Below are 288,358 nucleotides of genomic sequence, written 5' to 3'. Positions count from 1 at the left end.
AGAGAGGTGGAGACCCCAGCTTAGCAATTACAGAGCCAAGTTGGGATCTGTTTTGTTTTGTTTTTTTAATTTTTTATTGATTTATAATCATTTTACAATGTTGTATCAAATTCCAGTGTAGAGCACAATTTTTCAGTTATACATGAACATGTATATATTCATTGTCAACTTTTTTTCTCTGTGAGCTACCACAAGATCTTGTGTATATTTCCCTGTGGGATCTGGTTTAAATGAGGACCCTTCCTTTGATTAAAGACCCTTTTTATGATTTACTCCAGACATACAGAAAATTACAGAAAGCTGTATTTCTCATTAGTTGTCTTTATCAAAAAAAGAGTAAAATGAGAGATAAGTGATATAATTTCTGTTCATACGGTCATGGAACCCAAGAAATCTTTGTCCTTCAAAACAGATCCTTTCTGCAGTCTGGGGAGGGGGTTGTCTCCGGGGAGGGCCCAGGGGAGGTGTCACCAGCAGGTGGCCAACCAAAAACCCTATTCAAGACCCTAGTCCCAGGGAACCTCTTGCAATAACTAAGTAGAATTCCAAACCGCAAGAGAGGTAGACCGACCTCCCACACAAGAGTTCCCTGATTTCAGGGGATCTGTTCTGGGCTGGCTCCAATGGGCACAGAAGCGAAGTTAACCTCTGCCCTTTCTTGCAGTGCTCTATGGCCCCAGGTCTTGTGTCCTTGGGCCAGGAAATGTGGCCTCGCACTTTATTTATTCCCGGTGCCACCCACGCACTGGAGCTGTGTCCCTAACATCTGCAACTGTTTGCGAAATACAAGTTCCCAGGCCCGGAGTCGGCGCTGTTTTGTGTCCTGCACACGTGTAAAGACCTTTGAGTCGGCAGCTCAGTTTTATAAGGTTGCGACTTCCGGCCCTTGCTTTATTACATCTGTTCTTTGGGGCCTGGTGTTATAAATTGGATATGTGACGATGTGTAATCACTAACTGAAAAGCCAATACATTTCCACTGTACCGGCAGCAAGACAAATAAAAGGGAAAATGAAAGGCCTGTGCTCTTTCGACAACGGGAAAAGCACCCAACACACATATTAAAGGGAAAAAAAAGTCAGATTGCAAATTGAAAATGTTGTCATCTTCGGGGGCCGGTTTTCTGGGGGGTTATCTGGCCTTGTTTTGTCTCCTGGGAGTGGGGTTCCTGGCGGCTGGGAGGAGGGGATGTTTTATTCCTCTTGGGAGCCACATTATTATTAGACTTCGTAAACCTCAGGCTATTGCTCTGGGCGCTTATGAGATAGAATTCTGGGCAGTGTTTGATTGAGATCAACTGGTCCGTGGTCGGAGGTTACGGGACGGAGAAAGGCGGCTGGAGAGAGAGGGAAACAGAAAGAGAGAAGCCTATGTGTTTGTTTAGATCTGTATAATCGTAGGGCGATTTCCTCCCAGTAGTTCAGTAAACAGCACCGGTTGGTATTAATGTATGTAGGACAGTGAGATGCATACAGTCAGGGCTTAATAAGTGATGAGTCTATGTTCTGATTCAGTGCTCTCACACAGTAGGGGCTGGGTAGGATGAGGGTGTGTGTATAGACGTTTGTTCAAGAGCTTTTGGGAAAGAAGTCCTCCCGTCCATTCATATTCAGGAAATACGAATATTCATTCATATTCCTCTCCATGACCCTGCAGACATATAGTCTGCAGGCCAGGAGTTTTATTTGGCTTTGATTTTTTTCTTCTCCAAAGTCTGCAGGAAAATGTAATAGAAATGGGGCTTGGGGGATAGTTTTTTTTTTGAAACTGATTAAAGCAAAAGATAATAGAAATAATATATATTGTCAGTCTATAAAGGGTTTTAGCCAGGAAAAATAAAAGAGGGAAAAATCTTTAGGCTTGCTAACTAATTATGAGCATGAAGTTAAGATGAATGTGAATAAAGATAAAGGTGTCCCCTTTGTAAAGAGGATTCAACCAGGAGCATTTAGAAATTTGGCTTTTAGTAGTTCTTCCAACACACTGAATAATAATAATAATAATAATAATAATAATAATAATAATAATAATAATAATAATAATAATAATAATAATAATAATATTAATACCAATTGTAATAACCTGGCTGCATTCCATTCATAGATCGCCTATACACACGGCTGAACACAAGTGAGGACCCAGTGCAAATGAACAGGGTCCGGGGGCTGGAGTGGCCCCGGGGCCATCTTGCATATCAATACAGATCTGCCCTCTCTGGAGGCTTCCAACTTATTTTCTAGTGCCAAACCAGCTCTCAGCTGATTAATTTTCAAAACTCTTTCGTAATTTATCTCATCTGGTGTTTCAAGAACTCTGGAGGGAGACAGGAAAGGCATTTCTTTTTTTTTTTTAAATTGACATATAGTTGGTTTACAATGTTGTGTTCATTTCTGGTGGACAGCATAGTGATTCATATATACATTGCTTTTCATATTCTTTTTCATTATAGGCTATTACAAGGAATTGAATATAGTTCCCTGTGCTGTACAGTAGGGCCTTGTTGTTTATCTGTTTTATATACAGTAGTTTCTATCTGCAAATCCTGAACTCTCAATATATCCCTCCACCTTCCTCCTTTCCCCACTGGAAACTCTAAGTTCATTTTCTATGTCTGTGAGTCTGGGAAAGGCATTTCTATCTCTCCAGAATTACAGATAGGGAAACAAAGACTCCAACGGGGTGGCTGACTCTCCCACAGTGGTGGAGCCAGGACCTGAGCAAAGCCTTCCTGAGTCTGCTTGCATCATCTCCAGGCCATCGGCGAGGGGCTGCCCAGGGGTGAGCCCACCTAAGCGGCATTCCCAGCGTATCCCCGGTCACCTGTAGGTACCAAATAGTGCCAGCTACTTTCAGTTCTGGAGTCTCTGCGCTTTGAGCACATTGACACCTAAGGAGCCCCAGATGTGACAGCATGGGGGCTTCCAATGGGCTGGCGAGCAAGCCTGGCTCCTGTTAGGCTGACCTGTTTTAGTAACAAAACAAAGCAAACCTTCGCTGTCTGCCGGCATTGAGTTCTTGTACTGGGTAAACACAGAACACTTCCTTCGGGATGCTAACTCATAATTGGGGATTATTTTCTGAGATGAAGATGCTGGTGTCTTAAGTTATTCAACACAGACCTTCACTTCATTTCATTAAAATGACACCATTTAGATATTAATAGACGATTTTTATTTTTACTGTCTATCTCTGCTGCTCACTCCCCAGTCTGAATGTAAGATCTGTGAAGCCAGGGGTTTTTTCGTTCTGTTTCTCCTACTTAAGATCTCAAGTGCTTGGAATAGTGCCTGACATTTGTAAGTGCTCAATGATTGTTTTTTTGTTTGGATGACTGAATGGCAAAATAAAGAGAAAACAGCTGAGGCTGACAACCTTAAATAATACATTCATGTCCAATGAAGGGGGAAGGATGCTACTGTTTGAGGTCCAATCTGTGGTTCAAACAGAGAAAAGAACCAAGAGGACGAAGCTGCCACGTGGTCCAGGGAACCACAGGCACACAGAACCCAAATGTACCCCCTTTAGAAGGTGTATTGCTCAGATTCTGCCTTTTTCATATCAACTCTTTAGCAGTGATTAAGCAGTAAATAGGCAAGAAATATGTTCTGTTTGATTTTTTTCCAAGGTTGAATTTTGGAGTGAATTATTGGATGGACAGGTCCATAAAAATAATAAATCAATAGTTTAAGAGTGAAATTCACCGTTACAAGGCAAAAGGCCAAATGATGACATAATAAAGATGATGGATGAAATCAGGAGTCGGCAAACTCTGGCCCTCGGGCCAAATCCTGCCAGGCACCTGTTTTCGTAAATAAAGTTTTATTGGAACACAGCCAGGTCTACCCATTAACCATGGTCTACGGCTGATTTCACGCTACAATGACAGAGTTCGTAGTTTGTGACAGAGCCCATACGGTCTGCAAAGCCTGAAATATTTACAATCTAGCCTTTCAAAGAAAATGATGTCCTCTGGATTAAATGATGGTCCATCATGTTAAAGTCCAAAGAATCAAGTTGACCACAGAGTTGAAGGTTAAAACAATGATATCTTTCTGCTGGTGTGGCCAGTGCCAGACCTAGCTTCTACAAGACATCATTATCCATCATTATAAGTTAATACAGTTAATTTGAATTTTATTGGTTTGCTAGTTTTAATTGTATTTATTCCATAAATTTGTTTTTGTTTTATATTTGCATAAGAGCTAGAAGCACTGGGTTTATACTCGGTTTATCTGTTAACTTTAGCGTAAAATAACTTAAGTCAGCCCCATGGGGAATGGTGAGATACTTTTTCCTTTCAAATATGGTGTCATCCTCTGTTGCTTCAGTCTGAAAATCGCTGGTTTAAACGCATCTGGTAGGAGCTTGTATCTAGGTTTTGCTCAGTCACACTATCGTCACTGATAATTGTCCTAAACTTGTTTGGGCAGGGGAGTGACGTTACTTAAATTTCTCTCCTTTCTGGGGAACCCTCCTACACTGCTGGTGGGAATGCAGTTTGGTGCAGCCACTACGGAAAACAGTGTGGAGATTCCTCAAAAGACTAGGAGTAGACTTACCATATGACCCAGGAATCCCACTCCTGGGCTTATATCCAGAAGGAACCCTACTTCAGGATGACACCTGCACCCCAATGTTCATAGCAGCACTATTTACAATAGCCAAAACATGGAAACAGCCTAAATGTCCATCAACAGGTGACTGGATAAAGAAGATGTGGTATATTTATACAATGGAATACTACTCAGCCATAAAAACTGACAACATAATGCCATTTGCAGCAACATGGATGCTCCTGGAGAATGTCATTCTAAGTGAAGTAAGCCAGAAAGAGAAAGAAAAATACCATATGAGATCGCTCATATGTGGAATCTAAAAAACAAAACCAAAACCAACCAAACAAACAAACAAACAAAAACAAAGCGTAAATACAGGACAGAAATAGACTCACAGACAGAGAATACAGACTTGTGGTTACCAGGGGGGTGGAGGGTGGGAAGGGATAGACTGGGATTTCAAAATTGTAGAATAGATAAACAAGATTACACTGTATAGCACAGGGAAATATACACAAAATGTTATGATAACTCACAGAGAAAAAAATGTGACAATGAGTGTGTATATGTCCATGAATGACTGAAACGTGCTGAACACTGGAATTTGACACAACATTGTAAAATGATTATAAATCAATAAAAAATGTTAAAAAAAATTTCTCTCCTTTCTAGTTTGACTCATTAAGTGTTTACAACTTGGAGAATTCAAGAGAGAAGAAACTTATTGGGAGGTAATTACTGGAGTCCTTTTTTGTCCTTTTATGATTTTCATTTGATTGGATTCTGATCACTGCCTCCATACTTCTCACCGTAGAGACCATAGGGCACGTTGTCGTGGATACTGATTTAAAAGAATGTCTTCTGCCCAGAGCCAGACTGCTGGAGTCCAGCAGACCTGAGTCTAGGGGGTTTGATGTGGGGGGTGTTGAAGGCTTTCCTGTTATTTGCTCTCTGGAGTGTATCTGACTGTAAATTCCCAGAGCTTCCATTTGACAAGCATTTACTGTCTGATATAAATGTGTCACTTATAGAATCTCTGTAAGTCATAGGATCATAATATTGTCGAGTCAGAGAAAAGATTGGAATTCAAAGAAGTCCAGGCTTGTGCCCAAGATCACAAAGCTGGTAAGAGGTAGAACCAAGATTGTACCAGGTGCATCAGGGAAACAAAAAGACAAAAATCCCAAAACCAAACCAAACCAGACCAGAAAAAAAACCTTGACAAAAACAAAACAGCTGAATTAATCTTAGCGCTGAAGTTAGAGATGTAAAAACATACAACCATCTGGGGCTAAAGATTTCATTTATGACATGAACTCTGGAACATTATCTATTTTTATTTCCAGAAAGGCTCTTTGATTTTATCCTGGGCTGATGTTTATAGCTTCTTTTATAGAACTTGTTCTATCTAGTCTCTGTTCTTAAAGTCTTACAGCAGCCTTTGATGGTGAACAGTATAATTCTGACTTCCAGTTGGTAGAATGCAAATATTCCTGTAAAGGTACATTATGCCGCATGCCTTCCTGGCCCCCCATTTGAAATCAAGCCCACCCTCCATGCCGCCTAAGCTCAGCCTGGTCCTCGAATCGGCACTAGAGTGAGCTTTTGAAACACAAATCTTTTTTCTTTTAGTTGAAGTATAGTTGGTTTACAATGTTGTGTTAATTTCTGGTGTACAGCATGGTGATTCGGTTATATATAAATATATATATTCCTTTTAATTATAGGCTATTACAAGATTTTGAATATAGTTCCCTATGCTGTACAGTAGGACCTTATTGCTTATCTGTTTTACATATAGTGGTGTGTATCTGCAAATCCTGAGCTCCCAGAGTATCCCTCCACACCTGCCCTTTCTCCCCTTGTAACCATAAGTTTGTTTTCTACGTCTATTAGTTTGTTTTCTGTTTTGTAAATAGGTTCATTTGTGTCATTTTTTTAGATTCCACATCTTAGTGATATCATATGGTATTTTTCTTTCTCTTCCTGGCTTATTTCACTTAGAATGACAATCTGCAAGTCCATCCATGTTGCTGCAAATGGCATTATTTTATTCTTTTTTTTTTTTTATAGCTGAGTAGTATTGCATTGCATAAATATACCACAACTTCTTTTTCCATTCATCTGTCAATGGACATTTAGGTTGCTTCCATGACTTAGCTATTGTAAATAGTGCTGCTATGAATATTGGGGTGCATGTATCTTTTCAAATTAGCATTCCCTGTGGATCTATGCCCAGGAGTGGGGTTGCTGGATCATATGGTAAGCCTGTTTTTAGTTTTTAAGGACTCTCCATACTGTTTTCCATAATGGCTGCACCAGCAGTGTGGGAGGGTTCCCTTTTCTCCACAGCCTCTCCAGCATTTGTACTTTGTGGACTTTTAAATGATGGCCATTCTGACTGATGTGGGGTGATACCTCATCGTGGTTTTGATTTGCATTTCTCTGCTAATTAACGATACTGAACATTTTTCCATGTGCCTACTGGCCATTTGTATGTCTTCACTGGAGAAATGTTTGTTTAGGTCTTCTGCCCATTTTTGGATTGGCTTTTTTTTCTTTAAAAATTTTCTTTTAAAAATGCATGTCCTTTTATTTATTTATCTGGTGGGGGGAGATAATTAGGTTTATTTATTTATTTATTTATTCTTAGAGGAGGTACTGGGGATTGAACCTCATGCATGCTAAGCATGCGCTCTACCACTTGAGCTATACCTGGCCCCTGGGCTTTTTTTTTCTTTTGTTACTGAGTTGTATGAACTATGAAACACACATCTGATCATGTCCCTATCTCCCCTGCTTAATCCTTGCGACGGCTTTCCATAGCTTCCTTGACTTGCTGGTTATGCCCTCCTTTTCCGTTCCAGCCACACCGGCTGCCTCCAGGCTCCGGGCCCCACTATGCAGCCATCCTTCTGCCTGGTTGGCACCATCCCATCCTTGGCCTTTCCGTTCAGGGGTCACCTCCTCAGGGAAGTGACCTCCTCTGCCTTCCTGACCCAGACAGTTCCCCCTCAAGGTGGAACAGCACCACGCATGTCCCTGAAGCACTGAATCACTGCTACAATCCATTCAATTTCATTCATTCTTGTCAAGTGAGCTCTGTGAGGCAGAAACAGAGTCTTATTCTCAACTCGGTCCCCAGACCGGTGCCTGGCATCTACAGATGCTCAGGAAGTACTTTTCGACCCTTGAATGAATGAATGAATGAATGAATGAAATTCTGGCCCAGGGTTGGGGGAAGCATCTTAGCAGCGCATTTGCCAAGGGGATGTGTTGGAAGAGAATGCAATTTGTAGTCACTAAGACCTTTATTCAAATCTCTGGGTAAGCTGGCCTCTTTGGGCCTCAATTAATCCATCTGGTAAAGGGGAGTGAGTCATGACACCCATCGCACAGGGAATTGGGAAGATTAAAAGATTAAGCAGGTATCCTGTGAACATACCGCTCTTTTCTCCCTTCACTCAGACTCAGACACAAACGCAGCCAGTGAGGCTGGTCCTTATTTCAGAGAGGAGCTTGGTTGAGTGCAGGCTTCTGCTGTCCCTGGGGCTTTGGAAGCTGCTGGTGACCCATGTAAGCAGGACCCAGGGACAGGGCAGCTTTGCACGTCGGGGCTCAGATGAGCGGGACCTGGGAGGACAGGGGTTAAGGAAGAGCCACTTAAGATGGGCCCTGGCAGGGGTGGACCCGTACATCATGATAAGTGTCATAGTAAAATCAATTCTCTGTGTACTTTGGGGAATTACAACTATCATTTTGGTGTGATTTATTTGGTGTATAACACGAACCCAGCCGTTTCTTTCATCATTCTGAAAGTTCATCTCAAATTGCTTTGAGTTTCTGGTTTTTGGGAGTGACAAGTCCAACTGTTATCATCTTTCCTATGAAATACGGATCGAGGGGTACGCGGCTGCCTGCCTTGTTTCCTCCCCGTTACCTGCCTTAGGTGGCAGGGGAAGTTTTACGGTTCTGATTTCTCTTCTCTCACTGCTCTCCCCATGCAGGAATCTGTCTTGGGACCAATACAGGGTTAAACCCCAGGGGCCTTCCTCCCTGCCAGCCCTGGGGAACTTCTCTCTTCTGCAAGGAAGGGAGATGCTCTCTGAAGAGGCTGGGGCTCTCCATCCACTCCTGCACCCTTCCCTGCGGGCTCTGTCCCTCCCAGCCACAATCCTGAACCTGGTTTGACCCCAGGCATAGCAGTTAAAAACCACCCTGGACTCCAAATGGATGGGTTTGAGTGTCTATTCTCACCCCTTAAGTGGCTGTGTGACTTTGGGCAGTTCCCTCAATTTCTCTGAGTTTTCTCTTCCACAGACTGGAGATTATAACAAGGTGAGGACTGCGTGAACTAATTGTCTTAGCACGAATCTAGCACCAAGCTTGGAGAATAAGCACTACCTGTCACCGTATCACCATTCCTGGTTTCTGCTTTGAGCTAAGCTCTGTGCCTGGGGTCTCAGTTTTCCCCAGCTGGAAGATGGCCTCTTAAGGTGAGTTGCAGGGCTGGGGGAAGATGGGAACTAGAAGATGTGGGGTAATAAACCTGCCCTGGTGGGACACCAAGGGTGGTATTTACACTCCGGGCTTTGCTGTGTTGCAGTTTCTCTGTTGTCTGTTTTGCTGATGGAAGCACTTGGTGTCTGGGCCCCTTGCGGGGGTGGGGGTGGGGGGATCCTGGGACACCGGGAGCAAGTGAGGTCAGAACACTGCCAGTCTTCCCATCTGGCTGTGGCATCTGCCGAGAGGCCTGTGGTTTATTCCTGACATCTTTTACAATAATAACACCACCCACCATGTATCACGTGCACAGACCCCTTAAAAATCAGCGTCAGGATTTTTTTTTTCCCTGGGACACCTGTTCCATTTTCTTGAAATGGAGCAGTTGTCTTTGTATAAATTCCTCTCAACTTTTACGTCAACGCCTGGCCCATCCAGGGCGTGCTGTCATCGGGAACACTTTGTCACACTTTCCCTCTGAGTCCTTGCATTTTCTGCTCTTTCTCTCCACGGGAAATGTGCTGTTCCCTCGCATCCAAATCTTCATATCCTTCAAGATTCAAACGCCACCCACTCCGAGAAGCCCTCCCTCATTCTCCCCATGGGCTACGGACTCTCTTTTCTTTTTGCTCCCACGACTCTTTCTTTACCTGCATGTCTGTTTTGGCATCTTTCACTTTTTCCCTTTGCCCAGGGAATCGCTAAACACACACCTTATCCACCCAACTCTATTTTAGTTCCTTTTTGAGGGATTGCTGTGTCTTTTAACTCCAACATCTAGCTCATTGTCTGGCACAAAGCAGACCTTTCTTTCTTGCTTACCTTCTTGCCCGTGGGTAATGGTTCCTACTTTTGGGGGAAAACTTTGCTTTGAATTTCTCCTGTTCTTCCAAAGGGATGCGTGATCTCCAATTCCCGAGGCGGAGCTGGGTGGGCTCCTTGGGGGTGGGAGCGGAGGATGCTGCAGGGAGGACGCAAAGGGCTGGAAATTGAACAGGGAGGGCCCGAGGGCGGAAGGTTTCCTGAGTGAAGCGGCTCGAGGAAACAAGTCCTGGGAGCCGAACGAAGAAGATGGTGGACTCGGCCTCACGGCGTGATTCGGCCCTTAGTTCTCTCAGGCGAGGGAAGGAGCTGCGGTTTTGGCATCCACGAGCCCCTACCCGCCTATCTCCCGCAAGCACAGGGGGAGCGCACGCTCCCAACAGAAGTAAGCAGGGCCTGCTTAAGACACACGTGCCTTCCTCTGTCTCCTCCTCTGCTCCTGCGTGACGGGCAGAAGAGCCCAGAGTTACCTCAAGTCCGCGGATGGCTGAGGAGCGCGTTCGTGCCGGTAATGGAGCCCCTGCTTGGACTGCAAGGTGGCCAGCGCCCCCACCTCCACCTTCCCCTCGGGCTGCTGAAACAGGCACCCTTGACCTCTGAAAGGTACGTCTTTAAGGCAGATGTTACCCTTAGTGCCACTCACTTGGGGCTGTCATGAGCACTCACGCCTATGACAGGTGTTTGTCAGCAAACCCTGGCAGGAAGGTCCGCTGCTGGGTCCCCAACCTAGAGGGGACACTTGCGGGTTGGCAGGTGGCCATGCTCCAGTTGGTTGCAGTGGCCTCAGAGGAGGCCTGGGGGTGGGGTGGGGTGGGTGGGATGCGCTCAGTTTGGCTTCCGGGAGTTGGGAGTGTCATTGCTGGGAGAAGGGTTTCATGCCTGACTCCTCTCTTGGGCTGCGAGAGACTCTTCCTCTCCCTCCTCCTCCATCTGGGCCCTCCCAGAGGGTCATAGCGATGACCTGGGCCTCGTGGCTGTGGGACAGGATGCTCTGGCTGCCGGTGTCGGCCAAGGAACTCCGACCTGGCTCCTGCCGGGCAGTTCTGCTCTTTGGAGATGGACCTTGGGCAGGCAGGGCTGTCCCCAGGGGCAGGGAGCCTGTGATTTCAGCCCCAGTGGGGACCAGGCCTTGCAGGTGCCACCCTGGCTATGTGGCCTTGACCAGACAAGCCAGAGTAAAGCCCAGATGGCCCTGAGTGTCTTTGAATCAACACACAGCAGAGGACAGCGTTTGTCTAGCTTCTTTCTGTACCTGGCAGGAGGGGTTCTGGGAAAGGTGTGAGGCTCAATCCACTGACACTGAGTATTGGAGACAAAAGAGGTCCTGGAGTTCACGTAAAATTCGCGATTTTTCAAATTTTTACTACCGGCTCTGTCAGAAGCAATTATCCTGAGTCATTACTGTCACAGCAGCTGTGACTTGAATTCTGTGTCCCTCCTTCGCCCTTCACTCTGGGGATTGATAATAACAATAATAGTAGTAGGAACCTCCACCACCGATGCGTTTATCGCAGGCTCGTCATGTGCCGGGATGTGCATACGTGATGCCGTTCCTGTAACAGTGCTGTGAAGTCGGTCTTGTCACCCTCACTTTATTGATGAGGAAGTGAAGGCTCCGGGAGGATGCGCCACTTGCTCATGGTGGAGCCAGGGTTCAGACCCAGGTCCAAATAACTCCTGAGGTACTTAGCCACTCCCCTTCACAGATAGAGGTCTTCCTTGGCTCATGATGCAGTTACATCCCCATAAACCCATCGTGAGTTGAAAATATCCTAAGTTGAAAATGCACTGAATACATTTGACCTACCAAGCTTCATGTGTGAGTCTGACATACCTTCAAAGTGCCCAGAACCCTTCCGTTAGCCTGCAGTTGGGCAAAAACATCTGACGCCAAGCTTATTTTATCATCAAGTGTCAAATCGCTCCTTTAATTGACTGACTACTGTCCTGAAAGTGGAAAACAGCCTGGCTGTCTGGGTGCAGAATGGCAGTGATCACATTTGTGTTTTCCCCTTGAGATGGCGGGGCTGGCGGGGAGCTGTGGCGGGGTGCCCTGCCCAGCATCACGAGAGCATCGTACCCAGGATCGCTAGCCTGCGAAAAGCTCAAAATTCAAATTTTGAAGTACGATTTCTACTTGAACGCGTATTGCCTTCACACCCTCGTGAAGTTGAAAAATCCTAAATTGAACCGTCGTTAAGTTGAGGACCATCTGTGCTGTTGAGAGTGTAGTTTGTCACCCGCTCTGTGCTCTGGGTCAGGAGAGATCAGAGAACGGAGGCCAGAGGGGTGAGCGCTTATCACTGGCTGGTGGCTGAGCTGGCGCTCATCTGTATCAGCCCACGGATGATTTGATTGTGCCCAGCCCTGTGCTGGACCCTTTGGGGGGGTTCCAAAAAGAATATGTCCAAAACTCCAGAAGCTACCCTATGCTAGAAAAAGCAAACTGTATTCCTAGGTCCCACTGATTGGGCTTTTGCTCTGTGGCAGACACGTCTTTTACATTTAGCTCTTGTAACTCTGCTGTCTGTCTTGTCATTATCCCCCTTCAATAGTAAGGAGAATGAGGCCCAGAGACGTTAAGCAACTTATCCAGGGCCACAAAGCTAGGAAGGGGGAGATAGTGAGGTGGGAAGCCTCATAAAAAAGACTGGCAAGACCCCCAGGCAGGGCCACTACTCTCCTGCCAGCACCATCCGTTTCCCTGGCCCAGCAGCTCTATCCCACTTTTTTGCCTCTGAAAGGGCTTGCTTCTAGGAAAGTAGAACTTACCCCTGAAATTCTATTGGTTCCCTGAACTAACTGCTGATTGGTCCATTTGTAGCACTTCATTTGCATGGAGCTCATTCCTGATTGGTTATTTCTCTCGCTGCTGATTGGTCCATTTCCCTCACTCCTGATTGGTCATTTCTCTCTCTCCTGATTGGTCCATTTCTACAAAGCTTGTTCCTAATTAGTTAACTTTTGTCACACATTATTTGCATATGATGTTGCAAGATGTAAACTGGTAGCCTATAAAAGTGTGTGTAAACCTACAGACGGGGTTTAGAGCTTGGAGTGTTAACTCTTCTGGGTCTGCTGGCGTAATAAACCTGAGTTCTCCAAATCTCTGAGTGCTGCTTGGTCTCTCTCCTGGATCCAGGTTGCTGTCACAATTGAGCTGTAACACTGAGCTGTAACACACTTTTCTGCAATAGAAGCTAAGACCCACGGCTGTCTGGCTGCAGAGCCTTTGTGTCACACTTCAAACACAGAAAACAACTGCACAATCTTGAGAGCCAAGCTGTGAGCACCTATGGTGGAACAAGAGAGAAAGGAGAAAGGGTGTGTGTGTGTGTGTGTGTGTGTGTGTGTGTGTGTCGGCGGTGGGGTGGGAGTGTTATGGGAGGGGAGCTCTTCAAAGGAGGTGGAATTTGAACTGGGCTTTGATTTTGATTAGAGAGTCTGGGGACGGTGGCCAGGGTGGAAAGAACATCCCATTGTGAAGGGTCAAGTGAGTGGCTGTGTGTGCCTGCTTGATGGTGAAGGGAGCCTTCTCTGACTGTCAGCTCCTACATCCTATTTGACTCCCACCTGACTGTTGATTCCAAGCCTTTTTGGCAGCTAAGAAACTTTGCCGATTAGGAGATAAAAGCGTGTTTGTGTCCTAAGAGCTTGTGTGGCAGAGGGAACAGGCGTATAGTTAGAACTGGGGTTAACTCGAATGCTGTCATTTACTGACTGACTGTCTTTGGGAGACACCAAAGGATCACAGGCTTTATGTAATACTCTTCTCATAGGTTTTGACATTGAACAAAGGTCAAGAGGAAGAGGGCAATGCTTAACCCCAAAGCACAGGACCTTAAAGAGGGCAGGAGATCTGCTAGTGCCTCCCAGCTGCCCCCACCTGTTTGTTTGGCTTGTGTTAAGGCAGATTCTGGAAAAGCCTCTCCATTCCCTGTCTTTGGACGTGGGCTTGGAGGCTCTTCTCCGAGCCCACACTCCCTGCTTTGTCCCTGGGCACCATCTGCTGGCCCTGGACACGCCTAGCTTGGCCGAGCTGCCTGGGGGAGCTGTCAGCATGGGTGGGGTGTGCGTGCTGGAATGCTGGCCTGGGGGCTTGAGGGAGGAAAGGTGCCGGGAGCAGGCAAGGATGTGCCAAGCGGCTTTGCATTACCTGCCAGCATGGAAACCGCGCGTAAATCATGGTGCACAGCTGCGGGCGGCCAGAGCGGGGGTGAGAGGGGATGCTGGGCTGTCATGTGGGAGGGAGCAGGCTCAGGTCACAGGCCAGGAGGTGGATGGGCCAGGCAGGCTACTTTTAGTTCAGAGTCAAAACCAAACCAAACCAAACCAAAAAACTGAGTTAAAACAGTCTAACACTGGGATAGGCGACTGAAAGGTAGTGAACTCCCCATCCTTAGAGGTATTCCAGAGCCTGCTGCTCATCCTTGGTGCTGCGGTTGTAAGGGCTCTTGTGTTGGGAGGGAGATGGCGCCTTCCAACCTTGAGATTCCCCAGGCCTGGGACTGGTTTCCTGGTCTGTGATTTTTAAAACTGGAGGGGACAGGCATTTACTGTCATTTAATTCCATGGATGTTGTACTAACCATGTGCCAGGCTCTGTTCTAATTGCTTACAAATATGAACTAGTGTCATGAATGAGTACTATGCAGTAGTTCCTCCTATTTCCATTTTTTTGAGGGGGGATGTAATTAGGTTTCTTTATGTATTTTTAAATGATTTTTGAATTTTATTTGATTTTTTAATGGAGGGACTGGGGATTGAACCCAGGACCTTGTGCTTGCTGAGCATGGGCTCTATGACTGAGTTGTCCCCTCTCCCTATTTCCATTTTATAGATGGAAAACCTGAGACATAGATAAAGAGCTCACCCAAGAGTTTCCAGCTGCACAGTCTGATTCCAGAGTCTGTTCTCTTGCCTGCTCTGCTGCTGTGGTCCTCTCTGGGATGTTCCAGGAGGCCTGGTTGCAGTATCTTGGTCCACGAATGGCTGGGGGGCAAAGTCTGACAGCAGGTCCTTCGAGGAGTCCCTTTCCCCAGGCATTTCTTATAACCTGAAGGATGTGGAGACAGACAGGGTGGTCATCCAGGTGACAGAGAGGGGACAGACCCTCCCTCAAAGCAGGAGGCTCATAATGACAGAGGATCTGGATGCTTGAAAGCCAGGGTAGGCAGGTGACTGAGGGATGTCTGTTCTTCATCATGGATCTCAGGGACCTGGGGACTAGGGAGGGGGCTCTGCCAATCCCAGGAGATTTTACCGAGAAGAGAACTCAGGCCTGGGGACAAGATAAAGACTGTGGCATCAGAACTGGCAAGCGATGTGGGAAGCTTTCAGAAAGAGGGCTTGGTGTGGCGTCCCAGGGCTGGGCTGGAGCAGCTGCCCCAGAAAGGAGGGCTGGCTTCAGAACTCAGAGACTGGGGTTTAATCCCCAGACCTGCCACTTTTGCTCCTTGTGTGACCAGGACAGCATGGTCAAGCTCTCTGACGCTTGGTTTCCTTATCTTGAAAGGCGGGTAATGAGAACTATATTGCATGAAGTCAGGGGTGGGGGTGGGGAATCAAATCAGATACTATTTGCTCACGTAGAAATTTTTTTGCAAATAAGAAGGGCTCACTAAATGTCTGTGTGTCTTGGGTGGGGATTGACCTTAGAGGTGGCCATGGGGCTGAGCCGGATGGAGAGTGTGCAGGGGAGGGCTGGAGAAGGGAAGAGGCAGGAGGGCTGTGGAGGGCGGGGCTGGGGAGGCCAAGCCATTGGACATACCCCTGCCCACTCTGGTGCCAGCAACCCCCGATGTTGGGGTCATTGAGTTAATCCGTGGGTTTGCGGGACCCTGTGGGTACCATCCCCAGGATAAGAAACCTGGAGGCAGTGGAAGGGGTGACCACTAAGGAATGACCTGGGATTTCAAGTGAATGAATTGAAAACCATCCCCAGGGCCATGGAGCGGGCTGGCTGCCCACGGCACTGAGGGGCACGAGCTTGCCTTCAGCGTCCCCTCCTGTGGGCACCCTCCGTCTCCTCACCTGTGAAATGAGTGGACTTGGATGGGAAGATATCGAAGGCCAGTTATATACCTTCTTTGGTCTTAGGGACCAAACATTTTATTTTTCCTTTCATCTGGAAGTTTAGAAGAATCTCTTCCAAGTTAGAGGTCTTCGTTCAGGGCAGCCAGACTAAAAAGAAAGATTTGCAAACTGAGAATGATAGCAAGAGCCATCACTTTAGGTCTATCGCATTCTAGAACGGATGATGGGGCCCCATGTATTAGGTTTAATGTTTATAAGATTCCCATCTTTCAGATAAGGCTGCTGAGGGCCAGAGGAGTTAAGTGACTGGCTGGAGGTCACACAGCTGGTTGGGGGTAAAGCCAGGCTCCTCACCAGGGTTTTCCAGTCCCAGCTCTGATTCAAAGTAACTGCCTGTGTCTCCTTGGGCCTCAGTATCCCCATCTGTAAAATGGGTGGATGGTTCCCCCTGGCAATAAAAGGTTATGAACTTAGGATTTCTCTGTTGCTGGGGCTGCAGGGCTTCCTCTTGGTGCTGGTTGATCACTTTCTGTCTTGGTCTCCAGAGCATTTGGAAATCGGCCTGTTTCCTCCCTTGTTGTGAATACTGACTGCTGATAACAAAGGCTTGAAAGTCGGCCCCGGAGGGTAGTCCTGAGATAGCTCTGGATGCTCCTTCTACTGTGTAGGGTGTGGGGAGTATTTCAGAATCACATTTCTGATGGTAAGGAGCCGCAGAGGTCATCCTGTGTCCAGAGGGGCCTTGCTTGGTGGGTGTGGAATCCAAGCCCTTGCCTTCAGGAGGATGGACCAGATGACCGGGGCAGATTCCCAACCTCCTTCTCCTTTAAAGCCTCATTGAAGAAGGCATGTCCGCGGTCGTCCCTGGGTAACGCATTCCCGTGTTTCACAACCCTCCTTGCCAGGAAGCTGTTCTTAATGTTTAACCTTAATCCCTCGTGCTGTAATTCAAGGCCCTTTCCTCTTGTTGAGTGCAAATGGAGAACAGCTGCTCCGGCTCAGGGTCTGACATCAGCTATTTCTCAAGCTGACCCTGTGAGACGGGCCAGGGTCATTAGACCCAATTTGGTGCTGGATGCACATGTATCTATTCCTGCCTGCACGGCTGCAGACGCGCTCGCCGGCCCAACCAACGGCTGCCAGTTTCCGGGGGTGTCTCTTAAGATGTGTGTCTCCTGGTGTCCGTGTTACCTGGCAAACCCCAGAGGGCAGAGACCCCGCCTGTCTGGCCCGCTTTGTGAAGGCCCTTCTGTGGCGTCCCCAGGGCTGAGCCCGCTGACCCCAGGGGAGCAGTTTTATGCAAGTGGCCAGGATTTAAACCTTGAGGCAACCAGTCCAAGAGGAGGGTCGGGATGAAACAGTTGGGCTCCTCCCTCTCCTCGGAGGTAGCTCTGCTTCTGGGATGTCTTTCCAGGCGGCAAAGCTGGATATGTTCCACGGTGTTCTTTGTGATCCCTTGGCCTCCCGAGGGGCCAAGTGGAGGGTGAGGGGAAGAGCCGGGGGGTTCTGTGGCCACTTGGAGGTTGTCCTGCTGTCTGTCCTTTCCGAAAGGAGGCGGGGATGAAATCTAACCCGGCAATTGACCTCCCAACATTGCTGAAAGCAACAGTATCAACAAGAATGGGAACCCGTGGGCCTGCGGGGGCGAAATGTGCCTTTCTCTGCTTGGGTCTTACCCGGCTCTCTGTCTCTGGTCTGTCTGTGTTTAGAGAACCGTGGGGAGTGTGTTTGGAAGAACAGGTGAGTCCGTGTAAGGAAATTCAGATGCCTGGGCCAGCGGGCGGCCCCTCCCCAGGGTAACTTTTGATGGGAGCTTCACATCTCTCGGAACAGTGCCTCTTGTGGCTGGAGGTCCCCGCTCCTGTGCCCTCTCCCCAGACAGCAAAGGCTAACCCCAGCCGGAAGCTCTGCCTGATGAGAGGCCTCTAAGGCCAGACCTGCCCCAGGCACCCCCTCCTGGGATCTGTCTTTCTCTGGGAGGCTGAATTCCCCTCCATAAACCTCCTTCTCCGGGGCTTAGAGTTGAGCTGTTCCTCATGTTTATCAGAGGCCTGGATCAGAGCTGTCCAGGTCGTAAATCTCTGTGGCTGTCAGGCCCCAGGGCAGCTGAAGAGGGTTGACAGCCCTCTGGGCCTCAAAGGAAAAAATGTGCTCTACTCCACCCACTGCCGTCTCTGCCAAGAAGCTGTCCTCTCTGGAGCCACTGCCGGGCCTCTCCATTCCTGGGAGCTGCTTCTGGAGATGTGCTTGTTTGTGGAGGGGGAGAGAAGGCAGAGCCTGGGAACAGGAGGCGAGGGTGAGGGGTCCAGGAATGGCCTGTGTGTGTGTGTGTGTGTGTGTGTGGTTGTCAAATGCTTTGTGGATACCTTCACAGGTGGGTGGATGTGGGTGAGGGAGACAGAACCCTTGAACTCAAACCCCTCATTTTCCAGAAGAGATGGAGGCCCAGGAGGAGGAAGAGTTTGCTCCACACATAGCTCAGGCTCATCAGGAAGCCAGACCGTGGTACCGATCTTCTGGCTCCTGGTCCAGAGCAGAGCATCAGGACCTCAGGAAGTGTCGGGAGGGCTTTGCAACATCAAGAAAGGGCTCCTTGGCTTTAGTAAGTCCCTCCTGACCCCTGTCTGGCATTCATGGAGGCCGTGCCTCTGGATTTTGTGGACACCTCGGGGGCTGTATGACTGACACCCGTGAGAAATTCGATGCTGGAGGAGAAAATGCAATGAAGGCGGAAGATCTCAGAATCCACTGGACGGGGAGGGCGCCCCCTCCCTGGACAGACAGACTCGTCTTGCGGGGAGTGGGCTTCAGGAACATCTTGTGTGGATGTGCAGAAGCCCTCAATGGCCCTGTCTTTGCCTCACGGTGCTGGCGGGTTTAGGGGTGAGACTTGAGCTCTCTAGGAAGGGCCAGGGGACTGTTCTGGCAAAACCCACCATTCTCTTTCCTAAGACTCAGAAGAGGTGGTAGAAACAGCTTAACCCCTTCACTTAGTCACCAGGAAAACAAGAGGGACAGGAAGGACCTAATGCAGGAACGCCATCGTCACGGAGACTCCGGGGTCTGGCGCAGGTTCCCACGCCCTCCAGCCTGAGCCGGTTCACAAAACAGAGGCACATAGGCATTGCTGTCGATAAACCGTGTATGTGCTTATATAAAACACATAAACATAGATGGCCACGATTTTGGAAAAGTGCTCCACAGATAAAAGTAGCTTTAAATCCTCTATAAAATGTTAAAGGCAAGCCCTTAACTCCTAGCAGGTCGGCAGGCTCTCAGAGGCTGAGGTGATGCTGCTCAAATGTTGACCATTGAGCATCTCCGTGTGTAAAGAGGATGCAGAGAAGCGAAGGGGATGGAGACGGGGCATCAGGGGTCACAGAAACTTGGGGTCCAGGCCAGGCTGGGCCCTCGCCAAATGTTGACCTTGGGCAAATGACCTTGGTTTCCTGATGTACTTACCTCGTAGGACATGGTACAGATGAAACCATATCAGTTTTGGGAGCCGTGCTGGGGACATAGTCTGTGCTCAGTAAATGTCCCCTTTTAGAGAGCCCCTGGGATCTTGGTCCAGGTCACATTGAAAAGGATCTCACTCTGGGAGGAAGAACCAAGCAGGACCCCGCTGCTCCTTTGGACAGGATGCAGACATTCGGGGTCTGTTGAAGGCTAGCTGCAAATCAGCGACATGGGATGTGACGGGGCTGGGGTCAATTAATGCAGACTTACCCCAGTTTCAGATGTTGTGGGTGGATCTGGTGGCTTTCCAGGCTTTTGTTCCTTCTGGGGGACTCAACCCTGTGGTGAGCTTTAGGGTTCTGTTATGGGCTGAATTTGTCTCCCCAAATTTGTGTATTGGAGTCCTAAGCCCCACTCCCTCAGAATGTGACTGTATTTGGAGATGGAGGTCTTTAAAGAGGTCATGAAGTTAAAGTAAGGTCATTAGAGCCGGCCCTCACAAGAGGGGGCATTTTGGACACAGGTGGGCACAGTGGGAGGACTCTGTGAAGACACAGGAGGAAGGCGGCCATCCACAAGCCAAGGAAAGAGGCCTCAGAGATGATCCTGCTCGTCCTAGGATCCTAGACGTCTCGCCTGCGGAAATGTGAGGAAGTACATTTGAGCTGTTGAAGCCGCACTGCCTGTGGTATGTGGTTACGGCCGCCAGAGCTGACTGCCTTGGTTCTAGCCTCCTGAGGCCTGAACGCAGCCACGACTGCCCCTTCCCGGCGCCCACGTTCCTGGTCTGGCAGAGGGGCTGGGGCCGGGGACCAGCACTGCTTCTCAGACTTTGTGTGTGTGGGTTTTTTTTTTTTTTTAATGGAAGCATCATTGATTTCCAATAGTATATTAGTTTCAGGTGTACAACATGGTGATTCGATATTTTTATAGATTAAACTCCATTTAGAGTTATTACAAAATATTGACTAGATCCCTGTCCCATACATTACATCCTTGTAGCTTATTTATTTCATACATGCTAATTTGTACTTCTTAATCCCCTACTCCTATCTTGCCCTTCCCCTACCCCCTCCCCACAGGTAACCACTAGTTTTCTCTCTGCATCTGTGAGTCCATTTCTGTTCTGCTATGTTCATACATTTGTTTTATTTTTTAAGATTCCCCATATAAGGGATAAAATACAGTATTTATTTTTCTCTCTCTGACTTATTTCACTAAGCATAACACCCTCCAGGTCCATCCACATTGTTGCAAATGGCAGAATTTCACTCTTTTTCATGGCTGAGTAATATTTCATTGTATATAGATACCACATCTTCTTCATCCATTTGTCTGTTAATGGACACTTAGGTTGCTTCCATATCTTGCCTATTGTAAATAATGCTGCTCTGAACACTGGGGTGCATGTATATTTTTGAATTTGTGTTTTCATTTTCTTTGGATACATACCCAGGAGTGGAAAAGCTGGATCATATATGGTAGCTCTATTTTTAGCTTTTTGTAGAACCTCCATACTGTTTTCCACAGTGACTGCTACTGTCAAAAAGATTATAAGTAACAAACGTTGATGAAGATGTGGAGCAAAGGGAACCCTAATACACTGTTGGTGGGAATATAAATTGGTGCAGCCACTACAGACTTCTGTGTGTTTGAAAATCTCCTCTGGGGCACCTGTTAATGAGGGGGACTCCATGACCCCCCCCCCCATGGGAGTCTTATCTAGTCCTGCTTGGGGAGGTGCCCTGGGGAGGTGCCCTGGTGTCTGTGATGATGGGGTCCATCTGTTGGAGATACTGTCTCACCCTCGGGCCCACCCAGGCCTGCCTTCCTAGGGGTTAGTGCTGAGGGGACGCTGGCAGGTGTCACTCCTCAGTCACCCAGGAGGCTGGAAGCCCCTGGATCTGCCGGGACACACGCCCTCTCCCTGCACTCCCTCCCCATTGCCTCCTGGTTCTGCTGTCAGCCGGAGGCCTGGCCACTGTGGCTGAGTGAGTGGAGACAGCCTGGCCCGCAGGCCCTGCTGGGTGGGGAGCTCCGGGGGGCAGCTGCCGGGTGGGGCGTGGGGAAGTTATGAACTCCTCGGCGTCTCGGTCCTGTCAGCTTCCAGCGTGACAGATACACAAAGGTACCTTTTATAGGTGGGAAATTACAGGTGCCGCCACTTCAAAGGCCTTGGCCACCAGAGCTCTTCTTTGATAGATGACAGTATTATTAATGGTGATTTATTGTTGGGGCCATTTTGACAACAGAAATAACCAGTTTCCCCACCTTATTGCCCCCTCCCCCACACCTGGCTGGATTTTTCTTTTCTTTTTTTTGGCTGTGGGGGTGAATTCCCTGTGCCGGAGGCCGGGGCTTCTGCGTAACACGCACGGTGAGGTATCTGGCCTATTAACTTGTCATCATGTGTCATAAAGTTTAGTGAAATACTGGCAGATTGTAATCCTAAACAGGGCAATTACCCTATTATTAAAGCGGCTTTCTTTCTTTCTCTTTCTTTATTTTTCTTTCTTTCTTTCTGTCTCTCTCCCCCACCTCCTTTCCTGGTTGGGTTTGTTCTTACCTCTGTCCTACTTGCTTGATTAGTCAGGAGCAGCAGTCTCCTGCTTTGCAATTATCCCAGAGTGAACTTGGCCCTGGCTGGGCGGAGCTCATGGGAAAGCAGACTACAGGCTCCCACCACCTTGCTGACGGGGGTGTGCACACGGGGAGCCATCCCAGCCCCGCAGCTGCAGGGAGGCAGCAGCTAAAAGCAGGAGCTGGTGGGATGGTTTCTGGCTCCTGCTAAGGGGGAGTCTTTGGCAGCCATGGCCTCAGATTACTTAGGTTTCTCTCCCGGGTTCATCTCCCTCTGCCTTTTCCGAGCTCGCTTTTGGATCTTGAGGTCACCGTGGGGTGGTGGTGGAGGGGACGGAAGGAGAGAAATCACTCGCATCTGAGCTCGAGTCCTGGTGGCCACTTCCTTGCTGCGATGCCTCAGCCAGAGACTCAGTTTCTAAATCTGAAAAATGGGGACAACTGTCTTGTCCTGTCTACTTTACACGAATTTAGAGAGGATCAAAGTAGATACTGGATAGGAAAAGGGATGGTTAAAGCAAATCACTCTGCAGACTGGAGGGATTTTGGTAATTTCACATGCGCCATCCCAGAGTTTTCTTTTATGTCTCATTGAGCCTTAGCTCCTGCTAGTCCGAAGGATTGTAGGCATATTGGGCTCAGTCTTCTGTTTCTCTTTATGTCCTTGAAGGTTGTGATGACCTTGGTTTCTGAACTGATTTGGGAGGCATTGTTTGACTCATGGTCTGAACAATGGGGGTTTTCAGGCACGTTCATGCCAAGCAGTTGCTCTGTTAAGAACAGTGCTAGGGTAAGAACATAGAGATGAATAGGCAGGGAGCCAGGCTGAAATAATTGAATGACAGTTTGCCAAATCTTGAAAGGACCTAGAGAATGGCTAGTTTAATTACCCCATTTTATAGGTTTGTGAATAGAGGCTCAAAGAGGTAGAACAACATTCCTAAAGTCAGCAGAGCTGGGACCAGAATTCGTGTTCCTGACCCCCAGTCCAGTACTTTCCCTACTGGGACAAGCCCCTTAAGAGCCTTGATTCTGGTTGCTCCTTCTCTTCCGCTGTCAGGAGATTTCACCCCTTTCTTCAGGTATCCTCATCAGTTAGCTCTCAGGAAGGGATCTGCTGGCAGTCATTTACACCCTAGTATGAATTTAAGCCAATATTTAGCTCCAGCAGATGTGTTTTATTTTGTAGCCTCATCCCTGGCTATGGTTATACAGGGCTGGGCTTTGTTCCCTGTCAGTAGAGTTTCTAGCACTGGTGAGAAGAGAGGCAGTGCATTTTTGAGGCAGGGACTTGTGATTCTCACCCCTTGAAATCATCCTAGTTGCCTACTCTGCAGGGCAGGCAGGGCTGGGCACTGCTTCCTGAATTACACTGCTCTGGCCAAGATCTGTGTGTCCAGAGTTCAGAGTGTGTTTGTCAGGACCTGTCAGGGAGTAAGGCTGGGTAGATGGATGGAGTCAGACAGGTTTAAAAATGGAAAGAAGCCAGACAGAGTGAAGCTAGTCCCTAAACACGCTGCCCCTTCTGTTTGTTTCTGCCTTTTTTTTTTTTTTCTCTGTAGTTGGAGACCCCTAGAAATAAACTGGTGCTAAGAACTGTAAGTCAAGTGCCTGGTGCGGGGCGAGTTTCTGAGCCCGTACTGCATGCTGGGCACTGGCCTGTGTGCAGGGTGGTGAGGAAAAGAGACACCATCCAATCTCTCAGAGCTCAATTCAAGAGGCAGGGCCACAGGCGAGGGAAGGAGGGACTCCTTGTAGGAGATGGGCTGGCCTTCCTGCCTTTTGCCCGTGAAGTGAACAGCGAGGCTCTTTCCATAAGTCACCTTGAAACTTCGGTAGAATGCAATGAAATCTAACGCTGAGAAAACGACTGCTGTGACTTCTGGGGGTTGGAAATGCAGAGGGGTGGAGAGGGTTTAGAGGTGGAGAGAGAGAAAGAGGGAAGGCGGGACCCAGAAGAGCACCAGAATCCCTCTCCTTCTAGGCGTGTAGATTACAGCCGCATGCAAATGTCCTTCTGGCTTTAGAGAGGGAGCCTGGAGCCCGGGGCAAGGGCAGAGAGGGCCACGTGGGGCCTCAGCCTGGAGGACAGAGGTGACGCCCGAAGTCACGAGAAGAGATGCTTTCTCCACATCTGGACGAGAACAGCCTGAGCCAGGATGGCATGTGGTGGTGCACCCTGCACTCAGCTCCTTGTTCTGTGATCATTTGAGGGTTTGCTGAGGTTGACCAGATGCCCCTTTGGTCCTGCGCATGAAGAAGAGTGGAACATACAAAGATGGGCTAAGGCAGGACCCCCCTCCCCCCAGTCCACGTTGGGACCCTGTGGCTTTGCCATCTGTGTGTGGCCCTGTTGTGGTCAGACTGGCTCTGTCTCCCCTGGGGCTTAGCCGGGTCAAGACCTCCCTTTGCCCTCAGAATTGAGAGGGAGAGGACCTGGGGTGCCCCATCTTTATCAGCAATTTCAGGCGGACCGACCTAGTATGTATCTTTAGCTCATTGTGTGCTCTCGGACAATTCACTTCATCTCATTGTGACTCACCTGAAAAATAAGAGTCTAACACTGGTTCTGCTGACCTCGACCTGCTGTTGGGAAATAACAGCTAATGAGAGAATGGACAGCAGGTGTTTGGTAAATTTGATGGCGATCTGAACAGGCTGGTTCCCGCGGTGATGACTCCTCCTTTGTTCCCTGAAATACTTGGAAGTCTATCCCTTTCTCTGGGGAAGCTCTAGGGGCAGATGCTCCTGTTCCTGGGCTGCCTGGAAGGACTAGATGCCTGGTTTACGGGGCAAGGTGGGCCCTTTCTTCCAAGGATCCAGGTGGTGAGGGAGAATGTCCTCTTTTGGCAGGAAGGGCACAGCATCTCCCTTCCATCTGAGGAGGGCGCCTGGTCCCAGTTCTGTGCGGGAGCGCCTTGTCTGGCCCCCGGGCCCAGCCCCGGGTCGCAAGGCCTTGGAGAGGTTAGACCTGAAAGGCAGCCCGCTGGCCCTGCGAGCTCGGGTGCCGATAGGCATCCGGCAGGTATCTCAGCGAGAGCCCGGAGACGCAGGAGGTAGGCGGGTAGAAGCTCCTTTCCTCTTGAGGTTGATAGCTGTTGTGCAACGGCACCTCTGTAATTGCTTAATAGAACCTCTTGCCCCATCATGATAGATTTATGGCTGAAGCACCTTATCTGAACCAACGGTATTTCATGGGCTTGGATATGGGTGTGTGGGATGGGGAAGGAGAAACAGCAGCCCTGAGAACATTTCCCGGGTGCTCAGTAAATTCCTGCCCTTGCTCCCTTCCCTGAAGTATCATCCGGAAGCTCTTTCTAGATCTGCTAGGACCTAGAGATCTGTGTATCTTCTCTAGGACTTAGCACCACGTAGACACCTCATGAAATAGCTGCCTGTGATGATGATAATGATGATGAAGACAGTGTGGCCTGGAAGGGGACTGTTTTTGACAAGTTTAATTTAATTCAATTCAGCAAATACTGAACTTGTTCCTGCCCAGGGCTGGGAAAGCTATTATTATTATTATTATTATTATTATTATTATTTTGGGTGGGTGGGGGGAGGGAGGGAAAGGCATTGGAAATATAAAGAAAGATGACACAGCCTGTTTTCTGTAGAAACTTGACCTCTGGAGGGGCGGGGCCAGGCTGTGCACAGATTGGGCGGGTGGGAGTCGGATGCAGGCAGGGGAGTTCGGGGCCGTAACCACAGATGGTCCTGAGTGTGTCTTCAGGAGGCAGACACACCCGGCTGGATCCTTGCTCGGCTCCTTACTATCCGTAGGATCCTGGGTTAGTTTCTTGTCTTTTGGGGTCCTCGATGTCCTCACCTCTAAAATGGAGACAGTGATATTCCCCATCTTCCACGGTTGGTGTGAAGGTTTTATGAATGATTTGGTGTGTGGGGTGACTTAGCACCATAGCTCAGCAGATGGTGTCACCAACATGGTAGTGAAGATGGAGAACTGGGATCCACTGACAGAGCTGGACTGCAGAAGACCAAGAGCCAAGTGACTGTCACCAACCCAGGGCTCTGGGCATGCTGGTTATACCATTCTTTTGCAATTAAAAAAATTTAGAACTATTTTATTTTAATAGATAATATACAAGCAAGTGATTTAAAAGTTACAAAGAAATATGCATAGAAAAGGAAAGTGCTACCTTTCTTGTCCCCTAAGTACTCTGGTCCTTATTCCCAGAGGCAGCCGCTGTCACCAGTTTCTGGGGTATCAGCATGTAAAGATGATGATGATGAAAATAGCTAATACTCATTTAGACTTACCATGGGTCCAGCAGTGTTTTAAGTACTTACATTAATTCATTTAATTCATAGCCATATGGATTAATTCATATTTATATTTATACATTCATAATCATACACACAATATATGAATTAATTCTTGCAGTAATGGCTTATGAGGTAGGTACCATTGTTATCACTACTTCTCGGAACATATAACATCTAATTAAACATTTTTACTATTTTTTTCCTCTTGAGACATTTATTTATAACTTTCCAATCCCAATACATAAGAAAACTTCCCTGAAACAACAGTGATAACTAGGGAAGCGTATGGGCCGTGGTCATTCGCGAGATGTCGTAAAGGAAGAGGGCTGGGAGGACGGCGAGTAATGTAGGTTGTGCTGTCCAGCGTCTGTGGAAAACTTCCCAAGAGTCTTGCAGCTCTTACGCCATCTCCCCCACCACATGGCAGGGCAAGGAAGGATCGTATTTCAGGAACTGGAAGACATTTATTGTGGCTGAAGCTAGGATGTGAGCAGGAGGGCCACCAGGGCTCTGTGAGCACATGGGGTAGGTCAGGAGTTATCTGTTGAATGGGTTAAAGAGATGTGGCCAGAGAGGTAGGTGGTAATTGTCCAAGGCCTTGAAGGCCATGTTAAGGATTTTCGACTTAATCTAAAGGACAGTATGGGGAAGCCAGTCTGTCATCCTGCAGGATTTCCTCTGTCTGGGCTTGGTGATCCCAGTGTAGCTATGGACACTTGGGTTTTCTGGCTTGGCGTTTGGCCAGGTGTGTATGATGCGAGGACCTTGGACAAGACCAGGATATCCAGGTGAAGCGTGTCGGCTTAGCCAGGTAAGCATGTTGAAGTGATGGCTCATGGAATCTGGGCTGGAGAGAGAGCAAAATGAAGATGTGGGAATAAAGGAGAAAGTAGCGTGTTTGTGTTTATGGGCTGACAATCTTGGTGGGGTCAAAGATCCAGAGGCTTTGGGAAGGATAGTGGTAAGAATGATGGGTTGTGAGTTTATGATTTGGGAACGGTGTCTAAGGAGAGCAGCTAAGGAGGGGTAAACGTAAGGGTCGTGGCAATGGGGTCAAGGAAGTGAGGGGCCGGGTTGGGAAATGGGGCATCCGAGCAGGAATGGAAGCCACCCTGGATGATGGCAGCCCTTGGTGGGGGAGAGAGACTGGGGCCTAAGACTTCACCAGGATGGAGGGAAGGTGTGGTGTAGACGGCTGTAAGGTGGTGGTTGACCAGGACAAGGAGGGGATGGTGATACAGGCATTAGTCCTGGTGGGAGGGACAGCCATGCATGAGATCCAGTTCCCCTGCTCAAGGGGACACCACCCAGCCAGGGGTAGCCCTTCTGTCCCATCTGAGGTCACCAGCATGGGCATTCCAGGCACCAGGCGGACAAGTGGTTTGTAGGTTAAGTAGCACTGCCACATCGTCATGGCAATAACAGCTGCCGCTCAGGAGGGCTTCTGCGGTCCGTGGGGCAGTCTTGCAGCACGTGGAGGTGAAGGGCAGTGGTCGGGAGCCACTCCGAGCCGGGTTGAAATTCCTTCCACAGCACTTACTGGCTGTGCAACCTCCGGCAAGTCTCTTCACCTCTCAGGCAAGATTGCCTCATCTGTAAAATGGGCAGAGGAGGGGGAGGGCATCATCAGAGTTGTGGAGAGGATTACATGAGCTTATCTACGAAAATCACCAGACGCAGACATGGGCGGATAGATGTGAATTGTTGTTATTATATAACCAGGGAGCTTGAAGTTCAGAGAGGTGACGTGATCTGCCCAAGGTCACACATCTAAGAAGTGGCAGCTGTGATTCAGACCCAATCTCAGGTTGACACAAAGACCCTCGCCATGAAACTACGTCGCCTTCCACAGAGTCCTGGCTGAGACTGAAGCTTAAGCAGGCCATTGACTTGTCCTAGGTCACCTGCTAGTAGCTGGTGGCGTTGGAGTCTGGGTCGAAGTGACATTTACTCCATGGCTTTTTCTGTCACATCTTAGCTGGCTTCTAAGGGCAGGATACGGACACTTTGAAGACAGGGAGCGGGGTTGCATTTACTCAGACCTTTGGGCTGTTACTGGTTTTCATTTCCAAACCCAAGATCACAGGGGCGTGGGAGCTGAGAGCAGTCCCCCGCAGCGAGGTGAGAAGGGCACGTGTCTCGATTTCCTCATCGGCAAAATGGAAATTATAATTGCCTTGAGTATCTCAGAAGATTGTAACGAGGCTCAAATTAGGTGAGGTAAGGAAACATACTTTGAAGATGAAAACAACTTGTCATCAAGTTCTCAGAGATGTGCTTTACCTGGAGCGAGGTTCTGGACTTGGTGCCAGGAGTCGATCTCTTTCTTCACCCTGTCCGGCGCCAAGACCAGCAGCAGCAGCTGAGCGCCTTCTCCTTGTGGTCCTGCTGGACATCGCCGCCCCCAGACCTTCATCCGCAGCTTCGAGGCTCAGCCTGGTCTGGGGACAGAAGGTCTGGCTCACGGCTCATGGGGCGTGTCTTTCCTCCCCAGGGTCCTTGGCACTGGGAAGTTACCTGCTGAAGTGTGAGGGTGCCCCGAATCTCATCTCAGAGAATAATTGGCTCGTGAATGCCAAGACCAGATGGGATGATCCCTGCCCAGCCCAGGCAGGCTGAGTGAAGGTTGCTGGAGCAGAGCCTTCACCTGGAGGGGGTGGGAAAGGAAAGTGCCCGCTGGGGCCTTGGGGTCAGTAACACGTTTACTTCCCTGTTGTATCTGTGGGTTCCCTGCTGCCTTAAGAGCCATCTGTCCGGCCAAAGTTCTCTGAAAGTAGACAGGCACCTCTACCATTGTCAGTGCACATGAATGTTTCTCTTTTCCACTTAGATTTGCCTTTTCTGGTGTAAACTGTTGAGGCTTTCTCTGCTGCCCTCTCTTCCTTCCCTCTCTTCTTTAACCCAGGAAGAGGACCTGGGAACTGAGAACAGCTGTGGGAAGAGGAGGGGGCAGATGGAGGAAGGAAGCTGAATTGATTTGAGTACCTACTATGTGTCAGTTCCAGATAGCATTTGATCAGCTCCAGTGAAATCATGAAAAAGAATCACTGTCTTAGCATCTGAGAATGTTCGAGCTGGAAGGGAAGATAGAAACCATGGACTCTATTGATCCTCTTACTGATAAGGAAGGGACTTGCCCAAAGTTCCAGAACTTTCTAATTGTTTTCCTTTCTAGAAAAGCAATTGTCCTATTATAACCCTCCTTTACAGGCAAAAATATGATGCGTACTTCTGCCTCACTCACCGACGGCATGACCGTCTCCATGGACCCTGGACCATCAGAGGCCCTGGTCTAGCCTCCTCTTTCCGCACCGGCCTGTGGGGGACCCGCCGTCTTCAGCGCCCTTCCTCCCAGTTCCCTTGTGTGTGTCCCCTTTGTCCTATCCCAGGACTCGTCACTCCCAGTTTTCTCCACTGTTGCCTCTTGGCAGTTCATCCCCCTCAGGACTCGAGGGGTTACTAACATCAGTGGGTCATCAGTCCCTGCTGGAGTGCCCACAGGAGAGGTTCGGGGAACCCTTCCAGGTGAGAGGGACTTCCCCTGGTGTTATGGGAGGAATGACGTCCCCCCAGGTGCGTATGTTGAAGTCCTAATCCCAGGCACTTCAGAATGTGACTCTGTTTAGAGACGGGGTCTTTAAAGAGGTCATTAAAATGAAGCCATGAGGGCGGGTCCCCATCCAGTGTGGCTGGTGTCTTTATAAGAAGAGGAAATTTGGACACAGGAACAGAGGGAAGACCACATGAAGACACAGGGAGAAGATAATCATCTCTAAGCTCAGGAGAGGCTTTGGAAGAAACCAGTCCTTCCCATACCTTGTCTTGGACTCTAGCCTCCAGAACTGTGTGACAGCAGATGCCCGTTGTATAAGCCACCCCCCCACCCCATCTATGGCATGCTGTGTGGCAGCGCTAGCTAGGAAATTCACCTGGCCTCTTCTGCAGCCACCCGGCTGGGAGCGGTTCCAGCCAGGAAGTTCTGAGACCAGGTTGGGGTAGGAAGACCCCAGGCAAGGAGAAGAAGGTTTTGGGGAGTGGGAGGGCTTTTCAAACCCCCGGCACGATAGCCTGGGCCGGTGAATGTGCTAGTGGAACCTGCTGTGAGTGAGGCAAACTTAGTGCCAGGAAATGTGGGGTTGATGGATAGTCACCTAGTCCTTCCCGTTGTGGGATCTTGTGCCAATTCCCTCACTTCTGTGGGCCTCAGTTTCCTCATCTGTGGCATGGGGAGAATAACACATGCCTGACTTACCTCCCAGTCTGGGGTATGGGCTAAATGAGAAGCCGTGTAAGTGCTCTGCCCGTGTTAGGGCTGGTGACGAAGGTGATGGTTGTTTCTCTCACCTGGGATGCTGGTGCCCATCCCTGGTCTCAGTCTATCTTTGAGGAAGAATGGAGGCTCTCCTGGAAACGTGGGGGCGGCTGTCACATGGGGCACCCAGGTCTCATGCGGCGAGCCTGAGTAGAGGCCAGACTCCTCCTGTGAGTCCATTTCTCCTCGTTAAGGAGAGAGCTCCAAGCCAACATCACTCTCGTGGACAGTAAAGTTTTTGTGCATCTGTGTCCACTTCCCCCCGACTCAATTTTTCTAAATGACCAATGAAATAGTGTGTTTTGTGTATTTAGAAAATACAGACAAAACAAAAGAATTACAAAATGTATTCTTTCTACTATGGTCAACACCGAATGTAGATGTCCTCTCAGTTTCTTTTCTTTCTGGATAGTGTGTGAAGATGAAATCCTGTTGCACGTGATGTGTTGTAACCTATTTTTAAGATCGACAGTGTATCACAAACATCTTTCCATACTGACCCAAATTCGTCTCCATCACCCTGTTTTAGTTAGGACTCTGTTCCAATGGGCAGTTGCAGAGACCTCTGAAATGGTGAGATTCACCAGGAAGTGATGTATTCCCAGTGGCCAGTGTTTGTTCTCAGGTGTGTAGTCACCTGTGTCTCCCTGGAGGCAGGTGAGATTTGGAGGACACTGAACTTGGGATCAGATAGGCCAGGAGTCCAGCTGCAGCTCAGTCATTTCCAAGCTGTAAATGGGGAAGGAAAGGGCCCTGGGTGACCCACTTACCAGTTTCGGCCTCCACAAAGGATTAATGGCAGAGTGTAAGTAAAAGAGCTTTGTTAACTGGCCGCAGTTATTAATACAAACTCACGGGTGAACAAAAGCTATTTTGTTGCTTTTGCAAGAGAAAATCCAATGTCTTGCAGATCATAAAACACCATGAATGAATGAGTCTGGCCTGTAGGAAGGAGGAGAGAGAGCTTGAGAAAGGAAAATCATATTTTGGTTTTGAGAAATGCTTTGGACTTTGAGAATAGACATCTTGGTAAATGAAGAGGTAAGGAGGCTCAATTTGGAAGGAGAGAAGAAAAAAATAAATTTTTAGGAAGCCAGAAACAAGGGTTCTTAATAAGCAGTAATAGTGATGGTGATGATGGTGATGATGTTGATGATGATGGAGATGGTGATGATGGAGATGGCGATGATGATGGTGATATGATGGAGCTGATGGTGATGATGATGGAGATCTGATGATGGATATGGTGATTGTGCTGATGATGGAGATGGTGCTGATGTTGCTGATGGTAATAATGGTGATAATGATGGAATTGGTGATGATAGAGATACAGATGGTGGGTGATGATGATGATGGTGATGAAGATGGTGATGATGATGGTGAAGGAGGTGTTGATGATGGTGCTGATGGTGACAATGATGGAGTTGGTGATGGTGATGATGGAGATGGTGATAATGATGATGATGGTGATGATGATGATGGCTGACACAGAGCATGTACTATGTGTCAGACACTGTGCTAAGCATTTTACAAATAGGAACCCAGAGAATCCTCCAAACATCCCTATGTAAACACAATTTATGATTCCCATTTTACAGATGAGGATACAGAGGCACAGAAAGATTAATTCACTTGCACCAGCTCACGCAGCTGGTGAGCGAGGGGGCCAGGATCTGAGCCCAAGGCCACACTTTGCCATAGACTCAACACACCTGGGACCAGACACCAGCTGGGCAGGGTTGCAGAGCCAGCATGCTCTAGACGGATGGACTTTGAAGGCACAAATGCTGTATCTGGTTGCCATTGTCTATTTTGGAGACAGCTTGCAGTGAGCAAGTAGTTTCACTTACAGTCACGGAGACCAGCTGGAAAGCATTTTGTTTTGTGACAACTTGGGAAGTGGAGGGCTGAGGAAGTAAGGAGGAGGTGCCTGTTTTCATCATTTCTCCAGAGCCCCAGGGAGGCGACTGTGGGAGGAAGTGTCCGCTAGGCTGCTGAGCCATGACATTCTTTTTTTTTCTGTCCCCTCCTTCCCCATGACATTCTTGACTGTCAGCTTCCACCAGGAGGAACTGAGGTTGGAGAGAACTTCCTTTGTGGTTTAAGATGGACTCTGAGGCCGAAAGCTGGGGCCCTCCTGTGGGTGTGCCCTTGGTTGGTGTCTCTTGGTTCCCCCGGACTCAGTTTCTCCCTTCCCTTTCCTTGCATCTGTCCTCTCCTGCCCACCCGCTCTCCCTCCCTTGCATGGCTTGATTGGGGCAGCTGTGGGTGGAAGGGATGGAGAGCGTGACCTCTCTGTGGGGGGCCTGGAGGACCCCCTGGGAGTTGCCCTGAGGCCCTGGAGGAATCTGGAGGAAGTTCTGTGTTCCTTCCATTGCAGCATCAATGTAGGCAGGAAAACGCAGCAGCCATCGTCAGGGGGCTGGCTGTCCGGTCCTGCTGTTGCCAGAACCTCATCCGGAGAGGCTGAAGAGTAAAGGACCCATCCTGCTGATGGTGCTCAGGCTAGGCCACTCTGAGTGTGAGCGCCTGTCAGAGTCACCTGTGCATGTTTGGCAAAAATGGGTCCTGAGACCCTCCCAGACCTCTGAGAACCCTTGGAACAGATGCTGGTCTTCTGTGATGGGGCGACAGCCTGTGGGTGGCTGGGCCTGAGGGTCTGCAGGGACAGCACCTGCGGGACAGAAGGTTCTGGGAGCTGGAGGGAGGCCTCAGCAGAGCGGCTGAGTGGCTGTGAGGAGCGGTCTTGCTGATTCTAACAACCACTTGCTACGTGCTGTCCTGGGTACCAGGGACCGAGGTCCCCACCGCACACTCCAGCCCTGCACTCTGAGGGCTCACAGGAGCTGGCAGATAAATGATCAGTCATCATCCCGAGTGCTAAGTGGGAGCTGGGGTCCAGGAGGGCGCTGGGTGCACACGGAGGAGGAAGTCAGATGGGCTCTGCGTGAAAGTATCTTCATGGACAGGGAACTGCTGTGCAGAGAGCCCTGCCCTGCCCTGCCCACTGCTGACACTTTTTCAGGAAACGATGCTTTCCCTGGATGTTTGATAACCTACTTTTAAAACCAACAGTGTATTATGAACATCTTTTCACGTTGATCCAGATTCATCTCCATCACCACTATTTAGTTAAGACTCTGTTCCGATGGGCGGTTCTGGGGACCCCTAAATATGTGAGATGGGGAAGGGCTTACTGGGAAATTATTTCTCCTCCCCGCGTGCACACACACACACACACACACACACACTGCATACACACACTCACTCACATATTTCTAAAACATACGTACTTTATGGCTCAGTGCATTTTGCTTAAAAAAGAAAACTCAGTTTGGACAATTTCAAACATACGCAAGATTAGAGAGAAGAGCATAGTGAATCCCCACATACGCATCTCCCAGCATCTGCAGTTATCAGCATTTTGCCAATTTTGTTTCATCCATTTCCCCAGTGTGTTATAAAACCAGTCACAATTCCCTGCATTCCATCAGTGATGCTTCCGAATGCATCATCTCATGCCATCGCTACAGCAATCCCACTGAGTTAAGCAGAATGGTTATTATTATCTTCATTTTATAGAGAGAAAACCAAGGCTCAGATAGGTTAAGGAACTTTTCCAAGGTCACACAGCTAGACAGCCCAGGAGTGCTGATGACTAATCAGGTTCCATCTCACCAAATCATTCCAACTGCATTTTAGGATGCAGGCAGGGCAAGCGGGGGCATAGCTCAGTTGTGGCGGAGGGAGTCCCTGAGACTCTCAGCCTGCAGGATTGCCCAGTCTAAGGTCTTCCTTTTAAACTCTTTGCTCATCCCACCCTGCTGCCCTGCTGGTTGGAGGGCCTGGGTCACGGAAGGGCAAATTAAGCTCTCCCAGGTTTTTCACTGGTGGCTTCCTTGGATCGTGGCTGCAGGATGTTTATAAAACTCTGAATCAATTTGAGGTGCAGAGATTTTCAATCAGGGAGGCAGATTACATTGATAGGGTCAGAAGGCCTGTCGCCAGTGAGGATCACAGCATCTGACATATTAATTTGAGCTGTCAGAATCAATGTGTGGAACGGAGGCGTCGAGGCACAGGCCCTGTTTTCGGAAAAAAGAATGGGAAAAGGAAACAAAATGAGGGAAAATACTATCCCTGTGACGGATTCACATTTCACAGGTTCCTGTGCACCCAGTCCCGCCGGCGTGGGGCCAGTGTGCCCCCCGTTCCTGGGGAGGCAAACGTGGGTGGGAGGACTGGAGCCTTCTCTGTGGGGATGCTGGCCGCATTACAGTGATCAGGAGACCCGTCGCCCTATAAGTCAACTCTTCCCGGGTTTGCACAAACTCCCACCGTCTCTTTCCTTGACCCCCACCGCCTCTCCTGGTGGTGGTGTGACCAAAGGCTCTGAGCAGGAAGGACGTCTGTTACTGAGAACTCTTTGATACCTAGCGTGGGAGCCGCCTGCAGCTGGAGTGCCTCTGCCGAGGCTCCCACTCAGCCCGGCTCATGCCTAGCACCCTTCCTCCTCCTTCCTGCCCCCCATTCTCCTTGCTGTCCCTCTCCATCCTCACTGTCCCCACCCCCAGTCCCTTTGGGCAGTCCTGCCATCCCCTCAAGACCCTGTCCGATCCGCATGTCTCAGATGCAGGAACGGAGGCCCAGGAAGGGAGAATGACTTGTCCACAGAACAGAACTCATTAGAGTCAAATCTGGGACCGGAACCCTGACTTCCACTGCTCATTCTAATGTCTTTCCTTATTCTTCCCACAAAGATTGACTAAAATGTGCTGAGACCTGTCTGTACACAGTCAGCTTTATAGAGTATACAGTGTGGTGGGGGTGGGCGTGGGGTAAACCAGCCATGACATTGCAGTCCGAGGCCCTTTAATGCAGGAGGGTGGAGCAGAGGAGGCCATAAGTGGACCTAGGGAGGGACAGCACACTTGTGCGTGTGTGCATGCGTGTGTGTGCATGTGTGTGCGTGCGTGTGTCGGTCAGGGACGGTTTTTCAAAGGCTCTCACTTTCCATCTGAGGTCAGACTGATGGCTGGGAATTAAGTACAGATTGGGGGTCAGGGTAGGAGGGAGAGTCAGGGTAAGCTGGGACCTTTGCGTCATTCTGAAGACATTCAGCATGAAAGGAAAGACTCTATCTGGGGAGTGAGCAGGAATGTGGAAAATGAGGCTTGAAGAGGCTCTAGATTCTGTAGGGCCTTCTGAAACCCCCTGTGGTGTTCGGGCTTTACTTTGGGGTTAACAGGAGCCATCGGTGAGCTGCTGTGAGTAATTCTGGGGTCCGAATTGTGCTAAGGGAGCCCTGCTCTTGTCCAGTGCCCCTGGGGCTCTTGGGTCAGCTGCATAACAGCTCTCTTACTGAGCACTGGCTGCGTGGCTGGCTCTGGGCTGAAGTGGGTATTTAACACCAAGGAACTCATTTAATCTCCATAACAACCCAATAAAGTATTTACCGTAATTATTCACATTTTTACAGATGCTAATAGCTGACACTTACTTAGATTAACTATGTGCCAGGTGCATTCTAAGGACTTTACGTATATCAGCTAACTTATTCCTCGTGGAACCCCTGTCTGGTAGGGACTGTGATTACTCCCACATTATAAACTAGGAGACAGGGGCACGAGAAAGGTAGATAACTTGCCTGAGGTTGCACTAGCCACTCAGAGTCAGCCCCTGCTCATCTCCATTTCTCTGGGCCCCTAATAGACGAAAACTAAAAGAAGGATGTAAAATTTAGAGAAAAATAAAGCACTTACCCCTAATTGTTAAATTCCTTTCCTTCCTCCAAACAAACAACTCTTCCAAGCCCAACATGGGAACCTTCTGGTCCAGGAAAGAGGGAAGGGGTGGCGGGCAGGGACATCACACGAGAAGGGCAGATCACACATCATGGGAAGGGGAATAGGCAGAATTCCAAAATGACCCTGTGGCCTTCACCCCCTTGTGTTACCCTCATGACTGTGTTATAGCATGCGTACAGAGAGATTTTGCAGATGTAATTAAGGTTACTAATCAGATGGCCTTAAATTTGGGAGATTATCTGGGTGGGCCTATCCAAACATGTCAGCCTTTTAAGAGCAGAGGATTTTCTCCAGCTGATGATAGAAAAGGGCCTCAAAGGGGCTGAAGTGTCAGAGGTACCTGATGCCAGGGACATCCTTGTGGGTGATTCGAACAATTTTAACATTCCTTCTGTGCTTGTTAGTTGGAACCCTTCTGGAAAGGATTCCTTCCTTCGTCAGCTGTGTGGTTGGCTTGACAAAGAGATGATACAGGAAAGGCAGTGCAAATGTTTGATTCTTTCCACCCAATTTGTCAATTTTCAAAGAAGTTTTTAAAACGCCATTACACCAATCCAAGGGCTAAAGTCCAGAGGACAGAGCGGTCTCAGAGTGCCAGAGCCAAGATTTGCACCCAGGCTTTCCCATGGTCCAGCTTGAGGGCTTAACCCCTACACCTCAATCCCTCCCAGAAAGAAGGGACATGGCCCTGAGAAATTAAGTCAATATGAAAGCACATCTCTATGAATTTACTGGGATATTTATAGATGCATAGAAAAAGATGGAGGGAACCACGCATCCCAATTTTTACAGTGGTTATCCCTGAAAAATTTAAAAACAAAAAGCATACAGAATGCTTGGGTTCCTCTGTTCCTGGTCCTTTCTTAAAGGCTGCTGGGAACCTGTAGAAGGTATTTGTGCCAATAGCAGGGCACTCTTCTTATTTATAGACATCCCTGCCATCTTTGTCCTTGTTTCCCAAGTGTCCTGTGGGGGAGCTTGGAAGTGTCTTTCTCTAAGGAGAGAGGGGCCGTATCACCTTCCCTTGCTTCAAGGTTTCCTATACACTTTCTGTGGCTCCAGCATGTGTGGTTTGGTGGGGAAGAGTCAGATCTGAAGTCTAATCATCTAAGTTCATGCTTTTGCTTAGCCTCTTCCAAGCTGTGTGACCTTGGACAGGTTAAGCTCTTTGTGCTTCCGTGTACTCATCTCGAAGTGGGGAGGGTCATAGTACTGAGCTCATAGGTTTTAGAGGGTTACATGAGTTAATGTAAATAAGATGCTGGCCTTAAAAAGTACCCAATGCACGTAGGTTATTCTTCTGCAGGAGAGTCTGGAAGAATCACTGGCTCTGGATAGTTCTGCGTTATGAGAATGTAGGGAGGACGGCTTCCCCACGTGCTGCCAGGGTTGCAGCCAAGTCCAGGATCTGTCTCTCTGACACACATTTTCCCCCATCCAATTTACCTTGGCACAAAAGGATAACTCATTAGTATGTCCACATCCTGGTCCTCGACATAAATCTTCCTTACTTGCGCATGAGGTGACAGCTCCCCAGGCCTCCTGGACTCCCTTCTCTGTTTCCCATGAATGTCATCTACACAAAGAGAGACTTGGTGTGTTTGCTTTTCCCTGAAGCCATCCTTCTTTGGAGAAGATTGGGTAGGGGCAAGGGATGGGTCCCCCGAAGAGGAGGGAGGTGGGAGAAAGACCATCCCCAGGCATCAGTGTGACCTTGGGATCCAGGGTTAGGACCTTAACAGCAGCTGGGCCTAGAAGTACACAGGCCAGCTACCTCCCTTGTCCTGCTCCAGCCCTGCCCTCCCAGGCAGCCAGGGGAAGGCAGGTCCAGAAGGAAACTGGTCCTGCCCTGGGGAACGGGTGGATGGTTGTTCGTGAAGCTAGTTCTTTTCCTTGATTTTCTCCTCATGTATCTCATTTTCTTCCTCTTCACCAGACAAGTGCATGCTGCCTGATTTCCAGCCACTCCCAGCTCTGATAATTCATTCCATGGGCTTGCATAAACAACCCTCTCTCTGGGGTCCTGCTGAGGTCCGAAGTCTCATGTGGGCTCCCCAGGAGTGAGAACAGTCATTCTGTTTCTTTCAAAAATGACTGGACGTTGGGTCAGAAGCCACCTGGAAAGGGGAAAAAAGAGAAAAATACTTCTTAGTGAGATATTCTTCATCTTGGACTTGACGCCCAGTGTATTAGGAATGTAAGTGAAATTTCCTTGTTCACTCATTTCATTTGCTTATTTATTCATTCATTGGAGAAATATGCATTGATTCTTTTAAGCGGTGCTCTTCAGACTTCTGTCTTTATCAGCAGAACCCTTAATTAACAAAATACTCGTGAGACCCAATATGCAAGAGTCTGAGCTGAAGTTCAGAGAGATTCTGGGGCTTGCCCATGGCATCCACGCTCGTTAGTGGAGGATGCTGGATGGTACCCAGATACGCTCCCTTCTAACCCTTAGGTCAGATATACCCTTGTTATTTGGACCATTTACAGAGAAACACAGACAGTCCTAAACTTACAAAGGAGTTCTGTTCCAAAACTTCATTGGGAAGTCAGTTGTCTGGACTCAGAATACATTTCCCTATAGAAACAGAGGTACAGTTGGTGGCCAGGTTCCCAGACCCACCCACCAAAGCCCATTTAATTCACAGTGCGTCAGAATTATAGAACTAACATCTCTCTGTTAGCTTTGTGCTCCTAACAACACCTCGGAACTTGTGTACCTGCCGCCGATTGGACAGTCAGACCTCAAGCATGGGGAACTCAGCTGTCTGTTCATCCCATGCACGTGGAACACAACAAGGGACTAGGCAGTGAGCAAAAACGGCCTTTGTATATTTAGAATAGAAGCAGCCAGTTTCCTCTGGTTCCAGTAGAGTGTAAACTCCCCAAGGGAAGGGATTTTTGTTTATTTTGTTTCTTACTGTAAACCCAGCTCCTAGTGGCCCATTCTAAGTGCTTGATAAATTATTGCTGAATGAATGCATTAACATTTCATGGACTTCTCAAGGAAGAGCCTCCACCCCCGCCATACTCTCACTTGAAATCTAGGTAGTATGATTAAACACATAATTCCGGCAAGCCTGGTTATTTGTTTCCAAGCCCACTTTAATTAGAAACAGCAAAACTGAGGCTGATGTAGACACAGCACACTGACAGCCGTGACAGTGACCAACATCCAGGGAGGAGACAAGAACCATAAAAAGCTGACACAGGGACTCCAAAAACACAACAGCCTGGGATCATTTAGGTCAGGGACCCTGGGAGTCATTATTGTAAAATAAACATTAATTAATGCCATATAATTTATCACTCCTGTTTAAGGATGTAGGAAAGGATGTATGGAAATTGTAGAAAGCGTAATAAAAAGTTGTGTTTCTTCAAGAAACAGAACTCCTCTGTTATCTGGACAAGCATTCTCGGATGCTTCCAATTCTGAGTACCTGAGTGTTCTAGTCTGTAATATTAAAAAACACACCGAATGCCATGCTTCAGTTACTGTAGGGCCGATTTTGGGCTTTTGCTGAGCCCTCAGCCTTTTCTCCCTGCAAATGTAACTGGATAACAAATCAGAAATTTTGCTTTCGAAGCAAATAAGAGACTAAAAGGGGCATCGTAGCTGCTGCGGACAGCAGTACATTGCAGGTGGTCCAGGGTGGAGAAGGTGGGGCGGGGGGTGGCAGTCATCTCTGCAGAGTGGACATCCTTGGGCGAGTTTTGCTTGAAGACAGTGTGGGCTTCAAATGAACACAGACCTGCCCTCAGCGTAGGCTCTTCCACTCCCTACCTGTGTTACCCTGGGCGAGTCATCAACTGCTCTGAACCTTGGGTTTTTTCCACCTTCACAAGGACTAATGCCTTCTTTATAGAGTTGTGAGGTTTAACGGAAATACCATATTTAAAAGGCCTAGAATGATGTTGTTACAGGAAACATACTCAGCAAATGTAATTCCTTCTCTTACTGTTTCCAGGAGATGCCCTCCTGTCCCTCTTGTTGGTGAGTTTGAGCGAAGGGTGGTGTGTGTGTGTGTGTGTGTGTGTGTGTGTGTGTGTGTCGGCGAGTGGCTTGCTCACCCAACAATTCTTCTGTCTAGCAGTTCTGCTCGTGTCCTGCCCTTCTCTGCATCTGGGTAGGCAGTTGGGCCAAGGAGCATAGTCTAAGAACACTTTGCAAGGTTTTGGTAAATATTCAGGCAACTCTGGTTTAGGTGAGAATTTGCTTTGAGAACCAGTGATACAGCATCATTTCCATGAACAGATCTGCTCGCCGTGGAAACATGAAAGCAAAACAGCCCCCTCTGTTCCCCCATCTCCTTTCCTGTGACCATCGCATCCACGTGGGCAATGGCCTGCATGCGTCGGGATCGTCTGAACAGACCTCTCCTTGCTCAGGCATCATACACTGCTGCTTGAGGGTACAGACCAAAAGTTTTATAGGGATTTTTCTTACTGTCCTAATTTTGTGAGTGTGGACTGCCCAGATCCCCGCTGGGGACAAAGGCACTAATCTCCCCTGCTGCTGGGAGCGTTGCTACTGCTGGACTTGGCTTCATCCCTATCTGGGCACTGCCTGCAAGTGAAGGGAGCTCCCTCACCCAAGGCTGAGCCCCCTCTCCAGGGGCAGCCCACGCCCAAGGACTGGGCACATGCTGTATAAAGATCTGGTCCCCTTGCCTCCAAGGTGGGACATCTCTCTGTGGGTTGCAGCTTCATGGCCACCAAATTTCACCTTCTGCCCAATCCTGCTCCCTTCACACCCTCTCAAGGACACGTCCCAGTAAATCACCTGCAGGCACGTCTCCATCTCAAAGTCTGTTTCTGGGGGAGTTGGACCTGCCACGGTTGGTCTAGGAAGAGGTGCCAGGAAGCACATGTTAAAATGGGTTCTGGGAGCTGGATCGTCTGCCAGCGGACTGGCTGCGGGGCCCCCGTCCCTGGTGATGGGTGATGTTTTAATGGAAGCTGGCACGCGGTGCCACTGTTAGGCCTTTCGCTTGTGGTGGGGTGAGGTGGGACACTGATGGAGGGAGATGCTCTGGCAGGTCTGGTGTCTCAGGTATTTGAGGGGCTTCGGGGCAGTAGTAAATATAAGGACTAAGGAAACAAAGCTGTTCTTGGGAGCTCTTAAATGCATTGGAGAAAGACAATGGAGGCTGGGGACAGTTAATCACCAACTTAACACCAAGGGCTTCCTTCCAGAAGAGGAGTATCTTATTGCCTGAAGCTAGAGGGGAAAAAAGTGACTACGAGGCCTAGGACTTTATGATAAAGGCAGCCAAGCTCCAGAGAAGGCTGGATTGTCACCTCCAGCCTGTCCGACAGGGTCCTGAGACTTGGGATGGGGACATCTGGGTTAGTACATTAAAAAATATTGACTCTTCAGCTTCCCCTGACCCCTCTGGGCAGGCAGAGGCAGCCTGTTCCTTCCTGTTAAAGGCCAACCCTCCCCTCCTCCACCCCTGGCTGGAAGACAGTGCCGAGGCCTCTGCGTTTGCGGACCCCACGAGTCCCCTCAGGGTGCGGCCATTCCTCCTTCCCGGCCACCAGCCTGATAACCAGGGAGAAGTCGTGACAGAATCTGGTCAGAAGAGGGCTGGGCCGGCTAAGGGAAGAAAGGGCTTCTATCCAAAGGAGATGTGGACTTAGCCGGCAGGTGCTTCCCAAGGCTGGGAGATGCTGTGGGGAGATGCTTTCTGAAGGTGTTGGATCAAGAGAGGTAAAACGAGAATCAGAGAGGGCTCTTTTACGTTTGTTCATTTTTATTTGTTTGCCCTGGGAACACTCTCCTCTCATTCAGGAGTCAACCACACAGCAAGGACCCCGGGAGATACCGCTAACACATGCTGCCAGGGAGACTGTTGGAAGCTTGGAGAAGACGCAGGCCCACACTCAGTGATGTAGACATTCCAGAGTGGCCGGGGTGGACAGTGGAAGAATGGGTGGAAAGGCTTGAAGAAGTGACCATGCCAGAGCCGATTTACACGTAAGGCTGGAAAACCCACACTGATTATTCCTTAAGGAAGTCAAGGGACTCCTCCCAGCCCATCCCCCATTTGTGAAAGCAATACAGACTGTTCCCTCGGCACCGGCGCTGTTGACAGACTCAGTGGTGGCGGTCCTCTGTGAGCTGGGGCTGGCCATCGGAGGCTGTGTCACAGAGCTTCACTCCGTTACAGCAGGAGATGCTAGGGTCCCCGAATTAGAGAGGCCAGCTGGTGTAGCAATCTCCAGAAGCAAGGTAGGCGTGGTTATCATGAGAGCAAGGGCGGAGTGGTGGTTGGGGGGCCTGGTCTGCAGAGAAGCACGAACAGAGTGAACAGAACAGAGTTCCTGGGGGCAAGTTGCTAGGTCCCTAACAGCATGGTTCAGTCCGTACAACTGGGAGAAATCAGTGCTCAGGAAGTTGCCCCCAATAAAAAGTTATGATTCCTGCCCAGTTTCTGGACCTGAGTCAATGTTTAGACCTAGGACCCATCAACTGAAGGAGAGATCAGGTCCCCAGTGGAAAGGACCCTGTAATGCCACAGCTAAGATACAATGGCACTAATTTCTTTAAACCTTTCCCAGAGGTACAGGTGGCCATTGACTTGGGTGGCCATTCCCTGGGACAAGGGAGTCCTCAGACTTATCAAGGACTTTAGGATATAGGATCTGTGTTGGCATTGCCTCTCAGGAAACTGGAGCATCGGTAAGGTCCCTCCGGCTAAGTCCAGCTCATGTGGGTCTATTGGGTCTTCAGATGCACCCAGTGGTCAGTTCCCTGGTCCCCGAATGTATAACTGGAATAAAGTTGGTAGTTGGCAGGACCACAACATCGGTTCCTCTGCATGTGGGGTAAGAGCCGTTGGAACAGGAATGGCCAAGTGGCTTCTGAACCTTTCCCCACCTCTTGGCCAAAATAGGAAATAAACACCAATATTGCACCCTGAAAGGAGGAAGTGTCATAAATCAGTGTCATTCTTAAGGATCTAGAGGACGCCTGGATGATTGTCTGCATCATCTTCTCATTTAAGCCACCCATTTAGCCTCTACAGAAAACAGGTGATCTTGAGGGATGACAGTGAACTAACACGAACTCAGCCAAGCGGGAGCCCTGACTGCAGTTGTTCTGTCAGATGCATTATCTGTGCTAGACAGATTAGCGTGGCCTCAGGTAGAGGCCTTTGATCTGGTGAGTGCATTTTTCCCATACCTATCAGGGAGATCAAAGCAGCTCACATTCATACGAGATGGACGACTGTATACCTTTATGTCTTGGCCCAGGGCTGCGTTAACTCCTCTGCCCTCTGTCATAATAAAGCCTGAAGGAACCTAGGCCATCTGGACGTTCCATTGAACGTCATCATGGTAGACAATATTAAAGCCATTTTGATCATCCTCCGAGGATTAACAAGAAGTGACAAGTATATTGGAGGCATTGTCGGCAAGACACACACTTTATAGACAGTGGGAGATAAATCCTGGAAATATTTGAGAGCCCGCCATATCTGAGAAGTGTTCAGGGGTCCAGTGGTCTGGGGCATGCTGGGATATTCCCTTTAAAGTAAGGGATGAATTATTACATCTTTCTTATTCTCTACCACAACACCCAGTAGGCTTCCTTGGGTTCTGAAGGTTCTTCCTACTTTGGAGATAGAGCTTTGATCCCTTTACCTAGGGATCTGGAAGACTTTCCGCTTCCACTGGAGCCCGGAGCATGAAACGGCTCTGCAGGAGGTGACAGGTGACTAAGTCATCAGCTGATAAGCAGACCGTTGGCTCAATACCTGGCCCTTCCTAGATGTTTATTCTCTCCTGCTCCATCTCCAGCAGGACCTTCCACAGCTCTCTGCCTTTCCCAGTGCAGTGAGCCCTGCCTGGAGTACCATTGTCTTCTGCTAGGAGAGGATGCTCTTCTCATTCTTAAAACGCAGCTCAGAAGTCACCTCCTCAGAGTTCCTGACCCCTTGAACATTCTTGGCTTACAGCCTTTATCACACTGTAGCGCAAAGAGCTGGGTACCCTGAGTGTGCTTCTCAAGATGCTGTGTATCCATGAGGATGTAGATGCCACGAGACTAGGAGCTCACGGGGTCAGGATTCTTTTTCACTCTCTGTCCCTGATGCCCAGAGCAGCACTTGGACCAGAGTGGACACGGGGTCAGCAAGTGTTGAATGGACAATCCTTTGTCACCTTCCTGCCCTGGCAGGGTGCCCAGCCTGCAGTGGGTCCTCGGTTGCTGAAGGACAGTGTTTCCCAGGTCAGAAATGTTTGCAGTCTTAAGTCAGCCTTGTTAGTGGTGGGGTTTCCGATCCTGTATTTGAGGGATGGTTCTGATTCTGGGAGGCCCTTCAAGGTCTGGCTAAAATGATTCTACCTGGACACACACATGTACCTGCACACACAGCACTTTATTCCCAGTCCTCCCTCCAAAGCCTTTTTGAAGATGGAGGCCCAGGAAACTAGTTCTTGTAAAACCAGTTCTTGTAAAACCATTTCCTTATTTTTCTACCCCGTGGAGTCTGTGCCTTCATCCCGCCCACCCCGAGCCCTGGGCCCGCACCTCCAGGGCTGGCTCCTCATCAGACAGAATTGTTCCCACAAAGGCACAGAACCCGAGAAGACTTAAATGACTTAAATTGGATTTGCCTGTGGCTTTGTGCTCTCCGCATCCTCCCTCCTTTGTTTTTGATTTATCGTTTTAATCAGTTGTAGTCAATCATTCCCTCTCTGTCTTGCTTCACCATAAACACAACCCTTTGCCAAAAAAATTATGACTGTATTCAATGATTTTATGACAGTAAACTGCAGATTGTACAGTGTAAACACAGGTGTTGCTCCAACTCCACACCCTCCACTTCTGTGCAGACCAGCACGGGGGGCCGTGGAGGGAAGGAGGCTTCGGGGCCACAAGAGAGGAGCTGGCTCTGGGAGTCTGAGGTCAGGAGGTCGTTTTGATTCAAGCCTTCGCCGTGGAGATAAAGAAACGGAGGGGTGAGAAGAGAAGCCACTGGTCTCAAGTCACAAAGGTGCCCAATGGCATAGCCAGGGTGAGATCTGAAGTCATCTGATGTCTCAGATCCCTTCCACGACGCCTCTGCTCTCCTCCTCCCTCCGCAGCTTCACTTTAGGCACATGTGACCGTGGTCCAAGTGCCCGTGGAGGGGATGGGAGGATTTGTCCCACGCTATGTGTGTATACACACCATGGGCTTTCATCTTTCTGTCCTACATTGGGGGAGATGTGGAACGCAGGACCGAGGGCAGGGTGGTCGTCCCGCCTCCCACCCTAGCAGCTGAGTGGTGGGCTTCTGATCTGGTTCTCCTGGGCTAGCTGCATCGAACGTTGTTTTGGAGATAGGACTGGGGACATCCCTGGGAGACAGACACAACAAAAGGAGGCTTTTCCTAGGATGAGGCTTTGCGGAAGCTGCCGGGCCCAGCGCACTGCTCAGTGGAGAGCTTTTCCACACGAGGGTCGGGCTGCACTAGGAGGCTGGGGAAGCCTGACTTCCCAAAGCGGCTGGCCCAGGAGCCTGAAGAGCGTGGCGATGAGCTTCTTTTGGTGCAGGTAGAGAGGAAGGAAGAGTGAGAAACACTTTGCAGGTAATTTCACAAGGGGAATTACCGCCAATCTTTTTCATCCCTAGCTGTGAAAAGAGCATTTTCCGAACAGGTGATTTATCAGGTGGAGGAGTGGATTCCAAAGACAGGACTATTTGGGACAACTCATTGATGATGGCACTTCTCTACTGGGACGTTCGTAGCCTAGGCTTTCTGGCCCTTTGGGCATCAGCACACGTGCGTGTGCACACACACGCATGCACGCACACACACGCAGTACATGTTACTATATATTCCTATATAGTTAGGCTGAATGTTGGCTGTTTCCCCTCCTTCCTGTTTGTTTCTTGGTCTTGGCTCACTGGGCTCTGCAGTAAACAGATCCAATGTTTACCCAACAGCTCCAAAGGTTACATTGGCTTCCCAAAGTTTTTATTCCTCCTCCTTTGGGTAAGTGGCAGCTCGCGAGAGAAGCTGTTTTTGCTGAGCCCCGGCTGCACAAGAGAGGCAGAACACAGGCCCATCTGGTGGGGATCGGAACATAAATAGACCCCTTTAAAAATAAATCTCCGCTTTTAACTCCGTAGATAAAAATATCTGAATAAAGGACAATTCTTAATCTCCACCTTCTTCTCTGCTTGACTCAAGCGTTTCTAAATGGAGTTTTTTTCCCCCTTCTCCTTTTACAGGTTTCATTTTGGCTTTGATTCTAGCGAGTTTACTGACAGATTACTTCATTTTAACTATATGGCTTTGCTGTCTAGCGGGAGGCATATTTCTAAGTATCATATTTATCAAAAGCGCTCTGCAAAACAAGGGCCAGAATTACTCTTTTGATGGTTCCCCCTCTAACTACAACCACAATAAATTTTGTAAGAAAGAATGCTCAACTGGGGACCTTTTATGTTAAAGCCGAGGACCGGGGTTCAGACATTGTCACTTTCAAACCTCCATCAGTCGGGCTGTTTTTTACCCCCTTCGTCCCCCTCCCCGGGCAGAAATCTCACATCTGGTCTCACTTGCAAGGCTGGTCCTGGGCTCCCAGGGGCTCCATATTTTTTCCCCTATAACTTTAAATCAGAGGAGCATTTCAGTAAATCACAGGGAAGACTTATTTATTGGACATAGTTTTGGGTCTCTTAAAGCATGGAAAATAAATTTAATGGAGCATTCGGAGCATTTCTCCAATCTTTGGAGGGATTACTTGGGGAATTTGTCAACTGCGCCAAGCCCAGCGGCTGATCCAGAGAGATGGGAAGGAGGTGATGGGAGAGTCTTCTCCGAGGGCCCCGGTGGATCCTAAATCACCCTAAGAAAGATTCCCAGAAGGGGCCCAGTGGCCAGCAAGGTGGATTGGCAGCATCGCCTTTTGGTTAATAAACTATCATTTCAGCTGGAGGGTGACTTTAATCTGCATTACATTTTGTTTTTGTCATCTGCTCTTGTCATGTAATTTATGGACGACCACAGCATGTGTCTTAACCTCAAACAGCAAAGGAGGTAGGTGTTGATGGGGGCCCGGGGAAGGAACAAAGGAAGGCCGGTGAACACAAAGAGGGCAGGGGCAGCTCTGGGAGACTTGGGGGTGACCTTGAGGTGCGTGGAAGGACAAGCCAGCGTGGGAACAGGGTGCGGGGGGAAAGGTGAGGGTCCCGGATACTCACCTCTCAGACTCTGCAAGGTCTTTACCTAGTGGAGTGTCGAGTTCTTGGGGCGTGGTGCATGCATTTTGGGGCTGTGGGGATTGGGTTTGGGAATGGCCTGGCCTGGGGAGGTATTCACAGTCAAAAGTGAGGGCTTGATTATGGAGTCTGAGTTTCCCAGGATGCATTCATTACAACTGATGAACGTGGAGGGTGGTCTCCCTGGGAACGGCTGTCACCAGCTGGGTGGCCAAAGTTCATTCACTCCTGGTGCCCTGGAGCGGGACATGAGGGTAGATGGGGCTGGCCCTTCTCCCCCGAGGTAAGACAGCCAGGAACCGGAGCCTTGAGTTCAGGGTCGTGGGGGTGCTTCTTTAGGGGAGGAAGATGGAAGGCCGGCTGCAGATGGGGTCCAGGAGGATGTGCCCCCTTCAGATGGGAGCTGCTGGCAGCACAGAGGGCTGTTCAGGAGGGCAGACAGGCTCTGTGTTTGGAGGCGGAGTAAGAATGATATTACTGTGTCATTATTAGTGTTAGCTGCAACAGCAACCCCCCCCCCCCGCCCCCGAAGCGTTTTGGGTCTTTGCCTTCTGGCTTGCCCTCACCTCAGTCTCTGCAAGAAGGAAGAGGGCTGGCATTCTTACTTTTAGGCTCAGATGGGTAAAGTGAGGCATAAGCTTGGAATGTAAACAGGAACAAAGGTGGTGGAGATGCTCAGGTCACCGGGTTGCCGCAGGAGGACAGGGACCCAGGGACGGCCCCTTTCCAGCTTTCATGCCCTCAGCGCCCACCCACCTTGGGGGTTGGAGGAGTTCTGCTCCAGATGTCAACTGTCTTAAAGTCTTGAGCAGAGAGGTTTTCTCTCTAATGTGCCATCCTCAGCTGTGAGCTCTTTCTATCCTGAGATCATCCCCTTCTTCATTGCTTCTTGATTCTTTGCTTTTTCAGCCTCGCAGAGCAGCCCTTGCCGGGGACCTACGGGATGGTCACGCACGGGGGCTGGGAGCTGGGAGCTGGGAGCTCACACTGAAGGGGAGGTGGCAGGGCTGAGGAGGGTTGATGGGCTGCGTGGCAGGTGAACCCTGCTGCAGTGGCTAGTTTGTCCAGACTCAAAGTTGAGCACCCACTGGGATTTCTGTGTGCCACCAGCTGTCTGTGGGGTACATTTAGATGGGTTGTTAGGTACGGGGGTGGAGTTTAGGAAATTATGGGACCGGCGCGGCTGCCCTGGTCAGCAGGGGCTGAAGCCCTGATCTCCACGTGACTCTCACTGGCTCTGTGTGGTCATTCTTTCCCTCTGCTTGTGGTCCTCTGCGGATTCAGCCTGTGTTCAGCCTTGATTCCTCCTTCTCCTCCCCATCTCAATGCTCTGGCCCCTCAGGGTCTCAGGAATACCCTGGACTTCCATCGATCTGCTTTCTTTGGCTTCTGTGGTCGTTCCCTCCCTGTCTGTTCATCCGTTCCACACACACTTCCAGATCGAGATCAAGTGTTACTTTCCCCTAGTACGCATCTCTGACCACTTTGCTCTCTCTGACCAGCCTCCAGTGGCCACTGCACTCTTCCACATGAAATCAAATACTGTTTCATTTTTGTTCTTATTGAGTCGCCGTTTCCCTGAAATGAGAAGTTTAGACGGATGACCTCTAAGGGTCTTGGCACGTACAACACTAGGATTCTAGGTCTGTTTCTCTTATCTCCTCATCTCGACCATAAACCCCTCAAAGGCAGGGATGGTATCTTTTCCTTGCCCTGACTCCCTCAATCTGCTAACCCAGTGCTAGACCCTGAGTGGGTATTCCCTAAGTATTTTTGTTCACCTGATTTTTTGTTTTTTAATAGAGGGACTGGGGATTGAACCCAGGGCCTTGGGCATGCTAAGCACTCACTCTACCACTGAGCTATCCCCCCCCCCCCCCCGTGTCTGCCTGATCTTTTGGTGTCCTTTTTTCCTATTGGAAATGGAAGGAATGAGGAAGGCTCAGATGCCCTGGAGGCCTGATCTTGTCTGGCCCAAGGAGAAGTTGCTCCAGACCTTGTGGTTACGGTAAACCTTGCTGTGATGGCTTAACACTCAGTGTCCTCTGTTGCAGGAAATTTACTTGGGGACCCTGCCCAGCAGAATGAGCCATCATAATAAAGGGGCCCAGAGAGCTCCCTCTGCATCATGTACATTTTGTAGCAAGGTAGCAAAAAGTACTCAGCTTGATTCAGACCTTGGTTTGGCCACTTACCCACAAGACTGGAGCAAATCACATGGCTTGTGTGGGGCGGGTTGCCTCCCCTCACCCCGGCCAAACCTGCCCGGTGGCGGGTATAAAACCGTGAGACACATGAAAACGTTCTGTAGGCTGTGACGCCTACAGCGGTAGGTGCGAAGTGGCCGAGGAGGCGTGATGGGCGGTTACTTAAGATAAAAACATACAAAGTCAAAAAGTCATCAGAAAAATGAAACATAAAAAGAAGGTAGCAAAGGACTCTCTCTCTTTCATTCTTGGACGAAGAACTACTTCTTTTCTCAAGGAAAATACTCTGTAGGGGGACCCCCCCCCCCGCTTCCCGTACCCAATCCACCAAGAAAAAAAAAAAGAGAGAAGAAAGTCCAGGAGTAAGAGGGAACATCCTGGTATATTCTGAAAGTTGACTCTGGGAAGAGAGGAAAATCTGAGCAAACAAAAGCTGTCACTCACTGGCAATTTGCTTCCTCTGGGGAGTAATCACCGGGAAGAAAAAGTAAAGATCTGAACGTTGCCTGGAGCCAGGGCAGAGCCCATGGTTGTGGCTGGTAGAACAGGAGCCTCTGGACGGAGACTTCCTGCCCGTTCTTTGAGTTTTTAGCAGCTCCGAGGGGTCGTGCTTTTGGTTAAGAGTCTGCCTGCTGCCCCCTGAGTGGGCAGTGTCTCCCGTTCCTCGGCATCCGCGCATCTCATGAACGGGCATGTACGGTGGAGCCAAGCCTCGCCGCAGACATCTGAAAACCCACCCGCCCCGCCCTTAGCCTGTCTCCCACACTCATGCCTCTCTCCCCCTTCCCCTGTCCCGACTTCCCCTCCCTTCCCACATCCATCCGCCTTGCCTGTCAATTTCCACCAGAAGTCAGAGGCCCCCCTCCACCAAAGCTGGCAAACTGGGGCTCCAGCCTTCTAGAAACCTGTTTGTGTGCAAACAGACCACGGCCTCCCCCCACCCCCCTCAACACACCATCACGACTTTCCAAGATGATGATTGAGTTTTTCCCCTGTTCTGCTTGATATTTCTGCCAAAGCAAGAAAAATCCTCGTTGAAGTCTAGCAGGAAATCCAATAAAAATTCTTCAAAAGATGGGCTTGACATTGAAAAACAGCAAAATTATAAAATAGGCCTTAGAAAAGAGAGCGGAGAGTTATTATATCTGGCACCAAGCAAAAGCCCCGAGACCCCGTCCAAATGAGCCATCACAGACTGAAAGTGTTTAGCTTCCCGTTGATTAAATATGGAGAAGGACCCAGGGCTGCCAAGCCTCGGGGATCCAAAGTTTGTTTTCAGTCAGAATGTGTTTTCAGTCAATGGAAAAAATGGTCGGCCTGCGCCGGGCTGTGTAACCGAGAAGCCCTGGGTTTGGGCTGAAAAATGGCTGTGAAGCAGAAAACCATGAGGGTTGTTAATCATCCTTCCCAGGTCCCTGTAATTTAAGTCAGCGACTCATTCCGCTTGGAGAGCTCCCCCCACCTCCTTCCTTTCTTCTCTCAGTTCATTTCGCTCCAGGGGGAATAGATGGGTCCTTCCGATGCTCTTCCTTTGTTGAAACGCGTCACCCCCAAGACACCCCCCTCCCCCATCACGTCCCCGACACCCACCCGCCACTCTGAACACCCAGGGGTGTAAGAGCAGAGGGAGGAGACACATCCATGAGGATGGGGTTCTTTGGAGGAAGTCTCTTTGTCCCAGGAGCTTCCTGGAAGGGAGGCCTGGAAAAATCTCTTCCTTCCCCACTGCCTTCCCAGGGAAGGCTTGTTTTCAGAGGTGTTTACTGACGTTCTTCAAACAGGGCGGTCTTACTCCAGACTCACACTTTTCTTTTTCTCCTGGGCTCTCGAATGCCCCAGTGCGTATCTTTATAATGAAGAAGTCTGGGGATGTCATTAAAGGTAGCACGAGCGAGGGAGGCTGAGAGACTCCTTTATAATGAGAAGTAGAGGAAGTTGGATGCCATTAAAGGCCCCTAGATCCTGTGGAACTGGAAGTTTGAGGCAAGCCAAACCCCCATTCCGGTCAAATGCAAACACCTGTTCTTGTCTGCTTCAAGTTTTACACCCTGGGAGCAGCCTCAAGGGAGCGGGGATGCTGGTGCATTCATTCCCCACCCTCTTTCTTGTGCTCCCAGGGCCTTCACTGGCTGGTGGCTTTCATCAGCTTCATCTTGCCGATAACTGCTACTCACGGATCCCTGCCTCCTGCATTGAAATCTGTGAAAGACTGCAGGGGATGGGCCCAGCCAGGCACTCACGTGGTCTCCCGTTTGATTCAGAGTGGAGGTGGACTGCGCCGCAGCCCCATCTCGAAGGCCAGGCCGCCTGGGCACCCGAATTCGGTAACAGGAAGTCACTCCAACCAAATATTGTTGGAGGACTAGACAAATAAACTTAAGACAATGAGCAAATAAACGGCTTTAAATGGTGACATGGGAAATACCCAGGGGTTTAGTGGAAATGGATTCTCTTGCGAGGACAGCAGGTCTCGGGCGGCTGTGGAGGACGTGAGCTTGACCAGCAGATCCCCCGAATGACCAAGGGAGCGAACAAGGGCACAGGTCCAGGGGGCGGGGAGGCTGTCCCAGAGAGCAGTGGGGGAGTTCTGGGTTGAGGGGAGAAGGTGAAGTAAAAAGCTGTGGATAAGATGTGGGGGGTGTGTGTGTGTGTGTGTGTGTGTGTGTGTGTGTGTGTGTGTGAGTGAGTGTGACTGTCTTGGGGAGGGAGATCAGGAGGTCATTTTAAGAGGAAGGAGGCGGACAGAAGAGAATCGCAGTTGTTCTCATGCTCAGCTCTCTGCCTTCACATTAATAGAATCCCCCTCCTCCTCCCCATGCCCAGCACTTACCGAGTAATTATTACAGCAGGCTTGCCTTGGGCCAAAAGCCTCATACGTTATCTCAGGCCATCCTTCCAACAGCTCCCTGAGACAAGCCTTATCTTCCATCTTCACAGTAAGGAGTCTGAGATTCGAAGTCTGGGAAGTGGCAGAGTTGGAATTTGAACCCAGGTCTGTCTAGCTTCACGCCCTGAGCCCACAAAGGCAGTCCGCGGCCAGACTGTTGGAGGCAGTGACTCCAGGGCTCAGACTTTTGGAGAGAACCCCGTGGGGTGCACATCAAAGATTCCGCTTCACAAGGGGAAGAAGCCCAGCAGCCCCCTCAGGTGGGGAGGCTGCATCTCAAAAGCCGAGGAGGCAGCAAGACAGGTTGGAAGGGTCAGTGGCAGGTCACTGTCACCATCAATCACCCGCAAGCCCTTTGTCTGTAGGGGTGAGCGGGAGGGGCCGGGGTCGGGCACCACGCAGAGGGGGGGAACCAACAGGATTTAAGGGACGCTGCTGGTGGCAGGAGGTGGGAAGGGGCATTTAGAATTTTAAGGGAAATCTTCATGGTTTGGAGAATACCCTGGTGGGAGAGAATGTCTGTTCCTCAGTCCAGGAACAGCATTCTGATAGTAAGCAAGTTCACCCTGATGCTGAGTTATCACCAAGACTAACCATTTATGTACCTGTCCATCCATTTCTTTCTTTTTTTTTTTTTTTGGTGGGGGCGGTAATTAGGTTTATTTATTTATTTTTAATGGCGGTATTAGGGGTTGAACCCAGGACCTCATGCATGCCAAGCATGCACTCTACCACTGAGCTGCACCCTCCTCTATCCATCCATTTCTGAAAGCTTCCTTGACCCACATCACCACAGTTCTGGAAGTTACCAAGAAGCACGCTATTGTACTTGCATTCAGAGAAACTTACAGCTGGGAAAAATATGTACGTGAAACATGATATATAGTATTATGTAATTATACATAGTAAATAGATACAGGCAGACCTCGCTTTATTGCACTTTGCAGATGCCGTGTTTTTTTACACAAATTAAAGTTTGTGGTCGCCCTGCGTCGAGCAAAAATATCAGTGCCGTTTTTCTGTCAGCATTGGCTCATTTCATGTCTCTGTGGCACATCTGGGTCACTCTCGCAACGTTTCAAACTTTTTTCATTATTGTTAATTATGTTTGTCACGGTGACCTGTGATCAGTAATCTTTGATGTCCCCGCTATGACTCCCTGAAGGCTCAGAGGACGGGTAGCAATTTTTTAGCAATGAAGTACCTTTTGATGAAGTTATGAGCATTTTTGTTTTTAGACATAAGGCTATTGCACACTTAATAGACTACAGGATAGTGTAAACATATATGCATTGAGAAACCAGAAAAATTTGTGTGGCTCGTTGTATTGTGATACTCGCTTTATCGCAGTGTCTGGAATGGAACCGGCAGCATCTCTGTACATGCGTACCATGTGGCAGGCACTGTTTTAAACGTGTGCACGTGCTAGAGGGAATTCTCACAGTGGCTAGCTGAGGTTGGTTTTCCCAGTGTCCGCACTTCTCATATGAAGAGACCGAGGCACAGGCGGCCAGTGAGTAGCAGGGTCAGGATTCAACCCCAGGCTGCCAGGGTCGGTGTGCAGCTCCCAGCTGGAGCCGTCCACTGTCCTCGGTGTGTGCAGAAGACAGGGGGCGGTGATGCCTTCAAGAGCAAGACGAGGATCGGAGTGAGCAGGAGTGACTCAGACACATGGCTGGTGGGCGGTCATGGAGTGAGGGCAGGGCCCTGCGGACGGGAGGCTCGGGGAGGTGGTGGACTCGGGGTGGGGCCTTCAGGAGAAGAGGCTGGGGCAGCCACCATCCTGGGATTTGCTGCAGAAGGGGGTGAATTGATTCAAGAGCAGGGTGGCCATCAAGGGGCCGGTAAGAGGATAGGCTGTGGGGAGGTGGTCTTGAAGGCCAGGCAAAGACTTTTGTCTGTTCCTTCTGGGGAGGTGGCCTTCCCTGGGGAGTTTGGGATCTGGAGCTGGCCTGGCATGAAGGGCAAGATACTGGGAGACCTGAATTCCAGGCCTGGCCCTGCCTTAAGGAGTCTGACTCCAGGTCACTCAGATGGTCATCTGGCTGCATTCCAGCCATCTCATTTTTTAAATAAAGGCTTAAGCAAGAGGAATCCCTCTGGCTGTAAAGTCTGGTAAAACCAAAAGAATCTAGCAGGGCTTTTGAGGAGGATGAGGGGCGGGATTGGAAGACACTGGAGGCAGTTGAAAACTTGAAATTGGGGAATGCAGAACGAAGAGGGGTCTTAGAGAATCCCTCTCCCCAACCCTGGCCCTGTGTGACAAGTGGGGAAACCGAGGCACAGGAAGGGAAACGGTTCTCTCAAGCCACGCAGCTCATTACTGTCGAGCAGAGGAGGCGGTCCAGCCTCTGACCCTTAGTCTGCTCTCCGGCCTGTGCCTGCTCATTCCTACACCTGCGTTGGGATTCCTTCTAACAAACACATCCTCCAGGTGGGAGCTGGGGTGGGGGTGGGGCGGCTTGGCTTGGAGCAGGGGTGGAGGGGGCTGTCCCCTTCATTCATAGCCCGTTTGATCAGCACCGGCTGGGTGACCATCCCCAAGATGGCCCAGCTCAACGGAGCTCCTGACTGCTCGTTCCAGTCTGAGCCAGGCCCTGACTCTCTGGGAGAAACTTACACGATCATCTGTCAGCTGGTCGTGCAGGCTGTGAGCTGAGGTCACAGTGTCACGAGAGCCCCAGGCAGGGGAATTTGAAGTGGCCAGTGTGGAGGCACTAGCTCTGCCGCCTCCTCCCCTCCCCCCCACCAGGCCTTTCTTTGGCTTCTCTGGGTCCAGAGCCCTGTTCCTTGCCCTGGGGGCTGCTGCAAGGCTGGGGGCAGGCGGTGAGGCTGTGCAGGGCTGCGCTGAGCCTCTGACACTTGAGTGAACCTCCCTCCCAAGTTCTTATTAGCGCTCCATGTCAAAGGAGGCTGGTAAAAGTTAACAGGCCTCCCTGCCTCCAGCAGATCAGAGAGACTGCTGGGGTCAGGGAGAGGGCACTGAAACCTGCGTGGTGGCCATAGCTGGGGCTGACCCTGGTCTACAGGCCTGTCCCACCCCCTCCCCTAAATCCAGGACCCAGGGCTCCGTCTTAGGTGGCTGACCTAAGCCATTGTCTCCAGGCCCCTTGGAAGGTGTCCTGGGCCTTTCTTACAAAGGCCCACCCCCCCAACACTTTGGCCTTACACCTCCTGTACCCCTGGGCTCGTGTGTGCTTGGGGAGAGATGGTAGGGGGCATCAGGGAGGAGCAGGAGGGTCTGTGGATGATCTGCCAGACTGATCTGGGCCTGGGCTAGGCCTGGTCAGGTGTGACCCTGGTCCCTGACCCCTAGTGGCCTGGAGAGGGAGGAGGTGTGGGTCGTGGGGGTGGGAGGAGGCTGTTGGCTAACATTTACCAGGACCTTTGAAGATGTAAACGCTTCCCCAGGCCCTGCTGGGATTGATGGGGTCAGAGTTCACAGGCATGGTCGCCTGCTTCTCCAAGTGGGCTGGAAATCCTGCAGACAGATGGGTTAGGGTCCCGAGGGGTGGGACTATCCCCAGGGCGTTTGCTTTTTCTGGGGGTGTCCTGGATCAGGCCCTCGGGAGGGGCTGATGAGAGCTGTCTTTTTCAAATGCTCGCCTTTCTCCGGGGTATGTTTTCCAGGGTGTATTTGGTGCCACTGAAATCAGTCACTGGAAGACCTGGGAGAGAGAGCCTTCATGTCTTGCCTCTTCCCGTCCTTTTTACTCTGCAAACACTAGATTGCTTGAGGTTCCCTACTCGCACCGGGCTCTTTCACACCTGGTATCCGCCCCCCGCCCCCGTGCTAGCTGCTCTGCAGGCATTCCCTTCCCCACCTTCCTTCTCAGCATGGCTAGTTCCTATTCACCACTCTCTATTGCCTCCTTCTGGGAGCCTTCTTGGAATGGAATCTGCCCCTCTGCTTGGTGCTCCGGTTACATTCAACGATTCATTCAATTAGCTAATATTTACATGGTATGTACCAGGTCCTGTTCTATTGGGAATGCACCAGTACATAAAACAGATGAAAATCCTTCCCGCGGGAAACTTCAGTTTGAGAGCGAAAATGACATTACCCTATTTTAAATACTTTCCATGTACTAACAGATTTAATCCTCAGAGCATCCTTACGAGTTAGGTCAGTTATTATCCACATTTCACAAATGAGGTTACATAGCTGATAAGGGGCACATTTAGTTTAATTTAATTGAATCCTTGCAAAAGCCCTATGGGATAGATGAGATTTTCTTCATTTTACAGATGAGGAAACCACGACTGAGCAGGCTTAAGTGCTTGGTCCAAGGTCAGCTAGCTGGTATGTAGAATCCCAAGCAGGATGCGTCTAAACCTACATAGAACCGCATTGCCACCCTCTAATAACAGGACTCCGTGTTTCTGGACTGAAGCCGTTTCTCTATCTAAACGATCTGCTCGTCTCGTCCATCCTCCTGGGAGCTCCCCAAGGCAGCAGCCTTGGCTTATCATCTGTATCCTTTGAACTTGCATTGTGTTGGGCACTTAATTGGCATCTAACAAATGCTTGTCTGTGGCTTGACTGACAGCTGTATGTGGGTGGAGATAAGAACAGTGCAGCTAATACTTACTGTGCACGCTCCGTGCTGGGCTGTGCATTGGTCTTTGCGAAGCTCAAGTTCTTCTATTCCTTACAGCAGTTCTAGGAGCTCCTTGGAGGCTGGTGGCTAGGATGTGCTAAAGCTGTGACTCGAGTGACAGGCTTCTCGGACTCCAAACCTCCATGTCCTTTCCTCTATGTCGGAGGAGGCTGATGAAAGGAAAGGTGGCCACTCTGAAGGCATTTGAGCCCAAGCCTCCTGGCTCTCGCGTTTCCGTCCCCACCTGGCTGGGAGGCCTTAGGGACGCGAAGAGGGGTGGGTTGAAAAGCATCTGGGGAATTTGAGGCTTCGGTTCCAAGATGATTCCTACCTGCTGAGATGTTTGAAGTAGCTGAAGAGAGGAACTGGGTACACTGAAGGTGTTCAGTGACGTTTTAGTGATTGTTGTGGCATCGTTCTCTGTTTCAGAAAAACAGTCAGATTCAGACTAAACTGGCAGACACTTTGGGCGATTTGCCTTGGGAGGAGGTGGATTATGGCGGAATAGACTTCAGTCTTCAGGCCTGGAGCAGAAATGGGAGCGTTCTTGCTGTATGCATGTTGGGTTCCTTTGTTCTGACATCTGTTTTTGCCTTTTTTTTTCCTTTCCCAATTAGGAGGGGACAACAGCCTCGAATCTTCTGATTCACCTGCCCCTGGGGCTTAGCAGGCTGGCCAGCTGGGTATACGTCTGGGGATAGGAGGCTGCCAGAGATGGATTCTGGGTCACACAGTCAGGCAGGGGACCAGAGCCCACGTCTCGGAACCCCCAGGTTCTCGCTCTTGCCATCAGGTCTCATTCGGCTCTGGAGCCGCCCTCACCCCCAGTAGATGGGAATGTCGGATTCCCCCATCCTCCCCTTTGATTAATCCCCTATTTTGCTTGACTGAGAGTCAAAATGCAGAACTGCACCCAAACGGACTAAGCTGACTTAAATCACTGGCAGGTAATTTGAGAGATGTTGGCCAGCGCCCACTTTGGGAATTAAGCAAAGCCGGAGCCGCGGAGACAGTGGGAAAGAACCTTGAGGAGCTGGTGAGCAGGCAGCCTCATTTCACCCGGAGACAGGCCCGGCCCCAGCTCAACAACTCAAACTGGATGGTCGGTGTCAACCAGGCGGCGGGTTGACGTTTCTCTCTCAGCTTCTTCTTCCAAAAGGCAGGAGCAATGGGACCTCGGTCCTGGCTCTGACTCACCTGGGGTCAGGGGACCTGCCTGTTGAGTGTGGCCGTGTCCCCGCCAGCCGAGGTCTTATTTTCTGGAACCCACCTGGGAAGGAACCCAGCCGATGATGTCGGCCGAGCTGACTTGTTTGCTAAGCTAACTGAGAGGGGACAAGGGTCTTTCCACACATGGGTGTGGTGTCGCACAAATGAGTGTTTTATGGGCCACGTGCAGAAACTGACTACTTGTGGAAGGCAGCGCCCATCTCCAAAGGGGCCAGTTGCAAGGCAGAAACTTCTAGGTCCTTTCATCATGGTGAGGATTGTTAGCGCTGACTTCAGATAAGCAGAACAAACAAGCCTCGGCCCAAGTGGGAACTGGTTCTGCCCCCCTGTCTGCTTTTCTAAGGCATCAAAGCCAAGTTCCTAAAGCCTGACTGTCTCACGGTCCTTTCGGATGGTTTCATTGTTTTGTTTATTGTGCTTATGACAAGTGCTAACAGACTGCTTTCAAAGTGTGTTGATATTTCGGTTGTTTTTGAATGGCCCTTCTGTTTCTCTGCATCTGGACAGCATTAGAGTCTGGCCCCAGGGAGCCACTGGGTTCCTATAAAATTGTACCAGGTCCCTTTCTGCAGAAAACACCGGCCATGGCAAGATCAGACACCCCATCTGGGCAGGAACAAACACTAAAAGCTAGAGCCGGATCAGGAGACACCATTCAGCAGCCAAGGAAGGCAGGCCTGGGCTGCGAAGGGGCCAACGAGCATTGCCAGCTGGACCGTCGGGGTTCCTTCTGTCCATGGACATATTGTGCTCTTCCCCTGGGAGAATGCTCCCTAACAGAGGGCCTAGCACAGGGCGATGCCATTAAATGGACAGTTTCCCTTTCTGTCTTCTCCAGGTTGCCAGCAGAATGTCCAAATAGAGGGTTCCTGAGTACTGAATGAGGAACAAGAGCTGGAGGAGGAAGAAGAGCCTGCGGTCTGGGAGCACCACAAGAGGCAGGGCAGCCTGCCGGGCAGCTCTGACCCACTTCCTGCTGCAGGTCTCTTGGGGGCTCTTCAGTTTTCATGCCTCTTCCCCTCCTACTTCTCCTGCTCCACCAGGCCCTCCCACATCCTGCACTAGAAGCAGCTTCCTCCAGTGTGAGAGAATCTCGAGATGCAGACCAGGCTCAGAGGAAGTGAGTGACACACACAGTCTCCCTTTCTAAGTTCAGCACAAACTCGAGTTGGTTTCTTCAAGGTCTTCTGTGTTTTCCTCCTTTCAAGCTGGCTGTGAGATTTTCTTTAGCCTGTGTACTTTACCAGCTTGTACCTGGTTCTCTCTTGTTGGGTTTCAGGAGGGGAAGGTCCCTTTCCGACTGGTTTTCAGGTAACTGCATGGCTCTGTTGGAGAAGTGCGTGGAACTCAGAGTCAGAAAGATGAAGATCGAAGGGTGTGACAATGAGCTTTGGTGCCTTGGAGCTGCAGTTAGGGGGATCCAGGCAGGCCAGATGAGGGAAGGCGCTCTATCCGTTGGTTCTTGGACAGAACTGTGGAAGGCTCACAGACCCACATGTGTTCATGCACATGGACTTGTTGGGTGGGGCCAGGGGCTGCACCGGCTCTGATCGGCTGGCGGTGACTGGTCTCTACCCACCAGGCCTCAAAGTTCTTAACTTCTTTACAGCGACAATAGTCCCTCACATTCCCTTCTAGGTACACACTGTCTGGTCAAAAATTCCCATTTAAGCCGCCTCTCCTGCCCTGGATCTTTTTCCTTAAAGTTCTAGCAACCTGAGAATTGTAATATATCCCTGCACTGACTTTGGCCCACCTGGGACACCTGATCAAGCACTCAGGGGCCTCGCTCTGTTTCTCCAGGACAGAACTGCATTGGCCCCTGGCTCTGATGAGACAGAGAGAGGCACTGGGTCCGGGGCCTGGCACATGGTGACAGGCTGAGCTGAATGGCAGGAATGTTCTCTAAGAAGGACACTTCCTGTTTTCTGATGGGGTTTTCTAGATAGGTGAGCTAAAGAAAGGTAGTCTCCTGTCTGACATACTCTGTGTGTGTGTGTGTGTGTGTATGTATGTGTGTGTGTGTGTGTCTGTGTGTGTCTGAGTATTTGTCATATTGAAAAATTTCAAACTATGTAGCAGTTTCTTTCTCACCAGGGTCTCTGCTTGTGTGAAACTTTAATTTTATAGCTTTGGCTGTTAATTCATCACGGGCACCACCATCAATAAATATTTATTGGGCTTTCACTGGGCTCAGCATGTTGAAGTAAGAACTATGTATTTGACTCAAGAGGAGTCAATAGCAGATGGAGGTAGATTTGGGGAGGGGGATGGGGAGAAACAACCATTGCCATCTCTTCCAACCCTGAGATTTGACGACTTTGGAACTGAAGTGATGGAGTCCATTTGACACACATCAGACCGTTAACTGTGAGAGACACGTGGACCATCACGAGGGTGTCACCGTCAGAAAACCCACCCAACACTGGCATCACACATCCTTAAATCTCACGTTTATTTTGGGATTCAGGGCTGCAAAGGTATGAAGTGAATCTTCTTGGCCTTTGCCACAGTGTCTGTAAAAGTAAATATGGTCAACCATTGAACAGCTCTGCGGTTAGGGGCGCCAACCTTCTATGCAGTTGAAAATCTTGAGTACAACTTACAGTTGACCCTCCATGTCCATCGTTCCCCCTTATCTATGGAGTCAACCAACCACAGGTCACGTAGCTCTGTAGTATTTACTGTTGAAAAAAACAGACATAGAAGTGGACCCGTGCAGATCAAATCCCTGTTGTTCAAGGTTCCACTGTATTTGCTGATTGAGTGACAGTTGTGATTTGACTTTGGAATTGAAAGGGTGCATAGACCTTGGGGAATCATTGGAACCTGCTGATGCTTTGGCAGGGGAGGACTAAGTTTCCTTTATTGTAGGTGTACCTGGCCCAGCCTTGGGGGGCCCCCTTGGTGGGAATCCCAGAGTGGCGTGAGCTGGGAGGAAGGCAGCTGGAGGGAGGGCTGCGTGCCTCGTGGGGAGCCCAAGTTAATCAGACCAGAAACAGCTTGCCTGCCATGGCAGTGACTCAGGCCTCCTGGGGGCATTTCTTCAGCATTATGAAGATGAACATGGCTCTGAGAATTCCCTTTGGACCTGGGCTTCCTGCTAATTGCCTCCATCTTTATGGGAAAATGGGCAGACCACAGTGGGAGGCTCTGGAGCGGAGTCTGTGGGTGTGAGAGTGGCCCTGGCTCTAGTGGGAGTAGCGAAAAGGTAGATCTGAGCCCTAAGGTGTCAAGACACTCCTGTTGTGAGGTGGGCAGTCTATTATTATTATTACCACTTCTGTTTCTGAGCCCAAGCTCTTACTGCTCATCGCACAACAGGCCAATAAATCAAGAGATGAGTTGTTGGGGCAAGGAATAGTGACTTTATTTGGAAAGCCAGCAGACTGAGAAGACGGTAGACTGGTGTCCCCAAGAACCATCTCACCTGACTAGAATTCAGACTTCTTTTATACTAAAAGGGGAGGGGGTGTGGCTGGTTGTTACAAACTTTTTGGTGCCAGAATCCTTTGTTCTTTCAGCTTTCCAAGTAGGTCTGGTGACAATGTTCCTGTAAACCTCCAACGAGACAAAAGTTATTCTCTGTTCTGCAACTTGTTATCTTTATATGAATGGAAAAGTGTTACACCTTTAAAGATCAGAGCCTGGAAAATGGGCTCTCCTGTGTACCTCAGGCTACAGACAATATTCTTTTACAGAAGGTGCAGAACCAGCATGACTAAGCAGAGGCAGCAGAGCACAGGGTCAGAGCTAAAGGAACAGATCCAATATGGAGTCAGGCTTGTTTCTTCTCTGTTACGTCACTGTTCACTTTGTATGAAAGAGAAGCTGAAACAGAAACCAGGAGTGGTTGTGTGCTCAAGGTAACACTATCAGAACAGGATCCTTAGAGTCCAGATAAACAGGAGAAGTGGAATCCAGTTAGGCTGCCAGTTCAGATTCTCCACTGCTGTCGGGGGCAGGGCAGGCCGTCAAGCAGAGCTGAGCCTCCCTTTTATAAAAGACAATGTTCGGTGTCTTACAAGCTGCTTTTCCCCTGAGGTTAAATTGGTGGTATTAGGGCTTAAAGAGGGCTGATCAGGGAAGCAAGCAATTAGGGAGTGACGCCTGGTTCCACATTTACTGCTAGTTTAACTGTGTGGAGTTACCTCTCCAAGCCTCAGTTTCCTGATCTATAAAGTGAAGATAATAATGGTACCTATTTCATAGGTTTGTTGGGGGCAGCAAATGAAATAACACATATGAGAAGATTTGCATTGTGCCTGAAACGCAGGTTAGTGATTCATAACTGAGAGGACATTATAGGGAGGCAGTCTGAGTGGTTCAGAATGCAGGCTTGGAGCCTGACTCCCTGAGCCCAGAGAGGTTAAGTGACTTCCCAGGTCACACAGCTGGTAAGGTCAGTCACAGTGAATTCTCTAGTTTAGTACTCTTTCCAGACTTTTCCAAGCTGGACTCTTGGATCAAGGGATGGGGATGGGGCTCTCTGGGCACCAGCACTGGTCAGAGGAGTAGCCTCTCTTGGAGGTTGGTGCAATGTGACTTCCCGGTCTCCCAGGAGAGCCATTGGCTGAGGGGCAAAGCCCTGGAGGGAGTCCCAGGGATGGCTCCTTGCCTCCCTCTCCAGCCGGCTTGGGGTGAGCCTGAGCAGCTTCCCGTGGAGGCGGCTGCCTCAGGCCGGCGGAGCGGAAGCGGCAGGGCCTGGGCAGGGCGGGGGTGCCCCCGGTGCCCTGGGGATCTTGGCGTGGCTTTCTGTCAAGCCTCCGTTGGTGCCTGGTTCCTCCATAAAGCCATTATGTGCTGGGAGAATTAATCATGCCGTTAGGTAAGCATAATGGCACTTTTATGGCAGCTTTGAAGCTAATCTGTCACTAATGCCGGCTGGATTATCATGATTTCTTGCAGTTGTGATTCATTAACTCGAGCCCTCATCGTAATTCTATTAAACATCTTCCATCGCTGTTTGCCCCAACAAGTCCCCACTCTCTGTTCTATTGTGCTGTTGCGCCACTGGCCACCTGTGTGGTCTCCAAAGAGGGGCCCCGAGGAGATGGACAGGTCCCTCGGCCAGTTAGAAACCGCCCGACCGGCGCGTCTATCCCTGGCCTCAGCCCAGGGCACGTCTCCTCCCCATCCAGCTGGACTTTTCAGTCCACGTTCGCTTTCCTCCCCGAGGAGGCCCCAGTGCCTTTCCTGAAACGCCAGTCACTGCCTTCAAGAGGCCAGACCTCACAGAGGTGGAAGTGGGGCAGGAAAAACTGATGAGTTTGGAGTGAGCCAGGCACCTCACCAGGCACAGGTGACTCAGACCAGCTAGTCTACCTGTGACTCAAGAAATCTGGTCACCCCCGCCCCCTCCCTTCTGGCTGAAAGCTATGGAAACTCATGGGAGCGGAGGCAGGCGGTGGGGACAGGAGGCTGTGGTGGCTCCCAACGACGACTGGGCCTGCCAGCATTAATAAAATTCCTCCGTGAGGTTTTTCAGAAAGCAATGGTTCTCTGAGGCTGGCTGTTCTCTGCAAAAGGTCAGCTTTGGGGCACGGCTTGAGTGATGGGCTGTGAGCAGGCGAGAAAAAGAAGGCTGGGGAAAGAGGGGCCGCTGGGGGTGGGCTGGGAGGAAGCTGGGAAGGGCGGGAGCGCCAGCTGGGTCCTGGTGCCAGCGTCTCGCCCCTGTTCTGCACCATCGATCAAGGCCGGCACTGATATCTGGACAATTTGTAATGCCCCCATCCCCCCTCCGAGCTGCCCAAGTGGGCAAGCCGTGACCCCTCTCACCCTCATTCAGGCCTCTGCTGCCGCCTGAGTGATGGATGGATTCTCCTCCCCCGGGAGTGGCCTCATCACAGCTGGGGAAACACGGGCAGGTAGAGGGGTCAGGCCCGGGGCAGCCACAGCCACAGTGACCCAGTCACTGAGGCCAGGGGACCCTGTGTTCCCAGCGGCAGCTGGTGATGCCACGGCTAGAGAAACAGAATCGAGACAGGAGGCAAGAAGAACATTCCAGCTCTCTATGGAGGAAAAGGGAAAAAAACAGCCCAAACCGAAAAACCTCTCTGCATCCTGAGGTCTTCCAAGAGTTCTAAAAATCTCCGACGTGGTGTGATGTCTTCCGCGCACAGCGGCATCACTGCCTGCTCCATCCATCTGTGTTTTCTCACGCCTGTGCGCTTTAAGAACCACTGAAATGGAAAACAAGTTAAAAAATACATAGATGTATCTATAGTGAGACAGAGAAAGAGAGGACAGTACTCTGCAGCCTGGATTCGCTTTTTTTCTTCTTTTTTTGTCAGTGTTTGTTGTAGGAAAAAGTGTATCAAAACAAACCTCAGACAACTGGAGTGCATATTTTCGACACATCCGCTGGGGAGAAGTCAGGATCCAAAGCTTCCATCCTTCTCCCTTCTGGGCAGAGCGGGTAGAGGAGAGAGGCTCGCTGCCCGTGTTCCAGCTCCTAGGTGGTTCTCCCTGTTCCTGGGTCAGGGCTGAGATGGTTCTTCCGGTTGGCGGTGGGGCGGCGGGGCGGCTCGCATACTGGACTGTGGTGTGGACGGACCAGCTGGCCCCACGATGCACGGCTGCACTGAGAAGCTCCCTCCGAGGGCTTGGAGGTCTTCTGAAAGCAGGAAGTGAAGAGTCGCCCAGACACGGAGTGTGAGTGTGTGTGTGTGCGTGTGTGCGTGTGTGTGTGTGTGTCTCTGTATGTATGTGTATATATGTATGCGTGTCTCTGTATGCACGTGTATGTGTTTGCTTCTGTGTATGTGTCTGTATGTCTGTGTGTCTGTGAGTCTGTGTGTGTGTGTGTGTGTGGTGCTGGCGAGGCCTGTGTCTGCTGCAAGGAGGGTCAGGAAATAATTCAGTTCTGCATGTGTGAACTCATCCTTGGCCTTGAGGGCCGGGGAAACTGTTCTCCAACCCCCCCAGCAGCCTGGCCCAGGCACCCCCAACAACCTCCTCTTGGAACTTGCAGGGGCCGAGCAGGAGGGTCCAGGAGAGTGTCCAGGCAAGGGAGTCTGGGGACTGTGGGTTCTTGAAGGAAATGGACTGAGAAGACAGAGCAGCTGGGGTGTCGGGGAGATGGGGGGCTGGGGTAGCAAGAGAGAGACAGGGAAACGGAGGGAGAGGGAAGCTGAGGGGCTGGTGGGAGGAGGGGGAAGGGAGAGGAAATAGGCACTGAGAGAAAGACCCAGGAGGGAGATGGTCACGGGGCAGGAGTCGGTAGGGAGAGGGAGGGAGAGGAAACTTAATGAGGGCAACTTGAAGGCCAGCTTTAACCAACAGCTGGCGGGGGGCCGGTTTTGATCTCCTTGTGAGTCAGGAGTTTGATTAATCGTGGCCGGTGGAGGAGGATGGACACCTGGTCCTGCAGCCCAGCTCTTTGATCTCCGAGGCTTCTCAGGGCCTGTAGGAGGGGAGTTGTGGGAGTGAGCACCTCCCAGGGCCCTGGTCGGCCTCTCTGGGGGCTCCTGGGGAAGGGAGGGCAGCCCTGGGAGAGGGGCTGAGACATGGAGGGAGGAGGTGGGGGGAGAAATACAAAGGGGCAGGCGGGGCCTGGGGTGGTGTGGCCTTGAGGAAGGTGAGATGGAGGAGGCCTTTGAAGGGGACGGTCCTCCATAACCTCGGTGAGGGGGTTGAGTCGGTGGTAAGGGCTCGCCCCAACTTCTTTCTCTGCAAGGGGAGAGCTGAACTTAGGGAGAGCCAGGCAGAGGAGAGAGCCATTTGCACAAAACGGCGTGCTGTTGCTTGCGGCTGCAGGGCGGGCTAGTTTAACTGAGCTCTTCTTGGGGTGGAAAGAGAAGGGAGGGGTCGGGCTCCCTGGAATGGCAACACTTTTTGCATGTTGGATGGAAACGGATTTGAGAAAAGAAAGCGACATATTGCCAAAAAAAAAAAAACACCTCTCAAGAAGAAGGAAAAAAGGAACTAAAACCCTAATGCCCTTAAAAAAGAAAATCAGAAAAAAAAAAGTAATATATTATGCCTTTGGACTAAATCCATTGGTGTTCTGCCAATTTCAAATAATAGTATAACTCGATTAAGAAACTTTACAGGATTTAAAGTCGTTGGCTTTCCTGACTCCTCTCAGCGACTTCTCCGTAAGTCACTGTCTACACCCGGCTAATTTGTTCCCAGTTTCCTTAATCTTCTGCAAGTTAGTGGTGACGTTTATGACTTGGCCGCCATATTTGAAGTGTTCACGATTTCTTTTGCTCACGACTTCCGCCCAGAATTTTGGGGTGACTGGGTACATTACCCTGAATCTGTCCTACAGTTGAAGTGTACACTCTGTGTGTGTGTGTGTGTGTGTGTACCCATGTATAAACTTTTCCAGTTTTGCCTGCCCCTGCTGTCCTGCTGGGCGGCAAAATCCTGCTCATTGTTACCTCAAGTCTCAAAGAGGGACCCCCCGGGTACCACAAACATGGCTTCCTAGAGTTCAGCAGATGCACGGACATGGACAGTCAGGACCCCAGAGCTCTGGTGACCAGCAGCAAAGGGAATTCCAGAAGTGAAGGAGGACAGGTTGTCTGGTGGGATCAGAGTTTTGATGGAATGGCACTCTTGTGCTTTGGAAGGCAGCCGGGGTGGGGACACGGGGCAGGACCCTGGGCCCTGCTTTGTATCCGAAGGCCCAGCTCCCTGATGCGGTCCCGGGGCTGAGTGACCTTGGGCCTGCTCCGCCATATGCCTGGAGCTTGTTTTCTCATGTATAAAACAGGGTGAGGGAAACTACTTGCCTCGCAGGCTTGTTGTGAGGCTTAAAAACATTAGTATATGTGAGCGCTCCCTGGAAATGAGGGTGCCTTCCATGAACAGCCGGCATTGGAATTGCTGCTTCTATTACAGAAACCTGGGTCTCTTTAAACACTCCTGTTGACAGCAGGGATGTTTTAATTTCAAACAGGGTTGGTTCGTGGAGGGCATTAGAAAATGAGATCCCATGTTACCTGTTCCCCCCGGGGCACCTGCTCGCCTATAATTATTATTTACTAACAAGCAACGTTTTGTTCGGAAAGGTCCCATTAAATCCGGCTGAAGTACCTTCACCCGGCTGGCCTGACTTATCTGGATGCGAAGAGGCAGGAGCTGCTGGGAGCTCCCTCTGGGTTGGGGGGCCGTTCTCGGTCTGTGGGCTGTTGCACCTGCCCCTCCAGGGAGGGCACGGCCGTGTGACCTGTGGGTCTCTGCTGTGTGGTGGCCGCACTTTCCAAACTGCTCCTCCCACTGCAGCCTGAGTGGCTTGTTTGGGAGAGGAGTGGTGCGTTCCTTGGGCCTGCCTGTCTCTGGTTCTCAGATGCGAGAATATCACCACCGTGGACAGGATGGTTGCGTGGAGCTTGGAGCTCAGGCTCTGGTTCAAAAGCCGGCTCTGATGTGAGACCAGTGGGACATAGGACGTGATCACTCTTGTGGACCAGTGGTCTCCCTCTGGCTGTACGTTGAAGTTACTAGGGAATAGTTAAAATTCCAAAGCCTGGGCCTCACCTCTAGTTATTCTGATTGACTTGGTCTAGAGTTAAACAGTAGTATCAAAATCCATTCGGTTCTAATGGGTAACCAGGGTTAAGAAATACCAGTGATTCTCAGATTTAATGTTCACACAGATCATCTGGGGAACCTTATTAAAGTGCGGATTCTGAGTCCATCTGTGTGGGACAGCAGAACTTGTGCCTTGTTAATAAGCAGACCAGTGCTGTGCACAGACCACACCTTGGGTAGCAAGACTCTACCCTTCCCTAATCCTTACAGCTCAGTGCAGCTGGCCATGGCCAGGGACGGCCGACCTGGGAAGCAGGTGGAGGTGAACAGAGGAGAGAGGCTGCTCTGGAGACTTGCTTGAGGGTGTTCCAAACATGGAATCTGCAGCCCTCCCCAACACACACACACACACACACACACCCCTTTTTTCACTGTCTTTCCAGGTTTCCTAGTTTATTCTTTAAAGACATCCAAATGAACGAAAACATTTGCCACAGAACATTAACGGCCGAGGCCATGATCTAAATACCTGTTTGTAATACTCAACCAGAAAGTAATCCCTAACCTGGACTTGTGAATAGTCAGTCCCAAGACCCTCACGTGGTCAAATGAAATCCTCAGCGAGAACAGCAAACCCTAGTGAGACTGCAAGCAAATAGTGACCAATACCTGCTCATCCAGGACAGGGAGACAGACCTGATTATGGAGTAAAGGCTTGTGAGTAATGGGAGAGGGTCTTCGAGACACACTCAGCCTAGAAGTTCCCCTCTGAATGACAGGCATCAACTGCTGCCTTTCCCAGCACACTGACAGGTGTTTGGGGTGTCTGGGGGCGGGCACTTTTGCAGAGGACTTGACAGAGTGGGTTTTCCATGGGGTAGTATTGTGCTCACACATTCTGTGGTTTTATGGAATAATAAATGGGAAAAGGACTAACCAGAGTGCACAGTTGGTGAGGACTCTCCACGAAAGGGTGAACTTTGAACGAGTGTGAGTTCTCTGTTGTTAGACTGTAGGCTCAGACCCAGGAAGGGATGAATGTGACCTGCAAAGTCGCGGGTCTGGGGGCATCTCCCTGGGTGGCGTGGATCATCTTAATCAGCAGAGGGTGAGCACTTAGGATCTCCATGGAAGAAGAAAGGCCTGACCTGACCCGTGCTGGATGATTTCACTAGTCACTCAAGGAAAAGAATGTTGCCATACAGCTGAGGGATGGGCGTGGACACCAGAACCACACGGTAGCCATGCCTGTGCCCTTGGTTAGACTGTTGAACTGGGCTTCGGCTAACTATTCAGCAGAGTATAGAGTGTCTCTAGTTGAACTTAGGGTCTCCTCTCTCTGTCCCCATTTATTGTCTTTCTAAAGCCAGGTGTCATTGGAGACCCATGTCAAGACAAGATGAACCCAGCTGCCAATCACTGCTGAGATCCCGGCATATTCGGCAGTCCAGGAAGGAGCCCCCTTTCCTGAAAGATCCCTGCATGTGGCTATTCTTGCCTCGAGGAGCCACCCATTCCTCCAAATCCAAAGGATGAGCCCCATACAAGCTTCAGTGGGTCTGTCCAAGCACGTCAGCCTCCAGGAAGCCCAGGGCCGCTTTGCGTCAGAAATTGACATGTGCCATTCCAGAAATCTTATTTTCTGGCTCCTTTCCCCTCCAGCAGTCCCCCTCCTCTGCCACCTCCTCTTTCACTCCTCTGGAATCCCGGTCCCAGATGTGACTTTCTGTGTTTCCTTTGGCTGGGAATGTGCCGTTTTCCCATAATCCAGTCGGGTTGCCTGTTAGAGAAACCGAAAAAACTTCAACTTTCTGGGAAGACATCTAATTAAATTCCCAAAGAGGGATAAGGAAAGCCCCGTCTGAAACAGACGGAGAGAACTTCCTACTACATAATCATCCCAGCAGAGAAAGTGCCCTGGATAAGCCTGGTGCACCAGTAACGTGGTGTTCTGTTTCTTAATGTCCTCTGCAAAGAAGCTGGCCCGAGGTTTAAAATAGCCCTCTGGTAAAAGCAACTATTTAAAGAATATTGGGGTCTGAGAAATGCAAAACAAAGTGTTGTTGATTAAAAACACATGGTTTGTTCTCGAGACGCGAGTAGCCAGCAAAATCAAATGTGACAGTGTTTTGGCTTTTTCTATCCCACAAGACATGATGGTGATTTATTAGAGTGATGTCAGCTGTGGTTAAAAAAAAAAGTTTGCTGTGTTGTCTTAATAAAAAGAGGCTTTACCTTGGAGCTGTCAAACTCCCTCCTTCCTCTGGCTTAAGGCAGTGGCTGCTCAGCCCTTGGCCCTCCTACAGGTCGGGGGGAGCTTCTCAAGGGGCAAACTTCTGCCTTGAGGGAGTTCACAAGGCCAGAGCGCACCGAGTTCTTCTTGGTGGAGACCCAGGATGGCCTGTGAGGGGGGCTGCAGCCCTGCTGTTGGGTTGTTCAGCTTTGGAGAGTGGAGACGTGGACCCAGCTTGGAGTGGGAGTGTGGCGTGACCTGGTTGGGTGGTGGGGCCCGGCTGGAAGGGACAGATGCTGGCCCACGCCCTTCCCCAGGTGACAGTGATTTAGGCCTCTGTCATCAGCGGGGTGGATGAACTTCCAGGAGAGAACGAGAAGTTGGATTGTTGGATGAATATGAGGAGAATTTCTTCGTTGAAGCTCTTTGGTTTTGAAAGGAAGGGAAACCCCTCAGACAAATTCAAGTACACAGGATTTATTGAAGGGACACAGCAGTCCATCACCCAGACAGCGAAGACATCTCCCAGGCAGGCCGTCTCGGGGGTGTGGGGTGGCGGGTGGGAGCAGCCCCCTCCACCTCCCGTGGAGCCGTGTGGTCTCTGAGCTGCTTCTGCTCCTGCTCCTTCCTCTTGTCAGGGTTTCTTTGGGGAGAATCTTTGTTTTGTTTTTTCAGGTGTACAGCAAAGTGATTCAGTTATACATACATATATCTGTGTATCTATTTTTAATTATAGGTTATTATAAGATATTGTATGTAGTTCCCTGTGCTGTACAGTAGGTCCTTGTTTATCTATTTTGTATATAGTAGTGTGTACCTGCTGATCCCAAACTCCTGATTTATCCCTCTTCCCCCTTTTTCCCTTTGGTAACCGTACATTTGTTTTCTATGTCTGTGGGTCAATGTCTGGTTTGTAAATATGTTCCTTTGTATCATTTTTTTAGATTCCACATATAAGTGATGTCCTATGACATTTGTCTTCTCTGTCTGACTGACTTCACTTAGTATGATAATCTCTAGGTTCATCCATGCTGCTGCAAATGGCATTATTTTATTCTTTTTTATGGCTGAGTAATATTCCTGCGTGTGTGTGTGTGTGTGTGTGTGTGTGTGTGTGTGTGTACGTACGTGTACGTACCCCCTTTTCTTTATCCAGTCACCTGTTGATGGACATTTAGGTTGCTTCTATGTCTTGGCTATTGCAAATAGTGCTGCTCTGAACATTGGGGTGCATATATCTTTTTGAATTAGAGTTTTCTTTTGATATATGCCTAGGAGTAGGATTGCTGGATCATAGGGTAAGCCTAATTTTAGTCTTTTAAGGAACCTCCATACTGTTCTCCATAATGGCTGCACCATTTTATATTCCCACCAACAGTGAAGGAAGGTTCCAGAGAGTCTTTGCTTTGACGTCTTCTGATGGCTTTGGCTTTTAGCAGCTGTGCTACATGACCACAGTTTTGTTCAAGCATCATCATTTTTCTCCACTAAGTCTCATCGTCTTGATCCCAAATTCCCAAGAGAGAAAATCCAGTTAGCGTAACTCGAGTCCCATGTGTGTCTCTGGTCCAGTTGGCAGTAGCTGGGGTAATTGTCAGCTTTTGGCGGGGAGCCCCCTCTGAGAGGGTGTGGCCGGGAGGCGATGCTACGGGGTCGGCTGCAGAAGGGAGCCGTGCACATTACTGGGAGAGGAGAAGGAAGCTATCACAGGCCTGTGTTTTTGTCCTAAGGATCTGGACCTTTCTGAGAGTGAGAATATGATACCGCTCTTATGGATGCCTCTCCCTCTTTATTCTGCAAGAAGGGTAAGCATCCCACTGGGAAGATGAGACCCCCAGCAGACACCTCTAATTCTCTCCTGGAGACATGCCCAGGAAGTGAGAAGTCATTATTATTTTTTCAATGAATGTATGGATTTTTCTTCTAACTCCAGAAGAAGCACATCAGTGATGGCAGAAAATGCGGAAAATGGAAACGCACCGAAATAGGAGTAAAAAGCAGCCGAGATCCGAGATAACTGCCGTGAACATATTGGTGCGTTTCCTTCTATTCTTTTTTCTGTAAGTAGTAGCCTGAGGCTCCGTGAACAGTCTGGGCTGAAGAGCTATCTTTTGACTCTAATTATGTGTCTTCAGACTCTCAGACTTTAGGATTGCGTTAAATTTATTCTCATAATTTTCCCTGAGCATGCAGGGTTGTTTTCCCCTTGCTCTTTTACCTTCTCCTGGAGGTGGCAGCTCAAACAGAATCAGTGTGGACTAGTCCTCCTGCACTGCCCCCTGACTTCTGTGCAGATCACCCCGCACCCCCACCCCCAGTAGGTTTTTAGCTGCTTCTACTCTTGAGTCCCTTCCACTCCCTTCTTTGGGGGTGCTCTTTTTAAAGCCCCAAATCGGATCTCATCTGATCTCATATCATTCTCACTGAAGAGCTCTTCCGGGTTATCGCTTGCATTTAGGATAAGATAGACGAAATCTGTAACAGGGACCTTCAGCCTGCTCGCTCACTGCTTTGAGCCACGCACCCCGTTTTTCCAGCTCTTGGACTGTCTCAGTCCTGTTCCCACCTCATCAACACTGTTCATGACGTTCTGAAGAGCTTCCCTCTACTCTTCAGCTGGTTTCCAGAGACTCAGCCTCCAGTTCCATGTGGATTCCTCAGAGAAGCCCTTTCTGACAGTGGCCCCTTAGAGACCCCCAACACCCCCTTTAGTTTTCCTTCACAGCAAGGATCGCAGTTTGCAGTTGTGCACTTACTTCTTTGGTTATTCCATAAGGTCTGTCTCCTGGGTGGATATGAGTGCTCCCGGAGGCAGTGCAGACCTGTTTTGGTGGATGCTGTTTCCTGCTCCTGCTGTCACCACTCCCTCTCTTGCACCCTCCCCTCCCCCGCCCCGTGACAGTGCCTGTCATGGATTAGGGGTTCCATGAATGCTTGTTGAATGAATGCATCCAGTGCTGATCTGGGGCACGTGTGTAAGCGAAGGGTCCCCACTCAGTAACATATTGGATTTGGGGTCTAGGGAGAAAACATGGGTTTCAGTAAACCCTTGGTGTGAGCAGCTTTCATGGTTCCTGTCAGATGGCAGTTTGTGATTACGGTGCTGAACTTGAACCGTGCGTGCTGAGATGCTGTGTGTAAGGCAGGTTCCCGGGCTGCTGAGCGAGGTCGGTTTTCACAGAAGTATCTGCCCTTGGCTGTGGCTCTGCCACCCGCTACTTCCTCCATCCTGTGGGGAGAGATCATTCTAGAGCATGAATTCTAGAGCGTTCACTCTGATGGCCGTGACGGCCTCTGGGATCGGATGCCTCGACGGCGCTGAGCTCCCGGCCCCCGCATCAGCCGGGCAGCCGGCTCCAGCCCAAGTGCAAGGCAGATTTCGCTTCTCTAGAACTCTTGACTACCTTCTGGAGCTGTTTCTCCTCTGGAGAAGCATTGAGTTCACTCAGCAGACATGCATGGAAGAGGAATCTGGCCTGGTTATTCTCCTGGGCAATGAAACCAGTCGCTAAAGCCTAGGACCTTTTTTTTCCTGCAGCAATTCGGAAGGTGCCTTCCCAGGCAGATTGCACAGTGAAAGGTGACAGACGCACAGATTTCCAGGGCGATGTCTGACGCTTGGGGCGTCTTCTTAACGACATCCCTGTTAGAGCACTATCTGACCCCAACAGTTCATGTGACAGGACACTCCCAGCCACCTGAGAAGTTTCATCACACCTCCAGGCAGATCCACTCGATTCTGGGCACAACACAGAAGCTCCGTCTCTTTGTAGCTTCCACCTCCTGGTCTTGCTGAGGCCGGGAGGCATCAGCTCAGCCCTGCTCCCACGCGGCCGGGTGGCGCTCGTGACGTCTGCAGGGAGTTGCGGCCAAGCCTGGGCAGGTCAGGCGTGTCTGAGCAGGTCTGTGCACCTCCGAGGAGGCCTGCTTGAACCTGTTTGCACCAGAGACCTCGAGCCTCCTAGAAAGGAGCTGTCTTGGAGGAAGAAACGGGGCGCGAACAGCAGCCCGGTAACCAAGCTTTGCTGGCCGCAGGGCGGGAGCAGTTCTGAGCACGGCCTGGGGTACGGCTCACAGCTGGCTCTGGGCACAGCTCCACTCCCACCAGGCGTCTTTAAGTGACCTATGGAGAACATATAAAAATGGGATGAGCCGGTTTAAACACATGCATAGTAGAGACTGGGGAGCCAGTTTGGGACTTGTCTTCACTGTAAAACCCACAGGGGGAGGTTTTGCTGCTGGAGGCCTGTGGCCCTTCATCCTCGGGGACCTCCAGCACCTCTGCGGTGGCAGGGACAGTGCTGCCAGCAAGAGGCGGCAGGGCTGGTGTCCTGGTAGATGGCTTGGAGCCCGCCAAGGGGAACCCAATGTTGGGTGCCAAGAAAACTGACTGTGTGTGTCTTGGGCATGCATGAGACACTCCCTAGGGACTCCAAAAAGACTGCAGGGTAGTCAGAGAGGGACGGACACCCGAGTGAACCGGTGAAAGTTAAGTCGTCGTTACCGTCGTGGTGGGATGCGAACGGGAGGACCCGCACGGCCCGGCCCACCAGCTTCTCCTTTCCTGGTGGCCCATCCCCAGCATCTCAGGAGTTTTTCAGAATCCCCAGTTCTGAGCCTTCTGGTGTTCTCATGACTCCCTTTTGGAACCACTCCAGGCTGTGAGCACTAAAACTGATTGCTCAAAGAATTTTAAGATGTCCTAGGATGAATATGACCTAACATTCTTTTTCTGACCCAATGAAATGAAGGCTCTCAGAGGCCAAAAGTGACTTGCCCAAACCCTAGGTGCCCAGTCAGTGGGAGAGTCAGGACCGTCCCCCAGTCACTGAGTCGTGTCTTCCTCTTTCTGTCAACGGTTGCCTTTACCACTGGGTTCGAATCTGAGTGCAGACTTGGAATGCTGGACAGATGCACCGGTTTCCTTCTCATGGTTGGCACGACAGAGCTTTGGACTGTCTTAGAGTTGTGAGAGACGTTTGGATTTGACCTTCTGGCAGGAGGGGAAGCAGATACAGTTTTCCACCATGGAAACCAGTTTGATGGGGTGGCCTCAGCTGGAAGTGCAGGTAGAGGCAGCAGAGAGGAAGAGCGTTTATGTCTCTGTTGGGAATCAGAGCTCTGCAGGCAGCTCTGGGCAGATTTGGGAAGTGGCTGGAGGAGGCGTGGTCCGATATGAACCCTGAGACACATGGGCCACTTGTCCACATGGTCAACTCAGTGCTCAGACAGACACTCTCCAAGGAAAACTGAGCAAGAAAAAAATGTCCTGCTATCAACTGTGGTCCCAGATGGGCGGCTGGGAGGGGCCGCCGTAGCCAGCAGAGTTGCTTTGATGTCAGAAATGATAGAAGACCAGCCTGTGAGGGTCTGTCTTATGCAAGGATGACACCCAGACTCTGAGATGAACTGTAAATACCAGCATTGCAGCAGCAACCCTGCCCTTATGCTAGAGTTGTCCGTTTGCAGTCAAGGTGAGCAAGTAGATTTTGCTTCTAGGCCAAGTCCATTTGATTCATGGCAACAGTGTTGAGAAGGATTCTGAGGCAGAAGTGAGTGTGTGACCAGCCAAGATCTTGTATCAACCTCAGAGAGGAGCGTGAGGAGGAGGTTTGAGAATTTGGAAGGCAGGGGACTGGGTCCCTCAAGGTGTTCATATCCTAGTGTCTGAAACCTGTGAGACTAGGATATGTTACCCGGCAAGGGGAAGTCAAGGTTGCAGGTGGGCTGCCCTTGAAATGGGAAGATTATCCTGATTACTGGGACGGGTCCAATGTGATCACAAGGATCTCTGTAAGTAAAAGAGGGAGGTGGGGGACTCAGAGTCAGTGATGTGACGTGAGAAAGAAATTGACCGGCTCTTGCTGGCATTGAAGATGGAAGAGGCCACATACCAAGGAATGCAGGCAGCCTCTTGGAGCTGGAAAAGGTAGGGAAACGAGTCTTCCCTGGGGGCTCCAGAAAGGAAGCCAGTTCTGCCAACACGTTGATTTTAGCCTTGTCAGAGCCATTGTAGACTTGTGACCCCCAGAAGTACAGATGACAGATTTGTGTTATTTTAAGCCTCTACATTGGTAGTATTTTTTTTTTACACACCACAGCAAAGGGAAAGGAATTCAGGTCTCATTATGTCCAGCCATGACCCATCAGGGAAGCTTTCCTTTGACCTAAAGCTCTGTCTCATTCAGCTGCTCCAGCCCTGTCTCGGGTCACCTGAAACGGGAGCTCTGAGGTTGTTAAGGCTCCAGAATGGTCTCCATGATGAGAAGCTATAAAAGCACCACCATCAGGAAATCTTTCAAAGGGAATCACGCAGGTTTGGCAATTTTTCTACACACTTGCTGTGGTCAGAGTATCCCCGACAGGCAGGCTCTCGGCCGTCACTGCCCTCCACGCAGCATGGTGACGGGGACAAGCGTGGCCCTCAGTTTGCATGAGGTGAGCACTAGAGGACCCCAGGACATCCTTAGCTATTTGATGGTTTTAAGAATTCGGAAATGATGGTGGAGAAACAAACAATAACTGGGTGTCTTCTGAATACCAAGCATTTTAGTCACATGATAGCATTTGTTCTCACAAAAGCTGTGTGAGGGATTCAGGTCAGACAAGACCCCATTTTACAGATGAGGACGTAGAGGCCCAGAGAGGCAAGGTCATCTTCTAAGTCATCCAGCTAGTAAGCTGAGGAACTGCCAATCAAATCTTGACGTCAGAAGCCTGTCCTCCTTCTATGACGCCATGATGCCTCCCAGTAAAGATTCCTTCCTTTCTTCCAAGAAGGACTCTGGCCCTAGATTATGCTGAGGACACAATCCAAATGGCCACCACCCCAGGCTGCATACAGGAGTGATGCACTCAGGCTGAAGCTCTTTGGCACGCCTGGAGCCCAGTGGTGAGGCAAGAGTAATTCTTCTAGAACACAAAAATCTGTGACTGTGTTCCTTTTCCTGGCTGGGCTGGGAACCAGGTGTGTGATCTTGGGTAAGCCAGCTTTATCTGTCTGGGCCTCAGCTTCCTGGCCTGTGAAATGGGGATGATGAACCAGAATCAGGGTTTTCTAACCATTTCTATTTTGGATTCATGCCCCCTCAGCTAGGAAGATTTTGTTGGGCATTGCTTGGCTGCAGTTTACATTACAAAAGCAATTGATTCGTATTTTTTAGAAACTGGAAGTAAATCATAAAGTGTGTTTTTCAGGCTGCACACACCTGTCTTCCTCCACCCCCTTTCTGGGCCACGAGCCCCTCCTTCCGTCCTGCCACTTTGCCCACAGTTGGAAATCCCTCCGTCTGATGGTTTAGAATCCAGCTCTGGATGTAAGAGGATTGGAGTCGAAGGATATAGATGTTCTGAAAGAGAGGAGACAAGACAGCCTTTCCGTGTTGCCCGTCTCTCTTCCTGGAACCTCCCCACGCCCATTTTTCTCTGCCTGGAACAGTTATCTCTCTGTGTCCCCCTCGGGCTGCCCCTTGACTCTCCCGTCTCTGAAGCAGCGGGCAGGCGGCCCTCCCGTCTGAGCAGGCCATCCCTCAGTGAGACTGCCAGCGCGGTTATCTTTTATGTCTGGCATGCGCTGTAACACAAGAGTGATCTTGACTTCAGAGATGATCACCTCTCATCTTTTATTCTCCCTTTTCTCCCCTCCTCTTTCTTCCTGCGAGATGATAAAATGACCAGACGAGCCCTCCCTTCCCCCAGGCCTAGTCAGAGCTCAGAGATACTTACTTCTTGGGTAAACAGCTGCAATCTCCCTAACCAGACTTTATCACGGTTAAGTAAGTTAAATTCTCCTGGTCTAATCCCCCATGTGCTGTGGTTTTTTTGAGTATAAAGTGGTCGACATCTTTTGATATAATATGGCAGCTCTGGGCCACTGGACATAGTTAGGCATCAGGCAGAGAGGTTTCAGTTCAATCAAACTGGACAAGAAGGGCCCCCTCAGCAAAACGGCTTTGGGCAGGGGAAAAAAAAATGCACGGAAAAGTGCGTTTGCTCACGGGAGGAACGGAAGAGGGGGATGAGGGGTGTCCCAGGGGCCCGGGGACCCTCCGCAGGCGGTCAGGTCCTTGGGGAAAGTTGAGTCGAGCCCCGAGTCCCTGTGTTTCAGTGCTGCCGCCAACCACGTGCCGACCACAGGCGAGGCCAGGGCATCGTGCCTGAACTTGGAGGCCACGCCGTTTCTAGTGGGAGAAACGAGGCGTCCGGGCATCTCTAGGAAACAGTGGAAGGGCAGATTAAGAACAAAGGCTAAATGGAGATGCCTGGGAGACTGGATGGCCCTGTGTGTGCAGGTGGTGGCGCCGTCGGAGGGCAGGGAAGCTCCAAGCATCGGCTTCAGCAGAAACCAAGGCTGGGAGCAGGAAGGCACCTGGTGTCCTTCGTGCCCAGCAGGGAGACTGGGCTGCGTTCTTCGTGCCCAGAGGCGACCGTGGCAGCCGGGGAAGTTCTCGGAAAGCGCGTCTCCGATCTCTGCATCTACGTCGGGCGCTGGCTTCTCTTTCTTGTCGATGTTCCAGTCACTCCTAAATTCAGTTCTCGTTCTCTGCCTCTCCCTGCCTGCCGATGCCACCCATGCTCCCAGCCAAGCTGTGACATTTCCCCGAGCACCGCCTGTGCATTTTTAAAGCCTGAGCTGCACTCTGGGGCTTGACTCCTCCTGCCGCCCTCCTTCCTAGAATGTGTGTATGTGAGAGAGGGTGTATTTTTGGCCTTGAATCCCCATTAAAAAGAAAAAGCAAGGAAATTGCCAGGGCTGGGGATTGAGGGGCAATTCGCAGCACCTAAGAAACTGCCCTGTTGTCCCCACCGCAGGCGACACTGGATGGAGGCAGATCCGCCAGCCAGGTAGCTCTCCCTCTGAGAGCATCCCAAAACCTGGTTCCTTGTTGCTCGTGTTTTCCTCTTCCCGAGCTTCCCCCTCCCTGCAGCCAGGCCTGCTGGGGCCTCCGCTGGGCCGGGATGGTGAACAGCTACCCCGTCCAGACGGAACCTGGGGCTTGCTGCCAAGGGTCGGAAGCACCACACCGGCTGCAGAAGACCTCCAGGCCACCTTTGGCACATGCCCTGAATGTACTCCTTGTAGCTTTTCCACTGCCTGCCCGAGCTCTTCACTCCTAGAGATCTCCACCTTGGTCCTTAAAAAAGTCTGCATCCCCATGTTTGTCCCGTGCATAAGGCCCTTGTTGCATTGCCAGACTATGTGTGTATTTATAAATGAATAAAAAAGAGAGAGAAAGGAAGGAAGGAAGGAAGGAAAGAAAGAAAGGAAGGAAAGAAGAAAGAAAGAAAGAAAGAAAGAAAGAAAGAAAGAAAGAAAGAAAGAAAGAAAGAAAGAAAGGAGAAAGAAAGAAAGAAAATAAAATCGAGAGTAGGATGTTTGCTTTCAATACTTGCCACTGAAATACCAGCCCCTTTGCCCCCCGACCCAGCCTGCCACCCAAACAATTCTCTCTTGACCTCTTTTCCACATTGGTCATTGTGGGGGTGCTAGGGGTAAGGCTGTGCCTTCTTTCCCTATGGGGGTTTAATAAGCCATCAGGCATTAATACTTACTGGGGATTGTCATCTCCTTGGGGCAGCAGGTGGGAGCTGAGTTTGATGGGGCTGGGGGAGGTGAAGAGGAGGACACCAGGCCGTCTTGTTGCGGAGGCTCTGAGCTGCCAAGGGGGCCCTGGACACCAGCCTTCCGGGTGGTGGAAAGGAAAGCAAGAGGACATGGGGGTTTGAGAAGGAGATGGGCCACTGAGGCCACCGTGACCAAATTTCCAACCGTGGACCTGCTTCTCTTCCTCTTTCCGCACTTGCCCTCGAGGAGCAGACTTGGGGTGGGGCCAGTGGGGCAGTTTTCAGGGCAGGACCCTGATCCCGCTGGGACCAGCTGAGCTGTCAGCAGGGCCAAGTCCTGTACCCCTGTGTTGGAAAAATAAGTTGGCTTCTCTTCCCTAGGGGAGGCTGAACATATCTCCTCTATGCTGTGGGTGCCTGGCCTGCTTCTGGAATTTCTGGCCCTGGTTTGGAGATGCCCTGTCTGCAGCGTGTCATGACAGGAACCCTCACCCCATACATTGGTTTTAAGTGTGCTGAAATAAATGTAATGATTTTAAGACTCAAGTTATAAACAGTCCCCAATGGATGAGAGTTAGATTTACGAGTTTTGGACTTTATGATGGTATGAAAGTGTTACATATTTAGTAGAAATCGTTATTTCAAATTTTGAATCTTGATCTTTTCCCGGGCTAGCAAAATCCTGTGTGGTCCTCTCTGGTGATGCTGAGCAGGGCGTCTGCAGCTCCTAGTCAGCCACACGATCTCGAGGGTAACCAACCAACACACTGACCACCATTCTGCACCCAGACAACCATCATGTTTTTCACTTTCAGGGCAAGAGTCAGTCAATTACACGAGCGCCCCTACACTTTAATACAAAACAGGCTTTGTGTTAGATGGTGTTGCCCAGCTGCAGGCTAATGGAAGTGTTCTGAGCACATTTAAGTTAGGCTAAGACATGCCATTCTGTAGGTTCGGTGGATTAAATGCCTTTTCGATTTATGGCATTTTCAATCTGTGATGGGTTTATTGGGACGTGATGCCATCGTAAGTCAAGGAAGATCTGTAGTGAATCCTGAAATGTTGTATGTAGCCGTTGAAATGATCAAGAAACCAAGTGGAAGAATATTCATGGAGCACCTATTGCCTCCAAAGCTTTGGACATAGCGTTGCCCATCCTCGGACTGTTGATGGAAATAGCAGTGATAATGCTGATGGGTACTGTTCAGCCACTGCCTTTTACGTGCCAGGCATTCTCTCATACAATTGTGACAATAACCCTTTATCTCCAACTGACAGCGAAGGAAACAGATTTAGTGGTTGAATAACTTGCCCAAGGCTACATAACTCACGAAGGAGCAAGGCTGGGATTCGGGCTCAGCTCCAGGGCCAAGCCCCAAAATCAAGAGATACGTGAACGTAGGATCCAAGTGGATAGAGAAAGGTGTGGAATTAGATGCTCCGGTGTGTGGTTCTGCCTGTGCGCCTGCAGGAGGTGGTAGAGAAAGGAGGTCTTTGAAAGCTCAAGTGGTGAAAGGAGTTTCTGGAAGGAGTTGAGGTTTGATCTGGGCTTAGATAAGCGAAGCGGTGGGCAGAAGGGATTTTAGGATGGATTAAGGTCCGTGAGTGAGCGTCAGTGAGGAGATAAGGAAGGGAGGATGGAGGCATGGTTTAGGGAGGGAGTGGGAGCAAAGGCAGCACTTTAATGTGGTTAAATGTTGGAGTCCCCAGCCTTTCTGTGTGTGAGTTTGGGCAAATTAATAAACCCTCTAAGCCCCCAAACAGGGATAACGATGGTGAGGATTGTGAGATAATTCACGCGAAGTATTTAGTGTCTAGCACGTGCTAACTATGACATAAACGTCTTCTGCAGGTGAAAGTTTTCTTCCTCATTTGCTCAGTTCCCAGGTTCCTGTGTTATCTTAACTCCTCCCCTGTCTTCAGGGTCCTCCAGCCACCGAGTCCTCAAGTCTGGTTGATCTTACCTTCACAGTATTTGTTCTTTCTTTTCCTTTCTCACTGTCACTCCCCCTCTCCTAGAACCCTGTCATGACATGCCTAACATATTGCAACAGATTCCTGCTGGCGTCCTGCCTTCAGCCTTTCTCCACGTCAGCGGACCTTGTACATTAACACTAGATTGTTTCCCCTAAAACACTGCCCCCTCCATCTTCCTTCCTTGCCCCGAACCCTCCAGTGACTCACTCTCACCTTTGTGATTAACTCCAGACTTCTTCGCTGAATCAACTACTACTTACTTTTCCATTTATTTGCCTCTGTTTCTCAATATGGTCGCTCTTGTTGCCCCATAAACATGCTAGGTTCTTCCCCATTGAAGAGTCTTCAGCCCTGGTTCCTCCTTCAGGCATAGACATCTTTCTCTCCATCTTGCCAAGCCCTTATTTTCCAGGCTGGTTCATTTGCAACCCGTCTCCTGACCAGCCCAGCTCATGAACTCTCCCTTGTTGGGGGACCACTCTGCACTCTCCCTGTGCCTCGATCATTTGGCCAAAAGCTGTCTGCTAATCATAAACGCTCATGAAAAATGTAAAGTTTCCCCAATGGGGTGCAAATCCTTAAGAGAAGACATTTCACTACCTCTTTGGCCCCCTGTGGTCCTCAGCATAGGGTGGGGCTGAGTATATAGAAGGCACTTCATACATTTAAAAAAGTTTTTTAAAAATTTATTTATTTAAAAATTGGTTTGGGGGGAGGTAATTAGGTTTATTTACTTACTTACTTATTTTAACGGAGGTACTAGGGGTTGAACCCAGAACCTCATACACGCTAAGCACACACTCTACCACTGAGCCATACCCTCCCCCCACCCCACTTCATACATTTAAAAATTAATTTTGTTGAATAAAGGCGGTAGTGACAATGATGATAATGAAGAATGGGAGGTGGGAGAGAAAAACCTCTTTTCCAGCAGAGAAAGGGTGACTCCTGTGGCTTAGGTTGGCCAGTCATTCACACCCCTGGAAACCGGCCATCTCTTTCTCCTGGTGCGTCCCTCTGGGCCATCCTCACTTTTTCCAGCTTTGCTTTCTGCCCTTGGAAGCTGCTCTCTGCCCACATGTCTCCTCCTGGGCTTCCTAGCAGAGCTCATAGCCCTTGCAGAAGGCAAGCTGGGATGGATTGGTGCTTAGATGTAAGTCTTGAATCTGATACCCCATCCGAGGCCCCAGTGGTGGTTCACAGTGGGTCAGCGGTGTTTGTTTAACTTCTGAGCAGATGAGTCTAGAGCGCATGAATGAAGAATGGCATACAGTGGAATACAGTGCGAAGCCTTTCACAATAATATGTGGCCATTTGTTGTATCCTTAATGACAATAACAGCAATTATGGTGACAATCCAGTGGGAACAGCAGGGCGAGGTGAGTGATGGGTGGGACACAAGGGAAACCTGTTCTCATCCTGGGGACTTGGGGTCTCAAGCCAGGCTTTCCATTTTGGGGGGTTTGTGCCCCATACCCAGCTGGCAAGACGCCTCTCTCTGATTCAAAGAGGGGGGAGGAATCCCTCCCCAGGGGATCTTGGGGACGTCAAACTGCTCCTTACGCAACAGCCTCCTAATGAGTTAAGTGTAAATGAATCAGAAGCAGATGGATTGGATTGTTCTGGAAATACACCCGAGGTTTAAAAATTAAGGGAAAAAGCATTTGGCAAAAGGCATTTTGGGGTTTGCCAAGACCCAGAACATTTGAAAAACAGTTCAAGATTTTTTTTTTCTTTTTCTTTTTCTTTTCTCTTTGGTTGCAAAACCCACAATGCTGCCTGGAGGCTGTAGAAAGAGATGGGCCTGGATTCTCCTTTCAGAACTTAAGCTCTCCCTGCAGTGTGGGTAATGGACCCCAGACAGAAGACAATGGACTGTAGAATCAGGGAGTGATTGTGGCCGGGGGCAAAGCGATCAGCCTCCATTGGCAGGGGAGGGAAGCCCCTTGGGCCTGCAGCTCCCAGCCTGGGCCTCGAGCCTCTGGGCCTGCTCTGGGCTGCTACCTGTGGCTTGCAGAGTGCCTCCTGCCTCTCTTACAGCTTGACTCGCCTTGTCCGAACTCAGGAAACTCATTATAAAAGGGGAGCGATCTCCGGTTTGCTAGGCGACGAGCCCTGGAAGTTAGCAAACACTAATCCAATTTTTTAAATATACAGTGAGATGTTTATTCTAGAAAAAAAAGTCTTCAGACATTCTTTTTTTTTTATTAGTCACATTTGGCATACTTGAGCCTTTCCCTGGAGGGGCCAGCTTGCTGAGGGAAAAAGGAAAAAAGCAACAATCTCAAAGGAAAACTCAAGCCGGCGGTTTCTAAATCTGCAGCTGGCTTTGCTGTGCGATTGCACACAAGACGGCAAAGCTCTCCCTGCTCTGGCTTCCCAATAACCACTTCGCAAGGGTTTGCCTGCTTCGATGCAAATGTATGAATCAGATCATGTTGACAGTGAACCCTAACGTCCCAGGAGCACTAGGTGTGCTCGGTGAATTTAACATGGGGCCCGCTTACTGAATTTCAGTAGAGCTGCCCCATTGTCCCTCTTTCCCCCAGGCACCTACCTGTGAAGCCTCACTCACCTGCATGCCTCTCAGAATCCTGTGTCTTCTAAACGTGGTGACCTTGGCCATTCCCCAGGTGGGGTGGTGCCTGGGAGGCAGTGGCTCAGTGGCCGGGGGCCCCACCCCAGGACTTCTAATTACCATCCCAGGGTCTCCCACTTCCGAAAAGCTGCATAGCTTTGCCACAGCCCTGTCTGGAAAAAGCAATATTGGGGTTTCTCCTGGCTCCTGCTGCTCTCACCCCCCCCACCCCTCAGACTGCTGCCCGCCAGCCCCGCCTGCCTCTGACTGGTACGGGTGAGGCCCCAGGGCTTGGCGCGGTGAGAGGATGGGAGCTGCAGCTCAGGCTGTGGGTGGCACGGGCGGAGGGGGAGCGGAGAGCCACTGAATTCCATCCCTCCTCAGAGCCCCACCCGACCTGTTTCTTCGCCTGTTTGTTCATTTACTTCTTCATTTGCTCTGGGTGTTAGATCTTAACCTGACCATTCGGTGAAGACAGGCCTGTTCGCCCCAGCCCACTGAAACAGTGACAACCATTGCCTAAATGATTATCGCTTACAAAGAGCTTTCACATGTATACTCCTGCAACACCTCTTCTCAAAAACCCACAGAAAGTGTGGGGGCCCTCATATCATCTGGCCACCAGATTGTCCTTACAGAGGGGACGTTCTTCCCAAGATCCCTCAGGGCTGGGTCCAGGGCCCCTTCACCCCTCATGCTTCTGCTTGAGCTCACTGTGTTCTTGATCACGATCTAGTTTGCCCTGAGTCATCTTGTTTACATGACCCTCAGGTGGACTGTTACTCCTCTGGGACACGGATCCTGTCTTGTAGGTCTCCCTGCCTCACATGGTGCAGAGCAGAGTGTAGGAGGTGGAATCTGCTTCACAGACATCCCACGGACAGGGGAGGATAGTGAGTTGGGCAGCCCCCATTCCCGGCAGACAGATCGGCACTGTGTTGCCTATCCTGAGAGAGCTGCTCATGGTGGGGTGGCGGGGTCGGGGAGGCCTGGGATCCTCCCTGATTGTCACACGGCCCCGCCCCCACCCCCGGAGTCCTGCCCCGGACTCAGTGCCATCCGCGGTAGCGTCAGCATCCTTCTCATCACGACTCTCCAAGAGCCAGCTCCTGGAGCAGGCTGAGACATATAAGAGAAGATGCCTGCTTCTAGGTGTTGTCCTGCCCAAGTGAGTTTGAAGCAGAAGCTCGGGAGTTGGAGGGCGGAAGCAGCCCCTGTGGGGAGGGCAAGGATGGACCACATGATCTGGGAGCTGGAGCGTGGCCCACCCTGAAGGACTGGGTGACCTCAGCCCCGCTGCCTCTAGTTGTAGTGAGAACAAAGATCCTCTCTGTCCTGCCTGCTTGCCTCCTAACCGGTTTGAGTGAGAGGGCAAATGAGATCCCATTTGGAACTCTCAGGAGGAAAGCCAGTAGTAACAGCAACGATTATGGAGAGGTTCTGGCTTGTGGAGGCTGCCATTGGACAGAAAACAGCTCACCCCAAGGGCAAGCCGAGGCCACCTCGAGGAGCTGGGAGGAGTTCACCCTCCTCTGTGACCCAGGGGTGGTGGAGGGATGGGGGAGCGTGGAGAACACAGCCAGGGGTTCTGTTTCACATGCCTTTCCTTGGATTTCCTAGGTGTGTGGGACCCTGAGAAACTCTCCTCCCTCCCCCTGGTTTCTTCCTCTCATCAGAGAATTCTGGCTTATCCATGTCTGACGTGATGATTCAGAGCAAAAGTGGACTTGTCAGAGACAGGAAGGGAAGATAAGATAAAAACAAAAAGTTAGCCAGACGTATACGTTTTTCTTGCCTTACTTCCCTCACTCTCTACCCCACAACATTTGCATTCTTGGAAACAAAAATCCCACAGCCAAGCCCAGAGTGGGGGCCAGGGCTCAGGATCCCGGTCAAGGCCGGAGGGCAGTGGAGGAAGTGATTCAGCGCCCGCCTGGGGATGGATGGAGGAGCTGGAGGCCCGGTGGGGAGGCAGGGCTGCGGGCAGCGTGTCAGCCTCAGCCCTGCAGTGGCTCTCAGTCCCCACGCCCCGCCGCAGGCTGGCCCGGGAGCCGCCGTGTGATGGATGGGCCCCAGCTTGAATGGAAAGTCCAGGTTCCAGGGAGACAGCTTAAAAGGTAGGAGGAGAGACACTTCTCACATCTGCAACTAAATTAAAAATTAAATACGTCAAATTTGTTCGTTTACAAATAGAACTGTGACTTGTTACACGGGGTATTAACAATCTCCTTTTTCGATTAAAATTTTTTTTTTAATTTTTAATTTTTTTTCGGTAACGCCCGTGAAAGACGTTTGTTTCGGTTGCCAACATTTCTGCAGAACTAATGTGGGTGGATTGTGACAGATATAATTTCTCCATCCTACAGTTTCATCAACTTGAGTTCTGTTAAACTATACCCGCTGGGCTTAGCTCCTTTTAAAGTTTCCGCTTTGACAGGTAGATTTATTAGTCTTGAAATTTGTACAAATCAGATGTCACTCGTGGCAACTTGTCAAAATGTCAGTCTGGCGAGGCGGCACGAAAGGCTTTCTGGAGAGAGAGACAGACGCGAGGCAGGCTTTAAAGAACTCCAGCGTGAGCTGCAGGAAGGGATGGGGGCATTGCAGCCTCTCCATCCAGAGGGCTTGACTTTATTAAATATCTCGGGCCATACCGCGGACGGGCCGTCGGATCCCAGGTCCTTGAGACTTCAGGGCTGACAGCTCCGGAACGATGCCTCCTGCCCGTTACAGTGTCAAGTTTCCTGCTGTGTTATGTTCACTTGGTGGGAGAAGGCCGGGCCTGCTTGCAGCGGGAAGGAGAACAAATCCAGGTCTCTTGGTTTCCAAGAACGCTGGGTGGCTCCTTGGTGATGGATGGGTGTTCCAGGGTGGGATCCCCTGGCCGGAACTCAGGGCCGCCTCTGGGCTCATCAGTGCAGATTCTGGTTCCAATGGGGAGAAAAAGCAGCAGGAGGGAGGGGGTTGCTCGCAGGTGGGGGGCAACCCCCTCTCAGGCCCAGGAGACCCAGGGCCCCACTTTCCCAGTCTGCCGGCTTCCCAGACTTCTCTGGTCCCGGTCACTTAATCAAGGACCCTGCGCTTTGGTAAGCTCCATCATTATCTTAGTTTGACAGACCAAGAACTGTTATTAATAGTCAGAAAGTTATCTGGATTTTTCCCCCCGGGGGAGTGGGTGGGAGTGCTGTCGAAAGAACTCAGCCAGGGTCTAGACGCAGTTTTCTCCAAGGCAGACTGTGGGAGCCCTGCGGGAAGGGGACACTCATGGCTCTGCTCCAGGAGGTGCCCTCTTGCGGGGGCCCAGGGGTGGGGTGGGTGGTGGGGAAGAGGCGCTCCTGCTGCTGCAGTGGAGAGAAGATTCTGGTGGGGGAAGTTCTCACTAGATCATTGCACTGTTTGCCCATCTGTCCGTCTGTCTGTCTGTCTGTCCTGGGAAGTTGGAAGACACCCGGGAAAGCCAGAGTGCTGAGTGTTCCTGCAACCCCTCTCTCCCACTTCCCAAGGAGCTCTGGGTGGTGGGTCTTAGAGAGGAGGTGGCCTCGGGCTCCCGTAGGGTGGGGCTGAGAGCCAGTCCCCTCACTCGGCCCCAGCACGGGGGTTGGGGAGCGGCCAGGCTGACCTTCTCAGTGCTGCCTTCCCATCCTTTCTGGTCCCTCTGTCTGCCTCTAAGATGTGCTGTCTCAGCATCCGGCCGAGGCACGACCTGATTGAAGAGGTGGGAGGCTCGCCCTCTCCCACCCCACCCCCTTCCTCATCTCCTTGCCTGTTGAATGACTGAAGGCCCTTTTCCTTCACGAGTTCCCCAGAGACTCCTGCTCCCATGCAAACACCTCTTGGAGTGGGGAGACTCCTCCTTACTGGGGACTCGGTGACACACGGCTGAAATCAAGGACGGATTTTGCGGGGACCCGGATGGGGAGAGAGGAAGTATGAGGACCTGAGGGGATCTGCTCCAGCTCATGATAAAGGGAACCTGCCCCAGTTCGTGATATTTTCCAGGGTCCTACCTGCTAGGTGCATCCTTGTCCTGTCTCCAGAGCAGGGAGCAAGGCTTTTTAAAGAGAGATCAGAGGGGCAGCAGGGAGCCCCGAGGACCCTCCCCAGGCCTCTCACCTGCCTCGCTCTCTAGTGAAGGGGAGGGGACTTCACTCGGCTCTCTGTCCCCTTGACAGCATGGGTGCCGGTGTTCGTCGGCGGCCAAGTCTGTCTCGGCCAGCAGTGTGCAGTCTGAGACAGCGAGTGTGTGTGTGTGTGTGAGTGTGAGGGGGGTGGTTTCCTCTCCCTGGGCCCAGGATGTAGTTCTGTTGATGTTTTTTGCTGAGAAGAAGAATCAAGTCCCCCGTTTATCTCCACAGGTTGGCGCCCGGCAGGCTGCAGAACTCCGCTGGCCTGCAAGTGAGTGAGATTATCCCAGGTGAAAAATCTCAGGCGTTAAGAGGCGTGATCATGATAATGGCCATGATGATATAATAACAGGGGTAGTTAGCCTCATAATCCCTTAGGAGGCACCGCGCGTCTTTGAGAGCGCTCCAAGCGCGTTCGCATCTGTGATCTCGCATCACCTCAGCCGACTGTGGCGGGGAGAGATGGGGTGGGACAGGCTCGTGGGGAAACTGAGGCACACAGCCCTTGCCTTTCCCTCTGGCCCTTTGACTCAGCGACGTGGCTCCTGCAAGAAGGAATGTTATGTTTGCTATCACCTGATTATTCTGAGCTGCCAGCCTGTCCCTGAGAGTGGCGCGCACACATAAACACACACACACACACACACACACACATCTGTGGCTTCCAATCCCCAAATGGACCATTACCGAGAAGCGCTTCAGCTTAGAGAATTGAAAGACTTAATCACCGAGCCTTCCCCCACCTAGCCCTCATTTCTCCTGCGCCGTGCGCTTGTCCCTCATCAAAAGGGAACAGGGAGGAGGCAGATCTAAGGAGGACTTCACAGGGGAAGACTCTTTAAAAGAAATCACTTTGTGTCATGGTGCAGGGTGACTTACTTTCATGTGGCAAATGTGTTTTGGCAGCTCTGTGCTCCCTCTTAGATAGATCATTAGAGTGGGGATGGGCAAGGGTGGGGGTGTCTTCCCAGCCCCTCCTCCCAGACAGCTCTGCCAGTCCCAGGGAGGCGTCTTGGGGCCACTGTCAAAGGGAGAGCGTGGGGTCCTGAGAGGCTGGTGAGTGGAGTCCAGAGAAAAAGCAGTGGATGCTTGCTGCTTGTTGGAGTCTTATAATCCCATGTAGTCGACTTGTCTCTGCTTGGTGATTTCGGGGCAGCCAGCAGGGAGAGAGAACGCTGGGTGCGGGGGGAGACAGGCAGGCGGGGAAAGGCAGGGAAAGAAGAAAGAAAGAAAAAAAAAAAACCCCACCAGCTCGTCTGGCATTAGTTCAGAAAGCTCTCCAACTCACACATCTGGTTCTTATATTTCAAAGTTAATTAGTCATATTGAGGCTGTCTGAAGATAAATTTATCATCCAGAAAAAACACAAACAGTTTGAAAAATGAAAGGAAGTGGGGTGACATGGTTTGACGTTTAAATAAATCATTTTAACATGATTAAAAAACTTGTCCTGTCTGACACCCAGCACTTGGGTACTTTGTAAAGACTTTTTGACAAAGACAAGTCCCTGTTTGGTATACAAAACCCTTGCCATTCAATTACTCAGAGTAATCTTGGGCCAATTACTTTTTCTGAGGGACTTCTTGGAGCAGGGGGGCGGCCACAGACGGGCCCCACTCTCTGGGATGATGGCAGGGAGCTTAGGGTAGCTGGTGATTATCCCAGTGGAAAAAACGCAGATGTGAAGAGGTTGGGGTAACTGGCGGGTGTTTTTCTTTTTTTTTTTTTTTTGGAAGAGGAGTGAGCGTAAAGCGAATTCTTAATCCAGCTCTCTCTGATGACGGTTGGGTTTGAACAGGAAATCCTTCCCGGGCCCAAAGAGGAAGGATCCTCTTCAAATGTCTAGGCAGAGGCTTCCACGAACCAGATGTGTCCTGTTCCTTATACCTCCCAGGGCTCAGCTGACAGTTTGAACTCTGGGATGACGGAATTAGGATTCAGGGCTCTCTCTGGCCTGGCTGTGTAGTAAGTGGTGGCCAGATCGGGGAGCACGGTATACATCGTGGTGAGTCTGATGTGCTGGTTTGTTCTAGGAACAGGTGCACGTGAGCTGGGGTCTCTATGAGCCCATTCGCACCACCGTCTGCTGGTCCCTCCCTCCCCCGCTGCCTGTCCCGTGAGCCTGGTGTACTTTGTAAAGGTCACTGGTTCCTGTTCCATGTGATGGCGAATAGCCCTTCCCAGCCCAGCTCCGCAACGGGGACAGACGTCTGGGGCAGTGGTGACGGAGGCGCTGGAGGCAGAAGTGGGTGTTCCTAGGTGTGACGTGAGAAGTGTGCACTCCAGGGCCTCCCCCAAGTCTGTCCGGGGTAAACTGGCTCTCGGGAGATATCGATGCACTTTCTAGTCAGTCGCCCGCTCCACGCAGGGAAGGAGTGGTATAATGCAGCGCGAACGCTCTCCTGTTAGCAGTTTGGCCTCATCGGTTTTGTTAATGGGGTAACAAGAGGTGCTGGTTATGGTGCAAAAGTCTCATCGTGTTGGTAATTTTCACTGTAACATGTTAGCAATCTGTCACTGTTTGTTTCCAGCAATACTGGCAAGAGTCTGCTTACATCAGGGACTCTAATTCTCTCTCCATACTCCCAGACTGTTCTTTCTTTCTCTGGCCAGGTAGCTTCCCTGCTTCGATCTGTCTCTGTCCATCTCACTGTGCCTTTGTGTCTGGCTTCCCCGTAATGCCGCCCTCCCCGCTGATAACAGATGACAGTGTTTGTATGGGGTGGGGGCCACTGTCCCAGGGCAGCCTGTAAGGACAGATTCCAGTCCCGGAGGCCCCAGACCATCATTACCCCTACGCTCTCATTTGTCAGATGGAGGAATGGAGGCCCAGAGAGCAGACGTGAGTTGCCCAGAATATCACAGTCAGCTTATCACAGTCAGAGCAAGGCCAGGCCTGGGACTCCGGTTTCAGGATTTCAAGTCATGGTACCTTTTACTCTGTGATGAGCAGTGTCAAATGCAAAATTAGTTGGACCCAGAATTCAACTTTCTTGTACATGGGACACTCACCCTGGTGAAGCTAAGGTCACACAGAGGGGAAAGTCTTCTTCACTGTTGTAATGGAGCCTTTCTCAGCTCAGTCAGGATGGGATGTCAAACCAGGTGGGTTTTTTTTTCTTTTGCAATGAGTCATCATCCTACCAGATGCAATGCCCCCATCTCAGGGTCCCCTGTCTGGAATCAGGAAGGGAGGTCTCTCCTTCACGAATCCCCACCATCAGTGAGGTGGATGCGGCTTCCGGCCCCAGCTCTGGTCACCAGCTGCCCCCACAGAAGCCCTGGCCATAAGTAGCCTTTGCTGGGCCAGGCGAGATGCTCCTGCCTGCCTCCAGGCCCTGTAGCCCGGCTGCAGCTCTCAGACACCTTCACCTTGCCCTTGTGCGTCAGCTTGGGGTGGGGGGCAAGATTCACTCCTGTTGGAAGTCTTCCTTTCCACAGCTGGTGCCTTGAGGTGTGGAAGCTGAGAAAAGCCAGAAAGAGCATCACCCTGTCCTGCAAAGATGCCAGATTTCGAGTCAGACGGACTAGGGTTTGAATCTTAGTCCTGCTACTTAGTGGTCGCATGACCTTCCCAGATACAGAAACTGCCGGTCTTGGTCTCCTTACACGCAAAATCGGGGGCTCCTTGTCTACAGGTTTGTGGTGGGGAGTGGGGAAATTGTATACACAGACCCAGAATGCTCCAAGGCATCCAGTAAGCCCTGCCCCTCACTCACTGCACAGGCAGGTGGTGCAGAGACATGCCTTGACCCTCTTTTGAATTCGCTAGTAGCTGCCCTCAAGCTCACAGTGTAGGGCGATGCCCCACCGTGTTGTTCTGGAAGTATGAGGTTAAGTGGCCCTGGACCGTGGAGGAAGTGTTCTATTTCCAGGGTCAAGGAGAATTTCCAAGGCAGAGGGACCTAGGGCAGGAAGGAGGCATCTGTTGAGTGGAGGAGAGAACGTGACCACTGAGTCACCAGGGCTGTCGATGTTTAGGGAAAAGAATGACTCTCCGAATTTCTGTGGCAGGGAAAGGAGAAAAGGAAAGCGGGGTCCTGACTTGGGCGCTAGTGAGAGCTACCGGCCTGTGCACGCTCACACACTTCCCACCCGTCGTCCAGATCTTCCTTGATCGCGTCTAATGAAACCGCCAGCTTTGAAATCTCAGCACAGCCTCGTCCTGCCCTGTTGAATCATAAACACGGTTCAGGGCAGGGACTTGGCTGCCATCCGGGGAAGGGGGCGTGTGCTCCTCCGAGGGAGCAGAACCTGGGTGGGGCCGCCCCTCCCTCTGTCGTCCTTAAGTTGCTTTGGCGCTGCTGTCTGCCCCCCTGCCTGCCTGTCTGGTGCTTCCTTGGAATTGTGTGTGTGTGCACATGTGTGTGTGTGCACATGTGTGTGTGTGCGCACACATGCACTTGCTTTCTCTGTGATCCAGGTCTCTATTTACAAAATGGGAGGGTCAGAGGGTGGGTTCAGTTTATGAAAAAGGAGGTCTAGGCAGGTGTAGTCTGCAGACCTGCTGCCCTCTGCCAGGCGTGGAGAATCCTTCTTGGGTCTCCGTTTCTTTCTGTAGCTCTTTCCCGACCAGCTCACACTCATCGGGAACATCACATCATGCCGGTCCCTTCCTTGGGAGATTTCCGGGAGCACACTGGCCAGAGTGCCTCTCTGTCTTTCCTCTGTGTTTCGCTTTCCTTCTTAGCATTGATCAGATCAGTAACTATCTTGTTATCTGTGTCCTCTCTGGAGCGTGTAAGCCAGGCGAGGGCAGGGCCCTTGCCATCCTGTTGGCCCCCGTGTTCCACTGCTGGAACACCTGAGTCCCTCCAGCATACCTGTTGAGCGAATGAGGGACCTGCACAGTGTGGCCGTTAATGACATCCTCCACCTGCCTCCCAGGGCTTCTGCCAGGGTCAGATGACAGCCGCTGTGAAAGCAATTTGGAAAAGGGAAGAAAATATGCCAAGTGTAAGCCATTAACATCCCTCTCCTGTGGGAGGCAGACGACGTTTCTTTGCCAAAATCTCTCAACAGCCTTGAAGTGAGCCTGGTAGAAACTGGACGCCAGACGAGGGCCTCACTCCCACCTACATAGGGGTCCCTAAAGTGAGACATCAGGTCACAGAACAGTTCAACTTGGCTTTACTCCTGTGTGTCCAGCGCCTCCTGCGCTGTGATGGGTGCAGGCGTGCAAAGGACGGGATTCCACCTCTGTCCTCGGGAAACTCACAAGCTAGGGGGTGAGGAAGACCTGAAGACCAGTAAGTCCTCTTCCAGGGACACACGCCCTGGCACAGGCAGGTTTAGGTGCTTGTGTCCCTGCGGGGGAAGGAGTGGTTAACCCTAAGGAGATGGGGAGGTGATGGCAGGACCATTCGGAAGATGAGGTTCCGCCTTCTAGGGACCTTGACCCCGGGTTTCTTGAGTTTGACCTCTCCCTAACCCCACCTCCCCCTAGACTTTTTAGACAGCATTTCCTGATCACCCCCAACATGAACTTTTAATCCCGCAGACATATGGTATATCTGTTTATCACTGCAATATCTCAGGTATTTTGCCCCTAAAAAATCCCTGCTGAGAATGCATGCTACTACCGTGTGCCTTTCTGCCCTGCCAGTCCCTTCTGCTGACTCCCGTCAGCTTCTCCAACATGTCCCCATGGCTTGGTAAGGCTTCCCTTCTATGGACAGTCACCAAATACGCAGCCCTGGGGTGGACAAAGGCCAGAACTCAGTGCCCCAGGGTCATTCCCAGGAGTCTGGTGTGCAGTCTCTAGATTTTAAGGATGCTCCTGGCTCCTGCACCTCCTTTCCTGCTGGGGCATTTGGGACGCTTTACCCATCCTCCCCCTGCTGCCTCCCTGGCGTCCTTCTGTGTGGCCCTGACATGACAGAACACTCTCACCTCCCCTGCCCCGGCAGGTCTTGTAGGGTTGGGACTCCGTCATCTTCCTGTGGCCTCCCTCAGCTTCCCATTTTAGCAATACTGGCAGCCCAGGCCGCCCAGCCTGACGCTGACTGGCCCAGGACGGATGCAGGCTAGGTCACGTGCATCCCACGAGTGGCTCTGGTCTCAGGACCATCAGCCTCCTGAGGGCAGGTGCTGCAGCCCGTTCCTTTCTGCTCCCCTCTCTGCCTAAAGCAGCGTTCCAGGCACACTTGTTGGTTGATTGCCCTGTTGTTTCTTTTCTTTGCCTGACTAGGAAAAGCAGGAACTGTTCCTTTTGTAAGTCTTCCCACTGAATACAGGGTAACGAGTAGGAACTTAAGATGTGTCAGTTGAATGAATTGAATTCGAGAGTGTTTTTGTTTCTCTTGGCACCGTTTAGACAACGTGACACACTCAGGCCCTGGCATCCTGGAAGTTGACTTTGAGAGTCAAGTGCTCCCAAGGCTTGAATCCATCACCAACCTCCGGAAGTCACAGTTTCTCAGGAGCAGGGCACTGGCGAGGGGTCACATTCTGTCACAAAGTCGGTTTTCTCCTGGAGGAAGAGCCGTCAGATTTTGGCTCCATCACAAAACTAATTGTCGCAAAGCAGTGCCTCCTAGATTTGGTCCTGGGTGCTCTCAACACCCCCTGCTGGGGCTGGAGCTCTTTTTCAGAGCTGCCTCTGGTTGGGCTGGATTAGCAGAGACATTTAGACATCCTGCTTTGCAAATTACCGGAGAAATTACATCTCTGTCATATTTGAACACTCCGAAATAGGAAAGAATTACTTTACTGGGTGTACCCCCTCCCCCGTCCCTCCTTCTAAATGTCTGAAGCTAGCAAAATGTTTTCAAGCAATTTCTCGCCACTGGATTTGGTGCAACTTGCTTCGAGTGTCTTTCCAGAATCTTTCATAGAAAAGTAATTGTGTAATTAGCTATAAATTAGTAAAAATTATGCTAATTACTTCCAGGTGTGACATACTTTGTGCTTAAAAACAAGGAGCTGTCACTGTGGTTCCCAAGTGAATGTTGGCCCAGGCAGCTTGACGGGCTCATGTGCACATTTACTTCATATTATTTTTTTTAATTATGTAATTTCTGAATAAGTACAAACAGATCCAAGAACAAAAGTACAACAGACAAAATCCAGGAGTGGTTCTTTCTGTGTGTGTGTGCGTAATAAAAAGGAACCTCAGTAGAAGATTTTTCAGGACTTTTCAGACGTGTAATGAGGGGACCAGAGGTGGTGGGTGGGGAAGTGTTGGGGTCAGAAAGGTCACTGGGATTCCTGGGGTCCTGAAGCCAGGAGAGGTCCAATGGCCCTCTGGGGGTTTGCCCTGTCTTCACACCCCCGTCACCCTTTCAGTTCTGGTTATTAAGGTGATGTGAACCACGGCCCAGACAGAGCAGCCCTCATGTGCTGATGACATTGTCTTCATTTGCATACAGTTTTTTTTTAAAGAAATTGAGGTCACACTGGTTTATAACATTATGTAAGTTTCACGTGTACAACATTCTGTTTTGACTTCCGTATACACTGCACCGTACTCACCACTGGAAGTTCAGTTCCATCTGTCACCACACAGTTGACCTCCTTTGCCCATTTTGCACTCCTCCGCCCCCTTTCCTTCTGGTCACCACTATTCTGTTCTCTGTGTCTGTGTGTTTGTGTTTGTTTTTTGTTCCTTTATTATTATTTTTTTTTAGATTCCACATATGAGTGAAATAATTTGGCATTTGTCTTTCTCTGTCTGACTTATTTCACTTAGCATGATACCCTCAAATCCATCCATATTTTCGCAAAGGGCAAGCTTTCACCTTTTTTATGGCTGAGTAGTGTTCCATTGTATATATGTCCCACATCTTCTTTATCCAGTCATGGACAATGGACACCTGGATTGTTTCCATGTCTCAGCCATTGTAAGTAATGCTGCACTGAATATAGGGGTGCATATATCTTATTAAATTAGTGTTTTCAGATTCTTTGGATAAATCTCCAGAAGTAGAGTAGGCTGGATCATATGGTAGCTCTATTTTCAATTTTTTTGAGCAGTCTCCATCCTGTTTTCCATAGCTGTACCACCGAGAGTGTGCATTCGGCTCTTAAGTGGCACACTGCTTTATTGCCCTTGTTTTTCTTGCATGTTTCTCCCCATAATCCTCTGAAGTATGGAGGACGGATGTTTGTAGTGTATGTGGAAGTCTGAAGGACCACAATCTCCTGGGATGAAGTCCAGGGAGACAGAAGGAGAAGGTGGGATCTCCTTCCTCTTTTTCTGCTATCATTTTCTCCTCTTCTTCCTCCTCTTTCTTTTTAAAATTCATTCAACAATGATTGGTACCTCTCAACTGTGCACCCACTAGTGAGGTGACAAGCTGTAAATCAGTCAGTCCATCTGTCACTCAGCCATGCTGGGTCATGTGGTGAGTGCTGGGCATCCAAAGACCAAGGTCATGTTAGAGTTCACTGGTGGAGGAGATGGGCATGAGGAAGTACTCTGTTGGACTATAGGCAGTGCTGTAATTATGGTGGCCACACGTCTTGGGTTTTCTAAGGATAATGCTGCTCAGGTATACATCTAGGCCTTCCTCTTAGATTTGTTTGGTGGGCAGATTGGTTAAGTAAGTGTTCACCTCCCAGGTTGCCCTGACTCTGGGACTAGACAGGGCTCAGTGCTGGCTGCCCGCAGGGAGTGTCTGCAGTGACACCAAAGCCCTGTTAACTCCAACCAGTGTCTCCAACTCCCTGGTCAGGGAGCTTGGCCTCCTGACACGGAGTCTGGCCTCAGACCCCTCGGCCAGGTGAGAGATCTTTCCATACATGTCTTCCAGGCCATCACCGCTTGTGATAACTCCTGGAAGAGAGAACTGGAAAGAAGGCCACACATTCCGAAAATGTCTTTGTCCGGGAGGTCCTTCTAAATGTGGTCAAGACTGGCTGCACAATTTGCGGGGCCCAGGGCCAAATGAAAATGGAGGTGCCTTGGTCCACAATTATGAAGAATTTCAAGATGGCTAGGAGCAGAGTCTTAAATGAAACGCAGGCCTTTCTGATTTGGGAGAGAGCGGGAGGCTGTGGGGCCTACAGCTTGATGCCCAGGAAGCTGGCTCGCTGGCCTCTGTGTGGGGGTGTGGGCTGTGGCTGCCGGCGTGCTGGCACAGATGGTGCTGGTGCTGGTGTTTGTGCCTGCTTTCTGCCCAGCGCAGTTTCCAAGTCAGATCATAGTAAGTTTCTACCATGTGACTGGTACTGTTTACAACACCATGGGCACGGGGGTGGGGGTGGAATGGCTTTTACAAAATCCATAGAAGATACAGGTTCTCCCTGTAATATTATAAAAAGAGACAAGAGACACAAGCATTCCGTTCCCATTTATTACCATCAGATGAAGGAGTGAAGGCTCAGAGAGGCTAAATGATTTGCCCAAAGTCACATAGCTACTCCAGGGCTGAAGTACTTTCTATGTAACCTGGCCCATGAAATATTGAAAGAACTGAAATATTGAAAGAGGCCTGCTTGGTGCGGAGTCCTCGCTCTGAGAACCAGGGGCCACTGGTCAGGGTCATGGACTTGGTGAGGAGGAAGAGTTCAGGTTGGGGTGGGGAGTCGGGGGGATCCTGGTTGGGGGTGCTCTACAGTCAGGGAGGCAGGTCTGACTCTATCGAGAGGGGCTGGGAGGTCAAGGGTCTCTGTTTGCTCCCTACTTTCCTTCTAAATAAAGTACCTGTCCTCCAGGGCCATCTCTCCCTTAATCCTAGTTCAGTGTTTTTCAAGCTTTTTGGACCACAGCAACCCTTAGCAAAAAGCGTATTTTCTGATGTGGCCCAGTACACACCTGTGTGTACGTGTGTGTGCATGTGCTTTTGGGTGTTCACTTACCTTCACGACTTCGGATGCAATCTGGTGTTTTCTGTTACGTTCTATTATGTAATTAAACACTCAGATTAATGGCACACCAAACGGAGGCACTACCCTACTATGAGAAACTGCTTTGACTCCCCTCTGCCCTAACTACGAGACAGAAAGAATTCTTTTGCGCTCAAAGCCCACGCGAAGGAAGGGAGGGCTGTGTCCACAGCTCTGAGAGCCTGTGGAACGCTCTCCCTCTCTGTCTCTGGATGCCTAAAGCCCATCCCGCAGGCACCGTCCTGGGCTCTCAGCGCCTCCGACCTCGGGTTTAATTACATTTTGATGCAATTGCATCTTCTCTCCCCAATGTGAAGGAGTACAAATTCCTTGCAGAGAAAACACCATCCTACAAGGCTAAGTAAGCGTCAACACACAGAAGGTGGTGAGCGCTTGTGCGCGCGTTTCCCGAGCTCCTGAAGCCCAGCCCTGGGCCTGCCTTGTGCATGGCAGGTCTTCAGCGGGTGTTTATCGATTGAAGAACTGGTTGAGAATCTCAGAAGCATTTGGACATTTTCCAAGGAGTTGATTTTTTTTTTTTTTTATATTTGCCCGCATGTCAAAAAGAACCTTTATTATGTGTATAATAGCCTCTTATGGTCTCATGCTTTCTTGCCAGATGCCTTGGGAGTCTGCAGTCACCTCCGTATATCCCTGGTTTCAGTGGCCTCTTGGTGGGACTGGCATTTCGTTTTTCCCTGAACAGGCTCTTGGAACACCACCCTCTTCGTGGCTAGTCTCTGTCTTAGCACATTTCTCCTCTGACTCAGCCTTGCCTTCCAGCCTTAGGTAGCTCTTGGGCTCACACTCTATTGCTTTTTCCTGAGAGAAGCTGGATGGAATGGCAGTGAGTCTGACCCACAGACAGACACCCTCCAAAACAACCCGCCCACCCTCACCCCCAGCACGGGAAGAACACAGGACTCAGGGTCAGAGAACCTCACTCAGGAGTCCCCTTCCCCAGGTGAATGACTTGGGGGGAATGGCTTAGTGTCTTGGAATTTCATTTCTCTTCATGTGTCACCCCCAGACTTGTTAAGATGATCCCGTTAACTAACCTGGGAAAACCTGAACTGTAAGGCAGTTTAGTGATACCCGCTTGCGTTTGTAACCTACATGTGCATGGCCACTTCACCTGCTCATCTTTGAATTATGTGAATTGTCTTATAACCAACCCTGGTCTACTGGGGAGCTGAGGTTTGTGATGCAGGATTACTCAGCTAACAAGTTATGGAGGTAGAATTCAAACTCAAGTTTTCTTTTCCCCAAGTCTGGATTCTTCTCCTTCTCATCATTACTAAATGTTATTATATCAGCCCATTACATTAATGATTACTTCCTCCAGCCCAGGGATGCTCTTAAGGGAGTGAATTTCTGTTGATGGAGGGATGGGATGGGGACGCAGTGGCTGGAGAATGAGGGGGAAGAAAGGAAGGGAGAGGGTGTGAGCAAAGGAGCTAAGGTAGGAACCACGCGAGGCCCGTGGTTGGAAGCTTCCTGGGTTGTTTCACTGCTGTTTCAGCATGGAGGGTCTCTTGGCAGCAGTGATGTTAATCAACAAACCAATGAACCGATATTTACTTGGGGATTTAGAGGCTGACCCAGAAGACTCGTTGGCGGGCACTTTTCACCGGGGTCATTCTGCATGGCCTCACAGTCCCAGACCGCCAGCGCTTGAGTTTGGAATGGGAGAGGTGGGGGACGTTCTTTGGAGAGTCTGTGAGTTTGTGGTGGTTTTCATCATGCTCTCATGTCAATGCAGAAGGGGAGAGGGCAGGGTCAGTGTTGGAGTGGGACCATCTTCTCTCGTGACTCAGCCTCCTCCGTGGGTGGTACCAGTCAGTGAATTCATTTCCTTCTGTCAGTTTCCAACCTGGTCTTTAAAATGTGCTTTGACATTCTTTGTTCTGATGAACTATCCCAGCAAGCCTATGAGGTGGGTTCTAGCACCGCCCTTGTTTCATAGATGAGGAAGCTTGGGCTCAAAGAGAGATTGTGACACCCCCCTCCCTGCCCCAACGTCCTGAAGCCAGGTTTGGATCCACGTGTTCTGATACCAAGCCCACCATCACCTGCTTTTCCTCGGATGTCTCAGCTCTTGCAGAAAGGACCAGTAAGAGTGCAGTGTGAGTTAATCCGGGCAGTCGTGAATTACCATGGGTTCCTACCAACGGCTTCAAATCCTGAGGCTCTTGGCTCCTTGGGGGCAGGTCCATGTGGAAGCGTTGGGTTTCCTGTTCTCCGTACTTCCTCTGAAGGCTTGCTCTCCAACAGGTGCAACTCAGTGACCTGCATACGTGTTACTGAAAACTTTTAATACAGGGTCTGTAAAAGCGAACCAGACAGTGTGGAAGTCTCCCTGGCCCCACTCCCTCTTTAGCAGTAGCTATTGTTAGCAGCTCGGTGTGTGTCTTGCAGACACTTTGAGCATGGATGTATGTATGAGTGTATCATATATAAAAGGCTTTTATCCTGCGCCTCAGCAGGATCATAGTATGCATACAACTGCAACTTGCTTTTGCTTTGAAGAATGTTTTGTGGACATACATTCATGTTAGCACCCACAGTCCTACTTCATTCTTTTTAATGCATGCCTAGTGTTGATATTTCACTTTACGGACGAGCCAGTTTATTTAACACATTACCGACTGATGGACACTTAGGTGCATTCCAGCTTTTTTCTATTACAAACGGTGCTTCGGCAAGCGTCCTTGTACAGTTGGATAAATTCATAAAAATGAAATTTCTGGCACGCAGGATTGGTGCATTCAAAATTTTGATCGATATGGCCACACTGCTCTCCAAAGAGGTTGTCCCTGTTTACAATATCAGTCTGAACATGATGGGGTTTCTTGGCGTGTGTTCAGTAAACACGGCGGAGATCGTCCCTGACAGTTTGTTCAATTATTATTGGGATTCAGCTCTCCCCTCTGCTCCTCAGGGGTGAGTCCATCACATTCCTGGGTGTTTGATTTAAATCCCTTCTCTGCCCTCAGTGGCTGGGGGACTGTGGGAAGTTTGTGTGATTTCTGTGAGCCATGATTTCCTCTTGGAGATAACACGACCTCTCCTGAAGACATCACGAGCATTTGTCAAACCGCCTGCCCCGGGGGCTGGCACAGCGTTGGTGCTCTTTGAGTGTCATCTTTGTCCCCCACGAGAGGGGTCAACTCTTGGCATCGGGCCGTAATGAAAAAGCATGTGTGGTCTGCCAAAGGACTCAGAGGGGAAACTGAGGCACGGGCTGTTAATGATCTGTTTGTCGTGGCGGCATAAAAACTCCTTGTAGACCGTCAGTGTCCTGAGGGCGGTGGCTTTGTAGTCCACTTCTGGGTTCTCTCACAAGCCTGAACCCACGGCCTGAGACGAGGCAGGTGGAATTAGATATTTGGGGTGGGGGGTGAGCGACCGTTTTGACGGGGGAATGTGTGTACTAGGGGGACACCCTGGGGAGGCAGAGCATCCCTTTTTAGAATCCATGTCCATTAGGAGACATAAACGGTTCTTCTCACTTTTTCCTATTTAGAGAATTTCAGAAAGGAACATCAGTGGGAGTTGGGGGAAGGAAGAGAAAAAAAAAAAAACCAAACCCAAACCAGCCTAGGCCCAGAAAACCCCTTTTAGACATTGCCTTTGGGACAGTGTTGTGAAATCAGGAGGTGGGAATCCGGACGTTGTTTGGGAAGATGTGTTGGTAATTTACACTCGGGGTGGAGGTGTGCTTGTTGCCCAAGTGGTCCCCTGGTTGTGGTGTCTGGAGTCCCCACTCTCCCGTTGGGCTGGGGCTGGAAGGGCCACTGCCTGACTCTCCGTGTGACTTTCCGCCTACTCTTCTGGTCTTTCCTTGCTCTATTTTTAGAAAGGCTTTTGTCCTTCACTGCCCCCAACAGTTGCCCTCCCCACACCGCCGCCTGTTGGCTCCAAAGGCATCTGGTGTCAAGAACTCTATCTGGAGGGCTTGATCCCTGAAGTTGAGGGCTGTCAGTCATACCTCGGAGGTGGGAGGAGGGGAGGAGTGGGGCTGTGCCCTGGGGTGTGGGAGTGAGGCCTGCTAGGGGCCAGGTAACTGGAGCTGTGATCTCACTGTCTCCCATCTCTCTGCGCCTCAGCCTTCCCTTCTGTGAAATGCAGTTAAACTTGCCCTTGCCCCGTCGTGAAGGGGCTACAAGGACTGCTCAGACGCTTGCCACCAAAGCAGGAGAAATTACAGAGAGGAAATTCCTCCGTCAGTCATTCAAGAAGGGGGTGTGGCATTCATGGCACTCACGGGTCCTCTGGGATGGAGAAGACCTGCCAGACTTCTACTCTTCCACCCAGGGGATGGAGCCTCCTGCCGGCCTGTGCCTCATTTATTCACAAAGGACTAAGTCTGAATTCCTTCTCTGCCTTTACTAGCTATATGATCTTGAGCAAGTTACTTAACTAACCTCTCTGGGCCAGATTTCCTTGTCTGTAAAATGAACACAACATCAGCACCCCCTTAGGTTGTGAGGGGATTTGATATTACCACTATCTTTGGCTGCCTGTGACTATTCCATTTCAAGACAGATATTCCACGGCCTACAGTCAAGTAGACCATAGACTACTATGCTGTAGACAATGCTATATGCTGTCGTATAGTACGCTATGTTGTATATGCTACAAGCAATAAACTAGGCTGTCGCAGGCTCCAGACTGTGGAAGCCTTTTTTGCTTGCAGTGGGGAAGCTTCAGGAAAGGAAAGATCTTTTTGGATGGCGGGAGGGTTTTTCCAAACTATATTCCATCTGTTCCAGTCCATTGCATTCCATCCTATGGCGTCAGTGCCATTCAATATGCTTTCATTCAGCACTTAGAGAAATCCAGTGACTTTCTCTGATTCAGCCTGAATCCTAAAAGCAAGAGACAGCGATGGAAAAGGCAAATCAGAACCAAGGCCCTGCTGAGGAGCTTCTAAAGAAAAGAGTAATAGCCTCTGAGCTCTGGCTCCTAACCCAGCCCGCCGTGTCTGGGCTTGGACCACAGGCTGGGGTCCAGAGTTAAAAGAGAAGCCTGGTCTCTTAGCAACATGTTTATGTTGCTTTGGCTTTGAGATGAAAGTGAGGACACGGTTTCCACTCCAGGACAGCTGGGCCCTGGACGTCGGAGAGAGATGAGGTTAATTATTCCTTTCTTTAAGTTGGCTGGGGTCCTTTTATTCCTACCTCAACTCTTTTAAAAAAAGATACAGGCTTATGTGTTACACACACACACACACACACCCACCCACCCACCCACCCAGAGAAGAACAAATTAGCAAATTTCCTAATCCGGTCCTCTCTGTAGGTCTGTCGTGAAGGAGTGAAGACTCCTGTGGCTTGAATGTCGGTGTCAGCACTATCAAGTGTTGATTGAGTTCTGGTCCCAGCAGTAAAAAGCATGTGTGAAATTCAAATACAGAATTTCAAACCCTTGAGCACTTCCTGAGCATCTCAATGGCTTTAATAAGGGAAGGGCATCTCTTTGATGGCAAATGATGATCCTTCACTGTGCAAGCACAAATTGGATCATAATTAATGAATTTGATGTACAGTCTTCCTTGCCATGGATAGGAGCTGGCATTTAGTGTCTCTTTATCTCCATCTCCATCACTTTGTACTCCCCTCTACAAGGGGGGAGGTTGCCGCATGCACATGAAAGGTTATATATTTGTTAAGTTCTGTAGCTTAGCGACCAGTTTGGAGAGATCATTTCTCTCTTTCTCCTTCTCTTCCTCCCTCCCCACTGCTAGTATCATTTTGCAAGGCCTGAAACATATGATGCTTAACGGGGCTTAAATGCCGGCGTCCCTGCTGTCAGGTGGGGAGGAGACTAGACGTGCTCAAGTGTGTTCTCACCATTCTCCGTTCTTGGTTTCTCCTTTCTTAGCATCTTTCTTCTCTGTCTCCTTCTTTCCAAATGGGGCAGCCTAGGGATGCTGGTAGTTGGACTGATGCCCAAAGAGGGTTACGAACATATAATACTACGTTTTTCCAGAACTGAAGAGGCTGGGAGAGCCACGGTAGAACTTGACTCCTGTCCCTCCTTCATTCAGCAGAGATTTATTTATTTTTAATTCTTTAAAAAATTGTTATGTTTTAAAATTAAAAAAAAAAATTTGTGTGTGTGGTTGGTAATTAGTTTTTATTTTTACGGAGGTACTGGGGATTGAACCCAGGACCTCATGCCACCCAGTACCTCATGCACGCGAAGCATGCGCTCTACCCTCCCCCTGTCTTAGGAGTCCCATATTACCAACACTCAGGTCGTCTCCTAGGCCAGTTGGGAGGTCCCTCCGCTAATAATCGCTTCTGGGCATCCCTGCCGGTGGGGATCAGGGATGCGGAAGGTGGACTCCTGGCCCCCGCTGGCCCCGGGCCACCTGCAGGGCGGGACGGAGAGGGCTGGCGGTCCCCACTCTCCTCTGCGGCGACAACCGCTCCCTTCCCTCCGCGTGGGGTGTGTGACAGGCTGGGAAGCAGCAGTCGGCGGGGGCGGCGCCGAAGGCCTGTCTGGCGGCTGTGACAGGCCGGGTACCTGCCTGCCGGCCTCCGCCCGCCCGCCCGCCGACAGTCTGCCTGTTAATTGGGGAGGCGCGGAGGGGAACCAGGGCCGGGAGCCGCCGGCTGGGTCCTGGGCTCAACCCCTCCTCGGAGCCGGGCTGTGCCCGCCGCCTGTCACCTCCTCTGACAAGCGGGGCCTGGCGGTGGGCTTCGTGTTTGGACTTCTTACTTGTAATTTTTTCCCTGAGAAAGGAAGGGCAGACGAACGCGGCCTGTAATTGGGCTTCGGAAGGTTAGGCTTGTCAGAGGAGGTGGGAGCTGGGATGGAGGCTGGAGGAGAGCGGTCGTTAGCGTAAGTGTGCTCCACTGAGTGAGAGCAGGGCTTCTGGTCCTTTCCCAGGGCCCCACTGGTCCGGGGGCAGCTCCCAGGGTGGTGTGTGTGGGTGCACCCCGGCTTCCCGGGGTGGGGCCACCAGCCCCCCTCGGATACTGCCCCCTGGCCGCGATTGTAGACTCTAGAAGAAAGGGGTGGGGCTGAGGAAAAACAGATACACAGGCACCCGGGTCAGGGAAAGAATGTGTCTTCCCCACTCACCCCCTACACACACACACACACACACACACACACACACACACACACACACACACACACGCCCGCACGGCAGGGTCCAAGAGGACCCAGCTCATCCATCACGGTTCTCCTCCGCAACTGGCCCAGAGGAGGAAGGGACTTACCGAGGGTCACATCTGTGGTTAGAGGCAGCACCTCAAATCTTAATCTTGGGCTCCGAATGATGTTGGGGATTCTGAGGGTGCCCTTTTTTTTTTTTTTACTTCTTTCTTTCCCAGCCAGTACTGATTCCAGCCCACAGATGTGACTAAAATCACATCCTTAGAGATTTATTCATTTGGACTCCAGCTTAGCTCACAATTATCCAGCAAATTCTCCTGGGAGGACTTATATAGTAAGCTCTGTAATTTCTCCCTTAGCAAGAATGAGAACGGAGATAAAGATATTGGATACCTGGGGGCTAGAGTGAGTGTGTGTGTGTGTGTGTGTGTGTGTGCTTTGGAGGAAGGAAAGACTGGTAAGAGGGGAGACCTGGGGGCACATCCCAGGGAGCCAAGCGGCCCCTCCAGCTAATGTCATTGTCTGTAGAATTCAGTCCCACCCGGGCTTCTGGGCTTCTCCTCCCCACCCTGCGGGCAGGTGAGGCCACTGCTGGCACCATGCTCATGTCCCCACATCCCCACCGAGGCAGCCCCACCGCTCCTGTAGCTGCCTTTCTCCTGGAGTCTGTGTGACAGAATGGGACCTGTGGGGAAAGCAGCCACGTCAGCACCCAGCCCGGGTTTTGCACGCCAGCAGCTAATTAAAGCCAGGAAGGTAATTTATTGCTGAGGGAGAATGTGCGGGAGGTTTGGCTTAGTTGAAATGGCCCCCAAAGAGTTATGGAAAGCTAAAGTGGGTTTTCAGAAGCAAAAGTTAATTGCTCTTCACTTAGCATTTCAGTGTCATGTGGCTCTGAGTTACACACATGCTGAGTGGAAGCCTTTACCCAGACGTAGGGACTGAGGTCGGGAGGTGTGCTGGGAGCCAGGGATTCTGGGGGGCTGGAGGTCCCCTGGCTGTGGATCAAAAGCAGCCCCCCCCCCCCACCAAGGGTAAGGCTTTTACCCACTCAGGAATCTCAGTCCCGCCTGGGAGCAGGACTAGTAGGCGTTTGTCTCTGTGGCAGTTATTGTGTGGGAGAAAGGGGGCTGCTCTGGGAATCAGGAGACTAGGGGAGGAGGGGTGCTCCCCTTCTGCTCCAACAGCTCTGCCTCAGTCAGTGTTCCCCTCCGTCTGCCCCTCCCCAGGGTACATCCTCACCTTTGGCATTTGGTCATTTCTGATTCCTTCCCCTGGCTCTCGTGGTGGAAGCCGTTTGTGCCTGTGACCCATTTGGCAGAGGGGAAGACTGAGGGATAGGCTGTCCCAACAAAGGATAATGGAGGGTGTGGGAGTGACTTGCCTGAAAATGGATTGAGTTGCCACCTAGAAATAAGAGCTTCTCAGGCTCTAAAATGTCCCCTGGACTTTTTGGGTATAGCACGGGGGGGGGGTGTTAAAAAGCATGAATCGGGGTCACTTCCTCCAGAAGGGGTGAAAAATTCTTTCGATGAGAAAGGGGCCAAACAGAAATGGTGCAAAAATGCCTTGCACAGGGACTGTCTGTATCTCAAGGCTGTCATTATCCTAACTACGGGCATGGATGGTATTAGATGCTAAACATTTTAAATGACTTCTACTATTTCTGTTTAAGGAGGTGAGTGGAGAGGCTCCCACGTAATCTTCCCAGCTACATTTTGTAGGGGAGGGTATTGGGCAGCCGTGGGGAGGGAGAGGCACCACACTCAGGTATTCAGTGCAAGGTGGTTTCTAAATAGCAATGAATTCCGGAGATAGGATGGGGTCACATCTCAGGTGGGTGTTGACTTCTCAAGTCAGTGGAGGCCATGAGTCCAGGAGAGTCCAAATTGCTTCTGAAAATCCCTCTACTGGGGGCATCTCTTCTGGAAACTCAGAAGTGAAGAACTCTTGTTTTTCTTGGCATCCTTACGCTGTCATCTTTTTCCTGGGAGTCAGCACAGGGTGGGGTGGAGGAATGGAGATGGTGATGGAGTCAATAGAGAAACTCTCCCCCTCTCCAGTATGTTCCACTGAAGTCATGTAGAGTAAACAGGCATGTTTCACTGCTCATTCTGTTGCCCAACACCAGGACCAACAGAGCCAGAAAGGAAGATACCAGGCCAAAGTGTTTGCAGATAATACGAGCTTGGTGAGTATTTTTTGAATAAGCAAGTGAATCACAGTTCTTTAAAAAATGTTGTCTTGGGCTGTCCCTCCTAGCATGGATGTCAGCATTGTCTGATACATCCATTGTGGACCTGGTTGAGTACAGGGGTGCCTGTGGTTCAAGAACTGTATTGAAAATAATTAAGCTCCCTGGAGACAAGATTTGACACCCAACAGGAATGCCTTAGCACCTCACACATACAACATTAGGTCTCAGGAAGGAGTCACGGGAGCGTTAATCTGCGAGCCTTGGAAATGAGGTTGAATTCCCCTTGCACAAGCCATCTTCGCAGTAATTTGCAGTAAATCCTGACACTACTGAGCCTTCTTTTTAAAGGCTTCGCTCTTTTTTATTCAAAAACGTTTCTGAGTCCAGGAGTGTCGGGGCAAACAGTTCCCACTTCCTCTGAGAAGGCGCCAGCCAGCTCGGAACGAGGTCAGGTTCCCAGGGAAGCTCTGGGATCCAGACCTGATGGGTCTGAACATCAACCAAGGACGGTACTCAGGTCATAGTGTCATCTGCAAACCCACACTGCCTGGGGAGTCCGTTGTTTTGCCAAGGGCCAGGTTACCAGCCTGGATATAGACCTGAATAAAGGAGACGAAGTGGCCTTGGGTTTGGTGGATGTGTTTTTAGGGCATCACCCACTTTCATGCTGAGTGATTGTGAGTGGGAGCAGCATCCGCAGGACGCAGGTATCTTTCGCTCTGCCTGGTCGGGGGATGGGAGGATGCTCTTTGGTGATCAGGTCCCAAAGCTACGCTTTTGGGTGAAACGAGAAGCTGGTGTGGCCAGTGATTCCCTGTCTCTCCGGCTCCATGACAGACCTAGACATGCTGGATTTGCCAGTGAGGGATTGGGGCATTGAGGAAGGCATCAGGGTCCTCCTTGACGGGATGGAGGCAGGAGGGTGGGAGCGCCTCTGAACAGTTTGGTTTCTGCAATGATGGAGTTAGCAAAGCTAAGAATCTTTTTATTCTTCTGCAACACGGGATTCCAGTTCAGTCATCCTAAATGGTGTGTGACTCTTCTGCCCTCAAAGACTTCTGGGGAGAAAGTTCTAGAACCACATCTCTATAAACTATATCCAGACTCAGAAGACTGTAGAATTTTATTCTACGATTCAGTGACTAAATTGACTCCCTTAGCCAGAGAGTGGACCAGACTGGAGAGAGCCCAACTCAGAGCAGAGCAGTGTGTCCTAAACCTTTCCCCTCAGGTAAAGGCAGAGAGGGGTGGGTGAGAGGCTCTCGGTATGTGAATGGCCTGAAACATCTCAGAGCACGTGCTAAATGTTTGAATTTTAGTGTTCAATATGAAAAAATCATCCATGTTTTTGTAGGTTCTATCGTAACACACCTGTGTTTTAGTATAAAAACCATGCTTTAAATGACCATTAGGAAAAATACCAAGACACACGCATGTTTCTGAGCTATGTCAATTAAAGGCAGAAACATGTTTGCAGTGGTCCAATGTTCTGGAACACTGCCTTAGAAGGGCTGGCGGCCTCTCACTGTCAGTGGCCAGATCATTTTGCTTTCTGAGAATCGATAAAAATGGTGACAGCTTTTCACTAATTTTTGAGCTGAATTGGGGTGGTAACTAAGGAGAGGTAGAAAACGCTCTCCTTCTTGCTGTGAATACTAGGAGATGGAATACTCAGGGTGCACTGGAGCCCGGGGTGGGGTCCTCAGGTTTGCCTGATTGCAGGTTGGCCTCCTCTGCCCCGAAAACTGCCCTGTGTTCACTGCAGGACCAACCGGGGTGGCCAGGGGTGCGGACCCTCCAGTACGAACATTCCCAGCGTTACTCCTTCTGACCTCCTCATCCAGCCTCTTTAAGTGGCAGATAGCATCTTTTAAGGAAAATAATGGTGCCGCATTTCCTTTTCCAGCCCATCTCAGCCCTCGACTTCCCTTGCGGGCTATGCCTTCCTGTTGTTTTTGGAGATGTTTCCAAAAACTCAGAATTAAGGTGCCCCAGCAAGTTCCAGAATGCTGTTAGCATTTTTTCCCCCTGATGACGCTCATAGTTAGGGTGTTTTTAGCCTTCCAGTGCCGAAATGGTGTGAGGGTAGCCATCGCTGCTGTACCATTTCCTCCACAGAGCTGAAGGATGGGGCGGCAGGGATTCAGTCTCTGCCTGGGCCTGCGATGGGGCAGGATTCTGTCCGACCTTCACCAGGTCCTCATTGCCCCAGGCTCCTTGGAGTTGGGTTTCCACTTAATTGTCTCTTCCTAGCCCCGTTGTTTCCCCTCATCCATGGTTTTTGTCTCCCCACCCCCACTTCCCTAACCAGGGTAATTGGAGCAAATAGGGGTCAGGCCCGGACTGCATGGGAGCACCCCGCCAGCTGCCGCAGAGGGGGCTTCACGGACGTTCCGTGTTGGGCTCTCATCCTTGGGTGGATTTGCCTTTGGAGAGTGACCCCAGCCAACTCTGAGAAAGACAGCATCAGTCCATTAGTGTCCGTTAGGAATGACTCTGAACGCAAGCTTGGCAGCAGCTGCGGATGGGAGGGAGGGATGCAGGAAGAAGGAAGAGAATCACAGACAGTGCCAGCCTCTCTCTGCATGGAAATAGCTGGCCGTGGGTTTAGGGATTCAGGTCAGTTGTGTCTCCCAAACCCAGGGCTTCAGCGCACAGTAGGGATGGCTGCTTCTTTTCCTTCTTTTCTTCTCCTTCTTCTTCTATTTTTTCTTCCCCTTCCTTCTTCCCCCTTCCCTCACCCTCTTCCCTTTCACTTCCTCCTCCTCCCCTCCCCCTTCTACTTCTCTCTCTCTCATTGCCCCAAGTGGCAAAGAGCCCACAGATAACTGAGCTGTTCTTTGGAAATGGATCTGATGAGCCTTTTAATGGAAGAAAATCATCATTATTTCCCAAGAGTTCACATTCCCATAATATTTTTATTAGCAGCCTCTCTTCTAAATAAAGTTCAGTGGATTGATTTTGGTTGGGTTTTCTCATTTTAAATATTCCCTTAAGTTACGACCGTGGATATGGTCCTGTCACTGCCATTGTTATTACTGTTACCAGCATCAGCGGCTCCTTTGTAATATTTATGTCGCACTTAGAAAGCTCTCAAAACACTTCAGGTAGATTACTTCATTTGTCCTCGTAGCATCCTTGTAAGAAAGGCAGGGGACCCAATTAGAGCTAAACACTGAGTACAGACCTCTCTTCTCTGTGCCTCGGTGTGCACAGCCCCCCTTTGGGGTGTGGCAGGGAGGGAGCCCTCTGCCCCCGTCCTCTGTATACAGTTGTCCTGGTAATGCTGGGGGATTGATTCCAGGACCCTGGAGGATACCAAAATCTGTGGATGCTCTCTTAATGACTGAGCACAATCAGCCCTCCTGTGCTCAGTCCTCCATATCCATGAGCTTGACATCTGAGGATTCAACCAACTACAGAGGGGAGCCTCAGGGGTTGGCCCTGGGTCATTATCAAGGAACCTGGGGGATTATCAAGGAACGTAGCCCCGGGGGAGACACATGACCTCCAGGCTCTAAGGTGGCTGCTGCTCTCTCAGACTCAGCACCGACTTGCTGGTAAACCCAACCCCCCTCCTCCCTCCTGCCTTCCTTGTCTGCTCACTTGGTAGCCTTGAGGAGGAGAGGGGTACTGAGCCTGGACTGATGGCATCAAATGTCGCTGCTGTGCAGAGAAGCCCAGCCACTCTGATTCCTCGGGGCTTGGGAAGGCTGCGGAGGGCTGGATGCCGGGCCCCCTGGCCTCTCTGCTGACCATACCGCCAGGCAGGCGCCACCATCTCCTGAAGGGCTGTCATTGGCTGCTGTGCCCATCCCTGTGGGTCATGGCTCTCAGCAGAAACCGCACACTCCCCAGGGCGGTAAGAGTCTTCCCAGAAACCAAACCTCCTTGAGAGCACACCTCACTGAGAGCCGCCTGAAGCTAAAGAAGCAGGGGAGAGCCTTGGATGCACCATTAGGGCATTTTCTCAGCCAGCTTCCCTGCACACAAATGCATCTGGAACAGTGTGAAACACAAAGAAGACTTTCCCTTGCATAATTCACCGCACACTTTATTTTCTGTCTTGGGTTTATAAAACAAAACCAAACAGAGCCTAGCTGCCTTTTCAGTTTAATGCAGTGAGTACTCACAAGGGCAGCTCACTTCTCTGGGTGAATATGATTCTGTCTCAACTCTCCAGAGGCTCATAGCTGGGGTGGGGGCAGAGGGGGTTAGGCAAACACACGATTAACGAGGATAACAAGGAGCTGGTCGGGAGTGCTTTTATAAAGTCACCAAGTATTATGGAAAAAATAATTCCAACTGGGAGTGTTAAGTCTTCTGTCAAGTCTTTTGTTTGGAGGTAGGTCTTATTTGGACCTTAAATGATTGGTAAGGTTACAATAAAAACACAGTGGAGGCTGGGTCGGACACTTAGGATAGAAGGAATAGTTCCGGGGAAGGCAGGGTGCTGGGAAGTGAACGCCTTTATTCACCTTGCAGTCCATCCTTGGGGACACACACAGGAAGAAGCTACAAAACCAATATCCCCATTCCGGTGTGGGGGAAGGGAAGGGCTGCTTGGTGTGTATGCTTCCATGGGATCCATTTAGAATTTTCTGTTCTTATTTCAGATTGCTTCCTACATTATCTGGACCACAGCTTCCTGAATGCATCTTTAATTTAGTTAGGAAAAAATAAAAAGCAAGAATGGAAGACAAGTTCTCAACAGAAGTATGAATGGAAACTTTAAACGTAAATATTGCCCTTTAATCCATTTTGAATACTCCTTCTCCTCTGGAAGGATAAGATACTTTGAAGCTGAGCTGGAAGGAAGTAACTTCTTATCCGACTTTTCCTTGACTGTACCCATGCCAGACATCACTAATCGAACTTGACACATACTCTCCCTGAGCGGGGCTTCTCCTCAGAGCGCCCTGGTGTCCACGCAGCCCCTGCCAATCAACTGATTGTGCTCCACCACATGAATCCTACTTGCCATTTTCTGTTTTAAAGTATTAAATCTTTACTGCTATCTTAAATACTAAGTACATTTTTATGGAACCCAAAGACTGTCTGAAAGCAGGGAGAAATTTTTTGTAACATCAAGTGTAGGGAGAATCTCAAAATATAAGTGGAAGTTGCTGATGGGGCCAGGAGGTCAGGATAAAGATATTCTCTGTCTTTTCTCCCAATCGCCCCATGATTTAACGGTATCAATATGAGATTCAAAGAGACAGAAAAAAAGGTGAGAAAGTGCAGTAAAATATATATAGGAAAATAACCCTTGGCTTAGATCAGTGGTTCTCAATCTGAATGTACATCTGAATCTCTTGCTTACTTATAATGCAGATTCCTGGGCCTCATTTCGGACTAAATCAGAGTTTCTGGTCTTGGAGCCTGGAAATCAGCAATCAAACACTCTAAGGAATTCTTCCACAGTACACCTGAGACCAGCCCACAATGCTACGCTTGGGAGCCAGACACTTAAATGATAGGAATGTTTTGCCCTTGTCTGCATCATTAGATGGTTGGCAGAAAATGCCGCATTCATTTCTCATGGCTGAGCTACCTGGAATTCCATGGCATTCCAGGTACTGGAAAATGGTAGTCATTTGGAAAATGGAAAAGAAGTCTCAGTTTCCAAAGGGATGGGTCATTTGGATGAGCAGCGGTCATGCTTTACGGAGGTCAGTTTTTAAGATGTGTCTGAATTATTATGCATCCATATTATCATTTGGGCTTGGTTTTAAGAAAAACTGAGAGAGAAGAAAGTAGTTTATGTTGACCGATTATCTTGAAATTTCTGGTTATGTGGTCAATGTTTGAATCTACTTGATTTCTGAATGTTAGAGTCAAAATAACAAATATCATACATTGTCCATTTATTCTGTACTGAACACCTCACTAGGGCTTGTCAAACCTAGTCCTTAAAATGATCCTATGAAGAAGTTATCATTGTCCCCAGAAGAAGAAACTGAGGCTCAGAAAAGTTAAGCAACTTGCCTTGAGTAACGCAGTGTGGGTCTTGACTCGAAGTGAAGAGACTGCCGGGGCCTTGACGAGGGGTATCACCACCAACTTCCTTGCCAGTCCAGGATGGGCAGAGGGTGGACCCGGCTGGGGACCAGTCTCCCGAGTCTTCTCCTGTCCCCCTGACCTCTTTAGCCTGCTCCTTCCTGGGCCCGAAGCTGCCAGACTCTTTTCTCCTCCTGAGACAGTCCATAGTCTCAGATATTTCCTGTTGGGGGGAACTTTAACACCCAGATCTTCAAGCCAAAATTTAAGTCACCCCCTTCATGCATAATTTACTGTTCCTGGAAGTACTGATCACCCATTCACATCCCACCCCTCCAATGGGCTAGGACGGCCGGGGCAGTGGATTTGAAGTTGAAGGGACCTTACTGAACATCCAGTCCAAGTTCTTTATTTCCCGAATGAGACAAAAGACCACAAGCGGGAAAATGACTCAACTCAAGGATACCCAGCCAGAGAGTGAAGGAGTTGACACCAATGTTTTCAAGTTTATACTCTGAGTATCATAACAAAACTGACTCCACAGAATTTGTGTGAAGGGGTTGAACTGAGATAGCACAGTCCCTGGCATGGAGAACCGTCCGATGCAAGTTGTCCCCTCCCTTCCTAGAGCTGGGCCCTCCTGCTGCTCCTCATGCCCACATTCTCATTGAAGTCCTGTGCGTTAGGCTTTGTTACCCCTGTGCTCCCCGGCATGCCAGGGCGTACAGGAGTAAGCTGAGCTGACCCCGCTTAATCGTAGCAATAGGGGTGAAATCTGACTTGGCTCGCGTTATGTACTCTGGGAATGTTTGGGATTGCCGCCCGCTAGAACCCACCCCGCCTGACGCCTGATCCAGTGCTCTTTCCGTGGAAACATGCTGATGGACGTGCGGGGCAGGGACCAGCTACTTTGAAATGCTATGAATACCAGCATGGTGACAGACGCGTAGGAACACATGAGGCCACCGTCCCAGTAGATCTGAAGTCGGCCGGCGTGGTTTTATCATCAAGCGTTTATCAAGGCTGCTATGTGCCAGGGGCCCTGCTTACTCTGCGGTGAATATAAAAATGAATAGGATACAAGCCCTGCCCTCAAGGAGCATTTAATTTGACCATCGAGACAGACTTAGACATAAATAATTCAAATGTGAGGCAGAGAGCAATCCACGACTACTCTATTCTACAAAAACCAAAAGGAAGTACAGAGACTTTCCTCATTTGTTGGCATGGTGGGAGGGGGCTGGGCTAGGACAGGGGCAGCCCCCAAATGTCTCCATCTGTTACTGAAGGCAAGTTCGTGTGCCCGATGCACTGTGAGGACAAACAAACTGAAATGTCAGAGTTTAGAGCCGAGAAAGGTTGATTGCAGGGTCGAGCAAGGAGGATGGGGTGGCGCATGCCTGAGGAAACCTTGAACTCCCTGAAGGGATTCAGCAAAGCCTGTTTAAAGGCCAGGTGAGAGAGAGGGGTCGCAGGGTGCGTGATCAGCTCATGCACAGTCCTCTGATTGGGTGATGTTGAGGTAACAGGGCGGTCAACACTGCCAAACCCTAGGTGCCCCTTCTGGGGGCCACGTGCTCTTGATTGTCAACTAGTTAATTTCTTCCCTTGGGTGGTGGTTTTTAGCATCTGGAAAACTCAGGAAATATACATGAGGTACTGTATCTGAGTACTTCAGAGAGGAGCTCCAGCAGAGGATTTGAGGGAGGGAATCTGACCCTGGAAGGCCCCACAGGGTCCTGCTCGGTTACAGAGAGACGCCACCACAGGGCCATGCTGTGTGTCACCAGGAAGGTGGCTCTCCAGCCCCTGTGCTCCTTGGCCCTGACTGCTGGGCGACCGTAGCTGGGTCACTGTCTCGCTCTGAGCCTCGTTTCTCCAGCAGTTTTGCATAAGCAAGAAAACCTCTTTCAGGTTTGGAGTTTGATGGGGACTGGAGTGGTCCTTTGGTTTAGACGTCTGCTTCTGGAAGGGACTGTCCTCAGCCGTGCAGACAGGTAAGAATCTGCAGTCCACGCAGAGAACAAGAAACCGTCGTTCTTTTTTTTTTTCTAGTCACCGTTTTGTGGTGCGGAGGGGAGCGGCAAGGTCGGGGGTGAGTGGGATGAGTGGGGACGGCGGAAGGGATGGAGAGGGGACTTGTAGGTCGGTGCCTGGCAGGGGGAGCTGGGTCACTCAGGGAAAATATGGCCTTGCTTTCCACTGGCAGATTCCCAGAGAAGCTCTAGCTGTTCCCCACCTGTCCCGTGCCCCCCTGCCCCGTGCTGCTGTCCCCGCCTGCGCGGAGCAGGGAGGCGATGATGAATTTCCCCCAAACGGCATCACAGACAGTCATAAATAACGCTTTGCTCTTTGGTGACGGCACTTTCCATTAGAGCTGCCTGTGCTGGGCTGTTGCTACCCCCAGTCTTCTGCCGGGGACTTGCAGTAAAATTTATCAGCGAGCTTTCTGCACCTAATAAATCATCCCCTCCGGGAGCCATCTGGCAGATAAGGCCAGAACCCACATGCTCTGCAGAGGCGGAGTCGGGGTGAGAGCCGCCCTCCCTGGGGCCCCAGGCCCTGTGGAGGGGGACTATCTCCCCACCAAGTCCAGGCCTGTCACACTCTTCCTGGCTTTTCTCAGCAGGCTCAGGGTGGCTGTTCAGACTCTCAGAACTGACTTCCCACTCCGGGGATGGCCTGAAAATCACCTCCTCCTCACGCTCTCTACCTGGCAGGTGTGCGTAAGGCCCTGGGGTCTGACGCCAGGCCAGGGAAGGGGTGCCCCAGGGCCAGGCAGGTGCTGCGATGGGAGAGCCTCTCACTTAAATCTTCCTTGACGTCTTCTAGCGTCTTGGCTATAGGCCACGTGGAAATAATCTTATCATGATAAGAAACTTCCTGCTTCGATGCAAGACAGCTAGAAGCATCTGGTAATTCAAGGTCAACTTCCCAGGGTTATCCCCACTTTCTCTGAGCAAAACTACCATGATATTAGCGTTTTCCATCAAATATGGGTTCTTTTCATTAATAGACATGAAGGGAGGTTTTAAAACGCGCTGACCTAGAGGTAGAGACTCACAGATTCACGATCACAGTTCTTTCTTTCTGGCTGGAGGGGCTGTTTTAACACCTGTCTCAGAGGAAGCAGTGCCCACTCTCACAAGACCAGATGCAATCCTGCGGGTGAGGCATGCGGGAAAGGTTGGCTTCCTGGTTTTGGGGTCGGGTGCCTAGCAAGGTGCCGGGCGCACCTATAAGCAATCAGCACATGCGCTTTGAGTGTACAGGGTAGAATGTGGCAGCGGGCTAGAGTCCCTGACGCTGCCACCAACACCAAGTAGAATTAAATGATACATAGCAGTCTGGAGGCGGACCTCTCATCCCCAGCTCCCAGCAGAGTGGACCCTGCTCCTTAGGGTTAACTAGACCCTCTGTCCTGGGCCGGATGTAACCTTGTGTCCTGTCTCAGCTTGATCAAGGGGTGCTCTGAGCCTCAGTGTTCTCATTTATAAGATGATAGGGAAAGGCCAGGTAATTTGGGGAGGTCGTTTTTAATATTGTTGCTACTAGAATCTTCTTGATTTTTTCCTTTGCTGAGGCTGATGTTTTCAAAGGCAGGAAGCTGAATGGTAAAACCGGTCAAAACTCCTCTCTTCCTGCCCTACATGGCCACTTCCCAGCCGAGATAACCTAATATTTAAGGCTCAAAGGTGGGGGCCCCAGGCAGCCAGAGACCAGTTCCCCGAACTCTTCCCGGGGCGCCCTTTCAGCAGGAGGAGACCTACCAGGCCGCGCCTGATTGCTGTGGTCGTACCCCGGGAAGCCATTAAATGGACCGCCCCAAAGACGCTTAGCTTCACTATGCATTTAATTTGGTGGTAATTGAATTTTGCCAACAAAGATTTGCATGTAATCCGTGATTTCATTTTTCAATTAAAATGGTTTCCTTCCTGTGGACGGGAGGCACTTGGCTCTTTTCCTTCTCACCGCACTTGGGAAACACCAATCCCTGACTTCTTCGGGGGCTGGAGTGAGAGGAGGGGAGGGGAGGGGACAGGGAGGGGCAGGCCGAGGTCAAGAAGGGAAGTCGGGCAGGAGGGCAGGACCCTGCAGGAGGGCTGGCCAGGGAAGGGCGCCCCCTGTATCCTTAGGGGGCCTGGTAAACGACCTCCAGCTGGGATTTCTGGAGCTCAGTTTCTAGGGAGCTGACAAGGGCCGGGGGTAGAAGGCTTGCAGAGAGATAGGAAGTGCCAACCAGTTCTCCATGACCAAGCAAGGAGCTGGGATCAGACAATGTGCTGTGGTACCGGGGAGCAGGGCGGTGGCTGGCTTGATGGAGACCTTCTCTGGGTGAGCGTGGCCTCTGATAAAGGCAGGAAGCAACACAGCTCACTGGAGAAGAGGGCCCAGAGGAAGGTGTGTTTACGGGGGACAAGGACAGAAAGCAGAGGGTCGGGATGCACCCTCCCACCGCCGACCCCTGAAGGTGCGTGGATTTAGCTGAGCGGTTCCTACGTATGGATTCTTTTACCTTGCTGGCTCTGTGCTTAATTTCCTTGAGTCCCAATCTCCTCAGCCGTCCAATGGGCATAAATTAAATATCTCTGTGAGTCTGGAAGAGGCAGCCTGCTGGTCTGTGAGGGTCAGCCCGAGGGCAGGGGCCTGGTCTTCATAAGCCCAGTGCCCCACATGGTGCCTGGCATGTGGTCTAGAGTTCAGTAAACCCTGTAAAAATGGAAAATTGGCCAAATGAGATGATGTGAGGGAAAGCATTTTGTAAATCCCTATCCTGTTTTTGGTACTAGTACGGCCTTAGTATTTGTGAAAATGGGATAAGGTATTTGAATCAAGGCTGGGCCAGTCTTGGGCTGAGCCCTGGCTGGGGAAGGTCCAAGGACAAGTGTTCTGGACTGGATGCTCCTCTGGGAGTCAGGTTGTTGTGGGCCCCAGATGGGGGCTGTTTTCCCAGCCTGGCCCATCCCCTCTGTGGCTGCTGCAAGAATCATTCTGCTGCCTCGGGGCTACAGTTTGCCGCTGTGGGACAAGCATGGAGAGGGTTTGGCACGAAGAGAGCCGGGGCCAGTGCTAGAGAGAGAGAGAGAGAGAGAGTGCGCGCAAGTGAGCAGGGCAAGTCTTTTTTTGGTGTGGTTTCTTTCAAGTAGAGATAATCCCTTCTACCTGGCTAGACAGCTGAACTGTTTTCATTTTTATTTTTTCAAATTCTGTAATAAATCTGCCAACCCCGCAGGGCTCGAGCCAAGGGCTCCTGCTTGCTGCATCTCCACAGAGGTCTCGTAAAAATGGTGTAAAATGAAAGAGAAAAATGCATATTTCACACTTTGTCGGCTTCGGGTCGTGGTGACTCTCAACTCAGCCCCACTACAAACAGCTGACCTTCCCTTGGAGTTCGAGTACCTTCTGCTGGCCTGGAAGAACCCTATCTCTGTCTCTCTCTCTCACGGTCCCTCCCGTCTTCCCCCTAAACGTGCATATTTTGCCTGAGAGGCAGCAGGGCTATTTGTCAGCACACTACACTGGTCCAGTGCTTTCCAGGAGGGAGAGGGTGTAAAAGACCCCAGTGCGCATGTGCAGGCAGGCTGCATCCTCCATCCTCCCCACGCAGCATCCTGATCTCATTCTCCCCGGGTGCAGATTTATGTAGAATGTATGGATACGTGCTTTCCTTCTATTGAAGGCTGCCTTGTGTCTATCACAGGTCATTTTCAACCACGGCCTTGGTTGATATTAGCTTTGTTATTACTCAGTAGAAACACCAACCTTTCCAGTGTTAACCTGCCTCTAGTCTCCTATCCAAATCTGCATCTCGGTCAGAATGGTCTCATTAGGCTCCACCAGCACGCTGGGTTCGTTCCCGCCCCTCGGTCTTTACCCCACACAGTTCTCCTGCATCCATCCCGCCTCTCTCTATCCTGCCCAGCTGGGTCCTGTCTGCCTTCAGAGCCCACCTCCTCCTTGAAGCCTTCCTGCATCACCCCAGTCTTTAGAGCTCCCTCTTCCCTTGGGACTTGTTCAGCACCTATAACTCCTGTTACTCTCTCCCTTGGTCAAGAATCACACACTGCTTTTTTAGACTTTTTTTTTCCCCTAAAAAGCTGTTCTCACTTTCCCATATACCCATCATTTTCTTATTTAGCAATTCTTATTCCCCTGTCAGACAGTACTGTCTTACATATCTTTCTATCCTTTCCAGTGCCAAACACAAAGAAGGTGCTTAGTTAATGTTTATCCCCCCCCAAAAAAAGTCCCCATGTGGGGTGGGGGTGTGGCTCTGGTACGGTGGCTTTATCTTTCTTGATTGGAGCAGTAAGCGAGACAGTCACACCCCGGGGGGAAGGGAGTCTTGACTTGTGGGGATGCTGCCGGTCAGATGTTCCCTCTTGTTTGGACGATGCTGGATATTATGTAGCTGTTGAGTGTCAGGAACGGCTGCGGGGCTCTCTGTATAGACCCTGAGATGCCCGTGTCTCTGATCACATAGACTGCTGAGATTTTTATGGTGATGAGAAAAACTAGCCTTTCTCACTGTGCCCCCTCCCTCTGTAGCCTCCCCTCCCCTTTACAGCCCTGTGTGTGCCCCACGTGCAGTCTGCACTGAATTCAGAGCAGGGAGTCACTAATTTAATTTTCCCCCATCTGTGTCGAGCGCTGTCCGACCTGCCACCTTGCTACGCCTCTGCTTTGTGCATCCCACCTCGAGCCCTCTTTGCGAAGGTGTCTGATTTGTGGTGGTGCTTTGTAGCTGTCACGGGTTTCTTTGTTGGTGGTGTTCCTGCTGCTGCTCCTGTTTTCCTTGCAGCCCGGTTTTGAGCAGAGTGTTTGAGTAGTAAATATGGTTTACACCAACTCAGTGGGAAATAATGGCATTTATGTGCTGAAGTTATTTCCAAAACCTATGATATGTGTATCCAAATAGATCCACGGCAGGGCCCCGAGACTGGGGAGAGCAGACTCAATAAAACCTTCGCGATGGAGTATAAACAGGTGTCTGAGACTAGGGCTAGGCCAGGCGGTTCAGACAAAAGTACCTTCCACCCCTGCTGTTGGCTCTGAACTGAAGCTGTACCGTCAATACTTCGCTTAGCGCTGGGGGACGTCGGAGATATTTTTGTGATCCTATTTATCGGCTAAATGTTCACTGACATCCTTTTGTGCATCTCACATTGAATTTCTCCCTTTTCTCTGTACCCACCCTCAATGGTTTTAAACCTTAATTGCCCTGGATTCGGGTATGGAAAAAAAAATGTGCCAAGAAACTATGGGATTGGCTTATAAAATGGGCAGCCCTCTCCTCTTCCAAATGGCTTCCGGGTTGGGGGACCTTATTGGGTGAACTTTCTGAGCGATGCCTCTAAGCTCCGTCTTGGAGCTGTCGTCCTCCAGGTGGAGAGCCAGGAAAGAGAGAGAGAGTCAGGAATGCTCAGAGGGGAAAGCTGGATTGCTCCTGACAGATGTGGCTCTGGCCTGGGAATTTGGGAGCTGTAGGTTTCTTGGATTCCTCGACTCTTGACTCCCTCTCTGTCCTCATCTCTGGAGCTCGGAGAGCACTAGTCCCCACGTCTGACCTGTGTCGGGAAGTTGGAGGTTGCGTCTTGACCCTGGAGGGAGGTCTGGATCGCCAAGGGGTCAGGCAACCTTTTGCTTCTCTGAGCCGAACGCCGCATGACAAAGTCATGGGAAGGGGTTTGGATGGTTCTCCAGCTTGTAAATGCCAAGCAGAAATCTTGTTGCAGTTCCTAAATGCCACATTTCGGCGTGTTTATTGTTTCCCCCCCTAACGGGGAAAGATGGTGAATGAACTAATAACTCAGGAGCCGAGAACATGTTTATTTGATTTTTAGAGCTTTAGCAAATACAGTGTGTACAAAACCCGGTGCCAACAGCATGCATAATTCCTCCAGGAACGGGGCTGATAGAAAGACAAAGCTTGCATGCTTCAAAATGGTAACCAATATTTACACATCTGAGTGACTAATTCTCTCCTCCGAGCAGGAGAACAATAGGCGTAATAGTCAGGTACATTAATGCAGAGCATGCCTGTCTGGTGACTTGGATATTTGACACATAAACAAAGTTGGAGGGTGGGGGGGACGAGGAGGGAGAAGTGGAGGCTTTTTATCTACCTGTGTAACCATACACCAAACAGCAGGTTACAAGCACGCTCGGAAAATGCTGACCCGATGCCGTGGGTACCTCCCGAGCAGGATCCGCACGTGATTTGCGGCGCTGCGGGAGTTCTGGAGCTGACCTCATTAGCGGCGCGTTTCCTGGCTTGTTAGCATCATATTTGTATAATTTACAGCACCTTCGTTTTTATGGAATGTGTTTCTTGTAGAGTGTAATGGCAGCAATATATTTAACCTATCGTGTTTAGGAATGCTTTTGCTGGAGGCGGCCTGCAGATATAAAGGGGACATTTTCCCCTCTCCTGCGTGGGTCTTTTAAAAAATTTTCATCTTGGCTCGCTTGGCTGCCACATACGTGTGTGTGTTTGCATGTGTGTGCGTGCTTATGCGTGTATAAATATATGCGTGCGAATGCCTGGAAGATGTAAAAGGGGCCCTGGAGGTGTGACTCTGTCTTCAAGGGTTATCCTTGGTCCCTTGGCTGTCTCCATGGCCGGTGGACTTAGCAGACCTTGAAGGCCTAGATGTGTTGCTTTGAGAAGACGAATTTGCAAACTGGAAAGGGGGCCCAGACAGGTTAGCTGCCTGGGAATGATTGTCTTCAGGACGGGGCGGGGGGGTGGGGTGGGGTGAGGATGGTGTGAAGACGCCAAATGAGGCAGCACACTAAGGGGAGTTTTTAAGTCTTCATGACCTCCTGGGGGCTTTTGTGCAAAAACGACAGGACAGAAAAATGGAAAGAATATGTCACTCGGGGAGAGATCCTCTCCAAACGCATTCTTATCTCCAAATAAAAATGAAGCCTGTGGAGAGAGTTGTGTACATGCTTTTCCTCCCTGACCTGTGTGAAAAAGATAGAAACAGCCGGGACCAAATGTTTGAAAAGGGGATAACGTCTCAATTTGGAGGGCACTAAGGGGAACGTGGGACCAGGAGCCTGGAGAGCTGATCCCATCACCTGCCCCGCTGCTGATCGCAACCTCGGGCAAGCTGCTTTACCGTCCTTGGTCACAGTGTTCACTACAAAATGAAGCGACTGGACAACGGGGTCGTCTCTCTCTGGAGTCTGAGGTTTCTGTCACTTGTCTATTCTGTTCCCGAAGGTGGATGACGCCGAGGCTGGGGTTCTCAGCCACCGGATCGTCTGAGCGGTGTTCTTGAGGGTGGCTTGCAGTGACCCAGAAGAGAGAAACCCAGCTCTCCAGGAACTGTCAGTGTGTCTCAGTGACATCTGTCAGGGGGCCAAGAGGGTGAATAGACTAATAATTCAGGAACCGAGGACACGGTCGGGGGAGTTTCAGAGCTTTAGTGAAAAACTGGCGCCGGAGTGTGGAGAGCTGCATATTTTCTTCCCATAATCACTTGTTGGCCTAAAGAGAAGCTGACCTCAGGGGCAAGATAAGTAGGTAGGCCCTGGACTTTGTCAACCCGCGATAGAATGATAAGAAATTAAGTCTATTAAAATGACCCTGGGCCCAGGGACAAAGTGTATCCAACTGTCCAGGCAGGTTAGGGCTCTTTCTAGCTCGCCCCCCGACCCCCCACCTCCCACCATCTGAAATTTTTCTGCTACCGATGTCTCCTCCAGTGGCCTCTTTTCACTGATTTGAGAGGATTTGGGTTTTTGATTTTACTTGCTAGCTATGTCCCTACGATCCCGGAGTGGCTGGAGTCTACGGCAATCATTCAAAATGCCAAAGGTGTTTAGAGCCAAAATTTGAATATATGTTTCTATTCAGAATTTAAAGGCAGCTGGCTTACTGGGCTATTTGTAGGTACCTCGTGGTGAATCCTTTGGCAAACAAAAACAATTGTTTTGTAAAGTCTAATTTGAACTTCCCTGAATCCTGGAATATTTACTGCACACTCATTAGACTGAGGCATCCAACCACAATTGTATAACATTCCTGCCTTCAAGGGGCTCCTCTTTTAGCTTCCTAATTTGGATTTGCATATCATTTGCATATGCATCCTAATACATATAATAAAATGTAGACGGTTTCAATATCCAGGATCCACTCATGAATTTGGTTTCAAAACTCTGCAAAAATTAGATCCTTATTATAAATGTTTATTCAAAAACTCTTATGTAAGTCGCCCTTGACTGATTTGGTGACTGGCTTGTCTAATGTAATGGTAAAAAAGGGTTGTGAACCCAGACTCAGATTAGTGGAACAGGTGTGTGGTGGCAGAAACTCTTTCCCTTCTATTAAAATAGACGCCACATTTTTCCCTCCTTCTCTCTGCCTCTAGTTCCTCCACTTTCTCTAGCTCATCCCATCATGTCTCGCCTTCTTGGGATGTAGGACTGTGACTTAATGTTCATGGTTTCCTCCATCTGTAGTCCACCTGGACTTATGCATATCCAGATCTCCTCCATCTTAAAAAAATGCTACCTCCGCCGTCATCTCTAGATTAGCTACCTCTTTCTTTCTCTCTCCAGTCACAACTTTCCGAACGACCATGGTGTACTCATCATGTCTGTTGCCTTTCAGTCTGCTTGGGTGTGGCTTCTGCTCTCCTCCATGCCCTTGAAGCTTCTCCCCAAGGTCACCAATGAGCTCTAAGACACCAAACCAAACACTCAGCTTGAATGCTTCCTGCCCAGAGCTGCCCACTCCTTCCTGGAACATCACCGTCTCCTGGGGGCTGCTCACCTTTCTGCTTGCTTCTTAATTTGCTTCACCAGCTTGAGTTTGGGTACCTGATCCTCCTGTTGGGGTTCTTAGGGTTTTGGCCAAGTCTCTGTTCTCCCACTGTTTTCTCTCTTGCCCACACTATTTTCTCTCTGTCACAGCTTCCAGAGACTTATGTTCTGAAGGCTCTCCAGCTCTTCTGAGACTCTCTCTCCAGCTTTCCACCAGACAGCTCCACTTGGCTACTTGGCTGTAACAGAGAGAATATAAAATCCGGTGGCTTAAGTAAGAGTGAAGTTTACTTCCCTTTCACACCATAGTCCAGAGCGTCTGGCCATTCCTGGGAGGGCAGGTGGGGCTGTTCCATGAAGCCGTCCAGGGACTTAGGGTTTTTTCTATCTTGTGACGTCACCATCTGGGGTGGTGTCCTCTTTCACAGGGTGCACATGTCTCCAAAGCACTGTGATCCTGCATACAGGAAGGGGCAAGAGGAAGCTGAGGGCAACCAGCTCCTTTTCTGGAAGTGAGACAGTGGTTGCACATGGCACTTACACACCCAACCCACATGCAAGTTGCAAGCTAAGCTGAGGAATGTGGTTCTGCGTCCACCCACCGTAGAATGATAAGAAATTAAGCAAATCTATTAAACTGAGCTGAGGCCCAAGGACCAAATTTATTCCACTGATCAAGGCTTTTTGCACCTTCTCCTTCCCGACCCGCCCTAATGCCCCCAGTGAGTACTGGGTGGACAGTTACCAGTCTCTGCCACCAACTAGCACAGCAGACTTAACATCTCCCAAACTCACCTTATCATCTGCAACTTCCTCTCTTGAAAAATACCATTGCCATAGCCAGTTGCTCCAATCAGAAACCTGGAAGCATTCTTGAGTTCCCTCTTGCCCTCACTGCCGCACAGCTAGTATTTCTCTAATTCTAGTCCTTTCATCTGTAAAAACAATAGTAGTTACTATGAGCCAGGTTTTTCTTATCGTTATGACAACTTTGAATGCTCAGTTTATACATAAGTTAGCTGAGGATCATAAGCATCAAGAAATTTGCCTTAGGATGTGGTCATTTACTCTGTGTCAAAATTAAGATTCAAACCCAGGCCTGTCTACCTCTAACACCTGATTATTTTCCACTTTGTAACCCCGCTCATGTAAAATAGAGATGACAAAAATGCTGAATCTTTGTAATGTTAATATTAGAGTCAGTGCCAGGTACACATTTGGTACTCAAAATAGTGTCTATTATTATTAATTATGCCCCTGGTAGTACGGAACATCATATGGTATATTCATATTAATCAGAGTTGGAAGAGCTTTGACATGTACTAAGCATTAAGAGCCCTGTTTGGCACATAGTGGATGCCCAGTAAATGCTTGTTGACATGTTAGAGGTCCACTTAAAGTCTGCATTTATAGTTGAATTCAGTTCCTTCCACACCCCCACCACCAACACACCTCTCTCACCTTTGAAACTTTTGGGAAGGTCTGTGAAAGGCAGTAGGACAAGGAGCTATGTGGGGTGGTTTTATTGGAATGGCTGGCTTTTTTTTTTTTTTTCCCCTTCTCAAAGTACATTGGGAGAGATCAACTGGGATGGCCATGTAGGCATCTATCAAACTAACCCTTGATAAACAGACAATAACTATAAGCCCTGGGCAAAATTAAAAAATAAAACAAAACAAAACAGCCTCCAGAAGGCCCAAGTGACACTTGGAAGAAGGAACTAGTGTGGGATAAGCTTCCCATTTATTCTGGCCATTAGCCGCAGTCAGCATCACACGGGTCAGCTAAAGCACCTGTAGGAAATTTGCAGTCTCTCTGGCCTAGGGAACTAGATGACAGAGTTTTGGGGGCAATTACAGTTGCTAAATATTAACTCCACCCAAATCTCTAGGTCAAGAATGCTTGGGGCTGAATCCAAGCACCTCGGCTAAAAATAGAAGAACTGAGATTTGAGCTGTCCCCCAAGAGACAGAATTTGCAATTTGAGTTTGACCAGTTCTGTTGCCTTAATTGTTATTATAACAACAGCAACAACAATAACAACTTCACACTCTTCAGCAGAATGTAACAATTCAGAGTGCCTGCAACACAGCATTCACGTTATCCGGAACATAATCCAAAACTACTCAGCACAGAAAGAACTAGAAAAGTGCCACCTGTTTTCAAGAGAAAACACAAATCAATGAAGACAGACCAATGTTGGAATTTTAAAGATAAAGACTTTTAATGTAGTTATTGTAACTATACTCATTGCTAAGAGAAAGTATGCTTGAAATAAATGACAAAATATAAAATTTCAGTGGAGAAATAGAAATTGTTAAAAAGGAGAAGTGAAAAATAGAACTAAACAAATAAAATATCTAAAGTAAAAAAAAATGTATCTGAAGTAAAATTCACTGAATGGACTTCAAAGCAGAATGGAGCTGACAGAGAAAGAATCAGTGAACTTGAAGACAGATCACAAAAATTATTCAATCTTAATAGAAAGGAAAAAACAAACAAAAAGAATAGAACTTCAGGTACCTGTGAGACAGTATCAAAATATCTAACATATGTTTGCTTGGAGTTTCGAAGGAGGAGAGAAAATGATGCAGAAGAAATATTTGAAGAAATAATGAACAAATAAATTCCAAATTTGATGAAAGACACATTTATACATTCAAGAATCTCAGCAAACCCTAAACAGGATAAATAAGAAGAAAACCATGCCTTATCCCATCATAGTCAAATTATGAAAAACTAGAGTATAAAGAGAAAATCTTGAAAGCAGACAGAGAAAAAGGACTCATTATATGTAGGGAGACAGTGGTTTGATAGAGGCAAGAAAATAATAAATCATGGAAGGTCATGTTTGGAGTCATTAAAAAACAACAACAAAACCCTGTCAACCCCAAATTTTTATTCAGTAAAAATTATCTTACAAGAATGAAGGCAAAACAAAGACATTTTTAGCTAAAAGAGAATTAAGTGAGTTCATTGCCTGCAGACCCACAATACAACAAATGCTAAATGAAGTTCTTTAGATTAAGAAGAAATGATATCAGATGGAAAAGCGGATCTTCAGGAAGGAATGAAGGGCATCGAATGGTAAATATCTGGAGTAAATAAAAAAACCCCATAATTTTTCCTTTCTTAATGTCTTTAAAATACAACATTTAAAGCATAAATTCTAACACTGTCTTGTGGGATTTATCACAGAGTAGATGGAATTTGCGTATCAACTGCCACATAAAAGGTGCTAAGAGATGGTAAACTGACCTATACAGTTGCAAAGTTTTTACATTTTGCACGAAAAATTTCAAAAATAATAGTTCAGTAAGTCATGCACAAAAGCCAATAGATGAATAGAAGAGACTTATTTTTCTTTGTCCCTCTCTACCGGGAAGTGATCCTGATTATTAGTCCTTGGTGGGAAAATAGGGAATGCTTCTATTCACTCATTCACACATGCATCCGTCAAAGAGATGTTTACTGCATAGCCATTAGATTTTCAGGTACTAGGCTAGGCTTAAGGATATAAATAAAATGGTATGTGGTCCTTGCCTTTGAGGAGCTATGTCGTTCTCTCCCATGAATTGATGGTGAGGTCTCTCCTGACCTCTACCTTGCTGGGAGTCTTCCATTTTTTCACTTTTTGGGCCATTTAGGGAAAGGGAAAGTGGGCTCCTCGAAACACACAATTTCTAGATTCAGGTAATAACTAACAGGTGCTCTAAGTATGGAGCGTATGATGGTTGCTGACAACATTTCCAGCTGTGGTGTGAAAAGCCCCAGTGAGGTCAATGGAGCGATGATGCCCTTGGAGTGAGAAGACTAGGTTCCAGTCCTGCCCACTGCTCCTTTAGCTGTTTGACTTTAAGCAAACCACTTAACCTCTCTGAACCCGAGTTTCATCATTTGCAGAATTGGGTAGTAATTTCTGCCCTTACGCTTAAAGGCAATGAATCCAGCTTTGCTTCCTGAGTTCCAGGGTCCTTGTGGCTCAGGGGGACCACATATCAGACTTAAAAAGCACTTTCGACTAGGTGTTCTAAAACCAGTTCTCCAACTGGAGTCTTGGGGAAAGTGACTGTTTTCTTGAAAGTTTATGTTCCTGATTAGATTTTGCTTTCCTGTATGTTTTAATTTGGTGGAGTGAAATAAACACAGGCTTTTATGTAAGATAGATCTGGATTTAAATTCCAGCTCGGCATCTACTAGTCTTAGTAACCTTGGACATTATACTTCAGTTTCCTTATCTGTAAGATAGGGTAATAATGCTTGGATGGTGTGGCAGAGATGACCAGCAGTCCATCAGAGATTCTTGACTCTCTCCTAGAGTGCAGAGGGCATCTCTGGTTCTCATCCATCCCTTGTGAGCAGAAGCGATGCAGTCCGCTTTCAGAGCCAGCCCATAAGAAAAGCTCCCATGGATAAACTCCCATGTTGTTTCCCTTGCAGACTTGATGCAGGAGAGCACAGGGTTGAAGATGGTGGCACCACAAGATGGAAGGATGCTGGGCCCTTCAGTCACTGCTTGGGGGAGCACGACCTCACGCATTAGGGGGGCCACTCTAGACTTAGCTGAAGTGAGAAATAGACTTCTACTATGTTGGGGCTATCATACATTTTGGGGGTCTATTTTTACAGCAGTACTGTAATTAATTGAGAAAGCACCAGTCCCATTAAGCGTCTGGTGGGAACTGTCTGTCACATGGTAGGGTTCAATAAATAAACATGCCCTTCTGCTTGACAACAATATTTTTATCAGATTGGATGAAAAAAGTCAACATCATTTTTGCTTACGTTGTATTTTTGTCACCTAGGCATGTGACTCTCATTTTCTAAAGAAGCAAAGCAGTAATACTAACCTCCCTTCGGGGGTCACTGAGGAATATGTAAGTTCCAAGCGGTGATGGGAAAGCGTCTGGCTGAGAACAGTTCAGAAATATCAGACAAGAACTGGATGGGCAGGTAAAACTAAATTAAACTCAAAGCAAAATTTTTCTTTGAAGCAGCAGGTGTTCTCGAGCCCCTCTCAGGCAAGGAGCGCATGTTTGTGGATGCTCTTTTCCCTCAGAAGTCTTCCAGGGAAGTGTCCTCAGTGCTGGCTCTGAGAAACGTATGTCAGTCCTTTGATGAGGAAGGATGGACTTTGGCTTTTGGCTGTGATGTCAGCTCAGGCTGAGAACTGGGGGATGGAAGACTCCAGACCCAAACCCAGCAACCATCCTTGGATGGGAGCTCAGGGCAGTAAGAAAGGGCGCTCTCCCCTGCAGCCTATCCAGGTGGAGGCTTGCCTGTGGTGGGTGGATGGGTTGTTTCCACACTCACCACTGTCTGTCCAGACCCAGGCCAGCCGCCCCTGACCCTCCCTCCCCAGGGCATACCAGAGTGGGTTCTAGTTCCCAGGGCTCCTTAGGTTGTCATGGCTACCACTGGTTCGTCGGGGCCTGCTCCCACCCCTGTGAAAGCTTGGAATCTGATTTGGCAGGAGCCACGTGAGGGCCAGGCCCAGGGGCAGGCTCTGAGGTGGGCCTTGGAGAAGGCAGCAGGTTGTGAAGAGCAACAAAGAGTTGAGATCTCTCTGGTCTAAGAAGACTGAGTGTTAGACGTGAGCGAAAGAAGGGGAAGGAGTCGCCCGCCGAGGGTGGTGCAGGAGACCAGTCCGCCTGGGGTGAAGGCTGGGGATGAGGATCGCGGGGGCTGTGGTGGCCGAGTTGGGGTGTGTGTGCAGATTCCGAAGGCCAGGCAGAGAAGGTCCACGTCGGACAAGGGACAGGGATGCTTCCCAGCCCTGTGCGCTTATTTCCCCGCTGAGCCAGCTCCCACCTGGCAGGGATGCTGGGGGTGGAGCCCCGCTGCGGCTCCCGGACTCCAGGCCCCGCCCCCGCCCCAGCCCGCGAGCGCGGGCTGGTCAGGGCATCCCCCGACGCCTCCCGGGGATGGCCAGTGCAGCCTGGCCGCCCCTTCTGCTCAGCACACTTTCCTCCCCCTCCACTCAGCGCGTCCTCCTTCCACTTCAGTTCAGCTCAGCCCGTCTCCGGGTCCCTCCCTTGCCTCCAGGCCAGCGCCAGTCACCTCTCCAGGCAGAAAGGAGGTTGGGATTCAGGTAGCCTCCTCTCTGCTGCTGCTTCTGAACAGAGCACTGCCTCTCCTGCTTCCGGTCCTCCGAATGGAGCCCGTCACAGCTCCCCCATCTCTGCAACGATTGGACCAGCCCATCGCACACTCAGTAGCCTCCCCTTCCAACGGTTCCAATAGTTCCGTCCTGACCAGGAGAACTCGGCTTTCTCCACGCCTCCCTGTTCTAGCTCACTTCTGCTCGATCACCTTGCTTTTGTTACCCCAAGTCTCTCTCCTCTCTCTCTCTCCTTACAAATGGCTTTGCAGCAGCCCTGGGAGTGTGCGGCGTCACCAATAATGTCTCCATGGTTCCTTGTTAGCCGCACTCTAAACAGGAAAGTGACTGGGCCTGACAATATAATTTACATTGCTGTATAAAACTATCTGTGGAAGCCAAGCTAATTTGTGCCAGATTAGGCTATTTGTCTCAGCCACTGTCTAACAGCACAATCTATCAGAGGGCTGTTTTCAAATATCGCTCTTCAAGCGTGCCCTTGAGAGGCAGAAATTGATTGGGATCTTAGAGAGCAAAATTACAGCAATAACTTAAAAGAAACAATAATTACTGAATCATACCAGTGTCAGCACTCTGCAAAACACGAAATAGCCATCAAGCCCCCATCCAATATATTCTGAAGCGAATTTATTGAATGGAAAAAGCAGTTGAGTGAGGGTTTTTCCGCGCCCCCCTCCACTCCCCCGGTACATATGGTTATCTCAAAACCGCAAGTGAATGAGTCGATAAGTCTTGTCATTGACTGCTCCATTTTCCCGGAGTCAGAGGCGATCCATTAGCAGCCTCCTGCTGCAGCCTCTCCCTCGCCTCCTCTCTCCTCCTCTTTTCCCCATCGCCTCTATTCATTTGCTAGTCTCCCCTCTTCAAGCAAACAAACATGTATAACTAATCATCTGTTAAAATGCAGAGGGCCCCTAATATATCTCCGCAGCTGAAATCCTTTAATGGGTAATTAATTGATCCTGTTCCAGAGGAGTAATAAGATAATAAATTAGACAATATTTCACTCAGTTGTGTCAGGCTCCTAGCTAATGGCGCTGTAGGGCTCTGCTGAAGGATAATAAATTAGCCAGAAATTAACTGCTAAGAGCTTTCTGCAGAGAATTCGGCTGACGAGCGAGTCACACGTGATGCAGGGCCTGACTGGGGTGGCGGCCATCCCTGTGAACGTGAACCTGGGCTTGGGGGGTGCAGAGGGCAGTGGGGTTATACTCCCGATCCCAGAGAGCCAGATGGGTAGCGCTGTGAGTGTGCCCTCTGACCTATGACTCTTGCCTTGCACACCTAGCCGGTCCCTCGGAGCTGTCGACTCATGCACTTGTGAGCTCTTGAGCAACTGTATTCCACGTTGTTGGACTCATCAAGTTTTTTATGGGTTTCACCCACTCTGAGCGGTATGTCCAGCAAACAACCATAGCCACCGGCTCCATCAGCTGCTCTCTGAGCGAGAAGGCAGTTACGGGATGAGCCTTTGTGCAGAAGAGACTCACGCTCTGTCACAGCAAGGGTGTCACCAAAATTAAGCAGAAAAAAGTAGGGAGAGAAGGCGTGAATTCCATTTTTTAATAGGTAGGAAATACTGGTTACAGGATAGGATGGAGAACTTCTCTTGGTTTTGTAAAGGAAGTCAGGGAGGATGATGGCAATTAATAGCCAAGATAAGAACTTAGACCCAGGAGGTCAGGTGGGTCTTTGCTGGAGGACGTGGGAAGTCAGTTTGCCAAGTAGGAAGGGCATGGATTGGAGTGGGAGGCTGGAGGGAAGTCAGTATATAATGAAGCACTGGGGCTGTGAGGTCGTCTGAACTCTTCTCTGCTCTTTGCCTGCTGTGTGACCTTGGATAGGTTACTTAACTACTCTGAACTTTGGTTTGCTCACCAGTAAAACAGTGTTAGAATGCGAAGCTTCTAGTTCTGTATCTCACCCCCAGGAGGTGCTATGTTAATGTTAGTTATCGTGTGGCAGGCAGTGGGGAAGGTTATTATGGACAAGCAAAGGGGCTGGCAGCCAAGGCAGTGGGAGGAGGAGTTGGCAATGGGAGACACTGGGCTGCTCCCCTTCGTCCAGAATAAGGACCAGATCACCCCCACCCTACCCCTACCCTAAAGGTTGTCCAAACTGAAGAGTGGTCACCTTCTGCCAGACCACTTCTGATTGCTATGGGGAATGTGGGTGGATCCATCTTCTGAGTCACAGTGAAGATGGCACTGGGGGTTGAAGGCACAGCAGAGCTTGATTATTTAAATGAGAAAATGCATGTAAAACATGCCACCATTCTGCTCACCATTATCAATGGCAGTGTTACCGAGTCCAGGCTTGTACTGCTCACCGCATGACAGGCCAATAAATCAAGAGATGAGTTGTTGGGGCAAGAAATAGCGACTTTATTCAGAAGGCATCAGACCAAGATGACTAGTGTCCCAAAGACCCATCTCACCCGAGTTAGAATTCAGTCTTCCTTTATTCTAAAAGAGAAACGTGTGTGGTTGGCTGTTGCAAACTTTTTGGTGCCAAAATCCTGTATTCTTGCAGCTGCCCATGTAGGTAAGGTCACAACGTTTCTGTAAATCACCACCAAGATGAATGTTACTCTCTGTTCTGCAACTTTGAGAATGGGCTGTCTTGTATATGTCAGGCTACAGGCAACGTTCTTATAGCAAAAGCAATAGAATACAAAGGTTAAAGTAAAAGAAATGGACCTGATATGGAGTCAGATTTATTCTTCCCTGTTACAGTGGTACTCCTCGCCTGCATCTCCCTGCTCTGCATCTTCCTGGATGATGATCCAAGTGGGGACGTGCTCGGAGGACAAGGCCCTGCACAGTCCCTGATGCACTCGGGGCAGCTGGAACCACCTTAGGCAGCCCCCCTGCCGTTCTCCTTTGGAGGGAGACGCTGGGCCTCTCCCAGGACCTAGAGCCTGGGGGGCCATAAGCAGAACAGGTCCAGCTGGAAACTGTACTCTGTGTGAAAGTAGGCGTTTCCCCAGGTACAAATGGCAGAGTAAGTCAGTCACACAGTGGGAGTCCATTAACTGACATTTGTTTTAAAAATAAACATGTGCTCATTGATTCTTTATTCCTTTATGTGCAGTGGCTTCCTGGCTCCTGCCAGCCTGTGCGCTTCCCTACTTCCCTAGCAAGGCCTAGTTCTTTGTCCCTCAGACGTCATCGCTGGAAGAGAGGCCTGGGTCACCTGGTCTACCCTCTGTCCCAGATTACTCATCCTCGGTCTAGGACTAACGGGCCCAGGGAACAGCTGAACGTATTTCTGGGCCCAGTGGGACAGCTCTTTAGATCATCAGTGACCTTTATATGACCCCTAAGCCTTCTCTGTTTTTCAGGCCAAACTTGCCCAGCTCCTTGGACCCACTTCCTTTTGTTTTTATTGTGAAATAGAACGTATAAAAAGAGAAGTACCCTGAATCTATACGTGCAGCTTGATTAAGAATTATAAAGCCAACACCCACTGATGGTGGAAATGTTGGTTACTGTACCTGGTGCTGTCACCCTAATCAGAACTCGCCCTCCCTCTGAAGTAACCAGTCCTCTGACTTCTGTGGAAACCCTTTCTTTGCTTCCTTCATAGATTTAGAATTTATTTATTCATTTATTCCCAAGCTATAGGGTTTAGTTTTGCCAGCTTGAACTCTCTACCTGGAGGAAATCATACTATACGTATTCTTTTGTGCTCTCATTAAGTTAAAAAGATTCGCCCATGTGAACCTTATTTTTCTTGATCTATAGGTTGCATGCATTTTATATGTACCTGTTGATATAATTTTATCCATCTATGATAACTTACTGACTATTCCAGTCTACGGATATACCATAATTTACTTGGGTGGTCTGCCACGGATGGACTTTTGAGTTGTTTCCAGTTTGGGGCAATGACAAACAGGGCTGCGCTGGGCATGGTTCTCAGGACGCACATCCAGGAGCGCAGTGCTGGATCCCAGGGCAGGTGCATCTCCTGCTTTGCCCAGCTGGTGTCCAAACGATTGCCTTAGGTCGCCACACAATCAAGGGGTGCTCCGGTTCCCATGGTAGACCAGAAGGTGGGCTGCAGGAGTTCCCCCTTCCAGAAACTCTTGCAGCCCAGCTCAGCCCCCTGAAGGTGGCCCCCATGCAGAGCCGCCCTGGCTCTAGGACACGCCCTCCCGGGACAGCGTGGATCTGAGGGCGGTGGGTGGGGACCAAAGGCGTGGCCCGTCTGGACCTCTTCCTGGCAGCTCTGATGGGCTCCAGAGCTCACCCTCGAGGCTTTGAGTCAGGCTTACTCCTCTGCTCTTCCAGCTCCTTCCCGCCCCTTTATTAGAGGCTGATCCCCTGTAAACTTCTCCCACCCCAGGCTCCCTCTCAGAATCAGCTTCCTGAGCGCCAGTCTCTGACTGCCCTGCGGCTCCGCCCCCTGGCCAGCCTTAGATACCAACAGACTCAAACTTTTGTCAATCTGATCGCTATTTAAGGATATCTCATTGTGGACGCGCACACGTGTTTCCTTGGCTAAAATTTCAGAAATCAGATCTATTGAGTATAATTTACATACAATAAAGTCCCTCCTTCAGAAGTGCACAGTTCGATGACTTTTGACAACGGTGTACTGTCATATAGTCACCATCACAATCAACACGTGAGCGTTTCCATCCCCCACAAGTTCCCTCATGCCTCTTTGCAGTCAGTCCTCCATCCCATTGCCTACACATCATTAATACGCTTTCTGTCACTGCAGATTTGCCTTTTCCAGATGTTTGATACATGGAATCATCCAGAAAATACTCTTTTGTGTCTGGCTTCTTTTACTTACCAGGCTGCTTATGAGATTCATCTGTGTTTTTGGCTGTATCAGTACTTGGTTCCTTTTTTACTGCTGTGTAGTATTCTGGTGTATGAATATACCACAATTTATCCATTCTTCTGTTGAAGGGCATTTGGAATATTTCCAGTTTTTGGCAATTATGAATAAAGCTTTTGAGACATATTGTACAAGTCTTTTTTTGTGGGTACATGCTTTCATTTCTCTTAAATAAATACATAGGGGTGGCATTGCTGGGTCATAAGGGAGGTGCAATTTTGACTTTAGAAGAAACCATGAAACAGTTTTCCAAAGTGGTTTCACCATTTTACACTTTACATACCCGTGGTCTGTGGGAATTCTTGTTGCTTCCCAGCCTTGCCAACACTGGATATATTCCATCTTTTAAATTTGAGCAGTTCTAATGTTTGGTGTGATACTGCATTTTAATTTATATGTCCCTGGTAGCCAATGATGTTGAACATCTTTTCATATGCTTATTGGCCATTTCTATGTTGACTTTGGTAAAGCATATGTTTAAATCTTTTACCTGTTTAAAAATTTACTTGTTTTCTTACAATGGAGTTGTCAAGATAGATTCTTAATAGATATGTGTTTTGCAAATATTTTCTTCCAGTCTTTATACCTTATTTCCTTAAGAGTATCTTTTCAAGAGAAGCTTTTAATTTTGATGAAGTCCAATTTATCAATTTTTTAATGGTTTGAACTTTTTGTACCCTAAGATTTTTTTTTGTCTACCCCGAATCATAAAGATTTTTCTTATGTTTTCATCTAGAGGTTTTATAGTTTTATCTTCTTATTGTGCATTAGTTTGTATTTTGCTGATTTCTAGTGAGAATGACACTTTTTCATAAGTTTGTTTGCCATATGAATTTCCTGTTTTGTGATATATCTAAGCCTTTTGCCCATTTTTCTATAAAGTTTTTATCTTATTGACTTGAAGGGAATTTTACATATTCTGGAAAGTGTCTTTTGTTAGCTTCATTCATTATTTATATCTTCCCCCACTCTGTGAGTTGCCTTTTCAGTATCTTTATGCTGTCATTTGATGAATAGAAGTCCTTAATATTAAGGGATTTGAATTTATGTTTTATTTCCTTTATGATTAGTGCTTTATGTCTCCCATTTAAGAAATTCTTTCCTACTCTGAGGTCACATTTTATTATCCTATACCAGAGGTTCTTAACTTTCTCAGTTTATGGCACCCTTAACGTCTCAGTTATTTTTTCATGGTATGCTTAGAACAAAAGAATTCCCAGCACTTCCATTTATTAGGTAGTTAGATCCAAACAACTTACCAAGCATTTATGTTCTAACTACTTTTAGTCATTTGAAAAGATAATACACATACGAAGAAAAAATAGTGTATTTTTCATTTTTCAATAATTGCAATCATTTCTAAGGGGATATGTGAAACTGGTGGTCATTGTACAACTTCTCAAACCTTGGAATAAGGTTTGCTCATTCATACTGATTTTTAGGGGGAGCATTTGCTTTTAATTACAGCAGCTACTGAAAACCCAGCTTCGTAAAGAAATGATACCATTGAAGGCACTGCAGGTTGATCTAACGTTGAAACCGTGCAGAGCTAATCATTTGTGTCGTGTCTGACAGGTGTCAAGTCTCCCTGTGTTTCCCTCAAAAATTTAAAATATCCCATGGCACCACTGTGAATTCGATGCAGTGTCCCAGGCTACCCTGGTGAATAGTTTGGGACTCATGGTCTACATTCTGTTTGAAAATCTCTGTTGTTTTGCTTTTCATGGTTATGTGTTAGTGCATCCTGATTTGGTTTTTGTGCATGGTGTGAGTTAGAGATCCAATTTAATTTTTTCCAGGTGGATATGTAGTTATCTCAGGTCATTTGTTGACAAGTCCTGCCCATTTCTCAATGATCTACAGTGGCATCCCCGTCACAGATCAAGCATCCATATGTGTGGAGGTCTTTCCTGTACCATTATTACATTATCTTAATTGCTATAGATTTATAATAAGTTGTTATCTGGTAGAGCATTTTCTCCTACTGTTTATTCCTCTTCTACAGTATTTTGCTTAATCTGGGCCTTTTCCATTTCCATATGAATTTTAGAATCAACTTCAGTTCCAAAAAAAAAAAAAAAATCCCCTTGGAAGTTTTATTTAAATAGTACTAAATCCACAAAAAAATTTGGGAGTACTTAAAACTTTATAATATTGAGTCTGATAATGAATGAATATTGTATAACTCTCTGTTTATTTAGATCTTCTTTGATGTAGTTTAGCAAAGTTTTATAATTCTCCCTGTAAAGACTTATTTTTAGATACTCTGTTGTAAATTGTATCTTTTAAAATATTTTATTTCTTGTTTGCTGGAACATAGGGATGCTAAAATTTTTTTCTTGTCTTTCTTAATTTTTAATTCACTAAGTAATTAATTATTTTTATTGAAGTATAGTTGATTTACAGTATTGTGTTAGCAAAGTGTACAGTAAAGTGATTTGATTATATGTATTTACACATATGTATATATCCATATTCTTTTTTCAGTTTTTTCCATTATACTTTATTACAAGATACTGAATATAGTTCCCTGTGCTATGCAGTAAATCTTTGTTGTTTATCTATTTTATGTGTGGTATCATTTTTTTTTTTATAATTTCAAACTTACAGATAAGGTATAAGAACTCCCATATATCTTTACACCAGATTCACCAATTGTTTACATTTTGCCCTATTTGCTTTATCAAATAAAAATATACACATATTTGTAAATATATATGTATAGTCAGAAATTATTGCATTAAGTTACAATCCAATGATAGTGTATTCATATCCCTCTGGTAGACCTGAAAGTAGCCTACATAGATCCCCTTTCATTTTTCTGAAATGTATTGAGCCTTGATTTATGGACCTGTATATAGTCTAGGTTGGTGAATGTTCCATGTGGCATTTGAAATAGTTTGCTGTCATTGGGTGGAGTGTTCAATAGATGACAGTTTGGTGAAGGTGGCTGATAGTGTTGTTCATCCCTTCTATATTATTTATTATTTTGTTTAGTTGTTCTACAGTTACTACGAGAGTGGTATTAACCTTCAATTATCATGACTATGTCTATTTCTTCCTTTATTTTGTGTTTTTCCTTCATGTAGTTTGAAATTCTGTACTAAGTACATAGGGATTTATGATTGTCACGTCTTCCTGATAATTGAGCTTTTAATCATTATGAAAAATCACTCTATTTCTGGTAATGCTTCCTCTCTTGAAATCCATTCTGTTTGTTATTAATACAGCCTCTCCAGGTTCCTCATAATTAGTGTTTGCAATGGTATATCTTCTTCTGTCTGCTTACTTTCAATTCATCTGTGTCTTTTGATTTAAAGCACATTTCTTATGCACAACGGATAGTTGGATCTTGCTTTTACAATCCAGTCTGACAATCTCTGCCTTTTAATTGGTTTGTTTAGTCAGTTAACATTTAATGTTATTGTTGATATGATTTGATTTAGGTCTACCATTTCAACATCTGTTTTCTGTTTATCCCTTCTGCTTTTTCTTTCCTTTTTTCTTCTTTTTTGCCTTCTTTTGTGAAAAATCAAAGCCAAGTCTTCCTTCCTCCCTCCCTCCTTCAGTTTCTTCCTGACTCCCTCCCCAACCTTTATGTCTTTTGCATCCTTAAGATATACCATTTGTATTATTTTTCAGAAGTTTCTCTAAGGATTACAAAATGCCTCCTCAATTTATCAGAGTATTTTTAGAATTAATGTTTTATCACATAAAACTTCAGAATCTTGCAAGAATATAGTTCTACTAACTTCCTCTCTCTTGAGTCCTTTCTGCTATTGACGTTGCCCTGCAGGTTACTGAAGTTCTGTTCCTTTCTCAAAAACGTTTTCTCCTTTTCCCTTCAGATTGGATACTTTCTAATGACTTATCAGTAAGCTCACTGACTCTTATCTTCTACTGTCTCTAGTATGCTGTTAAGGTTGTCTAGTCATCTTTTTGTTTCAGATATTGTAATTTTTAATTTAAAGTTTTCCATTTGGTTCTTTTCTGTAGCTTTCATTTCTCTACTGAGATTTCTATCTTTTTTTATTATAGCATTAGCTGTTTAAAGACTTTGAACATATTTATAGTGGTTTCCTTAAATTTTTGTCTGCTAATGCTAACATCTGGGTCATCTAGACATTGGTTTATATTGACAAGATTTCTTCTCTTGACTCTAGGTCACTTTTTTTTTTTTTGGTTTATTTCCCCCTGCCCCTCCCCTGTATAATAATTAAAAAAAGTCTATCAACTAGACATTGTTGATGGTAAGTTGTAGAGACTCTGGATTTGGTTACTGTTCTTTGAAGAATGTTTATTTTTCTTCTAGCAAGTAGTTAACCTGGTTAGGCTCAAACACCAAACTATTTCCCCTGGAGCAGGCAAGGGTTGAGATCACATTCTTTTAGCCTTACAACTATTGTTTCCCATTGGTTTCCTTAGAATCTCTCCTGTAGATGTGCGGTTCAAGGACTGATCAAGGATTTGGGTGGAATTATATGTAGATTTGGAGGCTGTCCTCATGCCTCACTCTTTTCCACAATTTCTCCTCTTATCATTCAGCTGTTCTGGAAGTCCATTTCCTGACTCTTTTAAGCCAGTAAGTCAGAAGCTTTCTGTTTGACGTCTAGATGTCTCATGCTTTATGGACCATAGAATGTGCTTGGGCAAAAACACACCCAGGGGAGTTCCCTTCTTTTGAGATTTGACTCTTTACCAGTGTCTGATTGCTTTTGATTGCCCTCTAGTACCCTCAGTAGTTGGTTTAAAAATATTTTATAATTATCTGTGGGAGTGTTAGTTCAATGCAAATGACTGTCTTGTCTTGAAGTGGTTTCTATGATTGATTTTTGTATGCTGATTATATATAGAGGAATTTAAAATTTGGGGGGCATTAATTCTAAGAATTCATCTGTAGATTCTTCTAGATGTTTATGTGCATAATTATTATCACATATAGTGACAGTACATTTTCTTCTTTTACATTCAATACCCCTTTTATTTCTGTGTTTCATCTCACTGCATTGGCTGGCACCTCTAATACAATGTTGAAAAGAAACAGTGATAGAAGAGTCTTTTATTTGGCTTATATCTCAAAGGGAACATTTTAAAAGTTTAACCCTTAAACACTATATTATTTATACTTTTTAAAATAAACTATCATTTTAAATCAGTGATTTCTATTCCTTATGAATGGACATTCAGTTTTGTCAAGTACATTTTTCTCCATCTATTGTGATGTTTGAATGTTGTTTTCCTTAATATGTTAATGTGTTGAATTACACTAATTGGTTTTCTAACATTTAATCAACTTTGCATCCTTGGAATGAATCCAGTTTGGTAAGATTTATTATCCATTTTAATATAGTCCTTGATTCATTTTATTAGTGTTTTGTTTATAATGTTTGCATCTATGTTCATGAATGAAGTAGAAATATAATTTTTCTTTTGTATTATCTTGTTAAGTTTGATACAAAGGTTATGCTAGCCTCATATAATGAGTTAGGAGGAGGTTGGCTATGATTGGAATTATTTTTTCCTTGACTAATTGGTCAGACCTGCTGATGACACCATCTGGGTTTTTTGGTTGCTTTGTGGAAAAATTTTTGACTTCTGCTTACATTCACTTTAATGGTCAGAACATACAGGTTTTTGACACTTCTTGGATCAGTTTTAATAAGACATACTTGTACTGGTTATTAAGCTGCTGCCTTTTATTTCCAAGGCACTCTTGTGGTTTCTGCTCTGCGATGCCAGTGCCAGGACCCGACTCTGCAAACAAACTTTCCCCTTTGTCACCTGGGTTCCTGTTAGCTTCTCCATTCAGAAGGGAATTCTGGAAGGAGATTGGAAGGCAGGAAGAAAGAAGGTACTTCCACTTTCTTAGTTACTTCTGTACCGTCAGCAATGCTGAGCAAGAACCTGTTACCCTGGAGGCAGCAATTAATTCTGTTCTTCAGCTGCTTTCAGTTACTCCTAGAACCAGGCTTATTGTCACCCTTCAGAGGTACTACCAGTAGCTGAGATCTAAGTCCCAGCTTTCCAGCTGGCTGGGTTCCTCTCCTGAACTCAGGAGGAGCCAGCAGCATCCAAGTATGCCCTCTCCTTAAGTGGCAGGAGCCCAGGCCTCTTGAGGGTCCTACTTCAAGCTTCTAATTTTGATAACCACTGCCTCTTCCTTCTCCCCAACCTTAGCTGTGTTAGCTTTTTCCTCCAGTTATTACCCAGATGACAGCTTAATGTTTCCTCCAATACCCTATAATCAATTACATTTTTTCCTGTTGATGTACCTACTGTGGTCTATTTTCCTGATTGGACACTGGCTGGTACAATACTTGCTAATGGAAGTGATCACAGGAAGAGGACCCTCAAAAATGTCTGGGCCTGATTTCTTTCTTTCTTTCTAGCCTTAAACGCAATGCTGATCTCCTTGCCAATGGCAGACGGGTTACTACTAATCCACAGCATGCAGTGGTAGTATGATAAAGTTGTCACCCACAGCTGATTGTGATAACAAGCTTATGCACCAAGTGCCTTGGGGACTTCGTAGCTACTGGACTTGATGAATCTGGCAATCATGACAACTGCGACCCCAGGTGTGGTATAGCTGTTTCTAACTGCACTGGAGAATCACGTACAGACAATGACAAGTTTAAAGTCTCAGCTCAAATGTTCAGAAAACCAGGGTGTTTTTATAGATACTCAAGAAGAATCTCTTACTGCACAGTACATCTTGATGAAAATTAGACTTGGAATTTGGTTGTGTGGACTGTAGAATGATATAAGTTGAAGTCACAGATCCACCAAGTTTCTTCCTGGGTTGACTTATTTGAAACTGAGATTTGAATTCCAAGTCTCTCTAAGTCTCTCTTGTTAGAGGAAGCAGCCTGCTCTTCTAGGGCCAGTGCGACCAGCTTTCCCTTTGTTTCTAAGACTGGGTCATAACCTCACCTAGAGTGGGCATCTTGCAAAGGATGCCTGTTCTCAAGCCTCCCAGACCCCACCTCTGTTGTCTCTATCTGACCTGAAAAAAATAGCTAATGCTCCAAAATAAATGCAAGATGTTGCTCATTTATATCAGCATAAATCTGGGTGGAACACATGTGAGGATGAATGCTAAGGGTGTGAACACAAAGAGAACGGAATAAGGAACTGCATCAAATCAAATTCAGTATATAGGCGTACTTACCAGAGATGATGGATCTAATGTTAGAAGTGCCTCTGAAAATTAGTTTACCTGATCGGTGGCTGATATTTTGAATCAACAGTGGTGCATATTCAGAGACGTTGAAGCATTATGTGTAAGATTGACCCCAAATGTTTGATGAGATAGGAACATGGGAATGGATTTATCATATGAAAACTGCAGACCCTTCCTCCCCACTGCCACTCTATCCACCAAGAGGCCCTAGACCTTCCCTCTATTAAGGGGAGAAGTTAAGCGTGGTGTTCTCACCACCGTATTAGTGGTAACAGCACAAACATATTTGAAAAGTATTATTATGGTGGCTTCCTCTGTACACATGAGGAGATGCAGCTACTAGATGTGTTCCCTGGTTTCCATGGAGATCCTGAAAATGACTGGCCAAGGAGTAGCTTTTAACTGCTAGAGACAAGGTAGACACAACTACTGTAACGTTCAGGAGGAACAAAGAGGCAAACGGAATGACCTGCCGGTGTCTTGGGCCATGCCTCATTGATGACTGTGTCCCTAGGAGTGAAGTCGGTGTCTGGGCAGCCTACTAAAGTATTGCTTTCTCTAGGTAACGGAAACAGTCTAGATCTGACGTCCAGGAACTTAATTTGACTGAGCACAGTGGAGAGTCTTAGCTGCTTACCTAAGTGTGGAGGCATAAGCCAGCTTGCAGAGCCTGAGCCCCTGGATTGAGGGGAGGCTGGCCCCCTTGAGGACATCAGCCCTGATGCACGCACACTCTGCTATATACAACCCAGCTACAACCATCGTCTGTAAATACTCCTCCAAGCCGCCCCAAGGGGGTCTTTGGCCACTTACTAGGCTCACTGTGCACTGGCTGGGGAGCGGGGGTATGAAAGTCTTCGGACTTTCCGGGATTTACTAGACCCTGAATTGGCTCTGAATTGACACTAGTAACTGGATGCCCCAGTGCTACTGTGACCCACTTGTCAAAGTGAGAAGTTCCTGTGATCAGGTGATTAAAGGACATTTTGGCATAAATCCATCTCACAGAGGGCTCTGGACCCTCTCTGAAGTTTTCCTTTTTGTTCCTGAACGTATAAATGGAATAGACACACTCAGCAATTGGGCAGAAACCTCACATTGGCTCCCTAACCCTCGAAATGAGGATCATTGTATGCTGACTCTTCCTGGTGGTTTAGTCTTGTCTCCCCAAATAAACGCTAAGCTCCTGAATATGGTAAATCTCACTCAATTGACTCTCCACCCCACCGAATGCTTGCGAGAGTGCTTCAGTATTAGGTACCCAGTATGATTTTATTGAGAGTAGTTTTGTGAAGTCCAGTCAGTATCTTGAAGTATTTAGCAGATACTACTAATTTGTGGGGTGGATGGAAGAGGATAGAGGGGGAAATACCAGCTTTAGGAAAGAAAAGTCAGAGTCTTTGCCCTTCCAGGGTCTGAGTCAGTTTCCAAAAAGCATTTACAGACACCTTCTCTAATGCAAGACATGCTATTCACATTTACAGTCTAAAATCTCATTTAACCTTTATGACATCTCTGTTTTATAGTTGGAGAAACTGAGGCTCAGGAAGGTTAAGTACCTGGTTCTGGGTCACTCAGGAAGTGGCAGGACAGGGGTCCAAACCTAGGTTTTCCTACTCAAAATATTAGGTCTTTTCCATGGTACCCGAGTGAGTTCTTTGGCAGGCAATTTTTCTTACTTTTCTTATGCTATAGAATATCACCACTCCTAGGAAAAGTAAATACTTTTTGTCTTTTCAGTAATTATAATTAAACCACTACCTTGACCTGGGGGGATGAGAAGGAGGAAGAAGAAAGTATTTTCACTTTCCCCCTGGCCAAATTTTGACCTGAGACTGCTCCCTTTACACTGGATAGCCCGCAAGATAAGCAAGGAACATTCAAACATGACTTGCAAAAAGACTGAGCATAATAAAAGGGAGAGAAACCTAGAAATTGATCTGAAATTTGATAATCTGCTTTGTAAGAAGTGGTTTGCCCTTTGTCACTCAGGCCTGGCTCTCAGAGAATTTTCCCTTCATGCCTTTTGGTCTTTCTTCCCGGGGTGCTTGCAGCTCGCTGTGGTCACCTGGAAAGCTCGTCCACACGTCTGCCGCCCTGCCCCTACCCTGCCGAAGACCGCATCTGAGATGTAAAACCCAGAAGACAAGCAGGGACCTTTGGGTCCAGAAGGGCTGATGGAAAAGAAGGCCTGTGTCCCAGCTGCTCTTTCCTGAGTGAAGTCTTCCCTGTTGCTTGGTGATCTCTCTTAACTGTGGCCTGGAAGGTCCTGTTAAGAAGAGCTATCTCAATATGACTTGAGAGCGCCTACAACTCACAGGAAATCTACATGCACTCTGCGAAGGATGCTGCGTTTTTGTGGTACTTTGCCACACTCTTCGTCCTGGTACCCTGAGAGGAACTCGTCACTTCTTAGGACCAAGGGCATTGAAATGGCATAGCTTGGACCAGATTCTCCTAGAGTGTAAACTATTTCCTAAGACAGCTTTGGGAGCTGTATTGACTTTTTGTTTTTAGCCCATTAGCAATCCATTTCTAGCTTTGAAGCTTTGATCTCATAGGTTCAGCAGATCTGGTCTGCTGTGAAAGTAGGAAGCCCTGGTCTGCTGTTTATTTCTTGAGAGGCAGGATTTGCTAGCTACCACCTCAGCTTGCTGATGCCAGGTTCCACCAGCCCTGTGACTTCTTTGCTGGGGAAGGAGAGCCTTGCCAGCTCTCCATCCTTGGTATCTTTTTGGGTTCAAAGAAAAGACCTGGGAATCAGGTCTGGAAGGCTGTCCAAGAGCTACTGGCAAACTCACTTGGCATTCATTCTTCCCTTATTCCTGCTTCCATTCGCAGGGTACTGGTGTTTAAATGTTGCCTTCTCAGGGAAGTTTTCTTTGTCCACCCTGAGATGTCCCCCCAGACCTGCTGACACTGCAAATGCCCTTCCCTCCGTATTCTCCATAGTGTGCGTCAACATTCAATGTAAAAACATACGTCACCTACTAACTTTATTGTGAAGACTCCCTTAACTAGAATGTCCCCACTGCCTAGGACAATGCCTGCCACATAGTAGGCACTCAACAAATATTTGCTGAATGCATAAATGGATGAACGAATGAACATCCCATAGTTCTCAGCGGTCTATTGGCAAAAGTATTGGTTAATTGCTATTTTATCAGGAACCTTATTATTAGGCTTCAGAAGAAAAAAAAATCTTTTAACGTCTAAAAGAACATTAAGAACATGTTATGGGTGAGAGGAGCCTGGAGTGAGTGTCAAGAGATTTAGGATCATGTTCGGACCATGCAGAGAACTAGTTGAGGACCTTGAGTGCCTAGTTTAATTCAGTGCACCCTTGGCATTCACAGATTTATTGTTCGTGAGCAATCTTGAAGGTCAATGCTGTGTGATATTTTGTACTTTTGTTGAGGTGTGAATTTGAGTTGCCTTGAGTCTTAGACACGCGTTTCTTCATGAGGATCGTTAGGCTAAAAAGTAACAGAAATCGGTTGGAACAAGTTTAAATTAAAAAGTGATTTAAGGGGAAAAGGGAGGTGTGACAAGATACAGCTGGACCTCAGGAAGGCTGGAGGAGCAAGGACATAAAGGTTTTCTAGATGCTCAAACAGAATCTGTTACGTGAGACTTAAGAATTGAAGCTATGCTATCATTTCTTCAGTGAATGTTGACTGAGTGCATTTTATGAATTCAGTGCTGGCTAAGAGGTAGTGAGATATAAAAGGAAACATCAGACTCTGTCTTGGCTCTCAAGAAGTTCACTGGCTAGTTAAGAGATGAGATGTCCCCCAACGCAGAACACCAAGTGTGTGTGGCAGACGGAGTTCACTCATCCTGGAAGCATTTCACATGATTGAGAGATCCCCATGCCTTGGGGTAAACTCAGGAAGGCTTCATGTAGGGGAAAATGCTTTGTTTATTTATTTTTCTTCCAGGAACCGTAGAGGTTGCATCATAGACAGAAGGAAACATGGGGGAGGACAGAGTGAACAAAGTCTTGGAGATGTGAATTAATCTGGTAGCAGCAATGAAGAACAGAAGGAAGGCAATGGGGAATCCTCACCAGAGGAAGGACCCCAAGTTGGGCAGGAGTGAGAGAGAAGTTGTGCCTAGCTAAGGAAGGGCTTAAAAAGCCAGGCTGATCAGTTTAATCTTAATAGAGCAACATGGAGACCCTGTAGATCCTTTGAAATTTTTTAAAACTTTTAATGAAATATTTCACTTATACAAATACACACATATGGTATAAAGGTGTTTGTATAAAGTATAAAGAATGAAATCAAAATCTGTATTTGCTTTATTCCACTTAAGAGTTAGAACACAGCCAATATCTTTGAAGCCCTTTTGGGTCCTCCTTCTCCATAGTTACCTTCCCTATTCCCCGAAAGTGATCATTATTCTGAATTTTATATTAAGTATTCTCCTTGCCTTTGGGTTTAATTTTTTATCACATATACATCAAGTTTCATATGATCTTCAAATTACATATCTAAACTTCTACTTTATTTTGTGCTATTAATCTTCTTTTTCTTTGATTCCTTCCCCTCCTTTTTTCTTGCCTTTCGGATTGTTGGTTCTTAATGTTTTTCCTCCAGTGGTTTTGGAAATTACTCACTCTGTATTCATTTAAAGGTTAGCCTTTAAATTTTACTTTGTGCACTGAACAGTCTAAAATATATCAGCATCTTAACCACACTTCCCTCAAGAATGAGAATGTTGGAATGCTTTATCTCCCACCAACCCCACCTCTCCAGCACCACCCATACATTTTAGTTCTTGTTTTTAAGCACAGAGGATTATTACTTTTATTTTGTTTGTATGCTATCATTTTCATTACTCACAATTCCTTCTTGCTTTACTGCCTTTTTTTTTTTCTAGGATTATTTTACTTCTTAAAGTAAGTCTTTTAATGAGGATATCTTGGCAGTAAAATACTTCTTTTTTTTTTTTAAATCTGAAAGCAACTTGAAATTCAAATTTTCTGGATGCACTGTTCAAGGTAACAGTTAATTTTTTCCCAGCATAGTGAAGATACTATTCCATTATATGCTGACTTCCATTGTCACAAGTGAGGAGTCTGTTGTTAGCCTAATTATTATTATTTTTTTTTATCGTATTTCCATTTTTGGTGATCAATCTTTTCTTTCAGATGTTTAAAAAGATGTTTTCATTGTCTTTGCTGTTCGGCAGCTTGTTCCTCCTTGTGTTAGAAAACCTTTTACTTGCTCTCTTGTTTGCATGAACATAATCTTTGGGAGTCTGGTTGGAAGAATTTTATTCCAGAAGTGTTTGTATTTGCTTCTGTTTGGAATTGAGGGCACTACCAAACTAGGATCACTTTAATTTAATTTCTCAGCTGGAGGTTTCCTTTTCGTGGGGATACTATGAATTCAAATTCCTAACCCCAGGGAGAACAGATCTAGGTTACAAATTCTAAAGGAAGTTTAAGTTATGTGTATATATATTATGTGTATATATATATATCGCCACCAGAGAGACAGTTTTCCTATGTTGGAAGGCTGCATTTATCCTCAGTTTGCCCTTCCAGTGAGAATGTAGCTATCTGTGGCGTTTACCTACTGAACCTTGCATGAGGCCATGGCATGACCTCCCGTTTCTAATTCACAGCTAAGCCACGTTAATCTCTAAAACTCTAGGTCTTGGCATTTGCCTGTGGACATCACTTACCCTTCTTGTTTCAGCTCACTGTGTGTTTGTTTGTGTAAGTAATGTAGGTGCTTGGAGATAGCCTTTTTTTTGAGAACACATAAATACATTTAAAAGCGTGTTTGCTGTAATTTATCCAGGATCTAAGTGTTAGGATCAGAAGATATTTTTAGAATGCTTAGTCCGCTATGTTTATAGAAGCAAAGTGCCATTGTAGACTCTTATGAAGGGAATGAAAATGGAAACAAAAAAGTCCCGGACCAGGAGTCAGAAGATAACTTAGTTTCATTTTCCTGAATTCTAACTCTAAGACAAAGATCCCAGGAAGCAATTGAAGGAGTGGGGAAAAGGGGGCAGCAATGGAAGAAAAGCCAATGAAGGCACATTAAGCAGTGGGTTACTGCTGTGGGCAACTGGCTTGCAATCCTGCTGGGACCCTCTGTGGATCCATGTAGAATGCCCCTCAGAGCTGTCTTCCTAAGGGATAAGGAAGTGTAATATTTCAACATCTGTGCACATCCCCCTTTGGTGAGTTACATGCCCAGCATTTCTGTCCTTCTTTGCATGCAGCTCAGCAAGCTCCCAGGGCACTAGAGAGAGCCCTCAGGCAGTGAAGGAGAGCTGTGGGCCCAGGTGTGGAGCTATCAGTGCTCCTGGGGACTGTCCCCTGAGGTGGCAGGTAAACTCAGAAGTACGCTAAGGAGATATGTGGTGGGTCATCGACAGTGTCTGCTACAGAGATGAGAATTCAAGTCTTATTTCTGGATCTCATTACATGTCTTCTGCAAAACACTACAAAAATGGCAAGGACTATGATGTTTAAGGAAGATTAATACGAGAACAATAAAGAACAGGAGTTGGCAAACTGCAGCCCATGGGCCGAATCCAGCCGGCCACCTGTTTTGTAAATAAAGTTTTATTAGAACACAGTCCATGCATTTATATTTGTCTTTGGCTGCTTTTACACGACGACAAACAGGGTTGAGTCATTGCAACAGAGACCGCGAGACCCACCAAGCCTAAAATATTTGCTATTTTGCCCTCTCAGAAGAAGTCTGCTGACCCCTGACTTAGAAGGATTAACCAAGGAGGACTCCACTGCCGGGGAGGCGAATTTGGGAAGTGCTATAGATTTCCAGACCTGAGATGTGGAGGGCGATGACCAAGGTCTGCTCTGAGTACCTAGTCGATGCCTCCCCTTTGCATGGAGAACTCTTTGAATTTGGAGAACTGCAGTGAAGGGATTTTCAAAACAACTGCAGGGTCCTGAGTTTGGGATCATCATTAGACACGAGGATGGTAGGACATTGCCGAGAGGGGCAGGGAGGGAGTGAGGGAATGGGATGCTGATGGATTTGCTTCAAGAAGGCGTCTTAAGGGCAACTGAGATGTTCAGTTTCTGAGTCAAAATGTAGCACTGAGGTGAACGTTGGAACTGCAAGGCAGAGGCAGTCGTGACCGGGCTGCCCGGGGACCTCAGCAGGGGGACAGCTCCCGAGAGCACCGGGAGGCAGCACGGTTCAACCGCGTCAGGGGTTCTACCCACGGGGCCTAGAGCCGCCCGCCCGCTCTTTTTGGGGAGCTCCAGATGTGGGGACTCTCCGGAGAGGAAACTGTTTAGTTTCAGCTACTTCACAGCTTAATAGCAGCAAGATCCGTGACTGTCAAGCAAGCTTGTTTTTTCCCCGAGCTTCTGTGACTTGAGAACTTGCCACCTGACACATGAACACACAAACAGCCATGAGGGCAGCGGGAGGCATCCCCACTGCTGCCTTTGGTCCAGCACAGCCTGCTTCCCCCATTTTTCAGGAGATGCTGCAGTGATGGGTCATTTCTGGGGCAAGGTGCTTGGCAGAAAGGCCCAAAGGATGTAGAAAATGCAGTCAGTGTGCACACATCTGGCCCGTCTTTATCAGTCATAGGGAAAGTGGGTTATTTTTTTGGATCCAAGGCTCTGAAAACTAGGGCATCTTATTAGAGAGGGCCACAGGCGGTGGGGCATGGAAGGGACTCAAGAATGTGCCAGAATTTCAAAATTCAAAAATAATTTTAAAGTGTAATTAAAACAGTAGGGCTTGGGTTTTTTCTTTTTATTTAAGTTTATAGATGGGAGAATATTTTATAAAGGGGGACAGTAGACTATGGGAGAAGACCTGGATTTGAGTCCCAACTGTGTAATAACTTTGTGACCATGAGAAAGTGGCTGTATCTGTTTGTTCCCAGTTTCCTTCAATGTTAGGTGGGAATGGCTGTCACTGGGAAGTAAGATAACACATAGGAAAGGGCTCTATAAATATATTGTTCAAGTTGTAAGCGTGAAAAAAGAATGTGCGAGGTAGAGTAATTATAAATTGCTCTTAGAGCTAAGAATGGTGGTGCAAGGCAGTGGTCTATTTCCCTCTGTTCGTTATCTCATCCAGTCTTCATGGTCATCCGTCTGATGCAAGTGGTACTACATTTTTCCTGTTTTACAGATGAGGAAACGAGAGATTTTAAGCAACTTGCTTAAAGAGGTTACGCAATGAGCCTAAAGTATGAGGTGGCCTTGCTGGCCGCACACACCGGGCTCCTATAGGTGCAGAGCATAGAACTAGATGGGGAGGGGGCGCGAGATAAATAAGATACAGTTCCTGCCCTCCAGAGGGCATCCATCCAGGACGGACAGAAAGACCAGAATGCCTGCTCCTTGGAGCAGGTAGGATGACTTCTTTCTCGTTTTTAAAATTCTCTTAGAGCAGAGTGCCTGGCACCCTGAATGCTCATCTGTTGTTCATTGAACCAATCAGTGGACATAAATAATTTTCATAGACCACAGAGACGAATAAATGCTCAACGAAGGTGAACACAAAGGGAGCGGTGACCTGTGCAGATGAGGGAAATCTGAGAGTTCAGATTTGGGGGCTACGTGGGGGAATGCCTGGCTCCTCCTGGGTTGAGCCCAGGGAAGGGGCCGTCCCCTCCCAGCGTCCCTGTCCGCTCGCCCTTGGCTTCTCCTCACCCGTCCCCTCCCCTTCTCGCGGAAGTGGCCTGGGACTAAAAATCAGCCTGGCCAGCAGCAGAAGAGCTTTGCAGATGAGATTAAAAGCAAATCAAAGAAGAAAAATTGTGGCTCGGTTTATGTCTTCCTAATTAAAACCCCGCCAGTCTCCCTTCTTTTTCTTTCCAGCTAATGTTACACTAACGAGCTGAGTTTAGTGGCATTTATGTAGATAAAAGTCCCAATGATTGATCTCAATGGCTTGTTAAAATTAGTTTCAGTCCACCATATTGATTTAATTCCATTGCTTGAAAGTGCTAATTAATAATGATAATAAAAGTGTCTTGGCCCATTATTATCAGTGGGCAGGCGGTGGGGGGGGTGGAGTCGGGGGGAGAATTGCTGTTTTTAGTGTCACTTACTCTGTCGAGGGGTGGCCTTTTGAAAGCTGGCAGAGAGGACAGGAGGCTGGTGGGGGGGGCATTCTGTCTCTTTCTGGTAGATTCCTCCTGGTGAGGATAGAGAGGCTGCTGGGAGGGGCCAGAGCTCCCCAGAGGATGCTCTGGTCCTGGGTGAGCCCTGGGTGAGCCCTGGGTCTTGCTTGTTCTCTAAGCCTCTTGGCTCCCTGCCGAGCTGGGGGTGCTAGTTGCCTGCTGGTTCTTGAAGGAGGTCAAGGGTTCAAACTTTAGACTGTTCCAGAGGGTGATGAAGCTGAAGCGGACAGGGTCAGAGGGTCATTGTTTTGCATACTGGTGAGCAGCTTCCAGGGATATGAGCTGGGAACCTCAGCCACGCAGACCCCAAGTTGCAGGGAGCCCAAGATGGGAGGGAGGGATCTGGGGCAAAGAGGTCACTGGAGGATGAGTCTGTGGTTGGGGTGGGGAGAAGGGATTTAGAGAGCAAGGAGGGAAAGGGTCCAGGGAAGTGAAGTCAAGAAGGGAGAGTTAGCGGTCTCTCCTAAGTGAATGAATGAATTTGGCATTAAAGAATTGTCCTTTCCTGAGATAAAGCCCTGTGCCCCTGGGAAGGGTTCTGCCAGCCACTCCGGGGAATAAGGGCTAGGGGTGAGGGAAGGGTAGTGCCAGGAATGAAAACAGCGCCTGGAGAAATGAGCAGATATTTTAAGACAACGGGAATGGCCTTCCTAGCACTGATGGGAAGACATGGGGTGGGGGCAAGGGGGAAATGGCTCGGCATTTGGCCAGCCCTGCCTGCAACCCAAATCTTCTTGATTCACTGCAGACCACCTACTGGACCTCAGTCTCTCTCTCCCCCTGCCGCCTCTCCCCAACAAAGACTGCATTGCATAGAAGCCCGAGTTCCATTAACAACATATGATGTTCCTGTTTGAGCAGTTGGAGGCCTGTCATTCCTCCTCTGTTGAACTTTATGACCATCAGTGGTTCATGGTTTGTACTTTGAGAGCCAAGAAAGGAGTGGAAAGAGCTTTTCAGTCCCTGGGGATGTGGTGGGGAAAGTGGGATGAGAGAGATAACAGGTCAGGGACCTGCCGCTTCTAGAGGGGAGGGGCCAGGGACCCTCGGAATCAGTGGATAGAGCCAGCAACCGGAGGACCAAGAAATGACCTTAATTCTGAGGCAGGTTCTGGATCAGCTGGTAGCTACCCCTTCTCTGGGCTGGGCTACTGGGTAGGAATAAATGTGCTTAAGGAAGAAGTCTGTAAGGCATGCAGCTGTTGGGTCTGGCCATTCTAAGCATCATCGTCTTGAACGTAATATCCAAAGATCCACCTGAGGGAGATGGATGTATGTCCCTGGAGATGTTCTGTGTCAAAAGACCTTAGGAAACACCCTCCTCACCCCCAGAAAGACTAATTGAAAGCTCACACTATAGAATATATGAGAGCAAACCATATATGATTTACTCTAGAGTTAACTCAAGCATAATTATATGCAATAATTACACGGTGTAGTTCTGATATTAATTACAATCCATCCTCATTAAGGAATTAACCAAACTGTGTGTGGCTGCTGGGGGCGGGGGTGGGGCGGAGAGGAGAGTTTTCATTATGATTTACTCTCTATTTTTCTTTTTCCAGATTATGCTTTTTTTTTTTTCTTCCCTCCTGCGTTTTGTGTTATGCTTGTTCCCCTAGTGGTTTGGGTTGGGACACTGTTTCTTCTATCGAAGTCCTTATTAGTAACCAGAGAAAGTCGTGTGTCTCTGTGAGGCAATTCCTCCAGGTTCACTTAAGACTCTTTATCAGGGACACTCTTCAGGAAGGATGCTTCTTCCAATGCGATCAGTCACATGACAACTGCTAGCTTTACTTTCTGTGGGATTTCGATTTGAATGATCCTGGCTTTCTGTTTCTCACTGTCTCCTCCTTGCCTTCTGCCCCTGTATTCAGCCTAGCACCCCTCCCTATGATAGGGTGAAGGGGGTTGAGCTCAACTCATTTTGGGGGAAGAGGAACTTCCAGATTGCTTCCAAGCTTAGAATAGATTGCCTTTGGGAAAAACGTGGGGGTCCATATGCCTCCTAGTAACACAGCTCGGCATCCTCCCCGCTTCAGCTCAGGATGGTGACTGTTAGCTAGTTTGTACAACGTGCTTGGATGGGGTAACAACGCACTTGGCTGAAATGGGGATGCTGTGGGGATCTTAAAATTAATTGATCCACTTCTCTGTCTTTAGGTAGAAGCCATTATTTATGTTTTCTAGGGTCTGGAAATCCCAGTGGGATGATGGAGAACATGAGGCATTCTGTCATCCCCTGGTACCCTCTACTGTTCCTTTCCACTTTGCTGCATCATCTTTCCCTTTTCCTCTTATGTTTTTCACTTTTGCCCTCTTTTTTCACAATCCTCGCTTACACATCCTCGCTGAGGCTGGCATGGGAATGGTCAGGTGGTCCACACGCAGCCCATGTGCAGAACGAGGTTGTCTGTATGCAGGAGGGCTGGGGCTGGGGGACATTAACCAGGAGGATGGGATGCGTGCTGCAGTGGGTTGGGTGCTTTCTTGTTGTGACTTCTGACCTAAGGAAAGGCAGACTCACTTGTCCCTCTTGGCAAGGTTCGGGTGGCAGCTGGGGACGAAGTGGTTTCCAGTTGTAATTTTGAAATAGCCCGTCATGGGTTCTCCAGTCCGTGGGGTAGGACACAGAGCAAGGTGTTCCAGCTGAGAGTTCAGTTTGGAAGTTGACTGGCCTCAAGCCTGGAAGTTGAGACTCTCTGACCATACGCGGTTGAGGACACGGTGGAGGGAGTCTGGTCCTGTTCTCGCCGGCTTTAGGGCCCTTTCAATCCTCAGTGGGCATGTAGATGGTCATGGGGCAGGGAGGGGAGAGGGAATTCACAGAGAGAGAATAACTTAGAGATCTCATCCAATTTGGTTCATAAACGTGAAAACTGAACTTGTCACCGGATCCATGGAGTAGTAAATCCTGGCTGGAAAACTGGAAGCAGAGAAGGCGGTCAGAGCTCAATGGTACGCAAGTAGAGTCAGAGGTGAGGAGCTGGCTGTGGGCGTGAGGCAGGACAGCCCAAGAGAGTCCAGATCGGGGGGATGGGGAGCACAGCTACCCAGTGGGCTCAGCCTGGGCTGATGGCATAGGGGTAAGCATCCCTTGGACCAGGGTTCTTGGCCATTGAACCCCCTGGACTTGTGTAGTGAATCAGGCTCAAGTCCCAGTGCAGGGTGACTGCAGCCCAGGGGCCGTGAGCACAGGGGGCTCAGGGAGACCCTGGTGCGGTTGGACGTGGAGGGGAATCCAGACAGGGGTGGGGCCTGGAGCTGCCCTCCAGACTCCCTGGAGCCTGTGGGGTACATCTCTTCCCAACTCCAATTCCAGTGGCGTTGTATGCCAGAAGGTCATTAGCTGGAAATCAACCAGGGTGAGAGTCTTTACGCCACAGAAAGCAGCAAATGCCACACCCCAAGGCTCTTCGCCCTTGGAGCGCTGGTCCTGAGTGTTTACCTACCAGAAGGAGAAGCTCTTTTATGCCTCCCTAGTGTCAGGGGAGTGGGTATCATTGTGAGCTTGATTCTGTGCAGTTAGCTCTACAAATGCACAACTGGAGGCATGTCTGAGTCTGCTTGAGGAGCTGGGAGGGGGAGAAGCCGGAGAAGGAGAGACGAGGGGCTGGCACCAGATCTGACAGCTGCAAAGGCTGTCACCCGAGGTGGTGCTAATGAAGGCTGCTGAAAGTAACCGTCAGCAACCCTGCTTTTAGCATCTTGGCCAATCGCCTCGCTCTTCGTGTGGCGTGTGGGCACCGGCACACGCTGCTGGGTAGTGAAAATGGATACAGGCCTGTTGAAAAACAAATTGGCACCATGCACGGGAACTTAAAACACGCATGCCCTTTGACCCAGTAATTCTCCTTCTGGGAATCTGTCCTAAGACATTAATCCTGAACACATTCTCATTGTTTTGGAAAATCTACAGTGCAAAAAGATGTTAGTTGCAGCTTTATTTAGGTTACCAAAAGGTTGAAATGAATCTAAATGTCTAACCGGAGCAGAATGGTTAAGTCATTTAGGGTGTATCTTCTTAGTAGATTTTTATGCACTGATTTAGAAGGAGGTGAAGAAAGTTTATGAACAATATGGAAATGCTGATGATAAGCAGAGTACCAAGTTGCACAGCAGCATTCTTCCAAAGTGTCTTTTTTGGGAATATGATCCCTGTCTCACATATACTGGGGAAATGCTTGGTACCGCATGTCCCTCTCAGGACCTCCCCATGCATGTCAACACTGAAGGTTCGGAGAAGTTCTGTGGTTTAACCTACTGCTTCTTGAACTTATTTCACCCCGGAGTCCTTTATCCAACCAACATCTCTTACCATCCTCAAGCAGTAGAGTGCTACAGAACAGTTTTGAGACATTGTGACACTCAGAATGGTTATAATTCCATTAAAGTGTCCATCAGGATACAGAGAAAGAAGAGGAAGGAAACAAATGACAAAATGCATGTCGGGACCAGGGATAGGAATGGGTGTGAAAGAGTTTTAAAAATCTTCTTTTTGTGTGTGTGTGTGTGTCTTTGCCAGAAAACCTTTAATATGCATATATTTTACTAAAGAATTGGATAAAAGCCTCTCTCCAAGCAAGTTTGTGTCTTTCTGCAGTTTATAACATGTAAGATTCAGAACTGATGCAGTCTGACTAGTGGATAAAATGTCTGTATAATCCAGTAGGATATTTGATAAATAAAGAGTCTCATGGCCAGCATTTATTATAGTGCGGTGACAACGTGAGAGTATGAATGTGGATTTGAGATCAATGTAGCTCATCACAAGTAAAAAGAAACAATCTTAAAAAAAACACAAGTGAACACCTACCTAATAGTTAAAGGTGTGCCAGGCACAATTAGAGCACTTTCCACGTATTAACTTATTTAATCTTCACAGCAACTCCACGAAGTAGGTACTATGCTCATCCCCATTTTACGGGTAAGCAAACTGAGCCACGGAGAGGTTCAGTGGCTTGCCTGCAGTTCCAAGCCTTCTGTCTCCAGAAACCGGATTCTTTCTCAGTGCCCAGAGCTGCCTCCTGCTGAGGGACCTGTGAGGACACTGTATCTGCAGACAGGATTTCACGGCTGCTGATTGAACTTAGTCACAAAACCATTCCTGCTGTGAGAGTGATGGGGCCCTTTCCTCTTCAGTTGGCAAGCTGGGACCACACCAGCCGTTCACTTCCTCTGGTCGCCTCCTCTGGGATGTGAAGGTCAGACAAGAGGCAGAGGGGGAGCGCGAGTCTCCAGTTCTGGTCCCCACGGGCCTGGAAGCTGGCCTGGCTCCTGTAGCTCTTCCTGTGGACTCTGGGAAGGACCCTGTGTCTTCCTTCTCACACATCTTCCATTCCATCCACTTAATTTTTCAAATTTTCTTTAAAAGGGTGTTAAGACGTGATTGTATGTCTCTCTGTGCTGATGTTTTTGGACCAGATTCCACCCATAGATGGGTTGAACAGAGAGAAGCCCATATTGACTTAAGTTTAGAGACTGGTTTCAGATGGTTGAGATGCCCAGAGGCAGAGGGATGGGCTGAATGCCCTTTCAAGGTCACTTCCATTCTCCGTATCCTGGGGACTTCTGGATCCCAGGTCTTTGGGGAATCTGGCTGACGAGAGTTGCCATCTAGAATCCAGTGTTGTCCTGGATGGGTGAGACAGAGGGGATGAAACAGGAGAAAAGAACCCGGTTCTGCACAGATTTTAGAGTCAGCCATTCCAAGGAGACACATTTGGGGTTGGTGCATCCATGCCCTTTTCTCCTTAGATGACTGGAGAGGACCAGCGGGGCATTGTTCTCTCAGAGTAGAAGCCTCTCATTGGCTCAAAGCCCATTGCTAAATCAGTGTGGCCCCACCCATCCCTTTCTCATCCTTTCTATGATTTCTTCCACGCTTCCCTTTAGCTGATTAGTGCCAAACGGAATGCAGTGCCCAGCTGGGGCTGGGTCCAGGTTCTCTTGGGATGGCTGCTTGCTAGACTGGTGTTGTTTCATCCATATTGTCTCATCCTACCCTCATATTTACTGTTCTCTCTGTTCAACCCATCTATGGGTGGAATCTGGTCCAAAACAGATGCATACCTCCCAGTGGGCGTGGTCCGCCCCCAGCAGAGCAGCAGAACTTTCCTGCCGATTCACATTCACTCTGCAGGTGCTGCTCTTTTCCGGGGAGATTTTATTCTCTCATCCTTTTCCCCATTTTTGAATTCTCCCCCACTTACTCGATGGTATCATATTTTTCCCCCTTCTCATAGGTTTAAAACTTTACACTGATGAGTCCTGAACTTCATTTGATCTGTTTTGAACCAAGTACCCAGTTTGTCAAATCAAACTTTGGATTAATTTAAAATTTGTCCCCTATTTCTGGCTCCTGGACCATTGATGACTTTGATAAAGACCGTTTGGAGAAGGGTCTTCCCTAGAGCAAAACTTCTCTGCAGGCAGAACTTTGTCTAGATTGTTGGCTTGACTAGAAAAACGGGACCAATAGCATGATGACCCTAAATGACTCTCTTCCCTGTAAAGCAGAGTGGGTGAGACAGAGGGAGACTGAGGCACACAGACGTGAGAGAGAGGGGAAGACAGCGTTGCACAGTCTTTCTTGAATGGAACCTTGAATGAAACCCAGGCCTTTGGCCCTCAATCTGCAATTTTCTGGGGTTTGCTTAAATAAGTCAGCCCAAGATTCTCAGAGAGTTGGGAGAAATGGCCAATAGCAGAGTAGCTAGAGCGTGCTGCAAAGAAATTGTGTGGTCCCCATTACGGTTAGGAACAATAATAACAATTATGATAATGATGATGGCGATGCCGCTGATGGTAATGACGGCTGCGATGACAATCTAATGATCAGACAGCAGCCCCGACTAAGCCTGTCTTCCCCCAGTAAGCAGGAATCTGTTTCCTTTTACTGTTGGAAGCGGGTCTCCCACTGGCTGCATTGCCCGTGACCCCAGGCTCCCTAAGCCACCAGGGCCGGGAGGGACAGGTCAAGGAAGGCTGGCCAACAGGCTTTTGGCCGGTAGAGGGGAGGCAAGTCATTTCCAGTCCCTTTAGTCTTGACTGAAAACAAAGTGAGGGTCCCCGAGTTCTCCTATAAACGGTAATGATAACACAATTATCATGCAAAACAAAAATTAAGTTTAATGGTGCAAAGCCAGGGTGTACTGGGGAGGTAATTCATATTAATTATGTTTGGATTAAAAGCTTATTTCTTTTGTTAGCATCTGCAAGTAGAAACTTAGCTGTTAGGGGGAAAAAAAATCCCACATATAATTACGGCCTTTTCTGGAGGAGCAGAGTGTTGGACTTAATGGAGCGTCCCTGTTCTCTTCAGGCTCCCGGAGAATGGTAATATTTCACATTTTATGAAACACAGAAGAAATAAATTACAGGTTTAATGATAAGAACTACTTGGGCTCATAATGAAATCTGATTGGCCAGTTAATCCACTGAGACCCTCAGATGTGAACCATCCAAAAGGGGTAAAAATGATGAAAAATGAAATTAAATGGAAAAAGCTTCACCCGCAGCCTCTTTCATGGAGGCTGGGGAAGCAAAAAGCACGAGGGAAGCCCTGGGGCCTAAGGGGAAAAATCGCCATCCTGGGGTCGGAGGAGAGTGGAAGGAGTGAGGGAGCTTCCCTCCTGCCTCTGGTGATTCCTACAGAAACAAAGCCAGGAGGCTTCCTGCAGGAGGAGGAGGAGACCAGAGGGAGGAAGGCGATTTCTCTTGGTGGAAGGCTCCCAGGCCCCCAGCCCCGCCTTCAACAAGAAAAAGGCAGAATGAAGGCTGATTGGAGTCGGCTGAATTGATAACACTTTTTTACACCCAGGAAATACTTTGCTCAGGGAGGAAGGTCAAGGTCTCTCGTTCCAAGTGCAGGGGGTTAAGTTCTTCTGGGCTTGAGGTGCGTTCCCATGAGGCAGTTGACACAAAGCTTTCCCACTGGGCCAGCCTGGTCTCTGCCCCGCCTTGGGGGACAGACCCACTTCCGTGGGGTCGAGCTCTGTGAAGGCTTTTAATTACGTTCTGAGAGGCAGTCGCGGCACAGCAGAAAGAATTTACGCTTTGGAATAGGACTGGCCTGGGTTCCAGCTGCTGCTCTGGCATTTATTTGCCTGATGACCTTGGACAGAATACTTCTCAATCTCAAGTTCCTCACCTGCAACTGGTTATTATCTGAAGCTTCAACGAGAACACTGTGCGTGAGAATTAAATATGCACAGGGCTTGAGACACTCAAGATGCTCAGAAAATGAGAACTGTGACCGTTACTACTGTGACTGTTGTAAAGATGAGAAAAGCTTCTTGTCCTGGGCAAGGCCCGTGAATCAGCACATGCCCGCAGGCCCAGGGGGCAATCAAGGAAATAACTTTATAGGAACTTAAACGATCGTTCTAAGGCCTCTGAATCCTCGGTCACTGACAGTACCATCTTCCAGCCAAGGCACTGTCTCCCTGGATTTCATACATGTAGGAAGTCCATGAAAGACTCATTTTTTGATGTCAGGAGGATGGAACTGCATGCAAACTGGAGCCAAAGATGGCATCTTCCTCTCGCAGGTGTCAGGTTACAAGCTGTCCTTATCAGCATGCTCACCGCTGGTGCTCGCTGTAGCTACTGCCTCTGGGGTGAAAATACATGGGCGTGGGATGGAGGTGACAGTGCAGAGAGGGAGGAGCATTCAGGGTGCTAGTTCCCCTGGGTCTTTGCCATCTGGTCCTAATGCCAAGACCATACAGAGTACCAAGGTGGCGGGTGAAGATTCTGAGGACTAGCAGCAGTGGTTTGCTGAGTGCTTCAGATGTGGCATATTGGCAGAGGTGGGGGTGAGTCACGGGAACTTTGTGGAGGGAGATGGAAAAGTAAATTCCTGGAGCATCATATTATTAGACAGGTGGGTCTCAGCTCAGAACTTGGCACTGTGTACCATGACATAACGCTGGGCTCCAGGGACCTCTGGGAGGCGCAGGAGGGTCCCATGGATTTCTGGGGGACATTTGTAGGGCCCTGTGCCTCAGGCCTTCTCTGGTGCTGCTCTTGCCCTGAGTCTCCTTGGAAGGATTTGTGTCTGCCCTGGCTTGGTGGTCTCAGCATAGCCCCTCTGAATGGCAGACATCCAAGCTGGACAGACCTTGAGTATCACCTGGTCCTGACCCCTCACTGCACAAATGGGGAAGCAGCTGTAACCCATGGACAATGCCCGCACAGGCCTGCCACATGCAGGGACTCAGTAAGTGATAGGTGTCTCTTTTTTCTTAAGAAACTTGCCCAAGATTCCATAATGGCCAGGTTAGAAGTACCATTAGCCCAGTATTTTTCTCTTTTTTTTTCCCCCTTCTTTTAAAGACTCTTTCTTTAGAGCAGTTTCAGGTTCACGGCCAAATTGAAAGGAACACACAGAGATTTCCCATATTCCCCTCTGCTCTTACCAGAGTAGTATCTGTGTTACAGCCGATGAACCTACATTGACTTGTCGTTATCACCCAAAGTCCACGGTTCACATTAGCGTTCACTCTTTAAAAATTTTTTTTATGTTTAATTTTTTTTGGAGGGGGAGATCATTAGGTCTATTTTTATTTATGATTAGTTTTTGTTTTATATGGAGGTACTGGGGATGGAAACCAAGACCTCGTGCATGCTAAGCATGTGCTCTGCCATTTGAGCTATACCCTCCCCCTGCTAGTGTTCACTCTCGGTAGTGTACATTCTGTGGGTTTGGGCAAATGTATAATGACAGGGACCCATCATTATAGTATTATATAGAGTAGTTTCATTGCCCTAAGAATCCTCTGTGCTCTGCCTGTTCGTCCTTCCCTGTCCCCAACCCCTGGCCACCACTGGATCATTTTGCTGTCTTCATCGTTTTTCCTTTCCCAGAATGTCAAATAGTTGGAACCATACAGTATGTTGCCTTTTCAGATTTTCTTTCACTTAGTAATAGACATCTAAGTTTCCTCTTTGTGTTTTTATGACTTGATATCTCATTTCCTATTTTTTAAAATTGAACTATAGTCAGTTACAATGTGTCAATTTCTGGTGTACAGCACAATGTCCCAGTCATGTATATATATATATATATATACACACACACACATATATTTGTTTTTTTCATTAAAGGTTATTACAAGGTATTGAATATAGTTCCCTGTGCTGTACAGAAGAAATTTGGTTTTTTACCCATTTTTATATATAGTGGTTAGCATTTGCAAATCTCAAACTCCTAAATTTATTCCTTCCCACCCCTTTCCCCCCGGTAAAACCATAAGACTGTTTACTATGCCTGTGAGTCTGTTTCTGTTTTGTAGATGAGTTCACTAGTGTCCGCTTTTCTCTCTTTTTTTTTAAGATTATACATATGAATGATATTATATGGTATTTTTCTTTCCCTTTCTGGCTTACTTCAGCTCATTTCTTTTCAGTGCTGAGTAATATCCCACTGTCTGGATGCACCAAAGTTGATTTATCATTCACATACTGAAGGACATCTTGGTTGCTTTTAGGTTTTGGCAATTATGGATAAAGGTGCTTTTAAATATCCTCGTTTTTGTGTGGGCATAAGTTTTCCACTCCTGTGGGCAAATACCAAAGAGCATGATTGCTGGATTGTGTGGTCAGAGTATGTTTAGTTTTGTAGGAAATTGCCAAACAGTTTTCCTAAGTGGCTGGACCATTTTGCACTCCCACCAGCCACGTATGGGAGTTCCCGTTGCTCCACATCCTCACCAGCATTTGCTGTTGTCTGTGTGCAGGATTCGGGCCATTCTCATAGGGGTGCAGTGTACCTCATTGTTGTAGCGCCTCCGGGGCTGGCTGAGCACCCAGAGTGCTGGTGTTTCATGTACACTGTCACATTGAACTCTCTTCAAAACCCTTAAAATAGGGGTCATTTTCCCACTTCGCTGGTGAGGAAAGGAAGGCTCAAAGAAGTTAAATCATCTGAACATCTCCCAACTCCCAGTTTAGAATTCTCTCTACTACATTAACTTCAGGGTTGAGGACAATTGTTTTATTTTTCAATATAAATTGTTTACCAAAAGGCCTCTGATGCTGTCAAGTGGACATCTGATCTCATCATCTATGACTCTCCCACCTCGTTCACTAAACTAGTTACAAACCCTAGTCTTTTCTAGTTCTTCCACACTCGGTATAATGCACCTCACTCCTCCACTCCAGGGTTTTTGCACTGTGTTCCTGCTGCCTGGCACACTCTTCCCCCAGATCCCCACATGGCCACCTCCCTCAGTAAAGAAACACCCAGCACCTCTCCAGTGACTCCCTGTCTGGTGCTCTGCTTTACTGACTTCACCGCACTTACCTCTACCTGAAATGCCCTTAGTTGTTTAAGAAGATAAACTCCAAGAGAAGGGAGCCCTCCTACACTTGTTGGTGGGAATGTAAATTGGTATAGCCCTCATGGAGAACAGTATGGAGGTTCCTTAAAAAACTAAAAATAGACTTATCATATGATCCAGTCACCCCACTCCTGCACATATATCTAGAGAAAACTGTAACTCAAAAAATACATGCACCCCAATGTTCATAGCAGCACTAGTTGCAATAGTCAAGACATGGAAGCAACCTAAATGTCCATCAACAGCTGACTGGATAAAGAAGATGTGAGATATATATATATAATGGAATGCTACTCAGCCATAAAAAAGAATGAAATAATGCCATTTGCAGCAACATGGATGGACCTAGAGATTATCATCCTATTAAGTGAAGAAAGTCAGAGAAAGTCAAATACCATATGACATCACTTATATGTGGAATCTAAAAAAATGATGCAAAGGAATTTATTTACAAATCAGAAACAGACTCACAGACATAGAAAACAAACTTACAATTACCAAAGGGGAAAGGGGCGGTGGGATAAACTAGGGGTTTGGGATTAACAGATACACACTACTATATAAGATAAACAACCAGGTCCTACTGTATAGCACAGGGAACTAGGTTCAATATCTTGTAACTATAATGGAAGAGAATCCAAAAAAAAAAAAATATATATATATATGTATATATATAACTGAGTCACGTCTTGTACACCTGTATCATTGCAAATCAACTGTAATTCAATTAAAAAAAAAGAATACAAACTCCAAGAAGGCGAGGAGTGTGTTTTGACAACTGCCGTGTCCACAGTGTTGAATGAGTATCGAATGAGGGCTTGGCACAGAGTAGAGACTCATTAGACCTTTGCAGATGAGTAAATGAATGAATGAAAGAGACCCAGTTCTGTCTCCGCTTCCACTGTCGGTTGTGCTTCCCTGTTCTTCTCTTGAGTTAGGTCCTCTTCCCGCAGCTGCACAGCTCCTGTGTGTGCAGGAGCCCACATCTTTGCACGGAGGGAAGTTACAGGCAAATAGTCACAGGCACTGCCCCCTGCCCTTCCTGCTTGCGTGGCAGAGGGCTGGGGACACGGTCTTCAGCCGCAGTAAGAAGCGATGATCGAGATGCCTATGACAAATACACTGCTTTCCCCTTATGGCCCTGATGTTGGCAGGCATCAGTCACTTTTTCCACGCTGTGCTCTAACTGAGGAGGGACGAGGCAGGGCTGGCAGGCTGGACCCCGCCCCCTTCTCCCACTCTCCTCCCTCCTGCTGCCCACCTGACGGCAGTGGTGCAAGGTCAGGGATTTCTCCCTGCAGATGGCTCCCTTGTGCCCGGAGGAGAGCTTGAGGGTGAGTGAGGAGGAGATCTTCCTTGGTGAAGTGACCCTCACCCCCAGATCTCCCCCAGGGTCTCAGACCACGGGATCAAGCAGTCACACTTCTGCACGTGGCTACCTTCCGGGGCTGATGGAGGTGGAGGGAGGGAAGGCAGGGAACCGTGCCGCTCTCAGGACCCAGGGAAAAGCAGACACGTCATTAATGAGGGGAGAGGCATCTGTGAAATAACCACTCCACACACTGAGCGCTGAATGTGAGGTTACTGGAGCCCGTGGTGGGGTGGGGTTTTACTGCACAGGGGAGGCTAGAAAGAGCTTCCCTAAGGAAGTGACAACTGAGTTGAGATCTCAAGGACCAGTTCGGAACTAAACAGGGACAAAGGGAGGGTGAGAGTTCCCAGTGGAGGGAGCAGCCTATGCAGATGGACAAAAAGAGGAGGATGAAGGCAGGCCAGGAGGGAGGGACCTAGAGAGAAAGAGAGAGAGAGAGACTGACTCAGAGAAGTTGGGGATGGGCAGACGGGGGTAGTAGATCATGCCAATGAGGAGCCATTTTAAGTTTGGACTTGAAGCAAACTTTAGTCAGGAAGGTAGTAGGAAAAAAATCTCTTCTGGTAAAAAGGGCTTAAAAACTCTCCTCCCATAGCCCAGTATTCAGAATCCTTTGGCTCAGAGAGAAAATGCAGCTTGCAGGGGTTTTGAGAAGGACAGCTTGACCCTCACAAAGCGCACAGTCAGCATTTTGCTGAGCACAGGGGAAGTGAAACCACCCACGGAAATCAAGTGACTGTCCCACCGAGGGACGGGGCAGCTGGGGGTGGCAGGTGGAAGTGAGCCTGCACTGGGGCTGGAAGACCACGGGAGGTCTGTGTGTGCTGGAGTCAGATGGAGCCTGACAGTGGGGGGAGGAAAGGAAAGCGACCTCCGAAAGAAGCAGATAGAGCAGAAGGAGGGAGGGAGGGAGCACGGGGGACAGAGAGAGAGAAGGAGAAACAAAGACATTTCCTCTCCTTTCATGTCTTGATTTTCCTGACAGTTTGGCAAAAGCTAACAGGAAGTCCACAGCTAAAGGAGCCTGGGAAATGTAGCTTGCAGACTTCCAGCCCCATCATCCTAGCGGGCAGCTGTGGGACTGAGCGGTAAGAGGCAAAAAAGTTTCACACTAAAAGCTCAATTTTGTTTGGGTTCCATCTTGCAGTGAGCTTCACAATGACTAGTTATTATTATGAGGCTATTGTTCTAGTCTCAATGGATCTTTCAAATAATCACTTGGACCCATACTTTCCTCTAAATGAATCAGTAGCTTGACTAGTCAGTGTGATTATTTAAGTCCAAAGTACTGTTAAGGAGAATACGTACAAATCAGATTTCGTGAATTATTCCAATGAAAGAAAAATGCATGTGTACTATGTAGCAGTAAACCATATTGGAGGAAAAGAAAAAAAAAAAACCTGAGATCAGTCTAAGTGTTTAATAATAGGTGATGTGCTAAGAGAATGAGTATATGATTTTGACTACTGTGTATCTGTGAAAAATAATAAATGTTGGCATTATGGAACAAAACCCCCATTCTTTCAGCCAATATATATTGAGCACCTAGTATGTGCTAGGCACCTTAAGTAATGACAGGCATAAAAAGACAAATGGGACCTGGTCACTTGTTCTCATGGCGCCCATAATCCCATGGAGGAGATGGTCTTATAAACATGAAAAAGCGTTTACAAATTACATGAGAAATTAGAATGGCAAATTTTTATGTCTCCAAATTTTCTATAATGAACATGTATTATGTGTATAATAAAAGCAGTAAATTCTTGTAATACGGTCTTTTACAACTATGTAAAAAATATAATTATTGGAAGAGAACACAAAACAGTAAAAATAGTTGTGTTAGGGTAATCCTACTGTGATGGTTAGTTTTATATGTCTACTTGGTCAGACTACATCACCCAAGGATTTCATCAAACACTAACTGGGAGGTTGCTGTGGAGGTATTTTGTAGATGTGGTTCACATCTGCAACCAGTAGACCTTATGTAAAGAGACGACCCTTGATAATATGGGTGGGCCACATCCAATCAGTTGAAGGCCTCAAGAGCAAAAACAGGTTTCCCCCAGGGGCTTTGCCTCAAGACTGTAGTATCGACTCCTGCCTGACTTTCTAGCCTACTGGTTGGCCTTATAGATTTCAGACTTGCCTGCCTCCACAGTTGTGTCAACCAGTACCTTAAAATGTACTTCTTTATTTAATACATGTTATTATTATAAGATATTATTTAATATATTCATATATATTATTATATGTTTATCTATTAAATCTATTATTTCATATATATGAAAATTTTCATAAGTGAAATTACACAGATTATTTCCTGTATGAAAAATGCACACACACATGTAAATATCTCCCATTGGCTCTGTTTCTTTGCAGAACCCAGACTGGTACACCCACTAAACTTTTTCTTTTAAACAAGCCTTAATTTAATGTTGGTTTTACCCTCCATTCCTTTGTAGCCTCTGCTGTCCTTACTGTAACTAGACTCCTCTTTGGTTATCTTTCCTCAGCCCACCACCAACTTCTACCTCTAGTTGGCCCACGGATTCCCAAAGGCTGCAGGGGCAGAATTTAATGGCATTGATAGTGGGAATGTAGTAGCTTGCACCGTGTCTTTTTTCCCTTCCAACTGGCTACCGATCAATATCAATGGCTGCTCTCAGTCTCAAGGCCGGAGCAGCCTGTGACCTCCTCCATCAACCCTTCATTAGGTCCCGAGAGCTGGGCTCCCATCAAGACAGTCTTTTAGGTGACATGGTGCAGTGTGGCTAAGACGAGCCTGGAAGTCGCAGGAGCGCTGGTGACTGTGATGCTTTTGCGGTCTTTTCTTCTCCATCCTGCCTAAATGGGGGCTGGAGAGTGACCCCTAACAGTTCCGTTCTCCAGCCCAAAGCATAGTTTGTATTTCTTGAGAGGCATGGGCTCTGTCCAAAGGTACAGGGTCCAGGGACAGGACATTGAATTTCGGTCTCAACTCAACTACTTTCTGGCTGTGTGACTATATCCAAATTACCTACCCTCTCTGTGACTCAGTTTCCTCACCTGTAAAAAGGGGATGTTTATTCAACCGAACTTGCGAGGTTGGGGTGATGGTGTCAGAATGTGAATTTTCTAGTGCATACCAGGGGTCCCCCCAAATGGCCCTCACTATTGCTAGATCCCTGAGGGCAAGGGTGGATTTCGGAAAAGATTTTCAACGCATATCAACATCCTAAGAATAGAGATCCTGGTCCAGCCCCATCTTCTGGGTCTGACTGAGGGTAAAGAGTTTATGCTGGCCAAGCATACTCAACCCTCAAAAGAAACATGAATTTTATTGTCATTTGAGATCACTACCATGTTAGCAGAGACAAGAGATTAATCAGCTCTACAAGTAAGTAGATGAAATTCACCAGCACACAGAAATTTTGTTTTTGCAGCTTTCCTCTTTGGTCAGAAGGTGTGCAGTCCGTAAATAAATAGCCCTTCCCTGCCCTCTCTACTCGGCACCCCATTTATAATTATTGTGGGCAGGTGGGCAGGTGCCTCTTGGTACTATGACAGCCAGGTTCTCCTAGGCCAACGACTCAGTCCCGGCCACCTTTCACATACCTGCATGTGGATTATCCACTTAACAAAGCATCTGCCAGGAAAGTTCTAATCCCAACCTGGCTTTCTCCTAGCACCCCGCTCTCTCTCCCTCTTCTCCCTCCCAGCTGATGTATGCTTAGGAAATGCAAACTAATTTTAAAATTCGCTGGAGCAAAACATGATTAGAGTGGTTAAGACTGCTGCCCAAAATAAAAATCAGCTAATGCATTTCATATATTTAGATTTCCAAAATTAAGTAGAAATGATGCTTAGTTCATCTAAGGTGTGGGTTTTATACACATCGCCCCCATATCTCTGTGAATTGACCTTACGTTTTCTGGCAGCAGTAAATTTGGTTTGCCCATAAATGGCCTCACCTTTTCCATATCCCAGGGTGATGTTCATGCTCATCCTGCCGAACTGAGGTCACAAGCCCTGTTGAAGTTGGTGGAAAGGAAACTCCTCTGTGTTGGGGAGAAGACAGGAGACACTGGCTCTGTGTAAACCAAGGCTCCCCCATTCTTTGGTCCCTCTACCAAGCCTGGCCAGACAGTGAGGGATCCAGCTGGGGAAAGGTGCCCCAGTAAAACCAGGTGCTGGCATCCAAAGAGATACAGTCAAGTCTCCAAAGATACGCTGCTGCCTTCAAGGAGCTCACAGTCTCTTTGGGGAGATGAGATTAGCATAGCAGCCTAACACATATTACAGAATAAAATTAATTGCTAAATGGTGTGGCACAGATTCTAAGGAGAAACTCCAGGGAGTGATGATCAGTGAGGACTGGGTTTGCTCTCATGATGGAGGAGGCACCTGAGTTAGGAGCAGGCCAGATCATGGGAAAGGGAGGGCATTTCCGGTGAAAGAATCAACCAGAACAAATATCGCGATGCAGAAATGAGCAAGGCATGGTGCGGATGATGAGAGAGGTCAGTCTGACCCAACTGGCAGCACTGTAGATGGGTGTGGTCGGAAAGACCGGTGTGTTAGACTCCTTTGGTTGCAAACAACAGAGAATAATCTGATCTACTTTAAGCAAAAAGGGGAAAAATTTTTTTTTAAGGATACAAGGATAGGATATAAGGATTGAAGGAAATTTATTTTAGGGGTACAAGGGAGTCTCATGGGACTTGAGACTTTAGTCCAGCTCACCACAATTTGAACTTGGATATATTAATATATTTCATGGTGAATTTTTACCCTTATACTTTTAGTTCTCCATCTTTCCCAACTTTTTTTTTCCTAAAATTTTTTTCTCCCTAAGAAAGAGGCCCATTAGGGGTGGGGGTATAGCTCAACTTTGGAGTGTGTGCTTAGCTAAAAAAAAAGCTAATAAAACAAAACAAAACAAAACAAAACAGAAAGAGGCTCATTCAGATAACACATTTTATATCTTTGTATTTTCTTTCTTTCTCCTTCTGTTAACCAACCTTGGTACTTACCACTCCACCCCCCCCTTTTTTTTTTTAAATTGAACTGCAGTCAGTTACAATGTGTCCATTTCTGGTATTCAGCACAATGTCCCAGTCATGCATGTACATACATACTTTCATCTTCATATTTCCCTTTTAGTATATTAGGAGAATACCCCAAGCATCTTATCTTCTAGTCAACACAAGACTTCCTTTACGTGGTATTGAAATCCAGCCTTTGTTTGAATCCTGGGGCGCTCACTGCTCTGTAAGGCATCTCATCTCATTGTTAGCTTAGTTGTTAGAAAGTTGACTCTAAGATGATAGCGGTTTAATTGTGGGACCCCCACTTGTTTATATTTTACATCAGAAGAGAGCTTTAAGTTTGTCACTTTCTTGCTCAAACTCACCAAATGGTGCTCAACCATCTTGTAAGTTAAAACAAAAAAAAAGGAAAGAGGGGAATTTGTTTTAAGGCTACAAGGGAGTCTCATGGGACTGAAGTGGCTGGTGCTTGGAAAATCACACCAGGATCCAGGAGGCTCTGACTGTGCCCTTTGTCTCCACGTCTCTGAATCTGTTTTTCCATCCTTGTGGCATGTTGTCACTGCCCTCAGCATCCTGGGCTCTCTGATTCCCTTCCAGCCTACAGGCTGTTATTCTATCTCGATTCCAAATTCCTGGGAGAGAGGGAACCCAAATGGTCTAAGTTTTGTCCAGTTAGTTATGATGGAGCGGGGGGTTACATGGTGTGAGAGGAAACAGGGCTGCTGGTGCCCCTCCTAGGGTTAGGGGTGGGGCAGCCCTAGAAAAAGAGGAAAGAATTGATTGGCTAAGTGAAGAAGGTTGGTCAAGATAGACCTCCTGCAACTGTTCCTGCCAGTCTTTGAGAAAAACTAAGTGAAACTATTTTGGTTGTCTGGGATTCATTACAGTTAACCTCACTTTCAGTGAATATTGAAAAATTCAGATTTTTAAAGCAGGGGAATTGAGTTGTGATCACTCACTCCATAAAGAAGATTATTCCCTTTTGGGGGGACATATCAGGATTCCTTCCCACATCAAATGATCTTTTCCCATTACGCCTCTAATTTCTCTCTTCTTCTCTGCAATGCATCTGCTTCCCTTGATTTGGGGACCGTCCTTCAGTGGAGTCCAGGATCCCTTCCCCAGCACCCTCCATGCTGGCAGGACCTGGGAGGGAGTGATGTTCATGGCGTGTGGCCAACGGCTGCCCACTGGCTGGAACCTGAGCTTCCTGAGGGCAGGGATGGACCCCCCCATTACTTTGTGCCCATCCAGTGTCTGGCGCATGCCATTCACCTGCCCAGGCTCACCAATGCTTATTGAGCTGATGGGTAGAACCAGTTTCCAGAGAGAAGCAATTCTTAGCCAAGAAGTAGCTTAGGGAGAACATAGCTTTATTGTAAGTAAGGAAAATAATAGTAAGAACTCCTTTTCTGCCAAAATGTTATATATGACACTGCTTCTTGTGGTCCTGCCAGCGGTGTCTCTTAGGGGCTGGATGACCCCAACTCCTGTTGGGTCTCAGGGCACCCTTGAACTTGATCCACCTCAAATAGCATTGCCCCGAGATCTTATTTACATTCCCTTCCCAAAGGGGAGCCCTGAGCCAAGCAGACCCAGGTGCCGCTGCCTCCCTTTGGGAAAGACAAGGACGGCTCCGGGCACCAGAGAGAAAAACCTCCTCCCTTTCACAGCAGCCTTGAGGAGCCTGGGTGTCAAGGAGGAGGACCAGCCGCCCTCCACCTGCCGGGCCCTGGGCTCAGCCCTCCGAACAGAGCCCCGGGGTGAAAGGCTGCCCACCCTGGCGAACTCCTTGCCTTGGATGAGAAGAAGGCGACAAATGAGACAAAATGAAAAATATAATGATGCATATTATATTAATCATCCTCCCTTTTTCTGACACCATAAATCTTCTCTTTAAACTCCTGGTGGCGATTGCATCATCCCCCTCTCTCCTCGAAACAGCACAGATTAAGATAAAGTGATGGTGCTGTGTCAAAGAGAGCTTTACTGCCACACTTGGGATACAAAGAGAGAGGTTAATTTATCATCACTGGGGAGAACTGACAGAAGAGAGATATACTACCGAAAGGGGATTTAGCACAGGGCCAAGAAACTTCACACTATTTTTACCATCTGTCACATGCTCTAATAAAGCAGGGCAAAATATGAAGAAAGGAAAAATGAACTATCAAACACTGATGTAATGCAGCCCATAAATCTAATTTAATTACTTTGCATGGAGACAGGTCCTCGAGTCTGTGTGAATATACTGGATTTTCTTGGCAACTTAACAACTAAGTGTTTTAATAACATCACACTATAATTTATTCTGCTTGAAACACAAAACCCCTTTTGTGAGAGTTTCATTTTTGAGAACTGTTAATTTTTTCGGCTAATGTCAAAACTGGCATAAATTCACATGTGAACTTGAAGCCTGACTGTGAAAAAGGCTTAGGTTACTGTCTGCCTTTTTATTGCTGGCACTCTTCCCCCCTTCTGCATGCATTAGAAATAATTGGCCTTTGTTGATGACTTAGGTGAGGAGAGTTGTCTTGCAATTAGATTTTAATATAGTGACAAAGGGTGTGGGAGAGGGAAATCTTTGTAAAATACAAAGAGGTAAGAGAATGCAGTGGGAAAAAAAATAAATGCCTCATTTTCCAGCAGAACAGCCAATTCCCAAATGCAGCATCCCTAGAACCAGGCTGTCCCCAGGACCAGAAGAATCTCACTCCGGAGGATGTAAGATCTCTCAGGGCAGAAGAGACGCTGGGAAGGCAGGTCTGCCCTAGAGGGAGCCACCGGGAGCAGAAAATAAATCAAAAATAAAATTAATATTCATCGGGTGTCTTCCCGAATTTGGATGCAGTTACAGAAATTATTGTTAATAATGAAAGCCATATATCAAAGGTTATAAAATTCATCTGTGCTAGGACACTATTTTTTTAGGCTTTGTTCTGAACCATTAAAGATGACATATTGCATTTGTGTGCCTCTGTGTATAATAAGATACATTTAAGCGTGATTCTAACCTAAACTGGCAATTTTGGCATTGAACCCGAGTTCTTAAATGGGGGCTATGACACTCCCGTCCAGAGGAGGTCATCTGAACCCATCCATTCTCTCCTCACCTCGCTTGGGAGGGAGGGCAGGATGGATGGGTAATTAACTTGTTAGATCATAAGCGATTCATGTTGGGAAAATAAAACTCTGAGTCTCTTGACAAATTCAATTGAAATATAATGGGGGGTAAAATGGGGGAAAAAACCCTATTCTGCCGACCCCTCCCCAAACCCCAAGCTCTCACACTAAAAGAAAACCAAAATGTTGAGATATACAGTCTGCTGAAGTTCATTTCTTTATGCCTTCAGTCACACTTAATAAATCCTTACTCTGTGGAAATCTCTGTAGGGCACACTTTGGGGGTATTTGCAGTCTGGCAGGAGATGCATTGGACAGAAAAAGGCCTACAGTTTAGTACATTCTAAGAAAGTTTAAACTGGTGGGCAGTATCGCTGGAGTTCATGGGAAGGGCAGGTAGAGAGCTGGCCATGGTGTGGACTTTGGATAAAACAGAAGTGATTCATCTGGAAAACTCTAACAAGTATGAGAGCCATCAGGAAATGGACCACATATGCATACTGTTGAATATTTATTGAATGCCACTGGTGATTTGGTATATGTTAAATATCTAGATGGATTCAAGGGCCTTGAAGCCAGGAAACTGAGGTGCAAAGTTTTTCAGAGAAGTGCTTTCAAATACATTTCTCCTCATGCTTTTTTTTTTTTTAACCCTGAGGTTCATATTCCCCTGTTCAGACTTGGAAAACGCTCAATTCTTGTGGTTTCTTGTTCTGTTGAATTTGCGTGGGAGAAAAACGTACAGCCTTGAACTCTGAATGAAGCCCAGTGTGAAGACTGGTGATTTTCAGCTGTGCTATTTCAAATGCTCTCGTCGGTATTTTTAAAGACTTCCCACATATTCGGTTACTGACCTGGGGCCTGGAAGAGAGAACATTAAAAATTACAAAAAAAAAAAAAAAAAAAAAAAAAAATCAAACCACCAGTATTTACTTATGAAATGACTTGGTTAGAACCCAGCAATCCAACGGCCTTAAAATTAGTGTACAAATTGAGAGTTTGAAGGGTTTCTCTTCTGGCATTTTGATTTCCTCATCTGAAAAATGGGGATATTAATACCCACCTCCTGGGCTGGTTGTGAGAATTAAACACGCCTGTGTGGGTGAAGCATACACCACACTAAAATTATGGCTGCAATTATTATTTTATTATTATTATTTTGAATCTGCTCCCCCTCCTTCCCTTCCTCGCTGCATGTCGAACCGCCCCCTCCCCGGCCCCTCCCCTCCCCGGCCCCTCCCCTCCCCGGCGCCCCCTCCCCACCCCCCACCCACTCTGTAAAGTACTTTCTTTGCAGACCTGCTGGCATCCACTTCATTCAGCCTCCCCCTTCTGGCCCAGCTGCAGACTGCAGCCATGTCACTTAAAAAAAATTTTTTTTAATACCTTCAAAATAGGAAATGTAAAAAAAAAAAAAAAAAAAAAAAAAATCACATGGGGTGGACCGAGGCTGTTTTCTGGAAATGAACCTTTCAATGGAAGCACTGGCAGAAACAAAACTCTGTTATGCTCTGGGGCAAAAGAAGAAATTACAAGGGAGTCTGGGTTCTCAGGAGCCAAGGAAAGACTTTCCAATCAAGGCAGGTGGAGAGAGGGGAGCGTCATAGTGTGTTAAAAGGCCAGCAAAATTTATGGTATTGCCTCCTTTAATTGGTAACCGTTAGCCCAAGTGCCCAACGCAAGGTGAACTTGACCTTTCCTATAAAACAATTGTACTTGAACTCTCCCTGCTGCTCCGAGGCTCTTCATATTCTTCTTGTAACAGGTACCTTGCTTTAACCTTGCTGGTCAAGATGACAGATCATTTACATTAACAGATTCTGCGGGAGCGCTCTGGGTTGGAGCTGGCAGTGCATTAGCCCCAGGTGACCCTGGCCACCAAGAGTGAGGACCCGAGGAGAAGCCCAAACAGCCAACACTGCCACCTGGAAGGAGCCAAATTTCCAGCAAACACCTGAAAAACCCCCTGGTCCCTGTCGTGGCACCAAGAGAGGCCAAGCCACGCTGAATCTTAAAAACTTGTCTGCACATCTTCCCAGTTGCTTGCTAATGTATGTTTTGTTCATTCTTTTATTCGGTTAGGCATCAAACATTTGGTGCATCCTTATTGTGTGCCAAGCATCATGGCAGGTGCTGAGAAGGCGAAGAAGGGACAGATTGGCTCTGCCCTTGAGATGCACGGAGCAGAGGGAAGGACACAGACACAGACTCCCTTAATTGCAATACGACGTGAAAACCACAATATGATAGGAGTCTGAGCAAAGTTCTGCGGGCGTGGAGGAGACCCTCAGAGAGGAATCGGGGAAGGTTCATAAGGGAACCATTGGAGCTGGGAATAGAAAAATGAGCAGTATTTGTCCCGGGATTGGGAGGAATGGCACTTCTGATGGAGGGCACAGCATAAGGAAAGTGACTAGTCTGCAGGGGAGCCAACCTGGTCGTGATCGCTTAGAGGCCACCGTCGTCTGTGATTTGCTGTTATGTGAGGTCACAGGTAGGCAGTGGGTGAGTAAAAGAAACTTGGAGCTGCCCAGTTGCCTAGACCTCATTCTTCAAGACCAAGGGTCCGAGGAGCAGAGAGGATGAGAAGCTCTTTGCGTTCTACCCATCTGCACAAGCACTGGTGCCCGAAGGTCTTGTGAATGTCATCTGACCTCCAGAAGGAGACCCCGAGGATTGGTGGCCCAGCCTGGCAATGTCCCTCTGGACAAGGAGGAGTTTGTTTTGATGTATCTGGGAGGGGCTGAAGGTCCCCACTTGTGGCCAGCGCATTCCTGCTAACTGGAGCAAAGCGCATCACCTAGGTACCCCAGGGGGAGGTCATGGTCATGATGGACATTTACTGAACACTCTCCCTGGGCCCCCCACTGTTCTAAGTGCTTCACTGAGTCCTCACAACAAACCAAGAGAGCAGGTCTGTTGTTGTTTTACCATTTCACCCAGGAAGAAAATGTGGCACAGACAGGTGGGGTGACTGGCCGCCCACACAGCTAATAGCAGAGTACCATTCTGATTGGCCCAGAGCCCGTCCTCTTAACCAACTTCCTGTACCCACCCAAGAGAGTGAAAGCACCAGGATGCACGTCCCATGTGAGGTGCTTCATTATGTGCATCATCTCACTGTGTCATCCGCACGTCACCTGTGAGACAGCCATCATTTTACCCATGAGGAAACTGAGGCTCAGAAAGATGAAGTAACTTACTGCCAAACAGCCGGCAACTGACGGGGGTGGCATTTAACCCTAGGTGTGCTGGACTGCAAAGCTGTTGTCCTTGCCGTGATTCTATGATGAACGTCCCAGAAAGCATCTCAGTAGACGCCGCTCCTTTTCTGGCCAAGAAGGCAGACACTGACGGTGCATTTCACTGAACAACCACTTCCCTCATGAACAACCATCCAGGAAACCCCTCTCTGCTCCCTGCTGGACTTCAAGGCTGCTCTTCATGGCTAAGATGGTATATTCTGGACATGGGCGATTTTTGCCTCCCAAGATTTTTCCCAGTAGGGTGGAGGCAAATTCCATGCAGTTACGGTGGGTCGAAAGTGAGTCATATATACGAGGGGAAACTTATTTTAACAGAACTCAAGAGCCAAAGTGAGCTAGAGTTCACCTTTAGAGAAGGAATATTCACAGACTTTTGTTAAGTAGGCAACTCCTGTAGTGTGTTTAGAGAAAGGATCGGCAAACGTTTTCTGCAAATGGCCAGATACCAAATTCTTTACTCTTTGCAGGGCGTATGTACTTCTCACACTTAACGTCATGTGTCTCTGCCACATTACACTTAATGTCATGTGTCCTGCATAGTAGTGCAAAAGTAGCCATGGATAATTCATAAATGAATTCTCATGGCGATGTTCCAATAAACTCTTATCTATGGACACTGGTGTGTGAATTTCATGTAATTTTCACATGTCATGAAGTATTCTTCTTTTTCATTTTATTTCATTTAAAAAACTTTTTTATTGAAGTATATAGTCGGTTTACAATGTGTCAGTTTCTGGTGTACAGTATAATATTTCAGTCATACATATACATACATATATTCCTTTTCATATTCTTTTTCATTATAGGTTACTACAAGATATTGAATGTAGTTCCCTGATTCTTCTTTTGATATTTTCCAACCACTAACAAGTGTAAATACTATGTTCAGGTCACGGGCCAGTACAGAAGCTCGCAGAGGACCGGGTTTGACCCAGGAGTTGTAGTTTGCATGGTTTGGTTTACGAAATTGTATTAGGTACGTGTTAGAGAATCCAGTGTGTGAATCAAAACACAAGCTGCATCTCTTATAAACCCTTTAGATAGTCACCTACGTTTTGGGAAAATCAGTGCTTCATCAATTGAGCCCTTTGAATACACTTGCATGCCGGAGCACACAGAAAGACAGAATCATACTCTGCTGAAGTTAAGTTGACACTTTCCACACAAGACAGACTGAAGATGGATTTACGGGGATGCTTGATAACTCTCCTGGGTTTGATGTTTGATGTTTGGTATGACCATTTGCTTTCGAGTTTTTGTTCTTTGAAAAAAACATTCTACATGGAGTGTTCATGACTCCAGATAAAGTGTTGTCTGGCCAATCTTTAGATGGATGAGCAGTACCCCCCTTGGTATCCGAGCTCTTGTCTTCTCATTAAGGACCTCACACTCATTTTCAGGGTTTTCCTCTATCTTTTTCAATCAAGATTGGAAAGATGCCATTTCTGAATGCCATTCAGTAGCTCTCAGGGGAGCGGCGGTAGCTCTCTGGACCATGTCCAACAAGGAGCTCCAGTAGCTGAAGGACTCGGGTCTTGATTAGCTCAAAGGAGGAGGAAAATTTGGGATTTGGGGGTGTATGTTGGAGAACAGTCTCCCTGACTTCCTTTCCAGTGACGTGTTCTTCCTTCTAGTCTTTGGTTTGCTGTGATGGTTGACATTTTCTCTAGAATTCAGGGTGAACTGGGGTCCAGATTCTACAGCAGTGGTTTTGTTGGACTGCCTGCCCCCCGACCCCTCTTTAATCACTGTTTTTGCATTACCTTAAACGAGCAGAGAGAATGAACTTTCTTGGTCTTTGGTGTCCCTGGTAAGACTTGCCCTGTCCTGCTGGTACATGTGGGCTGGGCCCAAAGGGTTGAGGGAGACTCTGGGGCTCAGACGTGCCCTGACCCAGGAGGACAAGGACACTGTGCAGGGGGGCCATGCTGCTCTGGGATTCTGCCTACCCACCTCTTACTTTCGTGCCTCCTGCCCAAAGAGAAGACCTGTCGTAACTCACCGGCCACAGGTGGAAAGGGTACCACGTGGGCCTGCTCTCTTGGCATCTCACTACCATAGGAAACCCAGTCGAGGCCTTTCACAAGGATGGCAGTCTGGATTTGTTTCTGCCAACCCCCCTACCCTACCCACTCAGGGAGGCCTGGCCAGGGGAGTAACCTCAGGTCAGAATTTGATTTTGTAACTGGAGCTTTTCCTTCTTCTGGGCCCCGCTCCTGTCTCTGTCTTGAGGTGGACGGTGTGGAGGGACAGGCAGGTGGAGTTGGATGCTCCAGGACCAAGTGATGAAAAATCCAAGCCACTGGTGCAGACTCAGGGGTGTGGCTCACGCAGTGCGGGAAGGAGGTTGCCCCCTGGCTTCAGGAGCCATGCACACCGATGGGCGTAGGGATGGGGATACGTGAAGTTCCAGATCCTGGCTACTCATGGGTCATGGTTGAAGCAGAAAATAAGGGAGAAATGGCTGCATCTTGTTACATGCCCTGCCCTAGTTCCTTATGTCTCTGTAGCAGTAGGGCTGCCCAGGCCCGATTTCTGCCTGTTTCTTCTCCCTGCAGGACTCCACTGGCTCATCTGGGCTGATCCCATTTGTAGGAAAGTGAATTCCATCTTTGGGGTATGTTTTCAGAAGTACCTGAGGGCTCCTGTGTCAGTTAGTCATTGTCACAGAGACACTGTGTAACAACTACGCCAAACTGAAAGTAACATTCATTGGTTCTCACGACTCTGCAGGTCAGCTGGAGCTGACTGAAGCTGGGTGGTCCTAAGTTGCTCTTTGGTGGGTCTGTCTGGTTCCCATCCTTGTGTTTCTCGTCTTCTTCAGGGGACCAGTGGACTGGCCTGGACATGTTCCTCGCATGGCAATGCCCAATATGCAAGGGCACAGGTGGACATACTCAAGGTTTACTGGCCAAAGCAAATCAATCACATGGCCAAACTCAAAGTCAAGAGGCTAGGAAATAAGACTGGCCCCAAAGGGGGGGGGGGGCGGGTACTGCCAAGTTACACTGATACAGTGGTGGTTGCAGAATAGGGCCCCAAATATAATCTATCATAGGCCCCCGTCAAAATATCTCCCCCCAAATACCTTTGACATGGCTTAAAATCCCTCCGATTCAAATTACTCCTTTGCTTTAAAATATTATCTGCATAAGGCCCTTGTGAGAGGTAGGATATTTATACATAGCGCCTTAACTTTTCAGCAGCTTTAGGCAATTAATCAGTACACATAGGGGTTCAGAGGGACTGGGCGTCAGGACAGAAACATTCTGCAGGGAAGTTGGACCACACGAGATAGGGTGTTCAGGAGTCACCCTGCCCTGTTCCTTCCAGTCCTTGGTACCTTCTCCCTCTTATATTCTCCTTCACCAGGTGAGGAGAGAGCGACAGAAATTCTTCATCTGCCCAGAGACGCATACATCATTGCAGGTGGCTAGCACAGTCCTAGGTTGGAAACCGTCAGAAAACAGCAGTGAACTCTGTAGGAGCCACATCCTGGGCTTTTCCGTGATGTCAGACTGTTTGTCTCTTTTTGTTTTCTGTTTGGGCACATGGAACACGTGAGGGTGGGTGGGCGGCGGCGTGGGAGTGTGGAGGTCTGTGTTTGTATGCGTGCGCTTGTGTTCATGTTTCTGCCAATATGCCTGTCTCAGTCACGCTCCAAAATCTGTCTTCTTAGGCTGGGAACAGAAAGAGGTTTTCACTATTAGACAATATTATCATCAAAAAGGTTTTTTTTTTTTAATGTGAGTTAAGAAGATCTGACTCCTTCTGAATACACTTAAGATGAGTGTGTATGTGTGTTGTGTACTGTTGGCCATGTATCAGGGGTAAGGTATAAATAGAGATCTTCCTGCTACAAGCCCTCAGGTTCTATTTCTGCTTCTACCAAAATGAATCTAGTAAATTATCTTAGAAATTATGCAGTTGTGGAAAAACTGCATATCCTAATTAATTACATATTACTTCTAATAGTAAGTGCTCTCTGTCTACATATCCATCCACATGTAATTTTTAGTCTGTTTAGTACTTTGTATGGCTGATCTTTTTTTTTTTCCACAGGTGGGGGATGGGGAGGGAGGATGGGCTGATGTTACTTTGCTTGCTCGGATACAATGAATCCTTCCATATTTAAATTCAGTTGTAGTTCGCAGCTGGGTAGATTGGTTCCTGGTGAATACACCACCCTCCGTGCTATCCCCTAAAAAACCTCAGAGCGTGTATGCATAAAGGAGATGGTAGATTAGGTTACCGGGAGAGGAAATGTACAAATGTACCTTTGCAAGAAGATGAACTGATGGTAGCAGCAAGTTGCTGATGGAGGCAGTTTGTGTAAGAGCAGGGCCCTCGCTGCGGGGCCCATCTGTCTCCGCTGTCACTGTCTCCCCGGCTGCCTGTGCAGCAGGCGAGCGGCCCTGGGCTCCCTGCTTCCTCCTCCCTGCACATGAATCCTGCTTCACCAGGCCCCAGAGGCATGAGCTCCAGGGGAGGGAAATTAGGAAGGAGCTGATAAGGTGGCTAAGGATCACCTTTCCAGAGTCCTTCTGTGGTCATCGGAGACCCGGCAGGAACCTTCCTCTGGGCAGGTGGCATCACTTCTTGGCCACTGCTCATCTTTGGCCAACATCATGGCCAAAAGCCCCTCCCAGGAAATTACGGTCTACCCCATGCCTCCGGGAGCTGGTGAACGCAGGAGGCAGGGGTGTTAAGACTCACTCGCATTTTAGACCTTTTCAGATTGTAGTTCTCTGATCTCGAGACAGCGTTAACAATGTACACGGTACTAGTAAATATACAGCAGTGGGGGCTGGCAGCTAAGAAGCAGTTCTTTTCTCCTCTTGAATCTTCCCCTCCGGGTGCTTCTCAGTTCTTTGCTTTTGCTTCTATTTAACTCTCTCTCTCTCCACACGCACACGCACCACACACACACTCCAAAGTCTCATTCCACAGTTCCACCTCCTCCCCGTCTCCATCTCATTAAAAGCAACACCAACCACCCTCTCCCAGCCCTCTCCAAGGTGAAGTACCAGAGTCCAGCTCTTATGCCATATTGTGTGTAATTATAAATTCTAGTAAGGTGGACACATTACGATGAAGTTGTGTCCGTGCTGAGCAGAGTGTGAAATTCGCCTTTACCTTCTCACTTAGGAAGTGGGAGCCCTGATACCTAGAAAGGACGTGGGTATTCCACAGACGTGAGATTTAGCCCTGTGGCTTTCACAGTTCTTGGGAAAAACTCTACTCCTTGAGGTGGTTGTAAACTTTCCGATGATCCGGGTTTCTGGCTAAATAAGCACATTTATTTTTATAGGCGAGTCACTGTCCTTACTCTTCTAAGTTCAGCTGCTTAAGAAGAGGCCCCCTGTCATGCTGTGTGGGTTCAGGGAAGGACCGTCTTCAGGCTGATCTTCCTCTGCTGTTCCTAGTTTTCCTGGGTCCCAGTCTCGAGGCATCATAGCATGAAAGGGCTCCAGACGAATTTGTGAAATTGTGCTGTTGAGGGAACACTTCAGTTAGCTCAGAAGCCAGAAAATCTGGGGCGGGGGACCAAGCTGATGGGGAGTCGGGCAGGAATGGGTCCAGGTCGGTTGCATTTCAGAAAGTCCCTTCTGCCGGAGCACCCTGCCTTCAGGCAATGGCTCTATACTGGACCCAATGACCTTTCTTCAGCTTTGCAGATGGGTAGAGTGAAACCTGGTGGTTGGGATGCTGGGGTCAGAAGGCCCTGTGACCAGCATGCAGAGGACAGAGCCACGACTTCTGCTCCCAGCCTGGGCTCTGGTCCCTGGGCTCAGCAGGCTGGGATGTGCACCCCTTTGGATGAAATCATCACCTGGGCAGTGTTTGCTGTCGTCTTGGTCTTTTTATACCTTTCTTCTATTTCAACACGAGGCCGGCACATAAACCACAGTTGCCATCCCACCACCCGCAAAACTTAAGTCGTTGAATGTACCCCAGGAAGCGCATGCGCGCATTGAAGCGCGCGCGCATCGACGCTCCCGCGCACGCGCACCAGCCACACACGCGCGCGAGCGCGTACACACACACGCACACACACACACACACACACACACACACACACAGACACAGAAGTTTTCATATTAGTTTCCTGAGTTCATGGATAAAGTCCAGAGCTGCCAAAGCTCCCACTACTTTGCCATGTCACACTAATAGCTTCCAGATCCCATCACATATTAAATTCATGCGGCTTCAGCGAAGCCATCTATTTAATGCAATTCGCTAAATGCCTGCGCAGCCCCGCTGACAGTGACATATTAGTTTTGCTGCCTTTTGCAATCTGATATCTCTGAATTTGCCACCGTACTAAAGATTTGATTAATGTGGTTCCATTTGGATGCAGTAATTGGCTGCGACTGTTGTAGAAAATAATCAGGCTTTCATTCCTTACAAGTGCACGGACATGCTAATGAGAGAGTGGGTTAATTAAGCCCGCGGCAGAAAGCGACAGTTACTGATGACTGTTATGACAAACCACCGACTCGGCATTTGGGAGCAGGACAGCAAATTTGCACTTTATGAAATTACAGGAAAACTAGGACATAAGGAATAAATAGTTACATCTGTTTGGTGAAGGGGTGGGGGGAAGAAAGAGGGGCTCAGGGGGAAAGAGAAAAGAACAAGCAAAAGACGTTCTCCCCAAGAACGGGGCTTGGTGGCAGAGTTCAGGAGCCGGTGGGAGAGGTCTCCGGTGCTTCAGTGGGTGCTGTTGATCGTCCTTGAGTGACACACCCAGGCCAGCTCTAGGATGAGGGACTTTCGGCAAAAGGACCGGCCAGTAGCTCAGTTACCTAGAAACAGAAAGAGATTTGGGGAAAGAGAGGGAGAGGTGAAGGGAGGGGCAGAGCACACCTGCTGGGAGCCCTCTCACCTGTGCTTGCACCTGGATGGAGCTGGGGTCCCGGGGAGGTCACGTGGCTCTTTCCTCTTTCCCCAGAAATACGGTCTCTCCACGTATAGCGTGAATCAAATGCCCGGAATCTCATTTGTTAAGCTTTCAAGTCGCTTTCTCTCCCCACATGAACTCTGGCTTCTGGGTTTGACACTCAGCGCCAAACCCCAGCTCCCTTCTTTGCCCTGGGAGGGAGTCCTTCAGCTCTGCTGACCTCCCTGGCTCTCTGTTGTCCCTTTCTTTGTCTCTCTAAGCCATTAAGTTCTCAAGGGACTGAGATTTCTGGTCACCCTCTGGGGTTCTGCTTGGTACATGGACTTACAAATGCTTCATCTCCCCTTAGCCAGCTTGGGGGGCCCAGGATTTCTCTGCTGAAACCTAGCATTGCCTTCTTTATTTCAGTTGACATTCATCTTGTTTTCCAACCATTATTTATTGAGCACCTAGTAGATATAAAGCACTGTGCTGAGTATGAGGATGAAACAGGGATGAATCTAATTTGCACCCTGCCTTTCAGGAGCTTATAGACAAGTCAGGGAGAAAAAAAACCACATCACCGAGGCAATAACGGCGATGAGCCGTGAGAACAGAATAAATGATGAGTCTGTGGGAATCTGCAGGAAGGAGATCACGTGTCCAGGCACACGGGAAGGTTTACAGAAAAGGAGGCTGTGAACCTGGGCAGTGTCAGAAAGGGCACAGCAGGCAGAGAATACAGCCAGAGCAAAATGATCATGGAAACAGCCAGAAAAATGGGAGAAAAGGGAGACAGAGCTGGGCAGTCATCTGAGGACAAGTGGCAAAGAATCTTCACGGTCTCTAAGGAGTTCCAATTTATTCTGCAAGTGATCGGATATTTTTTTGAGTCCAGAATGTCATCATCAGAGCTGTGTTTAAGAGAGATGCTTTCGGAAGCAGGGGTGTGGTGGAAGGCATAGGGTGGAGAGGCGTGGGAAGTCACAGGAAACCAGAGGTCATCAGGGAGGCTGGCTGGTTGTGCACAGGAGCAGGGTTGGAGACTGAGTGGGAGTGAGCCTTCTCAGTGTGGCGGGCCACACTGTTAGAGGCTCTGTCCTTTCAGGCTTCCCTTGAGCTCGGAGCTGGAGAAGAAGGATTTCTGGAGGAAATTTCTGAGCAGAGCCAGCTAATTATCACACTTGAAATTTTCTCTGATGGAGAGCATCCTCCCATACGTGAAAAGAGGAATTGACATGGAAGGCACAGGAACTCATATCTGCTCCTGTGTTTAAGAAAGGGTGCAGCAGAAGGCTCAGGTGGCAAACTTGTTGAATCCCTTTGCAAAAATCCCAATCCACAAACACCCAGTTTATGGATGACAGTTCCAGGAACTCCACTGAGGTGCCACGGGAGGGCATGTAGCCATTGGTCAGCCATTCTTTAGGTGGTCAGGTCATCAACTGCCCCACCTCCCCATCACCACCCTCTCCTATCCCACCAAAAAATACAAACAGTTTACATACATGAAATACATTATCCAACACTGGTAGCTGCCGGGAAAGAAGGACATTCTGTTTGTTGAGGGTCGACTCCTGCTAACACCTCATATACTTTATTTGTTATGATCCTTTACCGATGAGGATACTAAGGTTCAGAGATGTTAAAACAGAAGCCCAAATGTGCATAACTAGTAAGGGGCAAGCAGGGCCAGGTATAAAGACTGGATCTGTCTGATGCAAATACTACGCTTTTTCTTGATCCCTGAGAATGCTTATTACGTGGGAACTTGGTCAATTTCTTGAGTGGGACCACCTTAGACTCAAGTGGAGCATATGTTTATCCTCAGGCTCTGGTAGGAGCCTGCCCTGCCCCTACCCGCCTCTCATACCCTCCAGCACAACAGGTACACGCTCTCTGAAGAGGTGCTTAGAAGCTTGAAGCCCAGGTGTTTTGCAGGGCGCCATGTTCTAGGTGCTTAACGTTGGTTGGTGTGTGGAAGGGCTTCTCCTGTTCCAGCCACATATTATTTAGAAAGACTTTCACAGAGGTCTCTGCTCTTGGCTGGAAGGAGACTGGAAAGTACAGATCCAAAGAAGCAGACTTTGGCCAGCAAGGTGGGATATGTCATTGGCGAGGCTTTTTTCGTGTTTCCTGAGACTAAGCCACCCTTCTGGGAAAAAGCCCCAAGAAAGCAGGGGGCAAGTACCAGCAAATCAGCCTCTAAGTAGAGCAGGTGCCGAAGAAATGGAAAGGAGCTCGTCCCCAATCATCAGGAGGAGTCAGCCCTCAGTTGCTGTGTTAGCTGGAGACTCCCAGACCTGCCAGCCTCCATCTGGGGGAGTTGCTGCAGCCTGGGCACTGGGGCCTGCCTGGGTGCCTGTGATTGAGACCAGAGGATTTTATGGTCTGAAAATGGCTTGAAAGTTTGTTTGGAATTACGCAGAGCACATTTTCGACACCTAAATTGCCGGCTTCCTATTCGTTAGTATCTGCAGTTTACCTCAGTACCACTCTGCTGTCTCCCTCAGCACTTCCCGCGCGCCTTGGAGTTTCCTCTTGCTCTTTGGAAAGGCTCCTGGGCTTTTCTCAAATGCCACTCCCTCTGCACTGGCGTTTCACCCTCTTTATTCATTCTGGGTTGAATAGTGTTCTCCTGAAAATTTCTGTCTGGCTGGACCCTCAGAATATAACCTTTTCTGAAAATAGGGTCTTTGTAGGTATGATTAGTGGAGATGAGGTCATGCTGGATGAGGGTGGTCCCCACATCCAATGGCTGGTGTCTTTATAAGAAGAGGAGAGGATACAGAGGAAGGGGGCCACATGACTGCAGAGGCAGAGATGGGCTGGTGCAGCTGTAAGCCAAGGCACACCAAGGCTTGCTGGGAGCCACCGGAAGCTGGAAAAGGCAAGGAGGAACACCTCCCTAGCGCCTTCAGAGGGACTGCTGATGTGTGGACACCTTGATTTTGGACTTCTGGCCTCTAGAGCTGGGAGAGAATACATTTCTGTTATTTTAAGCCACCCAGCATGTGGTCATTTGCTACTACAGCCGTAGGAAATTAATCCAGCTGTCGGAACAAATATTTCCTTTCCAGTGTAGAAGCACCACTTCACGAATGGAAACCCAGGAAAGTCTCTGTTCTCTCCCTTCCCTGAGCCAGGTGCTCGGGGTTTGTTGAAGATCCATCCATTTCTCATTTCTTCCTTCATTCTGTTGTTCTGTTCCCAAGTCCAAGTTCCCCCCCTTCGACAAGGCTGCAGAAGGATGTCCTGGAGGTGTTACCAGGAGCAGAACCATGTTGTGTACAGGAAATGAACATATTCTCAGTTCCAGGCCTCTTCCGAATCTATATTATCATTTATCCTTCTTAAAAAAATTGGTCTTTTTGGGGGGGATAATTCGGTTTATTTATTTTTAATGGAGGGACTGGGGATTGAACCCAGGACCTCATGCATGCTAAGCACATGCTCTACCACTGAGCTATCCCCTCCCTGCCCCCCATATTATCATTTATTCTTACACAAAATGGTCACCTAACAAATGTTTGATGCCTGACTCGGACTTTGGATGACACTTCCCTCTGTGTTGGGCATGGGAGGTGACTGGTTGTGTTTTCTGCCAATCACAGCTCTTCCTCCTGCCCTTCTTAACGCCAGCGGGAGATGCTCCAGAAAGTCCTGTGTGGTCCTCCCCAGGCAAGGTCCTCCCTGACTCCCTTTGTGCACCTTCAAGCCTGCGCCTTCCACCAGGCCTTCCCTCCTCCCTGCCTTGTGCCCCTTTTTTTAAATTGTGAAGGTCTCGCTCCTGTGAGCCGTCAGAGGGGCTCTGCACATTTTATACCTGACAGGACCTCTCCCAGAAACCCCGGAGGGAGAAACACCGTTAAAGTGTTTTATGTTGGGGAATAGGTTGGTTTCTGTGCAATAAAAACCAAAGCATTGAACAAGCAAGCTCCTGGTAATTACTGGGACGGAGGAGATAGCTTCCATATGCCGGGTGGGCGCTTGCAGGCCAAACCTACATCTGTTCCCTTTGTTCTGTCAGAGAACAGAGCCAGGAGGGGGTCTGACCTCCCGATAAACCTTCAACCAGAACCTTCTGCTGAGCTTCAGGGAGCAGAGGGGGCTGGGGGAGGTCAGAGGGCAGCAACATCTGGCAGAAGGAGGGGTCAGCGTGGAGGCGGGCGAAAGTGTAGGGGAGAGGAGTTGGGGCCAGGGCCGTCCCTCTATAATCAATAAAGCCAGCTACCAGAGGAGATCAGAGAACCATTCATTAACGACCTTGTTAAGTGATTGATAGGCTTAATTTTCCTGTCAAATGTGGACTTCCCTTGTAAACATGTCAATTGAGGAAAGTTCAAGCTTGTCACTTGGATTTATGGCTGGAATAACATGTAGGTGGAAAAGAGAGGGCAGGTCCCCAGTGACCCAAGCTGGCTGCTAGGAGATGGAAAGGCCAGTGTATCCAGGTGCCTCCGAGACCCTCGGCTTTTCTTCCTACAGCTGAGATAACAAATCACAGCCTTGGTTCTCACTCTCTCATCCTCCAAGGAAGGAAGACATGGCGATCCTGCCACTACCAGCCTGACCCCCACCTCCGCACGGGCTGTCCCCTGGGTTATTCGCTGATTTGCCTGGAAGTCCCGAGGGACATCTCAGTGTTGGAAAGACTCACCCAGGCTGTGCTCTTGGAAAACGCTTCTCCTTTTCCTCTCTGGTTCTCCTGGAAGATCAAGACTAAATGAAAATAGAAGCTGAAAGCCTGAGTTGAGTGACACAAACAAGCCATCAGCTCCTCAGTGATCTGGAAAATTGCTGGCGGCACTCGGGGGGCAGGTTGGAGGGGAGGTGGGCACAGGGGAGTGGCCTGCTCAGAGCCAGTAGACGGCGGGTGGAGGGCAGCTGCAGCCAGCAGCCTGATGTGTGGTCCTGTGGGGAGCCCACTTCTAACAGGCTCCGTTTACTGCTCCGTGTTAAATCGGCCAAGCACAGCCGCCCTCCCCAGACGTATAAGAAATGCAGGCACGAGACAAGTGAGCATTTTCGGATAATTGAAAATATAGTTCAACATCCACTAGAACCCATTAGGGTTATGACCACAAAGCACTGGATATAGCAGACAGGCTGTTCGGGACCTGGCTGGAGTCTGCGTTCACCAGCCCGGTGATGGAATTTGGACTTGGAGATATTCTGTCCTCTTCAGTGTTAAAACATCCTTGGTCATATCCAGATGGCCAATAGGCATATGAAAGAAGATGCCCAACATTGCTAATTATCAGAGAAATGCAAATCAAAACTACAATGAGGTATCACCTCACACCAGTCAGAATGGCCATCATTAGAGGTCTTCACACAATAAATGCTGGAGAGGATGTGGAGAAAAAGGAACGCTCCTACACTGTTGGTGGGAATGTAAATTGGTGCAGCCACAATGGAGAACAGTATGGAGGTTCCTTAAAAAACTAAAAGTAGACTTACCATATGATCCAGCCATCCCACTCCTGGGCATAAATCCGGAGGGAACTCTTAATTTGAAAAGATACATGCACCCCCAAGTGCATAACAGCACTATTCACAATAGCCCAGACATGGAAACAACCTAAATGGCCTCTGACAGATGACTGGATAAAGAAGATGTGGGGTGTGTGTGTGTGTGTGTGTGTGTCTATAATGGAATACTACTAAGCTATGAAAAAGAATGAAATAATGCCATGCGCAACAACATGGATGGATCTAAAGATTATCCTATTAAGTGAAGTAAGTCAGACAAAGACAAGTATCATATGATATCACTTACATGTGGAATCTAAAGAAAGATACAAATTTAATTTACAAACCAGAAATCGACTCATGGACATAGAAAGCCAACTGTGGTTACCAAAGAGGAAAGGAAAGGAGGGATAAATTAGGAGTTTGGGATTAGCAGACACACACTACCATATATAAAATAGATAAGCAACAGGATTCCACTGTATAGCACAAGGAACTTTACTCAATTCCTTGTAATAAGCTATAATGGAAAAGAATCTGAAAAAATACATATGTGTACATATATGTATAAATGAATCGCTTTGCTGTGCACTTGCGACTAACATTGTAAATCAACTACACTTCAATACAAAATAAAATTGAAAAAAATTTAAAAAGTCATATACTTGGTCTTGTGTAATGTGTTTCTCTCTCTGGCCTGGCTGTGGATCCCCCGAGGGCAGGGGCCTCTGTCTCTCTCGCCTTTGTATCTCCCCCCAACATCCGGTAGAGGGCCTGAGTGCAGAGCTGTTGCCCCACCAGCTACGCAGGTGCCCGGGAGCGCACCTCTGCTGGGCTGGACCCCAACAGCCCTCGCAGCCTGTGTTCTGGGACACCGGGGGCTTCATCCCTGGGTGCAGGGAGAGTTGGGGTGGGGGAGAGGCGTGGGGGGCAATTATCTGTAGGTGTAAACTCTGTGGAAGTCTTGCCCCTGCAGCACGTAGCAAATTAGTGTCCCTGTGTGTGTGCGTGTGTGTATGGAGGTGGGGGGTCAGCCAGGTTCTTACAAACGACAGGCCCTCTGTAGGCCCTCCCGGCCATTCGTATCATCATGTATCATTCTTCATCTGGAAATGTGCTACGCCCGGAAGTACATACCAAAGTACAGCTTCCTTCAGTGACATCAAATGTGTTAGGCTTTCGATCCTCAGGCAAGGAATCAGGAGGGACCCCGGCTCCTCTGGTCGCTGGCTCCTCTTTGATGTTCCCCTAGTTCTTCTTCTTCCCGAGCTGCCGGTTTGGTTTATTTGTCTAGGCTTGCTCGGCCTTCAGCATCCTGGAGGTGGGGCAGCAACAGTGAGGACCACGCTAACGGCAGAGCTCTTCCGTCCCCTTTCACCTGCTCCCTGATCAGCGCTCTGCAAACACGGCCCCTAATTCCATGACAAACCCACAGCACCCACCCCTGCCCCCTCCCCGAGGCCGTGCAGGGGGATGTGTGTCGGGATGGAGCCTGGCCAGTCCCGGCCTCCGGAGGCCAGGCTTGTAGATAACTCTGCTGCTCTGTTACTTCAGAGCGTCCAAGGCCGCACTCATTTTCTGCAGCTGGAACATGTAGGGCATATTGGTCAGAAGTCTGTATGTTTGTTTTTGTGGCGGGATCTCTGGGCACTTAATGGCAGGGATTTTCTGAAATATTTTTAGGTGCAGACCCGCAGGGCCATTTTTCTTCCTTATCTCCGTGCTAGTGTATAATAGGAGCTGTATTATGGCTCTAATGTACTCGAATTGAGCTTCTGGAGGGACGCCAGGACCACGTTCGGACAAAAAGCCCTGTTGGAAAGAGTTGGGTGGGGGTGGGGGCTGGGAGGCCCATCGGTCACAGAGCCGTCTCTTGGCAGGGACCCGACCCTCACTTTCCTTTAACGCAGTCAAGGCCCTGGAACCCATGCCTCGATGGCCTCCCTTCATCTAATACTGCACCCCAGTCCATAATTATTAATGATTATTATTAAAGTTATCTCTGCTACTTACTGAGCATCTACTAAGTGTCAAGGACAGCCCAAGCTACTTTGCAAATGCTCTTGCATTAATCATCACAGTAACACTATCCTGTAGGGAGTCTTGCTGTCTCTGTTTACAGAGAAACTGAGGCTCAGAAGGTGGAGGTACCTTCCCCAGGGTTGGGAGGGTGAGGTGGGCTCACCTCTAGAGCCTCGTTGGCAGGCAGACAGCTTCCCATACGCTCTCCTGTCTCCTCAATCCTCTCAGCTAAACCTCCCCTACACAATCCATTTCCAAACTGGGGGGAGCACAGCACAGAGCCACGCCCCCAACCCCCGTTCCACCGGCTGCTCCCCTCTGCCCACCCCCAGCCCAGGTGTCCTCTTGTTTTCTGACCTGGTGTCTGGTCAGGATAGACAACAGATTCTTTGCGCTGTGATGGGACAGGATGGATGGGACCCTGAGCTTTGCCTGTGTGTCTGTGGGGCGCTGGCAGCAGGCTCTGCCCAGGGCATTGAGGGATTCCTTCTGTTTCTAGAGATTAAGGCCAGAGGAAGCAGACATGCCTCATTAACTAGTTTTCTCAGCCTATAAAAAGCAGTAAAACCTCCTGAGGCTTCCAGACCCCACTGCCCCCACCCACGAGGCTGGTCTGCAGCACCTTTCCGAAGCCCTGGTACTGACTGCTCTGGGGGCCTGCTGATATCCAGATGTAGTGCCCAGTTTTGGGTACCAGTTTCCTCTCTCGCAGGACTTTTCCTTTTGAGGAAGGAAGCAGGAAGATTTAGTAAAACACATCCTTCAGCCTTACTCAGCCCTCTGTGTCCTTGAACCCAGGCATTTTCACGGTAAAGGAGACTTTGATCAACGGCCCCATTTCCGAGGGACAGGGATGTTCTTTAACTTGCACGAAGCACGATCCCTGTCTGTGCCAGAAAGTCCCAAGCTCCGCGGTGCTGGCACCAGCCCCTGGGAACTAGCAAGTGAGATGAATTGGGAGCCTAGAGCGAAATATTTGCTTTCATGCAATTTAGTTTCCCTCTACTACTTGCTTAAAATTCTGCGGAACAATTAAATCTTAAAAGTGTCTTGTGAATGCCTTGGGCTCCCTTCTTCAGTTTTATTGATTGTATTCGATATCACTCACAAGAGTGAGAATTTTTTTTTTTTAAACATTTAATAAGACCATTTGGTTGCAACCCAGAAAGAGAAAAATCCACAAAGCGAAATAGCATGTAAACTCCAGGAGCAGGCTCAGCTCAGCAAGCGGAAAAACCTCAGGTCGTTCCATCCACAACCTTCATTGGGTCATCTTTGATCAGGGTCTTGGTTGGACTGAGTGAGGAAATAATCTATGAACGAAGGCTGGGTATTCCTGCCCCTGAGTAATGTAGAGTATCTTTGGGGATAAAGCAGAGAATAAATACTCCAGACAGAAAAAGGCTTAAGGGCCCTTTAAGAAGACAGATGAGCGAAAACAAATGAATATAAGGAACTTCTCTTCTCTCCACCCAAGCAGATTACTGATAACTGATTTCCAGGTAACACTGGGAACACACCCTGAATTGGACTTGTAACTTCCTGTACCAGGGGATCAAACTGAGTGACTTAATTCCACGTAATTCAGGCGCAAAGGACTCATTGAAGGTAGAAAACCATCATTAGCAAGCATTTATTTCATTTTTATCTGATCCCCTCTTGGCAAGTGGTTCACTCATTCTTTTTTCCAAAGGCTTCTAGACGGCTCAGCTGAGGAGGACCCAAGTGAATCCACAGCCTCAGGATGGCTGATTCAGCCAGGAAGTGCTGTCTGAGCTTCTTTTTAAAAACCCAGATGAAAAGATGTTTGAGAATAACAAAATGTAAGAGCTTCCTCCTGTCTGTCTTGGAAGATGGGCCACCTGCCCACTCCATTTCAGCATGGAGGTGTCACGAGAAGCTTCTAATGCCAGGCCCCTGCAATGATGGAAATGATGGTTTCTCAGCAAAGGCGGAAATGGAGGAGCGAGGAGGAGGTGGAGGAGGAAGGCGATCGCTCCGGGCTTTGATGGCCTTGTGCTTTCAAGCCCCGAGAAAGAAGGATCCGAGCTGTAGCACTCAATACAGAGCTGCAGTCTCTGGTGGGGGGTGGGGGGATGTGGCACATCTGCCTTTTATAGGTTTGGAATGAAAAATGCTTTTAATTAAGGAGTGGAATTGGAGCTTTTAGTCTTGCCGCATGCTCCGTACCTGTCAGACATGCTGGATGGAAGTGGCATTCTGACCCCTCACTCACACCTACTGTAACCAAAGGACTCCAGGGAGGAGCTGTGAGCACCTGAGAAAGTCTGAGGGAGCTTGTGGGGCCACGGAATGCACCCCCTCCCCCGCCCCATGCAGAGAACCCCCCTTCGCCCGCACCATGAGTGACTTACAGCCTGATGCCAGATGCCCGACTGGAGGAGGAAGGGTGGGTCCGTGTCACTGTTGCCTGTGGACAAGGCCGAGAGCCAGGAAGGCTAGGGGGACCCAACAAAGCTAGAAAAACAAAGATTAAAAATGAGGACAATAAAAATAGAGCATTTAAAAAAAAATGACAATAAAAATTTAGAAATAAAAAATTCAAAAGTGAAACAAAACTAGAAAGGTAACACCCTGCCACAGTATTCCCATTTGGTATAAGCCCCCCCCCCCAACCCCTCCCCAAAGAACCCCCACCGCAAGAAAAAAACCTCCGTAAAGGGAATGGAAATTATTCTGTGGAGGTGACAGCTCTCGTGGGCAAGAGCAGCAGCAAGGTTAGGTGGCATCTGTGAAATTTCAGGAGCCAACCAAGGCAAGGAGCTACCATAAGAAACCACCACTCTCTCCTGGTGATAAAAGGTAGATGGGCCTGAGCTCAGCTTCTCTTTTTATCCTCATTCCCCCCCCCCCAATGCCTCTTAGCTATAAGGTACTTCCATATGAGATGTGAGTCCTTCCGTAAGTACTGGAAGGAGCTCCTGGGAGTTAAGTCACGAGCTAGTAATCCTTTCGGCTAGTTTGAGTCAGGCCTCAGAGCAGCAGAACAGCCCGAGTACCATCTTCATGCTTTTCAGGCCCAAACATTGTACACATTTCTGTGCAATCCCTTTGGTTGACTCATCTTCCTTTCTGCCTTGGAAAATCTCATTTCAATCCTTGAAGATCCAATGAGGGCTGCATTAATTCCTCTCTGGGCCCTCAGTATTCACTACCCCCATCCCCTTATAGGTTAATAAAAGTTGAAAACAATACAACATTAAACACATGCATGCTGAAATTAACCCCCCTCCCGATTTCTAATGAAAGTTTTGAACTGTTTTTTCCTGCCCCCTCCTTTCGCGCTCCCTCCCTCTCTCCTGTGTTTCTGCTTTGCTGGATTTTAAATGTTTAACCTGCATATCTGTACTAGCTCTAGATTTGGTTCTAATGTGACCTGCTGGGTAGAGGTTCCTCCTTTGCTAGGCAGAAACAATTGCTCCTCTGTTGTGCCTGTGCAGTGCAGCCCTCCCACTCCTCCCTCCTCTTCCCTTCCATCTTTCATTCACAATCTAGAGGATGTAGCACTTATCACATTGTGTTACATTGAGCTCTGTTTACCTTGATCTGCCAGCTGCTTCAGGGCACAAATGTTACCCTTCTTTGCATCTCTAAGTTTAGCACAGTTCTTGGCTCCTGCAAAATGCACAATAATTGTTGAAAGGGACCAAATTCAGAGCAAGGAATGAAAAGAGTCAGAGGAAAACCATGGTAGGTTTCTGAAGTCTTTAAAAAAATATTTTTTTTAAGGCACCGTCAAAAACGGCTTCCTCCTAATGTATTTGTTTATTTTTTTTGGAGGGCGTGATTAGGTTTATTTGTTTGTTTGTTTGTTTATTTATTTACTTAATGGAAGTGCTGGGGATTGAACCCAGGACCTCATGCTTGTGAAGCATGCACTCTACCACTGAGCTAGACCCACCCCCACCATCCCTACCACCCCTACCCTCCTCATGCCCTGGGTTTTGAAGTCTTGGTGGAGAAAAGTGATGGACTCATGGACTGAAGTTTTATTGTTGTTTTTAAAATTATTTATTTATTTACTTATTTATATTGAAGCATAGTTGATTTACAATACTGTGTTTGTTTCAGGTGTACAGCAAAATGATTCGGTTACATATATATTATTTTTCAGATTCTTTTCCATTATAGGCTATTACAAGATATTGAATATAGTTCTGTGTGCTATACAGTAGGTCCTTGTTGTTTATCTATTTTATATAAGGGAGTGTATATCTGCTAATCCCAAACGTCTAATTTATCCCTCCCTGACTTTCCCCTTTGATAACCAGAAGTTTGTGTTTTATGTCTGTGAGTCTGTTTCTGTTTTGTAAATAAGCTCATTTGTATTATTTTTTATATTCCACATATAAGTGATGTCATATGATATTTGTCTTTCTCTGTCTGACTTACTTTACTTAATATGATATTGTCTAGGTCCATCCACGTTGTTGCAAATGGCATTATTTCATTCTTTTTTGTGGCTGAGTAGTATTCCATTGTACATATATATATTTATCACACTGAAGATCTATTCTTGATATTCTGCCACTGTTGAAGACAAGGATGGTGTAATTGATCAAATATATCCCCTTATGTAAATTATCATATCATGTCATTGATACATACATGTAGATATATATACCCCCATAGTACATTGTTCACCATGCAGAGAGTTAATGAATAAATTAAATTATATTGGTTTCATTTTCATCATTAGACTTACTGTTTTTTTTATGATTATGTACAGAAGATTGTTGACTGATTTTTTTTTATCACATTTTGTGTCAGGTACTGCGTTACAGCCAACAGAAAAAACTGCTAACATTTATTGAGCCCTCATCATGTGCCAGACATTCTTTGAAGCACTTTGCAGATGTTAACTTACTTGATGCAGCAAACCTGTATGCAGCTCAGACGTGATCTGTAATTGATGCTATATCTTGCGTGGCTGCAAATAAAAATTTCATAATATCCTATAAGCATATGGTGAGCAATACAGTTAGGAATATGGGTAGAAGAGATTAAACTATTGTGATGTAGTGAGAGTATTTATTGAATCCACACCATCACGAATTCAGTTTGGTGGCTTAAGAAAAAAAATGTTGCTATTTGGGCCCATACACTTTATAACTTGGGGAAAATGGGGTCCAATGTCATTGCCGTGGGGTCAATCTTGGGCGGAGTATCAGCAAGAGAGCGGGAGAAGGAAGAGGGCCCCACCCTTTGTCATCCACATGTTCTACTCGTCTGTTGGGAGGGGAGGGAGCTGTTCAACCCCTTTGGTTCATCTGGCTGCCATGATGATCATGGGTCCACGTGTTAAAAGAATAGGAGGAGCCACAACTCAACGTGGACTTCCTTCACTGAGCTCTTGGGAGGGATGTTTATTTTGCCCTTTACCGTTCTCTCTCGGTGATAGTTCTTGCTGTTAAGTCAAAACGTGGAGGTTGAAAGATCCACAGTCTCAAGGAGGCTGTGATGCCTCACTTTTTGTTTTTGCAGTTGGACACACAACAGGACCTTAATTCACGTTCACTGAGTGAATCAGCAGATTTCTCTCCAGCCAACACTGGCCCTGTGATGGCAATTTGCGGTCTTATTATGTTAGGTTCACACCCTATTAGTATTTATTTTGGTTAATAGAATGCAATTAGGCTGTAATCATATCAGCAGCTTTCAGATCATGTCAAAAAAAATAAAAGCTATTGAAATACCAGTGCTAATGTAAAGTGATGGGAAATAGTTACTGTACTGAAAGGCTTGCGTTGAGTTAGGCAGGGGAGAAAGCTGGGGAGTGGGAGGAGTGGGGGGATTGGGTCTTTGGCTTCTTCACAGACTCCTGTCTGAAGAGCTCCTGGGCTCAGGGATGCCTCTGTGTTCTCTCCCTGATGGGGCCGTGACACTTTTACGCTTTCTTGAGACATAGTTCTCTGTTTGGGTGGTCTTGAGGTTGGTAATGGGAAGACAGAGATGGAGAGCTAATTCCAATTTTCCTCTAAGTGGCTGTGTGTCTTAGGCAAGCCTCCTACCCTCTCTGGGTCCTTAGTTCTCACCTGTCGAACAAGGAGAGTGTCCTAGATAATAATAAGGTCCCCTGGCTCTGTTATTATATATAATGATACTGTGACTTCTCCAAGCCTAAGCTGAGCTATGGTGCATGTTAAGCTGAGCCCATTTTTTTTTTTTTTTTTTTTTTTTTTTTTTTACTGGCTGGTGCAAATCCCAAAGCACTTCAGCCCCATGAGAAGTGTTGGGTACCATTCAGTGCTTGCAGCTCTGTCTAACAGATCTTCTAGAACCTGGGTGGTCAAGTGTGGGCAAATATTTGCCTCAGAGGGTATTAAAACTATGATGCCTGGGTTGGTCACACTTTCCCATGCTGCAGCCCTTTCCTCAGCCTCTTGGCTGACCCCGATTCCTCCACCTGTTGAGGTTGGGCAGGTAGAAGATTCTGGAAATGAAGCCAAGTGAAGGAAAGAGTGGTCCAAGAGCCAGATACCATTTTCCAGTGGTCCTTTCGTTTGGGCGTCTCTGGTTCCCTCGTGGAAGGGTGCAGTGACATCTCCAGGCCCTGGTCCAAATTCTGGATTCCTGGGTGTCTCTGAAGCCTGGCCACAAGAAGCCAATTGTTTGGGGTTTGCAGGGGATGGGGCCGGTGGTGCAACCCCGAGGAAATAATTAACACTCATCTCCGAGGAGAAACTTGCAGCCAGAGCCACACTTGTGGTGGCGCATACATCTCACAAAGAATTGTTATTTAAGCAATAATCCTTGAGAAATTGGTCGTTACCCGCATTAAACGACTCAGCCCATTGCCAAGGATGGTTAACGCTCTAATAAACTGGTCATTAACTGCAGTAACAATGAATTTCGAGGGGATTATTGCTATTATAAACCTTAATCAATGGTTTATAACAGCAATAATGTGGTCCTTTCTCTTAATGGTAAGTAGGGCAGCTTGCGCCATCGCCTTGAAAATGTTTTTGTGGTGGCTGATGAGTCAGAGGGGAGGTCTTCCCAGGACTGCCCACCCTTCGGGATCACAGCAGGGAAGGCAAAAGACACCCCAGGGGCTCTTGACTGCCCACGGTCTGTTCTGCAAGGATCAGGTGTGGAGCAAGGAGCGAGGGATTCTCTTCCAACCCCCGTGGTCCTTCCCCATTGCAGACCCAGCAGGGCTCAGGGTGTGGAGATGCTGGGGTAGGCCTGTCCGGCGTGAGACTCAGGACTGAGATTGTGATTCAAGGTGGGTCTCCTCATGGGTGGGTAGTGATAAGGAAGGAGAAATGACCACGGACTTAGGGACATGGAGTCTGCTCCAGGCTCAGTTCTGTCGCTAACTTGTGATGTGACGCCAGAAAAAATGATACCACTTTCATGAGCATCTGAAAGGTGGAGCTTGGAATCAATCCCCTCTCAAGTCCCTTTCTGGTATAGCACTCTGCGGTTCTCATAATGTTGGCATCTTGTATGAGTTTGCCATTATTAACTTACATAACCCTGGGCATTGTTCTCAGTTGTTTGCATATATTAACTCATCCAGTTCTCGCAACAACCCTGATTCTGTTATCAAGGACCCTGAGGCAGAAGAGACTGAGAAACTTGTCTGAGCCCATAGCCAACCCCAGGTGGAGCTGGGGTTTGAACACAGGAAATCTTCCTCCTTACACTCTACCATCTCTCTAGAAGTCCCCCTTTATAATTTAATTTGACCCTCACATCCTTTGAGGTAGGCTGGTTGGGGCTACCATATTGGTTTTACAAATGAGGACATTCAAGGATCTGAGAAATAAAGGGACTTGCTCAGGTTGATGCTGCAGGTCTGGGTCTTACCCAGGTGGACCTTCTGCTTCTGGCTGTGGATGGGCCAGGATGCTGCGCCAGGAGCTTCCAGACCAGGAACGTCTCTCTCCAATGACATGGGCTGGGTACATTTGGCACATCCGATGCCAGGCTCCTTGTCATTGGGATCGCCTCCAACAAAAGGAAGGGGCAAAGCTCATCCCCTCCCACGTCGTTGGAAGCATGCCGAAGGACACACAGGAGTTCTGATCTTTTTTCCAGTCTGGCATTGCTTAGAATGCATGGGAAAGTGGACTTGCAGTAGACTTTGGGTACTTAAATTTTTTTCTTTATTATGGAAAATAGAAAACATACATCAAAGGAGAGTATAATGCATCCCCGTCTAATCATCACTGACATCAAATCATGACCTGTCTTGTTCCATCCAACCAGCTCCCCCATCCCTCCTCACTCTGGATGATTTTTGAGTAAACCACAGGTAGCACACCGTCTCATCTGTTATCACTTCAGCATGCATCTCTAAAAGTTAAGGATTCTTTAAAACCGTAATCACCATACTGCTGTTGAATCTTAAAAATTAACAGTAATTTCTTAGTATCATCAACTACGCAGTCAGACTTCAGATTTCCCGGCTCATCTCGTAAATGTATTGGGTTTGCTTCTTGCTCCAGCTGCTCACGCGCTCTGTGACCTAAGACAAATGCCTTCCCGGGCTTGTTTCTGTTTACTTATTCTGTAGTTCGGGGTGTGTAGTTGGTGCCCCTTCTCTTCCATCCCTGGGCGCTGAGTGGTTGAAAGGAGGCTCTCACTGGAAGGTCCTTCAATGGCAGAACCTCTTATGAAGCCACATTGTCACGCCTGGGTCTCCTCTGCAGACCCGGGGAGAACCTTTGAGAGGATGTCCCCTTTTGAACTTGACCTTCCTCTCTTCTACACTCCAGAGGGCAGACTGGTTCTGGGGATGGAGGCAAGGAGAGAGCAATCGTTCACGCCGGCCCTGCCTCCCTGCCAGGCAGCGTGTCTGCAGAGGAAACAGGATCATCTTTGTGAACTTTCTCTGGGAGAGGAGCAGAGTTGATGCTGGCTGCACAGGGACCATCAGTAAAGTGATGCTGCCCGTTCAGAGCTGGCTTGGGGTAATGTGGCCGCACTGAGTGAAAGATACTCCATTCTCCTCTTATCCTTGGTCTTGTGGGTTGTAACCACAGTCTTTCCACTGCCTCACTGAGACTCCACTTCTTCATGGGCAAAGTGGGAGGGGCCCTGGAAGGGTGTAGAGGGACACCTGGGGGCTTTTCCAAACCTCATCTTTTCTTCTGGAATTTACATGGCTGAGAGTGAAACCTCTTCCTCTGCGTTTTCTCTCCCCACCTCCCTCCGTCTCTACCCACCGTGAGAATTTCAGGACTAGAGGACGGCTGGGGTCACTTCTTGTGCTAACATCCTAGGAAACAAGGTTTTGCCGGACAGCAATGTGTTTCCTGACCTGCAGGCTAAGGGCCGTGTTTGCTGGGCAGTGCCTCCTGGGGCAGGAGGTTGCCCTAAGTGACCTTTGATGGAGCTCTTTCTTCTAGATTTTTTTCCTGGTGCTTCAAGTTCTTTCCTGCGAGATGTATTTACCTACAGTGAAGGGCACTTGGGGATGCTGAGCAAGGATAAGTCATAAATACAATAGACAGACCAGGGCATTGAAGTAGGGGTGCTCCAACAATGGGAAAACCCACCAAATATCTGCTTGCCTTTTTCTCTTCTGGACTGAACGGGGCTGTAGGCCAGGACAATTTGGCCCAGTTCATGTGGCATTCTCCCGTGTACGGTGCAGCCTGCCCCCGCTCCCCCCACAACCCTGGAGCCTCACCCGTCTGGGCCTTGGCCACAGATGCTCTGCTGGGTGGCTCAGCCTCGGCACCCAGCTACCAGCTGGTGGGGTTCTCTGGAGGGTCTGCAGTTCCCACAAAGTGTCTTTCCTTCCCCAGGTGGGAAACGTTAGAGGGTTTATTCCAGGCGCACATCTAGAACCCCTACCCTGGGCTGACTCTCCCTCCTCAGCCCCTGGGTCACATCTGGCTGCCCCTTCGGGCCCTCCCTAAGGTCACCAGCCTCCTGTTGTTCCCTTGTCCCCAGACGTTACAGAGAGAAGCCAGTTAGGCCAGGGGCAGAGGGTAGGGGTATAAAAAGACTGATCGGAAATAAACTGAAAAGTTTACTCTGTGCAGCACTGAAATAAAAAAGCTCATTCAGAAAGTTAATGATTTATTTTATAGTTTCATTATCAGGGTCACATTACTCAATAGCATTTCAAACATGTCATTTGTACAAACTATGGTAATTAAAATTTATAACATACTTCATCAGCAGCATATGAATCTTTTAGCCGGCACTCTGCTGTCATATAAACAGTGTAATTTCAGCTGCAATTCACCCTTTATTGGCTCTCATTTGTGATTTAACAGCCATCAATGACTGTGCTATAAAGAACAAATTAACCATCCGTAAACCTTATGATGACAGGGACAGTCAAATAGACTTAAACGCCTTCCACCCAGCTCTTGGGGCCAACGGAGAGCAGGTGAAGGCCAGGTAGGCACCAGGCCCTCCGCTCAAAGGACTTTCCTGCCTCCCGCTGCCTCCTCTCACTGGGATGCCTCCTGCCTGGCAGTCTAGCTGCCATTCGCTGGAGTGTCAGCTTTTCTGCTCCCAGAACGGGGAGGTGGAGGGAGAAGTGGTCCCTCCTCGGACCCATTTTGGGAGGTCTGCGCACATGTTCGGGCCAGAAGTATCATCTACTGGTAACTGTCAAGTGAGAACATTTGGAAATGTCAGGGGGCCTTTTTGGTCGACCTGATGACTGGGGTGGGGATCCCCTGGCACGTGTGGGTTGGGATTCAGAGATATGAAAGCCTGCAGAGAGCAGGATTTGACCTCCTCCAAATGCCTCTAGTGCTAGAAACCCTGGTAGGCCAACGAGGAGACAGGCCTGGGGAGGGCAAAGGCCGGCTGTCCGGGCGCTCAGGGCATAACCAGAAGGAGAGCCCAGGACAGGCAGCCTGAAGGTGACAGCTCCTCCTGGGGCAGGTCTGGCTGGCACCCAGGGAGTGACAGTCAGGATGGATCGAGAACATTTCCTCCCTGAGGGCCATGCTCCTTGGCGCCCTCTTGGGGTGGGGGTGGGGGGGTGGTCAGGGCGCTCCGACCAGGCCCCACGGCCGACACCACACGCAGCTCATAAATGAAGTGGATTGGATTTGTTACCGAGACGTCTCCAAGGAGCCTGGGTCATGCAGGCCAATAAAATTGGCCTCATAAATTCATCCTGACAAGCAGGATTACTCCAGCCCGCTGAGGTCACCTTCCTGCCCTGATTTATCGCCAGCCTATGGGTTAATGATACTGTTTCCTGAGCGTTCCCTTCTGGTTTCTCAACTTCTCCTCCCTTTCTGGGAGCAGATACTGATCAAAGCGTCCCTTTGGAAGGGTGTGGCGGAAACCGGAGAGGAGGGGAAGGAGGACAGGGGTGGGGCATTTTATTCTGTGCTGTTTTAAAGCAATAGATGCATTTTCTCTTTCTGAGGAGTTCCCTACAACGCGTCCCCTCCAGGGCCCCTGTTTGGAGGGAGCTTTACCTGCAGAGGGGGGATCTGGGGAGGAGTGGATGCCCTCCCACTGGCACAGGTGTGTTTAGGACATTAGAGAAGTGACAATTTTGTTCTTCCTCTGGCCAAGCCGAAGGCTACTCCCCCATGGGACAGTATGTGTCAACTGCTTAGACACGTCATGGAGTCTAGTGTCACTATGGAAAAGCTGGTAGAGAGTGCGTGCTTGTGATTTCTCTTGTCATGACCAGAGGGTGTAAGGTGGTAACAACACAGAAAATCCTCACCTGGATTTTAAAGTCCCTCCCAATTTATCCCTTCCCACCCCCTTTGCAGATACTAACTACTATCTATGAAAGAGATAAACGACAAGGTTCTTCTGTAGAGCACAGGGAACTATAGTCAATATCTTGTACTTACCTATAATGAAAAAGAATATGAAAAGGAATATATGTGTGTATATGTATGGCTGACACATGATGCTGTACACCAGAAATTGACATAACATTGTAAATTGACTCTACTTCAATTAAAAAAAAAATAAAGTCCCTCCCAAACCTGAAATTCTCTGATGCCACTTTTTTCCCCATTGAGAACTTCCACATGTTAACTTCTAGGCTCACTGGCTACAACTGGAATGATCAAAACCAAACCCAAACAATACAATGTAAAAATTCACTTGGTGGCTCTTTAAATGTTTCCCTTCATATAGCAAGTAGGCTGGATGGGGGAGTCAGCCTGAGTTTCCTCCTCTGTCTTGTATCAGCACTCCTGACTGGCTGGGGACCGAGCACTTGACCCTGGCACCAGAAATAAACAAATGAAATTGGAAGCCCTCAAGCATGTGACTTCAGGGCTTCAAGGCTGACTTCAATCAGGAGGCCGGGGAGAACTCAGTGGCGGAGCTCCAGGTGGGACATAATATCTTTAAATAAATTAGCAAATGATTATTGAGCGATTTCTCTGTGATTTTCAAACCTCCGGAACTAGACATTTTCTGCTCCCAAGGTACCTACACTCTACTGAGGAATCAGGATGAATGACTAGTCAGCGGATTTGGGGGTGTTGATAGAGGTACAAAGGATAACAGGCAGACCTCGTTTAACTGTGCCTCAAGGATACTGCATTTTTTTTTAACAAATTGAAAAATTTTGGCCACCTTGCATTGAGCAAATCTACCAGTGAAATCTTTCCAACAGCATATGCTCACTTCATGTCTCTGTGTCACATTTTGGTAATCTTTGCAATATTTCAAACTCTTTGGTTATTATTAAGTGGATTGGATTATAAGGATCTGTGATCAGTGAATTTTGATGTTACTACTACGACTCGATAAATGCTCAGAGGACAGGTAGTATGTTTTAGCAATTTTTTTTAAGTTAAGGGATGTACACTGTTTTCTTAGACATAATGCTGTCATACACTTAAGAGACTACAGTATAGTATAAACATAACTTCCACATGCGCTGGGGAACTGAAACGTTTGTGTGACTTGCTTTATTGGAATATTCGCTTTATTGGGGGGGGGGACAGTCTGGACCCAAACCTGCAGCATCTGCTTGTGTTGTGAAATTGTCTATATGTGTGTGTGTAGTGAAATAGAGGAGGGAGAGAGCGATTCCAACTGGGGCAAATCCTGGATATGTGGTTTGGGGCCGGGCATGTATTTATTCAATCACCAAACCCTTCTGAAATCCTGCTTCCAACCAGGCACTGGCTCCCCAGGGTTGGAAAACTTTTCTTGGCTGGTGCTTTGATGGCCATGTGAGTCCTAACCCTTCTGGGTTCAAGTGACCTTCCTCTGCCCCCTCTCCGCAGTCTCCTTTCCCACTCTGGGCACTCATCCAGACCTGCTGATGTGCCCTGGGAGAGCCTTCAGAAGACAGAATCGCTTTCAGAGAGCCTGGGCCTGCGTCCACCATGTGAGGGCTGAGGAGGGCGGGGCTGTGCATCCTCCAGGCAGGGAAGGGATGCTGCTGGTATCGGCCAGAACTGCCCCCGTGTGACCCTGCCTTGCCACAGCCCCAAGCCTGCATCTGGTGACCTCAGAGGAGGGAGGGAGGGAGGAGAAGAAATGGGGAGATGGGGGTTTTGCTGTGTGGAGAGTGAGCCGGACTGGCACAAAAAGCCCATCAATTGTCTTCTAATGATGACCAGTCCTCCCCGCTGCTCCTCCTCCCTCCCTCCGCCAGGGTGCCAGGTGATGGCCAGGTGGTGCTGTAGGTACTTTCACAACTGCTTCCTCACTTCTTGCACAGCACTCTGACAGGTGCGCATTTTTAGTTTTTTGTTTTTGTTTTTAAACCGTTGGGGAGGTCCACTTAGAGAAGCTAAACGGTGGGGTCAAGGTCACATATCTAGTAAGAGATTTGGACCAGGGCAGGTCTGACGCTGAAGCTCCTGCTTTTTGGGGATGATCGCGTGCGTTTTGCCTCTGGTTTCTGAGCACTATGGGAGGAGGCGTTCTCATTTATCTCTTTTACTGAACCCATGTATTAACTCTGTGAAGTTGGGATTACCATTTCGAACGTACCAGTGCAGAAACAGAAGCCCAGAGGCTTATATGGCTTGACCCCAGCCCCACTGTAATTTCAGTAAAACCAGGAGTTCTGGAAGTTGAATTGCTTCAACACTTGGGCCCAGCCCAGCAAACGGAACTCGAGGCCTGCCCCCAACTACAAAGGTGACCTGCTGGAGCAGCAGTTTGGAAGAAATAAAGGAGGTGAGCCACAAGGAAGAATTTCAAAGGCTTCCCCTAATCAGGACAAATGGCTCTGAGCCTGAGGTTTGCACAGATAGTCTGCCACCTCTCCGCACGCAGCTTTTGCCACAAGCCAATGCCTCACTGGCTCCGAAATTTATGCTGGAATTTAGACAGAGAACACAAATCATCCTAATCTCCCGATGAAAGATCACTGTCTCTGCAAATGCATTACCTGCTTGGAAAGCGACATGTTAAAAAATACTGATAATATATGGGCACAGGGAGAGCGATTTCCATGCCTGGGCTCCTCCGGCTGAAATACGCACACCTGCGCGAGAGGCGGCAGATGACAAAGGAAGTCACCGGGCCCCCAGAGCAGCGTCTGTGTCGGCTGTGACGCCGACATTCCAAACAAAAGACTGTGCAAGCTCACCCCGCGGTCCCCTCCCCTCCCTGACGTGGGGTGTCTTGGAGGCAGGAAACCTGAGTGGGGGTGTTTGATCCCATGCTTTCACCCCCCCCCCCCATCAGATGTCCTTGGGGTTTACAGACTGAGGGAAAGATGGGGAGGACAGATTAAGCCAACCGAGTGGGATTCAGAGGAAGTCAAATTATGAGGTAGGGGAACAACCCATCATCTCCTTCCCCATTTCCTCTCCTGGACCTGCGGTCCCTCCCTACGCGCTCCGCCAGCAGCCCTCTGCCAGCCTCTCTCACATGGAGGCAAGATAAAAGACAGACCTCAGCATGCTCATGGGGCATGGACCTCCCACTTTCCATAAGGCTTCCTGCGCAATCCCCACCCCTCTCTGTCCTCTGCAGCCCCAAGATGTAACAAGGTGGGGGAGATGTGGGCTTGGAGCCAGAAAGACCAGCTTTCTGTGGCTGTCACTCCAGCTTCATGACTAATGAGCAACGTGACCTTGGGCAAGTTCCTGCTCCCTCTACGCCTCAGCCTGTTCCAGGCACTGCCTACTTCCCTCTGTCTGCCCCCGGCCTCTTCGTGTTATGGCTCGAGGCTCCATCCTGGTCTGCCCGGCACTGCTCGCTGTCTTGACTGTAGTGTGCGCTGAGTGCCAAGGCCACTTTCCTATGTGCCTCTGCTCAGGAGAGAAGCAATTCGGAGTCTAATGGGCCCGTGGAACAGGTGCATCCCTCTTGCTGTAACGATTACTGGATAAACAAAGCAAAAAGAACCCAAGCCCAAGTACATTGTCCTAAAGGGGGAAATAACACCTCGAAATGGCCAGGATGTTTACCGACCCGATGAAAGGGAAACAGCCATGCTGCACTGAGACTAGCTCTCCCCCGTTGGGGTGGTGGGTGAACCTCTGCTGGCTGGGCCGCGGTTCCCAGGGCCAGTGATTGTCCTCCAGAGGGGTGTCCGGCAGAAAAGGAGTTCAAGGATATCTTCTCTGCCATTTTTCTTCTTTTGATGGCGAAGGAAGAGAACCAAGCATTGCTATCTGTGGAGAGTCCAGCTTGGAAGCGCCCGTGTTTATACAAAGGAGGGATGGGTGGCTGTTAGAAGGTGGCCCTGCGGGGCCCCTAATGGGCCTGTTTGGAGGACTTCATGGGAACAGGTCTGCGGTGAGGGCCTGGAAGGCAGGGCTTCAGCATCACTGTCTGGTGGAACATTCTGGGCTTTCTAAGCACCGTGCTGGAAAGGAGCAATTCTTCCTCATGAAATCGTGCAACAGGTGCACTGCTCCCCCCACCCCTTCCTGGAGCCCCTTCCTCATTCAGCATCCTTCTTCAAAATGGGTTTTGGCTTCATAAAACTAAAGGCATTTGGAGCATACAACCAAGTGCCTTTTGTGTAACGGCCTCCTTAGCATGAGGGAATAAGACACAGAATTAATGAGCACAGCTACTGCACTCCTAGCCCCCTATAAACTGGTGACTGAGTGGGAGAGTCATTATTACCAACCCTCTAGGTTATCTTTTATGTCTTTCAGATCTGGTCCCTTCTCATCTTACTTTTTCCTTCTAAGGAATGAAAAAAATTTCTTCAAACAGGCATGAAGATACTAAATTCCTTCTTTGAGTCTGGTAGCACTTATAAGGAAACAGGGAAGAGAGAAGGAAGCAAGAAGAGTGTGGATAAAGATAGTGAGTGAAGGGTGGAGGGGGTGGGAAGGGTCAAACAGCACGACCAGGACTGCACCTTGAGCTGGTGCGAGAACATGTAAAGATTAGACCTGTAGAAATGCTAAGAAGAAGTGTTTCCTCATCCCATGAGACCATAAAATAGTAGCATTTGATCAAGTCAGGGAAATCAGGGAAGGCTTCCCTGAGGAAGTGATGGTCGAGATGCGATCTGAAGGATCAACAGGAGTTCAAGGTGAAATGAAGAAGGCAGGGCATCCAGTTAGACCAGTGAGTGTAAGGCCTGGGGCTTGAGGACATATTCATAATAGACATAGATAACAGGGGGTTAGAATGAAGAGTATGTAAAGGACTCTTGAAAATCAATTAGAAGACCCTCCCCCCCAAAAAAAACCTCATAAAAATAGGCAAAAGATACAAAAGACATTTGCTAGGGAAGAAAACATGCTTTGGCTAATAAACACAGATGGAGATATTCAATGTGATTAGTGATCAGGGAGCTGTAGAGAAAACAAGAAACCCAAGGTCAAAATCACAGATACAGAGAACAGCTTGGTAGTTGCCAGAGGTGGGGAATGAGGGGTGGGCAAAATAGGTGAACGGGCCAAAACAAGTAAGTCATGGGGGTGTAATGTACAGCATGGCATTGTAATAATATTGTGTCATGTTTGAGAGTTGTTAAGAGAGTAGATCTTGAAAGTTCTCATCACAAGAAAGAAAAAAGTTTTGTTATCTATTTGTGGTCATGGATGTTGACTAGACTTACTGTAGTGATCACTTTGCAATATATGCAAACATCAAATAGTTATGTTGTGCACCTAAAACTAATATAACGTTATATGTCAATTATACCTCAATAAAATAAACTATGGTGCATCCACCAATGGAATATTGTGTATTAGTCAAAAATAGAGGGGCTACCATGACACGCAACAGTATGAATAAACTTTAGTCACAGTACGATATAAAATTTAAAAAGAAAAAAAAATTAAAAAGCAAGACCCAAATAGTACCTATAGTATGAATCTATTATTATAAAGTAAAAACAAGTAAAAATTATTTTTAGGAATATGTGTATATATATATATACACACACACACACACACACACATATGTATACACACACACACGTATACACACACACACACCAAGTCATGCACAAGCAATTAGGACCATGAATCATTAAGAAAAGATTATAACTGATCCAGTTCTATGTCTCTGAGATTAGAAAAAAGTCTTGCACTTGGAGAGAGGGGATTATTCTCCCAGAGACTGGAAGGTAGCCGTGTGCCTGGGTTGCAGAGAGAGATGGGGTGTGTGATTTGAGATGGGGTTGGGAGGAGAGGTAGGGAGCAGACCATGAGGGATCTCAGAGGTCCTGTTAATGATTTTGGATTTAGTGGGGTGGTATGATGACATGATGATAGATATATTTCAAAAATATGATTCTGGCTGCACTATGGATATTTTATTAGTGTTGGCCAGAGAGAATGTTGGGAAGGCTGGTTGGGAGGCTGTTGTCAACATTCTAGGTAAAAGTGATAGTAGCTTAAATTAAGATGAGATGATAAGAGAAGTAGATGAATTTAAAGAAAACTACTTTATGCTATACACCAGAAACTGACACAACATTGTAAAATGACTATACTTCAATACAAATATGTATATATACACACACGACGAAAAAAAAGAAAAGTAAGTAAGATTGATGTTGTTGGGTTGGATATGGAGCACAAGGAAGAGGATAGAGTCAATGATAATGTTTACATTTTATTTGTTAAGTAAGTGGTTGGAGGACCATGTACTGAAAACAGGAAGAAAGTGAGTTTGGTTTTGACTACGTTGCGCTTGGGATGCTTTCGAGATCTCTGATGGGCAGCTGGACGTAAGGCTCTGTGACCTGGTTGTGATGTGCGTTAGCTGAGCATGTACAAGGAAGTCGTGAATAGGCAGATGGTGATTGAAGTTGTGGGAGTTCATGAGAGTTCTTAGAAAGAAAGAGTGATGTGAGAAAAGAGCCATTATAAAAACAGAGCAAAACAACCTAAGTAGTTAAATAAAGGAGGCCACACATATCCCATGATGTGAGAATGTCATGAATCAAGGATTAAGATGAATCTTTGTTAAAAAGATAATAAAGTGCTGGCAATTTGAGAGCTCTTGACTTCTTCAGAAGGGAAAGAAAGCCAGCATGCTGGGGATGTAGAGGAGTGTGGATGCTGGGAGGTGAAGTGTGCTGGAGGGGAGATGGGAGGAGACCAGCCAGCATCTCATGGAGCACATTCTGGATTTGGTCTTTAATCTGAAACTATTAAGAAAGCTTCAGAGCTTAAAATTTTTTAATTAAAAAAATGTTCTTTTTATTTTTACTTTTAAGTATTTATTAAGGTAGAATGTAATTTACATACAATAAAATGTACCCATTTTAACGTACATGACGAGATTTGACAAAAGCCACCACCACAATCAAAATATAAAACATTTCCGCCACCTCCAAATTTCTCTCATGCCCCATTCGGAGTCAGCCAGTGTCCTTCCCCCATGCTAGCCCCAGGTAACCACTGATCTGCTTCCTGTTATTAAACACTAGTTTTGCTTATTCTAGAATTCACACAAATGGAATCATGCAGCACACACTCTTTTATGCATGGCTTTTTCCACTTAAAATGTTTTTCATTTCATCCACACTATTAAAAGTATCAGAAAGTCATTCTTTCATTGCTAGAATTTCATTGTGTGGATATGCTACAGATTGAGTAAACCACTTACCTATTGATGAACATTTGCATTTTCTCCAGGTTTTGCTATTATGTAAAAAGCTGCTATGAATATTCATGTGCAAGTCTTTGTGTGGACATATGTTTTCATTTATCTCAGATAAATACCTAGGACTGACATTTCTGGGTACTTTAGTAAATGCAAACTTTACAAGGAACTGCCAGACATTTGCCAAAGTGATTGCATCATTTTCCACCCCATCAGCAATATATGAGGTTTCCAGCTGCCACATATCCTTGCGAATACTAGACATTGTCAATCTTCTGAATTTTAGCCTTTGTACTTGGTGTGTGGTGGTATATTTTAGTGGTTCTAATTTGTATTGCTTTGAAGACTAATAATTTTAAGAGTCCTTTATGATGTGTCTGCTCAATCATTCAGTTAATTATTTCATTGAAGTTTTCGCCTTTTTTTTTTTATTATTGTGTTGTAGGAGTTTTCTATATATTCTCCATGTCATGTTTATCTATGGTTTTCTGCCAATCTGTGGCTAATCTTCATTTTGTATTTTTTGATAGTGCCCACCTAAGAACAGAAATGTATCATTTTGATGAAGCCTAATTGATTAAGTTTTTTTTTAAGAGCTTTGTAGTTTCCGCTTTTACATTTAGGTTTATGACACCTGTTGAGTTAATGTTTGTGAATAGTGTAAGGGTTGAGGTTCATTAAAATAAATATGGATGTTTAGTTGTTCCAGCACCATTGTTGAAAAAACTATCCTTTCTCTACTCAGTTATATTTCTATCTGTGAGAAAAACTAATGGACCATATATAAGTAGGTCTATTTTTAAATTTTCTCTTCTGTACCATTGACCCTTATGTACATCATTAATATAGATCACACTATTTAGATTTGTGTATCTTTATAGTAAGTCTTGAAATCAGGTAGTGTACGTAAGTCTTCTAAATGTTTCATTTTTTGATAAGTTGTTTTGGTTATTCCTTTGAATAATCTTTGGGTCGTTTTAATTTTCATGTTTTAAAATAAGTCCCCCAGTTTTTCATAAGAAAAGCCAGCTTCAATTGTGTTGGCATTTGCTTTGCATCTGCTGATTAAAATGGAGAAAAATTTACATCTTAAAAATGTATTTCTACATATATATGGGTCTTCTTTAATTTATTTCAGCCATGTTTTAGAGTTTTCAGCATATAGGGCTTGCACAAACTTTGTTAAATTTATCCCTAAATATTTCATATCTTTATGCTGTTGAAAATGGTATTTTTAAAATATCATTTTCATATTGTTCTTTCTACCATAAAACATACAACTGGTTTTTGTATGTTGACTTTCTGTCTTGTAACTTTGCTAAAATGATTAGTTAATGATTTGAAATATTTTAAACATTTATTTAAATTGAATTTCCTCTGGGTTGCCAAGTATTGGCATAAAGTTGTTCAAAATATTTTCTTATTATACTTTTAATGTCTGCAGAATCTGTAATGATGTCCTTTCTTTAAAAAATCATATTGGTTATTTTTATCTTTTATATTTACCCATATTTCTTTATCACTGGTTTTTATTAATTAGATTATGATGTACTTTTGTGTTGTTTTCTTTGTGTTTATCCTGCTTTGTGTTATTGAGTCTCTTAGATTTGTGGGTTCATAGTTTTCATCAAATTTGGAAAAAATTAACCATTATTTCTTCAAATTTTTTTTTTTCTACCATTCACATCCTTCTGGGTCTTTAGTGACTGCTTGTTCCTGGTCAGACAAGCTCTGTTTATTATTCCTATACTTTTTTTTTCCTCTTTCTGTCCATTAGTTTGGATAGTTTTTATTGTTATTTTTTAAGTTCACTGATCTTTTCTTCTACAGCGTCTAGTCTTTTGACCAATCTCTAGTGAAATTTTTAAAGTATCGCATTTTTCCTTTTTACAAGTTACATTTAGTTCTCTTTTTAATATTTCCTTTGTCCTCACTGAGTTCATGTTGTCCTTAAAAATCGTGTGCATATTTATACAGCTATTTATAAATCTTCGTCAGCTTGTTCTATCATTTCTATAATTTCTAGGTCTGTTTCTATGGTCTGATTTTTCTCCTGAATATTCTCCTCATGTATAGTAATTCTTGATCAAATGCTGGACATTTAGTATAATGTCACATGTCTAGATTTTGTTGTTTTCATTTGGAGAGTGTGAAGTCTGTTTTGGCTTGCAGTTAAATTCCTTGTGGATCAGTCCAACCCATTAAAGCTTATTTTTAAGCTTTATAATGCTAGGTTGGGGGTAGTCTTTACTCTAGGGCTAGTGTATTTATGCTTATTTTGTGTGACCTTTTGGAGGCTCTGTTGAGTGCCCTGAGTGTTTGACAAGGTCTTGACAGTCTGGTTCATTGGAACATGAACGTATTTCAGCTTTTTGTAAGCTCTGGGGATTCTTTAGCTTACGGAACTCTGATAGTTATTCTTTGTCCACGTTGTGGAGCCTCCCCTTAGAATCCGGCCAAAGACTCAAGGGGATCCGCTTTTCCATCTTGGTTCCTCTCTCTGATGGCCTCCCCTGCAAGTTCAAGTCACCCTGGCTGTCCTAGCTTTGATTTCCGTCTCATCAACTCAGTGAAACCGCTTTACTTTGCTATTATTTTCCTTTCCTGTGATGCAATCTGGCAGGTTCCTTCTGGCCAAAGTTGGGGTGATTGTAGGCTCACCCCATGTATTTCCCTTCTCTCAGGGGTCATGTCCTAGGCTGCCTATTTTCAAATGTCTGAAATTAGTTCTAAATGCAACATTTCCAATTGTCTGGTTGTTTACGGCAGGCAGGCAAGTCCAGCTCCTGTTAATTCAACATGGTTAGGAGCGGAAGGCAAGTTTTCAGAGTTCTGAGCTTATGTCGTAGAGTCTGAGCCTGTGAAGGAGACTGAAAATAGTACCCATTGAATTCAGTAACCCGGGAATCATTGGTGGCTTTATAGAGATCTGTTTGCAAGAAACAGAATGGAAACTAGATTGTCAGGGACTGAGGGGTGGGTGGTGGGTGGGTTTATTGGTTAAAACTGATAAAAATAAAAATGTCAGCACCTTCACTAAACAGAAGTTAATGTATTGCTCTTATAACAGTTGTGTTTCTGGATGTTCCTGGTCATTGGGTAGCTTTCTCTCTTGATATGATCAAGGGAACCAGCCTCCTTCCTTTGTATGGTTGCATCATTCCCCAGTGGCACCACATCACTGCAGCTGTCTGCATCTAACTGGTCAAAGGGAAAGCAGCATGGAGAAGGCTGCATCCTAAAGCCTTTGCCTAGAAGTTACACACAACTTTTGCTCCAATTTCATTGGTAGAGCTAATAACGTGGCCATACCTAGATGAAAGAGAGGCTGGCAATATTGTCTCTGGGCAGCCACTGTCTTGCTGCAGTTGGAAGAGGGGTATGACATATTTTGGGCAACAAGCCATCTCTGTCACAGTAGAGATAATGCTTTAGAGAAGTCTGAATGGCAGGAGACTGATTGGGTTAAAGCTGGATAGAGGTGAGGGGTTGAGGGCATTTTTCCTTTTAATCTGAGAGACGGGTGCATGTTTTCAAGCCATTGGGAGTGATCCAATTCAAGAGAGAGGTTAAATATACAAGAAAGGAAGGGATAAAGAGAATGAAAATGAAAAAAAAAAAAGACAAGGTGGGAGAGCATGATATGCAAAGCCCAAATACAGGAATTGGCCTCAGCGGGGATGGGCAGCTAGTCTGTTGTATCAGGAGGAAAGGAGGAGCATGTGGGGCATACGTAGGTTTTATGTTTAGTAACCAGAACACAGGGAGTTCCCCTCTGCTGGTGTCTAGCTTTTCTAGGAAATAGGAGGTACATTAATCAGGAGGTGTGGGCCATGGAGCAGTTGAGGAGAGTGAAGATTTAAAATCATTGTTGCCTAATAGGGAATACACGTGTGTGTATGCATGACTGGGACATTGTGCCGTACACCAGAAATGGACACATTGTAATTGACTGTACTTCAATTAAAAAAAATCATCATTGCCTAATAGAAATTAAAGCAAAAATAAACAAATAGGACCCAATTAAACTTACAAGCTTTTGCACAGCAAAGGAAACCATAAGCAAAACAAAAAGACAACCTACGGAATGGGAGAAAATATTTGCAAAAGAAGAGACTGACAAGGGCTTAATTTACAGAATATATAAACAGTTCATACAACTTAATAAGAAAAAAACAAACAACCCAATCCAAAAATGGGCAGAAGGCCTAAACAAGCAATGCTCCAGTGAAGTCATACAAATGGCCAATAGGTACAGGAAAAAATGCTCAATATCCCTAATTATCAGAGAATTGCAAATCAAAACTACCATGAGGTATCACTTCACACCGGTCAGAATGGCCATCATTAAACAGTCCATAAATGATAAATGCTGGAGAGGCTGTGGAGAAAAGGGAACCCTCCCGCACTGCTGGTGGGAATGTAGTTTGGTGCAGCCATTATGGAAAACAGTATGGAGATTCCTCAAAAGACTGAAAACAGACTTACCATATGACCCAGGAATCCTGCTCCTGGGCATATATCCAGAGGGAACCTTAATTCAAAGAGATACATGCACCCCAATGTTCAGAGCAGCACTATTTACAATAGCCAAGACATGGTAACAACCTAAACGTCCATCAACAGATGACTGGATAAAGAAGCTGAGGTATATTTATACAATGGAATACTACTCAGCCTTAAAAAATAAATAATGCCATTTTCAGCAACGTGGATGGACCTGGAGACTGTCATTCTAAGTGAAGTAAGTCAGAAAGAGAAAGGAAAATACCACACGATATCACTTATATTTGGAATCTTAAAAAAAAAACAAACCACCAAACAAACTTATTTACAAAACAGAAACAGACTCACAGACATAGAAGACAAACTTATGGTTACCAGTGGGGAAAGGGGGTGGAAAGGAATAAAGTGGGGGTTTGAGATTTGCAGATACTAATATGTGTATAAAATAGGTGAACAAGTTCACACTGTACAGTGTGGGGAAATATATTCAATATCCTGTAGTAACTTATGGTGAAAAAGAATATGAAAATGAAAATATGTATCTTCATGTATGACTGAAGCATTATGCTGTACACCAGAAATTGATGCAACATTGTAAACTGACTATACTTCAATAAAAGTATATATACAAAAAAATAAAATCATTGTTGCCTAGCTTGATACTAACTACACAGTAGGTGCTCTATAAATGTTTTTTCCGTCTGTTGATATGTGCATTGCCTTTCTCCAGATTTGAGGGGCAGCATCTGGGGATTGTTATGAATAAGCTCTTTCCTTCTGCCTCTGAGCAGGCATCACAATCTCGCTGTGAATCCAGGTACCACTGGCTGGAATCCATTACATAAGGCCAGTCCATCTTCTGCCATACCTGAAGGAGCTTGGCCACTGCACGCCTAAAGAATCCTGGTCTAAAAAATTGCTCCTCTGACCTGGAGTCTATGGAAATATTTTCACCTGCTGCCAACAGCTGCAGAAGCCCGGGCGCAGGATGGCGGCAGGAGGGGGTGTGTGGCGAAGGGTGTGGAGTCCACGCTTCCAAGCCTCCGCCTTCCCCTCGCCTCCAGAGTAGGGAGAACCAGACCTCAGCGTCAACAGGCACCTGCTTCCTGCTGCATGTATTTAGGATCAGGTCATGAACCTGAACCGAATGAAATAAAAGGTGGGCATCCTGCCAGAAGATAATGAATTTACAAGGCAGGCACGGTGGAGCCCTCGGAGGATGGAGTCTCCATCCTGTCAGTGTCCCTCCCCGCTCCGCCCCCTGTGCCCCGTCACCCACTCCGCACATCCGCCCACTCTTTCTCCCCCATTCTGCTTCCCCCCTTTCCTACCCTCCACGCTCCACCCCCTTCCTCCCCTCCACGCCCCCCCCCCCCATTTCTCTTCAATTCCTTGCCCTCCGACCCCCCGGGAGGGGCGTCAGCAGGAGACCCTGCAGCCAAGGGCTCTAGCAGCCTTCCTGGTGCCTGCTGTTCCCTGTTATTTTCATTTCCCTGTAATTCGAGGGGACAGGTGAGATGTGCTTCAAAACACTGTAATCATATTTTAAATGGAAATGAAATGTGTGAATTACATGTAAATTACAGGAGAATGGAAGGACAATCACTATTAGTTAAGGTCTGACACCTATTTTTGCAGACCTTTCCCAAACGCCACAACTTGTTTCCCCAACGTGTGATGAGAGGTTGTAATTACGTGGCAGCTGCTTCTGCAGTGGGGCTGGTGCTAGTTACTGGATCATTTGTGTAAGGGGGCCGGGGCGTGGGGCCGCCGAGGTATTTCAAATAGATATGGACTGCTGCTGGTACTATAAAATTACCCAGAAGAAATGATATTTTTATAGGAGAGCTGTGAAAAGAAATCTTTTTCCCCCCTTGGAAAGGTGAGGCGGTAATATAAAGGGACACTTTTATATAGTCAATTTATTTACGGATTCTCTATTTGCTTTTATATTGAAAAAATATGTGTGGTGCCAATAGGTTGCAATTTTGCCTTCCGTGGGCCTGTCACCCTCCCACCCGGTGCTGAGCGCTTTGCAGGATTCCCCCGGGGAGCCCGCGGGACCTCTAGCATCACCATTCATGGAACATTTTTCAAGCGAGTACCAGCTCTTTGCTTTAATTCCTTGGATGATGAAGGCAATCATTTAATTATCTATCTACGCAATGCCATGACAAACAGCAAAAGAGATTTAAAAAGAAAATCATTGAATTCCCATCAGTCCAGGCCTCCTGCTTGGCTTTATGTGGACAAAAATGACTGATTGACTGAGTGCCTTCGAAAACTTTCTAAGCCGTTTCTGTGTTGTGCTGCGGAACTTTCGGGGATAAGGGCAAATCTGGATGAAACAGATAAGGTTAGAAGTATGGGAAGATGAGTACAATTATTAAAATAGGAACTGTTTACATGCCCGTTGTTGATTCTACTTGTTTGTTTCCAATAAACTCCTTTGTCTCCACCGGAGCAGTCAGCAGATAATGTATGTTGAATAACCATGCGTGTCGTTGAATTTTACAAATCTTGCTTTTTTTATTTTTTTGAAGCAGCCAGGATGAAAGCTCTGTCAATATTTTACTCTTAGGGACACTTGCTGTTAAGGTGTAATGTCTATTCTGAGTTTAGCCAAGGTTCTATCTTGAAGATGCTCTGGAATCTGGCCAGTATCCCCCCTGCACTTGGCCTTGGAACAGCTCTTCAGCCCTGGTCCTCTCCTAGGCCACTGCCAATGGCTCAAAAGCAGCTGGGACCTGTGCTCCAAGTCACTGCCTGAGCTCATGTGACAAATGCACCTTTGACCTTGTCACTAGCTGCTCTGGTGAGAACCTCCAGGGGCCTGGGTAAGAGAGAGACAGGGGTCCCTGCTGTCATCACACATAACAGCTCACCCGTCCCAATGCTCCAGGGACTTTCTCTCTGCTCAGGCTGAGTCTTTGCATGTCTGGTAGTCCCACTGACCCTCTGAGTCTCTTGGACTTCTCCTTGAAAGGCTGACCCTTCGCAAAGTCCCTGCAGGTCAAACTGAGTGGTTGGAGGTTGTGGATGATGCTGCATTCACAGTACTGAATCACTCCTGACTTTATACCTGCCCCCTCTGGATGGGCACAGAAATGCTCGCCCAGGCAGAACGTCTCCTACACCGATAGGGAACTGGGAGAAGGCTTTTCGACAGTGGCTGTTTTTCTTTGGAAAGTTGAGGTGCTAAAATAAATAAACATGAATATAGGCCAATTTTTGAATTCCCAAACAGTTTTCCTCTCTCTCTGACATCATCTATCTTCATTTTTAAATAAAACATAAAACTGCTGTATATCACAAAATGTAAACCACATCGAGTGTCTTCCTTTTGATTGCATTATATCTACCATTACCTTGTTTATGTTCATGTGGAAATAAAATTAGTTGGCAGCTTGTGTTCTAAATGCAAATCTGATCATGGCTCTCACTCCCCTGCCTTCTAGCTAGGTGATGGAGAGGTTGGTTTAGAATGGGCAAAAAGGGCAAAAGGAAAATTTCCATCATTTTATAGGGATCGTGTGATACTGTGATTTATAATAGGAAATATGTGTTTGGTCTTTCTGACACAGAGCTCCTAAAACCTGGAGAATTTGTCTTATGTTAGGGAGGTGAATTTTGGAAAGCCTCTAGGGTTGGGGGCTGGTTTCTAGGGGAACCACCCGTGTGGTTGGAGGATTGGAACTTTCACTCCCCTGACCTCTTTGGAGAAGAGAAAGGCTGGAGGTTGAGTTCAATCACCAATGACCAGTGATTTACTCAATCATGCTTGTGTAATGAAGCCTCACTAAACATTCAAAAAGATGGAACGCATCTGGGTGGGTGAACATGTGGAGATTTGGGGAGAGTGGTGGTGACCAGAGAGAGCATGGACACTCTGTGCCTTTTCCCCATACCTTGCCCTATGCATCTCTTCCATCTGGCTGTTCCTGAATTACATCCTTTTATAACAAGCTGGCGATCTAGTAAGTAAAACGTTTCTTTGAGCTCTGTGAGCTGCTCTCGCAAATGAATCAAATCTAAGGAGGGAGTTGGTGGAACCTCCCATCTATAGCCAGTTGATCAGAAGCACAGGTGACAACCCGGACTTGTGACTGGCGTTTGAAGTGGGTGTGTGTTGGGGGAAACAGTCTTGTGGGACTGAACCCTAACGCTGTGGGATCTGGTTATCTCCAGGTACTTAGTATCAGGGCTGAGTTGAGTTATAGGACACCCAGCTGGTGTCACAGAATTGCTTGCTGGTGTGGTTACACCAAACTCTGTAACTGGTGATCAACATCATCCCGTGGTTAAAAGGAAAGACAGGGTACCTGTTTCTGGAGATCCTCCAAACCCTCTTATTTCTATTCTGTGCATCAGAGAAATCATTAGCATCCCCACTGGATAAATGAAGAGATTGATTCAGAGGGCTGATACAAATAAGAGACACCGAGGTAATTAAAAAATGTGTGGTGTGTTCAGGGTAACAGTTAACCAGCAGCCCTGGGGCGGATGAAGTTGCTGCAGGTTGTGGCAGGACCCACAGCCATCAAAGAAGCAAAATTGTTTTGCGGGTCAAACAGATTTGGTGAGTGTCCCTTGAGAGCCATCATGCCTATGCAATTTATTGTTAGGAAGTCTGGATGTTACCGCAGAAGACAGTCTTTCTGGTTGAGATTTCCACAGGGAGCAGGGGAGAGGTGTGATGAGGACTGACCACACCCAGGCCACGGTGCCCCTGTCAACCTCCACACCACACACTGGCAAGCGAGTTGCTGAACGCCCTTCTGACTTGAGCCAGAAGTCAAGGTGGTGCGCCCGGCCCCCAGAAAACTCAGCCATCAGCTCAGCTCTTTCTATTAATACGACTAGGCAGCCGCTGCAAACCTGGGATTTATTCTGGTAAACCCCAGTCTCTGGAGGGCCTCGCTCAATTTGTGTAGAAACTCCACCAACAGTGGAGGGTTGATTTAGTGTCAGAAAAGGGTGTTTGAAACAAGTGCGTTTTCCTTTACGAGTCTTTTAACATTGGGAGAGAAATACAGCTGATTGCAATTGATTTGTATACGTGGCTCTTTGTGTGAAGTGTCACAGCGAGTTTTATAGGAAGATGGAAACAAAGAAGGAGGAGGGAGAAAATCACTTCTGGAAGATGCAGGACAGAAGGCAGGAGAAGGCACAGTGTACGGGGCTGGTGGGCTCTGCAGGTTGACACCCTTGGACCCCAGCTCAGTTACTTGCGATGTGACCCTGCCGAATCTCCAAGCCTCGGTTGCCATGTCTGGGAAATGGGACTAAAGACAGTGCCACCCTCACAGGCTGGGGGGGAAGCTTAGATCCATGTATGCAACTGAAGAGCTGGGCATGGCGCCTGCTAGATTGTGGATGCTCAAAAAATGGTAATGAAGAGAAAAAGCGCATGAGGGACTGGACTGTTGTGAACCCATGAAGGCGAGGCCCAGAGAGGTCTTCTAGAAGTCAGCTGTCAAACCCTTACTCACTCCTCTGGAACCGAGTCTTTACAAACTGTGAAATCGGGGCTCCACCCCCAACCCCAGCTGCTTTTGTTTTCCTTCATTTCCTCTCCGTCCCTAAAAGCTACTTCCAGGGAAGGGCCTTACTGGAGGCCATGGTACTAAAGTCCAGCAGCGCAATCCCCATTTCGGAGGGTCCCACGTGGGAGAGCCCTAGCGTTCTTTATCATTTCAAAGGCACTTTCGCCCATATAACTTCATTTAATCATCAAGTCAGAGAAGGCAGGCACTATTTATTCTTTTAGGAAAACGAAGTATAGGCAGAGAAGAGTTAAGGAACTGTTCAAAATTCATATTTTTGTTTCACAAATATAGTTTGAGATATGTGTACATGACCCTGCCTGAATCCCACAATTAAAATATTAAGGATCTGGGACTTGATTTTGTGTTTTCTGACTCCAAGTTTTAGTGTATTTTCAAAGAAGAGACTAGTTGCGGAATTTCAGGAGTGGAAGCATGTTGGGGCTGAGGGGCTTGCCCACTGTCTCTTTTAATATTCTACAGAAGCCAAGTTGTCTACGGGGAAGGCTGGTCCCTGACCAAGCTATATAACAACAATAGCTAAAGTGTCAACTTCCTCTTGGTCTTAAGCTTTCTGAGTGTGTCCATCTATTTATTCCTTCATTGTCTCCTCCACTAGGATACCTGTGTTAGTTATCTACTGCTGTGTAACAAGTAACCTCAAACTGTAGCAACTTAAAACACATTTATTATCTCTAGTTTCTGTGAGTCAGGGATCCCAGCATCACTGAGCTGGACCCTCTGCTTCTTGGTCCCTCAAAAGGCTGCAATCAAAGGTTGGCTGGGACTGCAGTCATCTTAAAGCTCAGCTTGGGTTTGCATCTACTTCCAGGCTCACCAAGTGGATGTTGGCAGGACTCAGTTCCTTGGCATAGGCAAGACTGAACTCACAGCCTTTGGGAGGTTAATCTCTGAAGTGACATCCCATTGCATTTGCTGTATCTGGTTCATTGGAAGTGAGTCACTCGGTCCACTCAAGGGGAAGAGAGTTTACAAGGGTGTGCATACCAGGCAGTGGGGATCGCTGAGTTATCGTGGAAGTCATCTGACCACAATACCATGGTAGGGAAGCCTTCAACACCAGATCCAACCCCTCCAACTTCATTTGCTCCTTTCTCTGTTGAAATTGGTAGTATCTCCTAAAACTTTGTGGTAGCCATTGTGAGGATGTCATCCGGAGTCAAAGCCCTAGCCAGTTGACTCTATAATGGAACAAACTGAATTAAATCAAGGCAGCGCATCATCATCGCCCAAAGCGTGGCTGGAATGAATGAGAATAGGCACACTCCAACATTGGGCAAGCCTTCGCTTCTGTTTTCTTGCCCGTACTCAAGTGGTTATGATGATATACTAAAAAGCACAGGACACATTTTCCCAAAATAATGATAGGGAACCCCTTGTCCCTGTGCTTCTGCCCCCTGCAAAGATAGGTGGGGTCAGGACCCGGGAGCACGGATGCTGCTGGCAGCTCTGCAGACCCCATGTGGTGGTGACTGTAGACAGAGAAGGTACGTGCTGGTCCTCCTGGCCCTGGAGATACGCCCGTGGGGGCAGCTCCGGGCTGCCTTGAGATAAGAGCCTCCTGTTTCCCAAGGAGGGCGGGTCCCATGTGCGCAGAGCTATGCCATCGTGTAGGCGAGTTCATGTTATTTTCATTCACTGAGTCCCTTCTCCCCGCTGCTTGTTTTACAAGGAGTTCGTTTCATTAGTGCTACCAAGCCTGCGCGTTGGCTCCGTGCACGCCAGCCTTGGGCTGATGTTGACTGGGCACTGCAGAAAACATGTATGGTCCTGGCATTGGTCTCCAGAAGGAGAGTCACGGCATGGATTGCCTCGCACGGGACCAGGAAGATCAGTAAGCCTTTGTCTGCATCCATGTCATCCCCTTCTTTGAAAGCCACTGATGGCTCTCTGTTTGTCTGCAGGAAATGCCAAGCTTGTTGGCTTGGACACCAGCCCTTCACAGCCTGGCCCCCATCTGTCTCCCCAAGGGCCTCTCCAGCTGCCTGTCTGGACCTCCCGTCCACATCACAGCTAGACTCCCTACACCGCTTTCATGTTCTGTTTCTTTGTTCATGCTTTTCCCTCACTTTGGCATTAGTGCCCTCTTGCCCTGAGACCCTCTGCTCCTCTCTGCCCCGCAGCCTCCTACCCATCTTCCAAGGTCCAACTCAAATGTCATCTCTCCTTTGTAAGTTCCCCAGACCTCCTCCTCTGCTCTGGGTTCAAACTTGTGGGTCTACAGCAGCTACCCTCAGCGCCTCACCCAGATGCCCTTGGCACTGACCATGTTTGGACACTCTAGCCTGACTTCCCACTGCCAGCACCCACAAGTCACTTGCCTCTGGGGCTTGGAATGTTTCTGATGGGGCAGCAATGTGACAGCAAGACTCCTCTCTTTTCCCTCTCCTTCGCCCCTGTGAGGTCAGCATCTGTGGGCTCTTCACTTGGGGAAGCTCCACCGGGTCATCCCCTGAAAGTAGGTTCCTGGTCTAGAGGAGGTTTTCTTTCCATCAGCAGGTCCTTAATGAATTGTTATGGCCTCGGATGCAGCATGAGGTATGGAGGATGTGAGCTTGCCCACAGTCTTTTCTGAAAGACCATGCTCTGTTTTCAGATATGTCTTTCTTACTCTGTTTATTAGAATCAAGATAGCTCCCTTTATGAATGGAAATATATGGTAGGTTTTTTGTTTAATATCATTATTTGGCCAAATATAAAAGTTGGCAACCCTGTAATTTCTAACACCCCCATTAAAAATATACTTTTAAGGGATAGTTCACTGGTAGATTGTGTGCTTAGCAAGCACGAGGCCCTGGGTTCAATCCCCAGCACCTCCACTGGAAAAAAAAAAAAATTACCTCCCCTCCACCAAAAAATATACTTTTAAGTATACTTTGTGATATACAAAGACAGGGAACTGATTCAGAGGGACAGATTAAGTACCCGATGGCTCCTCACCTAAGCCTGATTCTTGACTTTGTATGCTTTGCCACACATACCTGACTTTCCTTATCTGCAAAATGGGGGCAGAGATCAGCTGTCTGTCTCTATATAGACCCACTGAGAAAGGTGACTAGAAAAGGAAACTTCCCTGGGAATTGTGGGAGGCTGAAAAATGTCCTCCAAGAGACGCCCACTTCCTAATCTCTGAGCTTGTGATAGTGCCCTTACTTGGGGAAAAAAGGAGGTACTACTCAGCCATAAAAAAGCCTAAAATAATGCCATTTTCAGCAATGTGGATGGACCTAGAGATTGTCCTACTAAGTGAAGTGAGACAGAAAGAGAAAGAAAAATACCATATGATATCACTTATATGTGAAATCTAAAAAAAAAAAAAAAAGACACAAATAAACTTATTTACAGAACACAAACAGGCTTACAGATAAAGAAAACAAACTTATGGTTACCAGAGGGGTAAGGGATAAATTGGGAGTTCCAGTTTTGCAGATACTAGCTACTATATACAAAATAGATAAACAAGTTTCTTCCGTAGAGCATAGGGAACTATAGTCAAAATCCTGTAGTAACCCATAATGAAGAAGAATATGAAAAGGATGTAAGTTCGTACATGTATGACTGAGACATGATGCTGTACACCAGAAATTGACACAACATTGTAAATTGACAATACTTCAATGAAAAAAAAAAAAAGGAGGGGCTTTGCAAATGTGATTAAGCTAAAGATCTTGAGATGGGGAGATTTTCCCACATTATCCAAGTGGGTCCTAAATGAAATCACATGCATCCTTATAAAAGGGAGGCAGAGGGAAGTTTGACACAGAGGAAGAGATATGGAAATAGAGCAGAGGAAGATTGGAAGATACTGGCCTTGAAGATTAGAGAGATGTGGTCATAAGCCAAGGACTGGCAGAGGCCACCAGAAGCTGGAAAAGACCAGGGATGAATTCTCCTCTGGAGCCTCTGGGGGGAGCATGGCCTTTCTAACGTCCTGATTTCAGCCCGATGGTACCCATTTTGGACTTTCGATCTCCAGAATGGTGAGAGAATACATTTCTGTTTTAAGCTGCCATGTAGTGGTGGTGATTATTACAGCCGCCACGGGAAATGAATCCAGGAATCCAGGCGGTAAGCTCCTTTTGATTAGGGACTCATCCTGTATTTCTCTCATCTCTCCAGCAGTGTCTTGTCCTTACCTTGGACATACTGTTGCTGCCTGTACTTGTAGATGGTGCTGTCTTGGCATCTTCTATTTCATGGCAAACCCTCAGAGTCTCCTCTTTTAGAACCTGCAGACATTGCCTGTTAACCAGCATCACTGGGAACAACCTCCCCATGGCTTTTTCTCAACTTCATCTCTGGAAGCATTAGACTGTCTCCTTGAAATCACACACAGAGAGGTTCCTTCCGAGGCTCTGTTTAGGACTTGAAGGAAGCATATTTTTAAGCAGACAGTGGATTGAGAATTGGGAGTCCAGGCCTCTTCTACCCAGTGTCATAACAGCACACATTTTCTTGGCTCAGGTCTCTTCGGAGTAAGCATTTGTTTCCTGGTTTCCTTTGCAACCTGATCATTGGCTGTTACAGATTAACTGGTGTGCCCCTAAATCCATCTGTTGAAGTCCTAACCCCACTGGGGCCTCAGAATGTGACCTTATGTGGAAACAGGGTCTTTCAGGTGTAATTAGTTAAGATGAAGTCATCAGGGTGGGCGCTAAACCCACCTGACTGGTGCCTGCCTGAAAAGGGGAAATTTGGATGAAGACACACACACACACACACACACACACACACACACACACACAGTCCTGTGAACATGAAGGCAGAGATGGGAGGGATGCATCTGCCCAATTCCAGGAGCACCAGAGATTGCCAGCAAACTTCCCGAAACTAGGGAAGAGGCACGGGACAAATTGTCCCTCCCAGCCCTCGGGAGGAACCAACACTGCCGGCACCTTGATCTTGGACTCTGGCCTCCAGAAAGGGGAGACAGTACATTTTGCTGTTTAAGCCACTCAGCTTGTGGTACTTTGTTACGACAGCCTGAGCAAATGAATACAGTAACACTAACCTGCGCATTATGGGTCTTGTCTAAATCTTGTAGTAAGCAGCTAAATGAGAGAGAGAGAGAGAGAGAGAGAGAGAGAAACAGGACTGGAGTCTCCTTAGAAGTGTGGTCTTGATGTCTGAGCAGGAATCCTTTTTACACCAGCAATTTGTCTGGTGCCCATGGTAAGAGGACGGGTGAAGACTCCAAGCCCCCTCCTGGTCCTAATCCCTCCCCAGGGACCCAGCCTTTCCCTCTGGATGGGGTCAGCAAAAGACAGGAAAGTTTCAGTTGTGCCTTTCAAGTCACCCTCCTCCCGGCTTCAGCTCCCCCTCCCCTGTTTCCAAGTGCCCAGCCTTGTCAGAAGAGAGGGAACCATCTGGTTAGTCCTTGTTTACTGCACACCCTGCCAGTTTGAGCTTATTAATCATATTTACCCAAGTATCTTAATTACTCCCTGTCTAGCAACTTGCTTTGCACTCAGCTGCTGACCCCCTTTTTTTATTCCTTTCTATCATTAATCATACAGCAGCGTGGGTACAGGAATTCCTGCAGCTTGGGTTTCGCTGGCACCGTTACCGCTCCCAGAGAGGAGCGGCTGGAGGTCACGGCTGGTTCCTGACAAACTTCCTAATTAATCTGCTGAAGATCAGAGGAGGACTAATAGGAGCTGAAGACTGTGTGCGGGGCCCATCCCTCTGCCTGCTGCCTGCGTGTGCGCGCGCACACGCAGTGCTGAGCTTGGCAGGAGGGAGATGGCCTGAGCCAGCCATTCAGCACAATAGCGTTCCTGCTGCTGCCACCTACCTTCCCTGTTTCGGGAGAGGAAATTCCCTCCTCTTGCTTGGAAGTTTAGAAGAGTCACCCACCCTCTGCTTCTCCCGGATGCAGCGGTGGAATAAAGTACCTTCCAGCCAACCTGCTTGTGGAAACAGAGTCTTGATCCCTGGGTTCGTGCAGGCAGGAGCTGCCTCGCGGGGTGGATTAAAGCCCTCCCCTGTGGATTCACAGATCCTCAGGATCTCGGGAGCTAATGACACTCCAGACCACAGGATGCTCCAAGGAGGCCGGGTGCGCTGCAGAAGCACTCTGCTCAACCTTATTCCCGCCGTGTCCAGGCTGACAGCTTTGCAGATGGGCATGGCACAGGAAGAAAGGACCGCAAAGCAGAGGACAGCTGAGCAGGAGAAAGACATCATTTCTGACCCATCTGGCCCTGCGCCCCTCTGGCTCCCCGATCCCGTGGGACCTCCTAGCTCTGCTCCCTGCCCCCTAGGCCCCTTCCTCTTTCCTTTGGCAGAAGGCAGGGAGTAGGAACAAGGGCCGTACCTCCTTTCTTCCCGCCGGCCGAGTCTCAGGCCGAGAGAGACACCATTAAGGGGTATAATTTGTTGATCCAGGAGCTCCTCGCGTTTCAGCGCCGAGTGGCATCGCTTTCTTTATGACCTCGTAAAGTCACAGCCGAGAGGCCGATTTGGAAAACAAACTGCCTCAGGTTGACAGATAATTAGATACAGGGGACATATTATATGCCTTTGCATATAAATGTGCTCCGAGGCGTGTTGGTTCATCTGAAGTTGAGGTTAAAGGCACGCCAGGTATTCCTGACACATCAGGACGTATATTTCCATACAGTATCGGGCGCTGTGTTGATTTTATAGCCCTTTCATCCTGGTGCTGACGGATGGGGCGTGAGCACAGCTCAGCTTGGAAGAAAGGCACTACTCTCTTACCCATGAGCCTCCGGGCCTTTTGTTTTGGGTACCGCCCGCCCCCCAAGCCCACAGCCTCTCATTTCTGGGGAACTGGCTGTTCTTTGGGCTTAGAGTCTGCAATGAATGACTAATGGTCAGAGTGCGAAAGGCCAGGCTCCATCCCCCAACTTTTTTTTTTTTTTTTTTGCATTCTAATAGGCCCAATTAATGACAGTTACAGGAGCCTTTCAAAACTGGGACAGACCCTGGTGGAATTCCATATGGGGGCAGGAGGACAGAGGTGGAAGCAGACATTTTCCAGAAGGTTCTGTGGACAGTGGGGGGCTGCAGCTGCCCAGGATGGCGGCTTGGCCGAGGCATGGATGCTGGCCTCATGGAAGCTTCCCTCTTCCCCCTCCATCCACTCTGGAGGAGCGGAGCCTGAGCCTTGGGCAAGCCGGACTGGAGGGCGAGCCTTACTTTCCCCGCTGGCTTCGGAGCACGCAGGGCTGGAACTTGCAACTCAATAGCTTAACTGAATGCCCTTGGGAGTAATTTCAATTTAAAAGTGGCATTAGAGCTGGTGGCTAGAAGAATGGCTTAGTGGGGCGTCAGCTTCCGTTTGAGCAAGTTGTTTAATCTCTTTGAGTCTGTTTTTTCATCTTCAAATGGGCATCAAAAGGAGTTCCCACCTTACTGCATTGGGAAGATTAACTTAGAGAAAACAGGCAGCAGAGCGCCTCACAAGTAGTATTTCATCCATGTTAACTATTTAATAGTCATGATTAGCAGCCTTACTCATAATAAAATGACGAGAGAAGATCCGAGAAGGGAGAGCCTCCACCCACAGAAGCGGGTGAAGGAGGTGGCCACCGAGCGGTGGGCTGGGAAGAGCTTGATTCCTGGGAGGTCTGGCTCTGCCCCTGATTAGCTGTGTGAGCTGGGACCTCTCATTCACTCTGTCCCAGTCTCAGTTTCCTCATCCGTGAAATGAGGGGCCCTCTCCTGGCTGCCGGGGCAGGAGGTCTGACCCATGCCCCACGCGGGGGGGCCCGGCTGTGGAAGCCGCCCCCTCCTCCGCCAGGCCTCTGGGCAGCCCTGCTGTCAACCTCGCCTCTGGAACAAGCCGGCGCTGTGTCCAGGCCACACAGGAGGGCTGAGGGGGCCTGTTAAGAAGACTTTGGGGAGACGGTTGAACAATTCCCAGCTTGGAATTATCCTCCTCCTTAAATCTGGCCATCATCCTGTTAGAAAAGGAGAAGGAGGGAAAGAGAGAAGAGGAGAGAAGGGACAAGAAAGGGAGCGATAATAACCCCCCAGGCCGACCCTAAGCCCTGTTGACGGAGATGAGATATACACAGAGCTGCTGTCACTTTGATGAATTGAATCCTCCATTAATTAGGATGCATCGATTTCAGGGTTGTCCGAGCAGCCAGTCCTTCTCCTCTTCCCTGCAAGTTACAGCGCAGGAGGGGACAGGACGGGGCTTGCTTTCTCTGCGTCTCACCTGATGGCTGGTTTCTCTTCCAGGCCTCATTAATTATCCCAGAACACAGCCAGCCCGCTTTTCCCCACGCCCCTTCCTCTTTTCCGCTGGCTCTTGGCGGTGGGCTATGCAGACACTCTCTGGAGGAAGGCTGCCCTCGAACCCTGCTACCTGCTGGAATGTTGTTGCCCCAGATGGTCCACTTGCTTTGAAAGGAGATGGGAGAAGGCTCGAGGTTGGATGGAAGGATGTATGTGCTGATCGCTGGGCCTGAGAGGCAATGTCAGTGATGCCTGAGAATTGGCTGGGTAGCTTGCACCCCACCCTGAGTTAGCTCGATGTCACATGGACTCTACCCACCGCTCTGCGAGGTCATCAGAACCTCAGGAGGACACGTGAGGGCCCCTGTCTTGCTGTGTGGACAGCACTCCCTCCGGAGCCTGGTCTGCCACGGCCACAGCTGGGCTGGCCAGCGGGAAGCCATCCTTATCCATCACTCCCCAGACCTCGGGCCAAGTCACTTTTGGTCCCAGGGGCTTGAGGCTCCAGCTGCCTGTAGTAGATTTTTTTCCAAAAAGATGAAGATAAGTTGTTCCGAAGGACCTGAAAAGTCAGAATCTGGGTTGAATATTCTCTCAGTACCAGTGGTTTGGCATTTTCTAATACTGGAGTAACAGGTTAAAAATGATTCAGGGGAGAAAGACATGGAAAAACCAGGATGTGTTTTTTCATTACCAGTGCAACCTACGTGTGCGTTGCCGAGGGTGTGAAACGATCCCATTGCTTCATGTGAAGTTAAGTAAGAAATAAGCTGTTAGCCAAGCTCGTCCTGGAAGTCAGGGTGGGACTCCTTCTGAAAGAAACCCGAACCCTGACCGAGGGAACCTCGAACAAAGTGATCCATCTTCACTGTACCTCTTAGCTCCCAAGGGTCCCATGACTCAGGCAAAGGGAGTGTCTCAACCTTCAGAGAGGGTTGTGTTATAAACACATGGAACAGGGTCTGGAAGGCTCTCAGATTGAGTGTTTCATCTCAAGGCTCCAGCTAAAAATCCCCGCGTGGTGAAGTGTTGAAAGCTCTCAGATACCCCACGCCTTGATTTGCCAACGTCCCCCTCCATAACCAGATGCACCCATCCCAGTACCGATACTGAAAGTGTCTGTCTGGGGTGGCCGCAGAGTTGAGTGCAGAAGGAGTTCCTTGGTTTGGGGAGGAAGGTAAACTCAGAAATGCGGAGCGGTGCCCTGAGTGTGTGCAGGACTGCAGACCCGCCGACTCTGACCCTGCCGTGGGGATTGGCTGTGTTTCTGCCCTGGCTCTCAGCTTTCCTGTCGCCCTACCTGCTAAGGCAGAATCCGTGCCCGGATCATCTGGTCCCAGCACAGAATCCCTCTGTCCCCACTGCTGTTCCGGTGTCAGGGGGTCTCGTGTGGCCGTCGTGCTGAGGTTCCTGCCCCTGGAGAACTGGTGCTTTCTTCTGTTCCCATGCCAAGGGGATCTGCAGGGTAGAGGTGACGTTTTTCTTACCAGATTGGGTGAGTCAGAAAGGATGCGGTGGGGAGAGGGAGGAGAGGGAAGGGGAGGGGAGGAGGGAGCAAGAAAAAAGAGGAAAAAGATAACAGGAAATGGAGATGGGAAACACCAGGGAGATTCACAAGGGATGGAGGCAGGCAGAGAGACGAGGAGGAAACCGAGAAGAGACACAAAGATGAAATCCCCAAAGAGGAAGTGAGCATGTGGGCAGGAGGTGGAGAAGACACAGGAGACAGGAGTGGAGAGCGAGGGGGCGGGCCAGGCTGGGGAGAGAGAGGAAGCCAGGGGAAGGAAGAGGAGAGAGACACATCAGGGAGGTGCCAGGAAGAGACGGGGAGAGGGAGGCGGGAGGGGAGAGGCTGGTGATGGAGGAAGAGGGGAGAGCAGGCAGGGGGTGGGGGATGGGAGGGGGGCCAGAAAGTGCTGCGCTGCGTGGATTATTGTGTGTTTGTCATCTGGAATGGTATAAGCTGTAGGTACAGCATCCCCTGCATGATTTATGGTCCCTGTCAGGCAGGGAGCGCGCTTTGTCCGCTGTAGCGTGGAGGATGAATGCGCTGCTGTCATCCCGGCCTGGCCAGCCTTTCTCTCTCTCTGCTCCGAACGCCGGCTCCCCATTTCACGCCAGTGAACATAAACAATCTTTTGTAAACCTGACAGTCACACTTGCTTCTTTGGAAACATAAAGCAGAAATGTATGACTCGGTTTTCATTACCCAATTTCCTACGCGATAGAAAAACACTCAGGAAAGACATGTAAGTGGTCACGAAACCTAGGAAATTGGAAGTGTCCTGGAAGGGGGGGAAAAGGAGGTGGGTGTGGAGGAGGGGAGGCTGGGCAGGAAGGAGCCGGTGAGGACAGGGGATGGTGTGTCCAACCCGCCACATCCTTCCCAGAAAACGCTGTCTGATAAACTGGGCCATCCAGACACATCATTATATTGCATTTCTGAATAATAGACATTTCCTGCTTGAAGTGTTGCTTTTTCTCCCCCCTCCTTTTAACCCCGAATGCAGTAACGAAACAGTCTGGAGATCAAAGCTGGCTGATAATGTTGCTTTGGTTTTTTTCCTCCTCTTCTTTTCTTTCTTTTTTTTTTTTTTTTCCCCTACTAGCCATTCGGCAAATTCCACCAAGTCAAAAGTGTAAGTTATTTTTTAAGAGCTGTTGGGTGCAGATTGTAGTGATTTCGTAGCTGGAGCATCTCAGCCAGGAAAGGAGAAGTATCCCTGACACCTGGAGTGTTGCTGGGGCCAGAAAAGGTGAAGGTCGCCTGTCAGGACAGAGCCGGGACACGCTGAGACCTGGCCCAGAAGCCACTGGCCACCTTCCCTGGCCCCTCTGCGGAGATGATGCCTCCTCTTCCTGCCTTCAGTTATATCCAGCCGCAGCCTCGTGCCTGGCCGGGGGAGGGCGGGTGCTCAGCGCGGCTCTGGTTCTTTCCATTGTGCTGGGCCTCTGACCTGGAAGGCCTGGACCGACAGTGACCGGTGAGGTCACTTCAGCTTCACTTCATGGACTTTGTGGATCTGGGACTTGAGAGCTATTTTGTTAATTACTGTAATCATTTTTTTTTCCTCCCAGATTCTTTCAGATCAAAATCTCTGAGAGGCCCTTAGTGAATTGCTTCAGTTTGGGTGTTTGTTTTGGGATGGAAAAGGGCCTTTGCTGCATCCACTTGAGAGCTGGCCAGGAACGACACCGCAGGGCCACTCCAGCCTTGTTCACTGACCTGGAGACCCAGGGAAGTCCCTCCGCTTCCTTGAATCTCAGCTTTTCCAGAAAGACAGACACTCTGTCTACACACCAAACACACACACACATGCATATACAAAAACGTACACAAATATTAGAACGCAGTTTCAAGGACTGGAATTCTACACATGCCAAAGAGTTTTTGAATCCCTCCTATGTGTCCAACACTATGCTAGGTTCTATAAAATGTGTGCCCTCGAAGTGATTTTTGTTTAACTGGGAAGTTTCCAGTACACGGATACCTGTATGGCGGTAGAGAGCTTGGCCAGAAAGACCTGCTTTCAGCCTGCGTGGGGCATCCCTCTGTCTCTGTCCTCTCTCCCACCCCACCCATGCCCAAGCTTTATTCATTCTTCTTTCAAGATCATACTCTCATTGGCCTCCTCCATAACCAGCCCCCCTGCCCTCTCCAACCCACGGGGAGTGGTCTGTTTCCCCTGAATGTATTATCGTGTGTTCCGCCTTGATGGTAATTTATCACACAGTCTGTGCCAGTTGTCACATGGCTTTTGAGTCTTTATATGTAATATCTTGAGTGGCTGAGATTTTACTCACGCCTTATCCCTCTGAGTAGCCCCTAACATCAGTGTGGGGATTTGCTATGTAATACACTCAAACTTTTGGAAAACGTATACATTGCAAGACTTTTTCAGATTTCCCAATCTGCCCCAATTTATAAAGACATGTGTGGGTTAGATTTCTGACTTTTTCCCCTAAGAACATGTCTATCAGGAGTCGTGTTCATTTAAGAAAACATTACCATTTAAACATCCTTTTAACTCATTCAATGGCCATTGATTTTTCACAATGAAACCTAGTTTTATTATTTCCAAAGAATTACAGCGTACATGGTGAGTGTTAAGATGAAGAACCCAGCATGGAGATTTGGGTGCTGGGGAGATTTGGGTTTGGCTCACACACTGGCTGAATTCTGAATTGCTCTCTGCTACTAGCCTTTCAACATCACGATTCTTGTTTGTGAAACTTAATAAGTTTTCTTTTCTGATTATGGGACTTCGGGTTAATCCACAAATTGAAAAACTCACCAAGAATGGAAAAATCTACCAAGCGTCTGCATGGTTGGTGCCAACATCTGTTGATTATTTGAAACCTAAGGGCAGCCTTAGTGAACTCTTGTTTACTCCTTACGCCCACCCAGGGGTCCTCAGGGTTTCTTACCTGTCATCCAAGGAGGCACCACTATGTCATGAAAATACTTAGGCTTTGACTCCAGACCTGGTTTCAAATCCCATTTCCATCATTTCACTAGCTATGTTGTCTAAGGCAAATAACTTCTTTGAAGCTCAGTTTCCTCATCTGTAAAATGGGCAAGGTAATGATCACCCCCACCCCCCAGTGGCGTCGTCATGAGGATTAAGTCTACCATGACTATCACATAGTAGGTACTTAATCAATGCTCATTCCTTTTTTCCCTCCATCATGCCCTTCAAATGTATCCCCCTCATTTCATGGCATTCAAAATACGGGACTTAAAAAAAACTCACTGCTGGCAATACTTAGGGAGGAAGCAGACAGGCAGCTGGCTGAGCACTCCTAACCAGGATATGTAGACCCTGACGCGGACTCGGATTTCTCTGGGCCTCCAGAGGAGCCCTTCCTCTGTTATTGTTAGGCGTGTGCGTTGGACAAACAAAGTAAGCACAATGAGATGAATTTAATACCTGCCAGGCAGCAGAACAAATGTCGTTGATCTGGGTGAAACTATATAAAAAGCAGGAAAGTGGATCTAATTTGGTCCTATGGCGATTTATAATCCTTTTGCCTCACTAGGTAATTTTCACGAGGAAAGATGTTCTTTTGCCTCCTGGGTGGGAGGGAGTAAGTCACCTTCGGTTTTTTTTTTTTTTTTTTAAATGAAGTACAGTCAGTTACAATGTGTCAATTTCTGGTGTACAGCCCAATGTCCTAGTCATGCGTGTACATACATTTATTTGTTTCATATCCTTTTTCATTAAAAGTTACTATAAGATATTGACTATGGTTCACTGTGCTATACAGAAGAAATTTTTAAAATCTATTTTTATATATAGTGGCTAACGTTTGTAAATCTCAAACTCACAAATCTATCCCTTCCCAACCCCTTTCCCCTGGTAACCTTAAGATTGTTTACTATGTGAGTCTGTTTCTGTTTTGTAGATGAGCTCATTAGTGTCCTCTTTTTTCTTTTTCTTTTTTTTTAGATTCCACATGAGTGATGTCATATGGTATTTTTCTTTCTCTTTCTAGCTTACTTCACTTAGAATGACGATCTGTAGGTCCATCCATGTTGCTGCAAATGGCATTATTTTATTCTTTTTTATGGCTGAGTAGTATTCCTTTGTATAAACAGGGCCATGTGATCAGGATAGAGCCTCAGAAGTGAGGCTGTCACATGCCCCACTTCTGAGGAATTGGAGGAGTAATAACCACAGAGGGAGGAGTTGGGAACATAGTTGGACTTCATATTAGGAGCATCTGATGTATGAAAACCTCTCACCTCTCACCTCTAAACCATCCCCCCCATACAAATAAAATAAAAGGATGGTAATTGTTTATACAGCAGACAAAGAACTCCCTCCCTTTAACGATTCTTAGAAGTAGTCATCTTCCTGAGCGAGTGTGCAGGATAATTTACACCAACTGAACAGGTCTTTGCATCTTATGAGAGGACTTGGGAAGAGAGAAAGATGACATTGGAGCGCAGTGTTTTAAGGCTTTAAGGTGATAGATTTCATTCCCAACTACCAAAAAGAGAGGGCGTTTGCTTTGAGGAACTTTTAGATGGTAATAACACCAGCATGTTTCAACTGGTTGGCAGCCTAGATCTTCTTTAAGATTCCGTCTAGGGGATTAGAAAAGAGATTTGTGTAGCTATTTCAGCCGTACTTGTCATTTCCCAACTCTGAAGTTAACGGGTCTGGGAGAGTGCCCCGTGGGCTCAGTGCTTGGGGTGGGAAGGCCCAGATCAGCAACCCCAGGAGAGTCAAGCTTCTTCCTCTCAGTAGGACAGAAGGGGAAGCGGGGCTGATGTGAACAAACCACCACGAGGTGTGGTCTTTGGTTCTAATCTTGCTTGGAACACTGAGGCATCTCATCTTCTGTGTTAGTTATCTGTTTGTGGGTAAGACATCTGCCCAAAGCTTAGTGGTTATTATCTCACAGTCTCTGTAGAACAGGAATTTGGAAATAGCTTATGTGGGTGGTTCTGGCTCTGGCTGTCTTCGAGGCTGCAGTCAGGACATTGGCTGAGGCTCCAGTCATCTGAAGGCTTGACCGGGGCTGGGGGAGTCCTTCCTGAGTTGGCTCAGATGCTCACCTGTCCTCAGCCCTTTACCACACGGACCCTCCACAAATGTGCTTGGACTTCTTTACCCCATGGTGCTGGCTTCCCCAAGAGCAGGTGACCCAAGATTGCCACAGTGTCTTTTATAACATAATTCTGGGAGTAACATGCCATCAATTCTGCCACATTTTGTTTGTTAAAAGTGAGTTGCTATGTCCAGCTTACTCTCAAGGGAAGGAAAATTAATGTTGACTCTTTGAAGGGCTCTGTATGAGGAGTCTGTGGACATGTTATTAAAAATCCTATATCTTCCTATCTCTATTCCCATATATTAATTCAAAAATCATATATTTGAACCTTTTTTCCATTCCTGAACATTTCCATTTTCACACTATAAAATTACCAACATGTGATGTTGAAATTGAATGAGATGATAAAATACAGAGACGTGCTTTTACAGATATTTATTAAGTATGTAAAACCAAACAATATAAAAGCTTTGTTTTGAATATTTTCTCTGTATGATTCTTTTGCATGAGTTACACCAGGCTAGGCCCCTCCCTTACCTTACAGATTTTCTTTATAGGATTTCTTCATTGCTCCAGAGACCTTCCATTTGCGTTCAAATTTATGGTCATTTATTTGGGAAACACGTAAGAAATTCGTCTGCCAGCTCAATGAGGTGGTTCGATGGGAGTTTTTAAGTAGAAAAAAATTGGGGAGGTGCAGTTTCCACAACAGAACCTCCTTCTCCTTTGCATCAGGGACCCCTGCTCTAAATGCAGTCCCGACTGAGTCAGCTAAGATGCCACCCAGCTTGACTTTGGCCCACAGACTGGTGTTTCATTGAGCATCCACACTGGGATTGGTCATTTACTGGATAGTTATGAATAGCTTTTGGCCACTTAGCAGAAGGAGTTCCACACTAAGACCAGAGACTATGAACAGGCCCAAGAGTACAGGAGGGGGGCCCGTCTAAAGCTTTCCCAAGTCCCCAGTTACGTTCACTCATCCAATCATCCATTCATTCAACACACGTTTCTGAATCCCCTACTGTGTGTCAGGCATTATGCCAGAGCAAGAGACAGCAAAGAGTTTCCAAACAGGTGGGGGAAAATATTGGGCTGAGGAAGCTGGGGAAGGCCATTTCTCCCAGCAAAGAGCCAGCCACCAGGACGATGTTCAGGGGACACTAGAGGGCAGTGACTAGTCAAAGAAAGGGACCCAGGACACTTTTTAAGACTTTTCTGCTGAGGTCCAGATGTAGGAACTGGGGTTTCAGGTGGGACCAGCTACCTGAGATAAGGGAGACATGCAGTGATCAGACCTGAGGTCAAATTAACAGCAAGTGAGACTCAAAGCTGAGTCCCTGAACTTCCTCGTTGGGACAACCTCATGGGCCTCAGGTGGGAAAGTGCCTGAAGTGGGGCAGGGCTTCCAGGAGCATCAGATTTCCTGAGTGTGGGGAGGGGGCGCTGCAGATACTGGAGCCCAGGGGACCCAGTACGTCCCAGTGGCTTCCACTTGCTGGGGATTTACCTGGATGCCCTGCAAAGCAGAGAAGGAGGGAGGAAGGGGGCGTGATGAGCAGAGCAAAGCCCCGCTGGGTCAGGCAAGGATCCTGGACTGTCCCCGATGCCTCCCCTCCCAGGCCCTGCTGCTCAGTCACCTGAGGTCAGAATGAAATCCCCTCTCCTGACACAGAGACAGAGGAAGAGTCCTCGAGGAAGCAGGTGCCTGTCTTAGCAGATCAGGTCGAGGGTATAACACTTTCCCCCTCCCCTCCCTTGGCAGAAGCTGGCTTCTTCTCCTCAGGGGGTTCATTTTAATGTTAATGAGACTAAGAAGGTGGGCAAAGTTGTTTTCTCTAAAAATTCCATTTCACCCTTCCTTGCTCTCTTAGCAGACCCCTCTGATGGAGATGCGCTGTGTTTAAGTCGAGCTGTGTTTGTTTTCTCTTCCTCTCTGCTCCCTCCACTTCCTGAGAGTCCTCTCCTCCTCCTCCCAACTGAGCACACTGTTTCCCTCGGGCTTCATCCCCCGCCCCAGCCCCGTCTGCCTTGGGGGGTCCTCTGGGCAGGCAGGGTGGAGTTTTCTGTCGACAACGCATCCAGTTGGAAGGTTCAGCCCCGCCATGCTCTCTCCCCCAAGGACACTGAGGTTCCTTCATTGTGGATGTTGGTGGTGGGTAGAAACAAAGAACGCAGACAATGGTCTCCTCTGCTGTCACATCCAGTCCGATGTTGAATTTGAGACTTTTGGGAAAACAGACCTTTGCTTGGGGGAGAAGGATGGGGATACTGTGCGTGGAACCGATGGCAGCCAGGGAGGGAACAGAATGAAAAGACGTCGAGATTCTAGTGGAGATGACGGTCATTGATTGACTCTCGGGCCCTTTGTTTCCCTCGTCTTGGGCACTGGACCACTTCATGATCTGGAGGGCAAGTGGACTCTGGACTCTGAGACCAGCCCCGTCCTTGGCAGGGATGAAATAGGAGGCTCAGGGCCGGCAGTCCTCAGCTCCAGCTCTTGGCTTTGCTTGCACACAGTTAGAGGGCTTCTGCTTGTTTCGTTTGGTATCTCTGTTTCTTTTGCTTGTGGACCTTTCCTTTGTACTCCTGGTGCTTTGAAGGACTCCTAAACTTCTATCAAGCTCTGCTTCCATCGAGAAGCTGAATTCTGGTCTTGTCTGGTCACTGATAGAGGTAAGAGATTCCACCAAATTAAAAGACAGTAGCCATGTATTCCAAGGGCCATTGCATTTAGACACACTATATGGTATGTGCTTTACCCGTGAGAGAAGATGGGGAAAGGCAACCCCTCTGCTAGAGAATTAGGCCATCTTGCAGAAGGCAGCAACAGAACTTAGATTCCCTACGTCCTCCCATCCTTGTGCTAGCCCAGGAGAAATATGCTTTACCAGCTCTCTGATGGCTTATGTTAGGCTGGAAATTAAGACAGCATGTTCATCAGAATGACAGAAATCAGGACCCCGTAGTGCCCAGCATTATGATTTTGTCACATGGCCATGGACTTAGCCCTGGAAGTCTCCTTACAACGTCATTACGATGAACTGGAAACCACCAGCTTTCTCTTTACCTCCTGACCCGCTTTGCTCCCAACACGCCTGCCACAGGCACCTTGCTTCGGCCATGCCAGCTTCCTCCCTGTGCTGAGCTTGGGCTCTTCCTGCTCCCTTTCTCCGCAAGGCTCATGGCTCCCCCACCCCCACCACTGACAAGGCTCCTATTCCTCACTTCCCACGTCTTTCTTCAAATGTCACCTTCCCAGGGGGACTCTCCTGACCGTACCATCTCACCTCTGTCCCAGGTCTACAAGTCTCCATCCTTTCCCCCAGCTTAGTGTTCTTCATGGCTCTTAGGATTACATGTCGTTAGCACATCCTTTGTTTGCTTATTGCCTGTTCTCTTCCCTAGGATGTAAGCTCAGATAAAGGGTAAATTCATTACTGTGTAGAGCACGGAGCTGCCCTGGCCCACGGAAAATGAAAAATAGATGTGAAAATAAAAAATGAATGAGAGGCTGAGATGAATGAAGTGTCTGGTCCACCTTCCACCGTCCATGGCATCCAGGGCAGATTCTGGCTTCTGCTCAAATACCTTTAGGAACAGTGAACTCGGCAACATCAATGGTTGGTTGGGAGCCCCAGCTGTTACCAAGGTCACCGTGTGGCAGTGAGGTGTGGTGGGAGGAGCACCAGGCTCTCTTTTTCCAATAAGACGAGCCAGGGGACAAGCCTAGGAAAAAGCAGCAGGCTGTGAATCCCAGAGTCTGCCCGGCTCCTGCCGTCCAGTTCCCATGGGATGTCACGATGCATCTCATCTCTCCGGCTTCAGCTTTCTCTTCTGAAGAACAGAGTTGTGTAGACATGTTAGAAACAGGATCCCATGAACAGAACCAAAGCCTGCAAAGAAGGAGTCTGTCAGAAGTAAAGCAGTAATGTTGTTTAGCCTGAATAGGGGATCGTACTAGTGTCTCACCTTTGTGTGTGTGTGTGTGTGTGTGTGTGTGTGAGCACATAGGTGTGTATCTCAAACTAGACTGAAATCTCCACTTGGCCAGGGGCCTGTATCTTTCCAGCACTCCACAGAACCTGTGCGGAGAACTGGACCAGGTCAAAAGGCTGGTAACTGACTTCACAGAAGCACAAGAATAGCTGAGCATTTATGGAAAGCCTTTCTCGAAGGAGCTCTCCGCACTCCGCAGATAATGGGGTTATTTATCCCTGGAGCATCTCGGTGAGGCGGTTCCAGGATAGGGGTGACCACACTTATGGAGCAAATAATGTCAAGGACAGCATGCAGCTAAGCTAGCCTTTAAGTCTGGGGCTCAGAGGAGACGGGATGGGCCCAAGGCCACCAAGTGAGTTGGGCTGAGGACATGCATTTGTGTGCCGGTGAGGTGACTGTTCCCAGCACTGCTGCTCCCAAGGCCTGGCTGCATGTCCCTGGGCTGGCATGGGCCTTCCACATGCACGTCCCAACGCATACTCCATGGGATGTCAGAGATGTTCTTATTAAGCTCTGGCCTAGAAGGTTCTGGAAATATTGGGTTTCACAGTTAAGTAGGTTTCATCATTGTAGGGCTTTGTAGACACTGAAACAATCCACTTTGTATTGTCACCTTCCAAGAGGCATCTCCACTACGCACGGTTTCTCAAATTTAATCCTTGGAAACTTCCTTCCCTGGGACCTAATGGAAATGCTTGATTTTTTAATATCTGGCACCAGAACTTCCCTTGTGGGAGGGGATACCTAAGTTTGGGGAGAATCCTGGCAAGCCGGCTTGGGATGCAGGTGACTCTGTAAGTATGACTGTCATTGGATGCTGGGACCTCAAGAGGAAAGATGCACAAGACAGTGGGAAGAATGGACTGTTTTTGTTCCCGAGAGGGAGGAGGAGAAGAGAGGGAGTGGATAAAAGAGAGAAGCAAAGAGGAGAAGAGCTAGGGATGGGTGGAGTCAAGGTGCAGTGTTGCGCCAGGGTGATGGATGAACAAAGGACATTTATAAGATGCTCACCGCCTCACTTGAAGTTCTTGGAGCAGCAGCTTTTTTCTGTAAAGACCCTGATAGTAAATATTTAAGGCTTTGGGGGTCAGATGGTCTCTGTTACAACTACTGAACTGCCTTTGCAGTGTCAAAGCACCATAGACAATATAAAAATGAATGAACATGGCCGTGTCTCAATAAACCTTTATTAATGAACACTGAAACTTGCATTCTGGAAAATTTTCCATATGTCACAAGATGTTATTCTTCTTTTGATCTTTTTCCCCAATCATTTGAAAATGCAAAAACCATTCTGACCTCCAGGGCTGTACAAAAATAGGCAGTGGGCCAGATTTGGGCTAAGGCGGTCGTGTGCCAACCTCTGGGCTCATTCCTGGGAGGGGAAAGGGGAGTGGTGGCGAGAAAGGGCCCCTGGAGGATCTGAGGACAAAGGAAAGCGGAGGACAGTGAGGGCCACATGGCTGCATCCTGAGCCGGGGACCCACGCTGCGAGGGGAGTCATTCAGAACCCAGGTGCAACGTTCGACCCCCTTAGACCTCTGCTGTTAATAGAAGAGCTTTTGCAAGGACAGCGTTAACAAGCACTGGCTTTCCCTTCTTCCAGCTCCCCACTCCCACCCCAGACCTGGTGGTAATGAAAACACGTTTACATCAACACAGAGGTCATGGTCACACTGCCACCCTCGTGCTAAAGCATTTCCGAATACTAATAGTTTTCCTTTAATGCAAAATCTGCGTTGTGTGGGAGAGCTTAAGGTGACCTCAAAACACCACTGGAAACTGCACATCTTTATAAATAAAAAATCATTCTGCGGGCTAAATTACACTGATGTTCATCCACGTTGGACCAGGGGAAACACGAAGTTTGCAGTTGTAGCTGAATGTGAATCTTAGGGAACCCATGGTGTGGCCACTGGTTCAATGTCACCCCCCTAGGCCAGCAGCCCCGCCAGCCCCTACCCCTGACCCCAGCCCTGCTGGAGGAAATCTCTCACCAGGCACAGAGGGCAACACTCATGGGTGTTCATTTCAAGGGCTCACTTGGGCAATAGCTTGTGGCCACTGTTCTTTTTTAAAAACATTTTTCTTTGGAGGGGGAGGTAATTAGGTTTATTTATTGATTTAATTAGGTTTATTTATTTCTTTATAACAGAGGTGCTGGGGATTGAACCCAGGACCTCACGCATGCTAAGCACGCACTCTAACGTGGCCGCTGTTTTTAAGGACTAACTACTCAGCATGCCCTTGGCCACACGAGGGCAGGTGTTTTGTCGATGCTAATGACCGTGTGAACAAAAAGGTCTTAGAGAATGTCTAGTCTAAGTGTTTTTAAACATTCAAAACTAATTTTTTTATCAGTAGAATCTCATGCACATCATCACATTTACGTGGAATCTCAACACATCATAACTAAAAAGGGGGTCAGGACACCCCCCCTCACATGGTAGGCCCTGAGGCATCCCAGGGTTTTGCATCATGAATATGAGCTTCATTTTATAAAGCAAGAAGGTGAGGCCCAGAGAGATTAAATGACTTTCCCCAGAGCGCGCAGCACTGGCTAGAACCAGCTCCTTCCTAGGTCAGCACTCAGATCCCTGTCCCTCCACAAGGCAGTCTCGCATCAGCATTTTCTGGAGATGACCCCCCACTGTGGGCACAGACCCTCCCATGCCGGCCAACAGCCCTTGATCTCCAGTAGGGACAGCTTGGTGAAACGGAACTAGCCTTGGATGAGAGGAGAGCCACCTGGGTTTGAGTCCCTGTTGCCGTGGACCAGCTCCATGACCTCACAGAAGTAACCTCCCACCCTTAGCTCTGGCTTCGTCCTGTGCAAACTACGAATAATCATCAGATCTGTTACAAAGATCTTGCAAAAGGAGTAAGTGAAAGCATTTTGGGAGAGGCTATATTTAAGAGTGTGATTAGGGCTGTTCTAGGCAGGCATTGGGGGCCACCCTAAGGAGACCCCCAGCCTGTGCTTGTGCAAACGGGAACCATGTGGGATTTTCAGCCAGCTCTACAGCACACTCAGCACCTAAGGATGGGCTCTTTGGGGCTGGCAAAAAATCCAGCTGCATTTCAATCCTTGCTGTGTGTCTGCTTCTCTGGTGCCAAATGTATCTCCCATCGGCCATCCATCCAGGCAACGGGGAAGGAGAGAAGGGTTTTTCCTGACCCTCTGGTTCCTGGGCTGCATTCAAGAGTTATGGGCTTTTGCTCCCCCAAGAAAAAAACATTATTCTCAGCCTTCGAGGGTGAGGATTCCTGCGTGTAACAAGACTGAATGATGCCTTTTCTCTCTCTCTCATACTGGAATTTAAGAGGACCCCAGAGCAGCCGAGTTTATTAGGGCCCATAAGAACCGTACCATTACCAGGACACCCACAGCCATAAACCTCTACCTTGAAGTTTGCAACAAATCCTGAAATGGAGAACTAGGACGAGCTCTTGTCTCTGTCAGCAGAAAAAAATAAAATAAAATAAAGGGAGAAATGCAAACTCAAGCAGAAAAAGAGACCTGAGAACGAAAGGCAGGAAGAATGGGAGAGATCAACAGTAACCGTGATGCTGTGAGTGGTGGTGAAAGTAGGAATCATGACAAAAAAGCGGGTGGTGTGTCCACATCTCCCCCCAAATGCCTGGGGACGTCACCTAGGTGATGGGGGCGCCCAGCTGGTACGGGGAGTAGGGGTGGGGCAACGAGAGAGGAAGACAAGCACATACATACACAACACGTATATGCACACAGTGTACTCACACAATGCACACACAGGCATGCACAATGCACACACATGTACACAGATACACACATGCACACACAGGCACTCACGCACACAGATACACAGTGCACATGCATGCTCAGGGTACACAAATGCACACACAGCCAAATAGAGGGGAGGATAGAAGCTGCATGGAAGGAATTAGGACCCAGGTAAATAATAAAAACATCCTGGGGCCTCTGTGCTGCTACACTGACGAAAGGGTCGTTTGGAGCAAGGTCTGTGGTGAAGGAGTGGATGCTTGCTCCGTTAGCCTTCGGTGCTGCTGGGATGGCCAGACTGACTCTCCCCTGAAAACCTGGAGCTGCTTTATAGCTGCACAAAGGCTTTATCCTGAGTAGAAAAGAGCAGCACAAATTAGCAGCAGCAATGGAATTCGGGCGGAGCCAGGAAGTGGATCTTAGAGGACCAGAGCCTTCTACTGGGTGGGAGGGACAGAGAGCCTGTCTGTAAACAGCGTGGGGCGAGCACTCCCCTGTGGGGCCCACGCCCCACTTCTCCGCACGGCAAACCCTGTTAGTTGCTAATACAAAACCCATTCCTTTCTCCTTCTTGGGAAACAGAGCCCCATTTTTATTTGGAGTGAGGATCGGTCCACCTCATCTCCCAGCTGTTTGGTGGTTATTTGAGACAATTTTGGTCAATAAGACAAATACCTAGGTTTTCTGGGGGTTTCTGGGAAAACTTTGGCTTTCCTGATAACAGGGGTACAAAAGGCGAGAGTCATTCTTTCCGCTCTATTCTTCCTTTGAATGCGGTCATGATGTCTGGAGCTGCAGTAGCCATCTTGTGACCACAGTCACAGAGGGCAAAAGCCAACGCCCTAAAGATTATAAGACAAACATTCAGAAGACCGAGCCAGCACCTCCCCACCTCTAGACTTCTGTTACATAAGAAAAATAAACACTTCTTTGTTTAAGTCACTGTGAGTTGGGCTTTTTGGTCCTTGCAGCCAAACTCAGTCATAACTGGTACATTCAGGTAGAAAGGACTTGACACTTTTTTGTTTTTTTAACTTCCAACCTTCCTGCTGCCCCTTTGTAGCTCATGAGACCGATTTGCCAAAGTATTAGGTAACCTCCACATTCCTGATGGTGTGAAACAGAGCGTCTTGGGCTGGGAGAGGACAAAGAACAGCACTGGGGCCCTGGGCTGAGTCTGAGCTCTCCAGCTGCCTGTCCCAGCCCACCTTGGTGCCAGGAACCCTTTCCTCCTCCCCTGGCCCTGCCTCCCACCCGGCCAGGATCCCTGCTCTCTCTGGTCTACACTTCGAGCCTGCCTCTTTGACCCCATCTCAGATCTAGAACGGGTTAAACTTTTTATTGATTTATTTTTCTTTTTGCGAGTATGTAGGGAGGAAGAAGAGGGAAAATAAATTATACATCTCCCAAGATACGATCTGTAGTTAATTCTTAATTAGGACTGACAGATGCTTCCCCCATAATCCTATTCCCAACATGTTCTGTTTGCTTTGTTTGGTGCTGGAAGATATATGGTGACACACTAATGACCTTTCTAAGCTTGTCCTGGAAGTGTTATTGGCATTCTAATGATTTATTGCATGTTCCAGTTGATTACAGGGCCATTTGTCAACATTTTATTTCTCTCTCCATAAACCTGTCTCCTGCGTCACCGCCATCTACTGGCATGAAATTTAAACAAATACAGTAGAGAGCTCTTAGTCGACTCTGCTTTCTCTTGGAGCCTCTGGAGCAAACCCATTGTGGCCAAGAGAGGGCTTTTTATGACCAATGCTACCGTGGCTCTCCTGGGACAGGAGCTGGTCTCTGGGTGTGAGTCTATTGATTTGTAATTCCTCGGGTTGGGAATTTTTTTTTTTTTTAAAGCAGAAACAGCCAGTGTCCCAATGACTCTGGGTTTCTGTGCGGTCATTTTGTGCCTGTTGGCATGCAAGAGCGCACTTGGCTGGAAAAGGAGGTGCTGGCTGGTCTTAACCAGTCAGTCTGGCAGATTTACCCCTTGACTCCTTACAACCGTGGACTCACTGCACAGGTGACAGGGCTGAGCAACCCGGGTAGTGGGGGGACATTCAGGGAGAATGTGAGTCACGCCATCACAGCACGAGGGCTCGAGCCGTCCCCAACTCATGGGGTGACCTTGGGCCGAGCCCGTCTCCTCCTCAGCTTCGTTCTTGACGTTATTTATTACATGAGTCCGGTCACCCCTGTCCTGGAACAGCCTCACCGAGATGCTCCAAGGATAAATAAGCCCATTATCTGCGGAGTGCGGAGAGCTCCTTCGAGAAAGGCTTTCCATAAACGCTCAGCTATTCTCGTGTCTCTGTGAAGTCGGTTATCAACCTCGGGAGCTGGTTCATAAGACCCGGCGGCTGCGGGGAGCAGCCAGGTGAAAGGGACGGAAGATGCTGCCCCCTTCCAGTTTCCGTTTGGGGCGGCACGTTTGCCCCGCTGCGTTCGCACTTGCGCGCACACCTACCGGAGGGCACTTTTTCAAGGTAAACACTCAGTCTGAACATTCAGTCTGAACAATGCTAGGACTTAGCTTCCCTCAGATTCCAGCATCTCCAGGACACTTTTATCCTGGTCCACAACACTGTCTCTTTTAAGTCATGGGGCGAAGCCAGAAAGCTAACGTGTTTCCAGAGGACTGCCCCCATCCCCACCATAGCTCTGCTGCAGTTTTGGTCGCCTCTGTGTTTCCAGAGAGCCCCACGCAGCATTACTGTGCTCCTAAGCTTTGCTCTTCTGGCTAATTTCCTCAGTGAGATGGTGGGACCCTCGTGGGCAGGGACTGTGTTTCGGTTACCTCTGAATCCTTCAGAGCTCAGGATGCTGCTGGCCATGAAGTGGTTGCCCGGCAAATGCCAACCGAGTGGGGATGAATGATACTGTCAGGTGGTCCCAATTCCTTTTTTCTAGGATGACTGTCCAAGGCTGGGGGCCGTGGTGGAAGGACACTTACAGCTGAGTGCTGAAGAGCCAGGTGAGAACTGGTCCCGCGGTCAGCTCTCTGGGCTACTGTGCACTGTCGGGCTGGAGGGGAAGTGAGCTTGACCCACATTCCTGGACCGCACAGTTGCTGATCTGGTGCCTGGTGGGGCAAAGAGGTATCTATGCACCCCGTGTAGCTCGTGAGCAAAACTGTTCTTTGGTTCAGCATCATACCAAGAAAGACCAACATTTGAAAATCGCAAAAGGGCAAACCCACGTCGCTGGGAAGAAAAATAGCTTACTTTTCCATGTGTCCTTCTAACACAATTGCTCTCTTCCTATGTCTGGACACAATGTGCAGAAAAGCAGGAGAGGTTAAAGCGGGCATGGAGGATGGAGATGAGGGGCAGAGTGCCACCTCCGTTCCTTTCTTGTGCAGACCCAAGGCGGGATTAGATCTGGGGAGCATCAGCTCAGGGGGAGACCCAGAGAGGAGAGATTAGCAGGGTTTTCTCTCTCTTTCTGGCGGCTAATTTCTCACCCATCTCTGGGGCCCCAGTGTGAAAGCACTGTCTCTTCAAGGATGCTTACATCACATACACCACAGCCACCGGGATACCTGCCCTCAGCTCTGTGGGGTTGACAGCAGGCTCTGGGCAAGGGGCAAGCATGAACTCTAGCCCTTGGCTGAAGAGGACAGATGGGGTGAGGAGAGGGGCTTCCCTGGAGGCTGAAGAACTCCCAACCGTGGTGCGGAGCTGCGTGTAACGTATGGCTTAATTTCCTCTCAAATTAGACACTTGATAAAAAAAGTTATTATATCTGTCAAATTGCCAGGGCATTTTATGGGTGTGATAAACTAAGAACCACTGCTTTACAAACCTTGATGGGATGTTTCAGTACCTGGAAAACAATTTTATGGCCGCCCGGGCTACTAACAAATTGCAAATACTGATTAAGCCATAAAGTTACAACAACATTAAAATATAATGAGAGGTTATTGCACGCGGGAAGGCTCTTAAGCAACAGCCACAGCTGCACTCAGCTGGCGAGGCTGGCTTATGCTCCCTCTGGCAGAGCGAGGTGGTCCCTTCAGGGCCAGACCTGAGCTCCCAGGGGAGAGCTGTTTCCTCCAGGGCGGAGCGGAGAACAGGGAGCCTCCTTCCTCACGGTGGGCTGGGAGGCAGCAGACATTGCTTTGCAGATTGCATTTTGGGGGAACCCAGGACATAAGACTGGACAGAGGAGGATGCTGTGTCTGGCCCACACACCACGGCAAGGATGCGACACTCTTTCTGGAAGTGTGAATTCCTTCCTTGACCAGGGGAGGTAATTAGGTTTATTTATTTATTCATTTTTCCAGTGGAGGGACTGGGGATTGAACCCAGGACCTCGTGCATGCTAAGCACGCACTCTACCACTGAGCTATACCCTCCCCACCTTGACCCTTTGTTCTTGATGCTGATGGAGATTCTGCTCACTGTGTGTGGAATTCCCTGCTCCACGCACAGGGCACATCGAATGGTGTGTGGGCAGCTTTCACCAGGGGCAGGCGCCACGGGACATCCAAGGTCAACACGGATCTTCTGCCTCTACAGGGCTGCCGTCTAGCGAGGTGGTGGGACAGATGCACGAGAAGATAAAATCACAGAGCGGCGTTGACTAAGAGCTGGCCGAGTCATCACGCGAATTGCTTCTGCAGGGGAAGACGAGTGGTTGGCGCTCTCCCTGGCCCTCTGCCTCTCTACACCTCCCTCAAGCTGAGATTTTCTTGAGTTCCCATGTCACCCAAGGAAGCCAGAATTCTCATCTGGATCACTGGTCCCTACCTTTGGCTAAACAAGAAAGTCAGTCGAAGCTTGGGTCTCCTGAGCCCCGGAGGGGTTCCACTCGCCTCTCTCAGTCCTGGATGCCTTGCGTTGCCCAGAATGCCAGAATTTCCTTCTCCATCCTTCCCTCCAGGGCTGAGGCCATGTGTGTGGGTCCTTTCATCTTAGCCCTGACTCTGGCCTTCACCGCAGAGGCTGCCAGCTTCTCAGAAGTGGTAGGTTGATTCTTCACGGAGGGTGTCCTGTACCGAGCATGGGGGCCACAAGCTTCATAACAGGACTCACATGCTCTGCCTCCCATCCAGGGAGGACACGGAGGTGGAAGTGCACCCTGTGGTACCCAGGGATGGGAGGTGCAACTGAAAATTTTAGGGAACTCATGTAATGAGTCAGGAAGAGCAACAGCAGGAGGCCAGAGAGGGGACTCTGGAGCCAGGGGGATGGAGTTCGAATCCTGATTCAGGACTTATCAGCTGAGTGGCCCGGGGTGGGTTATGTGGCATCTTTATCATTTAGCCTTCTCTTTTTTTATCTATCTGTCTGTCTGTCTGTCTGTCTATCTATCTATCACGTTATATTTATATTATATTTATCACAGGCATACCTTGGAGTTATCGCGGGGTTGGCTCCAGACTGCAGCAATGAAGCGAGTATCGCAATAAAGTGAGTTGCACGGAGTTCTTTGTCTCTTCCCAGAGCATGTAAAAGTTACGTTTGCACTCTGCTGTAGTCTGTTAAGTGTGCAATCGCACTCTGTCTGAAAGAACAGTGTACATCCCTTAATTTAAAAAACACTTCATTGCTAAAAAATGCTACCCGTCCTCTGAGCCTTCAGCGAGTCGTAGTAGCCACGTCAAGGATCTCTGATCACAGGTCACCGTGACAAATATGATAATAATGATAAAGTTTGACATATTGCAGAAATCACCGACAGGTGACACAGAGACAGGAAGTGGGCAAATGCTGCTGGAAAAATAATACCAATGGGTGTATTCGACGCAGGCTTGCTACAAACCCGCCATGTGTAGAAAACACAATAGTTGCGAAGCACAGTAAAGTGAAGCACGGTGCAGTGAGGCCTGCCTGTGCCTGTGTATTTGTTATTTTATATTTTATATTTATACTCATTGAAATGATCTACCCATGGACTTGTGGGGAGGATTTCCTGAACGGAGATGCTCGGCGTCCTGAGCATGGGGCCTGGCACAGTGTAAACCCTCGATGATTGTCCGCACTGTCATTTATTGAGCACCTGCTATGCTTCAGACTCCATGTGTGCTTCACATGAAGTATCCCTTTAAGAGTCATAATATTCCTAATTAACACCAAATGGTATCAGCTCCATCTTATTAATGCAGAAGCTGAGTGAGGCTCGGGAAGGAACGCTTACTCACTTACAGCTAGCGGATGGCAGAGCTTGAATTCGGAACGAGGTGGCTCTGATTTCAAAGGCCTTGCTTGTGAGGCGCTCATGAAGAATAGTTCCTGGGACTCCTGGGGAACTGGGCCCTGGGGCGGACACCTGGCAAGTGGGGAGGAAGCCACGCCCATCCTGCTCCACGCGGCAGGGTCCGCACGACTCAGACTCAGGCTCCGTCGAGCAGCTCCAGCTCCTGACCGCCTGGGGGATGCTCTGGTCAAAGCCACCAGCTGTGCCCCTTGTGAAAGACGGTCCGCCTGCCTCCGCAGAGCAACTCAGGTGCTTTGCAGGGAACAACGGCTCCGTTAAAGTGGAGACATGTCAGGAGATGGCAGGCCATCCACCTTTCGTATTTGTAGGAGGAGACGGGCAGGTTTGAGGGACCGTGACAGTCCTGGAGGACAGTGTCATCTATGGAATACATGACATATTTTGGTCTTTTAGGCTATGGTTGGTGAGTATGCAATGACAGGCACTAGGACTCAGAGACTTCTTATTCAGTCATTCCCATTTATTCATAATTTATTCCTCTAAATCTGACAGTTCGTGGCTGCCTGTGAAGTACCATTGCTGTGCTCTGCGCCGGGGACCAGTGGCTGAATGAGGGAGGGTGTGTGCGCTCAGGACTGTTCATAGTGATGGGCTGTTGTGACGTCTGCCCTGTGCAGCTGTCAAACCCTATAACAAAGGGAGGTGAAGTACCAGGGACAGCAGGGAACAGGTGACCCCGAGTCAGCTTGGGAAGGGTCATCTCGGAGGCTGTGCTGAACTTCCTTGGCCAGAGAGTCAGGAAAATCCTATTCCAGTTTCTTTCCTCTTCTCTCAAGAATACCACTCCGTGGATCTAGACTGTGGAAATATTAATGATGATAATGAGCATCTGTGCAGGACGTTACCAAAGGGCCCAGCAGCCCCACCAGGCAGCTATCGCTGTGACTCCCGTTCGATAAGTTAAGAAGTGACAGTGCTGAGGGGTGATGTCATTGGCCTGATGTTGCTGGTTGGTTGTTGGTTCTCAGCCCAGTAGAATGTGGCTCCCGCGCAAGCAGGGCCTTTGCATCGTTTGGGCTGCTGGTCCCTGGCAGGTTGCCGGCACCTGGAGGAGTGTCTGGTCCGTGGTGGTCACCAGATAGACGTCTTGTTGGATGAGTGGATAAAACCCAGACTCTTCTCGGTTCCAACACACATCTGCTTTCCGCCGTAGCACCAGGTCCTTGGCCTGGAAACAAGCTTCTGGGGGAGAGAACATTACATGTGCTGGTTACTTTCTACTCTCATCCAGGTACAAGGTTTTAGTGATGGCTGTTTGTACAAAGCACACTCTCCAGGGTACTTGAGGACCGGAAGCATCCTGGGGGTGTCAGGGTGTGCTTGCAGGGGCAGGAGAGGGTGGGCCTTTTGGCAGGTGGCTCACTGAGCTGGGAGCAATCTTCTAGCCATTTCAGTTCATCAGCCGGGGCCCCGTGGTGGCCCAGCCGGAATCGGACGTAAACAAAGTAGCCTTCTCCATGCCAACAAGAGTGAAAATAAGATGTGTCAGCAAGACAAAACCTCTCCTTGAGGCTCCTCTGCAGAACCCATTAGAAGTGAAGTCAAAAGGCCACGGGTGGTGGAGGAGAGCCTGTGGTTAAGTAAAGGGAAATCTGAGCCGACACGCTGGGCCGTAATGGAAAATGTCACCTTTTTCAATTCCTTTGAAATAGTCACCTGTGGTATGTTTTCTGATATTGCTGCCTGGTTCTTAGCGGGGTCATTTCTCTTCCCCGGCACCTTGGGGGAGGAGCGAGATGGGAATGATGGAGGAGGGGCTGAGACAGAGCATCGGGCTCCACGCCCACCGCAGTCTAGACCCAGCTGTGCCCCTCTGCATCCGGTCACAGGAGTCCTGGCCATTCTGTCTCAGGAAGCAATGCCTCCTCATTCTCCTGGCCACTGCAAGTAGTTCTAAACATCCTCACTTCCTCTTGTAGGAGTGGAGCAGGTGAATGCCTGGTTCGCCCAGGGGCATCTGCAGGTTAGCGGATGGCTAGGTACCCACTGCAAGTTGGCAATGGTGGATCTGAGGGGTGCCTTCCAGCCACTTTAAAATCTTTTATCACTTTCTGGAGCGCCAGCCACAGTGCATGTGTCTTAGCGTTGACACATTTTTCTCAAGGTGACTGGACCCTGGGAAGTGAAGAGGGATATAGTTTGGAGACACCACAGACCAAAATAAAAAACAGGGGCTGCGGATGACCGCATCTGTTAGAGGCACGTGTGAGCAGCACGCGCCCTGCAGGCTTGTCAGAGAAGAAGTGGGCTCCCTGGGCTCCTCTTGGCTTTAGCCCACACTGTATCTTCAGTGTGTCCCGGGAGCCAGGATGCTCACCTGCACTTGTCTCCGGATCCTGCATCCTGTGCAGATCATCACCTGTTGCTTTAACCCACGTAGCCTAACCTGCATCCCCGGGCCCCACGTAAGGCAGGAGCATCTACGCTTGCCTGTCGGTTGATGCAGGGATGTGCAGTAGCAGAAAGCTCACCGCAACAGTGATACCGTCCATGCCCGGGCCTGCGATGCCCAGAGCTCAGGTAGTCAGTGTCCGTGCAAAACCTCCCATCTTCACAACCCTGCTGCCGGGTTTCCACTTGCACTGATCCGTCTTCAGTAACAAGGTCACATCTGTGTGCTGGGCAATTCCCAAAGGTTCATGGCTGAGTGTGTTAGAGTTTGGTACATTACCATCCTGATTTGTCCACGTTTTGTTTGCCCAAGATTTTTATCTCCCCGTTGTCCCTCCTTCCACACACACAGGCATTTCCAGCCTGGGCCAGACCCTCTGGGGAGTGAAGATGGAAAATAACACTGTCTGGCTTTCCCGTCACCCTCTCACTTTCTCCATCTCCCCCCCAACTCCATACTGTTTGTCTAGTGTGACTGTTGACCCTAGGGGGTGAAGATTATTGTCCTTGTTTTAAGTGTGATAAGAATGAGGCTCACAGACCCTAAACGACTGGCCCAAGACATCAGAGCTAGACCTAGGCCACAGGTGAGAGTCCACCCCAGGTCTGTCTGGTTCCAAGCTCTTTCCATGACGCCAACTTGCCTGGTACCAGGAAGGATATCATTGTTACTGACTAGGGTTCTTGGACTCCTGATTCAATAGAAATGGATAAGAGGCTGCAGTGACGGTGCGGGTGGGACTGGCTGCTTTCGGAGGCTCTAAGGGAGAGTCTGTTTCCTTGCTGCTTCTAGATTCTGGAGGCTCCTCTATATCCCTTCTCTTGTGACCGCTTCAGTACATCACTCTGACCTCTTTCTTCGGTCATTACATCTCCCGCTTCCTCCTCTGACTTTCCTGCCCCCCTTTTATAAGGACTGTCGTGACTGCATATAGGATTCACCTGGTCAGTCCGCGATACTCTCCCCACTTCAAGATCCTTAATTTAATCACATGTGTAAGTCCCTTTTGTCATGGAACAGTCAGTTTCTGGGGATTAGGAAGGACGTGGGCATCTTTTGGGGGGATAGTACTCAGCCCACCACAGTGCATCGCCACAAATATTTTCAAATTAAACATTAAAAATGTTAAGGAAATATTATCTGCAACATGAGCCCAATGAATCTGAAAATCTAGGTAATGATTTTTCTCACCCTGCGAAACAGAAAATGTCCAAAATTGACTCAAAAATATGTAAAAAATAGAACAAAAACTGTAAACAGTAAACAGTAAGAAAGCTGCATTGGCCAAATCAAGTCTGCTCTGATACTGCTGTCAGTCAGTTGTTATTCCTGAGGTTTAGCCAAAGAAATAATACAAGAAAAGTAAATAAAAGATAAATATTGTAAAGGGCCCTGCAAAATTCATTACTGATTACAGTATTATTGTAAACCTAGGAAATCTAAGTCAAAAGAGGAACTACTGAGAGCTCAGTAAATTGGCTGCATAAAATAAAAATCAATCGTTTTCTTATGCATTAAGAATAACCAACTGGAGTCACAGAATGGGGGAAAAATCCTATTTGCAAACGTAACTAGTGGCTGGAAATTAACAAAAGCATGAAATATGGGAGAACTATATACAAATAGTATGCAATGCTATTGAATGAGCCAAGAAAATAACTGAAAACATTGAGAAACTTACCATATTCTTGTTGGAAATATTCATTCTCATACATATGCCTTTTATCCCAGATTAATCTATTAACTTACGGAATGCCATTCAAAAGCTCAGTGGGATATTTTTGAACTTTACAAATTGATTCTAAAGTTCATCTGAAGAGTGAATACAGAAAAATGGTTCATAGATTTTGCAAAGAGGGAAATAATGATGGTAGGGTTTGCTTTGCTATCTGTCAAATATACTATGAAGTTACAGTAATTAGAAGATATTTCATTGGCACAGTTGATAAATTAATTAATTTATCAAAGTTAATTCCAGAAGGATTTGGATTTAAATGCTATTATAAAATATAGGAAACTCGGAAACTCTATAATCTCAGTGAGGGAGCAGATCTTTCTAAAGAGTTCCTGAAAAATTATATCAAGGCTGGAAACCTTTAAAAAATCGACAGATTTGATTACACAATAATTGTACACTTTTCCACATCAAAAGACATCATTAACACAGTTAATAGACAACCTGCAAACTGGAAAAAATGTATTACGTGTGTGAGGCTAAGATTCAGCAATCACAATATATAAATTACTCTTACACATCAATAAGAAACAGGTAAATAGCCATGAAAGGAAGCTAATTGATGATTCACAGAAAAATAAAAATGAATTTCCAATAAATGTAAGAAAAGATTTTCCACTAATCAAAAGGAATTCATATGAAATCTGTGAGATCCCACTTTTTAACCTCTTAGAAACAACAGTAACATTTATGTTTTGAGAGTGTGCAGAAACATATGCTTCTGGCAAGGGTATAAATTGGTTGGCTCAGCCATCTGGAAAGGCCGCCTATCCATGTGTATCAAATTAGAAATGGGCATTCCGTTTGACCTGGCAATTACACATCTATATATTTATTCTATGGAAATAATCTCACTAGTTTGCAGAGATCCATATGCACTGTTAACTGATACATTATTCATAATAGCAAAGGATTTAAACTGACCTAAAGGTCTACCAGTTAGGGATTTGTTTTAATACATACAACCAAGTCAAACCTTGATGAATTAACATCAGGGATTAACCAGCCTGCATCTAACATTTTCAGGGCTGAGGGCACGAGTGAAAATAGAGGGTGACAAAGCTCGATATACAAATGATACAAATTGAACAAATGCACTGCTCAAACGAAAATATTCCATCCTTCCATCTTGATAAACATACCTTCAAACATGGGTAAAACAGTAGTTTTGTTTGACTTGAGGCTGGGAAATAGCAAAGATGGCTGAATTTGTGATCATACATGTCTCTGTGCTCTGTTGATGGGCACATGGTTTCTGCAGGAGTGATTTAAAAAAAGACATTCTTAATTCATAATAGTTACGTACTTTCTCCATAAAATTTATTTTTCTTGTTCTTATTTCAATTAAATACTAATCATATTGTTATAATTCAGATATCCACACAACTTAGCGTTCGTTGCATTGCCGACGCCAAAACAGACGAACTTTCTGGAGTCATTGTAGTTCTTATGAAACCTTTTATTAATTTCAATTTGGAGAAATTTGTCTTGGCTGAGGCAGTGGCAACTGGAACTATTAATATCAGCCTTAAAACAATACAGAGATTCAGAAATCAATATGAATTTTACCTGTCCTGTTCAAACGCTGAAGTGGGTCACACGTGATAAATTATCCTTGGGTCAGAAAATATTACAGAGTATATTACTTTCTTCATATACGTGGGTATCACTTACATCTTGATTTCCACCGTCTTTTAGAGCAATATCTAGATCCATTTGGAAATGTGAAGAGTTGTTACCACGCTTTACTCGTTTAAAGTTAGATATAGGCATATAAATGTGAAGTCATGTAAGTTGTTTAATAATGCCAAATATTCTTCAGCTGCCACACGCAGCTCTTGTAAATTCCACGATACCTGCAGAACGATGGGTTGGAACATGAAAAGCAGCAAGAAAGTGTACGCTTGTCTCTCCTGGGAGACAATACTGCCTTATGCAAGGATGTGCAATATGCCTGCTATTTAAAAGCATCAGACTGGTTAATTGATTCCTTGGTGCTCACTCCCAGCTAAGACCTTCTGACCCTCAAATCATCTCTAGGGTCCAAAGCAGGGCCAGCCCCTGAGGCTAGTGGTGGCACAGCCCGCAAACCTTTGTGGCATTTGGGCACAGCATCCTTGTCTTTGGAGGACAAAGAGATGGAGAAAAACTTACCTGGAGCCTGAGCAGCATTAGTCATGAGCATCAGTGTTTGGGTTGATGGGTGACTCATTCAGGGCTGGGTCCCAACAACAGACGCACATATGTGTTCTTTAACAAATCTCTCTCTCTCTCTCTCTCTTTTTTTTTTTTTTTGGTGAGTTTGTGATATGAGAAGTCACAGATATGTGGCATCCTAAGTCAGGCAAGCTGGCTCCACCAGCCGTGGCAGGGCTGGTGCCCACTTGAAGAGAGGAAACCAGTTCTATGGCTTCAGAGGGGCTGGCAGGGAACCTCTCAGGGAGGGTTTGCCCATGGAGAGGCTTTGCAGGAGGGGCCCTGAGATGGGAGGACATAAAAGGGATGGGAAGAAGGGTGAGGCACTGTTTGGTTATTTAGTACAGAGAGCATCTGTCAATGGAATATTTAGCATCATGGTGAGCAGACTTGGGGCACAGTTATATGAGTTACTTAAGTTCATTACTAAGCCATGAGCTCCTTCAAGACAGGGTCACGCTGATAGCTGTGCCTGTTACCCAGTAGGTATTGTAAGCATTTTTCCAGTGAACTCTTACTGGTAGAGGTAAGCAACGAACCTGAACACTCACCATGAATGCTTAAGTGGCGGAGGTAGAAAGCCTGGTTTGCATCTTGGCGAGGGGGTGGAGCTCAGAAGAAAATTCTAGAGATGGGAGATCAGAAGAGTTTTGTGCCTCCAGGATTCTGACTTCCATCCTGGTGACATCTAATTAAGGAGATTTTCATACCTGGCAAAGCTGAAGCAAACAGCAGAGGGACAACTACAAGGATGGAGAGCCCCAGAAAGCAGAGATTCCCATTAGCAGGTACCCCAACTGTTTCTCACAGTCCTTCCCGCCACGTAATCTCATTTGCTCCAAGCGTCCATTTGAACTTGGCTGGCCATGGGTATCATTCGATCTACTTTATGGGATGGAAAATGAGGCAGAAGAAGCGTGAAGAGACTTAAGACAACCTCATGAGTGAAGGTTGCATTTGAGCAGGGTCTTAAATCTCCGGGCTCTCCGGGAGGTTAATGCAATATGAGGTACATACCGCTGGCCACCGCTTTCTGGCCTGAGGTGTCCCGGTGGTTTCCTTGGCTTGAGCAGAGCCTTCAAGAACACGTAAAGGTAGGAGAGTGAGTGTCTTGACAAAGACCTGCAGCGGGCCGCCCCTTGCTGCTTTCCCAACGACAAGGTGCATCCTTCATGTCGCATCCTCCTAGCATTTGGCTTGGAACACGACGGAGTTTGCAGAGGGCTTGGAGATCCCCGAGGGTGGCAGGTGCTAGATATTAACATAACATCAACTTTTGTCAAGCAGAACGTTCACTCACACGGCTGATGCAGAGCTCCCCAAAGTTTAGAAATACGCAAACTGGCTCGCCGGCATCTTTACACCTGGCCGAACCTCTTAATGGCATCTCCCTCCCCCCCTTTTTGCCCAGCGGCAGCCGCCTTGCACGCTCGCTCGCTCACTGCTCAAAGTCTCTTCTCTCCTCCCTTTGCCTCTTCTCCTGTCAGTTCCTTCCTCCCAGCCTTTCAGGCAGCGAGTCATTTTTCTGGCGTTGTCATTTACTGCTCCGCCTAGCTGCCGCTGTTCAGCGTGGCCGAACTAATGATGCAGCAATTAAGAGCGATTAGGGTTATTGATAATAAAGAGACTTCATAAACTTGATTAAACGCACTCATTAATGAACATGTTGTGGGTGCCTGGGTGCGGGGTGGGGTGGAATGAAAGGTGGGAAAAATGGGGAATCGATCGAATCTCACTCCCTAAATATCCTGGCATGGACCTGAGGAGGACCAGGAGGCTGAGCCGCTGGGCAGGAGAATCAGGAGTCCCCTGGGGGCTTGGACTTGGAGGAAACGGCAGCCAAACTGCCGTCCAGAGCATATCACTCATTTCCAGATGGTGTAAGTCGGGGCGGGACAAAGGTAATACGATGCTGAAACACAAGAGCCCCAAGAGTCACCTGAAACGGTCCAAGCTTGAGATGTGTTTTGTCCTCACCTTTCCTGCAGGTGAACAGCTGAGGTGGTTATTAATTAACAGAAACAAAGCTCCCCCCCCCCACCTCATCCCCTCCACCCCGGTCCCTTGCCAGCTCATCCCACTGCTCACCGGATTCAGGATTCAGGATGGCCATGGCATTTTTGTACTTTGATCATCTCTCTGCCTCCTGGGGATTAAGAGCACCACTTCAATAGCATCCTTCTCTGCCTCTCTCTTCCGGTAAAGCTGGGGAGACAGAGGATATGGTCCTCGTCCTCCAGGCCACCCCTAGAAACAGTGGGAAAGTCCTGCATTTCCTTCAAAGGCTTAGTACAACCATAACTTTGACCTCAACTCAGAGCTATGACAAGTCAGAGAGGAGCGCTTCCAAGTCTACCTTCACTTGTAGATTCCAGGTGGTGCAAATAAGCCTGAATTTAAGTAAACTGGAAGAGATTACTTGAGAAAAAGATAGGAGAATAAGCTTTTTATAAGCGGAACCCCAGTAACACATCCCAGACACCCACTTACCTGAAATTTGGTGCACTGCCTACAACATACTTCTGCCCCAGAGCAGGCTTCCGGGAACTTCGAGATAAGCAAGTCATTAACTTGGCTGTGGTTACTGGTACTTCCAAGCAGTTATGCGGAATTTCTCTTACATCAGTCAATGATTTTTTGAAATGAATTGATAACATTCCTTCATTTGGCTTTAATTAGTTCCAGTTAGTGAGATTATGCTGCGCGTCCTCAAGTCATGATATGGCTCCACCTGGGGGACGTCCTCAGCCAGGAAGGGTCTGCTCCCTGCCCTCCATGCAATGCCCTCTGGTCCTCTGTGGGCGGAGGCTCCCCTGGGGGAATTTAACATGTGGAAGACACACCACTCACTCACTCCTGCAGGAGAGCCACAGATGCAATGAACTATCGGAGCCGTTTTAGAAGATTTACACTGGTACTGGGAAGAAAGATTTAATAGGCACCTTCGGTTTGTGAACATCATTGATTTAGCTCTCAATCCACTTCCGTCGCTTGTGGAGCTGGTCAGGGAGTCTGCCATCCAGTCTAAGCTTTCATCAAGAAAGCCCTTGGTGTAGACAACCCCACTTTGGGGTTATGAGATTGTCAATAATGAAAGGAATCGCTGCATCTCAGGATTGGATGGTCCTTAAATTTCATCTCAGGATGACCCCCTTTAGCTGCGTTCCTGTCACATGGCCATCACTCACCACATTTCAGGCAAGCGCACTGTTTTCAGGGGGAACTCGGGCTGTCAGGAAGCTTTTTTTCAGGCTGAGATTGAAATCACCAGGACCTAAAAGTTATGGTGTGGGATTGCTTCGTAGGCAAGACCAAGTAATCATGAGATCTTTCTGGCACTGGAGCAACTCAGCTGCCTGGGATGGATATCGAAGTGAGGCCTGTTGAACGCTCCCTGTGGTGGGAGAAGACTCCCTGAGATTCTGGTGGTCCTTATTTGTTCACTCAACACTCATCCCTTGACCTATATGCAAGGTGCCCTGGGTAATTGGTTCTTGCCTTCTTGCTCACAGTCTAGTTGGGGAAATAAGTCATACCATCGTGAAGAGACACTTTAATAATTAGCAATATTGTATTAGCTAATCAGTGAACTGGGGAGCATTTGGAAAGATAGAAATAAATAGTCTTAAATCATACACACACCTCGACCAAGAAATTCCATAGCTAGGAATTTAACCCTAGGAAACAATCATAGGACGAGACTTATGTACAGGATGTTCATTGCAGCGTTATTGATAATAGCTAAAAATCAGAAATAACCACAATGTCCAACACTAGGGGAGTCGTTAGGTAATTTATGGTTAAATTCATTCACTGGAATATTATGCAGTCAGTAATAACCATGCTTTCAAATAATGCTCTAAGGTCATGGGGAAGTTCTCACAATGGGATCTTATGTGAAAACAAACAAAATGTGAAATGGTATTTTCAGTTCTGAATCTCTCTATCATCTGTATTTACCACTGGTGATTATTACCTTCTTTATACTTGTCTATAGTTTCCAAAGTTCACAATGAATGCAAAACAGTATTATTTTTATCATCAGAAAAACTCAATTGATATGTTTTCCTTTGTTCGTCTTCATGTTAGGAAGGAGAAGGCGGGCCCCAGCTGGGTGGGGAAGGCAGGGCACCTGTAATCCCAGCAGGGAGGTCAGAATGAAGAGGTCAGGCTGCCCGGTGCTGATGGCTTTCTGGTGCTCTGCCCTGAAGCCTGGAGGGAGTCTGGAAAGAGAAGGGACAGACGTGGGGAGGGACCTTTCAGGAAGACTCTGTAAGGCTTCCATTGGCATTGCAAGCACTGCCCCTGCTTCGACTTGAATTTAGCTGAAATTCCAAGGAATGTGCTTATTCCAGCTTGCACTCTGCATTTTCTCACACCTGGCCCAGAAGGAGTCCATCTTTCCTCCGAGGTGCAGGCCTGGCCTCTGTTCCTCCAACCACCAGCCCTCCCTTCTCTTCTGGACGCCTGGACCACTTACCCCTTACCTGTGCTCCTCGCACCCTACCTTCAGTCATCCGCCACCTTCAGTGCAGGCCCACCTCATCTCGTTGACTAGATGCCAAGACCTGGGAGAGCTGGAAGTCTATCTTAAATCCCTTTGTGCCCCGACACGGGCCACTCACCTAACGCAGCGTCAAAACTGGACGGCTGCCTCAAGAGAATCCCGCCTAACCCTGTGTTTTAGAGGCTGTGAAACAGTGAGAGCAATTCAGGGACTGGCCCGAAGTCACCCAGCGATGGCTGAAAAGCAATTCATTCATTCAACAAGTATTAGGTGAGCCCAGGTCATCTGGCGTCAAGATCAGAGGGCTCAGTAGATACTTCTTTGTTTGTTGAGTGAATGGCTGATGCACTGAAGACATCCTGATGTGGAACTGCAGATTTGACTCTGGCAAATGTTTTCAGCACCAATCATTTGCCACACATCTTTGCACCCAGTCTCTCTTTATTCCTTATAGCCATCCTACAGCAGCCTTTATTTTTAGAGATGAGAAGATAAAACTGAAGAGGATTGACACTTGGAGTGTGGCACACAGATAAAAAGTATTGGGAGTAGAGTTCAAACACAGGCTTGTTCCTGCATGTTCATAGTCTTTTTCCTTTTTCCTTTTTTTTTTTGGTGGAGAGTCATTAGGTTTTTATTTATCGATTTATTTAACAGAGGGGCTGGGGATTGAACCCAGGACTTCATGCATGCTAAGCACGCTCTCTACCACTGAGCTATATCACTCCCCCACCCCATAATTCTTGTTTCTACCCCAGCATCCAGACTGTCCGAGCACCAAAAGTCGGGTGCCAGGAGGAGTCATAGAGGGTGATTCAAGGTCAAGTCTATTTGTTCTTCAGTCTCCCAGTAAAGTTCTGATCAAAGATACTTGCACCTCAATGTCCTGTTGTGAGCTGCCTTTAAGATTTTTTTTTTCTTTTGGTCACACAAGGAGAGCTGGCATTTAGTTCAGGGTAGGCAGTAGGTGAGGCCTGTTTTCCTGCGGTGGGTTAGCACCTTTGGCAATTAGGTCCGTAGCTAGGAAAACAGCGGCAGTCAGCCCGCACTGGGAGAGAGAAAGAGAACATTCTCTCGTGTCAGAATAACGAGGTCTGTGATTTCGGCACTTACTGGGTCAAAGACACACACAATGTTTTATCTGTAATGCCTTCCTCCTGACATTTGGGGAAATTGCATTTATGCAGAGGACACGGGACACAGGAACGTGGACTTTGCTGATGCCACTCAGAGCTGACAGATTGCAGTCCCCCTGCCAGAGCCTGGCCCCGGTGGCCTCTGGGAGGACCCCGACCGGGTGACAGTGGGGCCCTCCCAGCTCCTGACACCCTGCTGCTCCAGCAGTAAAGGGACATCCTGGACTCCACACAGGATGTGGTTGGGTCCTGGTTGGGTGATTCAGCAGACAGATGCCCAGTGACCTCTTCGAGATCCTGTGTGTGAAGAATGAGCTTTGCTTCCAACTGAAGAAGACCTTCCAGAACCCTTCCCCTCCAGGCTCTCCCAGGACACCAGATGTTTGGGGACTGCCCTGAGCTTCATTCAAAGCAAGTTTCGATTTCTGCTGGGGACTCTTATCCATGTTCCTGCATCCTCAGCCCTGTCCCGCCGCTCCCTTCATCTGCAGTGGCAGTGATGAAGTGATTGATTACCCTGCCTCAGATGTCTTGTGCAGTTTTAAATTTAATCCTGCCTCCCAACAATAGGCAGACTGAGGGGGAGGTACACACAGTCACACACACACACACACATGCGCAGCAGACCAAAGCAGGGAGCGAGTCTCCCCTGGACATGACATTTCAAAAGATTCCTCTCTCTGCTTGCAATCTGGGGACCACTTTCTCGTCTGGTTCTCAGGAAGAGAACCAGTGGTATGTTAAATGGCCCTGACAGCCCATCAGACATCAACCATTCCTCAGAGGCTGGGATTTTGGTGGCAGTCAAATGAGGCAGTTGGACTGATGAATAGCTTGCAAATATTTTTGGAGCAAAACTCTTTTTCGAAATGAAATGAAAATCGTACCTGGAACTGCAGTGTAAGAAATAGGTTAGGAGTGAAGTACTAATTCCCTGGCCGAGCAGACTCTTTGCTGTTCGGTCAGGTGCATGGCAATATTTGCGGTGCCTCTAAAGGACCTCTCAGGAGCCCCAGAAGTCTGTAACACCCATTTGGAAACCTACTGGACCAGTTGGTGAGCCCTTACCAACCAGCCCTAGGGACCAGAGAGGCTAAGTGATTGATCAAGGTCACACAGCAAGTTGGTAGCTGAATTGTCTGTAAGCCGGGTTTTCTAAGCCCAGATACATTAACCATATTTATGCCTCTGTAAGAGGAAGTAGAGTCTTTTTTTCCCATTGCCCCCAGATCAATGATTAAGGTCCACAGCTGAAGAGAGGAGGCAACAAATCCCACATTTTAATGAGAGGAAACTAAGTTTGGCTTGAACCTTCTCCCACAGCTTCCTGTGAAGGGGCAGTCAATATTGACACCCCCACCCCGACAGTCATCAATGGCCCTCTGCACCACTGAACCTCAGTCCGTGGAAGGAGAGAACTGGGGGCCAGGAGGGGGTAGATGTCTGCTTTGTGGGGAGCACGGTGTTTAGTGAAAGAGGGAGGAAATGGGAGGTTCCACCCCCTGTTTTCCTCACAAACCAAGTAAGGAGGACCCATTTATAAACACTGCTCACCTTTTCATTCCCCGGGTGGATGTCTTACCAAGGGGACTCACAGGCTTGCCTCAGAACGAGCGAAAGAGAATTGGAGACAGTGCGGGCTTCGAGAAGGGACAGCCGTGCAGTAGGCTGTCCCCCACCCCCCACCCCGCTGGCTCTGCAAATTCTTCTTCGGCCGAGGTGGCCCAGTGGAGTCTCCTGGCCTGGCCACAGTGCCCGCGTCTCACTTGAAAGAGATAATCCTCAAGAAAGGGACCCAGGAGCAAGAAATTTGGAAGTGGACTAGGGGTGTCAAGAGAAGAGGGGGATGGTGTGGAGGAGGGAGAGCCGGAGATGGGGCTCACCTGGCAAAGGACGGTGGGGGACCTGCAGGAGCCTCCCCAAATGCCAGCACGTGCCCCGCGAGGAGGAGTAACTCCCGTCAGCGCTGATGAGAGGAGTCACCCAAAGCCAGCGCGGTTGCAATTACAGTCACACACAGACCAGGAGGACGCTTCTGCCTCCAACACAGTGGGTTTCGAGTTCCTCCGGCGTCAGGTTGTGCCAAAGACGGGGAAGAGGAATCACTTTAAATTCAACGTAAAATTGAAGTGGTCAAGTGGACTGGATTTCTTCTTCAACTTTTTAATTATGTAAATTAAAAAAAATGCAGACGTGTCGAACGATTAGAAGGATGAACCTCCCTCGGACCACCCCGAGTTTCACTCGTTGTCCGTGACTAGTTGGCCTGTGCGCATGTCTGTCTGTCTATCCACCTGTCAGTTTCAAAGTAAACTGCGATGTCGTGACACTTCACCCCTAAATGTCTCTCAAAATGAAGGCTGTTCTCCTTTATAATCGCCAAACCATAATCACACCCAAAGAAAATAGTTCCCTAATGACTCAAACATGCTGAACTGGGCGATTTTAATCAGTGGACGTGACTAGCACGTCGGAGCAGCTGCTTGGGACGTCATTCGCTTACAGGAGAGGGACATTAAATGCATCACAATTTGAGGCAGTGATGGGAAGAAATAAAACTATTTCACGCTTATATCCCAATGAGCGGAGACTCCCTAAGGAACTTGTTATATTTACCGTCTTCCAGAGCGATGGCAGTTACTTGGGCAGATTGCACAGAGGAGATGTGCCTTCCTGCTTGTCTCTGTTCTGTCTTCCTGATTCAGAGCTAAGTCTCCAAAGATGGGCCCCCATGAATCCTGCTTCTCAGGGTTCACGCCCTTGTCTTTGCCCCTCCGTGTTTAATCCGAGATAGCCTCGTGGCTCATTTTAGCCAGTGTGATGTGGCAAAATGACCCAGTGTTAGTCCTGGGAGCTTTTACTTCTGTGCTTTTGTGAGTCCTCAGCCACATGGACGTCCAGGTGACTTGCAGAAGCCACGAGGAGAGACCATGTGGAAACGCCACATGGAGATAGAAAAGACCTGTGACCATGTGATGGACAGAGAGAAAGGCCCAGCTGTCCACCTGCCCAACGGAGTCCGGTCTTCCTACCCTCCAAATCAAGGCGCCAGATGTGTGAGTGAGCCCACTGGTACCTGCAGCCCAGTCTAACACCCAGATGACTGAAACCCCAGCTGACATCACATGGAGAAGCACAACCACACAGCTGGGCCCAGCCAACCCTCAGAATCACAAGAAATAATTAAGCCACCCAGTTTGGAGGTGGTTTGCTATGCAGCAGTCGATAACCAAACTCAGAGCCCCAGAAGCAAAGACTGTGTTAGAATCAAAAGCAGGCTTTCCACAAAATATATTCCTGTGGGAATAAGAAGGGATGGTATCCTGCCTAACTGCAGTGAGTTACATCTTCCTGCTACTCCATTCCCTTGGCCAAAGGGCCAGCTTCCACGAGAGACAGGCATATACACTCCCTTCAGTTAGCCCCGGATAACAAACATGATGTGCACGGCCGGGCAGCCAGTGACATTCTAATCCAGCGGATGCAGGAGAACGCTATTTGATGGGGACGGTGATGACAGATCACGTTGTCTATCTAGAGGCAACATTCCGTCTTACCTGGAGCTGTCCCCAGAGAATGATGGAGGCACCTTTTCCCGTGCAGCCAAGGGACCAATAGGAGCCGGCCACTGAGGACTGAGCCCGCCCCAGGCTGGACCCAGCTCCCAGGGGCTCCTTTGATGCTGATGAAACTGACTCACAGTGATGTAAAGTGGGCAGCCCTGTCCAGCAGCTGATCTTTCCGGGCAATTATTTGGAAGTAATGAAAGCGAATGCGTGACATTTAAAAAGAAACTCCTCTGTCAGCAGGAAAGCTGCCACATTCTCCCGCACCTCTGAGAATACGCTTAGCTTGAAATAATGTTCATTTTAGCCAAGTTGTAAATTACAAGTGTGCTGGGGTCCAAGGGGATTTATTACCATTTGGAAGGAGGTTATTGGGCCTTGCACGGGGCTGCTGCGTATGGTGAGTGGTACCAGGTGGCTGTGTTGTGAAGTCTGCAGTCAGGGAGGGTAGCTTTCCCACCTTCTTTTCTGCACTTTTTCTTTTTTGCCTTCACAGCTCCTCTCGGGAGGCTTCTTCCTGCTAACACTCCACAGAAACACCAGCAGTCAGAGCGCACGGGTGCAAACCGGTTTTCCCAGTTTTTGCTTGGCTTTGACCGGACACAGTTAATGACAAATGACAATAAGCCTGCTGATCAGCAGGCTGGCTGGGTCGAGGGAGGGCGGGAGGCTGGGCTGCACACACAGGCTCAGCTGAAAGGTCTTGGAAAGTGTGTGGGCAGTGGGGCAACTGCAGACTCGAAGTCTGCAGCAGGGCCGACCTCTCGGGGCCAGGCCCCTGTCCCCTCATCGTGTGGGAGGAGGGAGAGTCACCACCCTGTGGTGACTCTGACCACTCTGGTTTTCCTTTCCCAGAGACTTATAGATTTTTAAGACCCTGGGACTCAAGCATAAAACAACCTTCTTTTCTTGGAGACGATGGTGCTGGGATGGCCATTTTCAACCCAGATAGCTGGCCTTGGACTCAGAAGGCCTGAACTTGAGCCCTGCTTCTGTTACAGACTCTTTATATGACCTCAGAGAAGTTTACTTGGGCTTCAATTTCTCCATCTGTACAACAGAGATTAAAAAAAAAAACAAAAAAAACCAACAACCCCAAACTGTCCTCTCAGCCCCATGGCATCACCTGACTATCAGCATGAGGTGACCTGTTCTGTGATCACTTCCCGGGCACCATGTGAAGGGCAAGCACTGGGTGCACAGAGATGGGTCAGGGTGGCTTTGGAAGTGCCCTGTAAACTGTAAAGGGGTACATGTCCTATTGTTTTTATTTCATTGCATGTTAGATTAGTTTTGGATTGCTGCCTAACAACTTAAATGGCCACAAGTTAGTGGCTTAAAACAACACACATTCATTATCTCCCAGTGTCTGTGCACCAGGAGTCCTGGTGGGGGGCATCTGGGTTCTGTGCTCAGGGTCTCATCAGGCTAAACCAAGGTCAGTGAGTGGGCTGTAATCTCATCCGAGGCTCTGGTCTTCTTCTAAGCTCATCTGGGCTGTTGACAGAATTCAGTTCCTTGTGGTTGTAGGACTGATGTCCCTGTTTTCTTGCTAGCTGTTGGCCGGAGGTCACTTGCAGCCACTAGGGGCTCCTCTCAGATTCTAGTCAGAGGGACTCAGCATAGATGGTCTCACACGTAGCAGCTGGCTTGGTCCAGGCCAGTAGGAGCATGTCTCTCTGAGCCTAACTTCTTTTAAAGGCTCACCTGATTATGCCAGGCCCACCCAGGATAATTTCCCTTTGGATTAAAGTCAATGTATTAGCTACCCAATCATGGGAAGGACGTCCCATGCTATTCACAATTCCTGCCCAAACCCAAGGGAGGGTGTCCCACAGGGTGTGCACACCAGAGGGCAGGAATCTTGGGGCCATCTTGGAATCCAGCCCAGCACACGTGTCCATTCTGAGATGGCCTGGATGTCGCACTTGGGGCCTCTGTCTTTCTTTTGGAGGCAACGAAGACCCATGTCCTTTCACTGTCTTCAGCCACGTGAGTCCTGGCTGACGAGCTGTGTTACATGCCAGGCCAGGTTCCTTTCCCTCTGCTTCTCCCATTTGCTCCGTTTGTTACCAGGGCCCTTCGAGGCAGCCCTTCCTTGCACAGGCGTGGGCTGGTGCATCTCACTGTTAGGATCCTCGGAGAGTGGCAGATGTGGAGAGGTCCTTGGGCCTCACCCAGGGCAGCTGTCCCTGGGAGAAGGAGAGCTCGTGGCAAACACGAACTCACCGGAGATCTGGTTCAAGAGCCTTGCTTTGCGTCTAAGAATCTCTGTTTTTAACAAATGCCTCAGATGAGTTGACAAATGGCTAGGCTGAAAACAGACAAAGCCAAACAAACAGAAAATCTTAAAATCTGAAGCCCAGAGAGATGAGCTGACCTGCTTAATCTGAATGGCCAGGGTGTCTTGCTTGCCCTCTTTAGAGTTACATTTGGAGTTTAAAGGGCCTGCTTTCACGTTTCCCTCTCAGGGGCCCAATGACACATCTGTCACCCTCTTAGAGACGTGTGAGCTGTGCTGTGAGAGACGCTGTAAGGGGCCCGGTCCCAGTCTCCTTCGCCCACAGCATCCCGAGGCCCCGGGGGCTTCGACTCTGCATGTTGTCGTTGCCAGTGTCCCAGATGTCACAGCCAGGCCTCTCCCCAGCCACATCCCGAGCGGGCGGTGCGCAGGCCCAGACGGAGCTGTGGGTGTGAATTATTTAGTGGTGCCGGTGGAATACTGTTGTATCGGTAACACAGACGATCCGTTTGTGGCCTTGGGGTGTCTCCGTCGCGTTCTCCATCACTATTTTCCCTCATGAATAATGGAGCAGCTGAATTACTCTGCGTGTACAGGATTCATACCCTGAGAAAACAAGGTTGCTCTGAAATTAATTTTCTGTACTAAAAGAGTGACAGGAAATCAATTAATCGCATATGATTCTATACGGAGACGGAGGAAAGGAAGCAGGGGAAATGGCTGGGGCCATATGTCAGCAAATGCCCAGGGTGGCTGAGAGCTTTGTCAGGCGCTCAGCTCAAGTGGGTAGTACCGGGAGGCTGAGCATCCTGCCAGGGGGGTGGTAGAGGGGCGCCAGGGGGTGGCTCCCCTGCCCTGCCTCTGGAAAGCTCAGTGCTTTCTCCTGGCAACTTGGTGGCCACATGTCTCTCTCCCTGAGCCTCGCCCTTCCACCTCCCGAGAGCCATCTCTATGGTAAGAAGGGTGCATCCTCGCTGAAGCAGAAGGTGGACCCCTCGGTCCTCAGAGCCCGCCCAGCTCCCCAGGAGGCAGGTCACTGATGAGGGTGAGGTCGACCCCTGCCAGCCCTGCCTCCGTCTGCATCCCTTCAGGGAAGCGCCTTCCTGTGCAGATTTGCTTTCTTTACTTCTACCAAAAATTGCATCTCAAGTAAAAATCTCTGCTCCTTCTGTCTGAAGTTCAAACGCCCCAGGCGACTGGGAGTATTGTCTAACCTGGGTATTTGTAGCTGAGCAGCGCCCAAAACAAAAGAATGAGACTTTAATGGTGGGATTTCAAGCCATTAGTCATTCGATTGAGGGAGATAATGGTCAGCTCATGGGGCGAGCTTTCCTGGACCTCTGAAATCACCACCCCCTGTAGGTAGCTATCTATTCTCTCTATTTTTAAACTTGGTGCCTTTTGGAGTAAATACATCTTTTCTGCCTATTGGCTGGGTAGGTAGCTGGGACTCTTCGTAGCTAGAATGTAGATGACAAAGGAGACAAATTCAGGACTGTTTCCTCCCGAGGAGGAGAGCAAGGCGAACGTGTATCCCACACTTCTTAAAGTGGGCGTTGAGTGGAGGGGCTGGCTTCTCTCCGCATCACTCAGCAGCTCCGTGGTGGTCCCGCTGAGCCAAGCACCAAACATCCTCTCATGGGGCAAGTGGGTGGCAGGGAGAAGTGGCAGGAGAGCCACAAAGCTGTGATGACCATGTGACCCCTGTCTCCTTCCTGGCCTCATCTGCTGGGATTTGGCAGAGTCACACAGACAGTGGGTGAATCACACAAGGACCCGGAGAGAGGGGGGCTTCTCTGAAGAAAGGGGGCCAATGGTGGCTTCACCAGCTAAAACTGTTTTCCCTCCCTGGACTTTTTTTTTTGCCCCCTCATTGGATTTGACATGATGCTGAATGGAGGGGTTGAAGGCTAAGCTTTAGAAGAAAGCCTTTCTGTGCTTTTTGCGGCTGTTACGCTGCATCCCCCAACTCCACTAAAAAGGAACAAATGGCCTGCTTATCAGCTGCCTGCGCCCTGACATGCCGGTGTCCCCCTGCCACTGACATACAGGTAGATGTGTCACATCTCCAGCTTCTGATGGTAGCATGGTCGGACCAGGCAGCTGACAGGCAGGGGGAGGGCAGGTCTCCGCTTGGCTCCGTGACTCCGGGGTCCTGCTCTGTGCTGTCAGGGTGGTGGGTGTGCCCTGAAGTCTGTGACAGGAGATTGCAAAACTCCCCATGCAGTGGGGCAGCAAGCAGGTTCAAGTCCAGCCCTGGGTCCTGCATGGGGACAGGTAGGGGATGGGGCTGGAGGGCGGGAGGCAGCAGCTGGGGTTTCTCACTCCACTACTGGAACACCTGCTTTTGATTGCAGATTGCTTAGAAATCCAATTCCCCCACCAAAGTCATATTAATTGCATCATGGGAGCTCTCCATTTAAAGGAACTAGGTATGGGGTGTGGGGGTTGGCAGGGGCATGGATTCAGTCTTTGGTGAGGGAAGAAGACTTTCAGCGACATGGATTTTGGCTTCTCCCAACTCTTGCTTAAATAATATCTCTTGTTTTATAAAAAGTGCTTTTTGAAAAGAGCAGAGCTGCAGCCCACAGGGTCTTTGACCAATGAGTCTTTCTAAAGAGGCACAGCCCCCTCAAAGTGGGACACCAGCTGCGGCTCCAGTCTCTGAGAAGGACCAGCGCTCCTGCTCTCCCTGCCTCGGCACAGGCTCTGGGAGGGGGCTTCTGGGCACCCGCGGCTGCTTCCCTTCCAGGTGAGGGCACAGGAAGCTGAGCTCTTCTGCCCTGTTCTGCAGCATCGTTCTGGTTTGGGTTTCCTGCCTCGATGGCCCCTTCACAGAATGGAGGTGGGGGCAGGTGCGCACTCCCTCGGGGCTGGAGATCCAGCTCAGAGTCTGCACCTGAAGCGCCTGCTCCCTGCACCCTCCGCCCGTCCAAGTCCCGCCTCCTCCTCAGTGAATCGCCAGGGGTGGAGCCAGCCCAGGTCCTCTCCAGCCAGGCAGTAGACTCCATGCCTTCCATCTGCCCGTGTTTATTGACCTATAAATTGTTCTGTTTAGCAGCTCACTCAAAAGGTGCAGCTCTTTGGCTGCAGGAGCTTCTTTCTCTCCCGGCAGGCTTCAGAGCCCCTTGCCAGAGCTCCAGGGCTTTACAAAGGAGCCGGAAGTCATGCAGAGGGGTGGGGGTGGGATGTAGGATGCGGACTCCTGACATACCATGGGCGCCCCATGGGAAACTGAAAACCAACCCAGTCTTTTGAGTAATATTAGTGTCGCCCAGGTGCTGCATTTCACATCCTGATTCCAAACGCTATCTCTGCTATGGAGGAAGAGATTATTATTCCCTTTTCACAGATGAGAAAACTGAGGCACAGCACATTCAAGGCAATATCTAGAGGGAGCCCAGGACCCTTGATTCCAGCCTGTGGCTCTTTCTATTCTGCCATGCCCCAAAAGTGGACACAGGTAGCTTGCCTGTGGATTGACTTCTATTACGTGCCCTAAGTAAAAACCAAGGGAAGTTTCCTTCCCTTTGGGCTACTTGTTAATTGTCGAGAGGGCTACAGAGAGACAGCTATACAAACAGATGGAACGCCTTTCTACCAATCTGATTCAGTAGACACAGACAGAACCCACATTATCACAGGCCAGCCTCTGGACTACACGGATAGGAATTGCATGTCCCATTAAACAGGTTAGCAAATGAGAATCCAATGTTCTGTCAGCTCCCGTCTCCTAGTTTCTACTGCCCATAGGAGAGAAGAAAGGAAGCAATCGCTTCTTGAGCACCGTCTGTGGTCTGGAACTAAAGCCAGATGCTCCACATCTGTCACTTTTCTGAAGCATCACAATACACTTTGGAGAGAAGTCAAATAGTACCCCATTCACAGCTGAGCAAACTGAGGCTCAGTGGCATCAGACAGCTTGTCTGAGGCCCCAGTGGTAAGGATAGGATTTATCACAGGCCAGTCTGCCACTGGGGACGCAGTGTAGCCCATCTGTCCTGACTGACAAATTGTTCTATAGGTTTGACTGAACCTTTTGATAATGTTGGTTTTGCGGTGATGCTAACTGGCACTGAAGCCTCTCTGTCCACCCACCAAGTCCCATTCTGCAGGACAGAGAGACTGACTCTTTACAGGGAAGGAGACAGTACATGGTGACCAGCCTTCTCTGGGGAGAAGTCTCTCCGGCAAGCTGGCTTGACACTAACATGCGACTTACATCTACATTCTGCAGGCTTCCAGCTCATGCCCCGTCCACACTGCATAGCTCATGGCCATTTTAGAATATACTTAGCATATAATGTCTTAAAGTTGAATTGGATAGAGGCCCAGCTATGTATGGTGGAAAGAATAATGCACTTAACATCTCAACATCTTAACATCTAGGTCTGAGTCTTGAAACTGCACTCTAACCAACTGTGGGAATGTAGCTAAATTAGCTATTTTCTGAGCCTCAGTTTCTTTATATATAAGATGGGTCTAATTGTATCTTCCTACCTTACTTAGCTTGTATGGATAATCAATGAAATAATGCATACAAAAAGTATGTCATGATTTGTAAAGTGTCACATCGAGGCGATGGATAGTTAGTATATATACTTTTTTACTTATTTTCCATCTTGGTTTCTTTCTTAGAAAAATGGAGAGAAATCTACACACCTCTCCCCACCAAATTGTCTGTGGAATGAAAAATCACCTGAAGGAAAAATTCTTTGCAAGTGTAAAAGGGCATCTTAGACAACAATGGCTATTTTTAAAAACTTTTAAAAAAGCTACGAGATGCCATGAAAATATAGAGAACTGGGAAGCAAGGAGCCCTTGGAAGGATGTATTACTGTTGAGCAGTATGGACGCACTAAGCTGAGACCATCGTGGTGGAATGACTTCCCGTGATTGCAGTGAGCGCAGTTCACTCTGGTGGAAGTGGACTTTTGTGTGGACCAAATGGTCTGCTTTTGATGCCCTGTTTCATCAGTCGATCCCCATTTTTTTTCTCTACCAGCCTATCCCCTGCAATCTGTAAGATGCTGTTACTGATTTTCCATGCTCTTTTTCAGGGGGAGGTTATCAGCCTTGCGTACTTTTCTGGATGGTTTAGCAAAATGGCCAATCTCTCTGACACTCAGCGTATGTTTTCCCGGGGAAGGTGGGTGTAGAGTCCGCTTAGTAACCAAATGCAAGGAGGAGATTATGCTGTTAACCCGCTGCTTCCCAGGCTTGGATCCGTGGTAGAAAATTGTCCAGGGGTTCAGCCACTTCTAGGCTCTTAAGATTTTGAAGGTTGTCTGTTTGGGCTGGAGGTGTGGTGGGACTGCATTGCTGAGATGGAGATGAAGAGGAGGAGACCCAGGAAGAGAATAAAAATGAGGGTGTTTTGAGTCACTTAAGAAGCAACACGAGGGAACCAGGGGAGGGATTGCTTCCGTTTGCAAACGTAGGGAGGCTGTGCACTTTTAAATTCTCCAAGCTCATGTGGGCCCTTCCTCCCTCCCTGTCTCCCTCCCGTGCTGGAGGAATGTCAGGTTATGATGTGGTCCCGAGTACGAGGCAGTGATATTTCCAGGAGCTGCACAACCTGTGTCTAGATGGCTACCTCTCAGAATTTCAATTATTCACTCATCCATTCATTTAGCAATGACTTATTGAGGGATTATTATGTGGGATTAGGGATATAACAGTGAATAAAAATGAAAAAAAAAAAACCCTTTACCTTCTTAGAGCTTATATTCTAGGGCAGGGAGACGGATGATAAGTGTTAATAATAAATATATCAGTTAACGATGTAGCTATGCAGAAAAAGAATAGACAATGGAGGGGTGTTGTCAGTTTTTTGGGGAGGTCATGGAAGGCTTATCTAAGAAGGTGAAGTTTGGCCAGACACCTGCCTAACAGAAGTGAGAGCCAGCCATGTAGCTCTCCGGTTAAGAATGTTTCTATAGCAGGAGAACCCTTCTACACTGTTGGTGGGAATGTAAATTGGTGCAGCCACTATGGAGGACAGTACCGAGGTTCCTTAAAAAACTGAAAATAGACTTACCATATGATCCAGCCATCCCACTCCTGGGCATATATCCAGAAAAGGTGAAAACTCTAATTCAAAAAAGATACCTGCACCCCGATGTTCATGGCAGCACTATTTACAATAGCCAAGTCATGGAAGTAACCTAACTGTCCATCAACAGATGGATGGATAAAGAAGATGTGATACACATCCACACCCACACACACACCCCCGCACACAATAGAATATTACTCAGCCATAAAACAGAATGAAATGTTGCCATTTGCAGCAACATGGATGGACCTAGAGATGATCATATTAGGTGACATAAGTTAAACAGAGAAAGACAAATATTGTGATATCCTTTATATGTGGAATCTAAAAAATAATACAAATGACTTTATTTACAAAACAGAAAGAAACTCATAGACATAGAATACAAACATACTGTCCCCAAAGGGGAAAAGGGGGATAAGTTAGGAGTGTGGGATTAACAGATACACACTACTGTACATAAAACAGATAAACAAGGATTTACTGTAGAGCACAGAATCTGTTTAGGTCTATGGGACAGTGATGACTCAAATGACAGCAAGTAACACGTGCTGTAGGAAGACCCTCTCTCCCACCCTGGCTTCAACGGGACAGGTGAGGTGACTCGCCTGATGTCACAACCAGGCCTTGGCAGGGCTGAGATATGGATTCTGTTTTCCTGCCTCTCCGGACTCCCTGCATCACTGTGTATTCCACTGATTAACTCATCACCCATCATATCGTTCGATATCTCCATTTATATAGAATAAACACCAGGGGGCTCTTGCTTACGCTGAGAAGGGGGTCCGTGTGTAAGACGCACACAATGTGTCTTGGCTTGGATGATGGACTGAATAGAGGTAGATTTTGACAGGAGGCAGGCTGGCCTGGGTCGACCCCGCTATCAAAGGCAGCCCCCTGTATGTGCAACGTGGAGCTCCGGGACCCCCTCTGACACTTGCTAATTACAGTGACTAATTAATATGTCATTGGCCTGTAATCACAAACCCAGACAAGATTAGCAACGATGAAACCGTGGAAATTAATTTACAAACATCTACATACTTCTCCTTGACCTGGTGGGGCTCACGCTTCTCCTGCGGAAAGCAGAACTAGTAAGTCTGCAATTAGGGGATGAAGGGCTTGGGGAAAAGAAGAGCTTCAGGGAGCCACGGCTCAACTGGGCAGAACCCCCTTTACCCAGCGAGTGGCCTCATGGAGCGGGGTGGCTTGAAGGAGTTAGAAACTTGAAAATAAATTCAGCGAGAAAACAAAAGGATCGCTCCAACTCCAAACTGAGTCAATGGCACACCGATCTTTCAAACAAAATTAAAACCTAAGTTACGTGACTCAAGTGATGTGTCAGAGTGCAAGGTAGCGGAAGTCAGTTCTGCCCCTCACTGCCTGTTTCCTGTCCTTCCAGCCACCTAATCTCTCCAAGCCTCAGGCCTGTTCACATGGGAAGAAGCCAGGAGACCGTTTCTTGGAGAGCCATCCTCAACTCCTCATTCTCTTTCACCCTCTAGCAGCCCAGGATCTCTAGAACAGCTCTCAGGTTCCTTCACCACATGATTTCGGCAGGACTGGGCCATCAATTCCTTACCCCACCACTCTAGAGTGTCTCAGCTCCTCCAGGCCACACGCTTCCTGGCTTCTGGTCTCAAATCCAATGCACTTTTCTTCTTCTTAATTCTTTTTTTTTTTTTTTTGAAGTATAGTTGATTTACAATGTTGTGTTAATTTCTGGTATACAGCATAGTGATTCACTTACACATATAAATATTCCTTTTCATATTATTTTTCACTATAGACTATTACAAGGTATTGAATATAGTTCCCTGTGCTATATAGTAGGGCCTTGTTGTGTATCTATTTTATATATAATAGTATCTGCTAATCCCAAATTCCTAATTTATTCCTCCCCCATTCTTTCCCCCTGGTAACTGTAGTTAATTTTTTATGTCTGTGAGTCTGTCTCTGTTTTGGAAATAAGTTCATTTGTGTCCTTTTTTTTTATGACATATATAAAAAATACAAGTTGTCATTTTAACCATTTTTAAAATTCAGTGGTATTAATGACATTTGCAATATTGTGCAATCATTACCACTATTTCTTAACCCTTTTCATCACCCCAAACAGAACCTGTGTACCATGAAGCAATAATTCCCAGTTCCCCCGTCTCCTTAGCCTGTGGTGACCGCTAATCTCCCTCTGTCTCTCTGATTTTGCCTCTTCTGGATATTTCGTATAAGTGGAATCAAACAATATTTATCCTTTCGTGTTTGGCTATTACACTTAACATAAAGTTTTCAAGTTTCATTCATGTAGTAGCACGTGTCACAATTTCATTTTTTATGGCTTAATAATATTCCATTGGATGTATTAGGCTACATTTTGTTTATCCATTTATCTGTTGACGGACATACAAGATATTTCCACCTTTTTGGCTATTGTGAATAATGCTGCCATGGGCACTGGCACATGTTTCTGGTTAGGTTTTTGTTTTCAATTCTTTTGGAAATTCCTGGGTCACGTGGTTATTACATATTTAACTTTTTGAGGAATTAGCCAACCTGTTTTCTACAGCACCTGCCTTATTTTATATTCCCACCAGCAATGTACAAGGGTTCTAATTACTTCACATTCTTGTCAACAGTTGTTATACTCCATTTAATAAATTATAGCTATCCTGGTGGGTGTGAAATAGTATCTTGTCCAAGTTTTCATTTTAATTTCCCTAATCAGTAATGATGGTAAACATCTTTTCATATGCTTATTGGCTATTTTTATGTCTTCTGGCCAGTGCTGTTGCAGAGGACTGTATTAGTTTCTAATTGCTGCTATAACAGCCACAACTTAGTGGCTTAAAACAATACAAATTTATTAAGAGATTAGAGATCCAAAATGCATTTCACTGGGCTACAATGTTGCCTGGGCTGCTGGGACTTCTGGAGACTCTGGGGAGGGGGTTTGGGGTTGGCGGTTTCCCCAGACTTGGCTGATCTTTCATTGACCAAAGAAGATCCCTTGTCACCAGCCCCATGGTCAAGTTCATGTAGCAAGACCCCGTCCCATCTCAGGGCCTCTTCATTTTATAAGAAGGGACTGGAACCCTGGGAGAGAAAGTGACTGATCTCAGGTCACGTTGCTAGTGGTCTGCAGGGCTCAGCCTAGGAACAGGCTCTCTGATCTAGAATTCCAAGATTCAGTGACTTCCGTGATTGACCAGAGAAAGCAGGACAAGAGAGGAAACTGTGACGGGGTGGCAGCCCCCAGCCCTCTTGTCTCTGGCTGCTCAAAGCCTCAGCCATTCATGTGTGGACGAGCGTATTTTCAGAGTCTGGATAAATTTAGCTGCCTTAGTCAAAGAGGGGCATATGTATTTTGTGATTTCGTGTCTTCTAACTGTCCTTGGAGAATCTTACATTTTTCCCCTTTATTTTTAATTGGAGTCCAGTAGCCACAAGAACATCAGATCCCTTGCTCTACTTCAAAGTTTGAACCAGCAGGGGTTTTCTTCTGAACTCAGAGGACCCTCAGGTGTCTTGGAACGGACCAGTGCTCAGGAAACCCCTGCCCCCAGTTTGCTCAAACCGACAGATTGCATCTCCCGTTTGCTCAGCCATCAGCTCCTGCCTTCTGTCACTTGGTGCCCACATGCGGTCTCCCCACAGACATCCAGAAACCTGCCTCCTGCCCACCCTTGCACCCTAGTGCTGCTCTCTGCTAGGAGTGACACCCTCTCTGCCTGCCACTCCCCCCCGTTGTCTGACACTAAGTCAAAGACTCGCGTCTGGGGCTGGAATTTTGTCGTTGCCATGGAAGTGGGAACCAGCTCAGCCTTCCAAACTCACAGAGTGTCCAAAAACACACACGGCATCTCGCGCTGACACGCCACTGACAACCTGTGATGACGGGGATGTACTTTTGAGTGTCATCTTGACAAGGAGCAGGAGCCTCTATCTGCCGGCCCATCCGTCTGGCCATCTGTCTCCCGAGATTGTCTGCACTCGACTGGCTCGGATCCTGAACCTCCCTCGCGGGGGTGCTCGTCCTCGCACGGCCTGGTCGCCTCCAGGGGTGAGAAGGAACGAGCCCCTTGTCAGTGGGGGCAATCTGCTGGGAGGAGGTGGGATGGAGAGGGAGCGCTCTGCCGGGGGAGCTCAGGGTCACTTGGCTTTGGCAGCAACCAGGCCCCGGGTGGGCACTGCAGCCGGGTGGCAGAGGAAGAGAAGCCAGATCTCCTGCCTTGTTTGCGGCCTGAAGCCACAGCTTCTGGGATTTCCTCGGCTCCCGGAAAGGCAGCCCTTTGGGGAGATGCCAGCACATCCAGGTGGTGCAGGGAGGGCTGCCATAGACACATGGATGCCTTTGCTTCCTGCCTCCAGTTCCCTCTCTGAGGAAGGGATGGAGGAATTCCTGGCTTTGCTAGACTTGGACTTCCCAGCCAGTGAATGTCACCAGCTATTCAACCATCAAGGTGAAAAGTAAGGGTCAGCTGTGTCGGGGAGGGGAGTGTGAGCAGCTGAGGAGAGAAGAGATGACAGGGGCAGGGTGGGCGGAGGGCATGAAGAGCTCTTCTCGCTTCCCGTCCGCAGACTCACCAGATTCTGCCTGGCACCCTGGGTACCGGTCCGGTCCATTCTCCCGTTAGGACTCAGAGAAGGCTTCCCACCTCCTACAGTGCCTTCCACGCTGCTTTAGCTGGGGAGGGGCAGGCAAGCACATGATGACAGGGCTTCCCTATTGTGTACTTTCCTCCCAGTTTTCAAAGACCTTTCTAGGCCTGATCCATCAGTGACTGGTCTTGGGAGACCCCCAAGTCTTCCGCATTCAGCCCCCTCTGTGCCAGTTTGTCCGGGATAATTCCTGCACTCGCACGCCCCTCCCTCACTCTGCCTCAGGCATATGGGTGCCAGGTTGCACGCTTCTGCCTCTTGGCGGGTCGCTTTCCACCAGCGCTTCCCTGCCGAGGCTGCCTGGCTTCTCACTGGGAGCTCTGGCTTCTGTCTGCCCTGGGGTCAGAGCCTGGACATGTAGCCATCAGCACAACATCTCCAAGATGACAGCTCTGCTTCTGGTGTGCGGAGGGTACCAGCCCTAGCAATTATTAGCTGATAAATATTTGGCTTGTGTCTCCTTCTAAAATAATCCTCACACACGGTGATGGCTGTCAGCCCTGGCTCTGGGAGCTAATTCCGGCCTCCTTGTCTACATCTGGTACCAAGGCTCTCTCGTGACTGGTGGTCTCTCCGGGAGGAAGCCAAATTTGTGTTAATAAGCTGGTGGGAGGAGCAGAAGGGGGCAAACGTGACCCGAGCAAAGCACTGCTGGGGCTCAAGCTATCTAGGTACTGTTAGGACTTTTGAGGTCAAGGTCGATCTTGCCGTCCAGCCTTTGGACAATTCATGATCATTCCCACAAAAGGAATCAGGCAAACCAGAATCCTAGCTCAGTGCTTCTCAAAGTCGGTCCAAGAAAACTTCTCTGGAAACTATTTGCAGGACCTGCAGCCATAGCCAAACAGTCCCTCTATAACGCACATTTACTGAGGACTAAAGAAAGTTATGTAGCAAAACCTTTGCAGGACAACTAAAGCCGAAAGGATATCTACCATAAGAAACAAGAAGAAAAGAGCCATAGGAGTTTTTGAGTAAGTCTTCCAGACACCTCTCGCTGCACACATCCTGGGTTTAAAATTTTCCCACTCTGATTTCAGGGAGAAACAAACAAAAATGTTGCTAGTTTAAACCCAAAAGTGGATTGATTGGAAATTATTATAATATAATTAAAAGAAGACTAGAACAATCAGTTCAGGACACTTGCAAAATGACTTCACATCTTTCTGTCTAAATTGTTACTGTTAAAGGGACTCAGTTCCAACTCTTCTCAGTTTTTATTTCTCTCTCCCCAGTTTCGACCCCTTGGAAGAGAGAATTGTACTGAGTTGGATGACATCCCCTCACCCATCAGCCAGGGCTTGGGGTCTATAATACCTTCTGGAGAAGGGAGGTCACCGTGGGACCAGAAGCTTCCCTGAGAAGTAGCCAGGAGGAGGTCCTCCCCCTGAGACAAGCAGGCTTCTCCACCGGGCCACTGGAGCGTCACAAACATTCTGAGGCAGGCAATTGTGCGGGAAGTGTTTTCAGACTGGAGCTACATCCAAGGAAGTTTTTTTCTGCTGTGGAGATCTGTCTGGAACAGAGAGGAACAGAAGTAGCTGGGATTCTGAAAATATTTATTGAGCACATGCTATGACCCGGGCTGTCTTCTGGATATTTGAAATGCATTAATGGAAAAAAATAATAGTGAGCCCAGCCCTGGTGGGCTTATTTTCAGGGCAGTGGAATTCTGCTCACTAAAGGACTTGAGAGCTTCCTAGTGGGGACTCGAGGAAGGACCTCAGTGAGTAACAACAGAGATCCCCCTTTGCCTCACCCCATGTAACCAACCATCACCCAGTCCTATCAACTTGACCTGCCCTAGAATCCACCTGCCACTGAGTCTCCTCCACCAGTACCCGTCTAAGCCGCCATCATTCTCAGCCCAGCTGCTCCACAGTCCTAACCAGTCTTTGCAAGTCCCCTCTGTCTTCTCTTCTACGTCTACGCGGTGCCCTGCTTTAACTCTTCAGTGATTTCCCATTGGTCTGAGGATAAAAGCTGAATGCCTGAACCGCCTAGATGGCCCTTTTCAGCTCAGCCGCTGCTTACCCCGCCAACCTCATCTACGCCACTGTCCCCAGCTCCCTGGGCTGTGCTTATGTTGCCTCAGGACCTTTGCACAAGCTCCTTCTGCTTTCCAGGATCCTTCTCCCTCTCTTCCTATATTAAACACTATTCAAGTCTTCACTGAGTTAATTGCATCTCAGGTAAAGGAGGAAATATGCCCCGATGCTGTCCATCTCCACCCACCTCCCTCAGGCACCTGCTTCCACAGAACAGGAGTGGTGCGTAATTATCCATCTACTAGTGGGCTCATTGGGTTCACACACCAGTCTCTCCTCCTAGGCTGTGGGCTCCCTGAATGTGAGGACCTTGGCTGTTTTTTCTCACCACTGACTATCCAGTGCCCTGCATGGGGCTTGAGCACAATATGCAGGAAAAATAATGGATGAACTGATGAACGGAGAGGAGGAGAGACTCTACCATTATCCGTTTCAAAATTGCTACTCTTCTTTTCCAAAAAGATCAGAGAAATCTGGAGGTCTGCATTTTTGGCATGTTCCCCAATATCGCCGGGTACTTTCTAACAACCCGGAGGAAATGGGGGCAGTTTAGAAGACATAATCCTCGACCCCTAGTGGGGAACCAGCAAATACTTGATGAAAGGAATTTTCTACCGAGTTGCCTTCGAATATCCAGGACAGGCGACTGCTGAGGCTGAGGGCCCACTGAGGGATAGACGTGTCACGTGTCAGGGTCTCCAAAGGACAGGGGATTCTGGAATGAAAAATGGGAGGGGGTGCGAGGGGAGAGGCCCAACACTAGACAAACGCCCGGCAGCTTTCAAATGAGAGGGCTCTGACCTCTCTGTGAATTCACCAGATTCACTGGCTGGTGAATCCGTGCGGGGGAGAAATCTTAATGAGAAGAAATGCATTTGGAGCTGCGCCGGCAACACTGCCCGCACTGGAGTTCTGCTTCCCAGGAGGGTGATGGGAGAAAGGGGGTCAAGGCAGCGGGGTTGGGGGGATGGCAGAGTCCCGGGCTCCGTGGCCTCAGGCTCCTGGTCTATAAGGTGGGGACCAAAAAATCAGGGATTCTTATGAGGATGAAACAGATGATGTGAAATCTGCTCACAGCTCTTCAGATAACAATGAGCTTAGGTTTTCGAGGTTTCAAATCATCTTTAAATTCAGTGTCCACTCTGCTGGAAGAATTTTCCCACCACTCTGGGGAGGCCCACAGTAATCTCACACCAGGGCGCCCCCCATCTGCAGAGCAGAGGGACCTGGCCTTTCCAGGCACCTGCCTCCGGTCGCCCTGGGCTGTGTCTTCGCTTCCATTTAGCATTTTGATTTGTGCAGCTTTGCTGAGAATCTCTACTGCAGCATGTTGACTTATCACTCATCCCAGTAAGTTCCCCTTCTCTCTCCTCCTGACAGCCTTGCCTAATGTGCTTGTTCATTCAATTTAAATGAATTGAACATGGGCCTATGACAGCCGATAAGTGAGTCACACAAGAGCAAACAGAAGAGAGAGCTCTGCAAATAGTCAAATGTCAAGTAAGAATGGAAAACTGTCCCCACAGCTTCAACGAACCTTGGATGTCTAATATTTATGGCCAATTGATGTCATTAGAAAGTAAATAAGCCCTCTTATGCTGCATTACATAAGATTAACTGCAAGCAATGGAGTTTAAATAGCAGAGATAAGTGCAGATGGAAATAAACCTGTTTAAAGCTAGAAATATTTGATGGGCCTCCTTGCTGCTTTTAAGATAATTGATCTGTATATCTGTATTGAATCTCACCATAAAAGCTTTGAAGAGACGTGTGGCAAAGCCTGTTCAGACCCAAATCACATTTCTCTGGGGCCACCCAGCCAGGGTTAGAACCTCTCCAAAGAGGAAGACCAGGCCTGGGGAATTGCAAAAAGCTGGAAGAAACAGGAATCTTCCAGCTGCAGGCCTTCTGTCCTAATTTCCAGGCTAAGAGTTAGAACTAAATGGCCAGGATCGCGGGGTCCTGACCTGTCATGGGCAAGATAACCAGGGGAAGTCTGATGGTTTAGCATCCGAGGGTGGGATGGGCAGGTGTGAGAAGAGGGGCAAAGTCCCTCTTGTTAGGGCTTCTCGAGTCTCAAATTTATTCCTGGTAAGGAGCCAGTTTTTCCCTTTTCTTTTTAAACTTCCACTCCTTGGCTAATTCTGTGACTCCTGTTTATGTCCAGCATGAGGCTCCCATCACCACTAAGGCATCGCACAATTCTGAGAACACCGATAGGTCTACACTACATGCAACAAGTCACACCCACTGGTCACGTGCCTCACGTCTCCTCGAAGTCCAATTACTGTAATGTTTCTTAAACTTGAGCTTTCAGTTTTGTACCTGTTGAGGCCAGATAACAAAATGGTTTATGGACCTTATCCATTCCTACACCACCCTTCGAGCTGTTCTGCCGTAGAAGACTGTTCTGTGTGCTCTCCACGGGGTGGGAGAGAACTACGAGCCATTCATGGAAATAAAGGAGAACTATTTTATCCCAGTAGGACAAAGGATTGCCCAACAGTTGCGGCAGATTCAAATCTCAAAGCAGAAGCTTAGATGTGCAAGACATGTATTTTTAAAAACTTTTCTGTAACAAAACCGTTCTACTATGATGCCCCATAGCTGGCAAAATTTCATCTCAGTCCATCTGAAGCCTTGCATACCAACCTTCCCTTGGGCAGTGTATAAACTGTGGCAAGTTTACAGAGAGCAGAGGCCAGAGTGGGGCTGGAGGGGCCTTTTCCTGGACCATCTGCCCATGTTGGCATCTGTTGAGATGTCCGCATTCCCCTATGGCCTTCAGTCTTAAGTCTGAGGGGATCTCTCCAATATCTTCCTTGTCTCCACCATGTTTCCTGGTTCCCTGCGCCGTGTCCTGACACTGTGGCTGGGTGGAGAACACCCGGCTGCTCTCTGGACTGGGAAATGTTGTGAGGCTGTCTGCCTACCCCCACCTCCTCCACATTCCTCCCCCTGCACCAGTGGGAGTTGGCGAGATCTTAGGGAAGCTTGCTGGACCCTTGGGCCCCATCCTGGGGATGGAGTGAGTTGGGGTGAGAGTGGGGACACACGACTCTCTGCTCCCTCTCTATTCTAGAAGGCTTCTGTCCTTCCTCAAGACTGGCCCAGGTGGGAGTCCCTGCTCCGGACTGTCCCAGCATCTCCATTTTCTTTTGGACTCAGTTTTCTCTGTTTGAGAACATATATTTATTTACTTTTGGTGGGATGACTTGGCTTGGACTAATCTCACATTCTTTTAAGTCTTTGTGTCATGGCTTAGACATAGCTTTCGAAACTTTAAAGTTGTCATTTGACTCTACTGTTCTGCCATCCCTTCCCTGAGGCGGAGGGTATACCAAAGTCTTAGCTCTTGTCTACGTGGGGGAAAGGGTCCCCTGAGGGGGACAGGAATTCCTGGAAATGTACATTACATCGGTTAAGACATCCAAAAGTCATTACACACCGTAGTCAAAAACGTTAAGAGCAGAGAGACCGGGCGGCCTTGTTGAAGCAACAAACTCGGAAGACTTTTGAGCAGAAGCTGGACAATCCTTGTTGTAAGGAGATTCAGGTACCAGGAGATAAATTAGAGGTCCTATAATTCCATGACCTTGAGCTGGGTGAAGCAGAGACCATCTGGGGGAGTCCAAGGGAAGAACCACACGAGATTTCACCTCTTGTACTTGGGCTCGTGAGAAACCAGTGCCGGCAAAATGATCGCTGAGAGCCAGGGCTGGTGTCTGACCTCCTCCGGGGGCCATTTCCCCTCTGCATCCAACTTCCCCAAGTTTTGTTCCCCTTCAAATTAGGGATTCCCAGCACAGGGGCATTTAGGGGTGTCAGTCTAACTGTCTCCTGGCACCTGGGCTGTAACTGTCATTTGGTCAGTGTTCGCTGGGGATGAGGATGGTGTCCGTGTTACCTTTTGTCAGAATGCCCGTGATGAGGATTGCTCCTGATGGTTTCATCTGTATTCCTCATGTATCACTTAGATCCATAGCAGAGCCAGGCAGCATCTGCTTTGTATGTGTTCTGTAAAGAGTGGATTTTACGCCACGTCTCCCAGCACGTGGCGCAGTTACTGCTCACAGTAACCATATAGGACGGGGCTACACATATGAGATGGGATTTGAAGTAATGGAAATAATTTCTTTTGTGACTTGTAAGAAGTTCCCTGGCTTGAACTGGTGCCGTGTATTTATTAAGACAGACACTGTTTTCTCTATTGGTTACAAACCTACTTCCCTGTTTCGGTTTAGTTATTGGCTGGTTATAGTTGAAGATTAAATTAGATTTTTCTCCTTTCCTTTTCATCTTCTCTCTGCCCTGATGCAAAGAGGGAGGGGTAACTGTGTTCCTTGGATATTCTGTCTGCAGAGCGTACTGGCAAGCAGATAGGTTCTTCTGCAAAGCATTAACTAGGAAGCTTATTAAAAATACAGATTTCCAGAATCTATACCTGGAAATGCTGACTCGCTAGCCCTTGCTGTGGGCCCTGGTATGTGACCCGTTGGAACATCCCCTAGATGATTGCGTTAGGCAGCTGAGGCAGCAGACCACTGCTCTCTGGGACTCAGAGGATTCTCATGAAAAACCTTTATCCAGCAATCTTTTCCTGAATCCAGAAGTGGCATTTTCAGGATGGAAGATGCTGGCATATTTAGAGAAATGTGAAATTTGTCCACTCTAGTCCCCTAAATCAGATCCAGGTGATGTTAACCTGACCACTGGGCCACCGTTACTCCCTGAGGACCTGGAGGTCAGCCTGTTACCCAGAGGGAAGCCCATTTACCCAAACTGGGAGTCCTTGTGTAGACTTGGAGGGAGATGGGAAAAGGTGAAATGAGGCCAGGCTCTCGGGAGAACGGGAGGTGTGGTTTGGGGTTTTAAATCCAGAGATACCCAGCACTCTTCCGACGAATTCTTCCTGCGGATCGTGCAGTCTGACTACTCTAGTGATCTAGTGACAATTTCAAGCTATTTAGATTTTAAGTACATAAGAAATACGCTGGGATATTTCTCTTTTGAATCTTCCTCCCAGGCAATTAAAATGCTTTGAAATGCTCTGGAAAAGCCCATGCATGTTCAGATGTCCTAGGCGTCCCCACATGTTCTCTGGTTGGAAAAGAGTTGCCTCCAGGCTGCTGAGGTCCCTCCCCGTGTTCGACAGGCTCAAGGTTTCAGTCCCTTGCTGTGTCAGGATACCCATCCATCAGAGGAAGTCTTTCCTTATCATTCCACAGACACGTTGGCACGATCGTGGTGTGGTCGGGTGCGTATTACTGGCCTGGGGAGGCACAGCCCTGTGCAGAGAGAAGGAGCAATGGGGCTTTGTCTGTGAATGCAGGGTGTGCATGTGAGTGCACGTTGGAGAGGCTGGGGCTTCGTGACACAGGCGGCACCCACAGACAAGGTTGAGGCCCCACCTTGTCCCCTGCGCTATTCTTGGCATGCCCTCTGGGCACCATCTGTGGACCAAGAGCATGCCAAGGCAGGGTGGCTACCACTATTTCCATCACGGAAACATTTCTTTGATCTTCCAATGTGGCTTTCAAGATGATTAATCTCAGCGTGGCTGCGTGTGTAGGCTCTCCGCGAAGGCAGGTGCCTGTGTCGGTGCGCGGCTGTGTCAGGACTGCTAATGTAAGCGTCTGTTTTACAGCCCAAGTGACAGCTGTATTGTTCTGGCAGGGTTACAGCTCTGACATGTGGAATCAATCTTTTTAACCTGTCAATTAATCAGCGGGCAGCTGTCAGCCCAGCTGAAAGGCCTGAAGGACAGTGCCCTTTCAATGGATTATACTGGGGGCATGGCGAAGTAAAATTGAACACTTCAAGCTTCAAGGAACTCTTGTTGCATTCAGAGCCAGGCTTCACTCTCACTTAAAGGAAACAGGCTATGGCTCCCGCGTGGCCCCTCCCGAGGAGGCTCTATTGAGGTTTATGGGTAAAGAGTGGGGAGCACGTTAGGGTGTAGTTACCTTACCAGGTTCAGGGGATTCTTAAAGAAGAACCACCAGATTCTTCCGGGCGGGCATCACCTGTACCTGTCTGCCGGGGCAGATTCGTTTCTAATGTCCAGAGCGAGCAGTGGAGAGTGGGCACCTGGTCTTAAGGAGGGCTTACCGAGTACCCATAGGAGGATGCTTGTTTGTTAAGCCAAAGTTGACTAAGTCCCTCTGATGTAGGGGACATTGCCCTGAGGGCTCAGGGCAAATACAGGGCAGGAGAAAACCAGCTTCCCTTCCCTCATCACCGTATATACGAACTGGGGAATGCAGGCAGAGAGCTGCCCCAAAGGATGATCATTGCATCCTCTATGGACAATGAATTATTATTTGGTAAATACTTGAATAAACATAAGTTAGCATATGCTAATAGACGACAAGGCATCACTAAGATAAAATTCTAAGCAGTTTAGAAGAGGAAAATGAGCTGCTGGTGAAGATTTCTCAAAGAAGGCATGATAAACCACTTTTCGGTCCTACGCTGGTTTTTTTTTCCCCCTGCTGTTTTTGCTTGCCCTTCCATAAATAACTAACTTTCTCTATTCCTCCATTCCTTTCTTCCTTCTCCAAATATTTATTTAGCACCTAGTTTTTGCAAAGCCCGGTGCAAGGTGCTGTGGGGAATATAAAAAAGGATGCAGACAAAGTTGGCCTTCACCGAGTAGCATCAAAGCTCTGGTTACTCTCAATCCTGGGGAGAGGACGGCTGCTCTCCCTGCCCACCCCAGTGAGTTTAGGCATCAGCAAGGCTGTGAGTTAGTCAGTTTCTTGTTGGTCTGGGTCCAGTGATCTGGCCATGTGTATTTTTTTCCCTCGTGGATCCTGGAGTGAGAACTGGCTTCCTTTTGCCTCTGTGACAGGAGAGCCCTTGGGTTTATAAGACCATCAGCTGGACCCTGTTATCATGTCCTTTATCAAATTGTGCGTATTATTTCTGTCCAACTCGATGCACTTTTGAGCCAGACAAGTCTGGGTTGAATCCGAGCTCTGTACTTACTAATTGTGTTAACTTGGGCCAATTTCTTTGTCTCTCTGAACCTTAGATTTTTTATCTAGAAAATGTGGATAAGGGATGTTCAGCTTTAAAGTGCCGTTGGGGGAATTGCCTGAGAAGATAAATGCAAAATACCCAGTAGACTGTTGACATAAAAGACACGCAGTGAACGATGGATTCTATTTTTATACGTACTATTTGAAGGGAGAAAAAAGGCCGACTTGGCCAGTGTCTTCTGACTGCCTCTCTTGGTGACTGCTTCATCGCAGGTGCTCAGAAGTGCTTTAAAATTGTACAACTGAGTGGCCAGCGGCTCTGAGTCTTTACTGGGGATTGACACGACCTCACTCAATCAAGCAGGGCCTGTCCTGGCTGTAGGTCAGGCTGCTGTGGGTCCACCTGAATCTTCTACGGGGGCCATCGCAGATTACTCGGGCTGGGGATCCGAGCAGCACAAAGCAGGCCAGCTGGGGAGGATTTGAGGAGTGAGTTTAGGTCCTGATAAACACCAGGCCAGAGCACGAGCAGCTGTCTTTCATTCCTCTGCCACGTGGTGTTCAGCGTCTGCTCCAGGTAAACACACCCACGCCTGTTGAGACTGGCATCTGAAAGTTGTATTTTTGGTAGGACGCGTGTCTGCACAGTCCAGGGGAGGGAGTAGCTGGGAAAACCTTGTACCTAATGGGAAAGCTTGTCTGCCATCCTGACTTGCAACATGGGGGCTGCTTCCAGAAGACCGTGTCATGAAATCGCCTTGACATAAGAGTCGCTCAAGAGCGTGATGGAATTTTTCACCAGAAGGGCAAGCCGTCCATGGTGGTTCTGTTTTCTCCTCTTGCAGAGTGAGGTGGAAGAAAGAACTCCCTCCCGTTCAGAATGTTTGATTCGTGTCCCTGGATATATTGTTGGATCCAACCCCTTGGGGCCAGGTTTTTGCCCTTCTCACTTGTACCGCAGGATATATTTAGTCCATGTGAGATGTGTGATAACTCTGTAGAAGCATCTTCACCAGAATCCCTTTGTTGTGGCCCATATTCATGTGACTGGATGATGGATGTTCTCAGAAACACGGTTACAGTAGGGTATGTGAGCAGAGGACTTGGGTTGAAGTCCTGACTCTGCCATTTATTAGCTCATGCTCTGGAGCAGTCGCTCAGGCTCTCTGAGTCTCAACTGACTCATTTGTAAACTCGGAATTATTTCACAGGGTTGATATGAGGGTAAAATGAGAGAATACATAAAAACGCTTTGCAAATCTCGAACTGCTAAAATCATTAGAAAAACAAATAGCACTTGAGTGTGCTGTCCAGCTCCTTGCCATGAACTTGGACAGGGAAAAGAAGGCATACCAAAGGATCGGATATTTGGACCAAGGTTGTGGAAAGCCATTTGCTGAATGATGAGGGATTTTTTTTTTTTTTGAAATTTAAAATAAATAGGAAAAAGTTGAAGAAGCATCTGGAGGTAATGAGGAGATGAGAGATGAGGCCTGGAAGAGAGAAAGAGAGAGATCTGCTGGGGTGTTAACTGGGGCAGCATGTGGGATGATTCCCTTAAGAGATGGGTATGTTGTCTCTGCTTTCCTAACTTTAGTGTTATATACCTTCACACTATTTTAACTTTTAGCCTGAACTCTGTTCTTAAAATCTGAATTAGACCACATGAAAGAATTGCTGCTTCCACAATCCATTCCACAAATAGTGAGGATGTTGCAAATAATCTTGAGTTCTGATCAAATACTAGATATTGGGTTAGGCACTGGATTTTACAAAAATAAATACAATAGAATAAAATTGTGGCCTCATGCCACCGAGTCCAAACTTGTACTCTTCGCTGAACAACAGAGCAATAAATCAAGAGGCTAGTTGTTGGGGCAAGGAATAGCAACTTTATCTGGAAAGCCAGCAAACTGAGAAGATGGTGGATTCGTGTCCCAAAGAACCATCTTGCCTGAGTTAGCATTCAGGCTTCTTTTATACTAAAAGGGGAGGGAGTAAAGTCAAACACTTTCTGTTTCTGCTCAGCCTCCGGAGGAGATGTGTTCATTTCTTCCTCCTTGCAGTCATTTACAGGCGGGCCTTGAGAAGATGTTTCCTATGAGCTAAACAAAGGTATTTTAGCTTAGTTCTCATTACCTGGGAGGCAGGGTTCCCAGATATGGGCCATTAGCTATAATTTAAGCTTAGAGGCAACATCCCTTTAGTTGTAGCAAAAACAATTGAATACAAAGGTTAAAGTAAAAGACACAGACCCAACATGGAGTCAGATATGTTCTTCCATATGACACTCAGAAGCCTCATAGTCCAGTGGGCGAGACAGCCATGTACACGCATTATTTCAATGTAGTATGATGTGCATGCAGTGACAGATGTTTGCAGAAAATGCACTGCAGGCGTGCAGTGCGTTTGACCTGGGAGTAGAGAGGACGGCGTGGCTAAGCAGGGTTTTGAAGAAAAGACAGGAAATTCATCAGGTGAGCAATTACTTTCCAGGAAAATGGCTGGAAATATCTGAAGGAAATATGATTTGATAAATTTGGACACTTTAAAGACCTTCCTATAAAAAAGAAACAGGAAGAATTATGATCCACTTAGATATACTGCAGGTCATAGTTACGGTTTCCAAACCGAAAGTTTTCCATCCTCTTGCGTGAGCCTTTTAGTGGTGGGCGGTGGGTGGTTCTTTGTGCTTGTGACTCTACTGAAGCCGTCCAGGAAGGCTGAGCATTGAACAAAAAGAGACAGTGGAAGGGGAGAAGGAAAACTAGAATGGAATGAGCATAAGTGGATTGA

General features: G+C 48.1%; 3 long non-coding RNA genes and 1 other non-coding gene across 6 annotated transcripts; 2 read left to right on the top strand and 2 right to left on the bottom strand.

The window, feature by feature from the left end:
* Positions 1 to 7,881: 7,881 nt before the first annotated feature.
* On the bottom strand, positions 7,882 to 17,653 carry LOC141575120 (uncharacterized). The gene is made up of 4 exons (XR_012502476.1): positions 17,592 to 17,653; positions 15,913 to 16,062; positions 14,753 to 14,935; positions 7,882 to 8,188 (listed from the first exon to the last, which is right to left on the bottom strand). It is a non-coding gene; the product is annotated as an uncharacterized LOC141575120 (long non-coding RNA).
* Positions 17,654 to 107,490: 89,837 nt separating this feature from the next.
* Positions 107,491 to 117,596, top strand: LOC123616606 (uncharacterized). Its single transcript, XR_012502378.1, has 3 exons — positions 107,491 to 107,624; positions 112,247 to 112,367; positions 112,965 to 117,596. It is a non-coding gene; the product is annotated as an uncharacterized LOC123616606 (long non-coding RNA).
* Positions 117,597 to 154,184: 36,588 nt separating this feature from the next.
* On the top strand, positions 154,185 to 280,258 carry LOC123615886 (uncharacterized). Of its 3 annotated transcripts, none has more exons than XR_012502382.1 (5): positions 154,185 to 154,686; positions 165,411 to 165,513; positions 246,339 to 246,784; positions 247,168 to 247,232; positions 277,767 to 280,258. It is a non-coding gene; the product is annotated as an uncharacterized LOC123615886 (long non-coding RNA). The 3 variants fall into 3 exon arrangements; XR_006723696.2 differs by lacking the exon at positions 277,767 to 280,258 and adding an exon at positions 270,453 to 275,910; XR_012502381.1 differs by lacking the exons at positions 246,339 to 246,784; positions 247,168 to 247,232; positions 277,767 to 280,258 and adding an exon at positions 174,396 to 179,387.
* Positions 194,075 to 194,150, bottom strand: TRNAV-CAC (transfer RNA valine (anticodon CAC)). The gene has a single exon. It is a non-coding gene; the product is annotated as a tRNA-Val (tRNA).
* Positions 280,259 to 288,358: the final 8,100 nt, after the last annotated feature.

This window comes from Camelus bactrianus, chromosome 26, assembly GCF_048773025.1.
Source record: "Camelus bactrianus isolate YW-2024 breed Bactrian camel chromosome 26, ASM4877302v1, whole genome shotgun sequence".
Classification (NCBI taxonomy): Eukaryota; Metazoa; Chordata; class Mammalia; order Artiodactyla; family Camelidae; genus Camelus; species Camelus bactrianus.
Note: the sequence above shows the minus strand (reverse complement) of the source record. Positions and strands in the feature narration are given on the sequence as shown.